The sequence below is a fragment of the Salarias fasciatus genome, chromosome 18, assembly GCF_902148845.1.
Source record: "Salarias fasciatus chromosome 18, fSalaFa1.1, whole genome shotgun sequence".
Taxonomy (NCBI): domain Eukaryota; kingdom Metazoa; phylum Chordata; class Actinopteri; order Blenniiformes; family Blenniidae; genus Salarias; species Salarias fasciatus.
This window is the reverse complement of record NC_043762.1, coordinates 24,477,003-24,761,278: the sequence shown is the minus strand read 5'-3', so window position 1 is coordinate 24,761,278 and position 284,276 is coordinate 24,477,003. Positions and strand designations below refer to the sequence as shown.

The window sequence follows — 284,276 nt, the reverse complement described above, 5'->3', positions numbered from 1 at the left end:
GTTTGGAATCAAGGGACTTAACTGGTGAAAAAAAATCTTAATTTATCACAGTTAAGGAGTAGAAGGGGATGACTATCTGCAAACATGAGGGACTGATTCTCTCCCAGTTTCATCCTGCTCAGCCTTTTGTTGCACTCTTCTTGCGTGGCGCTCTCACAGGTGCGCACACGGACAATGCACATGTTCACCATCATTCAGCTGACGTGTCTGGCTGTGCTGTGGACCGTCATGGCCACTGCGGCGGCGCTGGCCTTCCCCTTCGTACTCCTCCTGACCATCCCAGTGAGGATGCTGCTGCTGCCCCGCCTGTTCACTCGCCGAGAGCTGCAGAGTGTGAGTCTCACCTTCACGATGGACGCATTATTCAGACTCCATCAGTCAGGCACAAATTAAGACAAGAAGGAACTGTCATGTTTCCACCATGGCTCTCTTCTTGTTTTTCTTTGGAGTTGTTCAATTTTCTTCAGATTAAATTGTGAGAACGGCTCTTTTGGTCATAATGGTTAAAGGTCCCTGAGCTGGGTTAACAGACTGTGGATCTCTGCTTGACCTCTCATTGTGTTCCTGCAGCTGGATGGCGACGATGCGGACCACCCACCTGGAGGAGAGGGAGCGGCAGGTCGAGCACACCCACCCGCAGAAGCCTGAGGAACTGGAAGCAACATGCTGATTGTTCAAGCTAGCGGATATCTGTGACGTTGATTAATGCTCTGTTTGTGGGTGGAGGGACCTTTTCTGTTCAAGTTATCATTTACACTAATTGCTGGTACTTTGTGTTTCTGACTCCTAGCAGTAAAAGATGAAATGACCATTTAAAAGGTTCTCTGTGTGTTTTTTACACTTACAGAATAATATTCTGCTTTTATCATAACACAGTGAGATTGAAATATTGTTCTTTTTCTTGAGGAACTATAATACAACACGTAAGTAGCTGATGCAGCAGACTGTTGCAGTGGAAGAGGTATGCAGTATCTCACCACACAAATGACCACAAATGAAATGGACGCTCATGACAAGTTCCTCAATGTCCAAGATGACCCAAAATGGAAATTTGGTACTTTTTCTTCCTTCAACTTCTCTTCTGATGTGAAAGACACTTTTTGTGGATGACAACATCTGGAATTTTTTTGGATACTCTGTATGATGCATCCAACCAACCAATCAACCAACCTTCTAACCTATCTATCTATCTACCTGTCCGCTGCCCCGCCCGTGGTTGCTGACTCACCTGGTTGTCATGGTAACCGCCCTCCCTCCTGCGACAAAGCGCGCAGCGGAGCGTCTCGGTGAAACCCGAGCAGGCGTGGCGTCTCGTGGTCACCTGAGCCGAGCCGCTGCTGAATGTTTGATGGAGGCTGTCAGAGATCCTGAGCAGGACATTCTCCGCTCGGTCCGGACGCACTGAGCACCGCGGCTCCGAGGCTTCTGCAGGCAGGTAGGCTCTCCTCAGCTCTCTCCTCCCTTTGATGGTCTCCACTCAGGTGGGCGGACAGCAGGTCCACCTGGACCACATCGCGATGTGTGGGTAGCTCCTGCTCTCCTGTATGTGTGTGTGTGTGTGTGTGTAATCAACGAGATGCTGCAGAGAGATGGTGTCAGCATGATGTCAGGCCCAGGATGAGTTCCTCTTCACAGATCACCAGCAGCTCAGGGGCCACAGATCACCAAGGGCCTCTGATTTCTTCCATTTTTTTCTCAAAATCACATAGATCCAAGTCTGCTTTTCTTGCTGAAACAACATATCTTCTCTGGTTTCATCTCATATCTCACAAAGTTGTGTTTCTGCAACATGTTCTTGTTTTATATTTGTGTTCCATTGTAGCTAAACTGGGAAGCAGCAGTTATCTTCAGATCCAATTGGTTTTTGTATAAAAACTCAGGAACTTCTTAACAGTACAAAACTCTTCAACCTGACAAAGGAGATGATCCTGAGTTGATTCAATTCAGTTTTGGGTTAGAATTTGGTACAAAATTTCAGTAGTTAATGGACTGTAGTACAGTAATAACAGTCAGAATGTTTAAGATCTGGATTGAGACTGCCAGGTACACAGCTGCAACATTCAACAGAAAAAGTGTCTTTAATTTTTCTTAACCATTCCCACATATATAGATTGATAAAGCTGAATTTCACCCACTGATATTTAAAGTTGAAATAACATACATAGTGGTGGGAAATCGTGTGATGGCAGCTACGTGAGAAATCAGTGGAGTAGGTTCAAGAGGAAGTTTGAAGTAGAAGGTGAGACTTTCATCCTGAAATCTGATGCTCAAGTCTGATATTATTCCAAGAACAGTAATCAATCAGCCAACCAACCAACCAATGCATATTCCCAAGAAATGGAAACTGATTTTTTTATTCCTGTAGTATTGATGGGTTAAATGATGTGTTTTATCAACAATAGCTGGTCATTTGGGTTTTTAAAAGCGAGTCTGTGACAATGTTAAGTTCACATTTACTCTCAGTGTTACCCGGCATTACAGTTACTTATATAGGAAGTAGTTGAGTCACTTTACAAATGAGAAAAACTAATTTTTTACCAAGAAAGACCACTCTTGCATTATTTTAGTCTCATAGTAGCAGTTAAAACCATCTTGAAAAGAAGGAACCAAACAGATGTCCAGGAGTTTTCACTGTGTCTGATATCTGATAGAGAGTGTTGACCTGTGAGACGTCCGTCCACCTCTGACAGGTGATGGTGTCAGGATGTCTGAGGGAAAACAGCGAACTTTGTCCACTTCTGGAGAGTCTCTGTACCAGATCCTGGGCCTGGAGAAAGGCTGTAGCCATGAGGAAATCAAGAAGTCCTACAGGTGAGAGCAGCAGAGCGGCTGTGACATGTCAACGTGTGAAACCAGCTGCTGCAGTCCGGGTTTCATTCAGCAGCCGTTCGATGGTCTGTTTTGGAGCGCTGTACCACAGGTGGTGACTGTTAAACCCCCTGTGTGTTTTCAGGAAGCTGGCGCTGCGGTACCATCCTGACAAAAACCCCGACAACCCGGAGGCAGCGGAGAAGTTCAAGGAACTGAACAGCGCCCACGCCGTCCTGTCCGACCTCACCAAGAGGAACATCTACGACTCGTATGGATCGCTGGGACTCTACGTGGCCCAGCAGTTCGGAGAGGACAACGTCAACACTTACTTCATGCTGTCCACCTGGTGGGCCAAGGTGGGGAAGAGGGCGGGGCTTAAACAGCGGCAGGTTGAACAGAAATGACGAGGCGAGGCGGTCTGACGGCGGGTTAATGTGACAGGGTCTGTTCCTGGTCTGCGGGGTCCTGACCGGGTGCTACTGCTGCTGCTGCCTCTGCTGCTGCTGCAACTGCTGCTGCGGGAAGCTCAAGCCGATGCCCACCGGCGAGGGGGCGGAGCCAGACTACGTGTCCCCAGACGACCTGGAGGAGGAAATACGTAATGACACTGATGGTGAGATGACAGGAAGTCTTGTTTGAATAGTCTTCTTGTTTCACACATTTTTTTTTATTTGTTTTTTATTGTTTTCTATTGTTCATATTTTTGTATACTATATAGACTTCTCTTCATGGAAGCAGGAATGCAGAGAGTGGCTGAGGGCAAAGGTCACACAGGTCACCAGTCTTCCACAAGGCAAACACAGAAAGACACACGACCACATTTAAACCGATGATCAATTCAGAGACAGAAGTCCTAAGAGTCAGAGGAAGGAAACTGGAGACAGGTTCTTATATTGGCATATTGATGGTATTCAGGATTTAATTTGCCATGATGAGAAATCCTGATTAGATGCTCATGTTTGTGTTCTACTGTGCTGCACAACAAATCTACCCAAGAGTAACGATATGGTCTCTTTCAAAATTCACACACTCAGAAAGAAACTAAGGACCCTTACGAAACAAAAATATATTGCAATATACTACAATTTGCATTGCAATATATTAGGAAGTACATCTCAATATATTTGAAAGATTGCCATATATTTGAAAATATGTAGAAACATGGGGGTGGCAGCCTATTGCTACATATATATGTAGCATTAGGCTGCCACCCCCATGTTGCTATGTAATTGAAAATATATGAATATATGTATATATACATACATACACATACACACACATACACACACACACACACACACACACACACACACACACACACACACACACACACACACACACACACGCACACACACATAGTCGTGAGACAGGTTAGTTTTACCCTACTGATGACGTGTTGTTGCAATAGTAATCCTGCTCTATATGTGTGTGTGTGTGTGTGTGTGTGTGTGTGTGTGTGTGTGTGTGTGTGTGCATTACATTATTTACAGAGCTTCATCAACAATACTCCAACTCAAATCAGATTTTGAATGACAATCATTATTTTACGTATTGATTTACATAGAGTAAAATGTGGGTGACAGATATGATACATTATCATCAACAGGATCAAAAAATGAAGACATCTTCCTCTTGAAGTATTTTTTTTTCTTTTTATATCATGAGCAATCAAGAGCAAAAAAAACCAAAAAAAAACTACAATGACGACCTGAACCGCAATGGTTTATGGAATGGCAGAATACGTGCCAAGAGAGAGAGAGAGAAAAAAGAGAGGGGTCCAGCTGGAGGAGGAGCTGGAGGTAGAAGAGCCAATCAGACGTTTAATACTGAAAAAAAGTAGATTATGTCACTTCCGTCCCACAGTGGAGGTGGCTTCCGCTTCACAGTGGAGCAGCCGTTAGCCGGCTGAGAGTAGAGGTCTGCAGCCAGACACTCTTGGAAATAAAAGAAAGATGAAGTTTGCGCTTGTTAGCTGGGCAAAGGGGAAGGATAAAGATGCATTGAGCATCGTCCCCGTGCGCTGGATAGTAGACTTCCACCCTGAAAAGTTGAACTCTCAGAAGGAGTATCTTGTCGAGTGCCGCATCATGGGTGGCAAGAAGCCTGCGGATGGATGGCCTGTCGAACCAGCCTACATTGTGCAGTTGGCAGGTAAGTGCAGTGCTAATTTTTTTTCTTCTTATTCCCTATTAGTCATGATAGCAGTTGAGTAGCGTTCGTGTATGAGCTCCGGGATAATCACAGATAACCGTTGAAAACTTTAAATCGGGACTCTTGCCATTAGTTAACCGTGAAACATTAATTAAACTCTTTTTAAAAAGTTGTGACTGATACCTACTTCACGTTTCAGCAACATTTAGCATGCTATAAATAAAGAGATGTGTTAAAAGCATTACGCTGGAGGGGGTAGGTAATATAAAAATTGCAAAAGCACAAAAGTGGACAGTAAAATACACTATTTGATATCATGTAAGCCAGGTAGGCATTAAAGTCTGTCAACCAACAGATAAGGAGTCGACACTTCGCACTGTGGAGCGAAAACTCTTGCAAGAGATCCTGCCTAAAAGCAAGAAAAGACTGAGGGTACCCAACAAACTTTTTCTTGATGAAAAAGAGGAGGAAACTGTAGAACCGGTTTCAAAAAAGGTAATAGGGTTATTTTGGTGGTAGATATTTTGAGAATGTATTTACATTTCTGCCAGTGTTACTGTTTCATTCATGTTGTTGTTTCATTCATGTTTCATTTCATTCATTGTAAGCCAGACTTGTCAAACCCTTAGGGACCGAAGAAGGTTATTACTATTTTTTTTTCTTCTTCTTCTCCCTAATCCTCCTCCTTCTCTTTCTTCTTTCTTTGCCCAACAGAAAAACTACAAACTCAAAGCTGCAAGGCAGTCAGAGCTAGAAGTTCTTGCCCAGGATCACCCTGACCTCACACCAGTGGCGACGTCCTCGGAGGCCTTAGCAGAAGAGAACGGGGCCCTCAGAGAAGAGATTAACAGACTCCGAGACCTGCAGAGTGCACGATCCTCTCCAGCCAGTAAAGAACTTGAGATGCAAGTCAAGGCTTTGCATAAGGAGAACACTCGGCTGCGCAACATGGCAATTAAAGGTATCTATCTGTTTTTTATTATTATTGTTATTATTATTCTTTTAGATTGAAAGCAGTCTACTCATTTTTGGTGGAATTCTTAAAGATATAGCTGTCTACATTTTAGGGAAAATTACAAATGTACTATAGGGTTTCTCCAGTAACACTGGAGCAGGGTTTGCCACAACGGTCTACTGAGGCAAAATTGGTGTAGCAGAATACCTGTAATGCCTTCAGAAGCCCTCACTAACACAGTTTTTTCACTGTCAGACACCACAAATGAGCATAGGTATATTTTGTTTACATTTATATTTTCTTTTAGGTTATGTATTTACATCTAGCTTGGAGTCATGTTGTGGTTAATCGGCTGGGCCTTATTTTCCAGAAATTCCATCACTTTTGGCTGCTGTGAATACCCTTATTTCAGAGAAGGTTGCAGAGAGCTCAAGCTATGAAGCTGAAAGCGAATCTGAGCCCAGTGTTGCTCTACCATCACCTCCCAAACCAACATCAGTAAGGACATTTTCGTCATGAGAAATTAAAAACATTCTGTGACTGGTGATGCTCTTTGTTTTTTATTCTTGTGTTTGTCTTTCGCTTTTATAATTGATTAGGTGAAACTGGGTACCGATGGCTGCACTGAAGTGTCTGTCCATTGTTGGGAAACTGCTAAGGCACAACCCACAGCCCAAGGAATGGCCCGCACCCTCCTGCTGGGCCTGTTCAGCACCGACGTCCTGCTTATGTCTAACCTGACAGGAGGGGTCAATAAGGTCAATCCGTCTGCAGAAAGACGCCAGCCTCTGGATCCCAAGAAACTTAAAGCTTTACTTGGTAAGACAGTAACAAAGTATTTTAACTAATTTATATTGCAAAGTTATTGTGATATGGTAAAGGGTAATACACACTTTTGTACTGAAGTGTACACAACAGATGGACGAATAAAAGGCTTGAACAGCTTTGACATTCTTTTAGATAAAAAGCAATTTCTGGATCTGATTAGAATACATTAAAATATTTTATTGGTATTGAATGAGTCTCCTGTAATAACCTTAGAAGGGCTCCAATACCCAGTACAGTAACACATAGTACAGGTGCTCTTACTGACCAAAATACTTCAGTACAATCAACTGTGACTGGGTTCCACCTTATCTTTCTTTGCAACAGAGGCTGACTTTGTCGATGTCTTTCTTATTTTATCTTTTACAGATGCAGTTGTTCAGAAACACCCAGGGGTGAAGATTTCTGACATACGCACATCCTTAAACAAAAGGATCTGTGAGTTGAGACACCAGGAAAAGAAAAAGTCCAAGGAAAACTGAGGGACATGCTAAGGAAGAGTGGTTTTCAGAATTAATGTGGCATTTATAGAACTGCACTAAAGGACTGTTGTCCTGTTATTTGGTTGTTCAGTGTTTCTGTGTTTTATTACATTACAGTGAAGGACAGTTATTGTAAATCTTTTATTTTGGAAGTATTTTTGTTTTTGCACTGGAGACTGTTTAATTTCATTACAGTGAAAGACAGTTATTGTAAATATTTTATTTATTTTTTAAATATTTTATTTTTTGGAAGTATTTTTGTATATTCTTAGTTCTGTTGCCATCATTTGGAAAACAACGAATGTTTGTCATAAAACTGTTAAGATTATGTAAACTATTTCAATGTATTATTGAATATTTTGAAATATATGACAGATGTACATTTGATTTGTTATATTTCCAATAAATACAATGATTCTAAATATAATTGAATATATTATTTCATATAAATCAATATACTGTCCTGTATAAATCTGATTATATTTTCTTGAACAGTAAGTTATATTATCCAATATAATTTTACATGTATGTCTTCATATAAGTACAGTTCTTTCTCAAGTATATAATAATATATGATGTGGACTATTTTTCAATACATTTAACAATATAATATGTATTTGTTCAATATATGAAAACGGCAATAATTGCAGTATTTTGCCATATATTGCAGTATATGGAAAATGAGTGCAATATATGAAGAAGACATATATAATAATATATTAAATAATCAATGTTCTTAGTATATGAATAGACCTTAAATATATCATGATTTTATGTATTGAGAAATATATTTTTGTTTCGTAAGGGGATAAACCTGTGAGGCCAGAGTGCTGATACACCATCATGCGGCCCAGTTTGATTACATTTTATTTGACAGAGGCCAGAGCAAAGACCTTGCAACTGGAAGGTATTAGCAGTCAAAAGATGATTTTCAATTAAACTTGATTGTTTTCCCTTGATGCTCTTTGTTTCTCTGCAGATGTTGAAGCTCCGATCATCCAGCAGCCGACTAACGCCAGTGAGAAGACACAGCTGATCACCGATGGACACCGCAGATATGGAGACACCTACACATGAAGCTCTCAGCAAACAGAACAGCTTTGATGATGGCTGTGAGACGACGGATGTGAACCTGCTGCAGCTGATTTCATTCAGCAGTTTATTCTAAAAGTCGTTAAGCAACAGTCTGACATTGAGTGAAATTCTGAAGGCTCTGAATTACACAAAAAGCCGACTTTAGCTTGAGTGACCACATGATTCGAATCTTTAATATGGAGATGAGATTCAACAACACTCCACATCTGTGAGACTGACCAGAACTGACAACGTTCACTCACTGGGTGTGGCTTTGTGTTTCTTCTTCTGAGTTTCTAAAATGTCAGACTGTTACAAACCTCAGCGCATATATTTCAGAAGCTTTTCTGTCATTCTTCTATTTCCATCCGCCTAATGCTCTGGTTGACTGTTGGAAGTGGAGTTGGAGCTTGAAATGACAGTATAAACCTCCTGACTGTTCACACAGTGATTACAGATGAAATCATACATGAGCTGATGTAAATAACATTTTGTTTGGAGTCTGTTTGTATTTATGTGATTTGTGACCTGAAATAAAAATGGGAAGACTTCTTCGGTGACATGGCATCGTCAGTCAGGGTCAGATGGGTTCATATACATTCTGCAGGAACATAAACTGATCTGCTCAACATCTAAGTCACAAGAAAAATACAAAGTGCTTAATCCAATGCCACAAAAAACAATTATAATGTTTCATGCCTTTATGAACAGTGATATTCAGTGTTGGTGGAAACATGAGCTAAAATGAACAGGTATTATATAAACTGTGTTTGGGAGCATTGCCTTCACGTCAGCACTCCTTGACTTCCCCGTTGCTGCTCCCCACCCTGATCTCTCTCACCTGTGTGTGATTCATCACCTGGTGGCTTTGCAATATCATAGCATCTTCTTAATAAATGACCTTCTGGATTTTCATCGATGGTGTCTTCAAAGCAACTGAAACTGATCCTCCCTCTTATGCCACTGTCTTTTCATGCTTGTTTTAGCAGTTTTCAACCATTATCCTTGAAGTCCTATTTCTTTTTCCACCAGTACTGTGCATGATGTGCAGGCAGGACAGCAGCTATCATGCTTAAAAGTGTCTTCTGTGTTTATTAATACTTGTGATTCAGATGTAGATCTGATCTTGTTTTATCACCAACTCATATTTACCACTTAGAGATTTCAAGGAATTCTCAAACTTTCTCTTGCTGCTGTAATCTATTAATTCTGATTAGGCCAACATCCAACAGGAAACAGATGCTTCTCTAGCAAATGGCTCCCAGGTTATGAGTGTTGACCAGTAGAAGGAGCTACGTCCTCCTCTTCGTCACTAAAACTTTGGACCGTCCCTTTAATGATCTGTGAACTACTTCTCCACCCTCTCCTCCCTCTCATGCCTCCCTCTGACCTTTGACATATAAGGGCATGTCGGCCTGGCAACGGCTGACGTCTGCCTGTCTAAAAACAGCACGAGTGTTCAGTCTGCTGCTCGCAGGCCTCAAACTCTGATCTGCCGCCGCTGCTGGACTTCATTCACTACGTTTCTCCGCTGGGACAGCTATCCAGTCCTCCCGCTCCTTCTGAGCAAGCTTTGGGCGTCCGCGGGACATCATGGAGAGCCTGGAGAAGCAGCTCATCTGTCCCATCTGCCTGGAGATGTTCACCAAGCCGGTGGTGATCCTGCCCTGCCAGCACAACCTCTGCCGCAAGTGTGCCAATGACGTGTTCCAGGTGAGCAACACACACTGAAAACACACATGGAGCCTGGTCTTGGTGATGTGTTCAAGGACTTCCTGAATAGTGGCTTTTATAGGAACTACTTTCAAGGTTATTATTAAATTAAACAAACGTATTTTGGTGAACAATGACTATTTTACAGTCATGCTTTCTTGTTTTAACTCTTTCTTGTTTAGGTCTCAGTTAATTCGACTCTCATGTGTTCTTCAGCGCTCATTTCAGACTCAGGTTGTTTCAACCTATTATGATAACCTTTGATACAAACATTAGTATTTTGGTAACAGTCTACAGCCTAACTGACTCATAAGTAAAGTAGTCACTTCACTCTGTCTCTTTAAAATGTCACAAGTCAGTTTAAAAACAAAATAACACAGATTCAGAAATGCAGCAGGTGAAAAACAGACATGAGAAGACAGACGTTAACAAAGGGCTTCAGGCAGGATCACCCAAAAACAAGAACTGTAACACACACACACACACACACACACACACACACACACACACACACACACACACACACACACACACACGTTGACTGTTGACCAGACTTAAAATAAACAGACTGTCCCTGAACGCAGCAGGGCCTCTCCTGTCCAGACAGCTTTCAGATATTTCTCCAGGAGGAGACGAAGTAAACAGTGTAGCTACCAGAACTCTCCTTAGAAAATTCTCGCTCTCAGAAACCCTTCATTAAAAGTCTCTCCTTCACCAACGTCCAGTTGAACACAAGATACTAAACAGAGGAGCAAACAATGTGAATATAGATGAAGTGTGGTGGAGATGATTCTTTCTCTTTTCACAATTCATCTAATCCCTCTGGGTTTGTCTCCTCATGAGCAAAAGGTCGTGGCGTTATGAACTCATCGTGCTCTCAGTACTCAATGCCCTGCATATCACCTGCATGAACAGATTGTTGATTCAGTCAAGCGAAAACCTTCCTTTGGTTTGTCCTTCCTCCGCTCTGCAGGCCTCCAACCCGTACCTGTCGACGCGAAGCGGCACCACTGTGGCGTCTGGAGGCCGCTTCCGCTGCCCGTCCTGTCGGCACGAGGTTATTCTGGACCGACATGGAGTTTACGGACTGCAGAGGAACCTGCTGGTGGAAAATATCATCGACATGTACAAACAGGGGAGCACCAGGTACGCAGACACACCTGTACGCAGGCAGACTGCGGTTAATCCAAGATCGAAGATCTCATGTTGTCTACGCTCGAATTCTGACTGTGGCAGAAGAAATCAAGGCTCATGAAATGAGGAAATGTCTCTTTTTCTGTCTTCTGTGTTTATCTTTTGCTGATCCTGTGTGAATGAGAGCCTGTTCCCTGTTCTTAGCTGTCAGAAGTCATGCTTGATGCGGTTTTCCGTGAGGTTGACTAGTTGAAGTTCAGAGATGTTCTACCTACACAGACTTTGGCTGTCACCAGTGTTTATTTGAAGAACTCTTGTCTTTTAACCAGTCTGTCCATCCTCCTCTGACCTCTAGCTTCATCAAAGTATTTTGTCTCAAAGAACTACTGATCACTGGATGTTTTCTCTTTTTTAGACCCAGCTGGCTTTGCTTAAAACTCCCAGTAGTTCAGCAGTTTGTTAAATAATCAGACCAACAATCAGCCCATGTTGAAAATCACTTTATTCCCCTTTTTATTCACTGCTCTCATGCCCCAGGGTGAATTTGGGTCCATGTGGATTGGCCGATTAGGTATTTGAATTGATGAATAGTAGAATTACAAATACTTTATTAATCCCTGGCGGGCAGTTCTTGAATATTTTAACAGATTGACCCGTCATGGGTCCATGACAGGACACACACACAGACAGACAGTCACACACACACTCACACTGCTTCATTAACCTCAGATTATGAGAGGAAACCAGACAGTCCATGCAAACAAGAACTCCAACCCAGCGTTTTCTAGAGTGCTAACTACTGCACCATCTCTATGTGCAGAGATTTTCTGAATCTTTCCAGGGACAGTTCATCTAGAGACAGACTGGACTTGTCTACATGTTGTTGTTTGTGTGTTGATCTTGTTGAGAGCAGCGTCGGCTCTCATGGGGGTTTTTCCAGGTCTGTTTTTACCGGTTCAGTGTGTTGAAACTGTGCAGCTCTGGTTTCTGCTGAGTCACAACAAGAGGCCCTCTCCGAGTCGTGCTGCCAGCGTCTCATGTTCACAACAATGTGTGACTCAAAACGTCCACAATAAAGAAATGAATGAAGTTCAATGAGGGGTACATAAAAAAAACAAGCAAACAAACAAAAAAAACAACAACAACAACTAAAACTTCAAATATTCTCCCAGAAAAACTGAAGAGGACAGAAACGACAGAGTGGCTGCAGTGACCAGCAGGGGGCACTGTGACCCCTCTGTGTGTCTGAGTTCTTCTTCTCTGCTACAAGTTGTGACATTCAGACTATTTTATGTCTGGGTCAGTGAGACAGCAGCGGGTTTATTTTAGCTCTCTGCAGCTGATAAACAGCTTCAGCCTCATGTGAGCAAACCAAACGTGACAAAAGGCCAGTGGAGGTTAAAATCACTGGGCTTTCAGTTTGAAATATTTAGAAAGCTTTAAGATAATTTTCTTGTGACTGTTTAGTGAGGTCTTTCCTTGCCTCTCTCATGCTTTTAAAAAATTGTATATATGAAAGTGTTTTAATCAAACATTTATTGGCATAATTATCCACTTATTCTTTCCATTTTAATTTTGTAGAAAATTAACAGCTAATTGATTGATTGATTCTTGATTCTTGATAAAGACTCAAATCAAAAAGCTGTCTTACAAAACCCACAATATGATGTCATAAAATCTTATGAAAACCTATAACATTCCTCCATAAGCAAGTTTTTTCTATCAAACATATGAGATAAAAACAAATAATGCCAGATCCTTCTCTTAATTTGTAGAACCCACAACACTTGAATGAACCGTTAAAGTAATGTTCTGAGTAACAGTACACTGTTCTTTTTTCGCCACATCAATGAATGGATTTAATTTAATTTATATAGTGATTTTCCACCAAATGAGTGATCTCCAAAGCACTTTACTCTGTTTATCACTTTAACCCATTCACACACACACACATCAGTGGATGCAGTTGCCATGCTGCAAGGCACTCAGTCCATCCATTGGAAGCAATTTGGGTCTCAGTGCTTTGCTTAAGGACACACTTAAGTGAGGAATCAAACTCACCACGTCACCAACCAAGACACAGCAGACAGCTGCATCAGGGTGTCAGAGAAATACAAACTAATCAGCAAAGGTCCTGACATCCCTGATGTAAACTGAGCTGAGGTAAAAAGGGAAAAGAGAAACCAAAAAAATTTCTTAAAGAAGGACAAGTCAAAGGTCAAAATAAAAGATGGATTAAGGCAACAGCAATGAGTTCTGACCTCAATCCAGCTGAAAAGTTTGAGGAAAGCACTTCAATGTACTGTAACAACAGTTCCCTCTGCTGGCTGAACTAATGTACTGTCACACAGACACCAACTCTTCCTCCAAACCTGTGAGACACACAGTGATACACACCCTTAAAATGACCATGACTGTATTTTCTGAACCAGCCCGCCATAACTCCGGCAACATGGACAGTCCACAGCACAAACTGAGAGGCTGGTCTGCTCTACGAGCTTCAGCCTGGTCATGTCTGTCAACAGTGAACCCGTCTGTGTGTGTCCCTGTCAGCAAGCCGGTCCCGGAGGTGAAGCTGGACCAGCCCATGTGCGAGGATCACGAAGGCGAGAAGATCAACATCTACTGCGTCACCTGTGGCATCCCCACCTGCTCTCTCTGCAAAGTGTTCGGAGCTCACAAAGACTGCCAGGTGGCCCCGCTCAACGACATCTTCAGTCAGCAGAAGGTCAAACACAACCACACGATACTCACATTTATACAAGGTTTTTGTTTTCAGAGCCCTGATTTCCTTGACTGAAGTTCTTGAACAGAGAACAATTAATCAATTAATCAAGTCAATCAATCCCACATTCAGAACTGCAGGTTCACTCAGGAAAAATTCAAGCAGCAAGAAACACTTTATGTCTGATTATCCAACGTGTATTACCAAATAAACACTCAAAGGCCTAATTCAAGCATATAAGCCCACTTTGTGTGTGTGTGTGTGTGTGTGTGTGTGTGTGTGTGTGTGTGTGTGTGTGTGTGTGTGTGTGTGTGTGTGTGTGTGTGTCTGCAGGCAGAACTGGCCGACTGTGTAGCCATGCTTGTTGGGAACAACGAGAGGATTCAGGCCATCATCAGCCAGCTAGATGAAACCTGCAGAGCTGTTGACGTGAGTTTATCTTCATTTTGTTGTTTTTTCATGTCACAACACAAAACTCGAGAACAGCCGGGAAAGCACAAGAGATCAATTTCCCTCTTTCTTTCTAAAATTGTTCTTCATGGTGAGCACAGAGACACTTTCGGATAAAGTTCTCATGACCTTTCTTGACGGATTCGTCTGTTTTTGTCCTGTTAAATCATAACACTGCACTCAGTACGAACACCAGAAACTGAAATCAGAACATGCCACTGCAGAAACAGCATTAAGCTGGTTTAAACAATGCTGATCAGTCAGATTTACACACTTGCTTATTAGATTAATGACGATTATAATCTGAATCATGGTGTTCCACAAGGTTCTGTATTTGTACTCTACAGTCTCACCATTTATCTGTGTTGTCAAATTAAACTGATTCAGTTAGATTCATGCTCTGCAAGAGCAGAGGAATTACTTTGTTTTTTTTATTGTGACATGAATAAGCAAAGTTCTGGTCCTCATGTCTGAGGTTCTGACGGCAGCTGTGTGCGCAGGAGAACGGTCGCAGGCAGAAGTCCAAGGTGTGCGAGATGTTCGACCACCTGTTTGCTCTGCTGGAGGAGAGGAAGGGAGAGATGACGGTCAGGATCAACGCCGAGCAGGATGAAAAGCTCAGCTACATCCGCAACCTGACCAAGAAGTACACCGAGCACCTGGACAGCACCGCCAAGCTGGTGGAGACCGCCATCCAGACCATGGACGAGTCCGAGATGGCCGTGTTCCTGCAGGTGGAGCTTTTACTTTTGACCTTCTGGAATTGAATTTGAGGCGTGTTAGCTCTGGCAACATGCCAGCATTGTTTTTCACCTGTGATCAGATCACTAAAAGTTTTTCTCTGAATTTTTGTCCCCAGACTGCGAAACCTCTGCTTCAGAAGTGAGCCAACATGCAACTTCTTTTGGTATCTGTGCATCCCTAGTTTTAAGGTTAGGATAAAACTGTAGATTTGTGGTTTCAGAATTGTGGAGGGCACCAGCACCTCTCACCTGGACAAGGTTCAACGAGGTTACGAGAACATGGACCACTTCACTGCCAATTTCGAACTCCAGAGGAAAGCACTGAGCCAAGTGGACTTCATCAAACGTAAACTCCTCCACTGTCTAATGAGAGACACCATGCTCAATGTCCTCAGCGCTTCATTAGCACTAATGCTAGCAGAAAAAACTCAGTGTTTGCATGAAGCCTCTAAGTTTAGGATCATATTGAGATACGAGCATTAAGCACGGTGTATGCTAACATGTTAGCATGTTCCTCAGTTGATGAAGACGATGACGATGATGAAGACGAGGTGGAGATCAGATCGTCAGCGGGAAGTCGGGCTGAGTCACATCATCATGTCGGACCTGTGGCGGCTGCTTCCAGCCAACCCCCTCCTCAGTCACCTGTGCCACCCACGCAGAGGCACTCAGAGGCCCCGCCCACCCCGAGGCCCTTAGAGACCCCGCCCATCCCGAGAGCCCTAGAGACCCCACCCATCCCGAGAGCCCTGCAGACCTCCCCCACCCCGAGACGGCTGGAGGCGTCACCCACACCACCCTCGCACACAAAGAATCCGTCGTCGTCCGGCCCGGCGCCGTCCCCGCTGCCCCTCCCCACAGCAAGCTCCGCCTCCCAGGTAACAGTACAGGCTCCATGCAGGTGCAACAACATGTCTGGCGTCTATGCTTAGTCATAAATATTGACAAGCAATGTGCATAAGTCTAATTCCACAGTTATTCTAATATTTTATGTCATTATTGAACACAACTTTTCATCTTTCCAAAACTTTATAACTTTTCCTTGAAAATGTTGACTAGATTAAAAATATACATTATATAATGTATTCAGTCAGATACAATATGGGAAAAAGAAATATAGTAAAGTTAACAAGCTTAACCAGACAGCCAAAGACTGGAGACACCACTGTGTGTCACTAGGTGGAGCAGTGAGTCACTTCACCTGTTTCCCTGCATTCAGTACGTCAGCAAAAGAAGAAGTAACAGACTGACATGAGTGTTGTGCTTTCTTCTTTTCAGTTGTTTTTTTTAACAGTATTGCTTTGACATGTTTTGACAATTTGTTTCTGATGAAGACTGAATATGAGAAGGTAAAATACAAACTGAAGACATAATGAATTATCTGAGCTGCAGACTGAGTCGGAGCCAGTGCTGAAACGCTGAAGTGACTCTATTCTACAGAATTTGGATTTTTAGATTGGGATTTTGAGATTGAGATTAGTTTATTTTGATCATATTGAAAAGTACGTATACCAACCAAAGCAACACCACTGAAAACCAGGTTGACCGAAAAGGTTTAGGCTGAAGCTACATAGCTTATACATGCCTAACCTTCTTCCTGTTCAACATTTATAACAAAGCACAACAAAAAAAACAAAACAAAAAAACAAAACAAAAAAAAACCAATCTCAACAACCATAGTTAATATTCCAACAAAGAACTAAAAAGAAATAGAACTGCACAAAATATTCAAAATATTTCCTATTGGAAATCACTCATCATTTGATTGATTCATTATTGAGGAAATTTACATTTCTTATTCTCCTCCTCCTCTTCTTCTTGTTCTTCTTCTTGTTCTTCTTCTTCTTCTTCTTCTTCAGTCTGACCAGCAGAGTGAGGCGGACGACAAAGACGGACCGAAACATGTTTTCTCTTTCAGCTGGCTCAACCAGAAATAACGCCCAGATCATTGTGAGGTGCTCCTCCTCCTCCTCTTCCTACTCATCCTCTTCCTCTTCCTGCACCTTCTCCTCCTCCCCTTTGCTACATTCTAATAGTTTTCGCACTGAAAAAAACAACAATAAAAAGTTTTTTCCTTCATTTTTCCTCTGGACTCATCCAGAAATATGCATGAGACATTTTTTTAAGTCCTTGCTCACAGGAAGAAATTGTTTAAATTTTACTTATGAATATAAAATGTGTTGTTGTTTAAGCTTAAAAATGTTTTCTGTGAAATAAATTATTGTTTTATTATCAAGCCTTTTCTCTGCCATCTTTATTGAATGAATGAATTATAAAACTCTCAGTAAAATGGAAACAGTGTGAAAGTGTTATGCTTGATGAGACTACTTCTATTTTATGAAGGGAGAAAACATGTAATCTTGTTAATCTGAGAATTTATTCAGAAACTGAGTTCCCGTAGCTGGTGCAGGTCATGACCTTGAGTGAAAGGGACCCCGGTGAGTGGATCCAGGCTTTCTGAGTTTGCATGTTGTTCCTCTGCCTGTGGGGGTTCACTACCTGTACTCCGGCTTCCAACAGAAACTTTAGTTCAAGTTGTGATTAAATTGCACACATGCTCGATGGTGTGTCACTGTGTGTGAGTCTGGCTATCTGATAAAAATTGAATTAACAGTCAAAACACTGGGATGCCAGTATGAAAACCTGTTTACCTTAAAGGAATACTCCGAAGATTTTGGACCCACCGCCTATCCCTATCATTTACAAAGTGAGATAAGCTCATAAATACCTTTTGTTGTGTCTGTGTGTCCAGTGGCTGGATCCCAGCTGTTAGCATCGTAATTAGCTGAGCTCAACTGCTGGCGGTGAAGAGGAAACAGAGCCAGACTGACGAAAGTGGACAAAACACTCCTTCTAGTGGTCCAGGGGACGGCGTATTAGCACGTGAAGTAAATCCGAATGGTTATAAAACGTTTTTAAAAAACATGTTTTCTTTTCAATCCGTTAAAATAACGTTTTGATACACACAGACCTGCGCATGCGCAGTGCTCTGCAGAAGGATATACCGGAGCACAGCAGTAGCAGCATAGACTCAGCAGCTGTGCACTCGTAGCGTTGGAGCGTCCAGCTTAATCAATTGAGTGCAGCTTCTAATTAGCCGCAAATGCAACGTCATTAATTATTATTATTATTATTATTTTTTTTTTTTCCTCTCCGTTGTCCAGGCGCTGCAGAATTTAGCGGGGGCGGGGTGCCCAGACTGAAAAGGTCTGGCGGAAACCCTGCGTACTGAGTACTGATGTTCTGCAATGATGCGATGACGTTGCTCCACCTCTGCCTCCACCTCCCCCTCTGTGGCAGCAGTGCGGTGGAAAACCAAAGCGGGGCTTTTCAGACCCTGGATTTGCCCCAAGCCCCGGTTCGGCCCGGGAAGCGGTTTGGTGGAAAAGAGGTATCTGAGCAGCAGAAACACAAGGAAAGCTCAAACACGCAGGCACGAAGGAAAAAAAATGCTTTTGGGGTGTTTTTGGTGAGTACATAACTATATAACAAGGTTAAAACATACAAAAAGTGAATTTTGCACGATACAGCCCCTTTAAGTGAATTTGTTGCCTTAAATTGATCATATATATTGGTGTAATGTTATCCATGTAAATGAACCCTGAACTGTGAAAACACTGTACTGCTTGATATCTTCACTAATATCTAACGGTGAACTGTCTGTTCACTCTGCTGAAAAAAAAAAACACACCGAAGGAGAGACTTTTCTGCTGCACTTCATGTAAAATGGAGCCAAAAGTATGTTTGAGTCGTTTTTTTTATTAAACTGTTAAAGACATTTGAGACTGAATAGCTGTTTAAGAGTTTGTTGGTTGGAGTCTGAGACTCTGGGTGTTTGCGCGGCCCTGAAGATGGCGCCGTCTTCATTTTCCAAAGCTGTCCATCATTCTGCGGTTGCTGTCGGCCTGCTGGGCGATCTGCTCGGCCCGGGCCATCTCCAGGACCTCCCTGAGCAGGTGGAAAGTCAGGTCCAGAGAGATGGGCGCTTCCTCGGACCTCTTCCCCTTCTCCTCCTCCCCGTCATCGTCCCCCTGGTCCTCCTGCTGCTCCGCCCGGGCCTGCAGGAGGCGCTGTATGAGCTGCAGAAGAGCTCGGTTCATTGCTGAGGAGGAGGAGGAGGAGGAGGAGGAGGAGGAGGAGGGTGAGCCGCCTCCGCCCAGCCGGAGGGAGAACTCCTCTCCCTGGTGGAGGAGCAGCGGTCGCGGGATGGCGAGGCGGCGGGTGGCGGGATCCTCGGCGGGCCGGCCGTCAGCAGAGCGGGGCAGGAAGGCGCCGAGGAGAGCCGCGGTCCACAGCAACACATTCAGCTTCATGACCCAGCCACAGTCTGCAGGGAGAGCGGCAGGGGTCAGGAGCCTTTCTCTGGGGAGTTTGCATGTTCTCCCTCGGCACTCTCTCTCTACAATTTCCTCCCATGACCCAAAAAACATGTCTTTAAGTTGAAGTGGTGACTTTAAATGGTGAAGTATGAGTGCACGTGTCTGTGTTGGGCCCCATTACACAACTTTTTTAAAACTTTCATGTCTTTTCGGGTGTCTGTACGACATTAGAAAACGCAACTTTTCTGGAATGCTGCAACTATGTAACCGTAGTAACACAATGTAAACAAGGTCCACACTGCTGTGCTGCTTATCCCATCAGACAATAACGACTTCAGGTAAGCGGACATTCAAGTGATAACGTTCACAACTGGTCCCTCGCTGGGTAATGTTCCAGAAGCACCAATGTCGCTCATGGTGTTACTCTCAGTACGTCACCTGTACTTTTCTGTAACATCAAAATGAACTATATTTGGTTATTCTAATGTTTCCTGGGATTTGAAATGAGCAGCTTGTGCAGGATTTCCAGAAATCAAGATGGCGGAGCAACACTTTTGCTTCATATTTCTCATCATAACATGAACATTATTGTGTCATGTTGAATATTTTAAGAACTCCAGTGCAAGTTCATTTTGTTCCAGGCGTTCAGCTAAAGTTTAAAAAAAGTTGTTGGTCAACTTTTTGTAAATAACACACACGCACGCACGCACACACACACACACACACACACACACACACACACACACACACATCCATTTGCAGAGTCAGAGCAGCTGTTGCTGTCTGATAACTTCATATCTTTCTGATACCAATGCTGAAGTTGGAAAATTTAAGATTGATTTAGGTCAACTTATTCTGTTTGTTACATCGTTGGAGGACACCGGACCTTGAGAATATAAGAGGAGCAAGATGTGAGGTGTGTTGCAACCAGTGATGTAATAATATTTCCCTTTTTTCACTGTACAAAATCCCATAATGTAACAATTTGACAATAATGTATTAAGATAATTGACATTATTAGTATCATGCCATAAGTTATCTCAGAATTTAAGTAATTTTTGTATCTTTTCATGTAAAAATGATTCGAAATGATTTTTTATGATTATTACACTGACGTAGACAATATGAGAACTTTTGCCTCCTCAATGTAAAATCGGACGTCCTGTAAATAAACTGTTGTCAATTTTTGATAACAGGTGAGGAAAGTTTGAATTCTTCTCAACTCAGAACAGAAGATGTTTTCAGTTCAAAAGGATTTCAGCCAAAATGTTATAGAACAAATCACCAGAGGTGTTAAGGTGAAGAGATGCTATAAAGATTACATTTCAAAACCTTTTCAGTCAAAACAGCATTTTTACTGGTTCTTTGTACTTTTGGCAACTTTGCATCAGATTAAATCATACATTTTTACACAGATTTTATGGCAGTAAAAGTTTTTTTAATTGATAAAAATAGAATATCTTTATGCTTACATTAGTTCCCAGTTGATTATTCTGCTCTGAATGCAGAAATACAATCAAGGTTAACGGAAAATTGCAATTATACAGCTAAAAAGTGAAAAACATTTTGGATAATTTAGGAGAAAAAGAGGGATTTTTGTTGTTGTTTTGTTTTTTTAAATCAATAATTCAAGCATTGTATTCAAGCCCGAGGATGTCCCAGGATGTCCTCTGCAACTTGTATTGTCCAGAAAAAAAATATCAATTTCTGAGACAGTACAGTCATAAAAGTAGAAAATAAATGAGGATAATCACTGTTTACGCGACACTTCCATGTACCTACAGTTCAAAATGTCTCACATCAGGATGAAAACATCTGCATGAAGCTTCCTTTCCTACCTCAGCGTCTCCGATGTGACTCTGCGTCTCCTCAGGCAGATTCCGGCTCGCAAGCTGTTTCCACTCCTTATATCTAAGTGTGTGTGTGTGTGTGTGTGTGTGTGTGTGTGTGTGTGTGTGTGTGTGTGTCTGTGTGTGTGCCACACAGTGTTAGCAGTCATCGCTCCTCAGCAGATGAAACCTCCTCAGTGAGCAGTACAGTGCTGCTTCGGGTTTCTCTCTGACTGTGGCAGCCCTGCCGACGCAGAGCGAGATCCTCAGTGAGGAAGACCATCTGACCTTTCTCGGCGTGGATGCAGACTGAAGCCATGACCTTCATCTTCTACAGGGCAGGAAAAGCAGGATGACAGTTAGCATCAAGACCACAGGTTTTGTTTTCAGCGGTCAGGATCAAACTCTTTTCCACCAGAAGCTTGTTGATGACTCTTAAATCCTAAATACTATTATAAAACCAGTAAAACAGTCACAGTTCCTGTTTCCATGTTTCTCCAGGTCTCTGACTCCACTGAGTCCACTGCATTTGTCACAGCTGTTGTCTTCACAGTTACTGTTTGACTAAACTCCTGTTTACATTTTCAAGTGAAAATTTTAAAACTTTCACTTTAGTGACCAGTGCAAACATGATTTCAACCTCAGTGAGAAAGGTTCGAACTGAGGTTTGAAGAAGATTTTAAAGCAGAGCGACTGGGTTCTCCTTTATTCACCGGACATACAAGAGTTCCGTAATCCTGCTCATTCTTTTTCATGGATAACCTCTGAATGAAACAGTTCAAATCCACACTTATAATGAGGGGAAGAGCTGTGCAGCCACAGTGCACCATGGGAATTACACCCGTCTAAATGAGCTGTGAATCCGAGTGGGTGTTCTCATTCAAACTTCAAACATGACCGAGGAGACAAAACGCCAACGACACCAGAGGAAGAAGGTTCGTGCTGATCGTCTGACTCCAGCAGCACTGACTCCATTTCCGTCAGAGAGACCACTCGTTAAAGTCCCCGAGCAAAGCTCCCAGAGGATGCTGGGAAAAGTGAGCCCACATTGCTTCAGTTCAATTAAACCTTAGAGAGTGGGAGAGAAACAGGGGAAAGAGGTTTTTGTGTGGCCATCAGGGTTTTTTTAGGGACTTCATATTCTCAGAGATAGTGAAAAAGCTTCCCCAATGATAAAACTCTTCTTTATTTTAAGGCATTCTTTTTTTTTTTTTTTACCTTGAACTATATTTAATAAGCATGCAATAATTCTTTCAACTTTTTTAACTAAATGCTGTTGTGTTTGTGATGTTTGTTTCCTCATGTAACAGTGGAACTATCAAAACCTTGCAGTACGTTTGTTTAAAGGTCAATTCTTCTTCACAGAAGACACAAGTTGTTGTGTTTACTGGAGAAATAACAGAAATCTGAGTGTTTGAGTCAGGAATCGTTAGAGCTTCACACTTTCTATCTGCCTCTTCTGACCTTTGACTTTATCCAGGAAGAATTCAACACAGCAGGATTTTTTTCTGTGATCGTTGCCTTTTCTTCTCACCTTTTGACATTAAATTGTATTTGTGGCGACTCCAAACCAACTTTGTCACCTGAGAGGAAAGTTAGTGTCCAGAATGTGTCTGACGCGCTGCCGACTTGTCCAGGAAACACACTCCGGATGCGGTTTAGGTGGTTTAATTGCTTGCACAATGGAGAAATCAAGCATGCGGATGCGGACATGCAGACATGCGAATGAGCGGTCAACAAAAGTTAAGACATCCGCTCTCCTCTCTCCCCCTGACTGCAGGTGAAACACACCCTTTTGAAACTTCCTGACAATCACCACTAATCACGGCATGCTTCACGTGACCAAGCTCCCATCCGTTACCATAGTAACCCCAGTGACACATTTACTCACTATATTATTATGGCTCCTACAGTATTTAAATGAACTTTTAACACTTCATGACAACTCACAATAATATAAAACCACTGAATACAAGATATAAGAAATAACAATGCTGTTCAAATACAAATTTCTTAAACGTCTGAATTATTGGAAAGTTAAACATACACTGATTGGGGCACAGAATGTTTCGATTTTAGTACCAAAAAAATGATAAAAACAAAATAACTGACAATATTTTACACTCTGGCGTGATGAAGTTGTTAGTGATTGGAAATGTACCAGACGTTATGTAATTTATGTAATGTAACACTGCACAATTGCACAGACTAGATGAAGAGTATATACTGGACACAAGAGAGCTGTAATTAAAAAGTTCAGTGTCCAGATAAAAGCAGTTCATCTGGATTGTAAATAGAATAACATGAAATCGTCCATGTTGATTATAGGCAATTACATGAAATAAAACCAGTTTAAACAATGGACAAGGCATGTGGCTCCATAGACTCCAATTCAAAATTAAACATCAATAAAACTGAGTTTCTACAGCTCAGAGTTAATGTTTTTTTAAATTTTTTTTTTATTGCATTTCATCATCTGGAACACAGATCAGATGCTCCATCTGAAAATATATTAGAATGTTAAAGGTGCATTAAGGAGTTTTACAACCTTAAAAATACTTATTTTCCACCATAAATATGTTACAAATTTTTAATGATGTGTACAATGTGCACTGACATATTCATTACAAGTACCTCTAACAGCGCTAAATTGTCACTTGAAAGTCACAGTGCCGGTCCGGCACCAGCATTTTTTGGGGGAGAATTTGAAAGGAATGACGAAATGCGCACTTCGGCTGGTTAGGTTTCATCATGTCCGCCATTACTCCGCCAGATGCTTAGTGAGCAACAACTGAGCAGGATCTTCCAGAAAGTAAGAAAAGACTGGCTTCCAGCACTGCCACAGCTCCAGCACAGACCCCACCAGGTAGAAGAAACTTAAATCTTACTTGAGTGCTTCTAAACGAGCGAAGACGGAGTCCCCCTCTTCCGTGCACGGGAGCCACAGGGACGAGTTTTTCACTAAGCTGCGTTACGTCCAAGGCCTGCAGGGGGCGCTGTTTCGCATAAAACATGCAAACTCCTTAAGGCACCTTTAAAGCTATAGTACGTAACTTTTAAATGTCTGTGATAGTCCATTCTAGCCAAGCCACTACTACTGGAGATGACAAAATGCAGATTAAGCCGATCGGCTCCTCTAACATGTCGCAGGATTTTTCAATATACGAGGGCGTACCCAAAAGAATCTGGAATTTGACTGTAACTTTTTATTTCTGACATTTCAAAATAAAACATCACTGTCGCCTTCAAAATAATATCCATCCGCATTATTGCAGCGCTCCAGCCGTGTCTCCCACTTCACGAATGCGTCGTCAGACCCGCGCGTAATTGTGTCATTCTGAGCCGGCTGCGATTTTTCTGTCACCTCCTCCACATCTGCAAACCGCTGTCCCTTCAGCTCCTTCTTTAACTTGGGGAACAAGAAAAAGTCACTCGAGGCTACATCTGGCGAATAAAGCGGATGGGAGAGGAGATTCATCTCATTCTTCACCAGAAACTGTGTGACGCGCAGCGCCGTGTCCGCTGGCGCTCTGTGGTGGTGAATCAACCGGGCTCCACTCCGCTCTACACGGGCCGCTTCCTCCTCACATCCTCACGGAGCGTCTGAGGACTTCCATGTAGTAGTCCTGATTTACAGTCTGACCTGGAGGGACAAACTCGCTGTGGACGATACCCTGGACAGCCAAGAAGCAGCTCAGCATTGTTTTCACGGCTGAGTGGACCTCACGCGCGGACATCTGGCCCTTCTTAAACCGCCCGAACCACTCATGGACCTGAGTCTTCCTCAGAGCATCATCCTTGTAGGCTTGCTGCAACAAGGTGAGTGTTTCTGCTGCTGTTTTTTTCCCAGCAAAAAGTAGAATTTAATGTTTGCGCGCTGCTCTGGCTTTCCAGTTAATGTCGCCATTTTGGAAAAATCGCAGACTGCAGCGGCACTCTGTTACTATAAATAGCTCCTGACAGGCATCAGTGTCACTCTCGGAGCTCAGATTTCTCACAGATGTGCATGAGGCTTACCTGCAGCACATCTGACGGCCTGAAGTTGGAACTCATTATTATTATTGTTTTCTGACCAAATTCCTGTTTCTTTAGGGTACCCCCTTGTATATGGCTGTGTTCGAAACCGCATACTTACCTACTACTCATATTAACTTATTGAGTATGCAGTGTGTTTACACTGGTAGTATGCGATTTTGAGTATGTGAGAAGTTCCCGGATACATACTGCATTTGCCAGAAATGTTGAGTATACATTGTGTGTTCACTACTCATACTGAAATTACCCAAGATGCAACGCGACGGACAGCATTTGCGCCAGACAGAGCTTGCGCCGCCTGGCCGGCGGGTGTGGTGGTGGTGGTGGTGGTGGTAGTGGTGGGGGGGGGGTAGGCCTAGCCCTGCACTCTGGGTGCTTCCCCGGAGGATGTGAGAAACTCTGCGCTCGCTGGCGGGCCCGCCGCTGGGGGCACTGGGGGGCCCGGGGGTCCGCTGCCGGACCTCCGGAACCGACTCAGTGCGACGCCCGGGGCGGGCCCGCTCCGTAGGACCGCTGGGTGAGACCGCGTGTCTCGGTCCCGCTGCCGAGCGGGTCGGCGGGGAGCCGGTTGGAGCGGCGGGGGCGGCCGGCGGTGTGATCCGCGGTCACCCGCCGCCAAAGCCCGACCGGGCCTGGAGGCTGGGCCGCCGGGTCGGGGGACCTGACTGCCATGGCCACGGCGCTGGGCGCCGTGCCGGGCGGGGGGGCCCCCCTTCGCGGGTCCAGGGTTCGTGTGTGCTCTGTTTCTCTCCTGCTTCTCTGACACCTCCGTGCTGGAGCCGCTCACCGCAGCTGGCTCACATATCGCCGAATTCGTCCGAACAAAATCATAAACGGCTGGTATTCGCACAATAAACGACACACTCGGCTCTAAACGACCACTTTGTCGCCTAATTTTAAAAAAAAATCTCGATGAAGTTGTACATTTGAAGAGTTTAGAGCTAAAGTGAAATCAGCTTTAGCAGGTCGATTTCGGCTCGGGGAGGAATGCAATGCATTGTGGGTCATGGAGTATGCTGTAGTGTAAACGCTTTGCATACTGTCTAATGGACTGAGTAAGCAGGATGCAGGATGGATAGTATGAGTATGGAAGGATGTAGGAGGCAGTATGCGGTTTCGAACACAGCCTCTAATTCTTGCTTTGCTTGTCGACCGGCGACATTCTCATGCTGGCGCGCAGGAAATTACGCATTTTATGTCACAACAAGAAGGGAAGGGGGAGGACACGCGGAGGGTCTCATAGCAACAGGCAGAGCTCAGACAGAATGAGGAAGCGGCATGGCAGATAATCCAAAGAAACGGCCGAGAAAGAGTCCTGAAGTGGATCCTACTACCCAAAAAAAGCCTGGACGGTCGGCAGAAGGATTGCTGGCGAAGAAGGAAAGTGACCGACGGAGAAGGCAAACGAGGATTTGTATTGGCGTGGCTTTTCCTCAGTGGAGAGCGTTGAAAGCAGAAATTGGGCTGAGGGCAGACAGATGTTGCCTTGCTGCTGTTGGATAAGTAAGTGACTTGATTTATAATTATATAAGTACTTTATTATTTTTTTGTAAATGGTGCTATGAACATTATGTTGTTTTCAACTTGCTTTCAGGAGACTTACATTAAGGAGCCGACATTAAGATTAAGTTCTCCTACAATTGTTATTTTCCACAGTCACTCAGTTTTAATTAGTTGTTGATTGCCAGTTGAAAACTGGCCACCCTCGTTGACGGTGCTTTAATACCACCCAGCTTGATGGTGCTTTAATAGCTCGCCATGAAAATTAAACAGCTAAAAACACTTTATGGAAGTCCTCCATTATTGTTTTGGTTTGTATGTGAGCGGCAACGTCCACAGCGACGTACCGACGGTTTACGGTGATGCAATGACACGGCTTCTTGTCAGTGCAAAAGCAAACCGGTTTTTTGGGAACAAGAGATTTGAACCAACTCGACCCTGGCACTGAACCAGCACTTGGTTAGTTTTGGTGGAAAGGGCACGTAAGATCTCTGGGGAAAGGCGTACACGGAACACCATAATCAGGTTGATGCATATGTGGTACACCCAAAGGTGCAACGACATGTTGATAATATTTGATTATTAAACTTCATAGTAGGCTATTACTATTTCTAGTTTATAGATCCAGTGATACAGAAACGAAGTATTTTATGTTTATAAAATGTGGTCCTGTGTGATTATGGGCCAATCTGTAGTCCTGGTGATGGGTGAACTTGGGTTCGTGTTACTCCTGACTGCAACCGTGGGTCAAGGTCTTTGTCCCCGTGGCAGTGTACATTAGTTTGACTCAATTACTGCATGCAGTCCCTCCCGAAATGTCCTGTTTCTCCACATTTAAAACATGTTGCTCCACAGGTGGGACTTGGTGACTGGGAGCACGCTCTCCTGGGTTGCACCTGAAGGTGTTTCTGTTTCCTTTCCAGCAGCGAGGGAAGTCGAGCTGCTTCTCCAGTTTGCTGATGCTTTTTGTATGTGGACTGGAAATGATCAAACTGTAGCTGTAGCTTTACTGCATGAACAAGGGTCTTCATTTGGTCGGTCATTGCAGCAAACCGCTCAGAGGTCACAAACTGGGGGGTCCGCACCTTTCGAGCAGTAGCAGTGACATCCTCACAGGGTTCCCCGTCACTGGCCCAAGAGACACGTCTGGCCCGGTTCTTTGATTCAGTTTCACAGCCCATCATAGCTCTGGAGTTATGTTCATGGGCCTCTACAAGCTGTCGGACCTCTGCAAGGGTTCATAACTTCATAGGCCACCTTTTGATTTCTTAGGCCCTTTTGGAAAACATCAGTTGCCAGTTGGTCCTGCAGCTGGAGATCAACTCCAGAGGATGCAAGCGTAATGAGACGTCGCACCTCAACTGCAAACACAGTAGGTGTCTCTTTTCATTGCCGGAGTTCCCCCCATTTTTCTTTGTACTGTGGTAAATAGTAAATGGACTACACTTATATAGCGCTTTTTCATCTGCATTAGCAGAGACCAAAGCGCTTTACACTGTATTATCACATTCACCCATTCACACACACATTCACACACCGGTGGAGGCGGCTGCCATGCAAGGCGCTCAGTCCACCCACCGGGGGCAATTCAGGGTTCAGTGTCTTGCCCAAGGACACTTCGACATGCAGACAGGGGGAGACGGGAATCAAACTAACAATCTCCCGATTATCAGACGACTGCTCTCCCCACTGACCCACAGCCGCCCCTATGCTCTTTTTTTCCCCAAACATTTTGTGAGGTCCTCCACTAAGAGAATGTAACAGAGTGGGGTGTGAGGTCAATTTGGAAGATTGCAATCGTTCCCCTTAACTTTCACAATAACCCAGAAGGACACACAGGTTTACTGGTTGACAAGAGGAGTACAGAGGTTCCAAGTGAAAATAATTAATTTTCTTAGAGTTAGGTTCGTTCAAATTATTGTTAAAAAAAAGCACTTAATTTACAGGAGAGCGACATCATTTCGGTCCAAAGTCCCGTGCGTGGTTGGGTTGGCCCACACCAACACGCCACCATATCGAGGACACGATTCAGGATAAACATTTTATATGACAGCATATGACAGCAGCTCCAGGACGGACAAAGACAAAGACAGCCGTGGTGTGCCTGCGTTGGAAACAGGGCTCGAACAGGGCAGAACTGCTTCCTACATCCGTTGGCGGGGCAAATGCTCAGACCAGCACCGGACCATCGGGACCCACGCACCCGACCTACAGCTGCTGCAGCATGCACTTGACGCGCTCCCCCGGAGCCATCACGATACTGCTCTCATGGAACACCGCTACCAGCCAGCACCAACCCGGAAGTGCAAGAACCAGAGGACGACACAGACGTACGAGGGGGTTTTATAGCGCCCCCAGCTAATAGGCTGAGAACAACACTAAACACACCCATCCTGCCACAAGAACATAATCTTCCCTTGTACGTTCTAGCAGTGAGCACACATGCTGTATTGCAGCTCCTCTCAGACACTTGTGCAGCCTGTCTACTCTTTCTGCAGCAGTCCATCCATACTTCCTGGCTTGGCGTTCAAATGGCAGCAGGAAAAAGTTCCAGTCGTCACTTCCATCAAATATTGCAAGTTTAGGTCTGTGCCCCTCTTGCAGGGTGGGCTGACTATTGTAGCTGGAGCTGTTGAGCCTCTGCTCATCATGGTGGGTAAATGAGCGCTGAAGTTCTAGAGAGACAGAGTCTCTGGAGCCTCTCCGTCTCACATCAGGTTTAGCATTGGCACTCCTCCTGGAAGTCCCAGGACTGCGGTTCCGCCTGTTAATGACATCCAGCTCAGCTGCAAATGGACCATCAGTAACATTTCTTGGTCTTACTGGCACCTCCCAAGAAGCCAAAGGTGCAGCATCACGCCTGTCAAGCATAGGCTGACACACAGTCTCACTCCAATCTCTACTGGTAGCAAGTGGTGGTAAAGCTTCCTGTGCATCTGAATTTGCTCCTGTTATATGTAATAATGTGTCAGAACAGGAGCCAGCATTGCCTGCAGGTTTTGATTTTGGTTGTCTCATAAAGCTTTCAACCATGTTGGAGCTTGATCAGATTCATTAGGGCCCACTGCAGATTCTTCTTCAGACATTTTTATTATTTTCTAAGCAAAACACTACGATTTTATCTAGAGGCCTTTTATTGGTGTAACGGAATGATCTGCTCCCCAGCTGATCAGTGGCTGCTGCAGGGCAGTGGTTGCTCTCACAGTGTACAGACTATGGGTGCTTTATGCAAGTTACTGACTTTGCTGATGAAAAACCACAGCTTGCTAGCAGAAATGTCCTCAGTGAGTGTTATTTTCGCTCACCAGCTTGAATATTTGTTGTCAGTTTCAGCTAGCTCCTGTTAGCATCCATGCTCGCTCCGTTAGCACCCGTGCTAGCTTCGTTAGCCTCCACGCTAGCTCTGTTAAGGCCCATTCATACATGTCTACGGTGGCCGACAGGTGCAAACGCGCTGCAAACACAGAAAACACATGCAAGAAAGAAATGCTGCAAGAAAAAAATGCTGCAAGAGAAAAAAACGCCGCAAACACAGAAAACACCTGCAAGAGAAAAATGCTGCAATCACAGAAAACACATGCAAGAAAAAAAACCGCTGCAAGAGAAAAAAACCGCTGCAAACACAGAAAACACTTGCAAGAGAAAAATGCTGCAAATTCAATCCACAACGGAAGTGCGCCAGGTCGCTCCAAGAAGAAGAAGAAGAAAAATGTACGGAAGCCCTACAAGGACATGGTCAAATACTTTTTTTTAAAATTTCCTCCGCTTTTCCGTGACAACGAGTTAATTTCAGTGGTTTATTGAGAAGTCGACTTATTTTTCCACTTTGTCTCGACAAAACGACAATACGGTGAACCGGAAATCACAGTCTTTGACCAGACAGCGACGCTCCGCTGCCATGGACCACAGACAGAGGTGAGTTCAGCCTGTTTATGAGTTTTTTGTACTGTTACTCATTTCTGAATAACTTATATGATGCACGCAAATCAAACAGCTGTCTGTCCAGCATTTGCACAGTGGAACTGCGATATTTAGCCTCCTAATGCAGGACCTGTGTGTTTTCTAGTGTCTGACCCAGACTGTGTCTGTTCTGGAGCAGCTCAAAGAACTGCAACAACCTCACCAGATTCACCAGGTAAGCTTTCTGTACTTACGTAATAATCAAAAACTGCTGTTTCCCTGCTTCCCATCCTGACAACTGTACTGTTTTGGTGTTTTTTCAGTTATATTACATATTGCAGAATCAGTGGCGGACCGTGCATTTCACATTAAGGCCCTCAGAACAGATAATAATAATAATAATAATAATAATAAACTTTATTTGTATAGCACCTTTCAAGATCATTGAGTCACAAAGTGCTTTACACATCATAAACAACAAAGGATAAAAAACAGAACAAAAACAACACAAAACGGGAAAATAAACAACAGAATCACAGAAAAGCAAGACTGTAGAGATGCGTCTTGAGCTGCTTTTTAAAGGAGTCGACAGTGTCCGCTGATCTTAGATTAACTGGGAGGGAGTTCCAGAGAGTGGCAGCCACTACCTCAAACGCGCGGTCACCTTTAGTTTTTAGTCTTGAGCGAGGGACTACCAGCAGGCCCTGATCGGAGGACCTCAGGGACCTGTTGGTAACATAAGGCTGTAACAGATCTGTGATGTAGAGCGGTGCCTGGCCGTGCAGAGCTCTGTACGTAACCACAAGGATTTTATATTGTATTCGAGACTTAATGGGGAGCCAGTGAAGAGCAGATCCGCCTGAACCAATCCACCTCTCAATAACTATTTTGTCTACAAAAAAAAATCTTATTATGCAGATATGCACATAAAGAGTTGTTGCACAGCAGATAGATACTTGTGCAGCCAGAATAAATGCATTTGCTGAAGTGCACAATTCTCCTACTACATCTGTGCACATACAATGAGCATCAACAACTTAATAAAACAGCAATATTATTTAGGAAAAGAGGAACATTTATGGAGTGAAATTAATGCCAAAACCTCTCCAACACAAAAAATGTGTTTTATTCACAGCCAATGATTCACAAACAAACTCAGTGTGTTTTGCAAAAGCAAAATGTCATTCACAACTAATGCACTTCGGTTTGTTCATCAAAAAAACGTTCCACAAATTAAAAAAATATATAACTGCACTTACATTAAAATATCTTTCAAGATTAATTATTTTTTTCCGAGTACAAAAAACAATTCTGCAGGTTGGAGAAACATTTCTGCGGGTTGGAGAAACTATTCTGCAGGTTGGAGAAACTATTCTGCAGGTTGGAGAAACATTTCCGCGGGTTGGAGAAACATTTCCGCGGGTTGGAGAAACAATTGGCTCCCCAGCGTCACGTGACTTTTGGCAGTGATTTTGCACCTTCCTGATTCGCATCCGCAGGACTTAGGATTTATTCACAACTGACAGTGCGTAATTTGCATGCCACAACAGGAGGTGGCGCTGTTGATGCCGTTTAACATAGCACCACACCATCGCCAGGACCACAACCAAGTCAGTCAGTCGCCCCAGTACAACGCACCCTGAGCAGCCAACAGGTGAGTTTGTGGTCATTGTTGATGAAAAATTAAATTAACTTTCGTGGCTACATGTAATTTTTGTCCCTGCCGGAGCTAACCCATGTTGTGGTGTCAGTTGTGTTAGCTGGTTGCTAGCGTTAGCCACGCTAGCTCGCACTGTCTCTTTCCTCCACTTACTTTTGAATTTATATCATAATTGTCCTCACTCATAGGAGATTGACTTGGATAGTACATTGTAACTGACCTCATGTTAAAAGTCATAATGTTCGTGTGTGTTTTTCAGGGAGACCTGCTGATGAAGTGAATGAAACTCATCCAGACTGAACCTGTCATTACATCTCGACACACGGAGGTGAAAGCGGCGGATTACCAAAGATTCCAACGGAGAAAAAGGAGACAGGAGACTGTGACGGCAGTTACTGCACCTGCTGCACCTGAACCTCCCACACCTGATGTGTGTCAAGCTCCACAACAGAGCGACATGGTGGAGAATGAGCAGTGTGTCAGTTGTAAACATATGAATGGTGAAATTAAGTCCATGTGTGCCGAGATGAACCGCTTGTTTTGTTTATCTTGATTATATGTGACCAACTTCTGTTTTTCTGTAAATAAAATTGATGGCTAACAGTCTTCCTCTGCTTAATTCTAATGTTTATCCTTAACATTTCATTATGTCAGGACAGGTAAACCTCCTCAGCTGTTACTGCTCATATGGTGACAAAAACCAGCCTTCTACTTTAAGTTAATAAGACTATGGTGAAAATAAATATTGTAGCTCAGTAGCTATTTATGAAACTTCATTTTATTGGGAAATCCTCTGTGCGACTGCGCCATTCACCCGTGCAATAATGTCAGACCATTTCTTGTTTCAAAGTCGTTTCTGTTTATTACCAACCTTCTTGTGTAGTGCAACGACACTGTTAAAGTTACAGTTACAGTTCAAATAAGGTGCAAAAGTCTTTGTGCACACATGTCACTGCAGCTATATAAAGTACGATTAGATTGTGCATAAACAAATAACACTGCAAAAAAAATTGAGGAAAACAATGTGCACCTTGCAGTCCACCGGCGTCCACACAACTAAGTCACAAAACTTTGCAGCTGTCACAAAGATGTGAGTCTGTCTGGCTGTAGTATTACTGTCTTCTTCAAGACAAAATGCCTTCACTGAAGTCCAGACAAAGGTTCTGCCCTGACGACCTATAGCGCCGTGCTGCTGCGATGCTTTGATGGACATTTCACTTCCAGGCAGCCTTTTCCACAACAGAAACGGTAAGTGAGCCCAACCGGGTCTGAACAGGGTCCAGCTGGTCTCCGTACGGTCCGTCGCCTTTCTGTTTTGGTCCATTTTTCCTCGTGTTTAATTCTGTCTTGTCGCAGCACAGTATGTGATCATACACTGTAAACACTGTAAACGTGAACGCGCACAGCGCCACCTCCTGTTGTGGCATGCAAATTACGCACTGTCAGTTGTGAATAAATATTAAGTCCTGTCAGTACCCGATCCGTACCCGGAACACGATCCGTACCAGACGCCTCTGCGCATGCGTCAGCACCCCGCACATGCGCAGAAGTGGGCGTATTTTACGACACTCTGCGGTGGTAATTAACTATAAAAATATATATTTTAATTGCTGCCAACTGTCACACATTGGCCGGATTCACACGCTCCCACGCCACATCCTCCATTTCTCCCGCTGAAATGTCTTTTCAGGGACTTTGTTTTCGATTTCGGCTCAAAAGTGATCTGTGATCTACCTGTTCAGCCTGTGAACTCGCGATCGTTTAGTTTCGTCTCAGAGGCCGTGCAGAGATGAACTAACGCCGTCAGGTATGTGTGTTTTCAGTATTTATGCTCTTAAAGTTATAATTACATTTTCTAATTAGTTTATGTCTGTTGTGAGAACATTTTAAGGCGTTTTGAGCGCTTTGTGGGCCCTATTTGGAGGGTTACATGCTTAATTAGTGAAGCTGCTTCACTCCGTCCTCCCAGCCGCTGCTCCTTGTTACCATCTGGTTTGTATCGATGCTGATCAATCAGGGACTCCAGAGCAGGATTCATTATTGTTTATCAGTTTTGGGATACACCTGTTGTTCTTATGAGTTCGTTTGCAAGCTGAAATGTGATCAAATAAAACTAAACAGACATATCTCTACAGTTACTATGCATTCAATAATTCATGTCTACAGGACTGTCTCAGAAAATTAGAATATTGTGATAAAGTTCTTTATTTTCTGAAATGCAATTAAAAAAACAAAAATGTCATACATTCTGGATTCATTACAAATCAACTGAAATATTTCAAGCCTTTTATTATTTTAATATTGCTGATTATGGCTTACAGCTTAAGAAAACTCAAAAATCCTATCTCAAAATATTAGAATATCATGAAAAAGTATACTAGTAGGCTATTTAACTAATCACTTGAATCGTCTAAATAACTCGAAACACCTGCAAGTGTTTCCTGAGCCTTGAAAAACACTCAGCTTGGTTCAGTAAACTAAATCACAAGTATGGGGAAGACTGCTGATCTGACTGCTGTCCAGAGGACCATCACTGACACCCTCCATCAGGAGGGTAAGACACAAAAAGGCATTTCTCAAAGAGCAGGCTGTTCACAGAGTGCAGTTTCAAAGCACATTCACAGAAAGTCTGTTGGAAGGGAGAAATGTGGCAGGAAACGCTGCACAGCCAAGAGAGATGACCGCAGGCTGAACAGCATTGTGAAGAAGAGCCGCTTCCAGAATTTGGGGGAGCTTCAGAGACAGTGGACTGAAGCTGGAGTCCAGGTATCAGAAGCCACTGTTCACAGACGTGTCCGGGAAATGGGCTACAATAGCCGTATTCCCATGGTCAAGCCACTTCTGAACTCAAGACAACGGAAAAAGCGTCTGACTTGGGCTGTGGAAAAGAAGCACTGGACAGTTGAAGAGTGGTCCAAAGTCCTCTTTTCAGACCAAAGCAAGTTTTGTATTTCATTTGGAAGTCAAGGCGCCAGAGTCTGGAGAAAGGCTGGAGAGGAGCAAAATCCAAGTTGCTTGAAATCCAGTGTGAAGTTCCCACAGTCAGCGATGGTTTGGAGCCATGTCAGCTGCTGGTGTTGGTCCACTGTGTCTCATCAAGTCCAGAGTAAATGCAGCTGTGTACCAAGAGATTTTAGAGCACTACATGCTTCCTTCTGCTGAAAAGCTCTATGGAGATGATTTCATTTTCCAGCATGATCTGGCACCTGCCCTCAGTGCCAAAACCAGCAGTAACTGGTGTACTGACCATGGCATTACTGTTCTCGATTGGCCTGCCAATTCCCCTGACCTGAACCCCGTTGAGAATCTGTGGGGTATTGTCAAGAAGAAGCTGAAAGACACCAGACCCAACAATGCAAACGAGCTAAAGGCCGCTATTGAAGCATCCTGGGCATCCATAACACCTCAGCAATGCCACAGGCTGACTGCCTCCATGCCACGCCGCATTGATGCAGTAATTCGTGCAAAAGGATTCCCAACCAAGTACTGAGTGCATTAATGGACATTTTCAAATGTTTGATTTTGTTTTGCTGTTATAATTTAGTTTTTTTTACTTGGTCTGAGGAAATATTCTAATATTTTGAGATAGGATTTTTGAGTTTTCTTAAGTTGTAAGCCATAATCAGCAATATTAAAATAATAAAAGGCTTGAAATATCTCAGTTGATTTGTAATGAATCCAGAATGTATGACATTTTTTAATTGCATTTCAGAAAATAAAGAACTTTATCACAATATTCTAATTTTCTGAGACAGTCCTGTATGTGTAGAACTTAAGAACAGTTTTATGGTCGCTTGTTAACGATTTGTTTTCACATGTTAAAAAAGGGGAATTACAACACACTTGTTTGTGATATTAACCTGTTCGGAGACTGGTTCACTCCTGTAGGTTTAATAAACCAACATGAGGTTTGATAAGACAGGGCCAGTGGCAGGAGGAAAGAGGGAACAGGTTTTATCAAGATCAAAATAGCCTCAGGACGACAGAACTCGAACAGCTTTGTTGTTTGCTGATTCAGTGAAAGGAAAACAAGAAAACAGTAACATTTAAGAGCTGATTCCCTCTGTTCTGTGTCCAGTCTTCATAGATGATGGGGCTAAACCTGTCCCAGAAGTTTGTCACCATCACAGGGCTGGTCCTGGTCCTGGTCCTGGTCCTGGTCCTGGTCCTGGTCCTGCCCCACTCCGGTGCAGATGCAGTGTGTTTTCTGTGGTGGGACTAAACAAGACCAAGAACAGGAACAGCTTGGCTCTGGTTGGAATCCTGGAGTCCTGGAGCCCTGCTTCCAGTGGGAGCCCTCCCCCTCCCCAGCATCTGGGCCTCAAAGACCACGACTCAGTACAAGAAGACTCAGAGCTTCAACATTTTGACTACAGCATCCTTTATCCACAGCCTGAGACAGAGTAATGGGATTACAGTTTGCACATAGATACACCAGCCTTACAATACTACACTGCTAAATAATATTACATAGAAATTGAATAAGTTTTATTATTCCCTGCTCCTTTTCAGACCTTTTTTGTTTGTATTCTGTTCTTTGTTTTTCAATTCATTTTTTAAATGTTTGAAATAAATTCCTTCTCTTATTCATACATGCAAATTACATTTTGTTGTCTGTGGATTTGTTCTCTGCACACTGGAGTTGAGTGTAATCAAATGTAATTAAAAATAACTGCAGCGACAAGACTTTTCTCTAGTCTGTGTAACAGTGTGATGTAATGAAATTACGCAACTGTTGTGTGTCAGATGTTTACTGTTGAAACTGTGTTGGTGTAACGTCACATCTGTCTGATAATGTACAAAGTCAAAGTGTGGAGAGCCAGGTACCAGGCCCTGGAGAATGGGACACTGCCTGCAGGAGGACTGTAGAGGCTCAGACTTCACTGTCCAGAGAGGCTCCATTCACCACAGGTACATTTAGCTGAACTGAAGTGTGTGTTGTCACACAGTGAAAGCCTTCTGATTCAACAGTCTATTATGATTACATTCTTTTTAAAGCTTCTTTTCACAATTAATGTTAATAAAAGCAGATGTGCAGCCCATGGTTTAGTCAGATAACACTGTCCACATAAAGAAAGTGATAAAACAATGTGGGTGATGTCAATAAGTATTAATCACAAGCAAAACTTTGAAATAAGAATTACTGTGTAATAAATAATTTTCATAATGTATTCCATTGCTGAGACTGACTGAGGATGCTAATATATATTTTAGTCTTCATTTGGCATGTTCTCCCTGTGTTGTAAACTGTTTTCTTGTCTGTCTCGTCTGCTGATCGTCTGCCCGTCCTGCAGGGGGAGCTCTCCTCTGTTGCTCACACTGAGTTTTCTTCCATCATTCCTGGTTGAGAGTTTTCTTGGGAGTTGTATCTCAGTGGATGTGAGGGTATAAGGACAGAGGATGTTGTTATGATGCTGTGTAAAGCGATTACAGACAAATTATTTGTAAAAATGGCTTTACAAATAAAATGACCTGGCTTTGTTTCACCATTTAGAGTTTAGCTTGATGGTATTTTTAATATAAGATGTTTAAATGATCATTTCTGTGTGAGATAATAGGATAAATTTATCTTTCTAAACTAGACAGACACACAGATCGTTTTTTAAGTATGTAATTTTGCTAAACTTTAAACGGACATACGCCTTAATAAAGTTTGTCCCAGTAGAGTTGCCGTAACGAGCTGTCTCGCCGTAAATCATGTCGTGATGATGAGGGCACATGCGCAGAAGCGTCTGGTACGGATCGTGTTCCGGGTACGGATCAGGTACTGACAAGTCCTGCGGATGCGAATCAGGAAGGTGCAAAATCACTGCCAAAAGTCACGTGACGCTGGGGAGCCAATTGTTTCTCCAACCCGCGGAAATGTTTCTCCAACCTGCAGAATAGTTTCTCCAACCCGCAGAAATGTTTCTCCAACCTGCAGAATTGTTTTTTGTACTCGGAAAAAAATAATTAATCTTGAAAGATATTTTAATGTAAGTGCAGTTATATATTTTTTTAATTTGTGGAACGTTTTTTTGATGAACAAACCGAAGTGCATTAGTTGTGAATGACATTTTGCTTTTGCAAAACACACTGAGTTTGTTTGTGAATCATTGGCTGTGAATAAAACACATTTTTTGTGTTGGAGAGGTTTTGGCATTAATTTCACTCCATAAACATTTTACTCACCAAAATCCCGATTATTTGAAAACAAAATACATCCTCCTTTCCTTCCTCAAAAAGAGTTCAACTGCTCTGTCATATAGATTATCCGTGTGTTTCAGTTCCATAAAGCCAGGGCTGAAAGTCCAGCTTGCCCTGTGGTATTTCTGGCGTAAGTTTTATTTCTCTTCAGGTCTTCTTCTTCTTCTTTGGAATAATTGCGGTAGGCGACCAACAACTTAGGTGCATACCGCCCCCTACTGTATCTCTTGGTGAATGTAAATCAGAGGGCCTGGATATGCGGTTGTTAGAAGCTAGAAGGCGCTGAGTCACCAACTCGAAATCTGATTGGTTGAAGCAACTGTTGATTGGTTGAAGCAGCTGTCTGTTTGACGCTTCACTTTACTTCACTGCGCCATCAGGAACGGATAGCGAAGGCCTCGGGCAGATTTCTTTGACCCTAGCAACAGATGATGCCTGAAATCTGATTGGTTAAATGATTTAATATGAAAAAAACATGTCTGGAAGCAGCGCAACCACGGGAAAACTATGAAAGGAACTGGAACATACCGTTTGGAATCATTTATTAATTATTTATGGACAAAATATAATTTACATCAGTCTGTAATTCAGATCATTTTTAGGCCAGCAGAGAAGGCTTTGCAGGCCCTGACGGCCCACCACTGAGCAGAATAGCCACTTTGACCATATGTTCATTACAGAAAAAAAGTCGTTTCAAATGAGTCGATGTTGACAGAATCATCAGTCACAGGTAATGTTGAGTTACAAGAGCAAGGTGGCTGTAACTTGCTTGATAAACTTTAGATGTATCTGGAAGTCTCAAGCATCCAAATAAAATAGAATACATTTACTAATGTTTTGTCTGAATTCATAGTGAAGCAAAAAAGGCAAACTTTTTTTGTTTGTTTTTTCACAAAATGAAATTAAAATGAATCAATTATGGAACAGTAAATTAGAAATTGGGACTTAAAATGAACCAGAGTGAAATTTAAGTTTTTCCTGAATTGGGGAAAAAAACCGTATTGCACTGGATGCTGACTGCAGGAAGGTTCTGCTTTGTTACAGCTTTAACAGGCATTATCCTATTGATGACAAGTAATGCAGCCAAGAATGATTCCTGATTATATATGTTTTTTTCTTTTGTAACTTCAGTTTTTGTTTTTACTATGGCAGGTGGACAAAGATGCTGGTGGGATGAAAGATGAGGAAACCCTGTCAAAGTCTCTTCCTCATCTGGAGCCGTGTGGAGGCCATCTTTACACCTTCTGCTCTTGCTCAGTTTCATGCCGTTTTATTTTCATGACAAAATCTTGTCAGATCCTGAATAATTTTATTGTAGAATATCATTGTCAACAAAGATTCTATTTTTGTATTAAACGGTTTCAAATTGAAGCCAGTTTTTTGTAATGTCTTCCAGTCAAATTATTTTGGTTCCTATCTATGATTTTATGAATCACAGCTGTGCTCCTGAGCCCACATGGGTGTCATGCATGAGGACATTGTCACAAATATTTGAGTACATTCAGCCTCTATTTGAGGGTATAAATGTATATCAATCAATCAATCAATCAATTTATTTTTGTATAGCCCAGTATCACAACAACAGTTGCCTCAGAGGGCTTCAAGATGTTACATTGGTCGGTAAAAGTAAAAACAGTGAATAAGCATAATGGTAATCTGTCAATATTTACAGTAACGAGACAGAACTAAGCAACCACCGCCTTCGACCCTCACATCCGGCAAGAAAAAACTCCAAAAACCCAGTGGGAAAAGAAGAAATCTTGGGGAGAACCACAGTATGGAGGGATCCCTCTCCCAGGGACGGACAGCTTTGGCAACAGTTAGCATGAGACAATAAGAAGTAAAGCCTAGGACAATGTTGAGGACAGTCCGTTGGACGGTCCAGCACAAGAACCACGGATCCCAGCAGTAGAACCGAAGCCAGTCCACGGGCAGGACCGACAGGAGTGACCTCCCGGTCCGGACGGAGCTTGTTCGTAGGTCCTCGTAATAGTGGAGTCAGCAACTGAAACTGGAGAAGACTCCCCCTCGAAGGGGGGGACAACAGGTGAAAAGCAATGAACGGACTAAAGGGAAGAACATTCAGACATTAGAGGACAGGGCTCAGTGCACCGTACTTCCCACAGCATTCTAGCTCCTGGGGCAGCTTTGTGGATACTTAACTGTTTAAACTAGTATTTAGTTAGTATAGTTTAGTTTAGTTTAATTTAGTTTGGCTTAGTTTAATTTTGTTTAGTGTAATTTGGTTTGGTTTAGTTTAGTTTAGTTTAGTTTAGTTTGGTTTGGTTTGGTTTGGTTTAGTTTGGTTTAGTTTGGTTTACTGTAGTTTGGTTTGGTTTACTTTAGTTTGGTTTGTTTTAGTTTAGTTTAGTTTAGTTTAGTTTAGTTATATATATATAAGAACAATTAAACAGTCTTTTCTGGACAGTTTCATCTTTATAAAGAGATACTCTTCATAAAAACTGACTGACTCAACAAATCAGTCAAAACAAGAGATTCAATTCACACACATTTATAGATCTTAACTGAAATGTGGCCGTGGTCTCGATTTGGCTGTAGCTACCATAAACTGAAATGCTTGGTTTTCGGTTTCAAGTTAACCATTTGTTCCGTCACACAGGTGTAAGATTCAGAAAAACCAGCTGACATCAACCTTTGTTAGGCTACATGTCTGACATCTTGGTTGCTTTGATGTGTAAATCAAAATATCTACAAAAATGATAAACATTCAAGCATTTTTTTGAGACTGTCCTATAAAAATAAATTATTTAACATGACCTGATGATGGTTTGACCTTTCAAAATAAACAAGCACACATGGATCTCAAGTGTTACTTCAGTATTAAAGAATGTCACAGCTCAGCACAGCAGTGTAAGTTAAGCATATACAATGGATTTTTTCTTTAAGAAACTGGATATTTGTGAAGCATAGTTGGACTTAGAGGACATGCAAACATCCCACATTAAAATTGAACACATTTATTTGTTTCCGTGCATCCATGATATGTTTCATACAAACTAACACTGAAAAAAGAAAAAAAATCAGAAAACAGGTGTGTATAAAACACTGGAAATGGAAGTGTGCTCAAAGCGGTAGGCTAAAGTTTTTAATATTGGCTGTTGTGGCAACAGTTTTGGTAGGTGAGGTGTTAATCTGACTGACAGCCGTGCTCTCATTAGGACTTCGGCTGTCTGTACAGTCTGGTTGCCTCAGCAGCATGATGACCTGCCTCAAGATTCACTTTGTTCATGACCACAAGGCAGAGCTGGTGAAGATCTGGATCACAGACAAAGTCAGTTTTCCAAAGACAGATGTCCTCTTTAAGACAATGTTCCCTCTGTCCACTGGCTGGACAGAGTCCCGAGCTCGGTAAAGTTCTGGTACATGATACAGAGGAAAGGTTTTCCATGGAAGGGATCGTATCTTTTGGTGCCTGGCTGGATCCCGGTGTTCCACATTGTCATCGCGACGTCCAGCTCCTTCTGTAAAATAAAAAGACACAAGGCATCGGTCAGTAAAAGTGAATATGTGAGTAAATGAAAGTGAGTTAGTGAGCATGTGAGTGAGTCAATGAAAGGAGATGTTACAGCAGAACTGGACATGACATTCAAACTACTACTATTTTCTTTCTTGCCATTATCAGTGTTCTGTGCATGTCACTTGGTTTTGTGTGTGTGTGTGTGTGTGTGTGTGTGTGTGTGTGTGTGTGTGTGTGTGTGTGTGTGTGCATATATGAGTCATTTGGTGCAGGTCTACCAGGTGTGAATGGGTGTGTTTGTGTTTTGAGCTGTGTTCTTATGCTATCTTTTGTTTATCTTTCACTATAAAACTTGATTTTTCTTTTATTTTTCTTACAAGTCACATGTCTGTCTGCATGAAGCAGCATGGAAAAGCTTACCTGGTGAATTTGATGAGGTTGTTGCAGTTCTCTGAGCTGCTCCAGAACAGACACAGTCTGGGTCAGACACTAGAAAACACACAGGTCCTGCATTAGGAGGCTAAATATCGCAGTTCCACTGTGCAAATGCTGGACAGACAGTTGTTTGATTTGCGTGCATCATATAAGTTATTCAGAAATGAGTAACAGTACAAAAAACTCATAAACAGGCTGAACTCACCTCTGTCTGTGGTCCGTGGCAGCGGAGCGTCGCTGTCTGGTGAAAGACTGTGATTTCCGGTTCACCGTATTGTCGTTTTGTCGAGACAAAGTGGAAAAATAAGTGGACTTCTCGATAAACCACTGAAATTAACTCGTTATCACGGAAAAGCGGAGGAAATTTAAAAAAAAAAAGTATTTGACCATGTCCTTGTAGGGCTTCCGTACATTTTTCTTCTTCTTCTTCTTGGAGCGACCTGGCGCACTTCCGTTGTGGATTGAATTTGCAGCATTTTTCTCTTGCAAGTGTTTTCTGTGTTTGCAGCGGTTTTTTCTCTTGCAGCGTTTTTTTTCCTTGCATGTGTTTTTTTCTTGCATGTGTTTTCTGTGTTTGCAGCGCGTTTGCACCTGTCGGCCACCGTTCATGTCTGCATGGGGGCGTGTTGCGCATTGGTCCCTGTGACGAAAAAAATCATCATAGATTCCTGTCCGCTAGGGTCCGCGCGGATCGATCCGTGGACGTCTGCGCGCAGCGCAAATTTTGTGACCGCGATGCGCTTACGCGCCGATCGCACTAGTATACGCAGAGGCCCCGTTACGGAGTAGGCAACACAGGCATTTGCCTAGGGAGCCTCGAGGAACGGCTGAGATCAGTCATTTTCAATAACAAATTAAAGATGCGACACAAGACGCTGCAACGACTGAACAATCACTTCACGACCGGGTTACATCCTACATGTGCGCTCACACAACATGCACTGAACAATATCAAAGATGAACAACAATAGCATAACAATAACACAGCATAGCACATTCACACAAAGACATAAAGGGCTAACTTGTTAATTATTAATCTGCCCCACAATATCCTCATGAGATTAAAGATTAATGAAAGGAGATTGAAGTTGAAGTATCCCTACAGCAGAATGAATAATGTGAGCTCCAGGTCTCCTTTTGAACCTTCAGATGAATTTGATTTCACCTCCTGCTGCATTTCTGAGCTTTTTGATCATAGACTGTTTGGTTTTGTGACTCTGTTGGTCTCACAGCTCAAAAGAGACGAGGAGACTAAAATAAGAGACGTGTGAGACTTCACAATAAAACAGGAAACAGAAAAGACAGAAAACACGATGACTAGAAAATTTATATGAATATTTGGCATTGTAGAAGATCGTATAATTTAGAGGAGGTTGTTGGAGTTCTTGACTTTCATGGCTGCTCTCAGATATATTATTAACTTCATGTTCAATAAATTCTCTGTTAGACACTGATAAATAAAAGTGCAGCTCAGACTTTGACTCCTCTCTGGACCCTGGACTGTGTGAAGTTGAAGCTGCCATATAATACGACAATATAATATTACAAGCTTCATTAAAGCTGGAGAGCTGCTGATCCTTTTCTACAAACTGAGAACTGGGTTCTCACCAAGAGAAAAATAAAATTGTATTATTATTTCCTAGTTTTTGTGTTTTTTTGTCCTATAGTCATTATAGGAAACAATCTTTGAACTGAACAGTGGAGGTTCTCTTTCTCCAGTTTTAGAATATTTATGAACACAAGGAAATAAATAGAAAACACAGAGAACTAGAACCAGACAATAAAATCACTGAGAGTTGTGAGAAGATGTTTCACAGACAGTAGAGTCAGTAACACAGGGATAAGTCCATGTTTGTGTTCAGGGTGATTATGATTCTGTTCTGACTTTGTCCTGATGGACCTGCAGCTCCTGTGAGAGGGAAACAGGTGTAACAGGCTGAAAGTGAGTGGAAGTAATAAACTAAAGAACCAGGCTGTCCAAACATTTCATAAATGTCTGAGTTATGAAGAGTTTTCTTATTTCATCATGTTTTTCTTGTTGTAAAGGCTGCTTATCTTAACTCTGCTGTGGCTCTATTGTGGTTTTGTTGCTGTAGCTGTTTCATGTCACACTCGGCTGCAGCTGATTGATCTCTGTACATATTTACAGCAGTGATCTGAATGTAGTTATGATGACTGTCTGTTGACTCCTCCCATTTCTACTGACCGTAAAACCAACACATCAGGTCAGAGGAAGTAAAAGTATTTTGTTGATCGGAGCAGCGACTCCATCTTAGGCTGTGAGATTTCTACTGAAAAACACACAACTGGAGGATTTTAGGTGTAAACCTGAAGAGACTGTGAGCTGGTGAGTCCTGCTGAAGGTTTAAGAGGAAATGGCTGAAAAAAATAGCTCTTTTGAGAATTACCTGACCTGCCATGTGTGTTTAGAGACATTCAGAGATCCTGTGTCTCTGAGCTGTAACCACAGCTTCTGTTCAAGCTGCCTGAAACAATTCTGGGAAAAAGCTGGAAAAAAAAACTGTCCGATTTGTCAAAGAAAATCCTCCAAAGACGATCTACTTGTGAACTTTGCTCTGAAGGAGCTGGCAGACTCCTTTGCTGGCAGACAGAAATCTGGATCATCTGAGGGAGAAGAGAGGGACGAGGAGGAGGAGCTGGTGTGTCGTGAACACCAAGAAGAGCCCAGACTGTTCTGTGTGCAGGAGCAGAGAGCTTTGTGTACTGTCTGCCATTTTCCTCATGACAGCAGCCACAGAGTGATTCCTGTAGAAGCAGCAGTGAAGGATCTGAAGGAGACGCTGAGATGTGACTTCAAGTCTCTGCAGGACAAGAGGGAGAAATACCAACAGCTGCAGGAAACATACAGCGACGTGGTCCAAGAGTCCAAGAAGCAGCTGGCGTCCACAGAGAGGCAGATCAGAGCCCAGTTCAACAAGCTGCACCAGTTCCTGAGAGAGGAAGAGGAGTCCAGACTGGCAGCTCTGAGGGAAGAAAAGGAGCAGAAGGCAGAGCGTGTGAGCAGAGAGATGAAGAGGATGGAGGAGCAGATCTCCTCCCTCTCAGACTGCATGGCTGCTGTTGAAGCAGAGCTGCAGAAAGCCAGCGGGGCGTTCCTCAGCAGCTCCAGAGACGCTCAGAGCCGAGCCAGAGCCCAGTGCTCACTGTCAGATCCACAGCTGCCCTCAGGACTGCTCATAGATGTGGCCAAACACCTGGGAAACCTGTCCTTCTCAGTCTGGAGCAAGATGAAGGACCTGGTCCACTTCACTCCTCTCATTCTGGACCCAAACACTGCATTCTCCCGTCTCCACCTGTCTGATGATCTGACCAGTGTGAGATATGGAAACACACTGCAGCAGCTTCCTGATAATCCAGAGAGATTCACGAAGTATCGTGATGTCCTGGGCTCTGAGGGCTTCAGCTCAGGGAAACACAGCTGGGAGGTGGAGGTGGGAGATCTTCCAGCCTGGTTCATTGGATTGGCTAAAGAGTCAGTTGACAGGAAGGGAGAGAGATCTCTTTCTCCAAAAAACGGAATCTGGTGTTTATGTCATCGTGATGGAAAACACACTAATGGTTCTGGTCAGCTAGTCATAGTGAAGGAGAGTCTCCAGAGGATCAGAGTCCAGCTGGACTATGACAGGGGGGAGGTGTCCTTCTACGACTCTGGAGACCTGAGTCAAATCTACACTTACAAAGACACTTTCACTGAGAAACTCTTCCCTTTTTTCGGTGTTGGAAAATCTGCTGGAGCCAAAACCACGACTCTCACCGTCTGTCAGGCTGAGATTACTCTGTGATGTTCAGACAGGTTCACACATTTAGAACAAACTGAAGAACAAAATAAATGAAGAGAAAGTTTGGTCTGTTTGAAATAATTGGAAAACCTTTACAGTTAAACATGGACTGACAGAAGTAAATCATCAAATATCAGTTTATTGCTTCTGCAATGCAGGCATCTAATGGTTTAAAAACATTTTGTTGACTGTATCAGTTCTGTCTAAATTACTGATTTAAAAAGATAAATTTGAAACTAATGTCTTTGTTTTTCCAGGATAAAATAAATCATGTTACATCCCATGAAGTGTTTTGAAAAGGAGAAAATGAAATAAAAATTTTCTACATGAGTATTTTACTATTACTATTACTATTGCAACAGCACATCATCAGTAGGGTAAAACTTGTTATGTTAAAGCAGTATAACTCTGTACACCTCTGTGGCTTTTACTTTGAAAGATTCAAACAAGCTTAAAATAACTCTTAACCTCCTCTAAAAAGCCTCTTGAATAGATTCGTACAACATGTCCATTCCTGACGATCGTCTCACTCAGGGCCGGCTCTAGGCATAGGCGAACTCGGCGGCCGCCTAGGGCGCCACGTCCCGAGGGGGGCGCCGCGGTCGTACAAGGGGCGCCACGACGCTCTGTGTTCCGTGTGCCCCGCTGTGCAGCGGTCCGACGCACTGCGCTCCTCGTTCTCGGCGCTGCCCGGCACTGATCGGTATTGTTCGGTATCGCTCCTCAGCGCATCATCAAAGCAGAAAGGCCCCCTCATCCCGGTTCACTGTCTCGGGGGCACGTTTCCACACGCTTTCACACACCTGGGATGCTGTACTCAAGAAGTCGGACTGCAGATGGCGCTGTTCTCCCGCTTCCACCAGTGGGAGAATAGCGCCAAAACCTGTATAAATCAGCTGACAAGATACGTCACCACAACATCACGTGACTCTCTGAAGAAGACAGCTGACAGCTGCCGAAACTGTCAGGTAAATAACAAAATACCTCCCTGGTCTTTTGAAATGAACCTTTGTTTTGGATTATAACTTGGAAGACCAATGAACCTTTTTGGACTCTGACTGATCACGTCTCTGAAACTGTAACTTATTGCAACACAGATATTTTAATTATTCAAGACGCCCAACTGAATGATCTTTTCAAGAGTCACTAAATAGAACTTGACTGTCATCTATGGAGCTCAATGCTGTTTTTATTGACTGCATGAGCAGTGAAAATGACAGAAACACAACATGTCTGTTATAACAGTGCTCATATTGAGTTGATTCTTTTTGTGCAGTTGTATTTAGATTATGTTTAAAAGCTTAAGTTAGTCCTGACTTGAGAACTTTTTGGTGAGTCTTGTTGCTACTTTCTGTAATAAATTCAGAGCAGACATCCATGTCCATGTCAGACTGTAGTTCACAAAAAAGTCTTTATAAATAGGAGGAAAATCCATTTTTTTTTAATTCTTCAGGAGACATGAACAATCTTCTCCTGCAGTATTCCTCTGGAAGCCAAAGATCCTTCCTCCATCTGAGTTTCTGTTTAGATGCCATGCTGGGTGGTGAAACGGGCACGCTGGCCTGCAGACCTGGAAGAAGCCAAAGCTGGTGTCTTTGTGATGGCGACAGCCCGACTGGAGCTCCCATCTCCAGGAAGCCCTGCTCAGCCCAGTTTCTGGTCTTACTGCCCAACCTGCTGGCTTTATTCAGGTCTGCAGGGGAACACTCACTGCCAGGATTTCTACTCTAAAAGCTTCTACTCAGCCAGTGGAACTGTTTGAACAAGATATGTGACTGTTATGGTCGCTGCAGGACTCACAGCAGCCGGTTCCCTCAACAGACAAGAAGTGACACAGTCATGTTTTAAAGTCTGATCAAATAGAGTCTGTCGATTGCTGCGTTGCCTCTTTATGCAGAAACAAAATCCATCTTTAGAGACACATTGGATTTGTGGACTTACTGTTCATGTGTTTTCAGTGAAGAGGATGAAGAGGAGGTGATCTGTCAGGAGAGCAAGTCTCATTTTCCCCCTAAAACATTTTTACAAGCTGGGACCTGTGCTTGAATTTTTTTTTTTTTTTTTCCTTTGAAGTTATTTTCTGTCTTCTCTTGTCCACGCTCCTAGATTGTGGACAGAATGTCTTTAAGCAGGGCAACTTGTCCATGACTGACCTGCAGGTGGGCTCCATGCTGACGACTCCACACTTTTCGGGTCGTTTGTTGACACAGGCGTCGGCCACCCGGGCCTCATCGTGCAACAGAAGCATCACCTTGAATAAGCTGCCTGTGGACCGGCGCCGCTGCAGCCTCATACTGGGACCCGGGGATCGGGTGACGGTGCAGGTCCTGCATGTGGACCCTCAGACGGGACGCAGCCAGCTGGATCTGATCAGGGTCCTGCACTCAAAGAGTGATGGGTTGTCTCTTAATAATGTGAGAGGAGCAGAGAGAGAGACCTGACAGAACATTCGAAGTTGAAGATAAATATTTTCATCCAATTCTGAATGTCTTTGTGCTCTATTTGAATTTTTGGCTGTAACATGTAGGTGTGAAGATGGTGCCTCTGAAGTTTTATAAATAAATATGTTGATTGAATAAGATGAATGATAAGCCTGTAGGTGAACATTTCTATCTCTGCAGAACGTTGAAAAATCTCTTCAGATGTGATCTGATTCTGCTTCTAACACAACAGGAACAGCTCAACAAAAAGGTTCACTTATTTCAGTAATTTCAGTAATAAGACTTTGTCAGGAAGTATTTAAGGATGATATCTTGTATTATGAATATGCTGTTTTTGGACACTTAAAATTCAAAGCTTCTTTCATGAAGTGACTGCTCATTTTAGCTAAATTTCATCGACACAAGTGTGAGTTGTCAATCACAAAGCAAATGATGTGTGTTGCAGAGAACTGGAGCTCTGTCTCCAGTCCATTACCTGTAACAATAATGTGAGGCTGTCAGGGCAGAGGATGTTGTTATAATGTGATGTGAAGCCCTTTGAGACCAGCTAAAAATGAGCTCTAAGAAACGAGGCTGAAGTTTGTTTCCGATTCGGCATTTAAGGGAAAATATTTTACATTTGGGGAGGCTATTCATCCATTCTCTATACTATGCATTAATGTGAAGCCATGTTTAACATTTTAAATGAGACCAAAACTTTGCCAGACAACCAGTATTGCATATCTACAACCTTTATTATATTTGTGAAAATAAAAAAAGTATATTCAACAGTAATCTGCAGAACACATTGACGGAGGTCCTGGACTTCTCAACTCTGGACTAAATTATTGTAAAGATGATAAACATTCGTTAAAACACTGTTTCTGATTTGTGAAACGTGTTGGATTTGTGAAAATAGAAAAACATTAAATAGACAATGAAAACAGATCCAATAATCTAAACAAATATTTACTTTAAGCACAAGTGACTCATTTTTGACAATCAAAGGATCAGTAAAAAAAAAAAAAAAAAAAAAAAAAAGCATTTTTCATCATTTAAAATCCACCAGAATACAGGAAATCACATCTCAATTCCTAAAATTATCCCGGAGATCGACCTCCAAACCTTCCCCTTCGCCTTCAGTTATAAACTCTTTGACTTTTGTGGGAAACAGGATCATTTACATGTTTTCACTGTATTTCAAAGATAAAGTGTGAACAAAATGTGCAACAGCAGCTTAAATATATGTTCAGCCCATGACTCTGGTGCGTTGAAATGAATATCTGCAGTGATTTGAACAGGAAAAGTTCAGTCAAATGATTTTTTTTTTTTTTTTTTGCTTTAACCCCTGTCATACATGCTGGCAGTCTGGCCCTTTACTGTGTGTTGTGTACTGCCGTGTCTGTTTGGTTACTGCATTGACGACAGGCCACGTTGCTTGTACACTTGTTTGTTGTCCTGTCTGGGTTGAGCATGTGTGACTTGCAGGCTATTCAAGGTTTTATGGATGATTTTCCAGGATTTTAGAGATTTTACAGAGGATTTTTGTGCCTTTTTGAATGATGAGCATGATCCAGACCATTCCATCCGCTCCTCCAGAGAAAACGCCCTGCAAATGTCTGGAGCTCGCTCGCTCGAGCTCATAGTCTACTGCTTACCTGTGTGTGCACGTCGCTGTTTACAGCACTCTTACGACTCTCAGCCATGTTCGAAGTCCATGGTGAAATCAGGCCAGTGCTGAATGGTTGAAAGTGGAGACTCATTCACATGCGCAGCCAGCTGAGCTAGCCAGATGACCGAGAAAGCTGAAAAAGCTCTGTTTCTGGCTCTGAAGCCGAAACATCAGCTGGAGGATCAGGAACAGCAGCTCTGAGGAAGGAGAGAACAGCTTGAGTTAGAAGCTGAATTAGCTGCAACATCTGGTAAAATAACCTTCCAAGTGTCACACTGCAAAAGAGGAGCAGATCGTGTGAACTGTGATCTAGAAAAGGTAAACCCACAGCCAACATCCAAAGCTGTCAACCTTTTGACAAAGGACAATGAACCATCCATATTAGATGCACATCCCAAGTAAACTACTCCCAATTAATCCAAGTCAAAACGTGAAAGGAAACACTTTTGCCACCACAATGAGTCTGGCTAATCATGATGACTTAGCAATTCATGGGAAAGTTGCAAAGAAGCAGGTTCAAACGTGTAGCTCTTGTCAGCACTCATTGGAGGAGTGTTTATAGCTTAATAAGAAGACGCAGCAGGAGAAAATCAACTTTCTATTGGAGAAAGGAAATTGTTTTGGCCCCCGGTGTACTGGACACATGAGCAAGAATGGAGAAAGGCACTTGAATTATGAAAGGTGTGGCAAAGGTAATCCCAGTGGCCAGTTGTCAAGTCTGCAGTCTTCATCATACAGAACAGAACACTTCTGAACCAACAACATTCATGCCTCGCAAAATTTGGGCTGATTTCTCCACGGTAATCTAATTTTTGAAAAGCTGTTTTCGTGGTTTTTACAAGCTGGAAGTCCAAATTGTGAAAAAATAAACAAATAAATAATTGATATCATTTAGATTGTGGACTCTAAATCTAAAATCCACGAGAGTTTAACTTTTTTTTTTTAATTTACCTTTAGAAACAAACTTTTGAAGTATATTCAAGTTATTTTTTAATTGTCTGGATCCATCAGCTGTCTTCACAGCAGTAGTACTAACCTTTGGCCGCTAGATGTCAGGATTCATCAAGCTTTGAGGCTTGTTTCCTGTCAGATGGTTTCCTCTGTGGATTGTTTTTAGTTATCAGATGTTGTGTGTTTGTGTTGTTTCAGCTCGCTGCTCAGGAGACCCAGTCTGTCGTTCAGACCCTGAAAGGGGAGACCTGGAGACTCTTTGATTTCACCTTCCAGCACGTCCAACTCCATCAGGTGTCAAGTTGCCACAACATGAGCGTCTGTTTCCATCCAGACGTTTCTTCTTGTCTTTTCTCCTTGAAATGCTTCAGAGGCTCCTGTTGCGAACAAGAATGTAATTTTTGTCATTTCTAATATAACGTCAGTGATGTAGTCGAAATTTGTAAAGATCTTTTTACAACTTCGCTTGACAGAGAGGATCGAACCATATATATCCCCAATTTATGGCTATTCCATCCATGATGCTTTTTTTGATGGATGAAGTGTTCAAAATCTTTTCCAAGAAATATGTGTATGCACATTACAGTTCGCGGCAGGTATTTCATTTGGAAAGGATTAAAAAAAGCCACTCCTTAATATAATAACTTTTATTATGTTATTGGCAGAATGTTGTTCTAATGGCTCAAACTTATTTCACTGTAATTACATTCTCGGTTTGTAAGGAACACGCCGTTCGTTACTGGTAATGACACTCCACTGTACATTGAGCACTTTCTTCTCATCCACAGAACACTTTAAAATGCTCACAGCACTTTTAAGGAAGCTAATTTGCACATAATGAAGAATTTGCACAACGATTGTCATTTGAAATGTTTTATTGATTGAAAACTGTTTGCCTGTAGGTCTGGTCAGGGTGTGTCGCCTGCGGTGATGGCAGCAGACCTGCAGAGGAAAACATGACAAATCACAGAGGAATGTGCAATATATGAAGCTTTTCTTAATTGGCTGCTTTTTTAGATGTTGGTGTGCATGCAGTGAATATGAAAAGGTGTGTGTGTGTGTGTGTGTGTGTGTGTGTGTGTGTGTGTGTGTGTGTGTGTGTGTGTGTGTGTGTGTCTCGAGGACCACAGCAACATCTTTTTAGATCAACTCTTAACTGTCTCAGACTAGAACAGAAAAAAAAAATGTTTTGTATATTTGAAATGAGTCCAGTAGGATTTCCCACTGAGGATCTTTTTTTAGTTGATCCAGAAAGAGACTCTGAGCTTCTGTGTGCTGTTTTACATCCAGTCATAATGATAATAATAATAATAATAGGTTTTATTTGTACCACACTTTACATTTGAAACCAAATCTCAAAGTGCTACAATAGGCACAGGGTTAAAAAAAAAAAAAAAAAAAAAACAAGCACAGGGTTAAAAACATTACAATACAGCATACTTTAAAAGCAACATTAGTGCTGGTGTGCCTTTCTAAAAAAGGAGGTCTTCAGTCCTTTTTTAAACGAGTCCACCGTCTGTGGGGCCCTGAGGTGTTCTGGGAGAGCGTTCCACAGACGGGGAGCTGCAGCTTCAAAGGCCCGGTCCCCCATGGTTTTGAGCCGAGTCCTGGGCTGAACCAGACGGTGCTGCTGGCCTGACCGGGTCCGGGCAGAGGTGTGTGGTGTGAGCAGTTCAGTGAGGGAGGTGGGGGCCGCACCGTGCAGACAGTGATGGGTGTGCAGGAGGATCTTGTACTCTATACGGGCCTGAATGGGAAGCCAGTGGAGTGTGTGAAGGATGGAGGTGATGTGCTCATGTTTCCTCACCCTCATCAGGACTCTGGCAGCGCTGTTCTGTACATACTGGAGCTTTTGGAGGCTCCTGCCAGAGCTCCCGATGAGGAGTGTGTTACAGTAGTCCAGCCTGGAAGAAACAAAGGCGTGGACAAGCTTCTCTGCAGCAGGGAGGGAGAGGGAGGAACGTAGTCTGGAAATGTTACGGAGGTGGAAGAAGGATGTTTTGCAAATGGAGGCGACATGATTGTCAAAAGAGAGGTGGGGGTCAAACTTGACCCCAAGGTTTGTAACAGAGGGAGAGAGGAATGGTGTGACCAAAGAATGAAACAGAGGTGAGAGGAGAGGAGCGGAGCTGATGAGGAGTACCGCTTTGAATGGCTTCTTTTTTTTTTGAGCCATTAAGCTGCAGGAAGTTTTGACTCATCCACGCCCCTATATCCTCCAGGCAGGAGCTGAGGGGGGAGACAGAGGGGCCAGGAGAGCTGCTGGATGAAATTTTGATGTTGAGTTGTGTGTCGTCAGCATAGCAATGGAAGTTAATTCCATGCTTGCTGACGACACGACCAAGGAGAAGCATGTAGGGGGGCTTTTTGACAACAGGTTTTATAACGGCAGTTTTGAGTGTGGGTGGGACGATTCCTTTTGCCAATGAGTCGTTTATGATTTTTGTTATGACATGACTAATGGATTGATTCTAAACTTTGAGCAGAGGGGATGGGAGAGGGTCAAGGGGGCAGGTGGAGGGTTTGGATTTGCAGATGATTTCCTCGACCTCCTGCTGCGTTGAGGGCGTGAAGTGTGATAACTGTTGTGTGTTTGGTGTTGAAGGAACGTCAATGGAGGAGCTGTTTGAAGGTGAGAGAGAGGAGCAGATGTCGTCAATTTTTGTGGTGAAGAAGTCAAGAAACCGGTTGCAGTTTGTATCTGTGTGCTTGTGATAAGGAGTGATTTGCAGTTTGAGAATATGGCTGATTGTGGAAAAGAGTTGTTCGGAATTACCTGGGCTATTGTTGATGAGGGCGGAGTAGTGATCTGACCTGGCCTTGGAGGGGGCTTTTGCATGTGATCTGCGATGTTCCCGGTAAGCCAGCTGACGCACCGTCAGGCCAGATTTTCTGTAGGCACGCTCCAGGACACGGCCGGATCTCTTCATCAGTCTCAGCTCATTTGTGAACCATGGAGCAGAGCGGGAGAAGGTTACTGTCCGTGTTTTTAGCGGGGCATGAACATCCAGGATAGAGGTGAGAGCTGAATTGTAGAAGTCCATTAAGTTACTGACAGTTGAAAGTGAAGAGGGGGAAAGCTGTTGCAGATGAGAACGGAAGGAAGAGGAATCATCAAATCTGTTTTCACAGCGTCTTCCTTTGGTTTGAGGATGTTTCTCAGCTGAAGCAGGAGACATTTCTCCTCTTTTCTTTGTTCTCTGATGATTCAGAAGCTGAGGATCAACCCTGAAACTTCTTCTGAGCGTGGTTTCATAGTTGTGGTTGTTGTTAGTTGTTGCGTTTTACACTTTGAAAGTGTTTATTGGTGATGTGACTTTCCTTGAATAACCTCAGTTCTAACTGGTGGCGTCCAGCCACAGCAGTGAAACAGTGTGAGTCCCTCTGCTGGAGGGTTGTGTTGTCTTTGCTCCACAGCTTTCACTACAGTCGTGCTGTTTCCTGTCACTGTGGGCCTCACAGCACAGTAACACACAGCAGAGTCACTGACTGCAGCTGACATGATCTGCTCCTCCACTGGCCTCTGAAAGAAATTATATTATGAAAAGAGGATAAACGAGATAAAGAATGATAGTAAGAAAGTATGGAGTGCACTTAACAGTCTGATGGGAAAGAATCATCGACCTACTCCATCTTTTTTGGAGACAGAAGGATATTTTCTCACCAAACCAACCGAGATAGCAAATTACCTAAATAATTATTTTATTAAAAAAATAAATAATTTAAGAAATAACTTTCAAGACATAGCTAATGAATCATCATATTCATTAATGAGAGATAAAATAATGTTAGGGAAAAATTGCAAATTTAACTTTGATATTGTAAATATTAGTTATATAGAAAATATGTTGAGAAATTGTAAAGATAAGCCACCAGGTATTGATGGATTGGACGGTAAACTTCTAAAAATGGTGGCTGATTTGATTGCCCCAGGCATCTGTCATATTATTAACCAAAGTTTGATAGAAATGTTGTGTTCTCAAGAATGGAAAAAGGCAAAAATAACACCTCTGTCAAAGAATGCAAAACAGTCATTTTCTGAACCTGATAGTCGTCCTATAAGTCTACTGCCTGTGTTAAATAAAATAATGGAGACTGTGGTCTGTGAGCAAATTAGAACTTATTTTCCCTTAAATAATTTAACCACGGATTACCAACATGCATACAGGAAGGGCCACTCCGCAGCGACTGCCCAAGCTCAGATGACAGATGATTGGTTAATGGATATAGAACAACAGAAATTAGTAGGAGCAGTTATGCTGGACTTTACAGCTGCTTTTGATATTATTGACCATGAAATATTGATTAAAAAGTTAGAATGTTATGGGTTTTCACAGTCATCAATGTTATGGTTGAAAAGTTATTTAACAAATAGAAAACAACAGGTTTTCTTCAATGGCAGTTGCTCTGATGAGAGGGAGGTCAGCTGTGGAGTGCCTCAGGGAGCTGTTTGGGACCGTTATTATACACAATCTATACAAATGATTTACCACTAGTGCTAGATAAGGCTGCTGTATCAATGTATGCAGATGATTCTACAATTTGGTTGTCGGCACCTAAATGCTCAGAGCTAAATACGTCCCTACAGCAGGAAGTGCTATCTGTGGTGGAATGGATAAGGAAAAATAAGTTGATACTTAATGTATTGAAGACAAACAGTATTATATTTGGTATAACATATACTTTACAAGAACAGCCTGAATTGAATCTTTTTATAAATAATGTGCCTGTAAAACAAGTACAAGAAACAAAATTACTTGGTGTTGTGTTAGATAATAGATTATCATGGACGAGACATATTGATAAGATGGTATCCAGGATGGGAAGTGCTGTTTCTGTTGTGAAAAGGTGTGCAGCTTTCATGTCACTAAGTGTAATTAAACTAGTCTTGCAATCTTTAGTATTATCAGTTCTAGACTACTGTCCAGTAATCTGATCTAGTACGTCACAAGAAAATATAAAAAAGTTGCAAATTGTACAAAATAGAGCAGCAAGAATAGCTTTGCATTGTGGTTACAGAACGAATATCATAGCTATGCACAAGTGTTTGGACTGGTTACTGGTAAAGGAAAAATTATTGTATTTGTTACTGGTTTTCTTTAGAAACATTTTAATCACAAAAAAAACCATCAATCTTGTATAAAAATGTATATTTTAGTTCAGCTAGACATAGCTATGCAACCAGACATGCCACCAGAGTAAATTATTACCTAAATCAAAAACAAATACAGTTAAACGAATGGTTATGTATAGAGCTATGCAAGAATGGAATAAACTACCAGAAAACATTACACAAGAAAACAGCAAAATCATTTTCAAGAAGTTGGTCAAAAAACATCTGTGTATAATAGAGACTTAATATGGGTCAACTGGAATCACAAGTATTACTTAAAATTGCACCTTTGCAACAGAAATGGTTTCTGGCATAAACAGTAAATGAATGGGTGACTGTCAAATCTGATTTGAATTTTAATTGTTACATCAGGGTTTTTGCTTCAAGGGCGTTTAGGTGTAAGATGAAAGGGCAAAAGATTTGAGTTTTTGTGTGACCAATGTGCATAATATGTGTGGATCTACGTAGATATGATATGTGAATGTTGTGTATCTCTGCTGACCTGGGAGCGGTCTTGTATAGTTTGTTTGTTTGTTGTTGTGTTATGTATTTTTTGGTGTTTTTGTTTTGTTTGGAATTTGCTTATGGATTGTTTTGTAGATAATGTGGCTGCACTGACACATTGTGAAGATGTTGTATGGACCCCAGGAAGAATAGCTTTGGCATTGCCATGCTAATGGGGATCCAAATAAATCAAATCAAATCAAATCTGATCAGCTCCCACTTTAACAGACAGTCCAGAGTTTTCTTCTTTCACATGATCTTCCTGGATGTTGTTTCTTCCAGTAAAACTCTTCCTTCACAGCTGCTTGTCTTCAGGATGAGTCAGACAGAGGAACCCAGCTGCCTTCTCTGTCCAGTGGACTCAGTTCTTCACAGCTGAAGGAAGAGATCAGTCTTTAGAAGATGATCCTTTCTCTGCTTTTCATCCATTCATTCAGTGACCTGCCTGCTGCTGTCAGTTGTGCACTAAATCCATCTGCCTCTGTTTCAGCTGCTCTCACAGTGTGTGTCTCTGCTCTTCACACACACTGTTCCTTCTCTGTTTGACTCTTCATCTCCTCCTACATCACTGACTCATGCTGACTGTTACTCTCACTGCATCAGTCTGGAACTATCACCACAACCCTGCAGCTTCATCATGTATTTTCACACATTTCCTTGACATATTTGCAGATAAATAAAAAAAAACTCTCTGCATTATCCTGGATGATATAACTCTCCACTTTTAAAATATGGTGGAACAGTTCATTGAACTATTTATGGTTTTTAATCATTAGATGACGAAACATATTACTTAAAAAAAAAAGTCCTAAGATCTGATTATATTGAGAAATTTTCAGTGAATGAATGAATTCCCAAGAGAAAAATAAAACTGAAACAGGCTGAAAGTGAGTGGAAGTAATAAACTAAAGAACCAGGCTGACCAAACATTTCATAAATGTCTGAGTTATGAAGAGTTTTCTTATTTCATCATGTTTTTCTTGTTGTAAAGGCTGCTTATCTTAACTCTGCTGTGGCTCAATTGTGGTTTTGTTGCTGCAGCTGTTTGATCTCTGTACATATTTACAGCAGTGATCTGAATGTAGTTATGATGACTTTCTGCTGACTCCTCCCATCAGTTAAAACGAAAGTGAAAGTATTTTGTTGATCGGAGCAGCGACTCGTCTTAAGCTGTGAGATTTCTACTGAAAAACACACAACTGGAGGATTTTAGGTGTAAACCTGAAGAGACTGTGAGCTGGTGAGTCCTGCTGAAGGTTTAAGAAGAAATGGCTGAAAAAATTACTGCTGTTGAGAAATACCTGACCTGCCATGTGTGTTTAGAGACATTCAGAGATCCTGTGTCTCTGAGCTGTAACCACAGCTTCTGTTCAAGCTGCCTGAAACAATTCTGGGAAAAAACTGGAAACAAAAACTGTCCGATTTGTCAAAGAAAATCCTCCAAAGACAATCTGAATGTGAACTTTGCTCTGAAGGAGCTGGCAGACTCCTTTGCTGGCAGACAGAAATCTGGATCATCTGAGGGAGAAGAGAGGGACAAGGAGGAGGAGCTGGTGTGTCGTGAACACCAAGAAGAGCCCAGACTGTTCTGTGTGCAGGAGCAGAGAGCTTTGTGTACTGTCTGCCATTTTCCTCATGACAGCAGCCACAGAGTGATTCCTGTAGAAGAAGCAGTGAAGGATCTGAAGGAGACGCTGAGATGTGACTTCAAGTCTCTGCAGGACAAGAGGGAGAAATACCAACAGCTGCAGAAAACATACAGGGACGTGGTCCAAGAGTCCAAGAAGCAGCTGGAGTCCACAGAGAGGCAGATCAGAGCCCAGTTCAACAAGCTGCACCAGTTCCTGAGAGAGGAAGAGGAGTCCAGACTGGCAGCTCTGAGGGAGGAAGAGGAGCAGAAGGCAGAGCGTGTGAGCAGAGAGATGAAGAGGATGGAGGAGCAGATCTCCTCCCTCTCAGACTGCATGGCTGCTGTTGAAGCAGAGCTGCAGAAAGCCAGCGGGGCGTTCCTCAGCAGCTCCAGAGACGCTCAGAGCCGAGCCAGAGCCCAGTGCTCACTGTCAGATCCACAGCTGCCCTCAGGACTGCTCATAGATGTGGCCAAACACCTGGGAAACCTGTCCTTCTCAGTCTGGAGCAAGATGAAGGACCTGGTCCACTTCACTCCTCTCATTCTGGACCCAAACACTGCAGCGGGCTGGCTCTACCTGTCTGATGATCTGACCAGTGTGAGATATGGAGACACTCGGCAGAAGCTTCCTGATAATCCAGAGAGATTCACTAAGTATTGTTATGTCCTGGGCTCTGAGGGCTTCAGCTCAGGGAAACACAGCTGGGAGGTGGAGGTGGGAGATCTTCCAGTGTGGGTTGTTGGATTGGCGAAAGAGTCAGTTGACAGGAGGGGAGAGAGATCTGCTTCCCCAAAATATGGAACCTGGTGTTTATGGCATGGTGATGGAAAATACACTAATGGTGATGGTCAGCCAGTCAGAGTGAAGGAGAGTCTCCAGAGGATCAGAGTCCAGCTGGACTATGACAGGGGGGAGGTGTCCTTCTACGACTCTGGAGACCTGAGTCACATCTACACTCACAAAGACACTTTCACTGAGAAACTCTTCCCTTATTTCGGTGTTGGACCATCTGCTGGAGCCAAAACCACGACTCTCACCGTCTGTCAGGCTGAGATTACTCTGTGATGTTCAGACAGGTTCACACATTTATAACAAACTAAAGAACAAAAGAGATGAAGAGAAAAAAGTTTGATCTGATTGAAATAATTGGAAAACTTTTCCAGTTAAACATGGGCTGACACAAGTAAATCATCAAATATCAGTTTATTGCCTCTCCAATGCAGGCATCTAATGGTTTATAAACAGTTTTTTTCTTGATTGTATCAGTTCTTGTTTAAATTACTGACTTAAAAAGATTAATTTAAAACTATTTTCTTCATTTTACCAGGATAAAACAAATCATGTTACATCCCATGAAGTGTTTTGAAAAGATTTATTTGCATTTTGTATTGTCAGGAAAACACAAACACATAAAAAATATCAACTAGTGTCAATAACGAAAAAAAGTGTCCTCAATTTTTTTTCTTTCTGGTCAGTGTAATGTTTTGTTTCTGAAAAAAACTGCTGCATTGTTTAAGTTTCACATGGAAACAAAAAAAAGGAATTAAATATTTTCTATATGAATATATTTGTTCTTGTTATGTTAAAGCAGTATAACTGTACAGCTCTGTGGCTTTTAATTTGAAAGATTGAAACAAGCTTAAAATACTTCAACTTCCTCCAAACAGCCTCTTGAATAGATTCGTACAACATTTCCATTCCTGACGATCGTCTCACTCAACAAACCTGAAATCTTTCTTTTCCTGCTGGTTGGAAAAACTCTCTGAGTCACTGAAAGGATTTAATCCAGACATGATTCATTGATCACAGTTCAGTCTTCTGCTGTCTGCATATTGTCCATGTTGGTGTCAGGATCATGATCACTTTGTAATATATTGTGATTTAAATCTTTTTTAATGGAGGAGCCTCATCATCAGATTATTTTAGATGAACAGGACTGATTGTGATCCACAGTTTGTTTCTTTGCTGCTGTGTTTCAGTTTTGTTCTGTTTTAAACGGGACGGTTTCATGTCTTCAGTTGTTTTCCTGTTTATTTGACCTGAGATTTTGATTTCTCTCTTCTCATTATTCCTGTTTTAATAAGTTTGCTGTATTGTACTTTTGATAAGTTTGGAGAATCAAAGCTGTTGATTGTAACTGAAGCCGATTTCAATTGTTCCCAGTCTCTGTTTTTAGTCTCTGCTTCATTGTCAGTTTACTTTCTGTGACTGTTTGTTGTTGTTTTTCTTTCTTTCTCTCCACATTGATGAGGATAAAGATTTATTTGACCTTTGTTAATTCAGGAACAGACGACCTTTGTTTAGAGCCATGGGGTCCAAAACCAGCATGAAGATGATTGAATCAGTAATAAAGTGAAGTTGGAGTGAAAACGTGGCTTCCTGCTGATGAGTGTGTGTGACTGTGTGTTTGTCCTGTGATGGACGGCTGAGCCGTCCTGCTCCCCTGAAACACTGAGCTGATAAAGAGGAGGAAGAGATGGACACACTGAACACACACAGCTTTGTTCCAATTCAAACAGAATGAATATGAGCAGCACTAACTGTTGTGGAGACCGTCTGCAGAGTCTTCCTTTCTTTCAGAGTCCACAGCTCCCAGCAGCCCAACACAGGCTGGAAAGACTCAGAACATCAGTGAAAGCTCACCGCCTCCTTCTGCCTTCTTTGAACCAAGCTTTAATAATAATAACAATAATAATAAAATAATAATTCAATCAATTCAATCTTAACCAGCATTTTAACAATTTTCTCTGAAATGATTTATGAAATGAACTTTAACTCTCAAACAAAAATGCAAGTTGCACTTATTTATTCACTTAAACTTCCATTAACTTAACTTGGCTCCCACAGCCAGTGAGCATCAGCTCAGACAAGCTCATTCAGTGTATAAGAAAGCTTTAAGGAGAAGCCTTCTGTCATAACCCCCACAGTCTGACCTCAGGTTACTAACTCTGACTGATCACATCTCTGAAACTGTAAATTATTGCAAAACATTTATTTTAATTATTCAAGACGCCCAACTGAATGATCTTTTCAAGAGTCAGTAAATAGAACTTGACTGTCATCTATGGAGCTCACTGCTGTTTTTATTGACTGCATGAGCAGTGAAAATGACAGAAACACAACATGTCTGTTATAACAGTGCTCATATTGAGTTGATGCTTTTTGTGCAGTTGTATTTAGATTATGTTCAACTATCTATTAAGCTTAAGTTCGTCTGACTTGAACACTTTTTGGTGAGTCTTGTTGCTACTTTCTGTAATAAATTCAGAGCAGACATCCACATCCATGTCAGACTGAAGTTCACAAAAATGTCTTTATAAATAGGAGGAAAATCCATTTTTTAACTCTACAGGAGACATGAACAATCTTCTCCTGCAGTATTCCTCTGGAAGCCAAAGTGGTGATGTTTGTCCCCTTTTTGTGATCCTTCCTCCATCTGAGTTTCTGTTTAGATGCCATGCTGGGTGGTGAAACGGGCAGGCTGGCCTGCAGACCTGGAAGAAGCCAAAGCTGGTGTCTTTGTGATGGCGACAGCCCGACTGGAGCTCCCATCTCCAGGAAGCCCTGCACAGCCCAGTTTCTGGTCTTACTGCCCAACCTGCTGGCTTTATTCAGGTCTGCAGGGGAACACTCACTGCCAGGATTTCTGCTTTAAAGCTTGTACTCAGCCAGTGGAACTGTTTCAACAAGATATGTGACTGTTATGGTCGCTGCAGGACTCACAGCAGCTGGTTCCCTCAACAGACAAGAAGTGACACAGTCATGTTTTAAAGTCTGATCAAATAGAGTCTGTCGATTGCTGCGTTGCCTCTTTATGTAGAAACAAAATCCATCTTTAGAGACACATTGGATTTGTGGACTTACTGTTCATGTGTTTTCAGTGAAGAGGATGAGGAGGAGGTGATCTGTCAGGAGAGCAAGTCTCATTTTCCCCCTAAAACATTTTTACAAGCTGCGACCTGCTTGAACTATTACTTTATTTTCCTTTGAAGGTATTGTCTGTCTTCTCTTGTCCACGCTCCTAGATTGTGGACAGAATGTCTTGAAGCAGGACAACTTGTCCATGACTGACCTGCAGCTGGGCTCCATGCTGACGACTCCACACTTTTCGGGTCGTTTGTTGACACAGGCGTCGGCCACCCGGGCCTCATCGTGCAACAGAAGCATCACCTTGAACAAGCTGCCTGTGGACCGGCGCCGCTGCAGCCTCATACTGGGACCCGGGGATCGGGTGACGGTGCAGGTCCTGCATGTGTACCCTCAGACAGGACGCATCCAGCTGGATCTGATCAGGGTCCTGCACTCAAAGAGTGATGGGTTGTCTCAATAATGTGAGAGGAGCAGAGAGAGAGACCTGACAGAATATTCGAAGGTGAAGATAAATATTTTGATCCTATTCTGAATGTCTTTGTGCTCTATTTGAATTTTTGGCTGTAACATGTAGGTGTGAAGATGGTGCCTCTGAAGTTTTGAAAATAAATATGTTGATTAAATAAGATGAATGATAAGCCTGTAGGTGAACATTTCTATCTCTGCAGAACGTTGAAAAATCTCTTCAGATGTGATCTGATTCTGCTTCTAACACGACAGGAACAGCTCAACAAAAAGGTTCACTTATTTCAGTAATTTCAGTAATAAGACTTTGTCAGGCAGTATTTAAGGATGATATCTTGTATTATGAATATGCTGTTTTTGGACACTTAAAGCTTCTTTAATGAAGTGACTGCTCATTTTAGCAAAATGTCATCGACACAAGTGCGAGTTCTCAATCACAAAGCAAATGTGTGTTGCAGAGAACTGGAGCTCTGTCTCCAGTCCATGACCTGTAACAATAATGTGAGGGTGTCAGGGCAGAGGATGTTGTTATAATGTGATGTGAAGCCCTTTGAGACCAGCTAAAAATGAGCTCTAAGAAACGAGGCTGAAGTTTGTTTCCGATTCGGCATTTAATGGAAAAGTTAAGGGAAAAACATTTTTTACATTTGTGGAGGCTACTCATCCATTTTCTGTTCTCTGTATTAATGTGAAGCCATGTTTAACATTTTAAATGAGACAAAAACTTTGCCAGACAATCAGCATTGAATATCTACAACCTTTATATTTGTGAAAATGAAAAAAAGTATATTTAACAGTAATCTACATAACCAGAACACATTGAAGGAGGTCCAGATTGAAAACCACTGGACCTAGACTTCTCAGACTTCACTAGATTATTCTAAAAATGATAAACGTTCATTAAAACACTGTTTCTGATTTGTGAAACGTGTTTGATTTGTAAAAATGGAAAAAACAGACAATGAAAACAGATACAATAATCTGTATATATATTTTTACATTTTTAAACAGAGGTATTGCCCCTTGAGATGAGCCATCTCATTTTCGAGGGGGCCTCCACATTAACTGAAAATAAATAGTACAGGTGCAAAGTCAGAACAACCAATCTATTGTAATACAAAAACAAGAACATCAAAACTCGAAACAACAAAAAGCAACGGAATAAACAGCCCCCCCCGCCCCCCCTCCACCCCCCCCCCCCCACACACACACACACACACCTGCTCTCAAAGTTCAACCAGCCTTCAAGTCATTGTTTGTACATCATCCCATACTGCACTTGTATGACATTGCTCCAATGAAGACCCATCCATGAAGAAACTAATAGCAGTTACAGATGCTTCGAAGATGACTGTAAATGGCATGTCGAAACATTGATAGAGAAGTTATTGGTCTGATATGAGTAGGAAGGTTGTTCCAGTCTTGAGGAGCTTTCACACTAAAGGCAGATCTTCCGTAAACAGTGTTGGTTCTTGGAACTGTAAAATAAACCTAATCCGTGTGTCGGAGGCTATACAGTAGGGATGTGTGAGTACCGATACCAGGTATCGGTATCGGGCCGATACTGGCCTTATTTCAAGGTATCGGGTACTCGTGAAGGCTACCGATACCAGCCGCCGATACTCAGCAAGAAAACCCCACACGTAGTAAGCCCTCCTCACCAGCAGTTGGCGGTAGTACAACCGAATGGGATGCAAGCTGCCGACAAACATGAAAGAGGAAGAAGCTCCTCTCTGGGAGTCGCTGACAGGCGCAGGGCTATACTGCAGCGGGCTGATTCTCCATGAGTCTCATCCAGAGCAGAGACAACAGGATGAATCCAGAACGGCTGCTCGTCTCACCAAAACTCCGCCGGTGTGGAAATTCTTTTATACAAGTGAAAACGAGCCGAGCTTTGCAGAATGCAAACTCTGCAATGCTAAAATTGCTAAAGGAGGTGCGCGATGTTGTTCGTTTACCACTAGTAATTTGTTTAAACACCTCAGGGCGAAGCTTGTGGACGAGAGTCTGACGCTGTTGTGCTGGAAAAAAGAAAACTCCGGCAGCAACTCGACGGCAAACTGCAGAAGACCGAGAAACTGAAGAGCAGAGATCCGAGAGCAGCACAAATAACACAAGCAACTCTTTAAACTCAGGGGTTTTTCTATCTTTGACTTTAGTTCATAAAAAAAATCATTCAAATTAGTACATTTAGAAACCTTAGTTTATGTAAAGTGTAAAACTCAGAGAAATTGTTTTATCTTGCACTTAATTTAATTTAAATAAGTGCAAACTCAGTTTGTTTTATTTTTCAGACTATTATTTTGGACTTAAACATAGTGGCTGGGCTGCCTTTTTATTGGAAATAAAATTCATTTTCAAAAATAATCTCATTGCATTATTTTAAATTTTATTTGTATAAAGTATCGGTATGCAAGTATCGGTATCGGTGAGTACTGAAGATGAAGTACTCGTACTTGGTATCGGTCTGAAAAAAAGTGGTATCGCACATCCCTACTATACAGAGTATGATACGGCACAAGATATTGCTTAAAGTATTCTGGATAGTCAAAGTAGATGCATTTAAAGATAAACAGCAACCAATGATAGTTTCTTCTAGCAGAAGGTGAGAGCCAAGACAACTTCTCATACAAAAATGCAGCGGTGTGTCCTGCAGGGGCAGCGGAGGATGAATCTACAGACTCTGTTATAAGCCACATCTGGAGAATGTAAACAGGTGGAGGTCGCATTGAAATAGACAACATCTGCATAGTCAAGAATAGGTAGCAGTAACTGATTGGCTATTCTTATACCTGATAACTGAAACAGCTCACAGACTGATACAATGCTCTTAGACTATAGTTATAGTATATATATATATATATATATATATATATATATATATATATATATATATATATATATATATATATATATATATATATACACACGTGTGTGTGTGTGTGTGTGTGTGTGTGTGTGTGTGTGTGTGTGTGTGTGTGTGTGTTTCAAAGGAGAGGTCTTTTTCCAACAATACACCTAAATATTTAACAGTGTCAGTTGGTTCCAAGGGAGAGAAGTCAAAATCAGATAATAGATTAAAGATAATTTTCTCAAATATTTTTAAAACTTATTAATAATAGAAATACGTCTAATTATTTACATTTTGAGGATCACCCCCTTTATGCAAAGGAATGACTTTTGTAGCTTTCCAAGCTGTAGGCACTACAGAATTAGTGAAGGACATATTGAAGAGTGCCGACAATGGAGAGGCCAAAACATGAGAAGCAAGTTAAATATATTTACTCTCAATACCATCAGGACCAGGAGAACAACTAGATGATAATTTACCTATTGCCTGCAAAACATCAGCAGAGCTGACTAAACTAAATGTAAAAGAGCTATTACAAGATGGTGTTGAGCTTACACTCCTATCAGACAGATGGGGTGAAGGTTCAACGACTGGTGTTTGGGAAAAATGGGAGCTAAAGGCGCTGGCAATAGCTCCAGGATCATTTGTAATCTCATTATTAATCATTAAGTTTTTTGTCGCACAACTAGACTTACCTATTAATGAATTAATGTTTTTTCCTGAATTGCTTAGGGTTATTAAGATCATTTGCTAAGCTAGTTTTATAATATTTGGCTTTAGCATTTCGAGTTTGGGTCGTGCAATAATTTCTTAACGCTTTGTACTCTTTCCAATCAGCAACAAGCCTTGTCTGTTTGAATTTGGCAAAAAGCCCTATCTTGCTGTTTAAAAAGTCTTATAAGATGGTAAGTGATATCCTTTAATCCTGATGGTGGTCCATGGGGCATGCTTATCCATGACCTGCAGGAGTTCTGTGTAAAAGTGCTCCCAAGCCATTGAAATATCAGGAATTAAGTCAAGTCTGCTCCAATTTACTCTGCTTAAATCATTTATGAATAACTCACTGTTGAAAGATTTATTATCCCGTATTCTAATATATTTAGGGCGTAAACATGGACTACAAATTTTCCAGACACAGAATATTATACAGTGGTCACTGAAGCAGTCTGATAGGACACCAGATTGAATTATTCTGTTGGGACGAGACACAAGAATGCCATCAATAAGAGTTTTACTTTTTGTTGTGATTCTTGTGGGATCTTCAATCATCTGGGTTAGATTTAAATCATTAAATAGGTTACGTCCAGTAAAGGTATTTGAATCCAACCAGTTTAAGTTAAAGCTCGTGTCCGGAGTTTCCATTCGTTTCCAACATATGTATCATTTTTTAACAGAGCTTAAATGTGTCAGTCTGGTTCGATACTACAATATAATATTAGCATAAAGCAATATAAAAATTTATTTATAAGCCCCGCCTTCGTCTCACAGACCCCCATGTTATCCGAAAAAGCGCTGGTCAGCGTCAGCCAATAGATTTCGAGCTTCCGCCTTGTCATGCTGTCAATCAAAGTGTGGAGCAGCCAGAGAGCACGCGCACTCGCCCAGGCAGAGGGGAGTTAGCTCCGCAGCAGCCTCCCGCTCACCTCGGATATATCCACTGTCTGCAGAACATCCACCGTAAACAGCTAAACATGGAGGATGCTGTAGGACTCAGAGGCTCTCATTTTCACCTGACACATAATGCGCGTGCACAATTACAGGGGCGTGGCTTGGTCGCTCATGAAAGCAGAGGGAGGGGGAACCTCCAGACGTTGGATTAAAAAAAAACTCCCTCTTTCAAAACTCCGGACACGAGCTTTAAAATCATCCATCAGAATAATTTCTTTAGAATCACCAAGGGATACAACAGTGGCAATGATGTTTTTAACAGACTCACATTGGTGATGAAGGTGGTCTATAAATATTTCCAATAATCAATTGTTTATTCATGTGAAAAATTAACTGAATAAAAATCCCCTCAAAGAGCTCAGGTTTCACTCGTGGTGTAATTAGTTCAGACTTAATGTTAGAGGAGACATAGGTAGCAATCCCACCACCCCTTGAACCTCTGTCTGCCCTGTACAAAGTATAGTTTGCAAGAATAACGTACGAGTCTGCATCTCTTTTACCAAGCCAAGTTTCAGACAATGTAATAATTTTAGGATTATTGTAAGACAGCCATGCTCTCAGTCGATTAATTTGATGGGTTAAGCTTCTAATATTGATATGAATTGCATGAATGCCTCTACCCATCAATTAAAATAGGTTAGTGATGACAACTGAGCATGGGAATCTTACAGTAGCAAAAATAAATAGAGACTGGTGAACATGAGAGCGGTCATCATTCACACACACACACACACACACACACACACACACACACACACACACACACACACACACACACACACACACACACAGTAGACCCACTACTTTACTTTATCTAAACAAATATTTACTTTAAGCACAAGTGACTCATTTTTGACAACCAAAGGATCAGTAAAAACAATCATTTTTCATCATTTAAAAAGGAAATTACATCTCTATTCCTAAAATTATCTCAGAGGACGACCTCCAAACCTTCCCCTGAGCCTTCAGTTATTGACTTTTGTGGGAAACAGGATGATGTACTTGTTTTCACTGTATTTCAAAGCTAAAATGTGAACAAAATGTACAACAGCAGCCTAAATATATGTGCAGTCCATGACTCTGGTGCATTGAAATGAATATCTGCAGTGATTTCAAAAGGAAAATTTCAGTCATATGATTTATTTATTTTTTGCTTTAAAGGGACTTAAGGCAACTTTACAAAATTTACCTCAGTGCTGCTGCGATAGGTGCTGCGGGTAACTGCAGCCACCAGCCAAGGCGGCACGGGAACGCGCACAAACATTTTACAGAAAGTCCGTCTTCACAGCGCTGCACCAGGGATGCTCATGCTGTTTACTACGTCGCGGTTTACTGCAAGACCACAGCGCATATTATGTGATTTTTGTAAGCATCCGTTTTCACTCCCAAATGCAGCTGAAGTTTCCTCCATGAATCAAACACATATCCAATATTTATTCGGGTGCCTGCAGCTTCGGTCTTTTTTTTTTTTTTTTTTTTTTTTGAGTCACGAGATAACGCTGATAAAGTCTTTTTTTTCTTCGTGGTGTTTTTTGTGGGCTTTGAGTGGATGCAGTCATCCGATTGTATTGGGGGCGGGGGGGACTCGTGCTTCGATTCACAGACCGGGAGCAAATATATAATATTACCAGGAGAGCAGACAAATGAAACTACAAATACAACTACAGATGAACTGAATTCTGTTGATTCTTGGTTTATCAGCAAGTGAGCAGCCGCATATTTGCGCTCGCGTGATTCATTTGAAGTGTGGAGTGGTGTGGGTCTCCTCTCTGCTCTGACAGCAGCAGGGAGCGCTGCTGAGACTGACCGCCTGTGAGTGCTTTGGGACGGGGGAGGGGCTCACGCAGCAACCGCTGCTTGCTGAGAACAGCGGAGACGTCCTGTCACGTCTCCAGAGCACCATGTTACCTCAGTTACTCCCAGTCTGTCCCCGAACCGTAGTTGGGAGAGCTGGTTTATTTACCGTGGCTCGTTGCTGGTAACCGGCATCCAGGGTTCCCGGTGATGTAGAAGAAAAAAAAGAGAGACGAAGGAGGTGCTCCAACGATGCAACATTTATTTTGGGTCTCCACAGAGATAAAACAATCCACACTTGGGCCAGTAATTTCCTATGCAGTATATTCCTATTTTTAACTGAAATAAATCCTGCTGCTCACTCCGCGGCATCACGTCTTCTTCTTTCACTACTAGTTTTAGTTTTCTGCGTCCGCCAAAACTTCCCTACGTGACCAGCACAGCGTATTTCTTAAAGGGACCCTGCTGGCTGGTAACAACCAGAAAAGTCGCTAAATTTGTCGCTAGTCACTTTTGACAAAAAAAAAGTTGCCAATAGCCTTTGGAAAGTCGCCAGATTTAGCGAGAAAAAGTCACCAAGTTGACAACACTGCCACCCCTGATCCCAGCAGTGTTTGAGTCCGTGTCCACGGCGGCCATGTTCTTCCTGTTGGGCAACGCGCATACAGCGTCAATTTACGTCACATCCCCACGACTGCGCGGGAAATTCGGACCCGAACAGCAACAAATTATTTGGCACACAGCCTGTATAAGGCAACAGACAGATACGCGGATTGGCCTGTTATTTTAAGTTTTTAATGCTTCACGACCCATTAGCATTGAATAAACTGGAAATGCATGTGTAGTTTTTCACAAATCTTGCCTTAAGTCCCTTTAACCCCTGTTATAGATGGTGGCAGTCTGGCCCTTTGCTTTCTGTTGTGTACTGCCGTGTCTGCTTAGTTACTGCATTGACGACAGGCCACGTTGCTTGTACACTTGTTTGTTGTCCTGTCTGGGTTGAGCATGTGTGACTTGCAGGCTAATAAAGGTTTTACGGATGATTTTCCAGGATTTTAGAGACTTTAGAGAGGATTTTTGTGCCTTTTTGAATGATGCACATGCGCCAGACCATTCCACCCGCTCCTCCAGAGAAAACGCCCTGCAAATGCCTGTCGCTCGCTCGCTCGAGCTCATAGCCTACTGCTTACCTGTGCATGCACGTCGCTGTTTACAGCACTCTTAACACTCTCAGCCATGTTTGAAGTCCATGGTGAAATCAGCTCAGTGCTGAATAGTTGAAAGCCTAAATCACAGGGTAATTCAGTACTCATTTGCATGCGCGGCCAGCTGAGCTAGCCAGGTGACTGAGAAAGCTGCACTGGTCACACATGCAGCAGCTCTGAAGCAGAAACATCAGCTGGAGGATCAGGAACAGCAGCTCGGAGGAAGAAGAGAACAGCTTGAGTTACGCCTGGTTCACACAGGATGCCCTTGTTAACCTATCTGACGGTTCACACAGGACGCGCTGCGACGCGCCGCGGAGCGCCAGTTGTAAAGTTTGACAGAGCAGATCGCAACACACAGGAAGTCGGGAACGGAAAATACGAGAGAATCCGGTCAATTTTCAAATTAAATAAAGTAAAACAACATAAATTATGTTGCTTTTCAGTTTTCCTTTTCAGATAAACACAGACAGACAGACAGACAGACACACACACACACACACACACACACACACACACACACACACACAGGCGCAGTTCACCAACAAGATGATGGAAAACATCGTGCTGCTTCCTTCTTTTATTGACTGGATTAACCCTCAATCTCCTTCTTTGACGGAGCCTGTGCAGCGACAAGTAGAGAGCCAGCCAAGACTCTTCTCTCCACAATAGCACGCACTAGGATGACAAAATAAAATGATGAAATGATGACAAAATAAAACGTTAAGCGTTTAAAAATCAATAGTAGCCCACAAACCCAAAGAAATTAGTCCATTTATACACTTTATTATGATAGAGACAACAGCCTTTAAAAGGCACAAACAATTAGAGTTGCCAACCGTTCCTTGAAAAACGGAATCGTTCCGTATTTGGATGTAAAAGTGTGCGTTCCGTATTGAGCTGAAAAGGAACGCACTTTGTTCCGTATTTTTGTGAGAGTCAAAACGTGAGCAATGGAACTTGCGCTTTTTTTTTGAAAACTTTTGGTAAATTGTTCAGCGGCTCTCTGACGTTCTGTGACCAATGAGCTGACAGAGATGGCGCGACAACACAGAATCGGTCTTATCTCAATGGTCAAAAAAAGGCTGTTCCTAGGAGGCTACGGCAGCTCATTGGCCAGTAGTCAGTTTGGTCACAGAGCGCATGGGAAGAAGTAAATCAAAACATTACAGCAGCGCAGCATGGCTTCCAGAGACATGTAAGTTTGTGCCGTTTCCATATCAGATATATCATGTTTAGTTCATTGATTTGTGTCTGCTGCTGCAGACTGTGGAGTGTTTTCAGTTTAGAAACGGAACCTTGTTGGTTTTTTTGTTTAGAAGGTTATTCAGTTTTGATTTTGCGCTTTTTTAGTTGAAAAAAAAAAAGAACATGTTAAAATCCAGAAGAGACAGCAGCTGTTTGATGATATTTTGCACATTTAGCAATAAATACAGAATAGAATAGGAATAGAAGACTTTATTAATCTCACAGTGGAGAAATTTACAGGTGTATAGTCTTATAGAACACACAGCAGGGTGCAAAAGTAATGCATGGTGCAATAATTAACAAGTTATAGTGCAAATCATACTAGGATGGACAATAGAAGCTAAAGACAATGAAGATTTAACTGTATGTACAACCTGAATCTTAAAAATGTAACAGGATATATATATATATATATATATATATATATATATATATATATATATATATATATATATATATATATATATATATATATATATATATATATATACACACACAATATATACAATACAATATGCAATATATGATGCAGTATGATATAATACGTACAATATGTTTTAGCAGAGTGAATGGATGATAAAGTGTTGCTGAATTTCTGAAAGGGCGGGTGCAGGATATTATAATGTCCAGGATTAGGTTATATTCTACACAGTAGAATTGTACAGTCTGACAGCGGTGGGGATGAGAGACCTGTGGTAGCTCCTTCCTGCTCTGAGGGTCTCAGTCTCCTCTGAAGGAGCTGCTGAGCTGCTCTACCGTCCGCTGCAGTGGCTGAGATGATGATGATGATACTTGACTGATAACTGTCTCACTGTAGGCCTCAAATACAAACTGATCAAGCTGATCAGGAGTTATTACAATCTTGCTACTGTAGGTGTAATGCAGTAGCCTAATGTGTTTTTATAGTCTGTAATAGGTATAACTGTGGCAAAATGCTGTTATATATGCGTTTTTCACCCCCCAAAAACCTTGTTTTTTTCAGCTGCCCGCGAGAGGCGTTCCTTATTTCAATCTCTGGGAGTTGGCAACCCTACAAACAATAGAGTAAACGGACTTCACAATTGATTCGGATTTGACCCCAATTGAAAACATTATTGGGACGCGTGCACATGCTGCGAATATTTAATTTAAATGTTGATTTCCCCATGTTTAAAGCGCTCGTCAATGTGGATACCTGACAGAAGACGGAAACAACCAATCACTGCCGGGCTCTGTCGATGTCTGACCAGCGAAGTCGCATCCTGTGTGAACAGCCAAGCGCCTGCGCGCTGCTGCTGCGCGCGGCGCCTCCGCGTCCTGTGTGAACCAGGCGTTAGAAGCTGAATTAGCTGCAACATCTGGTAAAATAACCTTCCAAGCGTCACACTGCAAAAGAGGAGCAGATCGTGTGAACTGTGATCTAAGGTAAACCCACAGCCAACGTCCAAAGCTGTCAACCTGTCAACCAACGAAGGACAATGAACCATCCATATTAGCTGCACATCCCAAGTAAAATACTCCCAATTAATCCGAGTCAAAACATGAGAGGAAACAGTTTTGCCACCACAATGAGCCTGGTTGATCATGATGACTTAGCAATTAATGGAAAAGTTGCAAGGAAGTGGGGTTCAAACATGTGTAGCTCTTGTCAGCACTCATTGGAGGAGTGTTCACAGCTTAATAAGAAGACGCAGGGGGAGAAAATCAACTTTCTACAGGAGAAAGGAAATTGTTTTGCCCACCTGTGTACTGGACACATGACCAAATATGGAGAAAGGCGCTTGAGTTGTTAAAGGTGTGGCAAAGGTAACCCCAGTGGCCAGTTGTCAAGTCTGCAGTCTTCATCTTACAGAACCGAACACTTTAGAACCGAAAACATTCATGCCTCGCAAAATTTGGGCTGATTTCTCCACGGTAATCTAATTTTTTGAAAAGCTGTTTTTGTGGCTTTTACAAGCTGGAAGTCCAAATTGTGTAAAAATAAACAAAATACTTGACATTGTTAGGGATATACTTTAATTAGCACTACTACCATGGAATAATTGTATTAACTGCACATTAGGCCTTTCCTGAGAGAAGTACACCAAGGTTATATGATGCTCTGCTAAAGTGTAAATATATCCACACGTTCCGGAGAAACCAACACACACTCACTAGTGTTCCAAAACATACTGGATAAGGATGTCAGCTCTTGGTTGGCAGCTGACATCAATACCAAATTGTCCAATTGCGAACAAAGTCCAGCCTATCTGTCGGGGCAGGCCCAGCCCAGAAGAACATGGAATAAATACTCTGTTTCATCAACAATCAGGATCCTTTCGGGGCGAAATACTTGGTATCTTTCCCTGTAAGGTCCAGCGCTGAGCATTACATCTGGCTATACTTAAATAAACGGTAATAATCTGGTCAGTCGTTTTGGCATTCTTTAGACCAAGCATAGAATAAAAGAACCGGGTGGAATCAGCGGGACAGAAGTCCTAGACTCCAACAATTGGTGCCGTGACCCGGATTCTTCTTGGTAGTAGGTCATTCGGAACCACGATCTTTCCAGACGGGCCTTTCTTCACCACCCAACGACAAAGGGGCGCTCCAACAAAAGAAGTAAGCAGAAAGCCTTTTCTAAAGTTTCTGCCGGACTTTGGTCTGTTTGTCGTTTGGGCGGAGATCAGAGGTCCGGAAGAAAAATCCTAATATTCGTAAGCAACGACTCTTTAGTCTTTTTTATCTATATAGCCACATGTAATGTATAAATCACATAGAACACACATAGGGAAAGTTAATAAGTGTCCGGCCTAAATTCTAATTGGAAAACATAAGGACTCAAATGATTCTGGGAATCTGTAAAAACGACAGGTGTCTGAAAATTTTTGGAAAAATCCTAGTCTGGGACTAGGTAGACCTGGGACTTTACACGCCTGCAAATTTCAGAAAAGCCCTAGTCAGGGACTAGGTCGGTCTGGGACCGCCGGTGCGTATCACTGAAGACGTCTGGCCTAGGACGTGGGGTCTGAGACCCAACGGAGTCAGGGACTCGCCTATAGAGAAGAAGAATAAAGAAGATGAATAAAGAAGAAGAATAAAGAAGAAGTTAAGAGAATAAGTGAAGAGGAAATAAGGACACAGGGACAGATCTTCATCTTTATTGTTTTTCACATCAGCTGTGGGGGGTTCCTGTGCTCTGAAGTGAATTAAACCCTCGGGGCTCAGGCCCATTGCACGGGGGTCTCCAAGCACAGTTCTGTGGGGACATTGTGGTTGGTGATAGTGCAAAACAATAAAAACGGGCATAATTTGAATTGGCTACCATAGGACACTGACTCTGAGTCTGTTGTAAAAGGGAGACCAGAGGGGTTGAGAGAAGCTTAGCAAGATTTCCCAGTTCTATGGGACTAAAAGTGGAAATACTCTCAAACCGGCGACTCGGGCCTGGGCCACCCCCAGGTAGAAACAGAGCCCTCTGCCTCCCCGGCGCGGTGGACAGCGGGACCCCATGTCCCCCACTGTAGACCACATCAGACAATATGAGCAGTGTGTGTGGAACCCTTTATCGGCGTGGTGTGTGTTTTCACTGAATCTGTGGCAGTAGGCCCAGGGGACACTGGCAGAGCAGAACCTCGTATCTTGACACTCACTCGGTTGCTGTATGGCGCTTGACCTCTTGGCGTGAGTCTATCGCGTCCCCAGACTTGGGGACATCGGTAGTCAGAACCTCACCTCTTGACACTCACTTGATCGCAGTACCGTTTGCCCTCTTAGTAGCGAGTCTATCACCTCCCTAGACAAAGAGGACATTGAGAGAACCGACCCTCATACCTTGACATTCACTCGACCGCAGAAAGGTGTGAGCCCTCTTGGTTTTTGAGTCCCCCACCTCCTCTGAATCAAAAACCACTGCTGGAAGCAGTTCAGTGTGTGTGTGGCAATCCTTGCCTAAATATATTTTTGTGTAAAACTTAGGTTTAAAGGTTATTGACGGAGTGCAAACTAACTGAAAAACCTGTAGATATATGCGGCTCTAACACAGGGTGCTTAGATAAAAGAGAAGTTAATGATAAAGTGTAAAATTCTGGTTAAAATAATCATAATCAGACAAATTAAAACAGTGTTTTGAGCCAAGCGACTATTAAAATTAGGTCAAAAGAATTCGTAAATTGTGTAACTTGGTAATTTACTTCACCTCGTACAGGTGTAGAAGAGCGACAGAATGAAAGACAAAACTCTTAAGTGTTGGCAGGAACAACAGCCAGACAGCCTGGGAGGTCTGATGTTCAAAATTAATCTTAAACAAAACACCAGACTGACCAAGAAAGAACAGGGACCGGCGTTAGAACGTTTGACTGAATGGGCAGAACAGCCTCAGACAGAGGGAGAGCTGGGAACATGAGGAGGGCTGCGTCCAGAACCGCTAAGGATACAAAACCTGATGAAAATCAAAAAGGAAAAAAAGAGAAGGGACTTTTCTTTTTCAGAGGACAGAAAGAAAGAGGAAAGTTAAAGAGAGAGCGAGAGAGAGAGAGCAGACAGGACGGCTGGCAGTAAACATGCTCGAGCCGACCTTGAGAGAGCGAGCACACAGATAGCATTTGTCACTCTTCTCCGTTCAGAGAGGAGTACACACACACACACACACACACACACACACACACACACACACACACACACACACACACACACACACACACACACAGGTGGTGACCATCCAAGTGAGAACATTTAAACATTCACACTGACCCATAGAGGAAGCTTGGACTGAACCACACCTCGAGAAGATCAAGTAATTTTAATCTTCACATTGGCAGTGAAATTCTATAATTTTAAAGTTTTCAGATTTGAGACCATTAATCCAAGTCTTTAAAATGACTCGCTTAAACCTTGCAATAGGTTAACTGTTTAGTGAAGAGACTTTAAAACTGGACATCAGGCCTTGAGTGACAATAATTAAGAATGAATGAATAAGAACACAAAACTGTCCTGAGAGCAGACCGGGCCATGATTGTTTAAAAAGCCAAAAATGGAATCTTTCTGTAATTAGCAACAGGTAACATGAAAACAAAATTTCTAACCAAACCTCACAGAGTTGGTGGTCACACAGAAGTCATTTTAGAAAATTTGAAAATAGAAATAATCTAACTAAGTATAATGGAAAAAATAAAATAAAAATAAATAAATAAATAAATAAATAAAGAGAAATGAAATACTGCAAAAGTCATCACAATATGCAAATCTAGAAACAGACACCAGGTCAATAATTAAGGTCTGTCTCTTTCCAAAACCGTAGAAAAAGTTTTTATTCACCGATCAGATAAATCTGCTGCCAAACTCAAACTGTAGTGAAAATCAAAATAGGGCCACAAAGATCCACTGCATCAATGGAGTGAAAAGATCAAATCAAACCAAATTTTACTTATAGATTATTTTTCCTGCAAATACAGGCCACAAAAGTATTAACTGACCCCTGACCCCCCCCCCCCACCACCACCACCACCACCACCGACACAAGGGGGGTATCAACCTCAGAAAGCTCCACAACAACCAGCCCAAACCATCCCATGATGCCCTGGGGTGCTGAGGGTGCTTGTAAAGGGGGGAGAAGTGGCTGACTGTGTCCAACCCAAAATAATTCCCTGCTGTCGAATTGAACAAAAACTGGAAAAATACTGGACTCCTCACTAATCCTGACCCTCACTCTGGAACACCATACAGCACAATACACCAGCCACACACACCCTCAATACACACACCAGCTGTAATATTTTCCAGGAAAAAACAGAGCTATGGTCACTTTATAAAGAAATTAAAACACAAATGGGAGGTTAAGAACTGGAGCAGACGTTTCTACTCTGATCTGACTGTCCTGTAAATCTGCTGGTGAAGGTTGTGACAGCGACCATGAAAGCACAAATAATCTGTTGAAGAAAAACACACTGACATTATTTTCCCTGATGGTTGAATCAGGCGGCGTCTCTGAGACAAAACATCCCATCAGCTGATACAAACAGCAGCTCAGCTCACACAGGCAGAGGTCAGAGGTCAGAGAGATGGTGGGACAGGCTGAGACATCCTGGTGAGACTCCTCTCCACGAGGCTTAGAAGAAATGGGAGCCGTGGATTAGAAGCCTCTGGACGTACATGCCCCCCGTCCACACCCCACACTGTACCTACAACTACTCACTGAACCCTGATCCAGGATATGCCGCCCTCTGGCAAGCGAAAGAACATCTGTTCACCCAGGAGGGCACGCCGTGGTTAACGGTGGAAAACATCTACGTTGGACCAGAAGGCGTGGCCGCTGCAGTGACTCTACAGGACACACTGACGCCGCTATACGCGCTCGACCATGACTCAACGCCACACACCACCCTGGCTGTGGCAGCCAGAGGACAAGCCAAGAACCTGGGCCCCATGATGAAGCATGCCCTGGACAAATCAAACGTTTGGAGACCCACTGTTAACCCACTGCTGCAGTACTGTAAAGAAAATAACATCTACCGCATTGTTCACAGATCACATGCAGCATAAACACTAGAAAAAACCACATTAGAGAGAACACACGGCCGAGAAAACACAGACTCTCCAATCGCAGAAAACCTGCTGTAACAGGGACCCTGCAGGTGTGGTCCCAGGGACCCACAGATGTAGGACACTGTACCAGCATTGAATAGATACACATTAAAATGAAAAATGAGATCCCTATTTATCAGCCACAGTACCCCCTCCCTGAAGCTAAACTAAATGGTGTAAGAAATACCATACGGGGGCTACTGAAAACAGGAGTACTGATTGAATGTCAATCAAAATATAACACACCGTTGAACCCGGTTGAGAAACCGGGGAAGCCCGACTATCGGCTGGTGCATGATCTGAGAAAAATTAACGCTAATCTGGAAATATCAAATTATGACACACCGAGCCCCTACACCATGCTGGCAGGAATAGAGCAAAAGAACAGATTTTTTACAGTCATGGATCTCTCAAATGCATTCTTCTGCATCCCGATAACTGAGAACTCACAGAAGTACTTTGCGTTCTCTTATGAAGGAAAACAATACACCTACACCAGGCTGCCCCAAGGACTGAATGACAGCCCCTCCCTTTTTAATGCTGCACTGAGAAATCTAATGAAAGAACTGACTATCACCAATATGTTGATGACATATTGATTGCTCGCCCACCAGAACAAACCACAGCCGAAGCAACAATTTATCTCCTCAAATGGTTGGCAGAGAAAGGATTTAAAGTTTCTAAACAGAAGCTGCAGCTCTGCCGACCCAGAGTAACCTTCCTGGGCAGAGTGGTGAGCCACAAGGACATATCAGTCACAGGAGACCACAAAGACACAATATTGTCACATCCGAAGCCGGTGAAAGAACTAATGAGCTTTCTGGGCTTAACTAACTACAGCAAAAACTTTGTGAGCGAATATACAGAAACAATCCACCCTTTGCGCCAAATGATTAAAACTGCAGGAAGCAGAAATTACTCCTACCCGCTTGAATGGACTGTGGAGGGAGAAATCGCCTTCATCAAAATTAAACAGTGGACGCCATAGAAGCAGGACAACCGAGCTGCGTAAGGGGGGGTGATGCCATCGCAAACTCCATTCAGAAAACAACCCACATAACGACAGGACATGAAACTTACGCACACACGAACCATGCAGTAACAAGTTTTATTACAAGCCAAAGACTTTCGCTTTTACCAGACAAGGAAGCTGAAGAGCGTTCTCATTCTCCATCAGACTGACACTCGCTTTGAGGCAGCCGATAACATGGCCTCGGGGATAAAACAGAATGAACCACATGACCGCCAACAAGTCACAGCAAGAATATCAAACACACAGTACTCTGACCACAGAAGAAATGATCAAACCTGGTCTGACATTATTGATGATGGACACAGTCACTGCTCTCCGCTGAACAACAAACAAACACTCATAGAAAAACTTGGATCCATTAGGCGACTAGTAACCTTTACACTCTGCTCCCCACAGAGCAGACTTAAGGATATTTATTTTATTCTATCAGCATGAAGGACACAAGATTATAAGATGGAATTTAGAAAACAGAAACTTCTCTGATCATTCACCAGCTTGCCTGGTTCTGCATTTAGACAACAGAGCAAAGAAAACTATTTGGAAACTGAATCAGAGCTTACATTAAAACAGCAATACTACAAATAAAACCTCAAATACAGACCTTTCTCCAGATTAATGCCTGAAGAGAAGTTAACCAAATATACTCTGGATACATTAAAATACGTTATCAGAGGTAAACAGATCTCTCTTGGGACAGTAATTAAAAAAAAAAAAAACTTAAAGGGACTTAAAGGGGAACGGTCGTTTTTACAATCTGGACCTTATTTCACATTCATCACAACAACATTTACTCACCCGTTTGACTTTCGTGTGATTTGCAGTTGGTTCGGAGATAATTAGATGCTCCCATATCCATATAACGGCAGCGGGCGGGGCACCGACATGCAGCCGTTACAGACGCTCTTTTCTCTTATGTTTGTTGTGGGGTGGTAGATACATGTAAATTTATTAAGTCAGCATCACTTAGCGCTATTGGGAAGTCTGTAAACCGGCTAGATTGAGCAAATCTCCAGGAACTCTGAAGCGATGATGTCATCACACTACGCCGTGGCGCACTGTCTTTGTTCACATGGAAGTAGCGTCTCTGCTCTGCAGTCAGACCACGGCATGTCGATCGGCTTTTTTAGTCAGAGTTTATTTTCAGCTGGTTGAAACATTGGTACAATGGTTCCAGTATGCATATATCCTGGCTGTGAAAGTAAAATGACCAGCTGGAGAACCAACTGCAGATCACACGAAAGTCAAACGGGTGCGTAAATGTTGTTGTGACGAATGTGAAATAAGGTCCAGATTGTAAAAACGACCGTTCCCCTTTAAGGCAACTTTACAAAATTTACCTCAGTGCTGCCGCGATAGGTGCTGCGGGTAACTGCAGCCACCAGCCAAGGCGGCACGGGAGCGCGCACAAACATTTTACAGAATGTCCGTCTTCACAGCGCTGCACCACGGATGCTCATGCTGTTTACTACGTCGCGGATTACTGCAGGACCACAGCGCATTTTATGTGATTTTTGTAAGCATCCATTTTCACTCCCAAATGCAGCTGAAGTTCCCTCCATGAATCAAACGCATATCCAATATTTATTCGGGTGCCTGCCCGGCTTCGGTCATATTTTTATTTATTTATTTATTTTTTTGACTCACGAGATAACGCTGATAATAGGGCTGCATTAAACGATTATTTTTGCAATCGATTAATCTAGGAAATAGTTCTTCGATGCATCGATTAATCTAATGATTCATTTTTAAATCCGTCGCGGAGCTCCTCTCCGCCTCCGTGTTTATGCGGCCGGCACGGAGCGCGTCTCCGCCCGGGAGCGGAGATCCGGAGCTCTCCCGTCAGCCTCCGTGGGGCAGCTCCACTCGGCCCGTGGAAGCCGTGCTTCGATTCACGGACCGGGAGCAAATATATAATATTACCGGGAGAGCAGACAAATGAAACTACAAATACAACTACAGATGAACTTTCTTCTGTTGATTCTTGGTTTGTCAGCAAGTGAGCAGCGGCGTATTTGCGCACGCGCGATTCATTTGAAGTGTGGAGGAGTGGTGTGGGTCTCCTCTCTGCTCTGACTGCAGCAGGGGGCGCTGCTGAGACTGGCCGCCTGTGAGTGCTTTGGGATGGGGGAGGGGCTCACGCAGCACCCGCTGCTTGCTGAAACAAGCGGAGACGTCCTGTCACGTCTCCAGAGCACCAGAAAAAGTCGCTAAATTTGTCGCTAGTTACTTTTGACAAAAAAAAGGTCGAAAAGAGGCTTTGGAAAGTCGCCAGTTTTAGCGAGAAAGTCACCAAGTTGGCAACACTGCCTGCCCCTGATCCCAGCAGTGTTTGAGTCCGTGTCCACGGCGGCCATGTTCTTCCTGTTCGGCAACGCCCATACAGCGTCAATTTACGTCACATCCCCACGATTGCGCGGGAAATTCGGACCCCGAAGAGCAACAAATTATTTGGCACACAGCCTGTATAAGGCAACAGACAGATACGTGGATTGGCCTGTTATTTTAGGTTTTTAATGCTTCACGACCCATTAGCATTGAATAAACTTGAAATGCATGTGTAGTTTTTCACAAATCTTGCCTTAAAAGAACTTAAAAATTATCCAAAAGGCCTGGGGGAAAATAACAGTGATAAGATCCCCAAGTAATGATTAGAATGAAAGAAGCTACAAATCAAAATGTGGATATCTATAAAGATAAGAAAAGTGGATAAAATAAAGGTTGAGGCTTCAAAACATTTGTCGGGTAAGACCTCAAGCTGCAAAATGATTGTTGAAGAAAGATATGGAAAAGACAAACTATACGATCAAAATACAGAATATCCGTACCAAAAACAAGATAAACTTACATTATATGGAAAGAGATTAATGCAGCATTTCAGAATTATTATAAATCTCTATTAAACTTAGCCACAACAACAAAATGAAGAGAATGTTAAAAGATTCTTCAACTGATTAATCTTAGCATCAATCAGAAAACAAGAGAAGAAATATGACAGACCGCAGGAAAAGATCTTGTCGCTACTCTGAATAAATTTAAAATTACAAGAAACCAGGAAGTGACAGTTGACCAGTATTAGAATATTTTAAAGAAGACTTTCCTCAAACACTTCCAAATTCATTTAACTGGACACAAAAAAGCAGCAACATGACCCCTTGACCCCAGGTCAGTCCCTCCTGAGTGGAGTAAGGAGGAACTTGTAGTAATTATTGCTTAATTTGATATTATTTTGAATATTTTTTGGGGAATTTTAGAACATTTCAATTCATTTGGGTTTTGTCGTAGAGATTTAGACAAAGTTAAAGAGATGGTTTATTTGCTCACTGAACTAATAGATGAAAAACGATAGAATGAATATACGACACTAATTTGGGGAAAAAAAATAATAATAAAAAAACCAGCGAATAAAAATTGATTGATGAATTATTATCAAGTAGTAATATGAATTAAAATATTTAGATTAAACTGCTAAATAAATGACAAGTAGCTAAAATACTAACAGCTGAAACACAAGCAGACCTTGATCACTAACAAAATAAAATGAAACAATGAAAAACCTTCAAACAGCTGCAGCCCAACCAGGGAAAGACAGTTGGATCAGGAAAAGAGCAGCACTCAGACACACAGCACTCTCAGACTATGTTGTTGTGATTTCATAACCAGTATCAGCTTTACCGTCTCGACATTCGGCCTGAACTGGAACAAGAACACAAAATTTACTGATGATTAATATGGTTTTTCAACTTAACTCATTTTTGGAGAAATATAGAAAAACAGAGGAATGTCTACAGGGGACGATATCAGACGTAAAAAAATTGATTCTAAATCATTATTGACTATCCAGCCACTGCTGTGAGCAGCAGCTCATGCTACCAAGACAGACAGCAGAAACAGGGAATATTAAGACTGCCTTACTGATAAAGCCATCCTACATGATTTTCAATGAAAACTCCACAAAATCAGAGCAACAAATTCAGTTAAGTGAAAAGAACAGATCCTTGTTGGTGATGGAGAACATTCTGACAACGATGTGATCAAATCAACCGGAGCTCAGTTTAAAATCAAACTCTAACCTGAACCATGAAAAGTTTATCTTCACAGGATCAGGAGGTCCAGCTCCAAAACCAGCCCCACCAGGGACAGTGGGGGACGAGTCCCAAGGAAACAACAGGGGCTTCAACAAACCATGTGACCCAGGAGACTGACCACAGTCTGACTAGACGATAACAGAGGTGACTGATGGCACAGGACTCGACGTGTCTTCACTGACCCACCGACTGACACCAGACGACACCTAAAAGACCTGGACAGAGACCCTGAGGACGAGGACGGACAGGCCTCACAGGAGGTCTGAAGAGCCGTTGTGTTGACTGGGTTGTGATATTCAGTCAGGCCTGATCACCCTGCTGGTTATCACAATCCTGGCCGTCACACTCACTTTGTGGTGGGAGGCCCAGAAGCATGAGAAGAGAAGATATTAAACAAATTAAATATGACATTATGACATTTGGAGCCTGAATAATCGAAGGGGAGACTAGGTTGAACATTGGACTCTGTATTGGCTGAAAAAGGTGGAGGAGCAGCATGTCTGGAACAGTCTGCTGCTCATGTTTTCCAAACAACTCGGCTCCTGATAAGTTTCTCACAAAGGCCTTCGAAGGTCTGAGCTCAGAGTCAGAGCGACTGGCTGAACACTCTGGAGTTAATAATTCTCCAAGGAAGGAGAAAACCTTTAGGAAGTAGAAATCATATATTCTCCCTCTGTTGGAGCTGCTCACTGTCGTCACAGTGGTGGAGACTCTCTGCAGGGGGCGCTGTATCCCTCATATCAGAGCACTCTGCCTTAGATGCAGCGATTTGGCCTTGACTATAATTTACACTCGAGATCCACCACCACCTTTTCAAATGGCTAAAAATTGCCCCACTGATGCCTCCCTCTGAGCCCGGAGGTCCTGACATTGCAGAAGACGACTACCTGGACCAGGACCAAGTGGGCCACTGGAGGATCCATGGCGATATCGGGATGAAGAGGATGAAGAGGACGACGCCGTCTGATGAAGATCCCCTCCCCGCCCCTCCCCAATTCAGTATAACATTTGCGTTGCTACTGCTAATACATACCCACATATATTCACGCTGCACACACGTAGAAACTCCGGAACTTTGATTTTTGAGCTTGATTTTTTTAAGGTTTATTTAGGATGATTTTTTTTTTTTTTAAGATTAATTTTTAGAATAATACATTTTTTGGGATGATTTTTATGATGATTTATAGGTTGATTAATAAATGGGTTGATTCAGTTACACACTTTCTCTTTTTCTTTTTTCTGTCTTCTTTCCATCAAACTAGATTAAGTTTGATTTAGTGATTCATTAATTGATTTACAAAAAGGATATCATCAGTAGAAAGGAAAATCTGAAAAAAATACAATTAAATTAAAATTAAAGCTACATGTTTAAACATAAAATAATTGCAATAATAGATATATTATGTTTTCTTGGAAAAGTAATAATAACTCAAAATAATAAAAATCAATCAATCAATCAATAAAATCAGTAAATAAATAATGGCAATAATAGTAATAATAGTACAAATCACATAGTTATTAGACATCACATTTTACTTGTAATATTTGGGGGGGGGAAATCTTAAAGTAATAATAAATATGGTAATGGTAAGACTAAAATGATTTTTGGACACTTGTAATGATTAATAATGATTAGCATTAAAGACCTTAATATAAGTTTTTTATTTCGTATACTAGCGTTAGAAAATAGCTTGCATGCTTATTATTTTATATAAACACAATTGTGCAAATTGCTGGAGCTGTGATCTGTGGTAATTCAGAGTTTAGAGCTCCTGAGGAAAGGTTTTCCGTCAGTACGGAGGTAGACAGGCCCAGATCAGTGAAGGGACGCTTGCTGTTTTCTTTTATCTCAAACTTCTTATTTTTTTATTATTCCTTTAATTTTTCTCTTTTCATCTTCTTTCCCTACACATGCATATTTACATACGCGTCCGGCAATGAAGAACGCTTGCTGCTCTTAACTGCCTTTTCAACACGCTGACACAGAGCTGCATATGTCTTGGGATGGTGAAGGATCCTGTCTGAGATCGGAATGTACCGAGAGGGGGCGGGGCTACGTCATTGAGGATTGATGACAGGCTATTTTACCTACCTCGGCATAGACATTGACACTCACATACACACACACACACACTCACACACACACACACACGTTCATTTTTTGGTGATATGATGAAATCATATCAAAGGGGGGAACTGTGAGGGATATACTTTAATTAGCACTACTACTATGGAATAATTGTATTAACTGCACATTAGGCCTTTCCTGAGAGAAGTACACCAAGGTTATAAGATGTTCTGCTAAGGTGTAAACATACCCACACGTTCCGGAAAAACCAACACACACTCACTAGTGTTCCAAAACATACCGGATAAGGATGTCAGCTCTTGGTTGGCAGCTGACATCAATATCAAATTGTCCAATTGCGAACAAAGTCCAGCCTATCTGTCGGGGCAGGCCCAGCCCAGAAGAACATGGAATAAAAACTCTGATTCATCAACAATCAGGATCCTTTCGGGGCGAAATACTTTGTATCTTTCCCTGTAATGGTGCATTCACACCGGACGCGTCGCAAGCGTCGTGAGCGGCGCTTTTCTATGCAAAGTCTATGGTGGACGAGCGTCGTGGAGCAGCGGGCGGCGGGGCGGCGCATCAGGAGCGTCATGAGCGTCGCTTTTCCAGCGTTTCGAGCGTCGACGCCCACGACGCTCGTCCCCGGCGTCAGGAGCGTCGTGAGCGTCGCTTTTTGAGAGTTGGGAAAACTGAACTTTCGACGCGCTGCCGCTGAGCGTCAACCAATCAGAGACGATCCCTCCGGTGCTACGTCACTACGAGTGATCCGAGCACCGATGCGGGCCAACCAGCCAGTGTTGCTAACTTGACGACTTTCTCGCTAAATCTGGCGACTTTCCAAAGCCTCTTGGCGACGTTTTTTTGTCAAAAGCAACTAGCGACAAATCTAGCAACCTTCTCTGGTGCTCTGGAGACGTGACAGGACGTCTCGTTGCTGTCGTCAATGAGCAGCGGGTGCTGCGTGAGCCCCTCCCCCGTCCCAAAGCGCTCACAAGCGGTCAGTCTCAGCAGCGCTCCCTGCTGCAGTCAGAGCAGAGAGGAGCAGAGCAGCCAATAGCGACTTTTCCGACGACGACGCGGTCTAGCTTTATTTAACAAATAAAGCCAAGCCGCTCTCCTGATGCGATCCGCCATAGCTGGAAACAGAAATCAGCCTCCAGTGCGCCAATTAACTGACGTGCATCAAGAGCGTCGCGAGCTTTGTGACCACCCGGTGTCAAGCGTCGTGTTTAAAGCGTCACAAGCGTCAGCTTCGAGGCGTCCCGAGCGTCGACGACGCCCGCGATGCGTCCGGTGTGAATGCCCCATAAGGTCCAGCGCTGAGCATTACATCTGGCTATACTTAAATAAACGGTAATAATCTGAAGTCAGTCGTTTTGGCATTCTTTATACCAAGCATAGAATAAAAGAACCGGGTGGAGTCAGCGGGACGGAAGTCCTGGGCTCCAACAACAGGGTTAAAAACATTACAATACAGCATACTTTAGAAGCAGCATTAGTGCTGGTGTGCCTTTCTAAAAGGGAAGGTCTTCAGTCCTTTTTTGAAAGAGTCCACCGTCTGTGAGGCCCTCAGGTGGTCTGGGAGAGCGCTCCACAGACGGGGAGCTGCAGCTTCAAAGGCTCTGTCACCCAGACGGTGCAGTTGGCCTGACCGGGTCCGAGCAGAGGTGTGTGATGTGAGCAGTTTAGTGAGGGAGGTGGGGGCCGCACCGTGCAGACAGTGATGGGTGTGCAGGAGGATCTTGTACTCTATACGGGCCTGAATGGGAAGCCAGTGGAGAGTGTGAAGGATGGGAGTGATGTGCTCATGTTTCCACACGCCACTAAAACGTCTGAGAGGTGCTTCTGGGAGCGAGAAGAGGTGAAAGACTGAGGAGATGACGTCGACGCCGGGCTCTTATAGCAGGGAGCGGTCCCTCCCCTGCGGAGCGACGTCACGTCAGTCTGCCAGTCAGGACTGGCGTAGTGTAATATTGCTTCTGGGGAACAGCGCAGGGGGCGTGTCCCATAGTGAGATACCGAAACGAATGTTGAAAGAGAACTCTTAGAGAAGCTAACGCATTTTGATGACGTATTTGTTTTGAAGTGCTGATTGGCTGAAGTACGCTGTCAGTCAAAGTCCACAGGGGGAGAGGCGGGATTTTCATTGAAACAGAGTGTTTTTTTCTTCCAGGTTTCAGAATTGGCCCCAGAAAATCTTTAATTTCACACAAAATGACTTCCTTAGCACCAAAAATAAACCATTAGCATGTTAATGCCTATACTATGGTTTGGACTAGCTGAAAAAGCATGATACAGCCCCTTTAAATGTTTTCATGAAAGTTTATCAAGCCTTGAATTTCATGAATATTTGACGTTGTAAAAGATCTTATAATGTAGAGGAGGTTTATAGAAGTTATTGACATTATTGGCTGCTCTCAGATATATTATTAACTTCATGTTCAATAAACTCTCTGTTAGAAAAGTGCAGTTCAGACTTTGACTCCTCTCTGGACCCTGGACTGTGAGAAGCTGAAGCTGTCATAAAATACGACAATATAATATTACAAGCTTCATTAAAGGTGCTGTAGGCAGGATTCGGCATCTCCGCCATCTTGCTTAGGTTTACCTAAGCAAGATGGCGATTTGACCCATCCAAGATAGCAATTTGAAACCCAGCACAGCCAATCCTGTCCTGTTTTCTCTGACATCATGCCCTTACGCAAGTTAAGCCCCTCCCACAAGAACGTGTGACGAACGCCCCTCGACCAATCACGGTTAGAGCCTCAGGGGCTCTTCTGATTGGTCAAAGATACCTGGAGTTGTCGAGATTCCCTTTCAGCTCAGAACAGAGACAGATGGAAATGCTGCGCCCTCGCGGTAGTGCAATTATGCTACACTCCTAAAGGATTATCAATGGATACTCTGACATTTAATCGAAAGAAAACACAGAAAAATTAGCATTGACTAGCAAAATCCTGCCTACAGCAGCTTTAAAGCTGGAGAGCTGCTGATCATTTTCTACAAACTTCAAATTGGGTTCTCACCAAGAGAAAAATAAAATTGTATTATTATTTCCTAGTTTTTGTGTTTTTTGTCCTATAGTCATTATAGGAAACAATATTTGAACTGAACAGTAGAGGTTCTCTTTCTCCAGTGTTAGAATATTTATGAACACAAGGAAACAAACAGAAAACACAGGGAACTAGAACCAGACAATAAAATCACTGACAGTTGTGAGAAGATGTTTCACAGACAGTAGAGTCAGTAACACAGGGATCAGTCCATGTTTGTCTTCAGGGTGGTTATGATTCTGTTCTGACTTTGTCCTGATGGACCTGTAGCTCCTGTGAGAGGGAAACAGGTGAAACAGGCTGAAAGTGAGTGGAAGTAATAAACTAAAGAACCAGGCTGTCCAAACATTTCATAAATGTCTGAGTTATGAAGAGTTTCTTTTTTCATCATGTTTTTCTTGTTGTAAAGGCTGCTTATCTTAACTCTGCTGTGGCTCTGTTGTGGTTTTGTTGCTGTAGCTGTTTGATCTCTGTACATATTTACAGCAGTGACTGGAATGTGGATATTCTTGCTGTCTGCTGACTCCTCCCATTTCTACTGACTGTTAAAGAAACAGATCAGTCGAAACAAAAGTGAAAGTATTTTGTTGATCGGAGCAGCGACTCGTCTTAGGCTGTGAGATTTCTACTGAAAAACACATAACTGGAGGATTTTAGGTGTAAACCTGAAGAGACTGTGAGCTGGTGAGTCCTGCTGAAGGTTTAAGAAGAAATGGCTGAAAAAATTACTGCTTTTGAGAAATACCTGACCTGCCATGTGTGTTTAGAGACATTCAGAGATCCTGTGTCTCTGAGCTGTAACCACAGCTTCTGTTCAAGCTGCCTGAAACAATTCTGGGAAAAAGCTGGAAACAAAAACTGTCCGATTTGTCAAAGAAAATCCTCCAAAGACAATCTAGCTGTGAACTTTGCTCTGAAGGAGCTGGCAGAATCCTTTGCTGGCAGACAGAAATCTGGATCATCTGAGGGAGAAGAGAGGGACAAGGAGGAGGAGCTGGTGTGTCGTGAACACCAAGAAGAGCCCAGACTGTTCTGTGTGCAGGAGCAGAGAGCTTTGTGTACTGTCTGCCATTTTCCTCATGACAGCAGCCACAGAGTGATTCCTGTAGAAGAAGCAGTGAAGGATCTGAAGGAGACGCTGAGATGTGACTTCAAGTCTCTGCAGGACAAGAGGGAGAAATACCAACAGCTGCAGAAAACATACAGGGACGTGGTCCAAGAGTCCAAGAAGCAGCTGGAGTCCACAGAGAGGCAGATCAGAGCCCAGTTCAACAAGCTGCACCAGTTCCTGAGAGAGGAAGAGGAGTCCAGACTGGCAGCTCTGAGGGAGGAAGAGGAGCAGAAGGCAGAGCGTGTGAGCAGAGAGATGAAGAGGATGGAGGAGCAGATCTCCTCCCTCTCAGACTGCATGGCTGCTGTTGAAGCAGAGCTGCAGAAAGCCAGCGGGGCGTTCCTCAGCAGCTCCAGAGACGCTCAGAGCCGAGCCAGAGCCCAGTGCTCACTGTCAGATCCACAGCTGCCCTCAGGACTGCTCATAGATGTGGCCAAACACCTGGGAAACCTGTCCTTCTCAGTCTGGAGCAAGATGAAGGACCTGGTCCACTTCACTCCTCTCATTCTGGACCCAAACACTGCAGCTTGCAACCTCTACCTGTCTGATGATCTGACCAGTGTGAGATATGGAGACACTCGGCAGCTTCCTGATAATCCAGAGAGATTCATTAAGTATCGTAATGTCCTGGGCTCTGAGGGCTTCAGCTCAGGGAAACACAGCTGGGAGGTGGAGGTGGGAGATCTTCCAGTCTGGACTGTTGGATTGGCGAAAGAGTCAGTTGACAGGAGGGGAGAGAGATCTGCTTCCCCAGAATATGGAATCTGGTGTTTATGGCATGGTGATGGAAAATACATTAATGGTTCTGGTCAGTCAGTCATAGTGAAGGAGAGTCTCCAGAGGATCAGAGTCCAGCTGGACTATGACAGGGGGGAGGTGTCCTTCTGCGACTCTGGAGACCTGAGTCACATCTACACTCACAAAGACACTTTCACTGAGAAACTCTTCCCTTATTTCCATGTTGGACCATCTGCTGGAGCCAAAACCACGACTCTCACCGTCTGTCAGGCTGAGATTACTCTGTGATGTTCAGGCAGGTTCACACATTTATATCAAACTGAAGAACAAAAGAAATGAAGAGAAAGAAAGTTTGATCTGATTGAAATAATTGGAAAACTTTTCCAGTTAAACATGGGCTCACAGAAGTAAATCATCAAATATCAGTTTATTGCCTCTGCAATGCAGGCATCTAATGGTTTATAAACAGTTTTTTCTTGATTGTATCAGTTCTTGTTTAAATTACTGATTCAAAAAGATTAATTTAAAACTATTTTCTTCATTTTTCCAGGATAAAACAAATCATGTTACATCCCATGAAGTGTTTTGAAAAGATTTATTTGCATTTTGTATTGTCAGGAAAACACAAACACATAAAAAATATCAACTAGTATCAATAACGAAAAAAAAAGTGTCCTCAATGTTTTTTCTTTGTGGTCAGTGTAATGTTTTGTTTCTGAAAAAACTGCTGCATTGTTTAAGTTTCACATGGAAACAAAAAAAAGGAATTAAATATTTTCTATATGAATATATTTGTTCTTGTTATGTTAAAGCAGTATAACTCTTTACAGCGCTGTGGCTTTTAATTTGAAAGATTGAAACAAGCTTAAAATACTTCAACTTCCTCCAAACAGCCTCTTGAATAGATTTGTACAACATTTCCATTCCTGACGATCGTCTCACTCGACAAACCTGAAATCTTTCTCTTCCTGCTGGTTGGAAAAACTCTCAGAGTCACTGAAATGATTTAATCCAGACATGATTCATTGATCACAGTTCAGTCTTCTGCTGTCTGCATATTGTCCATGTTGGTGTCAGGATCATGATCACTTTGTCATATATTGTGATTTAAATCTTTTTTAATGGAGGAGCCTCATTGCCAGATTATTTTAGATGAACAGGACTGATTGTGATCCACAGTTTGTTTCTTTGCTGCTGTGTTTAAGTTTTGTTCCGTTTTAAATGGGACGGTTTCATGTCTTCAGTTGTTTTCCTGTTTATTTGACCTGAGATTCTCATTTCTCTCTTCTCATTCTTCCTGTTTTGATAAGTTAGTTTTATTGTACTTTTGATAAGTTTGGAGAATCAAAGCTGTTGATTGTAACTGAAGCCGATTTCAATTGTTCCCAGTCGCTGTTTTTAGTCTTTGCTTCATTGTCAGTTTACTTTCTGTGACTGTTTATTGTTTGTTTTCTTTATTTCTCTCCACATTGATGATGATAAAGATTTATTTGACCTTTGTTAATTCAGGAACAGACGACCTTTGTTTAGAGCCATAAGGTCCAAAACCAGCATGAAGATGATTGAATCAGTAATAAAGTGAAGTTGGAGTGAAAACGTGGCTTCCTGCTGATGAGTGTGTGTGACTGTGTGTTTGTCCTGTGATGGACGGCTGAGCCGTCCTGCTCCCCTGAAACACTGAGCTGATAAAGAGGAGGAAGAGATGGACACACTGAACACACACAGCTTTGTTCCATTTCAAACAGAATGAATATGAGCAGCACTAACTGTTGTGGAGACCGTCTGCAGAGTCTTCCTTTCTTTCAGAGTCCACAGCTCCCAGCAGCCCAACACAGGCTGGAAAGACACAGAACATCAGTGAAAGCTCACCGCCTCCTTCTGCCTTCTTTGAACCAAGCTTTAATAATAATAACAATAATAATAAAATAATAATTCAATCAAATCAATCTTAACCAGCATTTTAACAATTTTCTCTGAAATGATTTATGAAATGAACTTTAACTCTCAAACAAAAATGCAAATTGCACTTATTTATTCACTTAAACTTCCATTAACTTAACTTGGCTCCCACAGCCAGTGAGCATCAGCTCAGACAAGCTCATTCAGTGTAAAAGAAAGCTTTAAGGAGAAGCCTTCAGCCATAACCCCCACAGTCTGACCTCAGGTTACTAACTAACTGATCATGTCTCTGAAACTGTAACTTATTGCAAAACATTTATTTTAATTATTTAAGACGCCCAGCTGAATGATCTTTTCAAGAGTCAGTAAACAGAACTTGGCTGTCATCTGTGGAGCTCACTGCTGTTTTTATTGACTGCATGAGCAGTGAAAATGACAGAAACACAACATGTCTGTTATAACAGTGCTCATATTGAGTTGATGCTTTTTGTGCAGTTGTATTTAGATTATGTTTAACTATCTATTAAGCTCAAGTTAGTCTGACTTGAACACTTTGTGGTGAGTCTTGTTGCTACTTTCTGTAATAAATTCAGAGCAGACATCCACGTCCATGTCAGACTGTAGTTCACAAAAATGTCTTTATAAATAGGAGGAAAATCCATTTTTTAACTCTACAGGAGACATGAACAATCTTCTCCTGCAGTATTCCTCTGGAAGCCAAAGTGGTGATATTTGTCCCCCTTTTTGTGATCCTTCCTCCATCTGAGTTTCTGTTTAGATGCCATGCTGGGCGGTGAAACGGGCAGGCTGGCCTGCAGACCTGGAAGAAGCCAAAGCTGGTGTCTTTGTGATGGCGACAGCCCGACTGGAGCTCCCATCTCCAGGAAGTCCTGCTCAGCCCAGTTTCTGGTCTCACTGCCCAACCTGCTGGCTTTATTCAGGTCTGCAGGGGAACACTCACTGCCAGGATTTCTGCTTTAAAGCTTGTACTCAGCCAGTGGAACTGTTTTAACAAGATATGTGACTGTTATGGTCGCTGCAGGACTCACAGCAGCTGGTTCCCTCAACAGACAAGAAGTGACACAGTCATGTTTTAAAGTCTGATCAAATAGAGTCTGTCGATTGCTGCGTTGCCTCTTTATGTAGAAACGGAATCCATCTTTAGAGACACATTGGATTTGTGGACTTACTGTTCATGTGTTTTCAGTGAAGAGGATGAGGAGGAGGTGATCTGTCAGGAGAGCAAGTCTCATTTTCCCCCTAAAACATTTTTACAAGCTGCGACCTGCTTGAACTATTACTTTATTTTCCTTTGAAGGTATTTTCTGTCTTCTCTTGTCCACGCTCCTAGATTGTGGACAGAATGTCTTTAAGCAGGACAACTTGTCCATGACTGACCTGCAGGTGGGCTCCATGCTGACGACTCCACACTTTTCGGGTCGTTTGTTGACACAGGCGTCGGCCACCCGGGCCTCATCGTGCAACAGAAGCATCACCTTGAACAAGCTGCCTGTGGACCGGCGCCGCTGCTGCCTCATACTGGGACCCGGGGATCGGGTGACGGTGCAGGTCCTGCATGTGGACCCTCAGACGGGACGCAGCCAGCTGGATCTGATCAGGGTCCTGCACTCAAAGAGTGATGGGTTGTCCATTAATAATGTGAGAGGAGCAGAGAGAGAGACCTGACAGAACATTCGAAGTTGAAGATAAATATTTTCATCCAATTCTGAATGTCTTTGTGCTCTATTTGAATTTTTGGCTGTAACATGTAGGTGTGAAGATGGTGCCTCTGAAGTTTTATAAATAAATATGTTGATTGAATAAGATGAATGATAAGCCTGTAGGTGAACATTTCTATCTCTGCAGAACGTTGAAAAATCACTTCAGATGTGATCTGATTCTGCTTCTAACGCGACAGGTACAGCTCAACAAAAAGGTTCACTTGTCAGTAATAAGACTTTGTCAGGAAGTATTTAAGGATGATATCTTGTATTATGAATATGCTGTTTTTGGACACTTAAAATTCAAAGCTTCTTTCATGAAGTAACTGCTCATTTTAGCTAAATGTCATAACAAGTGTGAGTTGTCAATCACAAAGCAAATTATGTGTGTTGCAGAGAACTGTAGCTCTGTCTCCAGTCCATTACCTGTAACAATAATGTGAGGCTGTCAGGGCAGAGGATGTTGTTATAATGTGATGTGAAGCCCTTTGAGACCAGCTAAAAATGAGCTCTGAGAAACGAGGCTGAAGTTTGTTTCCGATTCGGCATTTAAGGGAAAATATTTTACATTTGGGGAGGCTATTCATCCATTCTCTATACTATGTATTAATGTGAAGCCATGTTTAACATTTTAAATGAAACCAAAACTTTGCCAGACAACCAGTATTGCATATCTACAACCTTTATTATATTTGTGAAAATAAAAACAGTATATTCAACAGTAATCTGCAGAACACATTGACGGAGGTCCTGGACTTCTCAACTCTGGACTAAATTATTGTAAAGATGATAAACATTTGTTAAAACACTGTTTCTGATTTGTGAAACGTGTTGGATTTGTGAAAATAGAAAAACATTAAATAGACAATGAAAACAGATCCAATAATCTAAACAAATATTTACTTTAAGCACAAGTGACTCATTTTTGACAACCAAAGGATCAGTAAAAAAAAAAAAAAAAGCATTTTTCATCATTTAAAATCCACCAGAATACAGGAAATCACATCTCAATTCCTAAAATTGTCACGGAGATCGACCTCCAAACCTTCCCCTTCGCCTTCAGTTATAAACTCTTTGACTTTTGTGGGAAACAGAATCATTTACATGTTTTCACTGTATTTCAAAGATAAAGTGTGAACAAAATGTGCAACAGCAGCTTAAATATATGTTCAGCCCATGACTCTGGTGCATTGAAATGAATATCTGCAGTGATTTGAACAGGAAAAGTTCAGTCAAATGATTTTTTTTTTTTTTTACTTTAACCCCTGTCATACATGGTGGCAGTCTGGCCCTTTGCTGTCTGTTTTGTACTGCCGTGTCTGCTTGGTCACTGCATTGACGACAGGCCACATTGCTTGTACGCTTAATGTCCTGTCTGGGTTGAGCATGTGTGACTTGCAGGCTATTCAAGGCTTTATGGATGATTTTCCAGGATTTTAGAGATTTTACAGAGGATTTTTGTGCCTTTTTGAATGATGCGCAGGATCCAGACCATCCCATCCGCTCCTCCAGAGAAAACGCCCTGCAAATGTCTGGAGCTCGCTCGCTCGAGCTCATAGTCTACTGCTTACCTGTGCGTGCACGTCGCTGTTTACAGCACTCTTACGACTCTCAGCCATGTTCGAAGTTCATGGTGAAATCAGGCCAGTGCTGAATGGTTGAAAGTGGAGACTCATTCACATGCGCAGCCAGCTGAGCTAGCCAGATGACTGAGAAAGCTGAAAAAGCTCTGTTTCTGGCTCTGAAGCCGAAACATCAGCTGGAGGATCAGGAACAGCAGCTCGGAGGAAGAAGAGAACAGCTTGAATTAGAAGCTGAATTAGCTGCAACATCTGGTAAAATAACCTTCCAAGCTTCACACTGCAAAAGAGGAGCAGATCATGTGAACTGTGATCTGGAAAAGGTAAACCCACAGCCAACATCCAAAGCTGTCAACTTTATGACAAAGGACAATGAACCATCCATATTAGATGCACATCCCAAGTAAACTACTCCCAATTAATCCAAGTCAAAATGTGAAAGGAAACCGTTTTTCCACCACAATGAGTCTGGCTGATCATGATGACTTAGCAATTTGTGGAGAAGTTGCAAGGAAGCAGGTTCAAACATGTGTAGCTCTTGTCAGCACTCATTGGAGGAGTGTTCACAGCTTAATAAGAAGACGCAGCAGGAGAAAATCAACTTTCTACAGGAGAAAGGAAATTGTTTTGCCCCCCGGTGTACTGGACACATGAGCAAGAATGGAGAAAGGCGCTTGAATTATGAAAGGTGTGGCAAAGGTAATCCCAGTGGCCAGTTGTCAAGTCTGCAGTCTTCATCATACAGAACAGAACACTTCTGAACCAACAACATTCATGCCTCGCAAAATTTGGGCTGATTTCTCCACGGTAATCTAATTTTTGAAAAGCTGTTTTCGTGGTTTTTACAAGCTGGAAGTCCAAATTGTGAAAAAATAAACAAATAAATAATTGATATCATTTAGATTGTGGACTCTAAATCTAAAATCCACGAGAGTTTAACTTTTTTTTAATTTACCTTTAGAAACAAACTTTTGAAGTATATTCAAGTTTTTTTTTAATGGTCTGGATCCATCAGCTGTCTTCACAGCAGTAGTACTAACCTTTGGCCGCTAGATGTCAGGATTCATCAAGCTTTGAGGCTTGTTTCCTGTCAGATGGTTTCCACTGTGGATTGTTTTTAGTTATCAGAAATCCGTGTATCATTCGTTCAATTGATATTCAATTAAGAATCAAAAAACAAAATATTGAAAAATGAGTCGTTTTTCCTTTTTTCGTTTTTAAAATGAAAACAAATAAATGAAAATTGGTTTGTTTTTCAATATCCCGTTTGTTAAGACAGATCAAATAAAGGAAAGTTGAAATACTGGCCACAAGCAGATTTTGATTTCATTTTTTTAATTTGATCGATCTTCGTGACCCGGAAATTGTCATCTGTGCTTTTGCCGCCGACAAAATTCCGCCACAGAAGAAGAAAAGTTCATGATGGAGAGCTACGTTTTGTTTAAGGGAGCGAAACGGGTCACTTTAAAAGATGAAGATATGACCAGCGAAAAAATTGGCCGGATCTTTCAGGTTTGTGAATTTCTTTCTGAAATACATCATATGTTTTGTTAAGTTGCACAAACACATGTTATTTTGTATTTTGCGTCACTAGCTAGCTAACATGAAGACATGTAGCTAACTCTGTAAACCACTGCTCTAACTTTTCACGTTTATTAAGGTACATGCTCCGAGTCTCTACATCACTGATGACAGCAACGTGGCTGTGTTTCCTGCAACCAGCGGCCACTTCAACACTTTGGATCTTGTCGTGAGGGGACATTATGAAGTGCATGGTGACAGCATCTGCCCTGAGAGTTCCACCAGTGTACCCCCGGGAGCACACACCCCGACCTCGCGCTTTTCATTTCACCGCCCACCAAGCGCTGCAGCAGGGTCTGCTGCATGGGCTGCTGCAACTCCAAGAGCCACCGCTGCAAAATCATTTCAAAGGTATTTAAATATGTTATATGTAACCACTGTGATCACACTAGACCTACGCATCACAAAGTTTTTCATCAGTGTGTCATAAAGGTAATCGGTGTCATTCATAACATGTTTACAAAGTGTGCTTTTTATGTAATCGCATTGTTATGGCATCTAATTTAGAAGCTGAACATAGAGAACAAAACGTGTTATTAATAGAGGTTTTCTTTTCAGGAACATCTTCATTGCTGAACTTGTGGATGGGAAGTTGGAGACAAGTAAAACACTCACTGTCCGCTTCTCTGAATTTGAGGCTTCTGTCACTGGTATCCAGGACAAAGTCAGATATGCCCTTGAAAATGAGGATTCAATTATCCTCACTGATGGGCAGGGGAAACAAATCATGGACTCTGAAGGAACCCGAGGTATAGTTTAATTTTATAATTTATATCAGTGGTCTCCAACCATCACTAATAAAGACCCCATGTTATGTTATCAGAGGAAATCCAACCTGCAAATATTTATTTATTAATTTGCAGTATATCATTAAATCTTACCCACATTTATTAAGAAATGGGCTTAAATCTGTCAAAGTGTACTTGTTTTATGTGGACCCCAGGAAGAATAGTTATTGCTGAGGTAATAACTAATGGGGATCCAAAATAAAAAAAAGGGGAAAGAAACAATCAAGATTTATTGTTGATTTGGCACTGATATTATCAAAGCTTTGCCATACCTTAACTCCTGTGACCCCATGAAACCCTTTGTCTCCTTAATCCATTCTCCTGTGACATTTCACTATTTTCTTTACAGGATCAGCATTTTGGAAGCAAAGTGCAAGGAAGGTATTTGCTGTGAAGGAAGAAGAGTTCCTGCAGTTCCAAGCAACCAAAAAAAGGAGACTTAGGTACTTTACTGGATTTTAATATTTTTCATAACATTATCCTTGCTGTTCATTTGTATGGATTTGTTCCTGATAAGATACGTTGCCAACATACACCTAGAGTAAATAAGCATAATTGTGTAAGGTTCTGAGTTTATAGAGAATGTTTTAAAGAACAATGAAGCTGTTTGGCATATTTCACTTGTTTTTTCAGTCGGCGAGAAGACACTGGGCTCACTGATATTTATGACAAAATCGAGGAGGTGGTACTGGCAGCTCAGGGCCTGCAAGAAGTTTCCACTACTATGAGGGAGCTGGTGGAGTTTGCAAATTCAAACCACAGAACAACGGTGTCTCTGACAGAGGACCAAGCAGCAGCTGTTAAAGAGGCCTTTGCCTGTGTGATTTGCAAGCGTAAGTTCTATTACAGATATTTTTTACTGTTATAGTTTTTGAAATAGAAATTAAAGAATAATAATTAAATCTTAATTACAATTTTTTTTTATGTGCAATTTGCAGAACCAGTGGTGGAGCCCATGGTGTCAACATGCTGCCAAAGTCTTATTGGCTGCGGAGCCTGCATTGAAGAGTGGCAAAGAAATTCTACATCCTGCCCAAAATGTAGAGCTGGTCAGTTTGACGATAATGTCCACAGACTGACTGGGCTCTCTGATGCATTGTCTGCACTTGGAACCATTCTTTGGCAGTAAACGTGCTCAGTCACGTAGTTAACCAGTTACTTGAAAAGCACTTTAATCTACCGTTCCAGCAGTTTATTGCATACTTTTGATAAGATTTTCTACATTGTCAAAATAATTTCTCATTGTTCTGAGACTCAGGGAGGATTTTAATTTGCACATTTTTTGGGGGGGATTATTGCGTAAATAGGATAAGTCTTAGAATTCATGCCTTTCTGGTAATGCTTGTGCAATTCTTGTTTTGTAAACAATGTTATTTCTATTAAAAATCGTTTTACAACAACAAACCTTTGTCACACTATTCAAACTATAACTGCAGGGTCAAGTGACTGCTTCACAGGTGAGTAGTCACATAGAAGAAAACATCTTACAGGAGACATGTCACTTTATTTTGCTCGCACTGTTTTAGTCTAAGTTTCCTGTAGAGCAGCTTTGGATGACTTGCAGCTCAAAAAACTCTTATCTTACACTGATATCTGTGAGATGCTACATTAGCTTGTTTATTCTTGAAATGGTCAAATTTATGTGTATAACTTAAGTTGGAAAAGTTGGGAAAAATCTTGGTAACCTTCCATGACTTTCTGATGTCAGGTTGTAGGTATGTGTGAGGATGATGCCACCTTCTCAAACTCTACCAAAGCAGTAAAGCATGTCTGAGGATTACACCAAATGTATCCATCCATCCATTTTCTGCCGCTTATCCCACACCGGGTCGCAGGGGCAGCAGTCAAGGATCGCCAGACTTCCCTGTCCCCAGACACTTCCTCCAGCTCTTCTGGGAGCGGGGGTCAGGTGGGGGAACTGGTATCCTTTTTAAAGGAGCCTGGGTTTATAGTAGGGTATAGCTTTGATAGAATTTTTTTTTTTTTTTTTTTTTTTGGGAACTAGATTGTGAGCCTAGTCTGACCCACACTCCGGTACAGTAGGTGGCGGTAATGCTCCTAAGTTGGTTGCCAACCGCCGTAAAACTTCAAAAAGAAGAAGAAGAAGATGAAGACTTGCGAAGGTAAATTACCCAGAATGCATTTCGCAAGACATGCCAGAGGTGTAAACACACAGCGGTAAAGAAACTCTAATATTAGCCTTGTTTTTTTAACAGAACGTAGTTTTAACGGTGTTTTAGGCGAGAATACAGCTGTTTAGAATGTTGATACGGGGTCAGTCTGTCCATATCAAGCTTATTTGAAAATTTGTCCCGACGATTTCTGACATGTGGGGACCGGACGGCGGAGCGAAGTGAGCCGGTGCTCGGCTGCTTCATGTCGGCTGCAGCAGGCTGTGACTCTCCGCTGTGGTTAAACAGAGGATATGGATTGTTTTGTGTGAATCCAGCGGTGTCTTTGATCCAGTTTAATCTGTTTCAGAGTAAATCTGCTCAGCTGAAGGAAAGTTCACGTTTAAAGCTGTTTAATTCAACTTTAATGTTTAAAATGTGAGGTGAATGTTAATATTGACTATAAAGTTCAGTCTCAGTGTGTAAATGTCTTCTACTCGTTATATTGGTGAATGTTGTGCATTCAGACTAAAACCATGAACTATTTCAATCAAGGGACCACTGAAGAACCAGAACCTGGTCCAGAGGTGATCTGCAGCCAGATGTGGATGGAGTGAGGTTTGTTTTTCCATGCTTCAATTAGTGCAGGTATGAATAATATATTGAGTTGTTAGTGTGTGATTCTTTTTTTTTTTTTTTCAATTTGTCCTCCTCAGAGACTTTGGGACATCTGCAGGGTTGGCTGTGATGCCAAACAAGCCATAAATGTAAGAGGCATAATCTGAAGGCCTGATCCAAGGTATCAGACCTGTTTCTTTACTTTGAATGACACCAGAGAGGCTTCCTGTGATTGATAAATTGTGATCTTATAGTAAGAATTCACTGTGGACATGTTTGTGTTTCTGGTTGTTGAGATAAAGCTTCTTCCTTCCAGCAGGTTGTCAGTCTGGAGTCATAAAGGCTCCTGGGTGCTGCAGGTCTGAGTCTGCACCTCCACCCAGCAGAAACCCAGCTGGTGGAGACAGGACCAGCTGTTTCATGGTGGATCTGAGCAGGACCTGGGTGTCAGAACAGGAGGTGTCAGAAAAGTGACCACAGGAAGAACTGGCTTGTGGCGGCCTAGCGTTCATAGTGACGTCGCTTTTTGATCCTTCGATGTCGGCTCTTCCTATCATTGTGAAGCAGAATTCACCAAGCGTTGGATTGTTCACCCACTAATAGGGGACGTGAGCTGGGTTTAGACCGTCGTGAGACAGGTTAGTTTTACCCTACTGATGATGTGTTGTTGCAATAGTAATCCTGCTCTGGATAACTATTGCAACAACACATCATCAGTAGAGTAAAACTAACCTGTCTCACGACGGTTACATCAGTCACATCCCAGGTTGTCAATATAGACATCAGTAAACCTCCCTTTGGCATCACAGACACCCTGCAGTATGATAGAGGGGAAAACTTTGTTTAGGTAATAGATGTTTCTGTGGTTCTGCAGAAGGACGACTCCACCAGGATGGAGAAATGCCTGAAGACCAGGAGAACAGCTCCAGGTTCCTCCACCCGGTCCTGTCTGGAAGTGGATCACTGATCACTGTTCATCAGCTCATCCACAACACTGAGGACGGTCCAGCATACGACTGCTGGAACCAGACTGAAGCGCTTCACTCCATCCAGGAGCTTTTTCCTGGAGCAACATCTGTAGAATACAACAGTGTTCTCCCAGGAAACACTGAAGACTGGAGTCACATCACCACCTTACCATTGACCTGTGCATATTGTTGTTGTTCCTGGTAAATAAAAGAACTGTTAGAGCTTTTAAAAGCATGTCATTTTTTAAAACTTTCCTGATGTTTCCACTTATTTTTGCTTTTACTCTTGAAGGTTCTGTTGAAGTTTAATACTTTTTTTTAACTCCTGACTGTATTTGTCAGACATCTCTTTATGATTAATATCTCTCTTTGCTTAATAGTGTAACACTTTTATGTATTTACTGAAGAGAGAACTGAATAGTGATAATGATGTGTTTAACTATATAATGTCTATTAGTCTAATGTAAATCAGTGCATCATGAAGACGGGAGCAGACGGAGGACAGAAGGCACACAGGGATGACAGGCAGTAAAACAAAGTGAAATAATTGTTTGCAGAAATGTCTGACCAGCTGCTGTTATTTTGAGATTAGCTCCAAGTAGTTAAACAGTAGTTGAAAAGCTGTTTAGGAGGGCAGGTAGACTAGAAGTAAGAGTAACTGTATTACACACAGCATTTATGTGACAGAATAGGTACAAGCAGTTTTGCCACATTTTTCTGCAGTGTAGACCATCCTGTATTGTCATTTTAACCTTTTTCCAATATTTAATGCAGCGGCCTGCTATATAAACTTGTTCAACACCAGCTACTCTCTTCCACTAATACTTCCTATCACCGGCCTCGCTATAAACACTCATGTTGCTTTTTGATCAATGTTTTAATGTACGAATGAATGAAAACTGTCATATATTGGCGTTGAAGACACAATGATGTCATCAAGTATGCTTGTTCCAATTGTGTATTAACTTCGATGCGTTCTCGCCTTGTCGAAAGTCTGGACTCGGAGTCCAACTAACAGGTGTGTACTCTCCAAGTCCACTAGTGCGCACGTGCGGACTAAGAATTGAGAAACGCCTATAGTCTCTCCAGTGTATCCTGGGTCTTCCCTGGGGTCTCCTCCTGGTGGGACATGCCCGGAACACCTCTATAGGGATGGCATCCAGGAGGCATCCTAAACAGATGCCAGAGCCACCTCAGCGGGCCCCTCTTGATTCTGCAAGCAGTACTGTTGCAGGGGAAACAGAAAACACTCCAGTATAAACCTATTCAATATTAATTTAAACATAGCTACAAATACATTTAATTAGGCTACAGTCAATGTCAGATGTCATTGTCATATATGCAGTGTTTATTCAGAAGTTCGCAAAAAGAAAAAACAATGGAAATACAGCTAGTATAAACACAGGTTTTTGCATCCATACAACACAAACACCAAAGGAGCACTCAATTTGCCAGCTCTGAAGTGTTTTTAGACATATCTCCGGGTTACATCAATGAGGTACAGTAAGGCATCTTGGAAGGGATTAGTGTTATTGTTCACTGCATGATTCAGGAGAATGGAGATGTCTGGGTAGTTTGATGTGAAGTCCTGCTCTGCATGACATCTGTCCTCCTCAGATGTGAAGGGATCTGCTCCAAAAACTGATACCCAAGTCAGCCTGGATCCCAGCTCTTGCTCATACAGGTTGGCTACAACCGAGGCACTGGGCAGCCACTCTTCAGGAACTTTAGCTGTACAGCCTCCAGCTGCAAGTTCATTAGGTATCCCACGCCCTGTAACAAAAAAAAAAAACATGGTGCTAAGGACAAGGCCAGAGAGAACTACAACTTGTGTTATACAATCTTATATTACCTGGGATCCTGTGTGCATTCCAGGATTGTACCACTCTGTCAAGTCCAATCTCACCCAACTGACAAGTCAGGTTGGAGACACAGAATTTTGTGAGGTTGTCCTCCATGTTGATAACTTCTTGGTCCAACAGCTGTACCAAGGCCTGCTTTAAAGGGTAGTTCACACGGTTGTTCACCTCTGGCCAAATCCTTTCCACTCGAAGGTTCTGTTGACCACAGGAAAAAAAATCAGAAGGAATACGAGTGAATCAATATTAATAATAACAATCCTTTATTGTTGTTATTATTAGTGTTTTTATTGGTAACACAGATTTCATAAAACAAAATTGATAATTATGACTTTATTGGGGTAAATAATTTTAAATGATTGACATGACTTAAATTGTTTTATTTTATTAGAACAAAGTTGTTGTCATTACTGTTATTTCAGAATGATGAAATAGTATGAAATAAACTACAGGTAAATACTGACATTTGAAAACTACTAAATATAATGATTTAAAGTTTTAATAGTAATAACTGCTAATAATTATTTTCTCTTTATTTCATTATCTTTATCTTGAATGACAATGTTACGTCATACGTCTAAAGCAACTGATCCCTAATGCAAGGGAAAATAATTATTTTGTGCTCAGTACAGGGTTCATTGTTTCATTCTCTCTTATTTACTTTTATAATATACAGTTTTCATTTATACATAAATCTCACCCTTGTTGATGTTGTTTGTAAGTATGGTGGTCTTTCAAGGTTGTGTCTGTGTCCGGCAAGCTTCTCTTGCACGTACAGGCACATGTAGAATTCCCTGCCATGGTCAACTCTAAGCTGGTCCCACATCCCATGGGTGACCACAGCAGGTCTTAAATGAAATAGTGGTTGAATTGATACAATGAATACACTGAAGCACAAGAGGAAAATGTTTTCCACTAATTCAAATGACAACACAAAAGATAATGGCAATCTAATAAATGTGCTCACCTGTACACTTCCTCATAAATCACGAGGTTATTCTTCACAGGCATGGTTGCACTGGCAACTATGTTGCTGCTGAAGCCATCAACAGCAACAACGTGTGTGGCTCCAAACATCCCCAGCTTCTCATTCTGGTCCAGATGCAATTTATGGCCCATACACTCCGCATGATAGGGGACAGGATTGAGATTACGAGCACCCTGGAGAAAATTATGATTAAAAATGGTTCAGCCTTTGTCACAAGATCATTATATTCTTAAATGTTGTATTGTTGATATTATCTATCTGCTTACCTGCCGTCGGAAATCATGGTACGGCTGATGAATGTCTCTCAGGACCTTTCCAACTCTGCCCTCTCCTACCCGCACTCCCATAGAGCACAGGTATCCGGTCATAAACTTACGGCCGTACGATGGTCCTGTCTGTTACAACACAGGTTGACGTTTGATAATATCCGTTTAATTCTCAGAAACGCTAAACATCAGCTGAAGTATAATCTGTCAACTGTAAACAAAGAAGAAAACTCACTTCATATATTGCGCCATGCACCACCCTCTCCAGCTCTGTGTCCGATACGTGACATTTCCGTTTTAGTCCACGCTGGGCACAGAATCTTCTGACACTCATTCCAGAGCATCTTTTTATCCCCATCTGCTGCAGAGCGTTTGAGATTTCTAAATAGGTCCTGCCAGCCTCAAACAATTCAATGATGACCTGAGCGTGTTGCTCCAATGCAGCCATGGGGACCCGCTCTCTTTCCCGCCGGCAAAAACCAAAGCACAGATGACAATTTCCGGGTCACGAAGATCGATCAAATTAAAAAAATGAAATCAAAATCTGCTTGTGGCCAGTATTTCAACTTTCCTTTATTTGATCTGTCTTAACAAACGGGATATTGAAAAACGAACCAATTTTCATTTATTTGTTTTCATTTTAAAAATGAAAAAAGGAAAAACGACTCATTTTTCAATATTTTGTTTTTTGATTCTAAATTGAATATCAATTGAACGAATGATACACGGATTTTTAAGGCGCTACGCTAGACGCTGCAACGACAGCGTGTCGAAAATCCCCCGCATGGGGCCCTTTTCCGACTACTCACCGGTTAGTTGCTAGAAGGGGGGCGGCAGAGAAGACGGCGCATATCAGCGACACAACTCGAAACCCCCCGGACACATTACAATGACACGTCTGGAACCTACCTAATGGGGCCCCACTACTACCCCGCTAGCTTCAACGTGCAGTCAGTGTTGCTAAACACACTTTTTTCGGGTTAGAATAGAGTGTCTCGCTGTCGTTGTCGGCCACCGCCGACATGTTTAGTTCACTCGTGACGCTCGCTAACTGGGAGCCACGCTAGCTAGGAGCCGTGCAGCTACCGCTGCTCTGCTGTGTTTATATGTGAGGGGAGGGGGAGAGGCTGGAGTGCTGCAGGAGGGAGACGAAGCAGGGCGGAAGAACAGGAGCAGATTTTGAAAATACACTTCAACACGTTTCAAGTGGCAGTAGGTCCTCTTTACGATATTATCATAGGCGCATTTTGAACACGATATTGAAATTTCATTTTTTAATACCACGATTATCGTCAATACCGGTTTACTGCGACAGCCCTAGTGTGAAAGTGTTCACGTGTGTCTGGGGTGATCCCTTTGAGACCCTCTCCTCCCCTCCTACACTGTGCCCCCAACGGTAAGCCAGCCTCTGTTTCGGCTCCCCCCCCTCTTTCCCTCCATTTTTAGGGTGTGAGTGCGATTTGAAATATTTAATAAAAGATTATTTTTCTGAACGGAACCACGTCTCCTGCTGCCTTAGTTCTGGACCTGGGTGGTGTGAGGGGCACCTCATGATGAACACATTTCCCTGGGTGTAACTCCCAGGGTGGCGTTGTCAGGCCCCGTGGTGTATAGTATTAACTTAACGATCGACTCTATACACCACTACACAATTTTCCCTTCCCGTTGCCACACGAACATACCGTTTGTTACTGGTAACATGACACTGCACTTTACACTGAGCACTTTCTTCTCATCTACATGTAACAGAGTGGTGTGTGGGGTCAATTTGGAAGATTGTAATCGTTCCCCTTAACTTTCCCAGTGACACAGAAGGACACACAGGTTCACCGGTCGACAAAAGGAGAGCGCTTCATTTCGATCCAAAGTCCCGTGCGTGGTTGGGTTGGCCCACACCAACACGCCACCATACTGAGGACATGATTCAGGATAGCATTTAACATGACAGCAGCTCCAGGACGGACAAAGACAAAGACAAAGACAGCCGTGGTGTGTCTGCGCTGAAAACGGGGCTCGAACAGGGCAGGACCTAATAAAAAAAGGATTTGTTACAGCCTGCACACCTGCTGATTAACGTAAAGTTACAACATACCGCTTCCTACATCCATTAGTGGGGCAAATGATCAGACCAGCACCAGACCATCGGGACCCACGCACCCGATCTACAGCTGCTGCGGCATGCAGTTGACGCTCTCCCCCGGAGCCATCGTGATACTGCAGGACGTAACTTTCATCAGGACCAATACGATATTACACTTCATAGAAGGGGAATCAGCCTTTACCGCTACCAGCCAGAGCCAACCCAGAAGTGCACGAGCCAGAGAACGACCCAGACATACAAGGGGTTTTTATAGCGCCCCCAGCCAATAGGCTGAGAACAACACTATAAACACAGTCATCCTGCCACACAGAACACTTTAAAATGCTCACAGCATTTTAAAGGAAGCTAATTTGCACATAATAAAGAATTTGCACAACGATTATCATGAAATGTATCATTAAATGTTTTTTTGATTGAAAACTGTTTGCCTGTAGGTCTGGTCAGGCTGTGTCGCCTGCGCTGATGGCAGCAGACCTGCAGAGGAAAACGTGACAAATCACAAACAGAGGAATGTGCAATATATGAAGCTTTTTTCATTGGCTGCTTTTTTAGATGATGGTGTGCATGCAGTGAATATGAAAAGGTGTGTGTGTGTGTGTGTGTGTGTGTGTGTGTGTGTGTGTGTGTGTGTGTGTGTGTGTGTCGGGGACCACAGCAACATCTTTTCAGATAAACTCTTAAGTGTCTCAGACTGGAACAGAAAAAAATAATGTTTCGTATATTTGAACAAATCATGGCAACAAAAAAAAAAGTGGAAATATCCTAAAAATCAGTTCATAGCGTGTTGAAGAAAGTATAAAATCAAAACTGGGAAACTTCAAACCTTGAATGAGGCAAACTAAAGTTGCTGAGTCAGCAGGATTTTCCACTGAGAATCTTTGTTTCAGTTGATCCAGAAAGAGACTCTGAGCTGCTGTGCTGCTTTACATCCAGTCATCAAATATGTTTCCACAGCGTCTTCATTTGGTTTGAGGATGTTTCTCAGCTGAAGCAGGAGACATTTCTCTTCTTTTCTTTTTTCTCTGATGATTCAGAAGTTGAGGATCAACCTTCAAACTTCTTCTGAGCGTGGTTTCATAGTTGTGGTTGTTATTAGTTGTTGAGTTTTACACTTTGAAAGTGTTTATTTGTGATGTGACTTTCCTTGAATAACCTCAGTTCTAACTGGTGGCGTCCAGCCACAGCAGTGAAACAGTGTGAGTCCCTCTGCTGGAGGGTTGTGTTGTCTTTGCTCCACAGCTTTCACTACAGTCGTGCTGTTTCCTGTCACTGTGGGCCTCAGCACAGTAACACACAGCAGAGTCACTGACTGCAGCTGACATGATCTGCTCCTCCACTGGCCTCTGATCAGCTCCCACTTTCACAGACAGTCCAGAATTTTCTTCTTTCACATGATCTTCCTCGATGTTGTTGCTTCCAGTGAAACTCTTCCTTCACAGCTGCTTGTCTTCAGGATGAGTCAGACAGAGGAACCCAGCTGCCTTCTCTGTCCAGTGGACTCAGTTCTTCACAGCTGAAGGAAGAGATCAGTCTTTAGAAGATGATCCTTTCTCTGCTTTTCATCCATTCATTCAGTGACCTGCCTGCTGCTGTCAGCTTGTGCACTAAATCCATCTGCCTCTGTTTCAGCTGCACTCACAGTGTGTGTCTCTGCTCTTCACACACACTGTTCCTTCTCTGTTTGACTCTTCATCTCCTCCTACATCACTGACTCATGCTGACTGTTACTCTCACTTCATCAGTCTGGAACTATCACCACAACCCATCATTCATCTTGTATTTTCTAGTGCTGGGCAACGATTAAATTTCTTCATCGTGATTAATCACATAGTTTTTCTGCATGTAGCCCTCCTAATCAACCCAAGACCCAGTCACAGTGTCTGTATACCTCTGATAGGGCAGTTCTCAAATAAGGCCCAGAAATGAATTAATCAGGAGTCTACTTCTATTAGATGAAAACCAACGATGACAAATACGATCTTTACACTGCCTAGGATGCAGACAGGCCCAGTTAGCAAAATTCTGGAGCTAAAAACTGTAAATGTGAGTAACTGTCCTACACTGTTAACCCCTCACTCTGATACACATTACATCTGGGATCACACAATTTAACAATCATAAACCCACATTTATTTGATGAATTTATACACACATTTTATAACTCTTGTCACCAAAACCAATGTCTTCTAAATGAAATACCCGGGATTTTATAGTTCAGTTTGTTGGTACCAGCCGTTGGCACGCATGTTGGAGCTCGAAGAAGAAAAAAAATGAAAATGTACCTCTTACAAATGATATACTTCCTTTAGTGGAATCCTCTCCACCGGTGGAATCCTCTCCACCTAGGGTCCACATCCACTTGAGAACGCCGAGAAGACGTTCAGGTCCAGCCTCCGCGACCTGTCCTCCTTCACATCCGTCCTCCTGTCTCCCGTCCTCCAGCAACCGTTTCTCGCCGCTCCCCTTCTTCAGCCGTTAAACCATTTTTTTTCTCTTCTCGCCCCTCCCTGGAGTTGGAGCGACCAAAAAAAAAAAAACTCCGCCGCACCGACGTGCACTCAACTGATGAACCGCTTTCCTTTTCGTCAATCAGAGCTTCAATCTACTCAAACTCAGTTTCTTTCTTCCTGTTAGATCTGAAACCAAAACTCTTTTCTTCTCCAGGTGTTTCTCTCTCCCGTCCTCTCCTCCCCGTCTTCTTCTTCCTTCTCCACCCCCAAAAAAAACACTGACCCCTTCAAATGCAATCGGAAACCAAAGCTTCCAGATTAATTTCCCGTAACGTTCAATAACAGAGTTAAAATGAACTTCAAACCTCAATCATTTCATGCATAACTGCTTTAAATGCACATAAAAACACTTCTGTGAAAAAAATTTATAAAATTAAATATGAATTACGTGTATTTAACCAGGGTACTGCATGCGATTAATCGCGAATAATTGCATTATGCATATAAAACAATAATGAATTCAAAAGTACTCTTTAATGATCATCCTGCCCCCAGCTGGGGACAGGGAAATTGTTTTTTTGCAAGAATTTTGCAAATCGCATAATTTAAAGGAGACGTTGACCGGCCGGTTTTGCTCATTCGTATTTAATTTCTAGCCCCCCCTAGAAGACCTATACAGGATAAACGGCACTGAAAGCTTCTTACATCTGTGTCTTTTACTGCGCTGCTTCCCTGCTTTTCCTCCTTCCTCCGAAAACACTCTGTTCAGTTGACTCCATCCCAGTCTCATCCATGTGCACATCCCACTTGCTGTGATTGGTCACACCCACTTTGCCGATACGGAAGTGGAGATAACTGTTGCCATAACAGCTGTTTGTGAAATGGCACATTCTTCAGAAATCCAGCCTTAACTTTTGAACATATTGTGCCTCTTTTGTGTAATCACTTCCATTTAATTTCGCGTTGCGTTCAAGGACCTCCTCGGCGGTGTGGCGCATTCAAAGACAGTTGGTGACGACTGCTGGCTCTCCTCTGTGACTCAGACATGTAAACAGCTGATTGTAAAAATATTTATTTGAGCCTACAGTGTTTCCTGCAGGATAAAAGTTTAGCCAGGGGGGAACGTGCATTGCCGAGCGGGGGGGAGCGATGCCGAACAGCGCGCTGCTCACATGGAGTGTCCGAGTGGCCGCAGCTGCTGCTCCGCGGTGCACAACTGCTAATTAGCCGCAGACGCGCTATTTTTTTTTTCCTGTCAGTTGTCCGGGTGCTGCAGAATTTAGCGCGAGCGGGGTGCCCGGACTGAAAAGGTCTGGCAGAAACCCTTATGTGACGATTGTATTTTCACTAACCTGCTGCAGTGACTCTGCTCTGATAATAAACACGTCTTGGTGTAGCACACGATGTGCTATTATGCTAGGATAACTCCGATGCACAACAGACATGCTGCACTATGTTTTCGTTTCAACTTGTAGTGATCCCACACTTTGCGTCCCAAAACGCTTACTATTATTATTATTATTATGATGATAGAAAACATTCACCCGCTTGCCCCGTGTGGCAGATAACCCTGCTATTTACTCGCCAAACAGAAAATTCATCTGCCGTTTGGCTGTTAATTTCGGACATTTGTGGTAATTGTAACTTTTTTGCGCTATTCCCCTATCAGCTGATGATTTCTTCGAGCACCCAACCTTACCATCTAAAATAACTTTTATAGCTAACACAAAATAAACACAGGACACTGAAAAGTAATAACTTACCGCTTGCAAAACAGTGCCATGCAAAATGCCATCTTTGTCTTCTTCTGACCTGGAAAAAGAAATAATTTCCACTGCTGCCTGGCCGATTTTGTCTTCAGGAAAGCCAAATAAAACTGCCTTTCCAGGATATCCAAATAAATATTTTCTGGGAGCCATGTTCTCTGGATCTAACACCAACACACCACACCAGGCACAGAGAAGGCAGGGCTGAGGCTGAGCATGACCATATAAGGAAGTCCGGATCACATCTACGTCACAACGGTCCCGGCTTGAAAAAAACTCAGTGAAACAGAGCGTTCACAGCCAGGCAGAACTGTTTTCAGGGCTTGCGGGCAAAGACATGAACCGCATTACTGGACACTTTGGTGTCGTTTCACATTGGTATCAGACTATTTAATAGTGTTTACAGGTTTAAAAAAGAGTTTCAGTGATCAACGTCCCCTTTAACAATAATAATTTTACAATTCATCAAATATGATTTATAGTAACTTAAAAACGTAAAATATCAAGTATTTACCAAGATTGCCACCCCCGACCACGGCCCCCAACACACACACACACCAGCAAGAGCAGAGCAGAGGAAAAACAAAGTTTGTTATGAGCACACACTTCCTCAAACTTCATTCTATTTCTGACCTTCAGAGAAGGCAGGATAAATTCAGTCAAGCCGATTTGTGCCTCATTAAGACAGATTGTGTGTTGAAGGGAAATTGACTTTATTTTGCGTGTTTTCAGTGCCTGAAGACTGCCCAGCGGGCCGAAACGATCTGCCGGCAAAAGACGTAATTTCACCGTCATTTTTGTCAGATTTGCACTCCTTATTTCAGTTTGTGCCTCATACCAGCGTTTTCCTCGTCATTTTGATGATAATTCGGCTGAGTTCATTATGGCAAATAAAGAGGAATGGACCGTGTTTCACTGCAGAAAGCACAGCAGATGTGTGTGCGTTTTTCACGCTCAGTTGGAGCACAATGTGTGTGTGGGGGGAGGGGGGGGGGGGGGGTGGGGGGCGTTAAAGCCTGATGAAAATATTTGTCGGCGTTAAGGAAGCAGTGCTTTAACTCGTTAACGTGCCCAGCCCTAGTATTTTCACACATTTCCTTGACATATTTGCAGTTAAAAATAAAAAATAAAAAAACTCTGCTTTATCCTGGATAATATAACTCCCCACTTTTAAAATGTGGTGGGGCAGTTCATTGAACTATTTATGGTTTTTAATCATTAGATGATGAAACATATTCTTTCAAAAAAAGTCCTAAGATCTGATTTTAAAGAGAAATTTTCAGTGAATGAATGAATTCCCAAGAGAAAAATAAAATTGAAACAGGCTGAAAATGAGTGGAAGTAACAAACTAAAGAGCCAGGCTGTCCAAACATTTCATAAATGTCTGAGTTATGAAGAGTTTTCTTATTTCATCATGTTTTTCTTGTTGTAAAGGCTGCTTATGTTCACTCTGCTGTGGCTCTATTGTGATTTTGTTGCTGCAGCTGTTCGATCTCTGTACATAATAGGTGCGTTCGACATAAGAAAGCCAGAGGCAGACTTTTGAGACTTTTGAGCCGCCCCGCCCACATTTGGCCCGGCGTCACTGATACGTAGGACCTACGTAGGGCATCGAAAACTCGCGAGATCGGTCACAGAGGTAGCCGCTGTGAGCTGCTCCAGAGCAACTCACCGCGGCTACCTGGCCCACCTCTCTGCTTCATACAGGCAGGGGATTGGACCCGAGCCCACTCGTCATCAGTTTGATGACAACACGCTTTATTTGCATAAATAAACACCCAGTCCCGGCTCCAGCCCAGTGTAGACGGGGGTCGGGGGGGCGGCGGCTTAAACCCGGGGGGGGGCGCATCGGTGCCGAAAAAGTAACAGAGCAACACAAAAACAGAATCCACAGATCAGAGACGCTGTATGATCATTAACCACACTGCTATAAAGCACAAATGCTAAAAAAACAAATGATAAAATAAGCAGCTCTCACCTTCAGCAGAGCTGCAGTCTCCTCTTTTTTTGACTTTTGAATAGCACAACACTTCATATTGATCTGAGCAAGCCAGCAGAGTTTGCTGTTGTTTTTTAAGGACATAATAGACTGAAAACTTAATGTTTTTAATGAAATACTATATTTTCACTGAGGGGGCGAGGCAGTCTGCCCCCCCTTGACGCCTGGTCCGCTCTTGCAGCAGCACGCACGTGTCACATGTAACTTAAAATTATTTTGTTTTTTTAAATTTTATTTATTTCAGTTAACTGAATATGAATTAACACAATGTGACACACAAAAGAAATTATGAATTCTTTTGTTTTTAATAAGAAAAAAAAATTACCCCTCTGACAGCCAGGGAGGGGTGGGGGGGGCATTGCCCCCCTAATTGACACCCCGGACGACGGGCCTGTAAACACCCCCCACTGTGGGAGTCATGAGAAACACGAACATGGAGAACATAGCTTTGTCCGAGTTGGAGTCTGACTTAGAACTCCGCCCCACGGCTGCGCCGTCTGCTTCGTCTAGCTCCGTCTACCTCTGGCTTTGCCATCGTGAACGCACCTATTTACAGCAGTGATCTGACTGTATGTGGCATTACGTGGTTGGAGGTGGGATTTCAATTGAGGGCCTGGGCCCTCATTGGCCACTTGTGCCAGCTGGTGATCCATAAAAGTGCCGTTTCTTGGTCTGCCCCTTTGACGTCACGCATCTGCCCGCCTACCGGCGTTTCACTTCCGTGTTCTTCGGTGCCTCACGGCAGGTAAGAGGAGCTCCGCTCTTCTTGGAAACTGATTCTATTCAGTTCTTAATCTGGTTGACCAGGTTTTGTCTCTGTATGTATCAGACCCTGGAGGACCTCTCTCACTGATGTTCATGGATGTCGTTCTGTATTTGCGCCCATGCCTGCAGCTGTGATTGCCTCATTCAGGGGTGGAGAACTGTAGTATCGCAGTAAATCAATAACTGTTTCGGCAGATTTGCATATTTACAGTTACTACTGTTTACACCCATTGCTGTCCTTGTGTTCTGAAGTATTTGTTGTTTGGAGTTCACAAGCAGCGCCTGAATCCAGCAGTACCTCATTCAATCCAGCAGAGGGCGCATTGTGATTGTTAGATGCACAGTGCAGCGTGAAGCACAGAGAAGAAGAATGCAAAAATGGAATCCCAGAGTCACGAGGCGTGTTGGTTATGATTGATTCATTAAAAGAGAAGCAACGCAATTTCATGATAAAAAAAAACCAACAGGCAGTAAGGACCGACTTATATGGCACCTAAACCGGCGGAGATTCCATCTCAATTGGTCCCCGCCGCCATTTTAAAGGGAATTTCGCGCCCTGATAATACGAAAGAATGTAAAAAAAAAAATGCAGGTTTTTTTTAAAATGAGAACTCACTGCCGCTACCACCAAATTCGTTTTTGCTGATTCTGCAACCGCCCTCTCTTCAGCTCTCATGTTGTTGTTTTGCGTACTCTCCGCCGCGTGTAGCACGTGAGTGTGCGTCTCTGTCTCCCTCCTGCCCCTCCCTCTGATGTTTCTCATTGGCTGCCATCAGCTGTCAACCAGTAAACGAGGTTTGTGGTTGGCTGGCCTTACCTGTGCACGGACAAGCTTACATGCAGGGCAAGCAGGGGAAATCTTGATATCGTCGATTTTGAGAAACTAATGTCCTGAATGTTCATATCCCGATATCGATATGATAACGATATATCGTTCAGCCCTAAATTAGAGCATCTATTTGTAGCACGGACAGTCACGCACACAGACGCGGACCTATGCCTCTCGCGGCACGATCGCTGATAAGCGTGTTTTACATTTGTGGGGTGCAGGGCTCCTGCAGCTAAGTTAGCTTAGCTTTAGCCTAACTTAGCTTCTGTATTGTCATGAGGCAACCGGTGTAGCTCTCGGCTCGAGCCTCTCCCTTTTGAGGAGCTGCATTTCAGCTCAAAAGTGGTCAGGAATGTCTGTTATTGTGGTGGTTGAGCTCCAATATTCCAACCTAATATTTCTTCTCCACTTTTACTTCAGACGTGCTGCTGTTTTGCCCTGCCTCGAATCCTCCGCGGCCAATTATCTGTTGCTTGTTGCTTTTGTACTCCGCTGTTGCTGCTTGCTGCTGTGCAGACCTGTCCTGTCTCAGCCGGAACTGCTCGTAACCTCTCCCTGCGCTCAGTGTGGCCGCCGCTAGGACAGCGCCTCGTTCAACTACAGGGAGGGTTTGACGTATGCTGCTGCAGTCTCGCCGAAGGAAGGCTGCGCAATCGGGACACTGTTTATCCCCCCCTTCATTGCGGGAAAACTGAAATTCATTTTTCTTTATATAAATTGTAATATTTGTTTTGTTCTGTTCTAGGAGCTGGTGGTGGTGGATTCCCCCTGGTGGTTGTCGTCCCGTTTAGTTTGTGGTGCACTTCCTTTTTTTTGGTTTGCTGTGTTGAGTCTTTGTGTTTTTTTTCCCTTAGTTTAAGGTTTCTACCCTCTTTGGTTCGCTCCCTCCCCAGTCACGGTTAAGCGTGCGTGCGTGCGTGCGTGTGTGTGTGTGTGTAACTGACTAGTCTCCGCCTCTCAGTAAAGTTCCAAACCTGTGTGCTTTAAGTTAATTCTCCAGGTGCAATTCCTGTGGTGGCGTTGTTGGTTTTGTTTAAATAGAGAAATTGACAAACTCCATTACCACTCCGCGTCACATGTAGTTATGATGACTGTCAGTTGACTCCTCCCATTTCTTCTGACTGTAAAGCAAACACATCAGATAAAACAAAAGTGAAAGTATTTTGTTGATCAGAGCAGCGACCCGTCTTAGGCTGTGAGATTTATACTGAAAAACACACAACTGGAGGATTTTAGGTGTAAACCTGAAGAGACTGTGAGCTGGTGAGTCCTGCTGAAAGTTTAAGAAGAAATGGCTGAAAAAATTGCTGCTGTTGAGAAGTTCCTGACCTGCCATGTGTGTTTAGAGACATTCAGAGATCCTGTGTCTCTGAGCTGTAACCACAGCTTCTGTTCAAGCTGCCTGAAACAATTCTGGGAAAAAGCTGGAAACCAAAACTGTCCGATTTGTCAAAGAAAATCCTCTAAAGACGATCCAGGTGTCAACTTTGCTCTGAAGGAGCTGGCAGACTCCTTTGCTGGCAGACAGAAATCTGGATCATCTGAGGGAGAAGAGAGGGACAAGGAGGAGGAGCTGGTGTGTCGTGAACACCAAGAAGAGCCCAGACTGTTCTGTGTGCAGGAGCAGAGAGCTTTGTGTACTGTCTGCCATTTTCCTCATGACAGCAGCCACAGAGTGATTCCTGTAGAGGCAGCAGTGAAGGATCTGAAGGAGACGCTGAGATGTGACTTCAAGTCTCTGCAGGACAAGAGGGAGAAATACCAACAGCTGCAGCAAACATACAGGGACGTGGTCCAAGAGTCCAAGAAGCAGCTGGAGTCCACAGAGAGGCAGATCAGAGCCCAGTTCAACAAGCTGCACCAGTTCCTGAGAGAGGAAGAGGAGTCCAGACTGGCAGCTGTGAGGGAGGAAGAGGAGCAGAGGGCAGAGCGTGTGAGCAGAGAGATGAAGAGGATGGAGGAGCAGATCTCCTCCCTCTCAGACTGCATGGCTGCTGTTGAAGCAGAGCTGCAGAAAGCCAGCGGGGCGTTCCTCAGCAGCTCCAGAGACGCTCAGAGCCGAGCCAGAGCCCAGTGCTCACTGTCAGATCCACAGCTGCCCTCAGGACTGCTCATAGATGTGGCCAAGCACCTGGGAAACCTGTCCTTCTCAGTCTGGAGCAAGATGAAGGACCTGGTCCACTTCACTCCTCTCATTCTGGACCCAAACACTGCAGCGGGCTGGCTCCACCTGTCTGATGATCTGACCAGTGTTAGACGTGGAGACTCTCGGCAGCAGCTTCCTGATAATCCAGAGAGATTCACAAAGTATCGTGACGTCCTGGGCTCTGAGGGCTTCAGCTCAGGGAAACACAGCTGGGAGGTGGAGGTGGGAGATCTTCCAGTCTGGACTGTTGGATTGGCGAAAGAGTCAGTTGACAGGAGGGGAGAGAGATCTGCTTCCCCAGAATATGGAATCTGGTGTTTATGGCATGGTGATGGAAAATACATTAATGGTTCTGGTCAGTCAGTCATAGTGAAGGAGAGTCTCCAGAGGATCAGAGTCCAGCTGGACTATGACAGGGGGGAGGTGTCCTTCTACGACTCTGGAGACCTGAGTCACATCTGCACTCACAAAGACACTTTCACTGAGAAACTCTTCCCTTATTTCAGTGTTGGACCATCTGCTGGAGCCAAAACCACGACTCTCACCGTCTGTCAGGCTGAGATTACTCTGTGATGTTCAGACAGGTTCACACATTTATAACAAACTAAAGAACAAAAGAAATGAAGACAAAGAAAGTTTGATCTGATTGGATAATTATAGAACTTTTACAGCTAAATATGGACCAAAAAAATATCAGTTTATCGCTTCAAGTTTAAAAAAGTAAAAGTTTTTTCTTGACTGTAGTAGTTTTGTTTAAATTGCTGATTTAAAAAGATAAATTTAAAACGGATTTCTTCATTTTTTCAGGATCATAAAAATCATTTTACATCCAATGAAAAGTTTTGAAAATATTTGTTTGCAGTTGTCCTGTCAGTAAAACAGAATGAACAAAAACAACATTAATTTGTGTCATTAACTTAAAAAAAAGAGTTCAAATGTTTTTTTTTCTTTCTGATCAATGTAATGTTTTGTTTCAGAAAAAAAATCTGCAATGCTTAAGTGTCACATGAAAATGAAAAAGAAAACGAATTAGATGTTTTCTGCATGAATATATTTGTTGTTCTGTTAAAGCACTATAACTCTGTGCAGCTCTGTGGCTTTTACTTTGAAAGATTGAAACAAGATTAAAAAACTCTTAACTTCGTCTAAAAAGCCTCTTGAATAGATTCGTACAACATTTCCATTCCTGACGATCGTCTCACTCGACAAACCTGAAATTTTTCTTTTCCTGCTGGTTGGAAAAACTCTCTGAGTCACTGAAAGGATTTAATCCAGACATGATTCATTGATCACAGTTCAGTCTTCTGCTGTCTGCATATTGTCCATGTTGGTGTCATGATCATGATCAGTTTGTAATATATTGTAATTTGTTTTATTTATTTTTTAATGGAGGAGCTTCATCACCAAATTATTTTTAGATGAACAGGACTGATTCAATCAGTCCTGTTCAGATCTAAAGGCAAGATTTATTTGACCTTTGTTAATTCAATAACAGACGACCTTTGTTTAGAGCCATGGTGTCCAAAACCAGCATGTAGATGACTGAATCAGTAATAAAGTGAAGTTGGAGTGAAAACGTGGCTTCCTGCTGACGAGTGTGTGTGACTGTGTGTTTGTCCTGTGATGGACGGCTGAGCCGTTCTGCTCCCCTGAAACACTGAGCTGATAAAGAGGAGGAAGAGATGGACACACTGAACACACACAGCTTTGTTCCTTTGAACTCCACCAGATGGAGACATATTTTCCTCACAGACGACTCTTTTTCAACATCCATGATATGATCAGCTCCAAACGCACACCTGCTCTGTGTCACAGGTTCACCTTTTGGTTGAATTGAATAGCTTTATTGTCAACATACTTTTGACAAAAATATAAACAGATGCCACTGATCAGTGCTGCGACACAAGACAGACCAAATAGCAATAAAAATATAAAGAAATACACATGCAGAGGAGACAACACTGAGTGGAAGGTCATAAAACAAGATAAAAACTGATCAAACAGAATGAATATGAGCAGCACTAACTGTTGTGGAGACCCTCTGCAGAGTCTTCCGTTCTTTCAGAGTCCACAGCTCCCAGCAGCCCAACACAGGCTGGAAAGACACAGAACATCAGTGAAAGCTCCCCGCCTCCTTCTTCCTTCTTTGAACCAAGCTTTAATCCTGCAGTCTCCTTTTTCCAAGTCCAGAGTCTCCAACTATTCTGTCACACACTGCTGGCTGCTCACTGATGCCACCTGGTGGAGCCTTCAGGGTGGAGGGAGGGACAGGCCGTGAGTGCCCCTTGTTTCAGAGAGAGAGAGAGAGAGAGAGAGGCTGCAGGCAGGCAAGACATCAATGTGTGACTCTTAAAACTAATTTATTAACTCAGAACACTCAGTTTTAACTCAAACACAATCGGTTCATGTGAAGATTTAAAAATTAAATAAGCAAAATTTGGTTAAAACTAAACACCCCATATGTGTTTAATTTTTCTTTCTACTGTGAATGTCACCTCGTTGGGGGGGAAGGAGCCCGAGCTTGTAAGGGAGGTTGAGAGATACCGGCGAGATATAGTCGGGCTCACCTCCACACATAGCCTGGACTCTGGAACCCAACCTCTCAAGAGGGGCTGGACTCTCCACTTCTCTGGCGTTGCCCGCGGTGAGAGGCGGCGGGCTGGTGTGGGTTTGCTTATAGCCCCACAGCTCAGCCGCCATGTGTTGGAGTTCACCCCACTGAACGAGAGGGTCATATCCCTGTGCCTTTGGGTCGGGGATAGGTGCCTCACTGTTGTTTCGGCTTATGGGCCGAACAGCAGTGCAGAGTACCCGGCCTTCTTGAAGTCCCTGGGAGGGGTGCGAGACAGTGCTCCGACTGGGGACTCCATTGTTCTACTGGGGGACTTCAACGCCCACGTGGGTAGCGACAGTGAGACCTGGAAGGGGGTGATTGGATCGCATAGCCTCCCCGATCTAGTCACAGTTTGTCCATAACAAACACCATGTTCGAGCACAGAGGTGTCCATAAGTGCACTTGGCACCAGGACACCCTAGGTCGGAGGTCGATGATCGACTTTGTTGTCCTGTCATCTGACCTCCCACCGCGTGTTTTGGACACTCGGGTGAAGAGAGGGGCAGAGCTGTCGACCGATCACCACCTGGTGCTGAGTTGGATTCGCTGGCGGAGGAGGAAACTGGACAGACTTGGCAGACTCAAACGTATTGTGAGGGTCTGTTGGGAACGTCTGGTGGAACCCTCTGTCAGCGTGGTTTTCAACTCCCACCTGCGGGAGAGCTTCTCTCATGTCCCGAGGGAGGTTGGAGACATTGAGTCCGAGTGGACCATGTTCTCCACCTCCATTGTCGAAGCAGCTGCACGGAGCTGTGGTCGTAAGGTCTCCGGTGCCTGTCGTGGCAGCAACCCCTGAACCCGGTGGTGGACACCGGAAGTAAGGGCGGCTGTCAAGCTGAAGAAGTAGTTCTATCAAGCCTTGTTGGCTCATGGGACTCCAGAAGCAGCTGACAGGTACCGTCAGGCCAAGTGAACTGCAGCCCGAGTGGTTGTGGAGGCAAAAACTCGGGTCTGGGAGGAGTTCGGGGAGGCCATGGAGGAGGACTATCGGTCGGCCACGAAGAAATTATGGCAAACCGTCCAGCGCCTCAGGAGGGGAAAACAGGTCTCCGCCAACATTGTTTACAGTGGAGGTGGGGAGTTGCTGACCTCAACTGGGGATATCATAGGACGGTGGAAGGAATACTTTGAGGACCTCCTCAATCCCATCGCCACGTCTTCCGTGAAGGAAGCAGAGGCTGAGGTCTCAGAGGTGGACTCGTCTATCACCCAAGTCGAAGTCACCGAAGTGGTTGGTAAGCTCCTCGGTGGCAAGGCACCGGGGGTGGACGAGATTCGCCCTGAGTACCTCAAGTCTCTGGATGTGCAGGGACTGTCTTGGTTGACACGTCTCTGCAACATCACGTGGCATCGGGGACAGTGCCTCTGGACTGGCAGACCGGGGTGGTGGTCCCCCTGTTTAAAAAGGGGGACCGGAGGATGTGCTCCAACTATAGGGGGATCACACTCCTCAGCCTCCCCGGGAAAGTCTATTTCAGGGTACTGGAGAGGAGGATCCGACTGATAGTCGAACCTCGGATTCAGGAGGAACAATGCGGTTTTCGTCCTGGTCGTGGAACAGTGGACCAGCTCTACACCCTCCATAGGGTGCTCGAGGGGTCGTGGGAGTTTGCCTAACCAGTCCACATGTGTTTTGTGGACTTGGAGAAGGCGTTCGACCGCGTTCCGCGTGGTGTCTTGTCGGAGGTGCTCCGGGAATACGGAGTCCGGGGCCCCTTGTTAAGGACCGTCCGGTCTCTGTATGACCAGAGTAGGAGTCTGGTCCGCATTGCCGGCAGTAAGTCGGACCTGTTCCCGGTGCATGTTGGACTCCGGCAGGGCTGCCCTTTGTCACTGGTTCTGTTCATTATTTTTATGGACAGAATTTCTAGGTGCAGCCAGGGGTCGGAGGGGGTCCGGTTCGGGGACCACAGGATTTCATCTCTGCTTTTTGCAGATGATGTTGTCCTGTTGGCTTCATCGAACCCGGACCTACAGCATGTGTAGTGGTAGGCGTGCACCGCCCTCCAGCACGCCCACCGAGTAACCAATCCCGCTGCTGCGGAGTTGTGATTAGAGTAACTCGCCTCACCTGTGCGTCTCCTCTCCTCTGGCGTCCACACTCCATGCAGCCGATTCCGGAGACACCGACATTTCTCTTTGTGGCATGATGGTGTGCATCTTACCTGGGCTGTGATTGGAAGGTGGCACCAAACCGAGCCTACGAGGGTGTACCCAAAAAAAAAGGGAATTTGATTATAACTTTTTATTTATGACATTTCAAAATAAAACACCACCGTCGCCTTCAAAATAGTCTCCATCCGCATTAATGCAGCACTCCAGCCGTGTCTCCCACTTCACGAATGCGTCGTCAGACCCGCGCGTAATTGTGCCATTTTTTGCCGGCTGCGATTTTTCTGTCACCTCCTCCACATCTGCAAACCGCTGTCCCTTCAGCTCTTTTTTCAACTTGGGGAACAAGAAAAAGTCACTCGAGGCTACATCTGGCGAATTAGGCAGATGAGAGAGGAGATTCATCTCATTCTTCGCCAGAAACTGCGTGACGCGCAGCGCCGTGTTCGCTGGCGCACTGTTGTGGTGGATCAACTGGGCTCCACTCCACCACTACGCGGGCCGCTTCCTCCTCACATCCTCACGGAGCCATCTGAGGACTTCCATGTAGTAGTCCTGATTTACAGTCTGACCTGGAGGGACAGACTCGCTGTGGACGAGACCCTGGACAGCCAAGAAGCAGCTCAGCATTGTTTTCACGGCTGAGCGGACCTGACGCGCGGATATCCGGCCCTTTTTAAACCACCCGAACCACTCATGGACCTGATTCTTTCCCAGAGCATCATCCTTGTAGGCTTGCTGCAACAAGGTGAGTGTTTCTGCTGCTGTGTTTTCCCAGCAAAAAGCAGAATTTAATGTTTACGCGCTGCTCTGGCTTCCCAGTCAATGTCGCCATTTTGGAAAAAATCGCAGACCGCCTCTGCACTCTGTTGCTATAAATAGCTCCTGACAGGCGTCAGTGTAACTCTCTCGCTCAGATTTCTCACAGATGTGCATGAGGCTTACCTGCAGCACATCTGACGGCCAGAAGTCGGAACTCATTATTATTATTGTTTTCTGACCAAATTCCGTTTTTTTTTGGGTACCCCCTCGTATAAGCTCAGTGGGTGGTCTGCGCGCGCACACACGTCTGGTTTCGGTGCGGTGGTTGCAGCGTTTGGTAACCAGCAGAGATTTCCTGGTTTGGAGCACGCTTGTGTGCCTCGGGCGATCGATTTCGGTTTGCGCCCCGAGTTTGGGACTCCTCGCCCGGGATCCGAGCTGCAGCAGGGACAAGCCACTAATACGAGGGGGTACCCAAAAAAAAAACGGAATTTGGTCAGAAAACAATAATAATAATGAGTTCCGACTTCTGGCCGTCAGATGTGCTGCAGGTAAGCCTCATGCACATCTGTGAGAAATTGAGCTCCCAGAGTTACACTGACGCCTGTCAGGCGCTATTTATAGCAACAGAGTGCAGAGGCGGTCTGCGATTTTTTCCAAAATGGCGACATTGCCTGGGAAGCCAGAGCAGCGCGTAAACATTAAATTCTGCTTTTTGCTGGGAAAAAACAGCAGCAGAAACACTCACCTTGTTGCAGCAAGCCTACAAGGATGATGCTCTGGGAAAGAATCAGGTCCATGAGTGGTTCGGGTGGTTTAAAAAGGGCCAGATGTCACGCTCAGCCGTGAAAACAATGCTGAGCTGCTTTTCCGCTGTCCAGGGTATCGTCCACAGCAAGTTTGTCCCTCCAGGTCAGACTGTAAACCAGGACTACTACATTGAAGTCCTCAGACGGCTCCGTGAGGATGTGAGGAGGAAGCGGCCCGCATAGTGGCGGAGTGGAGCCCGGTTGATCCACCACGACAGTGCGGACACGGCGCTGCGCGTCACGCAGTTTCTGGAGAAGAATAAGATGAATCTCCTCTCCCATCCGCCTTATTCATTAGATGTAGCCTCGAGTGACTTTTTCTTGTTCCCCAAGTTGAAAAAAGAGCTGAAGGGACAGCGGTTTGCAGATGTGGAGGAGGTGACAGAAAAATCGCAGCCGGCAAAAAATGGCACAATTACGCGCGGGTCTGACGACGCATTCGTGAAGTGGGAGACACGGCTGGAGTGCTGCATTAATGCGGATGGAGACTATTTTGAAGGCGACGGTGGTGTTTTATTTTGAAATGTCATAAATAAAAAGTTATAATCAAATTCCCTTTTTTTTTGGGTACACCCTCGTAGGCTCGGTTTGGTGCCACCTTCCAATCACAGCCCAGGTAAGATGCACACCATCATGCCACAAAGAGAAATGTCGGTGTCTCCGGAATCGGCTGCATGGAGTGTGGACGCCAGAGGAGAGGAGACGCACAGGTGAGGCGAGTTACTCTAATCACAACTCCGCAGCAGCGGGATTGGTTACTCGGTGGGCGTGCTGGAGGGCGGTGCACGCCTACCACTACACATGCTGTAGGTCCGGGTTCGATGAAGCCAACAGGACAACATCATCTGCAAAAAGCAGAGATGAAATCCTGTGGTCCCCGAACCGGACCCCCTCCGACCCCTGGCTGCACCTAGAAATTCTGTCCATAAAAATAATGAACAGAACCAGTGACAAAGGGCAGCCCTGCCGGAGTCCAACATGCACCGGGAACAGGTCCGACTTACTGCCGGCAATGCGGACCAGACTCCTACTCTGGTCATGCAGAGACCGGACGGTCCTTAACAAGGGGCCCCGGACTCCGTATTCCCGGAGCACCCCCGACAAGACACCACGAGGAACGCGGTCGAACGCCTTCTCCAAGTCCACAAAACACATGTGGACTGGTTAGGCAAACTCCCACGACCCCTCGAGCACCCTATGGAGGGTGTAGAGCTGGTCCACTGTTCCACGACCAGGACGAAAACCGCATTGTTCCTCCTGAATCCGAGGTTCATCGGCTTATTGACACACATCACTGTACAGGTTCACGCGCACTCTAAGCATGTTGATAGACAGATTCAGAACGCACACTCAGCTGACATGCACGCGTGCACACCAGTAAACAACGGGCTCCATTCAGACACCAGGTTTAGTGAAATGCATGTAACACTCATAGCTGTCTAGTCATGAACACTCTCAATTTCGTTTCCTGGAATATCCGTGGGGCTGGTACAAGGGAAAAGAGATTAAAAATTGCCCATCAGCTTCAGGAGTTGCAGGCAGACATTGTCTTATTACAGGAAACTCATCTAACAAACTCATCAGTAGATCTTCTCCGATCAACACAGTTTCCACACTTGTACTCAGCCTGTTACAATTCCAGGCAAAGAGGAGTAGCAACTCTTATCAGTAGAAGGTTAAACTTCTCTACTGACAGTAGGGATGGGTACCGAATTTCGTTAATTTTTTGGTACCGACCGAATTCCCGGTGAAGTACCGAATATCGATTCACAGGAAATCCGTCTGTACCACATTTCGGTACCTGAACGCACCTTTTTTTTTTTTTTTTGACCCTGAACGCACCTTGACATTATGCATCGGCAAGAGCGGAGGACACGGTGACGCGGTTACATGGGTCCAAAATCTTCGGGGTATTTTGACTCGCAGACCGGGAGCGAATATATAATATACCGGTAGAGCGGACACGCACACGGGCCATGAGGGCGGGGGGGGGGGGGGGGGGGGGGGGGGCTTGTGGCTGCCGGCCGGAATAGACCCCACTGGCCTGGAACACACCGGCCATTCGGGAAACCTCCCGATGGCCACCCCGCCCCTGTTCGGAGTTGTTCGCGGGAGGAACAAGCCGCTTCTGCGGCTTCTGCTTCTGCGATGGTCGCTCCCGCTGCATGTCACTTCCTAAACAATGCTCTGTGCATGCGCGGCTCGAAACAAGAGCGCGCATCGAGGCGGCGACTCGACATGATAGGTCATCACGCAACAGCGGTCCCACGTGGCTTTTGATTGGCATTATGACTGCCCAATCACGAGTTGGAACCATACAATTCTGATCCTCCAGTATACCTTTGAGTGTTTGTTTACTGTAGAGGTGCCTGGTGCTGCTAATGTGAAACATTTTATACAGTTATTTATTTTGAAAGTTGTTTGTTACTGTATGGGCAGCAGGTGCAAATGTGAAACATTTCATACAGCTATTTATTTTGAGTCTATTTTTATTATGTTATTTATTATTGTTATTTATTTAAATTTTTTACTTTATCCCCACACACATTTTTCTCAAGTTCTATGTTGGAGTTATTTCAGTTGATGTTATTCAAGCATAAATGTTGAAAATTCCGAAGTTTTGACTATTTTTTTAAATATACAAAATAACTTTAATTACCAAATGCATATCCACCCCCCCACAAAAAAAAAAGTATCGAAAACAGGTACCGAAAAATACCGGTATCGATTCGCAGGTACCGAGTATCGGTATCGTATCGATTCAGATGTGAAAGGTACCCATCCCTAACTGACAGTTCAATCATAGATCCAGAAGGCAGATTTGTTATTGTCATATTATCTATCCAGAATGTTAAATTCTGCATTGCTAACGTGTATGGACCTAATGTTGACGACCCCTCCTTCTTTCACTCCCTCTTCTCCTCACTGGATGATCACTCAGGTCACACATTGATTATAGGAGGGGATTTCAACATGGTTTCTGACCTACAATTGGACAGACTGAGTACCACAGGAAGTCAACGACTCTGGCAATCCTCAGAAACTGTGAAACAGTACATGAAGGATTTTGGTCTTTGCGATGCCTGGTGCTCTCACCACCCCACTGCAAGAGAATACACATTCTTCTCTTCAGTTCACCATTCCTACTCTAGATTAGATTATTTCTTAACTAGCAGCACACTGATGAATGACATCTCAGAAATCAAAATTCATCCCATCGTCATAAGTGATCATGCACCAGTTTCATTTACTCTCAGAAATAAGACGAATAAACCACCAACTAGAAACTGGAGATTTAATACATCATTACTTAAAGATCCAGAGTTTATTAGCTATCTAACAAGAGAATGGTCTATATATTTAGAAAATAATGACTTGCCAGATACTTCAGCATGTGTTCTTTGGGAGGCAGGGAAAATGGTGATGAGGGGAAAAATAATTTCCTTCTCCTCACACAAGAAAAAGAAAGAAGCTTCAAGAACTTTAGAATTGGAATTAAGAATTAAATCGCTGGAGGAGGCTTATCATGTCTCCCCACAAGAGAACATACTGAAGGATATAAGGAAAGCTAAACTTGAACTGAATGAAATTCTAGATAAAAAAAACTCAATTCCTGATTCAACGACTCCGTTTAGAGAACTTTGAGCATAGTAATAAATCTGGAAGATTCCTGGCAAATCAGTTAAAAACAAACAAGGAGAAAAACACGATTTCAGCTGTTAAAGACTCAGAAGGAAACATCAGCCATGACCCAGACAAGATCAATAATATCTTTAGAGATTTCTATCAAGGATTATACCGATCACAAATAGACACAACAGATAAGGAAATTAATACTTTTTTTAATGATATTAACCTTCCAAAATTGAAAGATGAAAATAGAATAGTGTTGGATTCTCCTCTTTCAGTGGATGAACTCCATAAATCTCTGCAGGATATGCCCAACAATAAAGCTCCAGGTCCAGATGGCTATCCAGCAGAATTCTATAAAGAATTCTGGACCATGTTGGCTCCCACTTTTCATAAAATGGTAATGGAAATAAAAAATAAACGAACAGTACCCTCAAATATGAACTTAGCCAAAATAACTTTAATACTTAAACCAGGGAAAGACCCCACACTTCCGTCCAGTTATCGTCCTATTTCATTAATAAATGTAGATCTCAAAATAATCAGCAAAGCCCTATCCAGGAGAATAGAAAAGATAACCCCGCTCATAATACATCCTGACCAAACAGGGTTCATTAAAGGTAGATATCCATCCACTAACATGCGCAGATTAATTAATATAATAGATTACTCTACAATACACAATCTGGAATCCATAATTATCTCTTTAGATGCTGAAAAAGCTTTTGATCGAGTAAATGGGAAATTTCTATTTGGAATATTAACCAAATTTGGGTTTGGAACGTCTTTCATAGATTGGATTAAAATCTTATATAACAACCCAGCTGCATGTGTGAAGACTAACGAGCAGGCTTCTCCAAGCTTCTGTTTGCAGCGAGGAACCAGACAGGGCTGTCCACTCTCTCCCTCACTGTTTGCCATCTTTATCGAACCTCTGGCAGCTGCTATAAGACAAAATAAAGACATCAGAGGGATCCTGGCTAACAATAAGATAGAACATAAAATACGTCTTTATGCAGATGATGTATTGCTTTTCCTGCAGAACTCTCCATCTTCTATCTCCCAGACAATCACACTTATTGACAAATTTTCACTAATATCTGACTATTCGATCAACTGGTCTAAGACTACAGCCATGCCTATAAACTGTGATTTACAAAGTATACCCAATGCTACAATCCAGTCTGGAAACATTAGATATTTAGGCATAAACATTTCTCCAAGGATATCAGAACTTTTAAAACTAAATTACGTTCCATTACTGAAATCAACAGAGGATGACCTCTTACGGTGGAGACGCTTACCTATATCTCTTATGGGGAGGGTTGCCACCATTAAAATGATGACTTTACCTAAGGTTAACTATTTATTTTCAATGATACCAACCAAACCATCGTCTGGCTGGTTCAAATCACTGGACTCATACATATCTAAATTTCTCCGGAAAAATAAACCATCACGTATCAGTTTAAAGACGTTACAACAGACTAAAGACAGAGGTGGACTAGACTTGCCTAACTTCAGTAATTACTTCATAGCCAGCAAGCTGCAATATATCTCCAAATGGCTTAAACCGAACAATTTAGATGAGCCATGGCTGGATGTAGAGCAAGCATTATGTGAGGATCTAGTCATCTCTGACCTGCCATTCACCAGTCCCACCATCAAATCCCATCGCTGTTTTAAAAGTGTCAACATCAGTTCTTCTTTAATGGCTTGGTGGGACTTTCTAAAGCTAACCAAATCTTCTCTGATCCCGTGTAAACTCACACCCATCTGGAACAACCCGGACATCCTGCAAAACAAAAAGATGATAAACTTCACTCAGTGGAGAAATAAAGGAATCAGCCAGCTTGAACATATCATTGAAAATGGCAACTTTCTATCTTTCAATACTCTCATCTCACAATATGGAATCAGCAGCACAGCATTTTTAGAATATCATCAACTTAAATCTATCATAGGTAAAAAGTATACCTTTAATCAATTGCAGGGACAGCTACCTCTCGGGGTCGAAGAATTCTTAAACCTCAGTTCCCCAAAGTTGCTATCAAAGATATATAAAATATTATCAAATATGGGTGGTGGGGGACGGGGTGGGGTGGATGAGTTGAGGAAGGTGCGTGTACGTGTATGTGTATATGTGTGTGGGTGTGTATGTGTGAGTATGTATATATGTTTTTGTATGTGTGGGTATTTATGTAGGTGTATGTGAGTGTGTGGGTGTGTATCTGGATATGTATGTGTATGTGTGTGACTATGTATGTGTAAGTGTGTATGTGTGTGTGGGTATGTATCTGTGAGCGGGGCATGTATGTGTGTGAGGGTGTGTATCTGTAAGTATGTATGTATGTCTGTACGTGTGGGTGTATATGTGTGGGCGATTGGAGCTATGTATGAGAGAGTGCGGTGTCCTGTGGGGGGTGGCCCCGGTGGGCCTGGGGGCGGTGGGCCCTGGGTCTGGGTCCTTCTGCTGCCCCCTGTCTGTCCTCACCTTCACTCCTCCTGATGCATGATGAGTGTGTGCTTCTTAGGTCGGTGGCTCTCTGGCCATGGTCGCTGTCCGCCCTGGTCCTGGGGGCGGGGGGGTGGCGCTCCTGGCCCTGTCCTTCATCGGGGGGCTCCTGGGTGACGGGGGTGCTGCGGCATCCCCGGACCCCCCTCTCCCCCCCGCTCTCATGCACACACGTAGGGCTTTGGGAGGCGGGCTTATCAAGTTGGGTGTGGTGGAGGGGGCCATCTAAGTGGCCCCAATCACTGCACGCTTCAGTGGCTCGCCTCTCAGTCTTAATTGCACTTAGTCATCTAACACGACCAAATACATACAAACACACACGCCGGGGGGTCTTGGCGCGCTGTGTCGGGGGTGGGGCTGTTCAGGTAGATGAGACTGCTCGTTTGGCCTCACTCGCGGCACGGTGTGGTTACTGACCCTCAAATTTTAATCGCAAACAACATATACTCCATCAACACTCACGAGACGGAGGGGGGGAGGGAGGGCAATGGGGTCTTCTGCGCCCCCGTTTCCGGATTCCTTCTGGTGGGGGGTGGGGCGGGGGGGGCTGTTGTTTTCCCCACAGGCCGGAGGTTTGGAGCGGCTGTGGTTTGGGGGGCTGCTGGCTCTGGGGGGTGCATACCTGTCTGCGGCGGGGGGTGGAGGCGGCAGTTATGGGTGGCGGGGGGGCCTGGATGTGGGGTTCGGTGTTCCCTTGCCTTCCGGGGGTGTCTCCCACAGGATGTGACAGTTGGATGACGCGGGAATGTGAGTGTGTTTGGGGTAGGATGGACCGTGTGTGTGTGTGTGTGTGTGTGTGTGTGTGTGCGTGTGTGTGTGCTTGTTAGCGTGTGCGTGAGAGTGTGTGAGTGTGTTGGAATGTGAGTGTGTGTGTGTGCGTTTGGTTTAGGGATGAGTGGTTGTGTGTGTGCGTGTGTGCATGTGTGTGTGTCAGTATGAGTGAGTGGGTATGAGTGTTGGGTTGGGGCGGGGGGGAGTGAGGCGGGAGAGGACAGGGGGTGGGAGGGGTGGGCCGGGCGGTGGACGGGGGGGTGGGTTCCGGGTGGGGTGGGGGTGGGTGGGGGGGGGTGGGGGGGTGATGCCCTGGATCTCGGGGTGCGTGGCCGGAGCGCTGGGGGGTGTTCTGGCCTGGGGTGGGTAGCCGCCCGTGTGGGCTGGTTCTCCCGGGTGGGTCATAGCCCTCCGCCTGGGTGGGGGGTTGGCTCCTGGGCTCTTGGGCCTTGGGCTCTCGGCCCTGCCCGCCCCGGGCGTCCGGCGCCCGGGGTGGACCGGGTCCTGCCGGTCCTGCCCCGGGCCCCGGGGCTGCTGGGGTCCCCGGCTGGGGCTTTCCTCTGCCCCGTTTCTGGACCGGAGCGTGGGCGTCTGCCTGGGGGGGCGGCTTGGATCCGGGCTCTGTGATGTCCGCCGGCTGTCTGGGCTCTGAGGGCCTCTCTGGCCTGCTTCTGGCCTTCTCAGAAGTCAGAGGTCATATATGCATGATCACTATCACCATCACTGTCACCATCATATTCACATGATCACGTTGATCTTTAACCACTCTTCACATACTCGGTTACCTTGTCTTCTTGTGGTGGTTAGAATAATGGTGATCTGTAGCAGACCTCTCTTGATGCACGCCCCGAGTTTACTACTAGTTACGACTAGCTATATTCAAAAAAAAAAAAAAAAAAAAAAAAGGGTTTGTGGTGTCCTTGCATTTCCTTCCTCCCCTACACCTCCTTTTATTTTTGTGGCCTGGTCTGGTCACTAATATGGTTCGGCGAAAAAAAAAAAAAATGTATGTATGGTTCTGTAATTTTCTGTGTTGGTTGTCGCCTCTGTTTTGGTGTTGTCTAGATTGGGGGTTTGGGATTATTCTAGGTTGCGTGTGGTGCGTCGACAACACTGTTTTGTATTGTGACTTTGTACATAGGTTGTACATAGGTTCTCCCTCTCTTTATCTTTCTCTCTTTCTGTCCCTGCTCTCTGAGCATTTCCGTCCCGGTCCTGTCCGGCAGCCATGTCGGATGCCAGCTTTAAATAAAGGCAGCAGCAGGAGGAGCGCGCAAGCGTGTTGCTTGGTCTGCCGCGGCTTCCGTAGTTCAGGGTGCGCGCGCAGACATGCAATGGAGCTGTATGAGAGTGCCCTGTTTGGGCTCTTAAAATGTACTAAATGACCTCGTTAAGAATTAATTATGGACGTTACGTGCTCAGGACACTTGGATTACAGCGGACGAGCAGTATGAAGGAAAATGGGAACGTTTTGTGGATTTTATGGACCATTTTTCTGTCGGGCTCTGTCGGTCCCTGTTTGTTGACAACGAAAATCCCCAAACATCTCCAACTGCATTTGAAACGTCAAAAAAGTGCTCCAGAGTGTTTCTCAGCATGAGGGTGAGTAGAAAATGAGGCCAAATCGTTTACTATTCCTTCAGTGGGTGAGTTTTGATTTCACTGTAGTTCTGTATTTTGTTCAAAGTCTGCTTATTGCTTGCTTTTTGTTTTGTTGCTTTGCATGTTATTTTTTTGCTTGTCCATATTTTGCTTTGCATGGCTTGTGCTTCATTTGTTGCTCCCCATTTACTTTTGCATGTGTTGCTGTTTTTGTGCATTATTTATTTTGTAAAACAACCAGCTTAACTGCAGTATCAATCCTTCGCCGTTATAAGTGTTCCTGTGATTCCTTTTTATTGTGCTTGATAAGTTGAAATAATTAAGAAGTGTTCTATAGGCCTATAGTACTTTAACATTTGTGACTTTAAGAATAAAATTCATTTTGTATTTTTGTATATTATGTCTCACGTCCTGCTTCATGTCCACACCTAGCGCGGCCTTACTCTGTACTGGGTTGAATTGGTCCTGGAGCCTACTCTCCAGGTGGCGTTGAAAAATCGTTCTCTCTGAACATCTAACTTGGTTTCCCAGAACCATACACTCCTGCCACATCTTTAATAAAAGAGCTGGTCACAGATTCCTCGCTCAGGCTTGGTGACCGTGCGGCCGTTCGCGAGCTTTGTGGTCTCCGGTCTCGTGTGTGTGGGCTGCCTTGTATTTCCTCACTCTCTATTCTTGCATGAAACGCTTTATTGGTGAGTGTAAGCGAAACGTTCATTCATAAAGCCATGTGCAAATTATCATGGGATGTTTTGCGCGCTGTTTCAGACTTACAGCTGAGTGCGAGGTTTGTTTTTCGTCCTGCTGCTCCTGGTTCAGAGTGCCGCCTTGGTTTCCAACCGGGCCTCCTCTTCTCCCCTCCTTGTCTGCCGCTGCGGAGCACTGTCGCAACCCAGGGTGACTTATGGATTGTTGGACCGAGCGACCACTTGAGGGCGCCGGTGCCTTCCACAAAGACTTTAAGTGTGCACTATAAACAAAACAAAACCAAAACAAACTGTTGGGTGAAAGTGTTTGGGCAGAAAATATTTTAAACCAAACGGAAATGTTTTATTTGATTTATGCCCTGTAAAATAAAGGTTATATTTTTTCTAAATTGTCTCTGTCCTCTTCAGTCCACCTACTTGTGCTGCCTTAATTGACTGCGGGGCTATTTTAGTTTAGTTGCTGGTTATACCAGCTGGCGTTGTTATTGTTTACAGTTTATAAGTTAATGTTTATATCATCCCACTTCTGACACCACTCGGCTACACATGCACTGGGGTGGTTCGCAGCGGAGTGTGAAGCGACAGGAATGAGGATCAGCGCCTCCAAATCCGAGGCCATGGTCCTCAACCGGAACAAGGTGGCTTGCCCTCTCCAGGTTGATGGAGAGACCCTAGCAAAGGTGGAGGAGTTTAAGTATCTTGGGGTTTTGTTCACAAATGGGGGACGGATGGAGCGTGAGATTGACAGGCGGATCGGTGCAGCGTCTGCAGTGATACAGTCGTATCGGTCCGTTGTGGTGAAGAGGGAGCTGAGCCGAAAGGCGAAGCTCTCGATTTACCGGTCAATCCACATTCCCACCCTCACCTATGGTCATGAGCTTTGGGTCATGACCGAAAGGACAAGATCCTGGATACAAGCGGCCGAAATGAGCTTCCTCCGTAGGGTGGCTGGGCGCTCCCTTAGAGATAGGGTGAGGAGCTCAGTCACCAGGGAGGAGCTCGGAGTAGAGCCGCTTCTCCTCCACATTGAGAGGGGCCAGCTGAGGTGGCTCGGGCATCTGTTTAGGATGCCTCCTGGATGCCTCCCTGGGGAGGTTTTCTAGGCATGTCCCACCGGGAGGAGACCCCAAGGAAGACCCAGGACACGCTGGAGAGACTATGTCTCTCGACTGGCCTGGGAACGCCTTCGGATCCTCCCGGAAGAGCTGGAGGAAGTGTCTGGGGACAAGGAAGTCTGGGCATCTCTGCTGAGACTGCTGCCCCCGCGACCCGGCCCCAGATAAGCGGTTGAAGATGGATGGATGGATGGATGTGTCTGGAGCGTTCAGTGTACTACTCAGAAGGGTCAGCAGGGGGCCCATTGAGCTTCAGGGAACCTTAAAACAGCATCAAATCCTCTTCAGCTGAGCTAAACAGCAGCTAAAGTCTTCTGCCTCTTTACTTACATCTACAGGTGAATGAATAGCTTCCTGAAACACGTAGAGCTACTGAGGTATGCTTCACATGTCCGCGTGGGTGCGCATTGCGCGTTGGTCCGCGTGACGTAAAAATCGTCATGAATTCCTGTCCGCTAGGGTCCGCGCGGACCGATCCGCGGACGTCCTTGCAGCAGCCAGAAATTGAGACCGCGTTGCGCAGTGCGTGCAGGTCGCGGAAGTGTGCGCCTGCGCCAGAGCGCCATAGCAAACAAAACATGACGGTAAAAGTGAAAGTAGACGGAGCTCCAGCCTGATGGCTCCACTTAAAGACACCAAAAGAGTGAAAAACTCGTGGAAAGAGAGAGCAGACTGTCTGGAGGGAGGAGAAGGTCTGCAGACAGAAGTGAAAAAGTAACTAATCGCTCCGGCGCCGCCCCCGCGATTCAGAAACAGAAAAAAAAGGCTAAATAAACTTTAATACTTAAAGATAATGTACTGACAATGTATGTGCTTAATTTTCTCTAAATAATCCGTAATAAAGGAGCAGATAAACAGTCTGTAGTGCCGGAAAAGCTTCTCGAGGCTGCGTGGATCACCACGCCTGCATGAGACGCGCACAGCTGAGCTCAAAAAATGTAGCATGGGAGAAAGCGCGTCCGCATCGGTGGTGCGCGGACCTTCCAAGGCGGACGCGGAAACGCGTACATGTGAAGCATGGACCAGCCTTATGAGTTGAGAGTTTTGGGATTTTTAGGGATAATGTGTAGAGTTTAGAGTTGAGTAGTTTTCTTCCAGCGTGTGTAAATAAGAGCTGTGTTCTTCTATGCTAGGCTAGCAGAGCTGTGACTAACAGTAGAGGTAAAACACGTAGAACAGAGAGGCTGAAATACTAATTTCGACACAGTGGAGTTTGTTTCAAACTTGTTTTGGTTTACAGAGCAGAATGAACCAGCACATGATCAGGCAAGTGTGTGTATTTCCATTTTTGTTCAGAGCGGTTTCTAGTTCCTTTAAGTGTTTATTGGTAACTAACTAGATGTAATGGAGCTGTTATGATCAATATATAGTGAGTGAACATTGAACAGCTAAACTGAAAGCTCTGTATATGGGAGATCTAAATGGGTTTACAGCTGTGCACGGTAATATTGTCATTCAACTGTGTAGATTTTTCTTGTTTATGTTCCAGTGCTTTGGTTTAGCAGGTATTTAATGTGGTTAGTTCTGATAATAGCTGTTAAACATAAAAGTCTGATAATTCACCTGGAAGTACAACAAGACTGTTCATCACCTCAAGGAGTCAATTAATGTTGTCATTTGTGAAACTGAATAACTTGTTGTGCCTCTTGCTCAGCCTTAAATCTGCAGCCAAGCCAAACAGCAGCTAAAGTTGTTTGTCTCTTTACTGACAGCGACAGCAGGGTGTGATCACACTCCTCCCTGAACCACAGCGAACCAGCTTTCACCATGACCAGTGGAGGTGGAGTCCAGGAGAGAGATGATTTCTGAGTCAGACTGGTCAAAGCTCCAAGACCCTTCCTCCTCATGAAGGACACTGACTTCAGATCCTGACAGAAACTTGCTTCAGAATCACAGGTTCAAGAGGGCTCAGAAAGCCCCGAGTCTGAGTCCTGGGGGTTGTGAGGGGAGGTGCTGCCTCTTTCATCTGAGGTTTGGAGGACTTGATGGTTGCTGCTACCTCTTTCTGATGACTCCTCCAGTGGACACACATTGATTTGGTCCTGGGAACTGTTGAGACTGGAAGAAGAAACACAGTGATTAAGGGAGGCCAAAACAAACCTATTGAGCCCTGAGGAGGAAACACAGGAGCTGAATCTATGAAATCTGAGCTAAATTTTATTCCACACATTAAAAACTTAACTAAGATTGGATTTTATCATCTTAAGAATAGCCAGAGTCCGTCCATTTCTCTCTCAGGCCAGTACAGAGGTGCTAATGCATGCTTTTATCTCCTGTAGATTAGATTACTGTAATGCCTTGCTCTCTGGTCTTCCCAAAAAGAATATTTCAAACCTCCAACTATTACAAAACTCAGCCGCACGCATGCTGACGAGGACCAGGGGGCGGGCCCACATTACACCGGTTTTACGGTCGCTGCATTGGCTCCCTGTCCGCTTCAGGATCGATTTTAAAGTTCTCTTATTAGTTTTTAAATGTCTTAATGGCCTTGCGCCTTCTTATCTAGCTGACCTGTTTTTACCCCATCGACCCTCGCGGGCCCTGAGGTCCTCTGGCAGTGCCTTATTGTGTGTTCCTGAAGCCAGAACAAAGACCCATGGCGAGGCGGCTTTTAGCCACTACGGCCCCCGCCTGTGGAACAGCCTGGCAGAGAACCTCAGGACCGCAGAGACTGTTCATATTTTTAAAGGGAGGCTAAAAACACACCTTTTTAATCTGGCTTTTAACTGATCTTTTATATTCCTCTTATTCCATCATTATTTATTTTATTTTATTTTATTTTATTTTATTTTATTCTATTTATGTAATTTAATTTTATTATGTACTTCTAACTTATTTTAGTTTTTTACTTTATAATCTTATCTTACTTTTTTTATATTAACTTTGTATCATGTCTTCTTATGTTTTTAGCTGTTTAACTCCAGTGTTTCCTCAGGGGGGTTCTTCACACCAGGAGTTGGTTCTGGTCCTCTGCTGGGGTTACTGTGCTTGGGTCCTCTGGTCCCTGCTGGCCCGGGGATCTCCACACCTTGGTGTGCGGGTTCCCTTGGTCGGGCGGGGTTGGGGGTTGTGCGCTGGAGCCCCAGTACTAATGACCTTTGACTTCTCCCAGTGTGGGCGGCCCCTCTGGTGGTGTTTCCTAAGATGCTCAGTGCCATGCCATGTCTCCCCTTCTGTGTGAATTAAAATAGGAGGGTGTCTGTTTGTATGTGTGTATGTGCAGCTGGCTGTCTGTGTCTGTCTCTATGTGTGCGTGTGTGTAGGTGTGTGTGTGTGTGTGTGTGTGTGTGTGTGTGTGTGTGTGTGTGTGTGTGTGTGTGTGTGTGTGTGTGTGTGTGCATTATAATCAATGGTGTGGTTTTTGTTCTTTTTTTGTTTTTATGATTGTTTTTTGTGCTCTAGAAATAAAGTTTGATTTGATTTGATCTGTTGGAAAACTGAAGGACTGATCAACAAGGAGCTTGTGACTGACACCGGTAGTGTGGATAAAAACAGGATGTTCAAGGGCTTAGCCTGTCCGAAGTCGATGAGCTGAACTCTGAGGGGATTCTTCACTGCACTGACCAACATCATGTCTGGCTTGATGTCGGTGTGCAGGATGTCGAAACCTCTCATGGTGTCTTCTCAGTTTCTTCTACTGATCTCTGGTCAACAGCAAGAGATTATTGGAGTCCAGAAGACAATCCTGATCTGCCATGAGGCGGATCTTACTGAGACCGATTGATTTATCCTCCTCGAGTTTGATCAGGTCGTAAAGGAGACTTTACCATCATCAATCAACCTGTCTTTATTGTTTCATCTAGTTTTTAAAATTAGTTTCTTCGTGCACATCTGTGTTGTTTTACCTGTTTTCAAAACTTGTTTATTCTCATATTGTATTCTGATGACTGGGAAGCTCTATGACCTGAAAGGTGTGATATGAATAAAGTTCATTCCTAAAGAAGTCCTTTCTTAGGGGAGCATGTGCTGCTAACCTTCGGTAGCTTGGCTGGGTGGTTGGTGAGTGTCTGACTGTCTCAGATTAGACAGACAGACAAAGTGACAAAGACGGACAGATATATGATACGTTTAACGTTTGCATGTGTGACTGTATCAACAATTACTTGAAATTAATAATTACACAGTCAAATCTTTTTTGTTTTAATGGATCAGATGACCACTGTCCCAAATGACTCGGTGATGAAGGGCGTAACGACTGTTGTGTCAGGTTGATTTGTAGGTCTGTTTTGGTTAAATACACTGGACTGTGTTTGCTCTCATGTCTCTTCTGGGTTCTGCCTACAAGCTAAAAGAACCAGCTGAACTTGAGAGAAGTGAGCCTGATGAGGCTCAGGGAGGAATGACAGGATACAGAGAAGTAGAGCCTCAACCACTCTGAAGATCCACTGAGCTGCTGGATGAAGCATGAGGCTGGTTCCCCACTTTTAGCTCACCAAGGGAAACGTTTCTTGTGTGTGTCGGGGACCAATGTCTCATTTCTAGTCAAAACAATCTGATTACAATTGAAATAAACACCTTAAAAATAGATTGTGTCTTGACAATTTTCCCTTGAAATGTTACCATTGCTTAGAAGCTAAAAGTTCTTCTGAAAGACAGAAGTGGACCACCTCTGTCTTTCAAAAGAACCTTTAGCTTCTAAGTGAACTGAAGACAGTATGAACCTTTACCAAAAAATGTTACCATTGCTCTTTTTGTTTTGGTGTGGTGGTGGTGGGTGGTCTTTCAAGTGAAAACTTGCATGAAACAGTGAAAATTGCCAAAGTTATTTTATTGAGGATTCTTATTTTAAATAATATGTTTTGACTATGAGACATTTTGTGTTGAAATAAGTCAAATATTCTTGGAAAGATTTTGTGAGATTCTTTACATATATTATTGTTTATACTGGCTGGTTGTATGCACTGTTATTGTTTGACTTATGCTCCTATTTCTTTGTATTTAAATGTATAAGTTGCACCTCTGTTTTGAATTACCATTATTACCTCCACCAGGAGGTTATGGAATCACGTCGGTTTGTTGGTTTGTTTGTTAGCAACATTACGGAAAAAGTTATGGATGGATTGCAATGAAACTTTGTGGAAAGGTCTTGAGCTAACTTAGAATCCATTCCATTTTGGTGATGTTACGGATCACTGTCTGGATCCAGGAATGTTTTAAAGGATTCTTTATCATTGACAGATAGGGCAGTCTTTCACATAGTTGGGCAGGCCTGCCGACAGGGGGCCTGTGCGGCATGTGCGCGCTGCGACGCACGCTGCGCAGCACTCCGCTCCGATCACACCACCGATCACAATGTTGTTTTATTATATTTGGTGTTCTTATTGTTGTTGGTGACTGATTTGACCCTTAAACAAATTATGCACCAGGTTAGGTTACTTCTCCAAATGAATTTACAGCCTCAGTTCTTTGAGAATCTCTTCCATTACTAAGGTAAAATGGGTGCTGTAACTAAAACATGTATATCTAATTGTGGTACAATGACCGAGCAATAAACCCCTTTTTGGAAATTCGCATGCACAGTTCGTGATCCAGCATTAAAGAAAACCAAGGCAGTGATGGCAAAATATATTACGTTTATTTTAGAATTTTGCTGAAGTGTAACAATTTAGATAAAATATTTTGATAAGCACCATAGCCCAAATAATCAAAAAAAAGTAAACATGGGATTCAGAAATTAAACAAATTGAATACACACAAAATTAATAAAGAAACTCCAAATCAAACAATTAATGGCAAACCAAAAAGAATTCCAAAACCCATATCTTCTTCTATCTTTAAAGTGCTGTAGTGCTTAAAGTGCTTAAGATGTTAAAGTGCTTTGAGTCTGTGCACAATGTGCAAATGGGCAAAGGGTAAAGTGCTTTTAGTTTGAGGTAGATGTTAAAATACTAAACACTAAACCACAAAACCCAAAAGCAATCCCTTCATTAACTCAAAGAAAACACTAAACACTACAGAATTAAGACAGGCTATCAGTGCTAAGGGGGACAGGGGAATTAATTTATTAGAGATATCTTCTTTAAAACAATAGTTACTTTAAGACAGTACTGGAATTAGAGAGCTTAATGAAATCATATTTAGAGCTTAAAGAACAGCAGCGGCCAACTATAAACAGAAGAATGTTTATGAAAAACCAGCCGATTGCCTAAACATCCGTGTTTTTGTAGATTTAATAAGCAAACTTACGTTCAGCTCGACACAACCGCACCCTGCACCCGAGCTCTCAAACGCCGAACCTAACCCACCGGTGGTCGATCAGCTGATTAAGTAGCGTGAAGAGAGGGAGGGGACCGGGTGGTGCGTTCAAGGCCCCTCCGCTCACAGAACACTTCAATCACCCACTCGGTTACATTCTTCCCCCCCAAAATGAATCGGGACCCACCGATATAAAACAGGACCTAGGACCAGGGACGGAATATAGCCGTCGCTGAACTACTGGCACCCTGAATCTGAGAGGCAGCAGCCCCTTGTTCCTCATCCCTAATAGACACAGGGAGGCGATGTGGATTGGAATGCTGGCCGGCTGTTTTGCGGTTGGATCTCCTGATTGGCGGCTCAGCACCATGAGGTGCAGTTGGAACAACCGGCGGAGGAGTGGGCGGACTTTGGACAGCAGGATGCTCAGGTGAGGGCAGGGCTACAGGTAGTGAGGGCAGCACTGCAGGTGATGAGGGCAGTGCTACCGGTGATGATGGCGCACTGACAGACTCTCTGACCACCACCCAGGCTCCAGCTTCAGGTTCCTCATCACTTGCTCCCTCTTCCGCAGATACATCTTGCGGCCATACCTCTTGGCTGGTCTCCGGAGGAGGTAGAGCGGCCTTTAGAGCGGTACGATGCACCTGCCTTACTTGGTTGAGACAGTCAACAGGGGCTATTGAATAAACCACACCTCCTGGTCGGGGAGATTTCACAATTTGGTAAAGTGTGAAGCCCCAGGCATCTTGAATTTTTCTACGGCCTGGACCAACATCCCGCAGGTACACTCTCTGGCCTTCATGCAGTGGCTCACACAGCGGTTGGCTGTCATGTCGCTCTTTCCTTTGTCGTGCAGCCAACTCCATTCTATTCTGGGCAACGTCCATGGCCACCTGCAATCGCCGACGATGCTCCACCACCCAGTCACACACCCTTCCAACTTCAGGCTCTGGAAGATTGCCAAGGAGGAAATCGACAGGCAAGTGAGGCTCTTGGCCAAACATTAACAGATGGGGCGACTCACCGGTGGACTGGTGGGAAGTTGCATTATACTGGAACACCAGCTGGGGCAGATGACTTGGCCAGTTTTGCTTTTCTTCAGGAGGGAGAGTGCGGAGAAGATTGTGCAAGGTCCGGTTGAACCTCTCACACTGACCGTTGCCCTGTGGTCTGTAAGGTGTGGTGTGGCTCTTCTGGACCCCATAGAGTGTGCACAGCTGCTGGACAAGCAGGCTTTCAAAGTTTCTTCCCTGGTCCGAGTGTATTCGGGCTGGGACACCATACCGATAAAACCATTCTCGAACCAATGTCTTTGCCACCGTCTGGGCTTCTGGTCACGTGTGGGAACTGCCTGCGTGAACTTTGAGAATACGTCTGTCATGATGAGCACCAATTCCCTCCCATCACGAGCCGGCTCTAGAAGTGTGAAATCGATTGCGAGAACTTGATTGGGTCTAGATGCAAGAAGGTGGCCCATGGGTGCACGAATCTTGGGCTGGGTGCTTTTGGCAACCACGCAGCGTTCACAGCTCTGGCACCAGTCCTTTATATCCCGATCCATTCCTGGCCAGTAGCATCGCTGCCGCACAACCTCGGTGGTCCGCTGGATCCCTTGGTGGCCATGGTTTTGGTGGAGACCCTTCAGCACCTCCTCCTGCAAACACTCAGGCAACAGAAGTTGGAGTATCTCCTCACCTCCATCTGATCTCTGCAGGCGGCGGTAAAGCAGTCCCTCCTTCTGCACGATGCGATCCCACTGCTTGATCAGACCCCGCGCTCGAGGGATCATCTCCTCCTGCTCAGCACGACTCGGAAATCTCTGTTGGCTCCAGAACAACAGGAAAGCTCCGATAGCAGGGTCAACACGCTGGAGCATCTTCAGATCCCCTGGACTGCGGGAAGGAAGGGCAGTGATTGTGGACTGATGGACCTCCTGATGACGCTGGTCGATGTTTTCTGCGATCGCCTCAGGAACTCGTGTGCCAGGTAGGTGACGCTCCAGCTGATCTCGGTCGTTACTGGGAGGATGCTGCCTAGAGAGAGCGTCAGCATTTCGATTAATCCGCCCAGGCCGATACAACATAATCGAAGGCGGACAACTCAGCGACCCAGCGTTGCTCAGTAGCTCCCAGCTTGGCTGTATACAGGTGGCTCAGTGGATTGTTATCAGTCCATACAACACAGTGGTGGCCCCACAGGTAATCTTTGAACTTCTCTGCCATTGCCCACTTCATGGCTGCCATTTCCAGCTTCATGGAGCTGTAGTTTTTCTCAGCTGGATGCAGGCTGCGACTGCCATAGGCCACTGGTCTCACTTTCCCTCCTTGCTCCTGTGACAGGACAGCTCCAAATCCACAGTGGCTCGCATCTACCTCAAGGATAAATGGCAGAGTGAAATCAGCAAACGCTAATGCGGGAGCACTTACAAGGCGGGACTTCAGGGCATTGAAGCTCTCCTCACACTCCTCAGACCAAGCGTTGCCCAGGCATGTCTTCCGCCCTTTCCGCTTGTCGGGGCTGGTCAGATCTGCAACGAGCCGATTGAGTGGGCTAGCCAGCTTGGAGAAGCCGTCTACAAACCTCCGATAATAGCTGGCGAAGCCGATGAAGGACCGAAGCTCCGAGACGGTCTGCGGCCGAGGCCAGTTGGACACCGCTGCTATCTTGGCGGGATCGGTGGAAACTCCCTCTTTGGAAATTCGATGCCCCAGATATTGCACCTCCTTTTTGAAAAATTCACATTTCTCCAGTTTAACTTTTAATCCTTCCCGCTGCAAACGATTTAACACCACTTCGAGTCGCTGTAAGTGTTCATCAACATCTGAAGAAAAGACAACTATATCATCAAGATACAGTAACAGAGACTGACCATGTTGTGCACCAAACATTCGCTCCATTAGCCTCTGAAAGGTCCCGGGCGCATTGCATAGTCCAAAACTCATTCGGTTAAACTCATATAAGCCGAATGGGGTGCAAAAGGCAGTCTTTTCTTTGTCACATTCTGTCACCGGCACTTGATTATAGCCGCAAGCTAAATCCATAGTTGTGAACCACCGAGCTCCGGACAACGAGTCAAGCGACTCCTCAATTCATGGTAGTGGAAAAGAGTCTTTTCGAGTTTTCTTGTTTAGTTGCCTGTAATCCACGCACAGGCGCAGGCCGCCATCCTTCTTGCGGACGATCACGATGGGGGAGGCGTAGGGGCTGCTGCTCTCTCGTATTATTTGGGCCTCCAACAGCTGATTGATGTGGGCTTTTACCGACTCGTATTCTGATGGCGGTATGCGTCTATAACGTTGACGCACAGGGACGGTGTCTAACAGAGGGATATCGTGTGATATAAGCCCTGTACAACCTAAGTCGCCATCGAAAGCTGAAAATACTGACTCGTACTTCAGCAATAATGCCCTAGCTTTTTGCTGTTCACCTGAAGTTAACATTGAGAGGTCAAGCCCTAAAATTTTCTCCCGCACTGAACCAACCCTTGCAGTGTGTGACCGAACAGTAGCAACTAAAGAATCAAGCTCACAGGGAATTTCCGATACTCCTGAAGGTAAACTGACTACTTCAACAGGGGACACAAAAGCGAAAGGACAGCGAGGCTTTAAAGTCACAGTGGAGGCACTAACATTAGCAACCGGAATGTAGGCTGTTCCTCTGCTAACACTGATCAAGGATGGGGATATCAACAACCCGGGCGGCAAACTAAATCCGTGACCCAAGGGCTCAGCAAGTGTCGCTCCAGTAGAACCTGCTAAAACAGAACAGGTAGCTGCAACAAATTTGGTAGTTCCCGCCTGAACTACAATTGGCTTTCGACCTCGGACTTTGGCTATACTCACTCGAGCTGGGCTATAGTGCCCCTCAGCTTTTTGGCAGAGCTGAAAAGCAGGTAACCAGGGTGCAGGGACGTCTACAACAGAGGGGAGGTCAAACAAATCAGGGCCATACTGATGAGAAAGCTGCTCATAGAATGCTTTTATGACATTCATCCCAATAATACCTTGTGTGGGAGTGGAGCTAGCCTGTTCTGGAGGGTCTTTTACAACCAAAATACCTCTACGTGGAATTACTCTCCCACCCACTTCAACATCAGGCTCAAGATAACCCAGGTAAGGGATAGATAAACCGTTAGCGGCCTTCAACTCTAGCCAGTGACATGACTTTAATTCACCTTGAAGATTTTGCTTGAAGAACGACTCTGAAATGGTTGAAACCATAGACCCAGTATCAAGGATACACTGAACAGGAACCCCGGCCAATTTCACTGTGACCTGAGGACAAGGGGAAATTAAACTTTCCATTTCACCCTCCACCACTGATGAGCCTAACCCATCCCCTCCTAATGTCTGGCTCCTGACAGTAGGGGGAGCTAGTTTTCCGTCTGCTGAGTGCTAGTGGGGGCCATCGCTTGAGGGGAGCGAGCTGAAGAGGACCTGAAACGAACACGTGCATTACAGTGACGAGCAATATGGCCTGGCTGTTGGCAGCGATGGCAGGTAACACTATTTGGACCTGGGGACCTAGGAGTAGGAGACTGCATAGCGGCAAGGGTTTGTGTGATATGTGCTAACTGCTCCTGTTGCTTCTGAACTAAGGCAGTAAGGGAAGCTAGCTGGGTAGCCGTATCAGGGGGTGGAGGGACCTGTGGGGGCACATTAACATTTTGGGTGGCACATAATGTAGGCACAGAATGGAAATTTGCCCTACCCTCAACAACCCCGCCCTCACGTTCCCATTTTATGGCTTCAGAACGGACATCAAGCAAGGTGCAATTAGGATTTTCCCTCACTAAACGCTTTAGCTCTCTTCTTAAATTAGGATTATTTACATTTTCTACAAATTGATCACGCAACAGTGTAGCAGAATTAGTCATTCGGTATGGAGCATTAGCAACAACTCGTTCCATTAAACAAAACAGTGCATGTGAGAATTCTTGTAAAGTTTCACCATTCAGCTGTCTTCTTGAAAAGAAATCTTCCTGGAGCAAAATGTAAGGTTTCTGACACCCATAGAGTTCTTTCAAGATTTTAAAAACAGTCTCTGGATCTTCTCGTTCAGCAACAGTTCTATATTTAATTTCATCACGCGCTTCACCTTCTAAATGGTCAAAAATAAACCCAGCCTCGTCTGCACGGCCCACATGTCTCACCCGCATGCTTGCACGGACCTCCTCAATCCATTCATCGATGCCAATCCCATGAGTTCCCCTGAAGATTGGACACTTTCTTTCTCGAGGCAGATAGATGATCCGATCTGTAGTCCCAGCACTGTCCGCTTGTCCTGCTCGACTTGGCCCGGCGTTGGCGCTGTCCCTCTCTTGCACCAAACAATCTCGTTCATCCTCGAGCTCACGGACCCTCCTTTGAAGCCGCTGCACTTCCTCCCCCATGGTTCGACGTGGATGGAATGGACACCAGACACCAGGGATATTGGTCTCGTCCCACGGTGTGCCAGCTGCTGTTCAATTAAGCTCTAATTGATTTATAAAGTTCGAGTTTTTTTTTTTTTTTTTTTTTTAAATAAAGCTCTCACAAAAAAAAAACTCTACAGCAACTTATCCAAACTAAAGCCACACTGCCTGGTTGCCAGATCCTGCCGACAACGCCACTCTGTGGTACAATGACCGAGCAATAAACCCCTTTTTGGAAATTCGCATGCACAGTTCGTGATCCAGCATTAAAGAAAACCAAGGCAGTGATGGCAAAATATATTACGTTTATTTTAGAATTTTGCTGAAGTGTAACAATTTAGATAAAATATTTTGATAAGCACCATAGCCCAAATAATCAAAAAAAAGTAAACATGGGATTCAGAAATTAAACAAATTGAATACACACAAAATTAATAAAGAAACTCCAAATCAAACAATTAATGGCAAACCAAAAAGAATTCCAAAACCCATATCTTCTTCTATCTTTAAAGTGCTGTAGTGCTTAAAGTGCTTAAGATGTTAAAGTGCTTTGAGTCTGTGCACAATGTGCAAATGGGCAAAGGGTAAAGTGCTTTTAGTTTGAGGTAGATGTTAAAATACTAAACACTAAACCACAAAACCCAAAAGCAATCCCTTCATTAACTCAAAGAAAACACTAAACACTACAGAATTAAGACAGGCTATCAGTGCTAAGGGGGACAGGGGAATTAATTTATTAGAGATATCTTCTTTAAAACAATAGTTACTTTAAGACAGTACTGGAATTAGAGAGCTTAATGAAATCATATTTAGAGCTTAAAGAACAGCAGCGGCCAACTATAAACAGAAGAATGTTTATGAAAAACCAGCCGATTGCCTAAACATCCGTGTTTTTGTAGATTTAATAAGCAAACTTACGTTCAGCTCGACACAACCGCACCCTGCACCCGAGCTCTCAAACGCCGAACCTAACCCACCGGTGGTCGATCAGCTGATTAAGTAGCGTGAAGAGAGGGAGGGGACCGGGTGGTGCGTTCAAGGCCCCTCCGCTCACAGAACACTTCAATCACCCACTCGGTTACATAATCATTTTGAGATTTGTCAGCAACCGCATGGTCTGGAGATCCTCAAGACTAAGTGTATTAGAATTGTATTGTATTGGGAGGTCAGCGGTGACACCCAGCCCGAGTCAAATATGAAGGGTTTTTTCTGAAAAACATTTCAGTTGGATAAGGGAGACGCTCTGGGAAAGTAAACCAAGCGTAAAGGAAAGCTCAGTCACTGTTAAGTGCAATAATGAAAACATGTTGGATGGAGGAGTGAGAAGCTCACCAGCACACCAGGAAAAGACAAACCAAAGTGAAGAAAAGAAGTTAAAGCAAAGGAAGAGCTAGTGTGGCAGGCTGCATAGTATCTTGCACACACGTGCACTGCCTTGGTATCAAGCCAGCTTTGTCATTTTGTGAATTTTAACACGTTATCACTGAAACTAATTATTAGAATGAAATAAAAAATTATAAAATGAAACTTCTTCATGCGTCTTCGTGCTTTTATTTTGTCAATCTGGAAGTTCACTTCCGGTGGAGCTTTATTTTAAAAGTTGGAGCCGGAAGTGGGTCGTCAGTGGGCTCGAGGAGACGCTCTGTGGAAAAACCAGAAACATGGCGGGCCGGACTCGGATCGTGAGCCTGCTCCAGCAGCTCGAGCGTGCCGCGTAAGTCCTCCCGAACCGAGCCGAGCCGAGCAGAACCGAACCCAGGCGACGGAACCCGAAATGCACGAAACTCCGCGAGAAAATCTGTCGTTTTTCACATAATGTGGGCTTTAATGTTATTATTCTGCAGCGCAGAGAGGATATGTCAGTTTATTCTCCGTGAGTGGAACCTGTGGGACAGTTCGGCTGAGATGACAGTAGTTTAGAAGTGATTTAAAAGCCGTCTGCAGGGGTTTTCTCACAATGTCACCTGTTGGTGGACTGGCACATGCGATTGCGCAACTGGATAAATTTAACTGCACCGCGAGAGACTCTGATATCTGACTGACCTTTGATACGAGAAGTTAACACATGTAATGTTTTACAGTACATGGAGTACTTTTATGTGGTGACCTGCTCTCATTCTGTCAACAAAACACTCAAATGTGCAAAACTGTGTGCACCAATTGTTGTTCATGTGTGAGCAAATGTTAAATTGAACTGACTCAAAATATTTCATTGAATTTATGTAAAACATTTGTTCTGCATTATTGAATACCACTGGAACAACATTAAAAGATGTTATTTCCCCCTAGATATGACTGAAAAACATGAACTGTGTGTTGATTCAACTTTATTTTGGAAGAAACAAGAAGTGATAAAGTCACTTTTTAGACCGTTTTCGTCAATGTTTAGACAACATTGTTGTTTTCCTTGTGGATGATCATTTACCCCAAAGGTTCAAAAGCAGAAAAACACACGTTTTATTATCATTTCACTGTAGAAGATCCTCTAAAAAGTGCAGATATCTGAATGGAGTTCTGCTCTGTGTCTTTGCTACAGATGCAGATGTCCTGCCCACTCCAACACCCTCCACCACGGTAGGTATGCTTTCCCTCAGGATTTATACTCTGCCATGCATGCAGAGATCAACCTCAGTAACATTATTTTAACTGAAATGTGTCTTTTGTTGGAGTATGATTTGAATTTGAATTAAAGTTTATATTGTCAAATATCTAACCTCTATAAATAATCAGTAAGTGGTGAAGGCTGATGGTGCAGTGGGAAAGTCCTGACACTGATGGTGGGGAACCTGTGTTTGAATCTCTTTGAATCTTGCTCATCAGTAATAACCAGTCAGGTTCACGCAGGGTTTTCCTCCTTGCTCTGCAGGTGCTGGAGCTGCAGCCTGCACTGTTGGGAAAACAGACTATGCTTTCGAGGTAACGGGCAGCCATGTGGGATTAGAAAAGAGATGGCTGAAGCCGCTTGTCATCTCATGGAGTCAAAAAATAATTATAGCATTCTTCTAACTTCTATCGCTCAGAGCTATCTGACACTTCAGTGACTCATTACTCCCGCCTAATGGACAACCCTGGCATTACGTCTAAATATCACATCTGAAAATTTTAAATCTTACAACTGTTAACTTCTCTCTCTGTCAGATGGCGAGTTCCAACATTCGATACGGGGAAGGAGTCACCAGAGAGATCGGCATGGTAAATGACAATCATCACTATCATGTACTGTTCCTGAAACGGATCTGCTTCTTAAAATAACTATGAGTGGTTACTGAGGTACAAGAAGACTTACAGTAGTGTGATGTTCTCTCTGCGGCTGTGTGGGGTTTGTCTTTATCTCTATAAACCTCAAAGGTGCTTCCTGAATATCTTGAAATGCTTGTGGACGTCCAGCATTAAAGATGTGTCACTTAACGTTTTCCCCCCTAAAACAGTGTTATATTCATTGTCGATGCCCCAAATGTATCTTGAATGAACTTTCCTGACAGACGTCATGCAGATATCTTGCAGTATGCATGCAGACTCTCGGTCAATTCTGTCTCAAATTTCGAAGTACAACATTTGTGCTACACACATGGGTCAAATTCAGTGCAAGCCCATGTGAAAATAGTTACTAATTGGTGTATTTCAATGGAAAACTAGTTGTAACTTGTAGCACCACAGTGAAGTAATTGTGAAGAGGACTGCCTGGACATTGACCGGCCAAATGTTTATCGTTAACTTGAAGCCACCGATCAACTAACACTGATATATATTCATCTCTGGTGGATTTTGTCTGCAGGACTTGCAGAACCTCGGGGCTCGTAACGTCTGTGTGATGACAGATAAGAACTTGTCGAGTCTCCCTCCGATGAAGGCTGTCCTGGAGTCTCTGGCCAAAAGCGGAGTCAATTATAAAGTGTATGACACCGTCCGTGTGGAGCCAACAGACTCCAGGTGAGACTGATCGGATCATGATCACTCACACATCGGATCTCTGATTGGTTTATAGGTTTAAAGACTCCGTGAGACATCTGGGGCTAGGTCTCACACACTGTGTTTGTTGTGGTGCCTTCAGGGCCCTGTGAGGACATATTGGTCCATATGTTGTGACTTCTGTTTTCAGAGTGGATGTTTAGGTTTTTGAGTCCAGGAAAGTCTGTGGAACATGTCGGGTGTTCCTGCAGGTGAGTCCTCAGCTCTTTCCTGTGTGTCGCAGTTTCAAAGACGCCATCGCATTTGCAAAGAAAGGTTCGTTCGACATGTTTGTGGCAGTGGGCGGCGGCTCTGTGATCGACACCTGTAAAGCAGCCAACCTGTACTCGTGCTTCCCGGATGCGGACTTCCTGGACTTTGTCAACGCTCCAATCGGGAAGGGGAAGCCTGTTACGGGAGCGCTGAAGCCCCTGATCGCAGGTTTGACATTGTGAATGTTTTCAGCTGGTTCGGTGGTCAGAGATTCTTTGTTTGACTTTGTTTTTCTGTTTTCAGTCCCGACGACTGCCGGTACCGGCAGCGAGACCACTGGAGTGGCCATTTTTGACTACGAGCCCTTAAAGGCCAAAACTGGTAAATATTCTTCCCTCCATGTGGCAGTAGGAATGAGCTGTCGCCTGGGTCCTACTGAGCTGTGATTGGTTGTCTGTTGCTCAGGTATCGCCAGCAGAGCTCTCCGGCCCATGCTGGGCATGGTGGACCCGTTGCATACCCTCAGCATGCCCGAGAGAGTCGCCGCCAACAGCGGCTTCGACGTCCTCTGGTCCGCCTCCTGCATCTGTCCCAGCTGTACCTCTCACCTGGACGTGTCGCCTGACTTCATGTTTCATGTCCTCCAGTCATGCTCTGGAGTCGTACACCGCCCTGCCCTACAGCCAGAGGAGCCCCTGCCCCCCCAACCCCATCAACCGCCCCGCCTACCAAGGCAGCAACCCCATCAGTGACGTGTGGTCCCGCCACGCCCTCCATGTCGTCGCCAAGTACATGAAAAGGTGATTGCAGTCATTTTACCTGTAGAATAACGGGGAACTCCAGAGGATCCAAACAGGGTCCCTGAGGAACTCCAGACGATCCAAACAGGGTCCCTGAGGAACTCCAGAGGATCCAATTGACAATGAAAATGTGCAAAAACTGTTAAAATGTATTCATGAAACCTGCAAGTTAAACTTAAACAAAACTATATGAATTACAGTTTTGGTTCCGTCACAGTGAAATTTCCTCATTTGAGGCACATATTTACATATGTTTGAGTTGTAGCGGGATTTTCCATCTTCAGGCTGAATGATTGATTACAGAGCGGTGCGGGACCCCCAGGACCTGGAGGCTCGCTCCAGCATGCATCTGGCCAGCGTGTTTGCTGGGATCGGCTTCGGGAACGCCGGAGTTCACCTGTGGTGAGGAGGAGCATTTTCATGGTTTACATTCACATTTCAGTCAGTGTTGCTCACCAGTTAACCAGTTAGGAGGTCCAATGTAAAGTTTACGAGTATTTTCAGGCTATCTGACTGTTTCTGGTGCACATAGAAATATTTCTAAGAAATACAAATCGATATAATGATTTGCACATCTATTGTTAAAAGTAATGCATCGATTCTACTTTTTTCATAAATGGAATGTAATTATTTGCATTTTGATACTTACTCATCCTGAGTGCTGACGTGAGTGTTTAATCTTTTTAAAATTCATGAAAAAACATGGAGTCAGCCACCTGTCATAAAACTGGAGACCACACTGTCAAATTGAGCTTTTGCATCTGATATCTGCTGTGTTGGCATAGTATTTGGTGTGAGGTCAATCAAAGTGAACTGACATTAAAGATGCACCATATATTACAAGTTTATCCTTGTTGCCACGACTACATGCTAAAACTGACTGAATCATGTTTCCATGCACGGTGCATCAATGCTCATGCTATAAATACATGTAAATGTGTTTAGTGCAATGTACCTGGTCCACACAACACTGTGGGTGTGGAAACTTCACTGTTTTCAGGACTGTCTCTGTGTTATGAACTCAGAATGAACCTGTTTCTGTCCAAACAGTCACGGGATGTCGTACCCCATCGCAGGAAACGTCAAGACTCACGTGGCGAAGGGTTACTGTGTGGACCACGCTCTGGTGGTGAGTGATGGTCCCTTCCCAGTTTTAAATAGACTTAAATTTGTTCTTGTTTTTTAGATTTTTTTCTATCCAATGTCTAACTTAAGAGGACAGTTTTTAGAGTTCAAAATTCTCTGAGCCTCCTCACTGACCCTGAACACAACTCATAATGGCCGCTTTGCTTAAACTGCGCAGTCTGTCTGAGCTTTATTAGAGTTACAAGACTGAATTGGATGTGAAGGTCGTTACATCATACTTCAAAACAAAACAAACAGAACAGTGTCATCTACAAACACCAGTGGGGCCTTCAGGGAGAATCGGACATTTGCTATTGTAGCATTTATATGTGGTGAAATGGACAGAGAATATATTAGTGGTCTAAAACACAGCTGGGTGACTAATTTCCTAAAAGGATCACATGAAGAATTGACACTGCCATTTAGGGCCGAGACTTAAAGTGATACTTCAACATTTTGGCAAATTGGCCCATTTAGCGCAATTCCTTAGTCATTTCAAACAGCATACTTACTTTTTTTGTGAGGGCGAGCTATTGTTAAAGGTCTAATACACGATTTTCTCGAAAGAGCGAAGCCCCACGTCTGTTACTCACTTTTTGAACAACGCCATGCGCCAGACCATCCGCCCGGCTCTCCTGCTTCTCCCAGGAAACGCGGAAGTGTACGAGCGCGATCTCCTCTTCTCTGGCGTGCACGGCTCTGTTTACAGTTTCTGCGATCCGCCTCGCTCATAAATAAAGCTTTTTTTTCTGAAACAGTTACAGTTTCATTATGTCAGACTCGCCATCGGTAAGTACTAGCTCAGAAGCTCACCAGCTACATAAACACTCTGAATGCGCATGCGCAAAAGGGAGAAGCTGATTGGGCGCAAGCACGTAGAACCGCCTTGCGAAAGCAGCTCGTCAGAATGATTGACAAACAGACCCACCAATTATTTAGGTGATCCACCCGGAAATCAAAATGTTGTATTACACCTTTAATTCAGAGGTCAGTCGGGGAAGGTTTTCTGGACGGACGCAATGGAAGTGAATGGTATTTTTGGTTCCCCTCGTCAAACTCATCAAATACAAAATCCAACAACCCCAAAACACTTTGGTGGACACGTTATAATCTGCACATTCACTATGCTGTGAAATATTAATGCAAAATTACCAGATTGAGTTGTTTATGTGAAGATTGCTAAGACGGAACTACTTACTAAACATGGCGTCTGGGCGTAGTGATTTCAAAAGAAAAAGTAGTTCCCAGTATTTGCTTCAGTGTCATAACGCTACAATATTATTTGTTGGTGTTCCACAGCGTAGTGAATGTGCGGATTATAACGTGTCCACCAAGGTGTTTTGGGGTTGTTGGATTTTGTATTTGATGAGTTTGACGAGGGGAAGAAAAAATACCATCCACTTCCATTGTGTCCGTCCCGAAAACCTTCCCCGACTCACTTCTGAATAAACAACAGCTCTCCCTCACAAAAAACAGTAAGTCTGCTGTTCGAAATGACTAAGGAATTGTGTTAAATGGGCCAATTTGCCAAAATGTTGAAGTATCGCTTTAAAGCGAACCCCGATTAAAATGTCTATTAGCTCTACAAATGTTGTCGCTGATGTCTACACTTAAAATACGCTGTTAGAAAAGTATAAACATAATGCATAAGTTATAAAATGCCACTCGTTTATAGGATTATTGCTTACATGGTGGCGGCCATGTTTTGGCCGCGCAATGCATTCTGGGAGTGATGACGTCAGGTAGTTGTCTGTTCACCGAGCAAAGCCACAGATTACTCACAAAGTACTTCTCTCATCAGCTACAACTGAACAAAATGCCACATTGCGTCACTTTTGGATGTAATTTTGAAAACAAGGGAATTAAAAGAAGTGTGGTGAGCATCCACAGCTTTCCTAAGGAGAGAAAATTAAGAAAAGAGTGGGAAGATGCCTGTGGGAGAGTTCAGCTCCCCATACCTGTGCTCAGAAATCACGTTAACTGCATAAAAGAATAATATTCTAACATTAATTCACAGAACAACTGTTACTAATTTCAGATTGTTTAATACAATTAAAGGTTAAAAAAATAAGTCATTTAAAAGAGCCGTAGATCTGCTGACGCAGTGAATCAAACCCGCCTCTGACAGAAAGTTGTTGCATCTGAGATTATTCATGAAGAGAGTAAGCAAAGGCGAATCAAACATGTCTAAAAGACAGTTAAATTTACTGTCATTTTTTAAAAAGAAGGAAGGGGAACGCGATGATGACTCAAAACGAGTCCGAATAACACCAGCAAGTGACGCTCAGCTGAAACAGGGAGGAGGAGGAGAATCCGGACATGGCCGTGATGTGGAGTGTTTTGGACTGTTAAATATGGTAAGAACACTGTCTGTTATTAGGCCGCCATGCCAGATTTTAAATGATAACAGAAGATTTGTGTGTGCTCTCCCGGCCGTGTGCGTGGCCGCTCTCCGGTATGTTATATATTTGCTCCCGCTCCGCAAACCGAAGTATGACCGCACCTACCCCCCCTGCCCGCCCGCCCGCTCCTCAGATAAAACGCGTCTCCACACGACGCTTCCGGGCTGAATTTCAGCCAGGGCCGGGGCCCACAAGACGTCCGGGTTTATGCAGACAGCCTGAAAGTTCGGATGCGCTGTGATACAGGGGATATCTATGGTAAAGTAGAGAGAGCAACCATCTCCGTTTGTCATTTTTGTGTTAATTATGTTAATCGTGACGATATAAAGTAAATAAGTACCATGAACAGCGACAGAAAGAAAATTGAGCTCTTTGCAGCAGACGCTCTCTCTCGGTCGCCACTGGGAGGCAGCATCCACAAAGGCACTAGCGGCTGTGACCGACTCTCTCTTCCTCTTGATAGCGACCATTTTTATCGTCATCTCCTCTGTTACTTTCATTTTCGTCCTCGCTCTGTATTTGGTTTCGTGTTGGTTCGAATTGAAAGCGTTGAACACTCATGCTTATAATGGGGCATTCACACCGGACGCGTCGCGGGCGTCGTCGACGCTCGGGACGCCTCGAAGCTGACGCTTGTGACGCTTTAAACACGACGCTTGACACCGGGTGGTCACAAAGCTCGCGACGCTCTTGATGCACGTCAGTTAATTGGCGCGCTGGAGGCTGATTTCTGTTTCCAGCTATGGCGGATCGCATCAGGAGAGCGGCTTGGCTTTATTTGTTAAATAAAGCTAGACCGCGTCGTCGTCGGAAAAGTCGCTATTGGCTGCTCTGCTCCTCTCTGCTCTGACTGCAGCGGGGAGCGCTGCTGAGACTGACCGCTTGTGAGCGCTTTGGGACGGGGGAGGGGCTCTCGCAGCACCCGCTGCTCATTGACGACAGCAACGAGACGTCCTGTCACGTCTCCAGAGCACCAGAGAAGGTTGCGAGATTTGTCGCTAGTTGCTTTTGACAAAAAAACGTCGCCAAGAGGCTTTGGAAAGTCGCCAGATTTAGCGAGAAAGTCGTCAAGTTAGCAACACTGGCTGGTTGGCCCGCATCGGTGCTCGGATCACTCGTAGTGACGTAGCACCGGAGGGATCGTCTCTGATTGGTTGACGCTCAGCGGCAGCGCGTCGAAAGTTCAGTTTTCCCAACTCTCAAAAAGCGACGCTCACGACGCTCCTGACGCCGGGGACGAGCGTCGTGGGCGTCGACGCTCGTCCACCATAGACTTTGCATAGAAAAGCGCCGCTCACGACGCTTGCGACGCGTCCGGTGTGAATGCACCTTAAAGCTGTGAACAGATCACTCCTAAAAACACTGCTGAGAGGTGAAACAACTTTGTGACGTCACTACCCAGAATGCTTTGCAACGTGCACAACAATGGCGGCCTCCGTGCGAAATAAACTTTGTTAAAATATAGTTAACTGAATATGTATATATTTTTAAATTATTCATAGATATGTTACTGACAGCAAGCTGAACCACATAGAGCAAATTTATCATCATAGTCGGGGTTCATTTTAAGTTGACTTTAATTTTGCTCAATAGCAATTGTCTCCTGATCAAAACCAGTTTATTTGGGTTTTTGTACAGTTTTTTAATGGTCTAGAGCTGGTCTGTCACTTTTTCTCAAAATCCCAGTCTTTGTCGAGAAATCATGATTTTCTCACTTTCCAGCTCTGAAAAAGAGCAGTTTTTTTTTTTTTTTAACAGTAACAATTTATAGGTGCTACACTCTACCAATAATATGATAATGACCAATAACATGAAAAATGTAACCTTTTTAGGAGTAATAAATCCAGTATTTTTCATCTGATTGAGGATTTCCCAACATGACCTTAATATGTTCTCATTTATAAGGTCGGTTCACCTGAATCAAGAGCCACAATACATACAGTTACTTCCATATGTTCTCCTTCACATTTACCACCGATGCTTACTATAAAATCACCTGGTTAGATTGTGGGGATTAAAGTTTAAGGTCACAATGTTCTCACAGAACAGATTATGTGGCCATAACACAGGAATTCGGACCTGGGTTGGAAGTTTACTTCATTTTCTGTGTGGCAGTTTTTTTTTTTCTTTTTAAATCTACACTTTTTAGGCCTCTGATGAATATTTTCAACTGTTTCAGTGGCAGAGCATTTATTTTTCAACAAGCTAAAGTCCCAAAAGTCTACACTGGAAAAAAAGTCTAAATAAATGTAGAGAAGTGATCAGAGTGCAACCTGACATGGCGCCTGTACCAAGTGCTTACCTGAGACAATGAATAACCATGCATTCAGGTTATTTTCCTCATTATGAAATTCTAGTTATAGTTGTATAAATGTGTCATTATATTAAAAGATTAAGAATTTCCTCAGTAAATTGTCAAAAGGACTTGGTTCTATTACCACACTTCCCCATATTACAGCAATAAGTGAAATGACGTTCTTGTAGATATGATCTACTTTTTAATCATTTTCGTGCTCAATTTACAAGATGAAAGAGGAGATTTTGCAGTGAAAATAGAGAAACAACAGTGTGCCTGAACCGATTCCCTGAGGAACTCCTGAAGATTCGCTGAACGCTGCTGAACAGCAGCATGTGTTTCACAGTGGAATGTGTCAGTGTTGATCGGTGTGTCCTCAGCCTCACGGACTCTCGGTGGTCCTCACGTCTCCGGCGGTCTTCAACTTCACCGCCCCGATGTGTCCGGAGCGCCACCTGGATGCTGCAGAGATCCTCGGTACTTGAACGCCTCACAGAACTTGATCACCAAGCAACAAGCACCAAAAACCTTTGTATATTTTCTATGATTTAATACAGTCGCATGTCTGAATATCTCAAATTCACACTTAAATACAAACAAGATGGTTTATTTTAATAGCACGCACCTACAGAGAACATTTAGCATGTTGCGTTTAGCGTGTTGCATTCAGGTGCTGACGGACTGTGTGGTACATTGGGGAGCTGTTATGTGCTGGAACAGGGTTGTTGTAGTGTGTTCATGGAGCAGTAACACTCCATGTAAGATTCTCAAATGCACTCAGTGGCCATAAATGTTGAATTCCAGACTGATGCATTCAGGGACTGCAAAAGATTTATGTGTATAACCAAGACTCTGCGATGCGTTCAGTTGCACCCATTTTGTTGACAGACTAGTTGTTTTTGCCTCAGACACTGTGTTGCTGATGGACGCTCTGTGCTGCGTTCAGGTACAGACATCCGGCAGGTGAAGCGGGACGACGCGGGCGCCGTCCTGGCTGACACGCTGCGTCGCTTCCTGTACGACCTGAACGTGGAGGACGGCCTGGGAGCTGTGGGATACAGCAAGGACGACATCCCGGCGCTGGTGAAGGGAACCATCCCTCAGGTGAGTCTCAGCCAGGAATCACCAAGTTTTCAGGACGTGTTTGGCCACTAAACGGTCTGCGGTTTGATTCCAGGAGCGAGTGACCAAACTGTCCCCCAGAGAGCACACAGAGGAGGACCTCAGCCGCCTCTTCGAGGCGTCCATGAAGCTCTACTGAGGATGAGGAACATGTCTGGATACAGTTCTTCCAGCAGCCACCAGAGGCCGCCGTTTGAGTTCTAATTTTCTTAACAACTGATCTGTGAATGATGTTGTGCAGATTAATCCCGTTGATCCATAACAAACCTTCACATGTAACAATATAAGCTATTTTACCTTTAATAGAAGAATTATTGCTGTTATTTTCTCAGCTGACAATCCAGATGCTCTTGAATGAAGCCAGCATACGCTACTAAAGAATGTTTTGTGATTTTATTCAAATGCCTTTTTAGATGAAGAAGTCATTGAACATTTTCTAATCTGCATACCAAACAAAGATGACTGCAGTTTGGTGCAGCGTTCTGTGAAGGGAAACAAGGACCTGATTGAATTTCTTGGGGGGGGAAACCTGAATGGAGTTGAGTGTGTGTCTGTCAGTGTGTTTCTTAGAAATGCCTGTGTGCCATCGGCCACTTCAATCCAATTTAACCTGATCCAGTAATGGCCGTTATATAAACCTGGTCTGACCGTGTTTAACTGGTTTAACCCCGTGAGGAGGGAACGAGCTAAAGACAGGAGCGAACTTGAACGCAGCGCTTAAACACTCCTGAGTTCACTGTCTGATTCAGGACCTGCCAGTCAAATCAATAAAGTGGTGCAATAATGGTGAAATATGTGATGGTCATCATTTGATTGGTGCACAGAAGTGATGAGACTGTGTGTGTGTGTGTGTGTGTGTGTGTGTGTGTGTGTGTGTGTGTGTGTGTGTGTGTGTGTGTGTGTGTGTGTGTGTGTGTGTGTGTGTGTGTGTGTGTGTGTGTGTGTGTGTGTGTGTGTGTGTGTGTGTGTGTGTGTGTGTGTGTGTGTGTGTGTGTGTGTGTGTGTGTATGAGGATTAGTGGCTGCAGGTATTTAAGCTCTGAGAGAGAGTGTTTGAGCAGACAACATGCAGCAGATCTACCGACGCAGCGATGAGCACTTTGAGGTCTATACGACCATCTTCTCTCCACAAGGTGGGTGAGCCACACTTCACATCCTCGACATGTTAATAGTTCTACTTTAACCGTCTCATCGTCACCCTCTGAGGCGTGGGGCAGTCAGACCCGTCAGCAATCTGCAGAAATCAGGACCAGACTTCAACCTCAGATTTATTGCAACTAATGAAAGAGATTGTGTGTGTTTGCAATTTTAACCATTATGCATGCATTTGTTGGTTTTACCTTGAAATAAACCCCAAAAATTTAAACAGTCATTTGGTAGAGATGTGTTTAAATTGACCGTCCTGCCATTATTTGAGCAAGCAATCATGGATTACTTGTGGAAATTAGCTCGCCGGCTTCACAGGAAGTGGAGAGGGCTGCCAGTTGCACATGTCCAGCAAACGCAGCGCTGAGCTGCCTCTGCAGGCTTCACACGATGCTTCACAGTCATCTGATCAGACCAGCATTCACTGTCAAGGACACTTCAGCACTGGGGCAGGGGGTTTGAACCACCAACTACAAAACATGTACCCGACTTAGCAGTGTCCTATTAGTCTGAATTAGCCGGTTCTCACAATAAAAATAACAATCCTTAGATCCTGGCAATGCAGGTAACACTCAATTTCAGCTGGGAAACACTCTGGACCAGCCCAAGTCCGCTCTGGACGTTTTATAATTGACAGAAACGGTGCAACCCCCACTAGTTGTACAATATAGCTACATAATTTTCAGTGTTTCCTCAGTTTCCGTGTAAACGGACATCGTTTTCAGAACCTTTCTGTTGATGATGGGGAAATGGTGTGTGAACACTGTTCACCGGTGCAGAGACGCTGCTGTTTTCTCGGATCTAAAGCTCATTTAAGACGTACTGTGGTGATGCCGAAATGCATTCTGTGGTCTGAAGGGTCAAAATGTGATGTTTCTACATGAAATTCCAGGTCAAAGATCATTTAAAGGTGCTGTAGGCAGGATTTTGCTAGTCAATGCTAATTTTTCTGTGTTTTCTTTGGATTAAATGTTAGAGTATCCATTGGTAATCCTTTAGGAGTGTAGCATAATTGCACTACCGCGAGGGCGCAGCGTTTCCATCTGTCTCTGTTCTGAGCTGAAAAGGAATCTCGACAGCTCCAGGTATCTTTGACCAATCAGAAGAGGCCCTGAGGCTCTAACCGTGATTGGTCGAGGGGCGTTCGTCGCACGTTCTTGTGGGAGGGGCTTAACTTGCGTAAGGGCGTGATGTCAGAGAAAACAGGACAGGATTGGCTGTGCTGGGTTTCAAATCGCCGTCTTAGATGGGTCAAATCGCCATCTTGCTTAGGTAACCCTAAGCAAGATGGCGGAGATGTGGAATCCTGCCTACAGCACCTTTAATGTTGGACAATATTGACAGATTCATGAGTTGTAGGTGGTTGGAATATTCTTAGAAAGAAATAAAGAAAGAAAGGGGAAAATGTTGTGACTGTAACTTGTTTTTTTGTTTAGTTTTTTTTTTTTAACAATTATCTGTCAACAATGTAGAATGCTGTTAAAGGATCTTTTTGGCTTCAAAAGCCAGATTCCGTTCAATATTGACCTCAAAATATTTACACAGTCTGAAGTGTTTTCGTTCTGCTGTAGCTCTCCTGATTGAGTTTCTTCTTCTTTCATCCATTCATTGGAAATTATTGCTGTAACCTTCAGGAGATCTGGTGTGGCTGGATTTCTGACCGACGACTCCTCGATAATCCATTAATCTATGATTTATCTAAATGTTTATATGGAGAGACTCGATCTCACAGACTCCTGGTTAGAATCACATGCTTTAGTGTGATTTCACTGTTAGGATTCTGCTGAAAATGCTGAGTGTTGTTTGTCTGTCAGTCTGCAGGTCGAGGGCGAGGACGAGACACCCGGGAACAGATAAGGTGAACCAGATGAAGCTCATCCATACATCTTCTACACACACATTATTCAAGCTGGAGTTTATTCCAGCTGCAGAGAAGCGTTAAAGCAGGGTCCATCCACTCTGGAAAAAAACTGTCCAAATGTAGCAGCAGGTCACAGATTCCTTTTGTGCACACGTCGGTGTGATACCTTCTGACTCAATTTATCCGTTTGACCGAGAATTAAAAGCAGGTGACCTACATGGTGCATCTTCCACTCCCTTTATGGATTTTAGTCTTTATCGTATAGATGCCTCCAGCCACAAAGCATCTTGGGAATTTCACACCTGATTTTTTCCCTACTCTTCATGGGTTTGTCAAACTGAGAGCACATGTTTGCTGCGTTTCGGTTTCGGTGCTCATGATGTTGCTGAGATTCTTCACAAACTGCATCGCAGAGAGTGTGTAAGTTAATCAGTGTTACATCAGTGTCGCTTCTGACCTCAGTGTATTTAAAGCCTGCTGAGCAGCAGCTTTTAAAGGCAGATTAAAGGTGTCGCACTAAACAATCACTCACACACACACATACCCTAAGCATCAGCATTCAGTTTGACCACAGAAAAAAACCATGTATAATATCCATAAATCTGTTTAAAATCCATTAAACAGTTATAGAGTTGGAATAGATGTATTCTATATAGAGTCATATAGAGTATAGCAAAGACAATCGAGAACAGGACAGAGTAAAAACAAAATGAAAAATATTAAAAGATTAAATGGGGAATGAACTGAAGGTGGAGCAGCAACTACAGATCAAAAACTCTAAGCTCCACAGTCGAAAATAGCTTCTGACGGGACAGAGAGCTGAGGACAGAGAGCAGAGACACTGATCGAGTTCATGACATGCAGCAGTGATTTATAAATGGGTTGAGCGTGAACAAAGTAGAGAGGCTAAGCTCAGAGCATGGAATTAGGTCTCCCAGCAGCATAGGAAACTTAAGCTCGACTAAGAAAATGGTCCAAATGACCTGAACAACCCCTGCAGAGACTCGCTTTAGCCTTTCCCTTCAAAGTTAAAACTCTATAACTAGCACCACTCAATAAATATCAGCCATGATCAATGAGGCATGCACCGATAACAGATCTTTAAATATGAATGCAAGTTCAAGTACTAACTAGTAACTATCAATATCAGTGCATCTCAACTGACAATAGCATGACAATGCATTGATCTTGTTTGTAGCGTCGTTGCGTTTCTGCGTGCTATCTAATCCCTGTTCCTGGCCTGTGACCTGCAGGTGGTGGCAGTCATCCAGTACCGGTCTCGCTGGTCTAAAGAGCTGGCGCTGAACCAGGGGGACGTCATCCAGGTCCTGTTCAAGGAGGACGAGGCCTGGTGGTTCGGGCGGTCGGCGAACGGGGACGAAGGTTACTTTCCTGCTGCCTGTGTGGAGCCTCTGCAGGTAAGAGCGCCGCAGCGCTTTGACTCGTTCTGACTCCAGATGCTTTTCATTTATTTGTATTTACTCCAGCTTTAGTGGATGACAACCAGCAGAGGTGTAATGCTCTGTTTGTAACGCAGGGCAGAGAATCGTCCAGAGCCACGCCCACTTTGCAGAGGAGGGGGTCAGTACCGGTGGTGGTGCCAACACCAGCTGCTCCATGTGGCTGTACAAGGTAGATGCAGAGACATGAGCCACTGGCAGGCTGTTGTGAAGAAAACCAAGACTGACGAGAAGTTTTAGAGTTTTTGCAACTGTCTAGTCGTGACTAAACCTTAACTCTGCTCTTTCCTCCAGTGGCCGCAGCACCCCGAAGCTCCTGAGAAAAAACAGCATTCGCAGACCTCTTGGGATGGATGGCTCCTCGGTGATGAAAGGCTCGGGAGGGTCAGCCCTTCCTCACGCCTCCCCCAGTCTCCTCCATCGAGTCCTGGCCAAGTCCAGGAGAAAGAGCTGCCCACACCTCCCCGCTCCAGCCCGAGGAGAGGGCATGGACAACTCCGCCTTTCAGCCGGACTGAATTCAAAGCTTAACAATGGATTTTAGTCTCTTTGTTGATTTATTTTCATTCTATATTTTGTACCAACTTAAAAAGAAAACCATTTCTCGTGTGATTCTTACTAGAATGAGTTCCACTGTGGAGAGGTCTTTCATCATTACCAAGTCATGGATATTACTGCCAAGAGGGGTTTAATGAACAGCTCCAAAATTTAGAAGTCATTTGAGTTAGAGAGGAAGACGCTGAATTCAATTTGAGAAACATCAGGAGCATGTCTTATGTTTGGGTCATGGCTGAATCACCAAAGACAGGAAGCCAAGGTGTCAACAAGCCTCTGTGAGATCAGAAGCTATGTAACCTGGTCATTTCAGCTGGAGGTTTGAGGCACAGTGGGCCTGGTGGAGGTTCAAATCCAGAGTAAAGTTTGGTTCACTCAAAATCAAAGATTTATGTGAAACCGCTGCTGTTAAAGGCAATTGGTACTCGCCACTCCCCTGCAGGTCCCGATGTTTCTCCAGGTTGGTTGATCTGCTGCTGCTGAAGCTGCTCTCACCAGGATAACATGTTTCTCTTTTGGAAGCTCACCCGGCCCAAGTTCAAATAACACAATGGCAACAAGAAGCTGCTGACTGTCGAGGTGGAACAGAATAAGTGGTGGCCTTAGCTGAAGAGTGTGAACATCACACTCTGGTATGTGCTGACCATAATTTGAGAGTACATAAATGGCTAAACATGTGGATCCACATCAAGCTCAGAGATCTCTGTTAAACCTTTCCAAACTCACTGTGAATTTCTACCTGGGTTTCAAGAACCACGACATAGATACTCAGTCCTAAAGCCAAGATACAGATCCAGGGTTCCTTCTGCCGGGTAACACTGTACCCTCTGATTACCTGGTCGAGGAATTCAGGGGGGAAATTCGGGGGAAATGAGAGGGAACATGGAGAAGGCAGAAAGGAACCAGGGACTGCCAACTGTTAGAACCACCTTAACACCAATCACACGTTTCATCAATGCTTTTTATTTCATTTTGAAATACCAGGACAGCCACTGAGTACAGAAAGTTTCAGGCTTTCTCAGTGATGTACTTGACACAGGTTGAAGGACCCTGATGTTTCAGCTCTTTATGTGGCACTCAGTAAAAAGGCTTGAACACCTCCGTTTCAGACTCTTGAATGGAGTAGAAAAAAAGACCCAATTCATTTATCTAATTAATTTCTTCAGTTCACTTTTTTATTGTCTTAAAGTTATGAGTATGTTTTGTATTTTTTTGTTCTACCTAAAGTCCCTTACAAAAGTCACTTACAATAAAGTCATCCATTTTTCAAACCTTCTACAGAATGTCTTCTCTTCTCTTGTCTCTCTTCTCTTTTAGCCTTATCAATTCCTTCACCAAATACATTTCTTGTGCAGCATCCACCCACTGGGTTATCAGCTATTATATTGTGTTTCCCCTCCTTGCAAATGTTTCCATTTTTATTTTATATTTGGTTATCATTTTACTTATATTTCAGTTTTTTAACTCTAACATGTATTTTCCCATTCTATCCTGTTTAGTTATGTTCCCAAACAAAATTATTATCCACTTCTCTTTCCACTCTTAAATAATAAAAAAAGACATATATATAAGATAGGTATTAAAGCTGTGAATGTGTGTATTTGAACGGTGGACATTTTACTTTTTGATGCGTAGCATTTGTCAGAGCATATATCACAAGGGAACATGGACAAAACTGTGTAGGAGTAAGTAATGAAACCACAGAGTTAAAATTTCAAACACAAAAAGTGTTATAAGAATGATAGCGAGAAGGTGAAATTCCATTAAATTTTATTTTTAAATGTGGAACAATAAATTATTATGTAATCCAACAAATGAGATATTCAGCACACATTTCACAGATTCAAAAGATGAAAGACAAGAATGTAAAATTAATAAAAACGTGGTATTTGATGTATTGAATGAACTCAAAGCAGAAAAATAGATAACAACTCATTTTCCCGGCATCCTTTGCGCATCTTATTAGTTTTTTTCCCGCCTGGGAAGAAATTATCCCAGCGTACTTTGCGGCAGGCCCGAGAACATCGAGAACATAGATATTTAAAGTAGACTGCTGAAGAAGGTTCAGTGTCACCGCCATCTTGGATGATGATCCCGCTTTCCTCAGCGTGTGCACTGTTCACTTTAGTTTTTTACACTTTTGAAATAATCATAACTTTATTAATTTTATCCCATTTTCAAATTATTCTGTGACAGATAACAGATGATATGATAGGATCAGTTGTACTTTTAAACATCTAAATATATATCTGCAGATAACAATAATATATGAGATATTCCTAATACAACACAGCTCAGTTAAACTGTGTTTTAAACAGTAATTAAAGAATGTTTTATTTGCGGGAAAGCAAATTGGGGCGTTGTTGGTCCTCATCCAAGATGGCGCCCAGGCTGATCCAGTTACTCCAGCAGCGGAGGTCTACTTTCATAGTTCTATAGGCCAAGAAGAAGGAGCGTCATGATGGAGGCGGCTGGTGGCTAAAGTAACCAACCTGCTTAAATTCGAGTTTATTAAAGTCTGAGCCCTTCATGTTTCTCCAGTTAAAAGCGTAACGGGGGGATTTAGCCCCTACATGACAGCCAGATAGCTCCCTCTGCTGTAAAGACAGTTGGTGAGTACGGACTCCGCCGCAGCGCGCTGTTGTTCCAGCGAGCAGCCGGCCGCCATTTAACTCCGGATAACAAACCCTACCAAACCTCCACAAATCCCCCCTGGACGTGTGGTCCCAACGTGTGTTGTTCACGTTGACTTTAACAAAACTTTCTCTGTTCCTCAAAGTCACGCTGTTATTTAGAAGCAGTTGCGTGGTTACAGGAAGACCGCGCTGCTAGCTGTTAGCATGCTAGCACGGTAAAGCGGTACTTCCTGTCGCGCTAGCATCGATAGCATCAACTAGAAACAGATTAAAGCGACGAGTTCGATAAAAACACACAGAGTTAGTGTAGTGAAATGTTGTTCGACCGTCAGTTTTAGTGTGTTTTGGGGCACTGTAGCTGGCAGCAGTGGACCAGCAGCTTTATGTTTGCCTCTGCAGAGACGCTGGAACCTCGTGTCTGGTTATCACGTTGATACAAAACCTATCAAAACATCTAAAATCTCAGTGAGTAATGTGGTCAAAAAGTCAAATGGTGTGACAGTCGCGGCATGTAAGTCTGTTCCTTCCTTTCGGAGCATCTTTTCCTGTGAAGTCCTTAGTTCAACCAAGCTGTATGGGGTTGAATTAACGTTCATTGCGAACTTCTCTAATGGTTTAGGGATCACTGAGAGACTTTGGTTAGTCATTCTGAATTTTGTTTAGCAATGAAGATATAAAGGCTTAGAATAGGGTATGATTGCTTTACATAAATTGGAGGTATCAGGGAAGGAATCAAAGAAGGCTCAAGGAATAAAAATGTGATTCAGTCAAGTGCATATTAAATAACATCGTTGAACATCTTGCATAATCTCAAAACACTGCAGTGAAATTTACATTTGATTGTCTCAAAAGCCTCATGAAGCTCAAAGGGTTTGAACACAAAATGTGTCACACTGAAATAAATAAATGTGAACCGTAATTCTCCATCTCATTTAAACACTGAGAATACATGTTCTGTTCAAATCAGTGTTTGTTCTTCTATTTTTGTCTTTTAATTGTAAATATTTATGATCCCTTTATCTGAAAGTTTACATGTACCTTATCTTTTTACACAACTCATGCTTGAGCACTGCCTCCTGGAGCCTAAACGCATAAATATCACTAACCCATGTTCTATTTGTGGCATGCAGTAATAATTGCAGTGTAAAAAATTTTATTTTTAATTTTCAGGTTTGCTTTGATCGTGATACTTCATAAAGATGAGGTTCATTTAACTTTCAAGTGTTTTCTCAGTGTTGTGCTCTTTCCTTTACTCAGACTGAAACACCAAAATCCATTTGTATAAATGAGCAACAGTCGTGAATTTTTATTGAAAACTCTCCGTGTCATCTTTGTCATTTTGACATGAATCCATCGTGCGGGCTGGATTGGATGCCCTGGGCTAAACGTCTAAAACACCTGATTTAATCTGTTTTTTGACTTTAAAGTAATGTACAACCCAACAAGTTTAAAATGACCTGTGTGTTGAATTTCTTCTAGAAGAGTTATGGTGTCATTACTGAGCGACATGTAAACTCAATATTTCTCTCAAATTCATTTGTTGGTTATTTTTGCTGTCATGTGAATCTCTCTTCACCTCATTCCGGTTTTAAACTTCTTTGTATGGTCTGAACACAAAATAAGTACAGCAATGCAACTTTTATATCTGGAATAATAAAACTTTGTACATCTCAATGTGATGATGTTGATGTGGAGGAATTGCACATCCTAAGTCTGTTCATTCAGTTTTTATATTTGATCTGCTTTTCTCTGTAAAATTGACATATTGCAGAACGTCTCCTTGATAACTGAAGGCTTTCAGAGTTGTTACTGTATTGATTGTGTATGGATTTCTACTAATCAGTCGTTCTTCACTATTCTCATGCCTCAATTGCACGACCAAGTGTCAAGTGAAAATGTAATTTTTGAGTTTTATTTTCAGAAGATATTTAGCGTGGCAACATTGTAGAAAATCCCATTTACACAGATTTGACAGCAACATAGTTTGCATGAATGGTGACAAGTTGGTGCTGTTGGTTGTTTTTGTAATGAAACCAAACACCAGGAACAATACGCTATAAAGATTCACAATGGTGAGTACGCAGACATTCGGAGGTACAGACCATCCAGTTGGATTTGTGGTGGCTGAACTCTAAAACTACCACATCCCAGGAGAACGGTACTGGGGGTTGTGACACTGGTGGCTGCCGCAGCCGGTGTTGTTGTCGTCCATCTGCTCGTGCATGTGCAGTAAAGCTGTTTTACTATGGCCGTGTTGTACATGTGCATTTCAGAAAAGCAGTGTTTTCCCCAATGTACACAGAGGTGAAACGTTATAAAATTACATCTGACTGTCTTCACTAAGTTGAGTGTTTAAACAGAATTGAAGCTTAATTTCTCTGCTGTAGTTGTGCTCATGTTTTCCTCAGGCGGTCCCAGTTTCCCGCCTCTCAGTCTTCAAGAGTTTGATTATTGCTATACATTTAAAAATTGTGTTTTCATGCGAGTCTTTCCTGCCCTGAGCTCAGAATTCAGCTGACATGTTGTTTGGAGAATGAGCAGTGTGAAGAGAGAACTTGTTCAACACTTGCAGTTTGTGTTGTCTGATATCTGACCAGCTGTTTGCTGTCGTTTCTTGACCTGAATGTACGGAAGCTTAAAATCAGCCCCATGTGAGCTGGCTTTGAGCAGTAATAGTACCTGAATGGTAGATTTGAGGCAATAAATCCTATGGTCTTTCTCAGTTTAGAAGGTCTGTGTTGAGCCAGTCCAGAGATCGCAGCTTTACCTGCTGTGTTTGTAAAAAATAGATTTTCTCAATACCTTCTGAAGATATTTTGTATATTTTTAAACAGAAAACTGCATAATGCCTCTAGTGATTGGAGAGGGTTTCAGCCGCTGTTTAGCTGTTCTTTATAAACACGTGACTGTTGGAAATCAACCTTAAAATACATAAACATTCAGTTTTATTTCCTGAGATATGAATGAATGTGTGGTTTTCTTTACATGTTGATCTTTTTGCCATCAACCTCCAAACAAATTCTCTCTTTTGAGCCACATTTCAAAGTGTCCGGCAGCTTCTGACACATCTACATCTTCACAGAATGAAATATCAAAATCTTTGAATGAAAATAAATCTCTATGTGATCAGGTTTTGTGATTGATCCCTTTGTGTAATGAAGTGAGGGAGTCAGTAGGGATGAGGACTTCTTTACACTGCAGTCGATACTCTTACCAGGGGAGATTTCTCCATTTAAATTGGGGGTTTCAGTCTAATCACAGAATTATTTTCAGATTTGATGCTACTTTAAGTTAAGCTGTGTTTCTTCCTGCATCATTTATTAGTCACCTAACAGTTCAACGAGTTATTACATTGCATAAGTAATTAGTACAGGTTCTCTGCTTTCGGTCTAGCCATGTCATGGATCAGTTTATTGAACCTTAAAGCTGTTATTTGTCTCAGTTTTTGTTAAATCACATGATCTGTGTGAAGCTGTGTATTGTTGCATTGTTCGGGTCTCGTTTTTGTCCCACTGATGCATGTTTCTGCTCTTCTGCCGGAATTAAGGGTTTTCACTTCATGATCATAACCTAAAAGTCTTTCCTGTAAATAGTTTTTACCAAATTGTGTTAAAAGTTTAATGTTATGGCCGGTGGACTGTGTGAATAAATACATTTATATGTGAATAAATCAGGGGAATCAGAAGGTTGTAGCTGCACCGTGTCCTAATCATTGGATGTGTCCCGCAGGTTCACCTGGTCACCATGGCGACGGACATCGGCTCGCCGCAGCGGTTCTTCCACATGCCGCGCTTCCAGCACCAGGCGCCGCGGCAGGTGTTCTACAAGAGGCCGGACTTTGCCCAGCAGCAGGCCATGCAGCAGCTCACCTTCGACGGGAAGCGCATGAGGAAGGCCGTCAACCGCAAGACCATCGACTACAACCCCTCCGTCATCCGATACCTGGAGGTACCCGCCTGCCGCTCCGCCCAGCCCCCACACCCACCACTGATCAGAACGATGCAGCTCAGTGCCTCCTGCCGTCTTTTCAACATCCATACCAGTTTCAGTCACATCCTTACACATTATTAACTATCCGTGATTCATCGGGTATCGGCAAATCAAGCTGATATCTGATCACAGATGTTTTTTAATGTCACCTGCTGTCCACTGAGCTGTGTTTGCGGCCTGCTGTGGCTGACGTGTCAGTAGTCCTGCCTCGATGATCCGGGTCGGCATCACTTCAGAACCGTCCGTGGTCAGTTGCATCCAGACGTGGTCCCAGATTTTAGACGTGAGGTGCCATAGAGCAGAGCTCCACGGCCTTTTTGCACCTCAGATCCTTTTTTAAGCAGCTGGATTTTTGCGTTGACGGGCTCGGTGTATGAAGAGGCTTTAGGCTGAACCACGAATTAACCTTGAATGAAAGAAAAAAACTGAGCGAAGGTGGGAAAGAACTGCTGACGAAAGTGAAGTCTTTTTTAAAATAAAATGACTGACTGAAGGAATGTGTGTGTACATGTTTAAAATGAAACTTTAATTTATTGTTTTTATTCTATCTTTGTGGTTTAAGTATCGGATTAGAATCAGTCGATACTCGGATCTGAAAAATGGGGCCATAAAGTGTGATCAGGAAATCATTCATTTGTAATATTTTGTTTTTGTTTTGGTGATTGACACTTCGTGGCGCTTTAACCATTCAAGGAAAGTGACAAAAACAACAGTCTTCATCCCTTCAACTCACAAATATAGACTTGGATCACCTCTCAGAATGAGTCCAGGGAAGTTATCTCTTCAGATTGAGCAGGATTAGATCATCTGAGTGAGCTGCCACCTAGTGGCAGCTGGCTGCTGCTGCAGCTTTGCGCATGAATAAAGCAGTCCGCAGTGTGAACCAGTCCACACTGTGTTGGTCTGGCTGTTGGATGTACGAAGTGTGTCTGACTGGGAGGTGAGAGAACAAACCTGAGCAGAGGAACCTTCAGTCCTCACTGTTTGTTTTCTCTGCAGAACCGCCTGTGGCAGCGAGACAGCCGGGACTTCAGAGCCATCCAGCCCGACGCAGGATGCTACAATGATGTGAGAACACACACTCACGCACACACACTCAGTAAATCTTCAGATGAACGTCCCGTCACAACATTGAATGAGCTACTTGGACTCCGTTGAGGCGTTTTAGCTGAGATCTGAGTTGTTTCTGCCCTTGAACATCTGTCCTCTCGGTGTCTCTGCAGCTCGTTCCTCCTGTCGGAATGCTCAACAACCCAATGAACGCCGTCACCACCAAGTTCGTCCGCACCTCCACCAACAAAGTCAAGTGTCCCGTGTTCGTCATCAGGGTGAGGAGACTGCGTCTTTCTTTCCGTCAGTCTCACATTCAGCCTGCAGGTTCACCATCTTAAGCTGTAAATCCAGCACCGAGCGAACAGAGTCTTCAGTTTGCCGGACTTGAGGATGAGGATTGTGCATCATCTGGTTCTGTGCTGTGAGACGCAGGTGGAGCTGAGGCCCGTCTGTTTCCTTGTTTGTGCAGTGGACTCCTGAAGGCCGCCGGCTGGTGACCGGAGCCTCCAGTGGAGAGTTCACCCTGTGGAACGGACTCACCTTCAACTTTGAGACCATTTTACAGGTAAACCTTCTTCCTCCATCCACACTTCTTCAGAGGAGTGAAGATTATACTGACACCTGGTTCATGGTGTTGAAGTTTTTGGGGTTTTTTTTCCTTTCTGGTGTAGTTTGAGGACTGTCCTGACTAGAGACGGTAGTTGGGGAATGATGTTATTAAAAAAAAATTACTATGGGACCTGTTTTCAAAACGTTTTACTTTCAGCAGCTCTGAGCGCCGGAGTAGGGTAAACGAACCAAAACACAATGAAAGATTTATGTTTTCACTTGAAACTGTTTTTGCCTGAGACAGGAAGTCACACTGAGCTGTCCAGAAGCACAAAGCATGGCACTCTGAAAATCAATTGGCTATTATAGAAAAATCTATTCAACCCTTTCAAGACTTTCTACACTGTCACTAAATGTTGTGTGTGTGGATTTTCTTTTTGGACTCGAGGATTGATTTTTGTGTGCCACTGAAAACGAGCCGCTTCAAGTAAATAAAATGTCTGATGTTGAGATATTTCAGTTTGTATTTGGAGACGCTCACCCCTCTCCGCCTCTCTCCCCCCTGCAGGCTCACGACAGTCCGGTCCGAGCCATGACCTGGTCTCATAACGACATGTGGATGCTGACGGCGGACCACGGCGGCTACGTCAAGTACTGGCAGTCCAACATGAACAACGTCAAGATGTTCCAGGCTCACAAGGAGGCCATTAGAGAAGCCAGGTTTATACCCAATCTCCCATTCTCTGTAGTTCAGGCCAGTCTGCGCTGCTCTCTGTCTGCCACAGGGGGGCGCCACCTGTTGTGTTTGTTGTGGTTGATTAATGACAGATGTAAGTGTGTGCTGTCGCAACACTGCAGTGATCTGTTGTTGATATTCTTCCTTCTGAGCAGTCTCTCTCTGTGTACTCAAACGGTTGATGTTTTGAATAAAGTCATGGATCACTCACTACTGAATGGTCTGGGTAGGCCCGGCGCTTTGGGCGCTGGTGAGGAGGACATCAATAAAGGCCCGCTTTCACTCTGGAGCAATAAAGATTTAGCAGGGACCAATAAAATAAAGTGAAGTGAATAAAGACGATCAGGTTTAAATAAAGGTTTGAATCTCACGTCTGCACCTGAAACACAGACCTTTAAACACCTGAAGCCCCGCCCACTCTCCTGTTAGCGTTAGCTTCACTGAGAACAGGCAGAGGGGTTTGAAGTGGAGTTAGAGCGCCAGGCCGACCCTCAGTGAGCAGAGTGACACACCCGAGTCTCTCCGCTGACGTCCTGCTGCTGTGTCGACCTCTCACACCCTCACTGTTCTGCTGACACTCCAGAAAGACTCAGGGCTTCCTTTACTCTCCGAAGGTAAAACCTACGTTCCTCATGAGTCAAGTCTCACTTTGCTGGGATTAAATCTCAACAAACATGCAGTGGGAAACCTTTAGCTCAGCCAAGAATTAGCAGCGCTATAGACGACCAAGATGTTTTGACCAATAAGACAAGGATCCCTTGCTTAAAAGCCGTTTGTGTTGCTATTTTTATGAGCTTATGTTGCTCAGCTTCACTTTTTGTTAGTCTGTGTTGCAATTGTGATTTTTTTCCCCCCCCACTATATTTTGAATTCAGTAAACAAGTAAGCAAGCTAACTTTATTTGATCTAGAATATCCTGCTGATGGCCCGTCACCCACAGGGCCACATGTCCAGCACTGGCTTAGAACGAGGACTGGAAGCAGAGGAAGTCTCTCCTCTGTGCCGAGCTGTTAGTTCAGCATCCAGCTGCACAGATTCAGCTGTGACCTGCTCAAACCCAGTAGGCAGTGATCAAAGCATCAAACAGCTGGATGGAGGCAGGGCAGGCTGCTGGGAAGACTCATTATCACAGAGACAGGAGAGAACGAGGAGGTGGAAACATTTAACCTAGATTACTGTAAAGAGCTCACGGGTTCCCTCAGCACAGAGAGCATCTTAGAGCTCAAACCGTCAGCCTGGCATCCTGAGAACGGTTAGAATTCCTCAACATGGAACATCTTCTGACTGCATTTGACATCAGAATAAGCAGAACTCCTCTCGGGGTCGGCGCCGTTCACACATCACACACTCCGGCTACCTTTAGCTGCACTCAGTTGACACAAAATCAAACACTGAATTGTCACCGCCACTCAGCGTTTGCAGCTTCTCAGTAATTGGTTTTACTCTTACCGTTTCCTCAGTTGGTAAATCAGGCTCACATTAGAGTCCGTGTTCCAGTGAACCGGTCTGCGGTGTGAGCAGGGCTGCAGTTAGCGAGCGACTCCACCAGCCTTGACGTAGCGACTCAGGAACATTTCACACTGTCCTCCTTTCTCCGACCTGCACACTCGGAACAAACATCTTTTTATTTCTCTCCCTTTTGCTTGTTCGTCCACACACTCAGTTACCCTGCAACAAAACTGACAGCATAAGTTAGGGGGGGGGGTTTTCTAAAATTTTTAAGTCATGCTGATTTTCTCTGTCGTGTCTGTTGCAGCCATTAATCTACTCCAGTCATTGTTGTAGATTCTGCTCTTTGAGGGAAAACCCGCGACACGAGAAGAGCTGTCACAGCACCATAGAGACGTGTGTGTGTGTGTGTGTGTGTGTGACAAAATCCATCTGTGCATACACAGATTTGTGTGTGTGTACTCCGATGTGCGCACACCTGCAGTTACCTGTAAACCTCAGCCTTTGCTTTTCCCTCTCTCACTCCGATTGTCTCTATACAGCAGCATTTTTTCTTTTTACTGCTTTAACCACTGAAATCCTGAATAAATCAGCTGAAGTGATGAACACATTTACAGGTTCTTACATATTGTAAAGTGGAAACCAAACATTTAAATATTAATACACAGAAATCTGTGCATGAAAGCACAAATGAACCTAATTTTGCTAATAGATTGTAAACAGTCTGAGCTAAATCCACACAGAGCCAGATGAAAACGTCCGGTCATGTTCTCGCTGTGTGTATCTTCTGCACACGGTGTTAAATGGACCCATCAGTGAGCGATCATTTCAGGGTTTAAATCCTGTTTTGTGAGGAGTACAGCTGCTGCACTCAGCTGATCTGAGCAGCGGCAGACTCTGAGCCTTCGTCTCCTCCACCAGCAGAACATGGCAGGTTCAAGTCAGGGATGTTTTGACTCCATTCAAAATGCTTTAGCATGCAGACTGTGGATTCCTTTAACTTGAAGCAGAATTAATTGCTATTTCTGTAATTTGAGCTGCATTGACGTCTCCCAGTGGCTTCACTGAGACAATGACGGGTTTGCGGGAATGTCAAGTTAAATGTCCCTGTTTTTATTTTCTAGATGAAGCTCAAGCCAAACCACTCTCGTTTTGATAGACCCCCCCCCCCCCCCCCCCCCCCCGCACTACTTTATACTGCATAGTGAAGCATCTTTCTAAAGAACTTAAACGCCAATAAATAAGTTGAACATGCTGACTATTGCTGCAAATAATCACCTGGAAATGCAGCCGTGCAGGATGGAAGCTATAATATAAGCACTTAATTGGTTGACTATAATTAGATTACAAATACTCACTGTAATCTAATCACCATGCATTTTTAGTTGTACAGTTTACAATTCAACATGCTTGCTCTTGACAATGTTGGAAGTTATTTAGTTCTTTGAATAGTTTTCAGGATGAGTGCTTTTACAACTCTTCTGAAACTCTGCATCAGGATCAATTTAACTGGAAAAAAAATATGATTCAAGTGATTTCACATCTGGATTTTGATAAGACTGCCTCTGATATTGCTTCATTTACTATTTAAGGTCTGAAAATGTCTGAATATTAGACTTTATGTTTAGAAAGTTTCTCCTCCAATGTTTTCAAAGTGAGAGAGGAACCGTGTGAGTGGAGCTCAGGCTGCTGTTGCACTTCCGGTGGTTGTCCAGCAGGTGGAGCTGTGTGAAGAGCAGCTGGGGGATCACTGGGTTAGTGGAGCAGGAAGCATAATGGGAAGTCTTCTCCTCAAATGACCTGATCTACCTGCTCTGGAGGTCAAGGGTTAAAGCGCGGTGGCTACACGAGAGTCCGAGCCTGGAAACATCTCACTGCCTCACTTCACCGGTTTACTGATAGAAACGGATCTCTGCTTCACACGATCTCACACAGTTTACAACCCGGAAACATTTTGTCATCCAACATTCTTTACTTTAAATGTTTTGATTATTTATGAACCGCTCAGCCCAGTTTGGGTTGTTGACATTTTGACCTATTTTCTAAAAATAGGAAAAACAGTGAAGATAATTTTAAGGAAAGACCAGAGAGGTTTATTTGTAGTAATTTAAAAAAGAAATTAAATAATCAGTGCTTGAATATATCTAAAATTATGACTCAGATGTGCAACTATCAGGTAAATCAGTTACAGTACCAGCAAAAATGCACCCATCAGCCATAACTTAATGACCACCTGTCAGTATGTTTTAGATCCTTCTTTTGCTGCTTCATTAGCCATGAGAGATACGAGGTCTCTACATCTCTGAAGTTGCACTGTGAGAGCTAAACATCTCTTAAGAAGCTCTTTTAAATCCTGGAATTTTCATGTTGGCAGTTTTGGTGATGTATAAATCCGTCACCAGTTCACCTCGGTCATCTTTGGAGGGTCTTTGATAGATTGCTCTGCCTAAACATCCTTTATACGGCCTGAGCTGCAGTTCTGGGGTTATTCTGACCTGATCGCCATTCGTCATTCACTGTCTGGTCCTCACTGATTCCTTTTTCTGCTTCAGTAAATACTTGCTGCCCGATATGTCCCTCCAGCTTTCGCTGGTCATAATGTTATGGCTGATTTAAAAAAAAAAAGTGTCAAACGTCCTTCTCAAAGTGTGAATAACAGTAATATAGAGTAAAATTCTGCTCTCTGCTTAGTGCAGTGTGATAGTAATCAGTTAAAATTGTTAAATAGAAAACCAAATTATTTCTCAATGGTCTGTTTGATTCCTTAATTTACAGTAAGACACTTTCTGGAGTATAAATAACTGTGAAGAACTGGCCAAAGTCTTAGAGAACGGCAGAATATCTGACTTTTGGGTCTGTTCTGGAGATTCATGTTCGTTTACTGTGTGACTGTCGTTTCTCTTACACATCATTCCTCAGAAACAGGAATCACTGGGACAGACTTTTTTTTTTTTTTTTTTTTTTGTCCAGCCTGCTGGTAAAGCTCACTGAACAGGCTGACCGCATGGTGTTAGTTCATTTTTGCACACACAAAGTATTCTAACATCTCCCTCGAGAAGGTCGACCTGTTTTTTTAAAAGTTACTAACAGTTTTCCAGGAGCTTTGAACCTGTTGACAATCTTCCTTCTCTGGACTGGTGCAGGTTTCCATGTTTTAACACAGGATGCAGGGTTTTTTTGATATCACCTCTATGATGTTAGTGACATCCAGTTTGATTTTTCCCCAACAGCCTCAGAGTACAGTAATAGTTGTGTTTACTGACGACCCCACTTGATGCTTATGCCTCCTGTTTTCTTGTAATAAACTGAAAACTGTGCCGCACACTGTCTTCTGGTACAAAGTGTTTCTTGACAACGTTACAAAATAGAGAAAACTTATCAATCTGTGTTAGACGAGCAATAACACATCGTTCTGTCACTTTCTTGGTATTGTAGCTCAGTAAACCGTCATTGCCAGATTTCATCAGGTTTTCTTTGGATTCAGGACTTCATGTCGCCGCTCTGACTCCGTCTCCTCTCCTCCAGTTTCTCTCCTACAGATAATAAGTTTGCCACCTGTTCGGACGACGGCACAGTTCGAATCTGGGACTTCCTGCGCTGCCACGAGGAGAGGATCCTCCGAGGTACAGAACCCAGCCGCCGGCCGTCTCCTCGGCGATCGTCTCAAAGCGTCCCGTTGGTCTGATGAAGAGGGGTTCGCTGCTTTGTTCAATCTGGTCTTCTCCGTGCTCGCAGGTCACGGTGCTGATGTGAAATGTGTGGACTGGCATCCAACCAAAGGCCTGGTGGTTTCGGGCAGTAAAGACAGCCAGCAGCCCATCAAGTTCTGGGACCCCAAGACGGGACAGAGTCTGGCCACGCTGTGAGTTCTCCATGAGATGTTTGCCTTTGGCACCTCACAGATGAGGGCTTTTACATGACGTTTAGAGGTAATCTGACTTCCTGTCTCCTCAGCCACGCCCATAAGAACACTGTGATGGAGGTGAAGTGGAACCTGAATGGAAACTGGCTGCTGACGGCATCCCGAGACCACCTGTGTAAGCTGTTCGACATCAGGAACCTGAAGGAGGAGCTGCAGGTGTTCAGGGGGCACAAGAAGGAGGCTACAGGTGAGGCGGTGGAGGAAACCAGGTGTTAGTCTAAATCAGGGAGGAGTCTTCATGCGTGTGTGTTCTGTGTGTGTCCAGCGGTGGCCTGGCATCCGGTTCACGAGGGTCTGTTCGCCAGCGGAGGCTCCGACGGCTCGCTGCTCTTCTGGCACACTGGGTAAGACCCTCACACTGCAAACAGGAAGGTCCGACGATGCGCCTGCAGCTGTTTCCTCACACGCCTGCTGCTGTTTCAGGGTGGAGAAGGAGGTCGGGGGCATGGAGATGGCTCATGAGGGGATGATCTGGAGTCTGGCCTGGCACCCGCTGGGTCACATCCTCTGCTCCGGCTCCAACGACCACACCAGGTATCCAATGGAAATCCATCCATCTGGGACTCAACGGCCTTTAAAAGTTAACGTTACTCATGAAGTGTGCACTATACCACTGATATGTTTACAATGATAAACAGTGAGGTGGATCAGCTGCAACTGTGTGACACTAGACACTCCTGACTTGAATGATCTCCTTTTGTTTTCCAGTAAGTTCTGGACGAGGAATCGACCGGGAGATAAGATGAGGGACCGTTACAACCTGAACCTGCTGCCCGGCATGTCAGAGGACGGCGTGGAGTACGGTGAGACGCACAGGACAGTTCGTTAGCGTGTTCACTCTCCCTGATCCACCGCTGACAGGCCCGTTTGTTTCAGATGACGTGGAGCCGAACAGTGTGGCCGCCATCCCCGGCATGGGCATCCCCGAGCAGCTGAAGGCCGCCATGGAGCAGGAGCAGAGCAGTAAGTGTGATCCTGAGAGGCGTCCCACAGGGATCGCTACACGGCCCACTCATTCACTCCACACGCTGTCTCCAGATAAAGAGGTGGCCCCTGAGGTGGAGATGTCCATCCCCGGTCTGGATTGGGGCATGGATGAGGTCATGGGCAAGGACGCCAAGAAGGTTCCTCAGAAGAAAGTCCCGTACGCCAAACCCATCCCAGCACAGTTTCAGCAGGTAACGCCTCGCCGCTCCTTTCCACGACATTGAAAGCGAATCTCCTTGGACACTCTGAAACATGCTGACGCGTCTCTGCAGGCCTGGGCTGAGAACAAAGTTCCCATGATGCCTCCTTCTGGAGAGCTGTCCAAAGACCGGAAGGTGGAGCAGAAGGTGGATCTGAAGAAGAGGACTCAGGCGGAGATTGAGCAGGAGATGGCGGCTCTGCAGTACACCAACCCCATGCTGTTGGAGGTGGGAGTCGCTTTATTCAGAATTCCAGGAAGCAGTTTTAGGAGTTTTAGTTCTTGGTTGAGTCTGGAGGACTGCTTCAGGTCTAGGATCCGTCTCCTGACGTTGTTCTGGGGTGTCTCTCTGCAGCAGATGAAGATGGACCGAATGAACCAGATGGGCTCGGACGGGAACATGGGCCCCCCACAAGGACAAGGCTCTGGGCCCCCCTTCGCCGGCCCCGGAGGTCCTGGTGGCCCCATGGCTCCTGGCCAGCAGGGCTTTCCTTCCAACATGCCTCCGCAGCAGATGTCCAACAACATGGGTCCCCCCATGCAGCCTCCGTTCATGGGACCAGCCTCTGGGCCACAGTCTCACCAGGGGCCTCCTCAGGGCATGATGGGGCCACCAGACATGCAAGGCTCCCAAGGCATGCAGAGACATCAAGGCCCTCCAAGAAATATGGGTCCCCAAGGACCTCACGGCATGGGACCCAGAGGGATGCAGGGGCCCCCTGGGGGGATGATGGGGCCCCCTCCCAGAGGAATGGGTCCAAGGGATTCTCAAGGGCCTCCATCCCAGGGAGGCATGATGCCTCCTCAGGGGAACATGATGGGCCCCCAGGGTCCAATGCAGGGTGGGATGATGGGCCCCCCTTCCAGGACACATGGCAATATGGCCAACAACTATGGGATGGGCAACATGCAGGGGCCCCCAGGTAACATGCAGGGACCTCATGGAAATATGCAGGGGCCCCCTGGAAACATGCAAGGACCCCATGGAAACATGCAGGGGGGCCCTGGAAACATGCAAGGACCTCATGGAAACATGCAAGGACCCCATGGAAACATGCAGGGGGGGCCTGGAAACATGCAAGGACCCCATGGAAACATGCAGGGGCCTCCAGGCAACATGCAGGGCCCCCCCTTTATGCAGCATCAGGTGGGTTCCTTTGAATGAGAACTGGTCCGGTTCGTCTCAGCTGGTTCTGACTTTTCAGAATTAATCCTGATGTGTTCTGTGCAGGGGCAGAATTCGGGGCCCATGATGCACGGGATGGGTCAGCAGGGGCCAAACAGCAAAGGTACGACACAAGAAAAGGCTTTGGTGAAGATGATTTGCTTTAATTAGTCATAACTCCCTCTAGAACATGGTGGGGGAGTTTGAGAGCCCGCATGATCCCAGGAGCTTTGTTGCAGGGGGGCTTTATGCCCCCGAGTAGGGTCTCCCATGGCAAACAGGTCCTGGGTGACGGGCCAGACTGAGAGCAGTTCAATAGCCCCTATGCAGAGAAAAAGAACAAAGGTCGCTACGTCGCTCGGTATGGCTCAGCCGGGGCCCCACCCTGGAGCTAGGCCTGGGGTTGGGGCTCGTAAACGAGCGCCTGGTGGCCGGGCCTTTGCCCACGGGGCCCGGCCGGGCTCAGCTCGATGGGGCGACGTGGGCCTGACTTCCGGTGGGCTCACCACCCACCGAGGGAACCGTAGGGGCCAAGTGCAATGTGGATTGGGTGGCAGCCAACTTTGTTGTCGTATCATCTGATCTCCTGCCGCATGTTTTGGACACTCGGGTGAAGAGAGGGGCAGAGCTGTCGACCGATCACCACCTGGTGGTGAGTTGGATTCGCTGGCGGACGAGGAAACCGGACAGACTTGGCAGACCCAAACGCCTTGTGAAGGTCTGCTGGGAACGTCTGGTGGAACCCTCTGTCAGCGTGGTTTTCAACTCCCACCTCTGGGAGAGCTTCTCTCATGTCCCGAGGGAGGGTTGGAGACATTGAGTCCAAGTGGACCGTGTTCTCCACCTCTGTTGTCGAAGCAGCTGCTTGGAGCTGTGGCCGTAAGGTCTCCAGTGCCTGTCGTGGCGGCAACCCCCGAACCCGGTGGTGGACACCGAAAGTAAGGGCTGCTGTCAAGCTGAAGAAGTCCTATCGAGGATTATTGGCTCGTGGGACTCCAGAAGCAGCTGACAGGTACCGGCAGACCAAGCGAACTGCAGCCCGAGTGGTTGTGGAGGCAAAAACTCGAGTCTGGGAGGAGTTCGGAAAGGCCATGGAGGAGGACTATCTGTCGGCCTCGAAGAAATTCTGGCAAACCGTCCGGTGCCTCAGGAGTGGAAAGCAGGTCTCCGCCAACACTGTATACAGTGGAGGTGGGGAGCTGCTGACCTCAACTGGGGATATTGTTGGACGGTGGAAGGAATACTTCGAGGACCTCCTCAATCCCATCCAGTCTCTGTATGACCGGAGTAGGAGTCTGGTCCGCCTTGCCAGCAGTAAGTCGGACCTGTTCCCGGTGCATGTTGGACTCCGGCAGGGCTGCCCTTTGTCACCGGTTCTGTTCATAATCTTTATGGACAGAATTTCTAGGTGCAGCCAGGGGCCAGAGGGGGTCCGGTTTGGGGACCACAGGATTTCATCTCTGCTTTTTGCAGATGATGTTGTCCTGTTGGCTTCATCGAACCCGGACGTACAGCATGCACTGGGGCGGTTCGCAGTCGAGTGTGAAGCGACAGGGTCCGTTGTGGTGAAGAAGCAGCTGAGCCGAAAGGCGAAGCTCTCGATATACCGGTCAGTCTACGTTCCCATGGATGGATGGATGGATAGTCATAATAACCAGTTCTGACTCCTCTCATCCAGGTGACCATCGGGGACAACCACCCAATCACCACATGGGTCCCCCGGACCGGCAGGGCCCCGGAGGACCCGAGCAAGGCTCGGGGCCGTACTGGGGTGACAATCAGCAGGGCCGACACGGGCCGCAGGACTACGACGGAGGCCAGGACTTCCACAACAGAGGAGATGAGGGCTGGAGGTCTGGACCCGGGTACCAAGGGGGAGGAGGAGGAGGAGGAGGGGGTCACCGAGGGGGAGGACACCGAGGTGGAGGGAGCGGAGGGAACTGGGGGTCCAACGACAGGTTCAATGATGGAGAGTTCAGAGGACGGAGGGACGACAGGTGAGAAGAACTTCCTGCTTTGACTGGGAAACTTTAGCAACGGTACCTGTCTGAATGATCATCAGTGCAGACTCTGAATGCCGCATTTCATCCCATTTTTACATCACTAAAATTGAATAACTTGACAATTCTGCCCCGTTGCCAATAAATTAGCATAGCTGCCATCTTGGATGAGGACACGTGTCTCCTCTTGTGCATTCACCTTTGTTGAAGAAAGACCTTTATAGACAAGATTTCAGCCCTTTCTCATCTGACAGACATGATTAATAATGTGATTATGTTAGTCTTACAGTGTTGGTCTGAGTATTTTGTCTTCTTCATCTGGATCTTGTCGACTGACTCTGTTTCAGGTTCAGAGGCGGGGGTCCTGGCCGACCTGGAGGTCGAGGCTACGATGACTACAGTGGTCAAGAGGAAGGTTACGATGGTTCGGAGGAGATGGGCCGGGGCTGGGACGGCGGGGGCCGGGGGAGGCCCATGCGGGGGGGAGGTCCGCCCAGAGGAGGAGGTGAGTCTTCGCCTCCTTTCTTCCTGTCTTTCCTGTCTCGCCTGTAAAACACGGCTCTCCTCACACTGCCTCTCTCCGCAGGACATGACAGCTATCGAGACGGGCAGCAGATGCATGATGGGTCGTCCATGTCCGGGCGGGATCGGCCTTCGTCCATGCAGGGGATGGACATGGCGTCCCTGCCTCCGCGCAAGCGCCCGTGGCAGGACGGTCCAGGAACGGGAGACTCCCGAGACCGAGAGTCAGGAGGACCCGACGGAGGTAAAGAAACAGAGTTACGGTATCCTGACCTGGTTCGTAGACACAGTGTCACATCCTCGATCCTCCCTGTGTGCTGTCCCCGAGCAGGCCGTTCCTCTCAGAGAGACGATGGCGGTTACGGGTCCGGGCGTGGCGGCCGAGGCGGGTGGGGTCCCGGAGGAGGAATGGGGCCGGGCAACCGGAGAGGAGGACCGCCACCAAGAGGAGCACCCAGGGGGGGCGTGCGGGGCCGGTAGTCCTGAAAGGAGACCCCTCTCCTGCTGGTTCCTCCACAGACTCTCCACGCTCGGGTCTGTGGCGCTGTGAAGAACGCTGCTCTCTGATTGGTCCGTGGTGACGGCGCAGCCCACACCTGAGCCGACAGGTCAAAGAGACGTTGGTGTAAAATACTGTAGAGAATCATCGTCGCCGTTTGTATCTGCGTCTTTTATTCCACTTCGTCTTGAGCTTTGTATCAGATTTCTATGTTTTTGTGTATTCACCGATTCCACCGAGGTTGACAATAAAGATTCTCACTTCAAACTGTAATCGCAGGACAGCAGGTGTCCTCTTTTTTTCCTCTAAAGAAAAGAGGGAAATCGTAAAATGCACCCAGGCTCCGCCCTCCGGGTCGGCCCCGCCCACCACGCTGCAGGAGCCCATCATGTTCTCATGAGCCTGACCCTTTAACAGCAGGATGTTGTTTTGTTCTGAATGTTCCAATAAAGATTGTATATTTCTGGTGTGAATTGAAAACCTGACTACAGATGCTGAAATTGATTAAAAAAAAAAAAAAAAATCTAAATATCTACGTGCAACTTATCAAATACTGAATTTCTTCCCTTAAGTTTAAGGATGTCAAACACAGTTCAGCGATCAGATAAAGCCCATTTTACTCCCGAGTGACCAGTAAAATAGTGCCATAACCATTAAATTCAAACTTTAGTTTTTCAAAGTGTGTGATGAAAATGTTTATTTTCACAAACATTTACTACAGAAAATGATTACAGTCTTAACGTAACACCTATTTTATTGAAACCGTCTGATGTAAAATACTCTCAAATGTCCAAATATCTTTTATAGCAGTTGCTTTGTTTTCGGGTCAGATTGGAGCCACTTTTGGAGGCAGGTTTGGCCCACGGGCCTTATGTTTGACACGTTTGCTGTAGAATATCAGTTTTACTGTGGCTGGGCCATCAGGCCATCAGGTGATCTGAGAGCAGAACACTTCCCGGTGGCGTGCCATGACGGCTGAGGAAGTCCAGCATGAAGGGAAGAGTGAAAACAAAGGTCAACCTGGTAAATGACTCCCTCATAATCCTCGTGCTTACTGATGATAATCTGGCTGAGGCGTGTAAACAAACTGCTGTTAATGTTTTGAAACTTTACACAGTCAGTCCACAGATTTTTTTACAGGTTAGTTTTAGTTTCAGTGTTCAAATGTTTCAAAACATCAGATCACTTAAAAGCTACTTGGAATCACAGCTTCTTGTTTTTTTAACATCCATTTTGCTGCCATTTTTCTCTGAGGAAATTAAATACTGCACACCAGATGAAATGAACTATTCAACGATCGTGTGGAATGAAATGAAATCTCCAGTTTCCAATTCTCTCCTTTCATTTGATGATTAATAATCTCAAATAATTTAAAATGTGACAGTACATCGTCTTGAATGACCCTTCACTAGTTTCATGTATTTGTCACATCAGGATATTCACATAATAGATCTCAACTGGTTCCAGCCAGTCTGAAAAACTGAACTTTGGTTGAATACAAGCCCAGATGAATAACTGACAGTTACCTGCAGTTTTACTGATGTTAGTTTTGGACAAAAACAGGGCTGGTTTTTAACTGTTCATCACTGTGCCAGATGTTGGCATCATCTAAAGTTCTGGCCTTAACTTTCTCCAAAAATCATTATTCCGATGTGACGCTGTAATTAAAAAAGATGCAGTTTGTGTTTAGGTGAGAAACAAGTTCCTTTGAGGTCAGACTATCAGGATCATCTGTTTCTGTTTTTATCTCATTTATTCACTGCTTGACATCTCTCGGGTTGGACTGGTTTTAAACTGCTCAGGCTTTATTTCTGGTTCAAGACGCTTTGGTGTTGCTCTGCTTCAGGTTTTTCTGGCTACTTTCTGGGTGTGACAGCAACTAAAACAGATCCATCCCTTCTCCCGGTCTGAGCTTTCCTTTCCATCCTCAAAGTGTTCCACAAATCTGAAAAACCACCAAAAAGCAGAGTTAACTTTGGTTTTAATGAAGTTTCACTGAACTTTCCCAGCAGCACCCACACCGACCTCCTACCCAGGTACCCGGGTTTGGGTCATTAGTTTTAGGTAGGAAATGTTAATAAATGTCATTTGGTCCTCAGAAAATCCAGTTTGTAAGCAGTGAGGGTTCAATTCCCAGGCCAGGCCTGCACACCCGCTCAGGGTATCCCAGAGGCCGATCCAGAACCCGGGGCTCTGCACAGCAGATACGATCCAGGTCCGTGGTCCCGGTCCCGGTCAGATGGGCATGGTTTTCCCGGACACGGTCCTTTTGATGGCGGACGCGGCCATCCCGCCCATGAAGCGCATCCCGGCGCTGCCTCCGGGCAGCAGCGACACCACGTACCCGACGATGACGGCGACCTGCAGGGCGGCTCCCAGCGCCGTCAACACGGTGCTGTGGAGGCTCAGCGCCGCGTACAGAGTCCCTCCGAGCGTCACCAGGTACACGGCGGCCCCCGGGGAGGTGGGCAGGCCGGCCAGCAGCCGGCTGGGGCCCCGCAGGATGGCCACGGCCGCGATGGCGAACAGGGAGCCGAGCGACCACAGCAGCGCGAACTTCCGGGCGTAGAGCAGCAGCAGCGGGGCGTAGAGCGCCGACAGTCCGAAACACAGCGCCGAGAAACACACGCAGACCCCGGCGGCCACCAGCCGCTGCCGCCGGCTCATGCCCGGCAGGCAGGGGTCCGGCTCGGCCGACCACGGCCAGGAAAGGCCGCTGTTTCCACTGGAGCTCTGAGCGGAGCCCTGGCCGGACCACGGGCTGGACCACCGGCCGAACCAGCTCCCTGGGACCGGGTCCGGGTCGTCCATGTCCAGCGCGGTGCTGGAGCTGGACTGGGAGACAGTCTTGGCGGGTCCAGCTTTGGACTGGGCCAGGTACTCCTGCAGCTGTCTGTTTATGTCCGCCATGTTGGATGAGGCTCCTCGGGAGCTAGCTAACAGCTAATTGTTAGCACCACCGCTTCTTCGGGCGGTTTTATTACAGTGTACTTCCGGCTGCGTGGCGCGGCGCTGCCCTCTGCTGGACACAGAAAGAAACGCTTCACAAAAGCCTTCACAAAACCCTCAATAATATTATATTAAAAATACATTTTTACAACGCCCCCCCGCCCCGCTTTAATCTAAATGTGTGTGTGTGTGTTCACGTGTTTCTTGTACATTTTGAAACAAGACCTTTGACTTTCTGTCTTCAGGGACAGTTTTCAGCTGTTGGGCCTAAAATTACCTCCACAGATGATTGGCTGGAAAACCAGCATGCACCACCATCTATGGAGTGTGCGCGTGAGAGTGTGTGTGTGTGTGTGTGTGTGTGTGTGTGTGTGTGTGTGTGTGTGTGTGTGTGTGTGTGTGTGTGTGTGTGTGAGATTGAGTGAGTGAGTGTGAGTCTTATTTACAGCCGGGATCCGAAGAGGCAGAAGGTAATGCAAAGAAACACATTTAAACTGTGGTGAATTGTGGTGAATTTGACCTGGACATGTGTAAAGGGGCCTGTTTCTGCCTTTTAAACCCGAGGAATCATGTTTAGACTCAGCTTTCTGTTTTGTGTCCCTCATATTGACTGTACAGAAACATTGCTTCACACACATTTTTTAGTGTGCCCTCGGTGTGTCTGGTTGATAGATATCGTCATTTAAAAGTCTATTAAAACAACCTTGCAGTGGAATGAGAGCTAAGATTATGCATGTACATCTCCAGGGGAATTACGAACATATTTGATGTGCAGGGAAGGAAGTGTGAGAGGACCGTGTATGTAATGGTCAATGGCTGTTGGGATCCACTGACAATGAAAAGCTCCATTTTTACCCTGGTGCATGCTATATGTCCACATTACATTCATAATGCATAATAATGATACATTACCCTCACAAAATATGTTTCAAGAGAATAATCATTATCTTTAGCCTCTATTTATCTATTTTTCATGATGATTTCCCCTGAGGAAGCCCACACTACATTGATCTATTTCAACATTAACTTTGAACAACATGATGTAGGAGTTCTCATCTTGTTGACTGAATTCCATCCTGGGAGAATGAAATAAAAAAATCCCAGCCAATCATTTTACTCATACCTAACTCAGTTACATAAGAAGTGTCAGACGTGTACAAATGGTTGTTGTTGCTTTATTTGATGTGTGAGAATATTGATCTTGTAACTGATTGATTAAAAATGTGCGGAATGTTTGTGCTGCTCAGCCTTCTGAATTTAACAGCTCTTCTCCAAATGAGCACGTTTACCACGACAGCATCTGTGTGAGGGAGCTGATGAAGACAGGCAGCTTAAAGGAGCTGAATTTAACTACTGCCTGCATGCATGCAGGTTTTGTCACATAAATACAGCACCAACTAGTGGCTGTTCATACTAACTACATCATTTTCAACATTTCAGTGTGTGCATGGTTATAAAAATGTTGCCTTCCGAACTGAAATATTTTCTAATACAAAAACAGAAAAACAATACATAATTCCAGCTGACAGTTTCGCTGTTAACAGGGAATCAAAATGATGAGCCCCCTTCAGCAGGTGGCGCTCTCTCAGGCTGTTTACATGACAACGCTTTCATGTGAAAACGGAAAACTTTGAATGTGTGTCTGCTTACATGACGATAGTGTTCAACACAACATTTTTGAGAACGACTCTCAAGGTACAACTGCCTGTTTAATCCGTCTCCCTGGAAATGAAAGAAAACACTACTTTCTGAAAACACTACAACTTCATTTCTGTGGAAAGTTTTCTGAACTGCTGCTGCTGCGCATGCACGCCGCGAGTCGATACAGACAATAACAACAATGGAGTGACTGACAGAGCGTCATGACTCAGTCAAGTGTCAGTCTAACTTGCCTGTTTGTCCGTCTGAATGTTTGTGTACTCGCCATTGTGAATGTTTATTACCTTTGGTTGTATATCTGTGTGATTCTATTCTAAAACCAACCAACAGCACCACCTGTGGCCTGGCATGTGAACTGCAGCATTCTCATCGTTTCTGCCGCATTCATGTAAACAGATATCGTTTTCAAAACTATGCCACGTTAATGCTAAACCTTTCTGAAATAAAAACACAAAGCCGGTGTGTTCTCACTGGAAACGTCGTGTAGACAGGACGTAAGACTCTGAGCTGTTTTCTGTGTGTCCATCAGATGGCGCTGTCACAGATCACGCCCACGCTGTTCCTCAGTGGGGCCGAAGCGCCCATGAACGCCACTCTGGTGTCTCAGAAAGGCATCACCCTCATCGTCAACGCCACCCTGAACCACGCCTGCCCCACCTACCCCGGGGTGGAGTGCCTGCGCATCCCGGTGTCCGACCTGCCCAGCGCCCGCCTCGGCGACCACTTCGACCGCGTGGCTGAGCGCATCCACGGCAACCGGGGCGGGGGCACGCTGGTGCACTGCGCCGCCGGGATGAGTCGCTCGCCGGCGCTGGTGATGGCGTACCTGATGCGCTACCGAGGAGTGACGCTGTGCCAGGCGCACCGCTGGGTGCAGGAGAGCCGGCCCTACGTCCGGCTCAACGCCGGCTTCTGGGAGCAGCTGCTGCAGTACGAGAGGAGGCTGTACGGGAAAAACACCGTGAAGGTGGCGAGGGAGCCGTCGCCGCCGCCCCGGCCCCCGCCCAGGACGTCCCGGCTGACCTGGGCGAGGACTCCTCAGCAGCAGAGGCTCAGCCAGGTACCCAGGTCACCTGTGCTGACCCGCACGCCTCTGATGGCTCGCTCGCCTCTGATGTCTCCAAAAACCAAAATCCGGCTGGGATCCAAACCCAGCATCAAACTCTGAACCCAAACTACCGTCTCAGTCCTCCACCAGAAACCAGCGACCTTTGACCTGCCACGTGTAGGTGTCTGAAAGTACTTGATCCCCTATGATTAGCATGGTAGCGTGTTAGCTGTCCAGCTGCATTCTGGGACCATTCAGATATTTTTTTGTGCTTTTTTCTAGAAAAAAAAGTTCTTAATCCTCAGGGAACAGTGAGAATGATCAAACACACCGTGAAAACCAGAGTCCACAGATAAAGATTCCTTCCACTGGGAATTCTTTAAGGCTCTGCCCTCAGCTGAAGCTGATACTGACCTGATCACAGCTTCAACACCTCAAAGGTGAGAGAAGACAACCACTGATCACAGACTCCATCATTTTGACATAATCTGCGAGCATGACGGAGGCACAGTCTGAATTCCAGCCACCAGTGGATAACTGAAGTGTCTTCTCTTGTCATGTGTCCATCTTCACTTCCGTGTATTCCCATCATTTTCCCCTCCAGAGAAGGACGATGGACCCTCCTTTCCCGTCTCCGACATGCCAGAACTTCAAAATTAAAGCAATTTGGTCACAACAGGCTGGAAACTGCCTTTCTTGACAAGAACTGACGGAGAAGAGTTGTGTTACTTTTAATGTGGGAACAGGAATGAGGATCATTCTTGTGGTTCATCCAAGTTTTTCCAGGACAGGAAGAATACTGATTCCCTAAAATCCCTCCACATTTTTGTGGACCAGTCTCTATGGTCTAATAACATATCACCCTTCTGGTCAATTTAAAATTCTACGTAATGTAAAGAAGGAAGGAATGTTTTCCTTCAGCTCAAAAATGGTTGAAAAGTTGACTGTATGAAAATCCTCAGGAGTGTTCTTCTGTAGGTAAAGGAAATGTGTCTCCCAGTCAGTTTATGATCATTAGTGGAGAGATGAAGACATCATTAGGATGAGTTGATTCAACCTATAGAAAGTTGTCTTTACTTTTACAGACTGAGCTGATGTTTGTGGACTCAGGGTCTTATGGGTAGCTGACAGGTCAACCCGAGTGTGAACTCTGTGTCTGTGATGAGCGTGTTTTAAAATCCCCTGCAATTATTAATCAATTGGTGTAACGATCAAATAAAGGCCAAACTTGCTCCAGAGAGATCAAAAAACACAAAAAATGACCAAACATCAACTCATCTTACTATCTTGTTCCTGATCTCACTGGATTTCAGTGACAAATGCAGCCTTTGTGAAGCTGTAGATGCTATTGAATTTGTTGCTGGTAAATGATGTGCATCATATCAATAAATTCTTTTCTTCAGATCATTTTAACTTCAGTTATCTGAATCAGAAGAGTAAACTATGTGACAAAATGAACCTAAGTAAAACTAGTGTTAAAAATAAACACATTTTAGAACAACACAATAACTATGAATAGTGGAAAAATCAGGGATTTTGAAAACCTTTTTGACATTTTACAGAATATTCCTCTTCAGTTTCATGTTGCTACTCTTTAGAGTTTTCGCAGTATTTCAAAAACAGATAACAATTACACAAAACCTTTATAAGTGAGCTGCATGACTACTCATCAGACACAATGAGCCTGTGGTACAGTAGAGTAAACATTTTCTTCTTTATCTTTCCACTTTTTAAATTATTCTTGTATTCTTGTATAACTTTACAGAGCTCTCCAGGCACACCAACGTTTGTATTTGTTCATCACAGACTTCCATAACGCTAAAGAGCTTTGTAAGAATACCACGTTTATACAGACGAGGCCATTCAACTCTTTTTATTTTAAGCAAAATTAAACTTACTAAAAAGATAGAAATCAAAAAGTAAGTGAACATCAAAGTGAAACTGAGAGAACAGACCGCGCGTGGTGCTTTTATGGTGAAAAGCCCCGGCGGGCCGCTGCTGTGTGCAGCTCGGCTGTCTTCGGACTCAGTCGGAAGTGTTCGGCTCCGCTCGGTTTATTTTCATCTCGCCCTCCGCCGGAGCGGGGAGAGATGAGAAGCGGACCTCGCAGCGCTCGGGTGTCACGGCGTCGGACGGGCTTGACGGGGCGGACCGGGAGGACGGAGCGGGACACGGAAAGGACCGGCGTGCACGGACCGGGACACACGCCGGGCAGCGAGCACGGGCCGGGACGCACGGAGCGCCGACAGCACGGACCGGACCGGACCGCCGACGGCACCCGAGCATCCGCGCGAGGCGTGCAGCGGTTCCCCCGGACAGGCGCCGGGCGGTGCGTCCCCGCGGAGCCGGCTCGGGGTGGACTTGAGGCGGCTGCGGCTGCAGCTGCGACCCGCCGTCCGCCGGAGGAGTGACTGAGCCGGAGACATGTACCAGGTGCAGGTGAGTTCACCGCACTGGGCCACGACGCTCCGTGCTCACCGGAACTTTACTGCACCTACGAATATCTCTCATTTAAAAACATGTTGGTGATGTAAATGAGATTAATCAAAAATATGGTCTGACTTTCAGTTGTTTTACAGCAATATTTTAAAATGTGTTTATTCCACCAAACAGACAAACAATCTACATGACTTTATAGTTATATACCAGCAGATTTTCTAATTGTTTTGTAGCTTTCTGTTTATAATTGGATATTTTTTATATATTATGGTAACAGAGCCTCTCTTGTTCTGTGAAGTTCAAGTCAGTAACAATCACAAACCTTTAAAACCCAACTCGAACACTGATTGTAGACTGAATCTTTCTGATAATCCGAAAGCATCTGAAAGGAAGCTTCAGTATCCTCCTGACTCATTTGCCAAACTAGATATGTGGATTTTAATTCATGTTCAAGTGTTTTCAGTATAATATTCTGGAATAGTGGAGAAAAAATCCTTAAACCTGAATCTGACTGATGAATAGGAGTTTAAAGCTGCTTCAGCGGAGGAGCTTCATCACTTATTCACTTGAGCAGCTGGAGGCTGATTTTTACTGAGGTGGCAGACAACACACACACACACACACACACACACACACACACACACACACACACACACACACACACACACACACACACACACACACTGGTTCCGGTAAGTGCATCCCGCTCCAGGTTCAAAGTGAGTGGAGGCTTATCGATCAAAGGAAAATGTCCAGCTTAGTCAGAACAACACACACAGGCAGAGCTAAACTTTTGCTTCTGGAGCAGCACAGCCACAGCCATCCAGCAAAAAACAAACTGAAGGAAATAATAAACACAGTGTACAGTTCCACACCATCCTGACAGCTCTGTTCATCTTAACTGTGTTCTGCTCGTTTCCGGACTGGAAGAAACTGTGGACCAGCATCGTGTTCTTGCTGCTCTGTGCTTGTTTAATGCTGGTGATGCATCTGCGCTGCACAGCATGGGTCAGTGTGTGTGTGTGCATCTGAGTGCAGGTTTACTAATGGCATCGTGGCATTAACATAGACGCAATCGTAGACCAGTAATAACCAGCTTCAGACCAGCACCACTCACTATGAGATGAGCTTCAGACCAGGATCAGCGGCCATGAAATGATATTTTGTATGTAGACAGACTGAAAATCTGTCAGAATGGTGAAAATGAGCCACCAATAGCAGCACATATCCAGTCAGCACACTCCAGTCACCCACAGGCTGCATGTGCATGTGGAAGTTGTAGGAATGTGCATGAAAGGTCTCCTGTTCCTTCACTGTTACTTTCAGCCTTTCGTTTGCAGCCCTTGTTGTGAGATTTCTGAGACGGTTCTACCAGTAACGGTTCAAGTTGCATTGTGGGTCAGGACTTCAAGCTGTTTCTGGTGTTGCAGAAGTGAAATACTGAGTCAGCATCTTTTGGTCAACACTCTTGAGTCAACTCCAAGTTGTTGAACTGCCCTTTAAAGACACCAGTGCACGCCATCGTTGTTCTCATAGTGCTTCTCTAAGGTTCTCCTGTAATGATGTGGTACGTCTACAGTGTTTGCCTACGGGTTTGATGTTCTAGAAGTGTTAAGTCTAATGTTCCTGTTGGGTTCCACTGTTTTCTGAGAGTTCCTGTATTCCTCATGAAATGATCTGTGGCCTTCAAAGGCTGTAAACGTTCTCACTGTGTTCTCCAGATGTTCCTTCACTGTTTACTCTGAAGGTTCTGATCTTCTCTTAGTGCTTCTCAGTGTTCCTGTTATGTTCTCATAGTGAGTTTGTCTAATTATCTAATATACTTCCACTGTTCTTATATCGTTTCTTTCATGTTTTTAAGGTTCTACGTTCTCATAGTGTTCTGTTAAATCTCACTAGGTGGTTATTTAGAGACTTGATCGTTAATTTTTGATGTCTTTGTGACATATTGCAACAGCAGAGTTTTGCTGAACTTCCTCTTGTGCGTTGATGGTTTTACCTGAACGCTCTTGCACTTCTCACACTCACATCAGCCTTTTTGTGGCTATTTTCTCAACTTGCTGTGATTGGTCTTGAAGGACTCCGGGGTGATCTGTAACCTTGAGGTTTGAATGTCCAGCAGACGCCGTTTCAGGCTCTGTTAACGTCCTGCGGATGTCCTCTAAGCCGCCTCGTGAGCTCCCCGCTTGTTCCCGCGGTGTTCCTGAAGGGCCTTGGCAGTAATCTATAACCTGTGGGATTAAATGACCAGCAGCCGTCTTATCAGGCTCCCCTAATGTTCCTGTGATGTTCATCCAAAGCTCTGGGAGCGTCTCTCTCTTCCCACAGGGTTCTTCAGCTCTGATGCCGTACGGTAAATAGAATTTTTTTATCTGGCACATTTTACCTACCGCTGGAGTGTTCTGCCCTATTAACCCGTTCTCACACACACACACACACACACACTCACACACACCTGACAGCTGCCATGGGAGCTGCTCACACACCACTGGGAGTCTATTGCCCAAGGACGCCATATGGACGGGGTGAGTTGGGGGATCGAACTGTCAGTGTTGGGATTGAGAGACGAGCCGCTCAGCGAGCCGAGCCAAGGCCGTGGATGTATAATCCATCCATCTTTTATAGCGCTTTATCTCATTGTGGGTCACGGCGGGGGCGGGGCTTCAGCCAATTCTAGCTTATGAGTGAAAGCGTGGCGCCTTGGACCGGGCGCCGGTCCATCACAGCGTTGGCCCGTCCGTCGTTTGCGTTCCTCCGGCGTTCCTGTCGGGCTCCAGTGGAAACGCCATCTGCAGCACGAAAAGCAGTCTTCGTGGAACTTCCTCTAACATTGGTCTTCTTGAGCCTTTCTTGAAGGATGTGATCTGTAACCTTCAGGGATTAAATGAGCCGCGGCTTCCTGTGGTTGGAGGGTGATGAAGCGGCGGCGGCTCCGGCAGATTTACAGTTTAATTACTGTCCTGTGAATTACAGCTGAGCCCGCAGCCTCTTTTACAGAAGCCAGCTTCAGTCTTTCATCATCCCAGATCGGCTTCAGCTCCGCGTTCGGCTGCCGGGGTCGCTCTCACTTCTCCCCCGTTCCCCCCGTGGATAGTCACTCTTAAAGAGTGCTAAAGACAGAATCAGGGCGCTTTTTCATCCCGCTGACTCCGGTGGCTCCGACAATAGAGTGAAGCACTTTCACATAAATAAGCTTCTCATGCTATCAGTCTATCTTTCTATCTATCTATGGTGTGTATGAATTTCATCGATTCAAGTAAATCTTTGCGGCTGTGTAAATCTTGCTTTTACATGTCGGACCGCGGCCTCAGCACTTCATCACGGTTTCGCCTTTGGTGACATTTCATTTACCACAGGAGATGAAACAAAAGGTCGATTCGTCCAAAAATATCTGCGGCCGTTCATTTCCAGATTTATGTTCCAGCTGATTAATCACTTTTCAGACCGGGCTCTGAAGCTCTGCGGTTGATGATTTATGGATGGATGCACGAGTCGAAGTCATGACTAATATAAGTAGCTCTTTATAAATATAGGCTGCTTTATATGAGCCGATTCTGTTTCCGCAGTTTCTTGTCATGTCAGGGACTGTTGACACAACAACGCTTTCAAGTGAAAACAGGAAACTGTCGTTGCATTGTGGGGTCCGTTTTGAGAGCAGCTCCTGAGGTGGAACTCGATGAAAATGCTGCGACTCTGAGATTGTACAGAATAGATTTATTAACTGCTTGAACCTATTTTAGTAGTATATTCCTGTAAGTCCGTACTCGGATAGAAAGCACCCATTATTGTGTTTGCTGTAGAAATCGGCGCTGACCTGGCTGCTAACAGCTCTGTGGCAGCTCAGGTACAAAATGCAGACACGTTATCGCAGCCAGGAATTTTTGTTTTTGCTGGTGATCGCCGAACACTGCTGGTGAAGGTGTAACAAACACATTTTCACCCCTGTGTTTACCAGCTGATCACATTAAAGTTTTTCTTTTCTTTTTGTTTTTTTTTTTTTTGGAGGACCTCTCCCTCTCCTCACAAGAAAACATTTTCTACTTTTCAATGACAGAAAAGAGAAAATCGTCTGGCTGTGAAACGTTGAAATTGGACATCTGATGTCGCCTCTGTTGTACCGTTAAACTCGTCATGTCGCAACAACCAATTCCCAAGAAGTTCAGAGGTTGTGTTAAATCGAAATTGAAGGGAGGAGGCAGGGAAATGGCACTGGTTAGGATCTCTGCTCTTGGACCTGAGAACGAGTGTGTTCAGACTTGGTCCGATTCTATTGAATTTCACTGATTGCTGCATTAATACAGTCTGTTTGTTAACGCTGCTGTCAAAGTCTGCACCAAACACAAACATGTGGAATGACTTCAAGAAGAAGGCCTCATCAGCTTTGCTGCTACTGGTCTGTGCTGCGTTCATGCTTCAATCCGACGAGGTCGCACTGAAGCAAAGAGAAAACATGACGTGCTTCAGAAGCTCGGAATCCTCGCAGCAGATCTGAACCGGTCCGATGGACCGGAGTAGTTCCAGCTGCTCCTGCGACGCTTTTATACATCTGAGAAGCTGGTTGTCAGTTCTTAGCTAGATAAATAATCCATCATGCATTGTCTAGCTGTCCAGCTGGAGTTTAAATTCTGTTTATAATGTAGTGCTGTGTATTAGATTTTAAGCGCGAAGAAAACCAGAACACAGTCTGAACTATTGTCTTTTTTCGGGGGGAAAACGCTCAATATGTGTGATCGCTGCTGGAATCAGTCGGTTGGTTCGACTGTCTTTCATCTGAGGAACATTTAGTGGACGACATGTTTCCTTTTTTTTCTCTTTTGTCTTGATGTATTCCATATGAAAATCTAATTTCATCACAAAAACGTAAAACATACTGAGACTTTCAAGACAACAAAAACATGACAGCAAGCGAGTCTGAAGAGTTGATTTGATTTATTACTTTGCTGGTCTTTAGCCACTGGGGTGTCGGGGTTTACTGTCAGTGAGCTGTTAGCTTAGCTGTTAGCCACCAGGGTGAAAGACCCTGCAGCTGACGGCTGCACTGATGGTGCATTTAACCCCAAAGTGAAAGTCATGTGTTTATTTTCTTTGTCAGATCAGAAGTCTCATTAAACATTCCGCGCTGTCGGTATCATTCACAAAAAAATGGCACAAAGCTGTTGACAGTATGGAAAAGAGGAATGTAATTTGATTTTTTTTTTTAATTTACTCTGTATTTCACATATTTGTGTCATTAAGACAGTTTGCTTTTAAAAGTTAGTGATTAAAGACTGTGAGGTATTTCACAATTCAGCTTACTGATGTGGTTTTTTTGTTTGTTTTTTGTTTGTGGAACAGGAGGCAAAATGATTTTTTTAACCCCCAAATTTCTTTAATCACTCTTTGCTGCACAGTTTCTCTCAGAGGACAGAGAACCTGAATGTTTCCCCATTGAACATCTCTCTAAATAGGAGTTTGACCATGAGTCTCTTGAATGCACATGTTTAAGGAAGTTAAGCTGCTGTTCTGAAACATTTTGTCCATCTATGGATGTCTTGGTTAGCAAGATGCATATTAACTGCATTATTTGGGAAAGAAATCACATTTTTAAAGGACATTGTGAGATTATCGTTATTGAATTAAAAAATTAAAAAAAAGTTATGTCAGTGTCCGACATTGTGTTGTGATGGGTCAGCCCACATAAAGAATTATGTTGATCAGAAGTTCCTCCTAAAATCCAGACATTACCAGGAGTCTGGTCAGGATAAGGAATTGGAGAATTGGTAGTTTTATTTGTTAAATTTGTACCAAAGACGACTAGGGTTAACCAGAACCCCAAATCTTGAGCATGCTAATCGCGGGTCTTAGAAGACGTTGCCTCGGGGTCTGTTTGATACCGTGTGTCAGTGTGCATCACCCTTGACCTTTAGGTTTCAGAGATGGGTGTGAAATGTGGGTTTGTGTTTGCGGAGCACGTCGGCAGTCAGTCATCGACCTCCGTGCTGGAAGCAGGAACGACTGTCTGACACAAAGCTTCCGTTTCTGACATTTTCCTGCTCGGTTGATTCTATCAATCACTGTGAAGTTTAATCACCAGGACCTTGAGGAAACTGTCCAGAAGCAAAAAATGAGTGTGTTGCGTTGCAGGGAGCCTGGGAAAGAGGCGGGCGTCTGTAAATCCTCAGAGCTCAGAGGTGTGTCCCCGGTGTTCGGCTTAACTTGTCTGGAGAGCTTGTAAACTCGGCTGATTGGCCCTTTGAAGAGAGTGGATGGCGTCACCTGTGATCCGCGACAACAAAGTGCTGATAAAACACAAAGGAGGAGAGCGGGGCTTTGATGTGAGGCAGTCCTGGCTGTCTGCGAGCGCCTCTGGACTGTCTGTCCTCCAGCCTCCCCGCTCGTGTTTTCTCTCATTTCAGATTTTGTTTTTGCCTCGATTGAGTGAGTTTCAGCCTGAATGTAAATTAGAGAGCGTTTCTGCTGAGCCTTCACACTCGAGTGCTGACTCGGCGGGGTCCGTGTCGGCTCAATGGATGATCAGGAAGCATTGGATGTTCCTGTCAGATCAAACTTCACTCGAGCGCCAGGCTGCAGAGCTCCTCCTATTATCTCCGAGCTGCTGCTGACACCTGAATCCGTGGAGGCAGGAAACGGGCGAACAGAGACAGAGCGAAACCCCGGAGTCTCAGCAAGTCATTGTTTCACACAGGTTTCAGTCTAACTCAGCTTTTCTGCAGTTGAATATATGAAAACACTTGATAGAGAAGTTTGTGAGCGGTACGTGTTCGTCGATTTCCCGCATCCGTTGCATTTCAAGCTGCGCTGCCTCGCCCCGGCGCTCCCCTCATCTCAGGTCATTTGTATGAAGTTGAATATATGCAAATGAGGCGCAGAGAGCCTGTGACGTCTTCACTGGCTGTACTGGAACAAGGACAGATTACCGCACGGCTTCGTTCCTGCCTCAGATATTTTCAGAAATACTTTTCCTCTGAGCTGATTCAGTAATAACAGCGATGAAGATGATCCCTGACAGTCACACATAGAACTCCACTCCGGTACATCCTTGTTTTACCACATTTGACCTTGTTATGGTCGTGATTGCTCATCTTTAGACTTTTGAGGTGGTTAATGCACTAATCCTAAATGTGTCCACCTCACAGGGAGAGATCTCTGCTCTGAGTCTGGGATTTGGGCCTTTCTCTTCCTGCACTTTGGTTCAGTCCCACTGTCCAAAAAGTCGACATCAGATTCACCTTGAGCACCGGCCCTCAGCTGTGAACGTCAGTGTGTGTTTGACCTGTGATGAACTGGAGACGGGTCCAGTGTGTGTCCTGCCTTCGCCTACCTGCAGCTGCGACCGCCTGTGAGTTGTTTAAAGTGGAACAGACGATGGACAGTAATCTCTTTGTGGGGCGTCTCTGAGGCTGTTTGAGCCCCACCTTGAAAATGACACCGTTTCTTAAGGCCCCTCTGCTCCCGTTCTGTCTACGTTTTACTGTTTAGTTTAGTAGACTGCTAAACTACTCTAATCCTATTAATGTCATTTTTTTGGGGTGAAATAATTTTAACCTTTCAATAATTGTTTCTCTCCTTTGTCACAGCAGAAGCTCATATTTTCTGTTGTTTCAAATACTTGTGGTATATTGCATGAGAAAACAAGCAACTGTCAATTATGTCAATTTTTCTTTCATCTTGTCACCTTAAACACAGTTTTCCTTCTTGTGTTTCTTTGGTGACATTTTGTTGAAATGCATTGGTTCAAGGCAGTGGTTAATTGTTTTTTTTTTTTTTCAATATAGCGCCTAAAACAACATTATCATCTCTATTTCACATGAACAAGTGTAGATCAGTTCTAGTTGCTCACAGACTCTTCTATTTTAAACAGAACTGCATTAATGGTTCTATTTCATTACCATTTGGGGTTAATTGTTGTCTCTGAATTGTCTGTAGGTGAGTTTGCTGTTGTATGTTGGTCTCTGTTTGCCCAGCGATGGAAAGAAAACACACCTTATTAATCCCTTTGGGGAAATTCCATTTTCCTCCATTCAGCCATTGTTTTGCTCAAGGGTAGTGGTTCCCAGGCAGGGGATCCCATTTTGTTCTGAATGTTTTAACAGATGAGTCAGCATTTAATTCATTTATGTCACAAAAACGTTACTCAACTTCACGAAACTAAACTTTAAAAAAAATAAAATAAATAAATGAAAATAATATTTAGTTTAAGTGTCTCCAATGTACACAAAGATGAAGTTACAAATAGTGGGGTGAAAACTTGCAGCGCTTCAGGCTAAAAAGGAAGATTAATCTGTCAAAAAGTGAAAGTGTACCAAGAGAATATGTCTTATAAAAACCATAGACAAGCTTAGAGCTGAATTCTTCTTTTTCCATGAATAAACAGACAAACTAAAGTTTGAAATAGAGCAAACTGAAGCGGCACCAGTCCACCAAACACCCTGAGATGCAAACCCAAGAGTTTTTCCTCAGAGAAAAGGAACAGAGTATCATTCCAGAACCTAATAAAGAAAACGCATTAAACTTTTCATATGTTTAGAGTTTAGTTCAACATTTTTTTTTCTTAATAGTACGGGTCTGGTGGGGTCGGGGTGTCGCCAAGGTTTGATGGTGAAATAACAGGAATAGCTAGAGCAGAGGATGTGGGAGGGAGGGATGTGAGTCCTTGGTGTATCGGAGGTGTTACTGCAGCACGTCCTGGAAATGCTCCTCGTTAAAGTAAAGCCAAACCTTCAGCTCTTCGTGGTTTTCCTCAGAGCTCTGAACGTCCTCCTCCCACTGAGAAACAGTGCTGAGAAAAGTGCATGATGCCTGGAATGAAAGTCAGATGAACTTTCCGGGGAAAGTGAAGCCTTCTCTAGCCTTTCTTTGGAGGTAAGTGCTGCACACTCCATCGCTCTTTATTCTCAGGGATGTTTTTCGTCTGATCAGATCAAGCGGCTTTCTTCGCCGTCCAGCGCTGCAGACATGCTGATTGTAGACGTTTTGATGCGAACTGGGTTTAGATTGCTGGTCCGCAGCCACTCGTTGGCATGAATTGTGAGGATCGTTGGAATACACCCGAACGCCACAGCTTCTTGGAGAGAGAAATTGCCCACTGATAGATAACAACTGCTGCGCTGCCAAAATGTTCCAGGAGCGACTCGGAAGCTCCAGATGAACGATCTATTTCCAGAAGTGTCAAAGTAACGAGCCTCCAGGGAGCAAAGTCTTTAGGTGAAAGGAAGACTCCGATTCAATCAGTGTAACCTTACGGGCTGCGGTGTGAAGATAATGAACTGAGGTGATGAGGGGGGAGATTTCAGAGTCGTATGGCATCAAACTGTCTCGCTGGACGACTTCCAGACGTGGTGCAGATTAGGCGTCAGGAGGCTGTTATCATTCTAATAAGAGGAGAGAAGGTGTTCGTCCTCTCCGACTCCTCGCTGTGTCACTCCCTCTCATTAAAGCACGAGGCCCCCTCGGTGTCCGGCCCCCCGTCTGCGGAGGAGCGCTAACATTTTGGGAGTGTTTCCGATGAGCGCGGCGGGGGAAAGGGCACGCCTGACCTTGGTGACGGCGCTGGTGCGAGCGGATGAAGGGATGAAGCAGCTCTTCTGAAGAGGCTGCGAGCCTCGCAGAGCGGCGTCCTGCAGCTTTAATTACACTCTGAAGAGCAGGCAGGCCTGTGCTGCGTGCAGAGAGGTGGAGGAGGAGGAGGCTGCGGTTCAACGCCTCCCCATCAGGGCTCTATTCTTCATGGATTTCCCGCAGTAACTTTGTGGAAAGCAGCAGGGTTCTAACTCCTAACTCACTGTCTGGCACTCCCTCCCTTCACCGTTCACACCACGAGAACTCCCCAAGCTCACTGTGGCCATGTCGGTGTGGTTATTCTTTCTGATAATATTGTTTCTTTGCAACCATTTTTTCTAAAAATCTCCCAGATCTGTGTAAATCTGCACTGAGATGCACACATCTTATTGCTACTCCTGTAATAAATAATTAAATCAGTGTTCTGAGTCAGAGGCGGAACGGATCTCGTCAAGGGCAGCGGCGAGCGCAAACTGCTGCTCAACAACTCGATATACAATGTAAATGCTTTTAATATGAGTTTCCAATCAACCGACACGGAAAACACGGTCCAATTACACAAACGCGTTCTGCAAACGCTCTGCCAGAGTGTGGATGTGCAGCACACGTCTCTCCTCTCCCCCTGTCTCCATCTCTCGCTCATACAATATACACACAGATCAAGCGTGAATATTTTATGTAACAATGAAATCCAAGGCCGGAGCCCTGAAGAGAAATAAATGCATGTTTTCAGAACAGATGCAAGCAGCGACTGTTGTTGGCAGCCTCCTCAGAACCGTGCACTTCCACTGGGTTTTATCCTCTGTGGTTAAGTTCCTTTCAAATGACAGCTGAACCCACTGGACCTTTGTTTTGAAGAATATGATTCTGTTTATATTTTCTGATCATCAAATTACACAGAGCCTTGGCACGCTCATAAGTGGGTGGGTGGACTTCAGTTGCGAAGTAGAACTGTGTTACTAACCTACAAGCAAAGTTAAAGCTCAGCTAAATGATCTGAGGTTTGCATGTTCTTCCTCAGCATGTGTGGGTTTCTTCAGGATCCCATTTGAGGTTAATAAGGCCTCATTTACTTGACGTAAAGGTAAAATGGAGCACTTTTGTTGCATTTTGGATGTCCGTTTACACGACAGCGATGGTCACAGCCACAGAAATGGGCAACTTTTTAAAAATGGTTCCCAAGATGAAACATTTTTAAAACACAGCAACGGGTAAAAGCACAACTTTCCGGAAAGGCTGCGACTGCTCACACACACCATCTATAGTAAATAGAAGGTGGACAGAGACAACAATGTTGACCTGCACATAATCTTCCGAGTGAACGGACATCAGTTTCAATACGTTGCCATGTCATCATGAAACTTTATCGAAACGAAAACACCAAAACGATGCGTTTTCACTTGTAATGTTGTATCAGTGTGTGGGTGTGTGTTCGCCCTGTGATGGACGGGCCTGTCCGGGGTGCGTCCTGTCTCACCTCAGGCCAGCTGGGCTCGCCTGCAGCGCCCAGCGACCCTGAGCTGGATGGACGCCGCAGAAGACGGCTGAGAGGATGCATTAACATTTTACAGATGGCTTCAGACCTGCAGAACTCCAGGAGAGAATGTCAGATGAGGCTGCATATTTACACTCATTATCTATGTGTGAGTCGCAGCACCGTGTGGGGGAGACGTTCAGGTGAAGCCTGAGCGTCGGCCTGCAGTAAACCTCTGACAGCAGCTATTTTCGCCCGGCTCCAGAGTCGCGTCGCACGCCGTGCGTTACATAATAGAGCAGTTAAAGTTTGATGTCAGATTGGGGTCTGCGGATAAAATGCCTCTTTTTTTGGTCTGATAAAGCAGCTCGGAGGGAGCCAAGGAGATAAAAGACATGAGTCATCATGTCTGACACGAGTCAGACGCACGCCAGCGATGTGCAGATCGATACGGGCATCTCGTATCACCCCATTCTGCACAGCGAGATATGTGACCTCTGTTCAGCCACAGTCCTCATCAGTTGCTGAATTTAGACAGCAGGTAGTTTGTCTCTGTTTCCCTGCATATTAACGAGGCCTCTGTGGAGCGATCTGCGCTCAGTTTAGTGCTGCTGACAAAAACATCTCCTTTTGTTTTAGGATGTAAACACTAAAAAACTCACTGCTCACCGTTCAGACTGACTGACAGCAGCGTGAGAGACGTTCCTCTGTGAGCGTCGTTAGCGTCAGCAGCCTTAAGAAAAGAAAAAGCCATTGTTTTCTCTGTGCCTGCTTCTTCTTGTGATTAGTTCGTGAATCAGTCGGAGCGAACGCCAGATGCAGCAGATGTAATTCCAGATAAATTTAATGACTGAATAAGTCATTAAACTGACCCACGCAGCGCCACACGTCTTACAGCTGCACTACGATTCCACTGCTACGGCGCCATTATCAGGCCTGACAGGAAGACTCTTCTTGTTGTTTGTAGTAACAAGTAAAAGAGTTTTACCTGTTGTCAATTATTTTTGACTAATGATGGTTGTGCAAACATGGTTCCTGTGCATCGAGCTCACCTCTGTGCACGTGTGCCTCTTCAGTGCACAGACAGGATGAACGCTTTATTTGGGCAGTAAAATCCAGAAAAGACTCCCAGGAGAGTGATTTTCTGTTCTCTCAGCTCAGAGCTTTTAAGGAAAATATAACTGACAGTTTGAAGAAAGAAGCTGCTGTTGTCATGTTTGGATTTGCTGATTCTGTTTCTCCGTTGTGGATCTCAGAGGAGCTTCTCCTCAGTGGGCAGTGCAGTTATCGTCAGGTTTGTTCTGGATGGAACCGGCATTTTCCTGTCTGGGATCCATCCATTTCCATTCATCTTTCTAACGTCCTCGTCCTCATGGGGTCACCGTGGCAGTATGGAGAGCCGAGACGACGTCCCTGTCCTCTGCAGTGTCCTTCAGCTGTTTTGGGGGATCCCACGCCTCTTCTAGACCAGACGATGTGTACAATCTCTCTCCAGTGGGTCCTTGCATTAAATGAAATGAAGTCAATAATATCTGTAGAGAACAAAAGACAATAAATTAGGAAAAGAGTGATTCCAGCAGGAGCAAAAGATGGAGGTATGTTAAGGTGAAAGTCCACCTAAATTGTGGCGTGCAGTTGGAGAAGACACTCCAGTTTGTCGGTTTGCCTGAAACTGGCCTATGAATAATGAAGAGAATAAGAACAGCCTCAGTGGACTTGGTTCCGTACTTCTCTCATAGGTGAACGGCCTTCAAAGTGGCTGGAGCGGACCGGGATGCACCCCGACGCGCTAAAGCCCCGGCCCTTCCACCGTGCACTTCTTAAAAGAGCTCGCGGTGTGGGTCTGGGTGGCAGCGCAACTTTACTTCCTTCCCGCCACAGTGGCAGAGGTCATGTTTCATCATGCATTTTAATGAACGTGTGAATATTCAGTGTTTAGAGGAGGAGAAGTGAAAATGACAAAACACTTGTTCTTTTGGGACTGGCGTTCACACTCATCCCAGTTGTTCCAGTCAGACCTCTGCTGTGGGTTAAAAGCTACAATAACACACACACACACACACACACTCACACACGGCCTGCTCTGGGACTCTGCGGTTTTCAGTCCATTAAGTGGAGCAGAGTGCAGTTGTTGTTCCGCCATGTTGTTCCAGAAGACGAGGCAGATTCACTGCCACAAGGTCACGTCCCGCGTTTTCATAAATCCACCGGAGAGTCGGCGCGTCTCCGCCGAGAGCCACGTGCCCGGGGCGCGTCACGCAGAGGCCCGAAGCACCCGGGATGCCCAGAGACCGACGAGTGATGGAGCCTCACCGCCTGGATGAGCGATGGCTTCAACCGATCCCAGCCAGCTGAGCCTGCTCTGCAGAAGCAGTTTAGACTGCTCAGGCTGATTGTTTTTCCTTTTGACTGTAAATCATTAACAACTTCTTCGTCAGTGCATCTTCCAGCATTTGTCCTCTCTGTAGCGTTTCAGTGAACGGTCCAGAGTCTTTATCAGCAGGTGGAGCCGCCGATGTGGAGGCTGCAGTGTGAACGTTTGATGTTCCACATCAAGTTCTCACAGACAATAATCAACAACTCCCGTCACCAGCAGCTTTTCAGAAAACAATCCTGAATTAGATATTGATTTTCCTGAAAGGCAGAAGCCTTTTCAAATGATCAAATCAGGCCTTTATCTTTTCTTTGATGAGCAAAATTCACCTCAAACATGAGATGAAAGCCATATTTACTCATAAATGCAGAACCGTGTGGAATTTGTAGACACTGTGTAGATGATTTAAACATCTATAGTTCCACTTTGCTGTTGCACAGACAGTGTAAGATACCCTCATACCACCGTAGCCAAGTCATTTTTAGTACCAAGACCTCCGAATGAGACTAGTTTTAAAGGTGACATTTGCATGTCGAGATCTACTGAAAGATTATTTGCTCAGGGGATGGAAGCTTTGTATCCTCAGTTATTATAGCTAACTCACCAGCAGTCCCGATAAAACACATCAAATAAGTGTGTTTGAAATGTTTCAACTTACACAGCTCACTACAACTTGTTTCTTTTAATTTATATTTACTGTATTTTCAAAATAAAATGCACTGTGGCCGATCCACAGGCCATAAATTACATTCACACAGCTGCTTGTTAGTTTGTTTTTACTAAGAAAGCTTCAGCAAGACTGATGCAGAACCAGAACAGGAATAATAGTTCAATCTAAATTAAATTGGAAAAGAATTAAACTAAAGACGACTCATTAAAAAAAAAGATAAGCATAAAGCTGCAGAAATTGGATCATGAGCAGGATGAAACCACGAGATGAAAAAGACTTTGCCAAAAAAAAAGATCTGATTAAAAAAAGAAAGCCAATGAAATATTAAAGGCACAGATGTTTTCAAAAGCAAGAAGTATGTCGAAAGAGTTTTACTGAAGAACAAACTGAACAGCGACAGTAAAGAAGCTACTTTAATCTTTACATTTGAAACCAAAAACATATCTCTAAAGTGATGCAGTTTTATCAGAATAGTATCAATATTCTTTTAATTTATATCTCATGTTATCAAGAGTTTATTACAGTATTGACAGTGGTGACACTAATGGAGAAAAGAGGAATATAGCAGGAACCTGGGTGACTGTGTGTCTGCAGGCTGTTGATATGCAGTGTTTTGTTAAGTAAATAGTACATTTGATGATTTACATTTATTTAAAATGGACAGGTGAAATAATGTTTGTCTTTCTGCTGCTTTCATTGGAAGATTGACTATTTGAAAATTCAACTCTATTATTTACTGACAAATGAAATAAACTGTTTAAACTTGAAAGATGCTGGAAACGGGATTTTCAACATAAAAGGCCAGAGACCGGATCAAGGTGGAGAAAGTTCATAAAGCAAGATGTTAATCTGGATTGTGAAAGACTCATTCTTGAATCCAGATCATCACAAAACTACTTAAGACACCAGACTAAATCATTCAAGCTCAAAAGGTTTGGAAGCAGCTGTATTGAAACTGTATTTTCCAGAGAGCATAAAGAGCAGCAGGTTAGTTTGTTGAAAGTGGCGCTCCTGTACTGTACTTACAGTGTGGGTGAAGGAGCCACGGGAGGGAACGCTCTCATACAAGATTAATTAGCGGTGAAGCTGCTGGATCATTGGAGGATATAAATATCTAAACTCTCTGGGGTCTGATATTCCTCCGTCAGCCAGCCCGGCCGCCGCCGCCGCCGCTGTCCTTGGCACGTTTTTCACCGTCGCACCCTTTATTTCTCTCTCGTTTCACTTTCACTGACAAACCGGCGGGGTCATCGTTCACTGGAGGTGTGGAGGACCCGTCCTCCGTCTTCTCTCCCTTGTCCGTCTCCCAGACCACCAGAGACCATTTTAATGGTTTCCATTCCACCTCGGCCTGACTGCGAGGTTGAACTTCAAGACTCTGTATCTGAGCAGATGACTGGAATTTCATCTGAAAAGACAGAAAGCTGCACGTTGCCTGTAAACAGAGGACCAGGCGTGAGGCTGTGCAGTGGGACGCTGTGTGTGCTCACAGTGACCGGTCAGCATGGCCCAGAGCAGGCTGAGAGGAACAGGTAATGGACATAAACCTTCCAATAATGCAGCAAATCACCCTGAGGCAGGGCATTGTGCCATATAAAACAACAACAACACAAAAAACCCTTCTTTGATTAATGTGTGATTACATGACGAAGCTGTGTCTCTCTGAGTATCACTGGATTGTAATTTGCTGTTTTTCTTCATACATGGAGAAATATCCGTCAGTTGTTAGACGGAGCTGTTTTCCAGTCCCCGTGATGGTGGCTCCATCCTCCATGTCACCCTGTGTCTGTGGGTGGAGGCGTCCTTGAGGAAGCTCCCAGTGGAGGGGGACTACCTTGCAGGGCCAAGAACAAAAGTCAAATCCATTTAAACAAACGACAGACAATCCAAACACATCACATCTGGGGAATGCACTGAAGGCTGGCTGTTCCTCAAACAGACATGTGGGCCTTCTACTGCAGGCCCGGGATGCTTTGTTTTTTTTAATCTGGAGGCAGGAAGGCAGGTGATACCAAGTTCACAGATCTTCTCCAGATAGCAGGAGCAGAAAGCTTCCTCCTCTCCTGCAGCCCGGATGCAGACCGAGCAGGTGGATGTGCTGCAGCAGCACTGAGCTCAGCTCTGCTGGGACTCTGCTGACGGAGGACTGTTTGCTCAGCACAACAGCAGGTTATTTTTAGTTCAACAGCATCTCCAGCAGCATCACACGCATGCACACATCTCCCCGTCTACACACACACACACACACACACACACACACACACACACACACACACACACACACACACACACACACACACACACACACACACACAGAGTCGCGAGCGGCACTGTGGGGAAACAGGACCATTAAACAGGAAAAGGGTTCAGTTTTCATCCGATCGCTGCACCTTTGTTTGCTCAGTCTGATCCTAGTTTGTTCTTTCAAGTGCAGAAAACACAGAATTTAAACTGTTAAACTGTTGGGTGGGTTGGGGGTGGGGGGGTGGCATTGCTCGGCATAGCTCAACAACTGTCGGCACGGGGCGCTCGTGTCGGGCCCGCCTGGGGCGCCGGAGAAGCCCAGGCCAGCCCTGGACATTAGAACTGCTGTGGAAATGAAAGAGATGCACAGATTAAATCACTGAAATACCAATAAAACACGCAGTATGAACATAGAAATAGAAAAAGACTGTAAAAACATATGAAAACACACAGACCCAGCAGAAGTACAATAGAAAGAGCAGAACAAAGGTAAAAACAGCAAAAAGAGTAGAGATGCGATGAAAGATAACAGGAGATTATGAGAGGTAAAATGTAATAAAAACAGTGCAAACATTTGAAATAAGAACAAACACTGATAAAAAGACACATGAAGTGGAAACACATTGGGACTGATGATGGAAACACTTTAAACACAGCAGAAGTATAACATGCTCAGATGAAATCAGTAACATGCAGTGGAACTAGAAACAAGCTGAAATACAAACAAATGAAGAAAATGTGCAAAACTGCAGTTCAGATTTCAGAGTGAAAACAGTACAAAGGCAGGAGACAGAAACATGACAAATGCGGTAGAAACTAAATAAAATGTAGTAGAGAGAATAAAAAAGTAAGAGAGGTGCAATAAGAAGAATCACAATAGAAAAGAGTTCAAACACTCCGGAACTGACACTGAAATCCAGAAACATTAGGAACTCAAACAGATGAGTAGAAATAGAATGCACAACGGAGAAGCCTGTGAAAATAGCAAAAAGCATTTGGAATCAATAGCAAAGAGATCAGACGTTCAGTAGATACATAGAAACAGTCAAAATGCAAGAGAATCAGATTAAAAAAAACACACTTGAAATGAAGTTGGAACACAAAGAAACACCACAAAAAGCAGTATGATTACTGTGGAGAAAAAAAACCCCAAAATTCTGTAGACCATGTGGATTAGAGGCACGATAGAAAATAGAATGATGATATATGAAAACCTACAAACACACAAAGTGAAGAAGAAACAGTAGAAACGAAGAAGCTGCACAGAAACACAGTAAAGACTCACTAGAGGCAGAAGCCCAATAAAAATGCAGTAGAAACTTTACTCAAATGTAGAAATGAAGTAGGACACATTGGAGACGGCTGCAGTGGAGAACCTGCAGGCTCACCAAACATGAAGCCAAAACAGTCGATTGTTGGAGCAGTGAGGAGGGAGAACCCTAACAGAAGCACTTTGACCCTGAGCAGTGAATTACATTAATGTGACGGAATGACGGCGATGTAGCAGAAACTCAGCAGACACTGGAAACAGACACAGTGTAAACGGTAGAACGAGTTCTTCCTCTCCTGTCTTTCTGTTTGCTCCTGCTGGACGTTATTGATAATCTGAGCTTGTTTTATGAGTGTTAGAAGATGAAGGAGCTCAATGATCTGTATAACATCACCACGAGCGTCCAGTCGGTAAGTCCCAGTGAGTCCATGACCCGCGTTCACTTTGTAGCAGAAAGGGAAGCCACAGTTTCACTTTCACACAAACACACACACACACACACACACACACACACACACACACACACACACACACACAGGAGCCATGATGGAGTCCAGACGTGACGCGCCCGTCTCTCCACTCTGAATCTGATGGATCTGCGGACGATAACACCGGGAATCCAGAAATCAGGAGACGTGGAGCTGCTGCTCTCATGTCTGCATTCTAATAATAAAACTGAGGCTGATGTTTTATTGATCAAGCTGTCCAGCCTGCTGGGTTTACTGAGGCACGCTCCACTCCAGCAGCCCGGCTCTCTGCCAGCAGATGCCTGTCACGCCTCATTATGCTGTCTTCTGAATGGCAGGAGGGGGGCGGTGGCTCACCTGGGGGGCAGACCAGCCTCACGGTGGCTCACCTGGGGGGCGGACCAGCCTCACGGTGGCTCACCTGGGGGGCAGACCAGCCTCACGGTGGCTCACCTGGGGGGCGGTCCAGCCTCACGGTGGCTCACCTGGGGGGCGGTCCAGCCTCACGGTGGCTCACCTGGGGGGCGGTCCAGCCTCACGGTGGCTCACCTGGGGAACCCGTTCAGACGCTGCTCCACCTGGACAGCCGTACCTGATTCAAGAGGGCAGAAGCACAAACATAGCGGAGGGGATTTCTGTTCACCACAGCAGTTTCATTATATTTAGATTTCTTTTTTTTTTTTTTTTTGTCTGTCAGAAACCTTTAATTTGCTTTTCATTTTGAATAAAAGCTGTCTGGATCAACACCCCAGTGTCTGGGTCATGTCCTCTCTACTGTTTAACTAGATGATATAGCTAAAGTATTCCTCTTGATCTGGATCATACACCTGGTTTAGATCTCTGTATTTGGATCTTATTCTGAATCCATGTACGTGTTCTTCACCTTCCAGCATCTGGATCATATCCTTGTGTCTAATAACTAGATCTGATTCCATTGACCACTCCCACAGGTCTAGATGTGAAACATCTGGATCATTTCAGTGTGTCTCGTGTCCAGTTCCCTGTATCTGCATGTAGAACTCTCTCTTTGATCATACACCTGTGTTTTGTGTCTGGAGTTCTGTTTCAGCATCATGTGCATCTATAGATCTCTTCATGTTGATCATATCCCTGTACGTATTACCTCCCAGTATCTGGACCATAACCCTTTGCAAGATCCCTGTGTCTGGATGACACACCTCAATAATTAACTAGTTCCCCGGATCCGTATGATTTATCTCAATAATTAAGGAGTTCCCTGTGTCTGGATGATATATCTCAATAATTAACCAGTTTCCTGGATCTGTATGATATATGTTAATAATTAACTAGTTCCCTGGACCTGGATCATATTCCTGCATCAAGCCTCAAGGTCTTTGTATGGAGCTCATGTCTCTTTTCATCGAGCCTTTGATGATAAAATGGATTTTCTTCTGAAAGACTCCAGATATGGTTCTGGAAGTGTTGTTATTAATTGACTGACTGATTGATTGATTGGTAAATAGAGAGAGATTTTTGATGTAGCTGGATATTTGTCTCCAGCAAAATTCCATGTTTTAAAATGTATAGATGTTTCCAGATTATTCGTTGTGTTGAACCACTGACCCATGTGAACCCAGACTGGACTGATGCAGAGTTCACTGCGTTGTTGACTGGTTTTTGTGAATCCTGGACTGAGTGTTTGTGTGTGCTGGTATAATTAAGCCGTGTTGCAGTGCTCTCAGGCTGGAGGGCCGTGGAGGTTTGTCGGCTCTGAGTGTTTTCACACAGCGGCCGGCCTCTGTGGGTTTTTATTGTGCGCCTGTAGCTGGTAAGTGCTCGCTGCCGTCACGGGAACACACTGAGACGATGTGTTGTCCAGCGCCGCTGGTAGTTTGAGTGTCTGGTTGTTTTGCCTCCTGTTCTCACGTCAAAACCTAAAGTTTCATCTGTGTTTCATGTTCTGTTTCTGTCTGAATTCTGTTTAACTGGAGAGAAGCACTCCACTACACAGGTTGACATATATTCAGGTTGAAGGCTGGAAAAGCAACGTGCTGATGAAAACCTCTACTGAACAAACTGTCTTGAACACAGTCAAGGTTTCTCTTCTTAGAAATTCTCTCTGCAGAACACACTGAAAAGCAGAATCTTTCTTCGCTCGTCCAGGATGCAGAATCACACTACAACTACAGCAGTCCGATCAGAACAAGATAAGACTGCTTCAGCCACCATGACAGTCCGATTATAGAGAGAAGTTGACGAAAGCTTTGAAAACTGCTGATCTTATCTTTGAATTTGCCATAAAATGTGATTAAATCTGTCACAAGTGTGAACAAAGCCAACAGTGACTCTAGCGTCACCTTCATACAAGTCCTATTAAAAACAACCTGGACTTTCTTTCGCTCAGCGCTGAGGTCTGAAGTCTTTGCCTTCAGAGTGATGTTGGGAAAAGCTTGCGACTTGTCATGATTGCTGCAGCCCTCAGCGTGCTGCTTGTTTTCTCTCCCTCGCAGTATGAATTGGATGCAAATGTAATTTTGCCAGCAAAAAAAAAAAAGCCTCCAGTTTTCACTGCAGCGTGTTTCCGCTGTCAGCTGTTCAGTTCTGGGTCTCAGTGTTGTGTTATCTCCGACACAGGGCGAGCTCCAGAGCATAAATTAGGAATCGCAGCTACTCTCGTTGACAAATTGCAGTTAATTGTAATTCTTACACTTTTCCCATAGTCACACACACACACACTCACACACACAGACTTGAAGCCTTCGGCTGTATTTGTGAGTGAGCAGCTCCTTCCTGTCAGATGCTCATCAACAATTCCTGACGGAAAGTCTTTGGAGATCTCATTTTTCTGAGGCATGGTTCATATCTTGTGGGTGAATAACTGAATAGGTCTGCTTTATCTTCAGATGTCACGGTCTGTGTACACCCGGCACAACTGCTTCCATTGATTGAACTTCAAGATTACTACCGCCTGACTCCAGAAAGCTCTTTTAGAGTCATTAGCCTGAGAAGATTCATAGATGGTTGATGTAATTGTGGAGGAGAGGAGGCACGAGATAAATAAAAAGTGGGCAAACGATCCCCTGAGGGGAGCGGCAGGACGATGATGAAGAAAAGTCGTTAGTCAGAGCGTTGACTCACTTTTCCAGCAGCACTGTGAAATACTCAATAAAGACATTAAATCCTGGAATTGTGCACGTATAGGGGAAGGTGTAACACCTGGTGTTTGTCGATACTTGTGACATATATGTACAGAATAGATCACATTTACAACCAATTCACCTCGAATGCAAGCCACTTATTTGCTGCTAGTTGTTCACTGGAGCCTCATTCAGAGAGTAATGTCAATCTGTCCGTGTGACTGAGTGAACCTGAATGAATGAATGAACCTGTCAATCTGCCTGTTGTAGGGCAAAGGGGAAAGGGTCGTTGCCATGGTGCTGAAGGAGCTTCCTGGTAAAAAGGCCTCCTCTGAAGGAAACCCCCTCCTCACCGTGACAACCAAGGTTGGCATGACGACCACGCTTGTGTGTTACCTGGCACTGTTGAGACTTTTTCTTTCACCTTCTCCTCTTTCTGTTTGCATGCTCCAGATGTGCGGCTTGGTGTTTGGTTTCCTCTCTGCTCACACATAGTTGCACCTTTTGTATTTCATCCTATCGTTCGTCATGGTGTCATGAATGAGCGCATGTTAATGATCACCTGTTTGAGTTTGGGAAAGAAAACCTGCAAACCACTTTCTCCTGACACTGAGACAAGTTGTTGCTTGAATCATTCAAGCTATGACTGTTATATTTTAAACTAAGTTTGTTGTCGAAGTCTGCAAATGATTATCATGACATGTGCTCTGAAATCACTGATCCAAACACAAAATGTAATCAACCCTCATGTCTTGTCAGCTATCACTAAAATGTACTTGGAGAGTTTTTGGGAAAGCTGTCAGCCTCTAAAGTGGCTCTTATATCCATGTTGAAGTTTTCCACCCGAATGCTGCTGGTTTCTCACTCTTTTTCCACTGCAGTTTGTTCTTTTAAGTTTCATCCTGCAGGTTTCTGCTCTATTCAAAGCTTTGCAGCTTCAGGACTTATTCCAGGCCACTTGAAAACACTCCATCTTTTTCCTTCCTCTCTGTCTCTTTGTGCTGTGGATGTTTCTTGTCAACCAGCTTCACAACACAAAAGCCTTATCTGAAAAAGTTTCCTGCTGCTGGCTAATAGATTTTTCTCTAAATTGTTTTGGTAATCTTCAGATTTCGTGGCTTCTTTGTGCTGTTCAGCGTCTCCAGAGGCTGCAAAGCAGCTCCGCAGAATACAGAATAAACAAACTGCTGCTCTGCTTCTTTAAAAAGCTCTGCGTTGGGTTTTTTTTTTTCTTTTCTTTTTTTTCCAGAAGGTGACAAATAGCGGTAGACACTCGTGGCACGCTGAGCAGTCCCCGGTAGTTACACTTAATCTACTTTGTGTTTCAGCAGATGTGCGTGCATCAGCAGTTAGGACAATGTAGTAGCTACTTTTCCTCACCATCTGCCTGATTTTTTTAGGATAAGACCCAGGGGAAGCTGAGGTCTCTGCGTCCCTGCTTCACCTTTTGACCTTCACCTTCTCATGACCCTGTGAATCACAATGGCAAAATGTACTGTGTCTAGATATGGGAATCTTCTCCACCCGCTACACCCGTCCCCTCCAACATTTCATGTTTTTTTCAATCACGTTAGCTCTCAGGCAGAGCTGAGTTCTTTATAGAAGAAGTCTGTATAATCAGGAGCAGGTGCTGTATCCTTTAGCTCCACCCCCTTCACGGCTTTGCCAGTTGTGTTGGCTCTGGATGCAGGTCAGTCTGAGGTCAGCGTATCCTGCTCCTGTGCTGTTTGCCCTAGAACTTTATATGTTGTGAAGTTGAGGTGATTTTGTCCAGATTCCAGATGCTCTGCCCCTCCATCTCTCCTGGGTCCATCAGCGACACGGGGTCTGGATGCTGGTGAAGTTGTGGGTCATTGTGTCTACAGCTTGGCATGTTGTGCACCGTCCTCCCCTCTCTGTCTCCCTCAGCGCCACTGGCTCTGGATTCTGGTGAAGTTGAGCGTTCCGCATTGAGCTTTTTCACGGCTGAAAACATACGTTGCTATAAGTTTGGTGTAGAACATTGACGTGCTCCAACATTTTGCAGTAGACCTCTAGACTCTCGCTCCTGTTCAGCGGAGCTGCTTTCGATCTCAGGATTAAATGCAAACACATTCCAGTCTACATGTGAACCTACACATCTGTGTGGATTAGGATTACAAAAAACCTCAACACTCATCTGCGATCAAGTTAAATACGACCTTTGTTCCACATTTCCCAGAATTCCTCTGATTGGAAATCAGAAGCTATAGTTGGCCTTGATTGAGAAATGTACAGTAGCAGCTTCTGATCTGAAAGCCTGAGGTTGCAGCTAATACTTCCTGATGCTCATATGGCGATGGAGTAGTTAGTACTCTCAATTGACAGCGAGTTAGTCTGAGTTATGGCTCTTACTGTGTTGAGCTTTCACTTTGTGGCCATATGTACATGGTAATAAAACAAACCTTTAAGATTGGTTGGTGACTCTGAATTGCTGTTCGTCTTGCATGTGGAGTGTTTGAGACAGTCATTGTGTGTTTGCTGCCTTGTGGTGTTCTGGTGACCTGTCCGGGGTGTACCCTGACTCCGTCCATAGTTAGCTTGGATCGGTTCCAGCGAGGCCGCAGCCCGGCAGGAGGAATTAGTTTCGTTGGCTCATTGATACAGAGATTTGACGTCAGGCATTGCTTTACACAGGTGGGAAAAGCATCAGGCATTTCCATCAGGTAGGTTTACACACACACACACACACACACACTCTGCTGCTCCAGCCTCAGAGTGTTAACGAGACGTGTACCAATCTGCTCTATGGAAAAATCGCATTGATGCTACTTTCAGATCCCAGAGTTTAATTCACATGCAGCTGTGAGTATTTGTACACCTGCAGACGAGCTGGTCAGGAGAATCATTGACAGAGATTAGTGTGATCAGCAGCGAATTTTCACATTTTTGTTTGTGTTTCTTTAAAAAAATGACAGCAGAATTTCTTTCTCTGTCTCCAGAGTCGGTGATTCATGCAGAATTATGCATGTGGCGCAGTTAGTAACTAGCTTTTTGTCAGTGATCACAACATGAATACAGAATAGTCAGGGTATCACAGTAAAAAGTATTGTGGACGCTTCTTTACTGAAGGCCTGTAAATGGAAGGCGTTAGTAATGTGCTCCATCACAACTTCAGATTTCATGTCATAGTTATGGCTGAGAAGACTAGATCTTTCCAGAATAGTGAATCGTATTCACTTTGTCATGCTGTCAATGTGTCACATGTCTCAAAGTAATCCGTTTTCTTTAGTATTTTGCAGACTGTATCTCCTGTGGTTGTCCTTAACCTGTCACATACTCTACTTATGGCATGAGGTGTACCTCAGGGTTGTGTTCTGGGTCCCACTTCACTCCCCTCGGTTGTCGTTCCTGTTAGCCAAGTCATCATCCAGGTTGCTCAGGTTTAAGTCTTGGCAGCAGATGCTCTGCTGACATTCGACAGTGTCTTTAAAAGCTCCAAGCTCAGTAACGTAGGTTTCTTTTTCCCTTTACGTACCTCAATGTCACATGTCAAAAAAATTTTATGTGAGAGAACCAGCCATCACCATGTTTTTCATTTTCTTCCAAAGTAATCTAGAAATCTTTTTTTTTTAATATCAAGACAGAATGACATCTGGATGTAAACACAAACTTGTTTTTTCCAACTCGACGACATTGCTAAGCTCCAGCCTATAATACAATTTTCTCAATCACAGATTGTTGAAATCTCTCTTTGCATGACTCAGCCAAACATCTGTGAACAGACTCCAGCTGGAGCCTGACATCCATTTAGATTTCTAGATTTCCCTCATTCCTTCTCCCCCACAAGTCTCTTTATCCCCAAATCATTTCCTTCACTCGTTCCATGATCTCTGTTAGCAACCGAAAGTGATTGTGCGTTTCAGGACGACTCTTATGCCACCGACCTGTGTGACATGTCGTCTGTTATATCGATGAGAAAACGCAGCTTTTCCATCTCACTCAATGTGCTTCATAAATGCTGCTTTTACTGATGAAGCAGACTCTTGGATTTGTTTATTTGATCCGAAGGAAGAGATGGCAAACAGATAATCTGCAGTGACAGTAACAAAGCTGGACCTGGGCGCACCCAAATCCATTTGCACTTAGAGCTTTAATCTTTTCACTCCTACACTGTCGCTGATGACAGGATTTGGCACGTGCACTTCTCTCATAACCCGAACTCATAAACCGCTTATAGCATCAAGAAAATTCCCCCGCTACGAGAAACTAAACAGATCTTTGCCTAGATGTCCTCTGGTTGGCCCATAGGACCCCCACAGTGCAGCCGTCCAATCACAGAAAGAGTTCAGTCGTTTGCTACACGTTCTTAAGACGCACAGTTACATGCAGAGAGAAGTATCGAGGGGATGCCAGACACTGAAAGTTGAAGTTATCTCGGTAAAAGGCACAGAAGCAATCAGTAACGAGAGATTTTCAACATTTTTCTAACCATGAAATCTAAATAAATGTAGACAGTCTGAATGTACAAACTAATTATAGCCATAAGCGGGTTAAACTGAGTGATTTACATAATTAAACTGATAGCATTCAAACTCCTCCTGGCTGTTCTCAGATCTGTCCTCGTCCTGTTCGCCGCAGCTCACATCAATTAAACATTCCCACAGATTGTGTCGACGGATTCAGGACTGGAATGTATTTCTGAACCGAATCAGCGAGCGCAGGATGTCTGCCGCTCTGTGTGGGGTCAACAATACATAAAACCTGATCGGGTTTGGTCAGCCTCTTGTCCTTATGTATTGATCAGGTTATCCTCCTGTGATGTGACGTGCCGGTTGAGCTCTGCTGTTTGATTTCTGAGCTCTCGCATTAGATTTATTTATTTTCCGTTTCTAGCATCGGTCAGGGCTCTGCATCAGACGGTGTTAAACACATGTAGCGGGACCAAATCCTTACCCCACCCTGAGGTGATGTGGGTTTGCTGTTAGCTTGTGTGTGTGTGTGTGTGTTTTGGCTTCAGAGACTGTTGCGTCCTGAAGGCTGGATCACCATAGATAAGACTTCTTAGACCAGAGGCTGCGTGTCTGGCAGCTCGTCCCAACCTCATCAAAACGCCGGAGTCCTGACACCGCTCACATGCTAGTTTGGATAAAGCAGGATGGGATGAGTAATCCTGTGGATATTGAAGGATTTTTCACTAAGTAAATGGAGTTTCCATCAAAAGGGGGGGTGGAAAACTGAACTTTAGCTAAACATTCGAGGAGAACTTATTATTATTATTAGTGCGGCGTGCCATTAGAGCAGCTGGCCTCACAGCGGTGTGGTCGTTAGACCTCCCACCTCACAGCAAGGATAGTTTATTTTAAGTTTGCTTCATTGGAGCTCTTGGTGAAATTCCTTCTCTACATTTGACCCAGTGGTTTCCAAACTTTATTCCACGCCATTTTAGAAAAACAACATTTCAAGGGTCCCCATCCTGACACTGCTGATGTAATATTAAACAGATCGTATCAACAGTGAACTGAAGGAGCTTCATGACCTTCAGTTTTTACATTGTAACATTTGACATATCAGAGATTTGAACCTCCAACCCCAAACAAGCTTCTCTCACATCGTGGCCGCCGCTGCTCCTATGTCCAGCTCTGTACGGGATTTATTTAGAAATTGCATGGCTTTTCTCCTCATCCCGCAGTCCAGACACATGCATATTGTGTGGACTGGTGTCCTTGTTGGACACCTTGGACAGCAGAGTTACGGCGCAGAAAGACGAGCGTCAGCAGCAGCAGCGGCAGCTTTCAGGGGCCGATTAGAACGGCCGAGCTCAGGATGAAGAGGTGAGAATGTCACGTCAAAGAAAAGACACCAAGGTTGTGCATAGTTTCTTGTTCCAGGAGCAAATTTGACCAAACTTGGTGAAGGAAGACGAGCAAAGCGAGACATTAATGTTATCAACAACTGATACGAGCGTTCTGTGTTCAGTGAACCGGCGTGAAGAAATGAAGAATGAACTCTGCCTGCTTTCATTCTGGCTGTGATGCAGTTGGTTCGTTGCAGAATATCCATAGGAAATGGTTTTCCTCATTGCAGTGATGGAATTCACATTCCGGGAAGTTCCTACTTCGGCAGCGTTCAGATGTATTTTCCTCACCTGGGAGGAGGAACTTTCTCATGAAAGCAGCATCAGTTCCAAGTGTTTCTTACTGAAGACACAAATTTAAAAGTGAAAAAGTGAAATTGCAAACAAAATGACAAAACTGAAGATCTAATGTCCGACTGTTCACAGTGGTCCCCAGGAATATCGTTTGATTTCATTAAATTCTGTATTTTGAAAGAATCACTCATCAGAAAAAGTTTTTATCAGTGAAAAAGTATTTTAATGTGAATTTCAAGATTTTTTTTTTTTTTGTTAAGAAGCCGTCATCCTCCTGCTGCTGCTCTGCTAAACGTGGGCGGAAAGAAAACAATGATCTGATACTTTTGTCGGAAAAAGCATCAAATCTGCAGCCTGAGTGTTTCTGCTGCATCCAGTCCCCGTTCCGACTCACGTGTTGAAGTTGTGAGGTTGTGTTTGAGGTGCAGCTCCTCGCCGGAGGCCGTCAGTCACGCTCTGCTCTCTGTGCCCCCCAACACCCATCCCCACCCCCCAACACCCCACCCCCCACCCCCACCGCCAGCTGGTCGGAGAGCAGCAGGAGAGTCGCCCCCTGCTGAGTCCCTCCATCGACGACTTCCTGTCTGCCGAGAGCCGCAGCGACGCCCCCTCCACCCGACCCCTCACCTCCAACACCGCAGGTACACTCCAACACACACACACACACACACACACACACACACACACACACACACACACACACACACACACACACACACACACACACGGAGGAAAGACAGCTGTTGATCAATATTTGTAATCACCTCAGTGAACTGAAACAGAGAGAAGTCAGTATAATGTGAATTTAAAGAAACTGAGTATGAATATTAAGTTATGAAGTGGAAATACTAAAAAAAACCTTCTAACCATGGACACAAGAAGTATTTGAAGTTTCATTTTTGTGTTATTTGGTATTGAATGAATGAGATGAAATATTAAGAAAATAAAGATAAAACATTCAGTCGATACACCGACTGAGGAAGTAAATATTCATGAAGTGCTGAATAGTGGAATATTAAGTAAAAATGTTGACCAAGAAGTCTTGTAAGTCTGTCAAGAAATAAAGTGATTATCTAGATTTTACATGTAAATAATTATTTATCCATCTGAATATGAATGAAGTTCAAATATGTTAGTGTTAATATTGACATTATGATGTTATTATGAGTACAAACAAACATGATAGATAGATAGATAGATAGATAAAATGAACATGAACACAAAATAAAATATTAGTGGAATAAGACCAAAGAAAAGAATTGATTGGTATATTAAACAGGAATATTGACAAATATTGAGTCTGAAAAACTAAGACAGTCAAACTCTTCTTCTTGGTCTCAGTGTGGAAAAGTGAAATGTAAAAATTGACTGAAGTCTGAATTTTCCCATAATAAGTCTAGTTGTTGGCATTATGACGTGTTTACAACCCAGATGACAACAGTGTTCAATGTTCAAGCACTTTGTTAAAATATAAACCTCATTCTGTTTCCCGTGGAAACAACGTCCCGCTTGTTAAACGGAGACATTTCACCGTTTCATGTGAAACACGGGCTCATTTTGAACTTGATGGTAACGTCACCTCAGAAAAACGGCTGAAGAGGAGAGACGTGGTCCAGTTATCAGGACCGTTCAGAGCCTGAGTTTAAAGAACCGCCATGGTACTAACAGACAGCTACAAAGGCTGGCCCCTCTCTCCTCGACCCCCTGACCTTCCCCTTTGTTTCTCTCTCTCTCTCTCTCTCTCTCTCTCTCTCTCTCTCTCTCTCTCTGTGTCCTTGACTGTCCTCCTTCCTTCTCTTCCCATCTGTCACCTCCGACTCAGCAGGTATGACGGCCATTAATTAACACCTCTGACCTGCTGTGTCTTCCTCCTCCTCCTCCTCCTCCTCTTCCTCTTCCTCTTCCTCCCCCTCCTCCTCCTCTTCCTCCTCTTCCTCCTCCTCCTGCTCGTTAGCAGCATCAAACACAGGCAGGTCATGTTGTCGCTGATGCTGGATTCACATAAAACTGTGGGCGTGTCTCGGAGCGGAGGTGAAACTCGATGCGAGGACCGGCCGGCAGCAGCGCCACGTTTCGGTGTAGCGGATCCAGAGGTCGCGCCGACACTCTGACCTGTTCCCGCCATGTGATCGGTGTCAGCGAGAAGCCCTTCGGGCCTCAGCAGGGTGTAAAAACGCTGAAACGTTAGTGTGAAGCATTGCGCTCGGGGTATTTAGCAGACGCCTGGAACGTGAGAGAAGCCCAGAGATGAGACGCAGCAGAGCTCCAGCTGTGAAGGATTCCCTCAGCGTCTGAACGCAGACCTGTGAACTGTGGTTGGTTCCGTTATCCGGTCAGTGACGAGTTAATCAGTTTCAGCTGTTTAAAACACTCCCAGTCTGATTTACCAGCATGAGAAGGAATCCTCTGACAGAAGATGCGGCTGAGGCGGATTTCTGCTGCGTTTCCATTGATGTGCCTGAACTTTAACGGCGAGGATATAATGAATGTCAGAAACACTTCACTGGACTTCCTGCCATGCAGCTTATTAATAAAACACCCAGAAGCTCCGTGTGTGTGTGAGAGAGTGTGTGTGTGTCATTCACGCTGAGCTGAGCTGACTGCAGAGTACAGGAGGCTCAGTTCGGGTTGTCTTGCAGTCCTGTCCACCGCCCTGGACCTGGTGGACCTCAGCGAGCCGGGGGAGGGCGGTCCCGTGGCGAGCAGCAGCAGCAGCAGCAGTAAGGCCCAGAGACGGAGCCCTCTGAGGAGGAAGGGCAGCTCCAAGAGCCCCCGCCGCCGAGTCCGGCCCGACGAGACGGAGCTGATCCAGGTGGAGGTGGAGCACCTGCCGGCCAGTCCCAGAACGCCCGAGAGAGTCTCCCTCGACTCAGGTACCTCGGACCGAACGGAGGCCTGCCTGCCAGGGTCTGAGCCTGAGAGTCAACACACCATCTGGCTCGTAGATACTCCTGAGTGATGCATCATGGGGGTTTTGGAAAAAGGTGTATGAGAGTTTAGACTCCACCACTGCCTGCCAACTCTCACACACCTGAAGAAATTCATTTTAAACTCTCACCAACCACAATAACCAGTGATTTTCATTCATCTCATCACAGTGAAATATGTTGTTTTTAAAGATTTTTGCTTCCAACAGGCAATAATCTGGACTCATCCCTGCTATTTAGAGGTTTTTCTCTCTAAAATAAAGTTCTCAAACTGCTGCACCAGTTACACTTGAGATTAAAAGTCTTACCTGTTAAAATTACTGTAAAAATGTGTTTTTTAATGAAATTGAGTATTTCTTATAACCATCTTATCAGGATTTATTCTAGAGTTCAGGAGGCAGAAGTAGAAAATTAAAAGGATAAAGGATCAGGAAGGAGTCCCTCCTGCTGGTTTCTTCACAGATTCTACATTCAAATACTCTTAAATTGATCTTTTGAAAAAATCTCTCACAACAGACGTTTTTGGCAAAAAAGAGCATATACGTTTGAAATGAAAACACACACAGACACACACACACACACACACACACACACACACACACACTCATCAAATGGCTGCTTCCACTCACTGAACACAGCCTTTAAATCGTTGCTGCCTGCTAGAATAAAAACCGTGTCCCTTCACTCGGAAACGGCAGAAATGCTGAAAATAACGTAGTCGGCTTGTGAGGCCAGTGGTGGGGGGAGTTTGTTTCTGTAATGAGACGCCACACAGAGAACAATACGATGAACACACTGTTCTCATCGTCCATCCGCTGAACACGAGGACTATTAACTCGCGACGCTGCAGAAAAGCTGCCTTTTCCTCCGTTACACAGAGTCGGAGCGTCTTCAAAAAGTTGCACCTTGGGAGCCGTTTTCAGTCGTCTGTACGAGATCAGACGCAGCAGGGGTGAAAGTTGAGGAACAGTGTGATCCAGTCGATGTTCGGTCAGCAGCACTCCAGCGCATCAACTCTTTGTTTCGATCTTCTCGCTCATTCTGCTAAAAGCTCTGAACTCAGTGAGTCGTGAGTAAAAACCACTTTAATCTGAGGTTTTACTGTGATGAGAGTCCAGCTTCCTGTTCCTCCCTGATCCAAACACACAGGCAGACACACACCTCATGGCTTCACTCAGCTTCCAGCAAAAAGGAACATTTTGTGTATCAAAAGTAAGAAATAAAGTGGAGCACAAAAGTTCTAGGACTCCCTGTGAATTTTATAGATTAGTTGTTATAGATTAGAATTATAGAGCACTTTTCCTGGCCGTTCGCTGAAGCGTGGCGTGTTTGTGTTCGCAGTCAGTCTCTCGTCCCCGCTGGACAAATGGGACGAGGTCAACCTGGACGTGGAGGACGCCATGGGCCGCAGGAGGAGACACGAGAAGAGGTGCACCTCCCACCACTCGTCCAGCGAGCTGCTGTGGTAACAAGCCGAAGCCTCCCCTCCTCTTCCTCCTCTCCCTCCTCCTCCCCCCGACACCTGAACCTCACAGTGAAACTCTAAACTCAGTGTTTTCACTTTCATTCAAAGTGACTTTGTAAAGACCTCCAGGTGGCGCTGACAGAGTGTTTGTGTTCCTCTTCAGGTCTGCAGAGTTTAAGACGGATCCACTGACCAAGAACAACTTCGACATCCACAGCTTCGACGACCTGGACTTCATCTCCTCCACGCAGGTCAGCCGCTGCCGCTCTGCGCTGAAGGCGGTCGTCTCCTCGCTGCAGATCCTCCAGTTCGGTTCAGGACGGAACAGTTCAGATGGGGGGGTTGTGGCAAATGCTCACGAGCCCAAAGTGCTGCCAAAAGATAAAAAAAACTTGGAAAAAACGTGCATTTTTCAAGGAATACAATTTTAAAAAAGCAGTTAAGAATAAATAGAAAACAAATGAACCATATAAATACATACATAAATAATAAATTGATAATAAATATAAAATAAAATAACCTAAGTGAAACAAAAGTATATTTTAATGCTAATCATGCCAAAGTAATGAAGTAATTGTAGCATCACTCTTGTGGTTGTGTTGGGAGAAAAAAGAAGCTGAACAAGGCAGGTTTTAGAGTAAAATGAAAAGTGGTCAAAAACAGTCAGCTGATCCCTAAAACCGTAAACATTACACTGTCAATACCCTGCAGAACATTATAGTACAGTAAATCCCACAAACTGTAGTAGACACACTTTGTACACACTCCATGCTCGTAGATCAGCCTGTGAAACACGAACTGTGTGTTTCATCTGGAACTAAAAGGCTTCAAACAACTCAGAGTTTTTAGTTTACCTTTGAAAAACCGTATTAAAACTTCGGTCATGGAGTTTATTTCCTCTAATGAAGAGTAAGTGACGGTGTGTAGTTCAGGGACTGTGGGAGAAAGCAGTGTTTGGCAGCACTGGGGAGGTCAGAAGTTTATCGTCTCCTTAGAGTCAGTTTTGACTTTGTTCACAAGTTTCTTGGCATTTGCGTTACTGGCAGCTGGTCGACCTTCGTGTGTGTGTGTGTGTCTGTGTGTGTGTCTGTCTGTGTGTGTGTTTTCAGGACTGCGGGGCATCCAGACAGCGCAGACGGACTCGTTCTCTGCTGGCCAGAAATGAGTCTCTGGAGGACGAGTTTGTCAGAGCGAAGGCTGCTGTGGAGGTACGAGCGCCGCCCACCCGGCGTCCTGCTGTCCCCAGAAACCCAGTCCCGCTCCGTCCCTGTCCTCAGCCCTCTGAACGGCGTCCTCCGCTTCCGCTGACAGTCAGGAGGAGATATGGTGCTTCGGGTCATCTGATGTTTGAACTCACGGGGGGGGTTGATCCTCTGAAACATCGATGTCGGAGGGTCAGGTGGAGGACCCCGCTGTCAGAGGAGCTCGGCGCTGCTGGTGGCGAGGAGGCGGCCAGATCAGGTTGCATATCTGATCAAGTATCAATAACGTGATGAGACCCGCCGCCGTGTCCTCAGCTGGCCCACAGCTTCAACACCAGTGGGAAGCTAAAGCCTGACCGCTGTTTCTGCTCTCACCACATAGAAAATTTCAGAATATTTTAGAATGTTTCAATGTTTCATTTCAGGAAGTTGTGTCTCCTTTCAGCATGTTCCAGAAACATTTGCGTGATGTTTCAAGATGTTTCAGTCTTCTTGTTAAGCTTTGAGAAGGTTTGAAGGTGTTACCAAACATTTTATATTTGACATTTAAACTATGTTTCTTAGGGACTGATTGAGGCTGTTTCAGAATGGTTCAGGTACCAAGAGTTTCTGCCTCTGTTGGGATCTTTCCAGTTGTCTCTGATTTCAGGAATCTGTGCACCGTTTCAGGATATGTCACCATGTTTACTTTTCTCTTCAAATGTGTCTGGTGGTCTCAGGTTACTTTGAGATTTTTATTCCAGGCGATGAGGTTGTTGGATGAAGATGTTTCATTATGTTTCGCCATGTTTTACATTATTTCAAGATGTTTCAGGGTGTAATTTGAAGCCTTGGTGGTCCGGGTGCTTCAGAATGTTTCAGTGTGTCTCAGAGATCATTTCAGATTGTTTCAGGATATTCTGGGAGGGTTCAAGGTTTTTAGGGTGTTTCAGGATGCCTCGGGATATTTCAGGGTGTTTCAGTGTTTCTCAGTGTAACTGGGTATTTGAACAGGTTCTGGGATGTTTCAGAATGTTTAAATATTTTTCGGAGTGTGTGTATTACATGGTGATTATAGGCTGTTCCAGGGTGTTTCAAGATTTTCCTTTATCTTGGAGGTTTTCTCAGGTGCTTCAGAGGTTGTCTGAGCACGTTTCAGGATGTCTCAGTCAGGACGCCTTGTGGTGTTTCAGGATCTTTTAGTCGGAGCAGGGTATGTCAGGATGTTTCAGGTTCGAGGTCGAGGTCGCTGCCCTTGCGTTCCAGCCTGAGCAGAGGAGGTGACCCCGCCTCTGTGATTGAAGTGCAGATTTTCTCTGCCGTATTTACTGAGCCACTCCTGGCGATGAGCTCTCCGTGTTCTGCTCTTCAATCGCCTCGGCTCACTCCACTGAACCGTCCCTGATTGACCAGCCGCTGATTAAAAGCTCCTCCTCATCATCATGGCGTCTGAATTTAGCTGCAGGTGTTTTAATCTGGCGGAGGTCGTGACTCTCACACACCTGGAACGTTCAGAACAGGGTTTTTTCACACCAGCTGCACAGCTGGACCCAGCGGTCCTGGCCGCCGCGTCTCCTGCCTGAAGCTGATTGGCTCCGACGGGCTCTGCGGTGTCTGCTGGAGACGCTCCGCTCCAGCAGACACCGTCAGGGAAGGAAGAGGACTCAGTGAGTGCCGTGAGGCACAAGAAGGTTTCAGCAGCCGGAAAAGTGAAAGCACTCTTAGGATGCATGATGGGAAATGAAGGAAATGTGATCTTTTCAAATTAAAAGTGATACTGTGACTTTTGAACCGTGTGTGTGATGTTTGTTGCTGCAGTCAGACACAGAGTTCTGGGATAAGATGCAGGCGGAGTGGGAGGAGCTGGCCCGGAGGAACTGGCTGGAGGAGTCTGACGAGCAGCGGCCGGCCCCCCGAACCGTCTCCCCGGCTGAGAAGGTGAGAGGTGCAACTCCCACCTCCGCCCGGCAGCAGACTGCAGAGCAAGGCGGGAAAACACCCAGAACCATAGGAGGAGATGTTCGTCTGGACAGATCAGGCTCAGAAAACCTTCTTCAAACTTCCTTCTTCTCAGTCGGCCTCAACTTTTGCATATTTAATTTCCCTCCTGTCTGGTAAAAGGCGGCGTTATTAATAATAACAGATTATGACTGTGATGGATGTTAGTGAGCAGTAATCTGTGGCTTTAATCCGTTGGCCTGAGAGGAGCTGAGCAGCAGTAATCCAGCTCTAATCTCTCCTCCGCTCAGGTGTTACATCACCGCGGCGACGGAGGTGAAGCCGCCGCTCTGTGGACCCGTTATCCAGCATGTGGAGCAGATTCTTCTCACTTCTCTCCTTTAAGGATCTGCTTCTTTAGTTTTGATTAAAACTGAATCTTCCCAAACTGAGGAGGATTCCAGCCTCTCAGTTCACTGAACACACACACACACACACACACACACGGAGTTCAAAGTGCGTGTGATCCCGGCCTGAGCTCGCTGTGACTGATTGTGTTTGTATTACTGATGGATGCTGCGGCGCTCGCTCCGGCCTCATTGATCAGTTTAACAAGCCGCAGCGCGGCGATCAATGCGGCTCTGTGCCTGCGGTCCGGCTGACTAACACGCACTGTCTGGACCCGGATCGATGGTCCAGACTCAATCAGGAGCTGACGCAGACTCCTGTCTGGTCACCGCAGCAGTGCATGATGGGAAATGACCAGATAGTCAATAATAACTAGAGGTTGGTGCGCCTCAGATCGAGGAGCGTTTTCTGTTGTGGTGATGAAGTCTGTCTCTCCCTGGCAGAGTTACTTCTTCAGCGCCAACAACCCGTACAGAGAGTGGCCCAACGCCTTCGCCGAGGGCCAGGAGAAGGCGAGAGAGGGAGACCTGAACGCCGCCGTGCTGCTGCTGGAGGCCGCCATCCTGCAGGACCCGCAGGACTCCGAGGTGACGGCCTGGAGCGCCGTCTGAAGCTCCGCCGGCGCCACCCTCGGGCCTTAACACGCTTCCTCTCCTGATTTCAGGCGTGGCAGATCCTGGGGACGACTCAGGCCGAGAATGAGAACGAGCAGGCGGCCATCGCGTCGCTGCAGAGGTCAGTCGTCCAGGTTCACCGGTCAGACGCATCCTGAGCTGCAGGGCGGCGGACCTTCAGGTCCACAGTGAATCAACGTGCTGTATTTCGAGCAGCTGAGGCTCGGTTGGAGAGCGGCCATCTTGCAATCAGGATGTTGCTGGTTTGATTCTCCATCCCCGTCCATATGCTGAAGTGTCCTTGGGCAAGACACTGAACCCCTCACTGCTCGCAGTAGATGGGCTGAACACCTTGCAAGTGTTTCGTACGACTCAATTTCTCCCAATAGATTGATTGATCATCTCAGTTGGTGTGTGAATCTGGTAAAACTGCAACGCTTCGTTCAAGTGGTGGAAAAGCAGAATAGAAGTGAAATATATTCACCTTTTAATTTACTCAACATTAAATAAAATGCTCTAGAAACTACTTTTTTTTACAACTCTGAAGTTCCTCTTTAACTCTTGAGTCACTGTTTTTAGTGATAAACTTATGTTTGCTAACTTTAATTTCTTTTTTTATCCACTGCTGCTGAAAAATTTTTTCAAAGCAGTTTTGTTTTTAATTCTTTAAAAAAAATAATAAAATAGTTGTTCTAGAAAAGTAACTGAGGAAATTATGTATTTAATACCCTTCTCAATACCCTACTTATTTTTCTGTTAAAACAATTCTTAAAAAAAATGATGGGGCATGAAATAATACGTTATTACACAATAACATAGGAAATATTAAAAAGTTAAGTTGAAAAACAAATCCATTCAGCTTGTAAACTGCCTTATCTAGTTACTGGAGAAATATTAATTAATATACAAATATAAACAAACTTGTGTGAAACAAAAAGGAAAAACCTCACTCTAAAGCAAAGTAAAAATGTTGGAGGGTTTTTTCGCTCCTACTCTTCTTCCACAGAGTCGATTCTAAGATCCGAGTCATTTCCGGCTGACGTGTCTCCGTCCACCCAGAGGAAAGAGCTGATAAACATCAGCGAGTCAGAACAAACGGAAGAAAACCTGCTTTGAGCTTGTCTGAATAAACCCCTGGATCACATGCAGCACGGCAGGAATTAGACGTTGAGATGGTCGGATGGATGATCCACCATGAATGTCTCTCCTCGCTGCAGGTGTCTGGAGCTGCGACCCAGCAACCTGCCGGCCCTCATGGCGCTCGCCGTCAGCTTCACCAACAGCGGCATGCAGCGGGAGGCGTGCGACGCCCTGCGCCGCTGGATCAGCCACAACCCGCGGTACCGACACCTGGCGCAGAGCGGCAGGAGCCTGCAGGGCTCCCCGGCCACGCCGCGCCGCGGCCCCCGCCCCAGCACGCCGGCCAGGTGCTCGTCCGCCTGCACATGACGGATCGCTTTAACTTTAAAACGCGAAAGTTCACCGTCCACACTTTGTTTTAGTTCCTGGGGTCAAAACACACTTTGAACTTTGAACTTTTTTTGAACTTTTTGATTTCACACTCGCCTCCATGCTCCTGCTGCTGCACTCACAGCTTTACTGAGAGATGAAGTGAAAGTGAATCATTTATAACTTTTTTTTTAAATATTTTTGCTGCTGTGACGAATTGCAGATGAAACTTCAGAGCATCCTGCTTATCGCACTTGCAGCAATGCATTCTGGGAGTTGAGGTTCATTGGGTTTGAGTTGATCTAAGCCAAAAAAAAAAGAGCATCAGTGTTGTAACCAAATTTGTGTGTTTGCGCACTTGTGTGTGTGTGTTGTGTGTGTGTGTGTGTGTTGTGTGTGTGTGCGTGTGTGCAGGGCCGAGCTGCAGGACGTGCTGCAGCTCTTCCAGGAGGCGGCGCTGTTGAATCTGGACTGCGTGGATCCGGACCTGCAGACCGGCCTGGGAGTCCTCTTCAATCTGAGCTCAGACTTCAACAAGGCGGTGGAGGCCTTCAGCGCAGCGCTGTCTGTGAGGCCGCAGGTAACACACACACACACACACACACACACACACACACAGACGCACACTCATTCACTCTCGACTGCCTTTCGCCTGGTTTTCCCGGACGGTGCTGGACTTCCTGTCCGCCCCCCTTCAGGACTACCTGCTGTGGAACCGCCTGGGAGCCACGCTGGCCAACGGGAACCGCAGCGAGGAGGCAGTGGAGGCCTACACCCGCGCCCTAGAGCTGCAGCCCGGATTCATCCGCTCCAGATACAACCTGGGGATCAGCTGCATCAACCTGGGAGCTCACAGGTAACACACTCACACTCACACACACACACTCACACACAGTTGGGACGGGCTGTGTGGTCTCGGGGTTCTGATGTGGTCCTGTTCCTGCAGGGAGGCGGTCAGTAACTTCCTGACAGCTCTGAACCAGCAGAGGCGCTCGCAGCGCTGCAGCCACCAGCAGATGTCAGCCAGCATCTGGACGGCCCTGCGGATCGCCATCTCCCTGATGGACCGGCCCGAGCTGTTCCAGGCCGCCAACACGGGAGACCTGGACCTGCTGATGAGGGCCTTCGACATGTGCGACGTGTGAGAGCCGAGCCCCGGGAGGCCGCCGGTTACAGATGGGTGTGAAACCAAAGAGACGGCTGCAGATCGCAGGAAAACAAACAAACAAAAAAACCTTTTTCGCAATATAACAGCACAACCCTTTAGCTTCCTGTAAGAACTCTCTTTATAATCGCTGCATCCGATCTGCTGCTCCTTCCAGGGTCTGAACGCTTTCAAATCAGCCCTCAAAGCAACAAAGTGTGAAACGTGACACTAAAGCGTTGAGCCCGTCTTTCTGTCTGCGGTGTCAGTTACTCAGCAGCATTACGGTCACCGCTGCAGGTCCACGTCCCAGAAATGCTGCTTCTGCTTTGATTTTTCATCACTTCGCTGTCCTCAAAGTGTTTTTTTTTCCACTCGCTCTGCGAGCTACAGCGACACGAGTCTTGGCAAAAACATCTCACCACTGAAAAAGCACAAGTGAAGCTTATGTCAACAGCAGTTCTGCTCCATCTCTGTAAACCCCGTCATGACAAGCACACAGCGGTAAACCTGGCGCTAGCATGAAGCTGGAATGTCGTCGGTATTTGTTTCTATGCTACCACGCATTTCAGACTTTTTACACAACAAACGATAGTTGATGAATCTGAAGGAAACTCTCCATTTGATGTTCTGATGTTTAAAGTCCGGAATTTTAAATCCACATTGAGCTTGTTCTCATCTTGTGAAACACAGCTGTGATTTGAGCGTCAAGATGAACGAGCCAGTTAAAGCCGCTTGGGCCCGTTGACATGTTGGTGTTTTGATATTGAGGGAGACGATTTGTCAAGCAGTCGTGAAAGTGACAGGCGGAGGTCAGAGGTCAGGACGGAGGACGGCTGCTGTGCAGTAAAACTGCATGATTTGTTGAAATGAGTGCTGGAGTATCCTGGTTCCAGAGTGTCTGGGGCTCTGTTTGTTGGCTTCCTACATCATGGATTCCATTTCAGCATATTTACTATTTACACCATCAATCTAAAAACCAGGCTGGGGCTTCGAAAACCAGGATATGACTTCACATGACCAAAATACAGTCAGAAATACAAATACGGTGCATCAGATGTAAATGTTGACGTTGTGAAACAGGAGGAGTCCGTTTTCTGTTTCCTTACAGCTCGTCCAACCACAAGACGGCTCAGATTCGAGCTTACAGCCGTCCAGTCCAGAACATCCATCCTGCGTATTCCAGCTCTCGTCTACGTGACCGTGTCTCAAATTAAAAAGTTTCAGAAAAGTTTTGCATTTCGAAACATTGAAGTCGACGTAACTGATGTCAGGTTGGTTGTTTTTGCCATGAGACCACAAGCACATGCAGAGAAGAGCTTTTGAGAAGTTGTGTTTTCCACAGAGAGCGCGAAGTTCCACCTTGCGAGTCGTTTTCAAAAAGTCCCGCCATCAGTGACTCCGAGCACCGTTGTCACGGTAACGGACACCCAGGCTGTGTGTTTTCACTTGGTGTAAATCAGTAGAGAATTATGCAAGCAGCGCTAATTCCACAGTCCCAAAACCGTGACAGTGGAGCGGCTTTAAAACGCTGAGGGAGTTTCAAATCGTCTTTCTCCACACCGATCCATCTCGTCCGTCTCTCGTCAGTCTGAGGAAGTTTTAATAAAAGGTACGAAGCCATTCTGCAGTCTGCTGTCTGCAGGGAGAACGTGCAGCTGGCTCGCAGACCGTAGAGCTGTAAAGCCTGTAGCTTTTATAATATATCTGAATGTTAGGGGATGACGGGGGGTGGGGGGGCTTCATGGGCTTAAGTGCACCAATAGTTGGTTAATGGTGCGATTAATCCATAAATCCTTATCACATTAACGATAACAGCTGTCGATAATCCAGCTCCAGAGATCAGTACTGCACTGCTCACATATTCTAAGCAAGGGTCTGAATTTACTTTACATGAATTTAAAATGTTTTGATAAAACCTGAGGGAAGCAGAAAAACTTGTTTTTCTATGTAAATGATGGAGGGTTTGTTTGCATCCGTCCCTTTAAAACTGTGTACTTCTTCCTTTAGAGCTGGATGCAACACAAGGAGCTTTTTGCACGAGAACTTCGATTACTTCTGAATGTAACGTTTCATTTTGTAGTTAAAACTCTCTGCAGTAGCTCAATGGGCCCTGCCTGCTTTTATTTTGAAACCTGAGCAGGAAGTGGTCTGAACCCTGAATGTATTGCCACCGGTTTCTTTAGTTGCATGTTCTACAATCTCTGTAAAAAGTTGATCCGAAAAGAAAACTGTAAATAATATACAATAACACAATGAATATAACCTGGTTTTAAAGTATGAAATCATGATTATGCCGCAAACTACAGGAAAGCACAAAACAGCTCATCCCATTTATGGTGGGGATGCGCTGCAGTTCCTTACGCTGCCACATGAGGCAGCAGACACGGTGTTCGGCTCTGTTATTGTTCTGTACACTTCACCTGGTTCCTGTAGTTTTTCTGAGGATCTCCTCCGTCAGGATATGCAGGCTCTGGAGCCACATGACGCTCTTCAGCTCCTCTGAACTGACTCCCTGAAGCATGGATTAGATAAAACCGTTCAAAATGACTCACAAAAGATACAAGAGCAGGGACAACCAGACAAACGTCCCAAAAGTTGAGAACAAAATGGGTTTAATTGAAAAAATAACTGATAAAATTGCCAGTGAATGTCTAAAGTAGCTTAAAAAGCTAACAACAAAAAGTTAAAAATGACTAAAATAACTTCAATGGAGACTAAAAATGAATAAACATGTTTCTGTGCTCTGTTAGCAGCAGAGTCATTATACCTCATTTGATCTCAGTCGTTTGTCAAACTTCATCTTTTCTTGTGTTCTTTTGCAGTTCCATAAGCTTCTGCACCTTTTTCCTCAGATTAGTTTTGCTCATAGTGACTCTTTGTTCCACCTTGTGGTACACTGTGGTACTACAAGACTGCGGTGTGGCGCAGAAATTCTCAATCCAACAACTTTTGAAACAGGATAAGCTAAATTGTTACTCACTTTAATTGTATTGTCAATAACAGTCTTTAAATAAAATCACTATTTGAAAGAACATACATATACTTAACAAACAACATTTGTGTCATTCAGTTTCTTTGTGTTAAAGAGTGGAGACCACCGACTTTTGGCAGTTTTCAAAATGGTTTGATCACATTTAAAGAGAACAGATGACCTGAAACACATCGGGAGCTTATTGAGAAAATATTTGAATGATTCTCATGTTTTTCTTCATGTCTATTTCTGTTACTATTCCGAGTGTCGCTCATGTAAAGGACTGTACAGACAATAATCACTCATTAAACAGAAGAAACCTGTACTGTGGTGTTTTCTACCAGCAGAATATGTGAGCACATTTTAATTATATAGCACTTTTCAGAGACAGTTCTTCTGAATGAGACAAAATAAATCAAAATTCAATGCGCAACACTGAGTTGGTTTAGTGATTATAATTTGAAAATTAATTCAACTGCTTTTACATCTTTTGAAAGGAGTTATTGGACTCTGTGCAATGTGGAGACAGTATTGAGAGAGTGCCATAGTGTTTGAAATGTAGATTATGGAGTATGACCATACAGTCATCATTTGAATTAAACAAAAAAAAAAAAAAAAAAATGACCAGAAATCATTAAAGAGAAGCAGAGAATGGAGAGGAGCATGTAGTTTGATTTGTTTCATAGTTTAAAAAGGCATCACTTCTTCTGTATCATTGGCCCAAGTGTTTTCAGTAATATATAGTTTGATAAAAAATTTACCAGTAGTCACTTTTTTCTAAATATTGGCACCAGACCGTCCTACCTGTGGCCTGCAGGGGGCGCTCACCTGCTGTCATGTATCTGTATGGGACACACTGACCTCTGGTGGCCTCCCGCAGTACTCCAGAAGCTTCCTGGACACTGACAGTCTTCACTTTACCTTCCTATGATGAACATTTTACATTCAATCCTCCCTTAAAATTAAAAATATTAAACAGACAATGAAACTAAAGAAGTATTGAAGAGTCTCTGCATGTTTGTGTAGATTATGAGCAGAAAAACATAAAAGATGACTTTGGGACTTCTCTGTGTGTAGTTTGAATGTTTCTTCTCCAAATTCCTCTGAAAGTCCAAACGCCTGTGCTGGAGATCAGTCCGTGTATCCAGACCGTCTCATTTGTGAATGTGATTGTCTGGAATGGACTGGAGGCGTTGTCAGTAAGCCTCCTAACATCATGATGGTTCATTCAGTCAAGAGTGTAGACGAGCCTTCTACTTCAAAGAAGAACAGAATCCAGATGGATGAGTCTGGTTTAATGAGAGGTTCAGCAATCGACGGGTCAACCTGGGTCCTGAAGGGGTCAACTGGATCTTGACAGGTTGAACTGGGTCCTTACGGGTTAGACTTAGTTCTGAATATGGAATATATGATTTATTTCCATTCAATAGAAGTTTTCAGTCCATACTGGATATTTTCTACACCTTATCGTACTGAGAGATGATTATATGAATGAAACCGGCTCAGACGGGATCCAGGCGGCGGTCAGTAGCTTCTGGGTGATTCGATTCTTCTGTTTGGGCTGAGAGACGGAGAGTCTGCAGTTCATACAAACCACTCACACTGGACTGAATGAAGCTGCAGCAAATTGTTTTTCTTAGTTTCCCTGCAGGTACTGAACAGAAAAGACCTCCAGCTGAGTCTCCAGCTCCGTGGCTCTGTTCCTGAAGAAAACACACACACTGGCCCTCAGGTTTCTATCACCAGGACTTCCCGGAAGGGTTGTTTTTATAGTCTGGTGTGGCTGCTGCTACCTGAAGGCCTTGGACCTCCTCTGGATGTTCTCCAGTCTCTGGATCCTGAAGCTGAGCTGCCGGATGTTCCCCTCCAGCTCAGCATCGCTCAGGTCCACTCTCTGAGTCAGACGGCTGAAGGTCGACGACAGCTCCCTCAAACACACACACACACACATATCAGACAGATTATTTACACAGTACATAAACAATCTGTCAGACTTTCAGGTTCCTAAAATAATCCAGGGACCACTGCGTCACTGGTTCTGCTCTGGAGGTGGAACAGAAGGTTTCACGTCCAAACTGACTTCCCTGTTTTCTCCAAACAACGTTGCTTCTTCCTTGCTTACTTGTGCAGGACTACTAGAGGGGCGGGGCTTGCTTTTACACCTGGCAGAGGGGGCGGGGCTTACTTGTACACCTGCTGGCTGCAGGCGGAGCTGGTGACGGGGATGACGGCTCTCAGGCGGTGGGTGGCGTGCTCTACGAACTGTCGCTTCAGCGCGCGCTCCTTGCTGGCGTCTGTCCAGGTGAGCTTCTCGTACAGGTAGAGGAGGCCGTACAGAGAGAAGGACAGGGCGATGATACGCCAGCCCACCGAACGCCACACCTGCAGGGAGACCACACACAGGAAGGACGACGAGACGGGATGGTTTCATACGGAACATTTATCTGAAAACTCTTAGAGCTTCATTTCCTGACAGGGACTCTGAGGCTCTAAAGGTGAAATATCAACGTGTGAAACGTACCACTCCTCCAACCACCAGTACTGTCATGGACGCCCGGGATGTGACTGAGACCAGGCCTGTCGCTACGGAGACCAGCATCTCGTCCTTCAGGGTGGCCCCTTCCTGCAGAGCCCAAATGAGTCTTGGTGATCTGAGGTCCTTTGTTTAGCTTTTAAACTGCGGTCACTGACCTGCAGTCGGGGGTCGGACCCGGTCAGCGCTCGCTTGGCACCGGCGACTCCGATGAAGCGCGTAACGAGGGCGGTCCACCCCAGAGAGAACTGGAAGCTGATGTTCTCTCTGAAGTCCTCACAGAGGGCGGCGAGGCCCAGGTCGTAGGTCAGTTCGAAGGAGGCGGAGGGAGATGAGAGCGTCTCCTGGACGGACAGAGACAGCAGGGGACGGACGCTGTCTGCAGGGGAAGGACGGCGGCTTCAGACTCCCGCTGAGCAGCAGCACTTATTCACCATGAGTGGTGTTGTTACCTATCATGTGACTCTGGGCGTCTTTAATGTCTCTGAGGATGCGGTTAGAGCAGCGATGAGCCAAACAGCCCACCAGTCGCTCCTCCACATGCTGCAGCAGCTTCTGAACACATCACAAGACATATTCTACTTCAGGACACACTCATTCTTTCTACCCTTTCTCCTGCAAACACGTCATGTTGGCATGCTGCTGAGTGTTTCCTCTCCAGCGGGACTCACCGCCTTGTACAGCTGCAGAGTCTCCTGCGTTGGGTTGAAGTCGGCTCTGAACTCCTCCACCAGGACGGGAAGAGAGCGGATCTGATCAGACAGAGCTGTGGCCACCTGGCCACACAAAAATCCCTCAGTGAGTGAGTGAACTCCGAAGAGAAGGAGTTACTCGGTACTCAGAAGAACTTGTTACTGTCAGTCTGGTGGGAGGTTCAGCTGAAGTTTGTCAAATCCTGCCTCAGACATGTTATTTAGGTCTGTTTGAGTTAATATGTCATGAAAGAACAATATTTTCAGTTTTACTGCAGCCGATCATACCGAGTGGAGAAGATTCTGATCAGAACTTGGCAGAGGATACATGAAACCAGATGCAAAATCTCTGCAAAATGCATTGATGGTATGCAAAATTATTGAGAATACAAGCTCATCACTGTGACGGAAAGCGAATCTCAGAGCTGGCAGCTCTGTGTTCTGTTTTGAGGACCATCACAGAGAGGCAGTGGACCTGAAAGAGCACAGTGATGAAAATGCTTTTGTCCCAACAGTTTTGGACCGTGTTGCTCGTATCCAGCTGAAATTGGGCCGATGCTCCCAGTCAGCCTCCAGTCAGCCTCCAGACGCAGCAGGGCTGGGAGGTCAGTCCTTCATCCTGCCTGTCAGGGTCAGTCAGCTCTCAGGAGGGGTTCTCTACCTTGGCCGCCACGTCGTCGGTCAGAGTTTTGATCCGCTCCTTGACGCTGTCGCTGAGACGGTTAATCTGTCCCCGAACGAAGTCCAGCCGGTCCCTCTGCTCCTCCCGCTCCTCCAGGCAGCAGATCCTGTCAAAGGTCAGAGGTCACACAGGGTCTCACACTCCCATGGAGGGGAAGAGGTCAGCCAGGAAACATGGAGGAGGAGGAAGAGGAGGAGTCTGCTTTGCTCACTTCCTGTCGGCCGAGGAGATGTTGATGGCGTCCATCACAGCTTTGATGGCCTCGGTGATCTGCCAGGCTCTCACCGTGTGCTGCTCAAACTTGGTCTTCACCGCAGACTGAGAGATGAATTCCTGGAGGGCCGAAGCAGAGCTACTGAAAAACAACGACCACGTCTTGAGAAGGCAGCCGAGTTCCTCCTGCGTTATTCTCAGCTGGTTCAGTCCGTCTTGTGTTTGTACCTCGAATGTCCTCTCGAACCTCTGGAACTCTCTCAGCCTCTCCTGGAAGCCCTCAGCCAGAGCGCCACCTGCAGGATGGCAAGAGGAGAGCGTTACAGTCAGTCAGGGAATTGTTCCTTTGGAAGACTGCTTAGTTTTCATGTTTGCTGATTTCATTTCATGATATTCTGGTTTTAGTTTTTAGTCCAGGGTGTTTTTCACGTCAGCACTCTTCTCTCTCTCTTCAGATCTCCCTCTGTTGTTGTCATCTGGTTTCTGTGGAGGTGTTTATATTTCTGCCTCCTGGAAGCGTGTGAATTGCCACTTCTTGTTTCTTGTGCTTATGCTGGTTGAACCGAGTCTGTTTATCTTCCCAGCTTTGATGGTGCGTTGATGGTAATCCGGGTCGTCATCGTGCCCCTCCACCTTCGTCTTTCAGAGAAGTTTTGTGTTTTCACCATCTTTACATTTCCAGGAATATCGGGACTGAGTGAAGCCTGGCTCTGTTGAGTGAAATGTGACATTAGATGAGGCTCCTCCCCCCGGTCTCACCTGTCTCACCTGTCTCTGGCATGCCCTGCGCCTGCTGCATCCTGGAACTCAGCACTTCTTTAGCCGAAATGAAGAAGATCCTCCCCGGGGCCTCGTCCAGACGGACCACCTTCAGCTCCTCGGCCAGGAAGCTGACGCAGCGGTCCAGGTGCTGCTTCCTCACCTGGACAGCAGGGGGCGCACATCAGGACGGTTCATTCAGGCTCCTTTATGTTACCTCTACCTTCAAATAATGTTTATATCTCTGATTTCATTGACATGAATTTGTATATACAGTAATTTCAGCCTTTTCTTGAGCTGTAACTGATGAGCAGAAGTTTCTCTGACAGCCGGCAGGTGAAATGAGCGGACGCTTCCACAAACCTCCTCGATGTACTCGGGCTCGGTCACTGAAGCGTCCCACCTGTTGTGGAGGATGAAGATGTTCGGCTTGGAGATCCTCTCGCTGACTTTGTGGAAGAAAAGCTTCTCCTGCGAGCAGAGCGGCGTGTCAGTGCGGCTCCAGAGGCAGGAGGGGAAGGAGGCGGCGTCCTCACCGTGTTCATCAGGGTGGACTCGGCGTTTCCCACCAGAACGAAGACGTCTGCGTCCAGACAGAACTTATCGATCCAGCTGTCCAGCTCCAGAGTCACGTCGGTCCCAGGGCTGCAGCAGAGGTCAAAGGTCAGTCCATAATTTAGGAAACGGGTATTTTTTTGTTGTTGTGACTGCTACCTGTCCATGAGGACCAGGTCGTCCCTCAGCAGAGCGCAGCGGCTCTTGGGCCAGAACACTTTGACCAGACTGCCGGGGTCCAGCATGTGGTCCATGTGAAGCGCGTGAGCCAGCTGGTTCACCGACTGAGGACCGCCACAGCACAAAGGTCACACTTCCCTCCTTCACACACTCAACAATCACTTGTCTTTTTAACAAACTGCGTCTTACGGTCACGCCCCTCCTCTCGTTGGACGCCTCGGTGGTGAGGTAGGCCTCGTCCCCGTCCGTCCCCTCCACCCTCAGGAAGCAGTTGGTGGTGTGACCGATGCCGCTGGGCAGCACCCGGTCTCTCAGCATGGCGTTGATCACCGTGCTCTTGCCGTTACTTGTCCTGATTGGCGACAGGAACAGGAGGACAAGTCAGCGTGTCTCAGCTCATTTAAAGACTGATCGCTTTACGTCTCCTGCAGTCCAGCGTTGAGGTTAGGAGCTTTTCTGGTAAATAAACTACAACCAGTCCGGGCATGACTGTGATGCCTGCTCAGTGTTTTTCTGAAAAAAAAAAAACAACAACACATCGACCGACTTCGAGTCCACATTTTGGACAAAATATATTGAGAGGACTTGGAGAAATGAGCTCCATCAACAGTAAGGTGGAGGAACCATCATGAGTTTGGCTGCCTGTGTTGTGCGATGTGTGAACACTGTGAAGCCCAGAGGAAGTTACATCATTCAGCAGAACAACGAGCCTGAACATGGAGGTTTCTTCAGGATCTGCTGACGGACGGCTTTAAACAATGAAAACGGGAATTCTGGTGTAAGTTGGACCTGAATCCTGCTGAGATCACGTGACGTGAGCTCAGGGAGGCGTTGAAAGAGGAAACAGGAAGAATCCTGCTGAGCTGAGGGAGTCCTGTAAGAACGTCATGCAGCTGTGATCAGTCACTGCTTACAGTTCTTGGTTCAGTCTGTTTTTTTAACTTACATGACTTTAATCGTCATTTTTCTTTTGTTTTGTCTCGTTTTGACAGTTGGTTCTGCAGATGATTTTCAGCTGAAGCTGGAAGCGTCAGATAAACTTATCTGAGCCGGCAGTTGGTTCATTTCCAAAGAAGAATTCATCAGAAAATAAATAGTGTCAGTTTTTATCTCCTCACTGAGCTGCAGCCGGAATCAGAGCTGAAGACACAGCGTTACGTGTGTTTTTATCCTCTATTGACCTCTTTTCCAGGACGTTTTCACAGTCTTACATCTAATAGCTGTTTGTGAAATCATTGATTTAACTGTTTCTGTTGCAGTGAAGCAACATTTTCGTGCAGGTTGACAAAGACAGCTCAGAACTTCTGAAGCAACAGGGACTGAAAATCAATAAATGTGAAAAATGTGAAAGGTCACAATGACCACAGTGTAGTTTCACCTTATTAATCAACACAGTTTTGTCTATTTGACATTTTATTGATCCTGCTTTGCTCTCAAATGTCTAAATACTGTTGGTTTTAAGGTTACTGTATTAAAAAAGCTGCTAAAAATAGGAGATTCCTCCACTACTCTCATACTGACAGTAACTCAGCTCATCAGTCATGTTATTGACGCCACATTCCAGAATAATCTGAATGAGTAAATACAGAGAAACGACTGATTCTGAGCTTAACTTGTCAAAAATGCTGAATCAAATGACAAATATAAGAAAAATGTTCTCATCATGAAGCGAACCCTGCGGCAGCTCCTCCCACCTGCCAAAGAACGCCACCTTCATGTGTCTGCGGGCCAGGACGTCCCTGATGGTGCACAGCTTGGTGGCGCAGCTCTGCAGCTCCAGACTCTGCTCCTCCACGGCCACCGGGCCCAGCTCGGCGCTGCGCCAGGCCTCTGACGCCACACAGGACAGAGAAATGCAGCTGGTCAGGAGACCATCAGAGCTGCTGCTCTGACCTCTGCTGCCAACGGCAAAAAGACCAGACCAGACCGGCAGGAGAGACTCATCCAAATATATAAACACACAGTTTCAGACGGTAACCCCAGAAATATCATGTCATCTGTTACTTGAAAAACATATTTTATGTTGCTTTCAATGAAGTTATTTCAGTGTCAGACTTGTTTTAACCTGCATAGTTGTATGACTGTCATGTTGCAAATGATAACAATCAATATGCAACAGATTCACACATATTCTATTTAAAAGAAGTGACCAATAAACCAGGGTTAGAGTTTTCTGTCTCACACGGATGATTTGACTTTTCAGAGCCTGAATTTAGAGTCCAGTCAGATACGTGTCTGCTGAGCAGGTTTGTTTCAGGATACGGATGAAGCAGAGTCACGGTGTGCAGCTTCACCGTCCACGAAGGCCGAGCCGTCCTTCACAAAGTCCAGCAGCTGGTCGAAGATGCCGGTGATCGAACGCTTGGCGATGACAAAACGCCGCAGAGGAGACGGATCCAGTTCGTCCATGACGCCTGCACGTACGCACACACACACACACACACCCACACACACACACACACACACACAAACACACACACACACACATGTATGTAGTGAACACACACCTCTGATCCTCTGAGCAGTTTTTTGCTGTATTTTCAACTAGGAAACAACTTAATTCCACTAAAACTCCAGAAGAAGAAGAAGAAGAAGTGTAAAATAATTCAGTGTATTGACCGTCTGATGTGAAAAACATAAGTACTTGATCTAAAAACGAATTGAATCGAATATGAATTACTGAGGTTCAAACTGACTTTCTAAATCCACTGGAACAATCTTAAGTAAAACACGTACAAACCTTTGTTTCTCTGCTGATGTCCTGATTTAAAAATACTTATTTAGACAAGACAAGACTTTATTGAGGGGAACTGAGTATTATATTATTATTATTATTACTATTATTATTATTATTATCATTATTATTATCATCATCACCATACAATTTCTTTGCATTCAACTGAACTCATTCCTATTTGATCCTGACCATCCTGTGAACAGTGGGGAGCAGCTGGGGTCAAAGGTCATGCCACAGTGGTGAACCCAGTTCTATTCTCCGTGTTTTACCCCAGAGCCCAGTCACAGGCTGAGACGAAGGTGAAGGCAGGTGAAGAACAAAACAAGACACTGTCATTTAGTTTAGTTTATTATGTAGCATTTCTGTAATTTAATCACTTTTTAATTTTACGACAAATTTATTGTGGAAATTATACAGAAAGTCTTCAAAAAAGCAGACATGCAAGATGCATGAAAACACACCCTGAAGAGCATCAGAGGCTCATGTTGGCATATTGAACGAAGCAGCCGACACAAATGAGTTAACTGGCTGACCTTTGACCTGAGCTGAGCTGCTGACCCCGTTGGAGTCAGACGGGAGGGCTTCAAACCTTCTGAGAGGTTGCTGGTTCTCCTGCTTCAGCTGCCCGGAATAAACTGGCCTGAACAGCCAGACTCAACTGGATGAGGCAAACACACACACACACACGCACACACTCACACACATTACCGTGTTGCTGTGTCTCTCGGGTTCAGAGGTCAGCCGTGGTTGGTGGATTCATTCTTCTCGGGTTGCTGCTTCCTCCCATCACGCATTTATTCTGAACATCGGACACAAACGGACTGAAGCGATCCTCAACATGCAAAGCTCAGCTTACGCTGTGTGTGTGTGTGTGTGTGTGTGTGTGTGTGTGTGTGTGTGTGTGTGTGTGTGTGTGTGTGTGTGTGTGTGTGTGTGTGTGTGTGTGGACTGATCCTCTTAACATGACTTAGAGCTGCCTCACCTGTCTCACCTGCAGCTCCCTCCAGTTTTCAGATCAGGGTCATTGTTCAGGATTTAAAGGGACACACATTTCCCAGTCATGCAGAACTCAGCGTAACACCGGTTCATGAAAGGAGCCAGTCGAGGAGAGAGACAGCAGTGACCAAGCAGGCCGTCTCTGACAGCTCCGGCTTGCGTGACGCAGCTGATTCACGCCACGGCAGCTGGCCTGAATGCAGGACCATGTTTCTATTGGCTGCTGTCAGAGGGACTGGGTTCAGGAGCAGCAGGACGCTCCTCCTCCAGCGAAGAGGAGCTTAGCCAGGTACTGACCGTCGAATCAGAGACGGCAGACTCACGGCTGCTCCCAGGTCTGCTGAAAACAGCTGCTAACAGCCTCACGTGCATGTTTTAGGACTGTGGGAGGAAACACAAACAATAACTGCTCTAGAACCATCCAAGAAGGTTTGAAATGACTTTAAAAAGTCAAAGTCTTAAAAAAATGAATAACTCATCTTTTACTTACTAAAGACCTGAAGTAATAATCTCAATTCGTCAAAACTGCAATCTGAAAACAAAACCTTTTAAATCATGAAAATTGAACCAGGATTTGAACTTGGGACTAGTTTGTGTTTGTCTCCAGCAGGAGGCGCTGCAGGAAACGTGTCCAGATTCTGCTTCACTTCCAGTTCCACATCAAGAGAGTTGAGTTCTCTTCCGGTTCCAGTGTGCAGGATTTTGTACAGTGTACTAGAGAATAAATAAACCAGAATATTTATTGATTGATATATTGATAGTATATGACATGGATTCATGTTTTCATTTTTTAATATAAATGTCAACAGAGCCAGTAAAATGAAAACATTTTAATACTATTTACTCCTCACATTTCATGAGTTACAACTGATTCCTTATCATGAATGATAAGCACCTATAATAAAGCGAAAACAAAAGCCTTGTTTTATTGATCTTTTCAAACAGAAAGGTTTTCCGAGGTTAAATGCACCCTGTAGATGAATAATTGATTATAGCTGCACTAATCCGCATTGTCCCTGTTCATTGGAATCAACATGCCAAATACATGTGATTGTATAACTTTGACCAAAATCATACAGTCTTTAAGATAGATTGTGATCATATATGATATTTAATGAATAAATATAGAAATAACAATAAAACGAATTATTATTATTATTATGAATTATTTTTTTAAATACCATTAGTTGTTGTTTGTGCAGAAACCAAATTGCTCTGTATGAACAAAAAAAGTTTCACATAATTGAAAAGTAATTTTTAATTATGCATTTTTTTTTTTCAATTTCATTAAAAAAATGGTTAAATCAGCACTTTTACCTTTTTGTAACCTTAAAGCGTCTAAAGTTTCACTGAAACACAGAATGAGGCTGATTTCTGTAGCGGAGCTGTGACGTCCATCAGCTCCATGGACAGCTGATCAGACCGAGGAGCTCCTTCCAAACCAGCTGATCAGTCCTGATCCTGATCCGCCTCGAGCAGCAGACAGTCGGACCTGAGAGGAGCTGCTGCCTCTTCCTGGAGGAATGTCAGGAATCCAGCCCTCCTCAAAGTTTGTTTGTTCACTCAGTGTTTTCCTCTTCGGGCCCACATGATGAAAGACGAGTGATGTAATAAGGCAGGCGAGTGTGTGCATGCGTGTGTGTGTGTGTGTGTGTGTGTGTGTGTGTGTATCAGTGCCGGTCAGATTCACAGGAAACGGTTGTCGCCGTTTCATCACACACGCCAACAGCCAGGCCGACTTTCATCATTCTGCGTGTGACGTCCACACCCAGCTTATCTGCGAGGAGGAGGGCGTGTCAGCGCCTCCACACATCCGCCGCTCAACTGCACCTCCGATCCTGCCGGCGAGACGCCTCGGCCGACGCTCGCCGCTGCTGTACTGACCCCACTTCTATTCTATTGCTTGTTTGCTTGAAACCTCGCTGCAGGTGACAGTTATCGATGGTCAGGTTACTTTGAACACGTCCTGCACAGAGAGTATGGAAGCTTGTTGGTTCCTTGTGATCTTCTGGTGTCTCATCCAAGGTGTCCTCTTCCTTTCAACCCGTGTTCACTGGTTATTGGTTCCATATTGGTTTTTGGTTTAATAGAAACAGGTTTGAGTAACACCACTAAGAAAATGCTGTTCAACAGAAAAAGGTCTTAAGCTTTATTTTGAAGGTAGTCAGAGCCCAGTGAGTCTGAGCTCTGGTGGCGGACAGTTCCATCATCTCGGAGCCTTTACTGCCATAACTCTGTCGCCCGTCGTCACCGTGTGAGCTCTGTGGGAGACCAGCAGAGCTCTGTCTGATGAGCTAGGGGTCTGGAGGGTTTATATCTGTTTAGAAGCTCTGAAATGTAAAAGGGAGCGAGGCAGTGAAGTGATCTGAAAGCCAGCAGCAGAATTTTGAAATGGATGTGAATTGAACTGGAAGCCACAGTGGAGCTGAGGACAGGGTGACGTGTTCAAATCCTCCTCGATTGCTGCTCTTACTGCTTTGCTCTTCTCATTAAGATGCATCGAGTGAACGTTTCCTCCTAGCTGTTGACTGAACTGCAGCTTTAGCAGGGAGTTCCCAGGCCACAGAGGTCAGGATCTGTGAACTGTTACGATGCCCGTACCGACTCCTGCCCGCCGTTCAAAACGTCAATGGACAACAAACGAGCTTCACAGATTAACTGCAGGAGACACGGCGGCATCAGCCATGTTTTTGTTTGGGATCACATAGTAAACACGCCATGTCAACATCCAGATTATAGAGCTTCTTCCTCCCACTGACTGATGTACCTACAGCTAATGTCCAGATGAGAGCATATTCGCATAACTGGCTGACGTAACGACAGCTAACATCCAGATTATACAACATCTTCCTCCAACTAACTGATGTAACTCCAGCTAATGTCCAGATTATAGAGCATCTTCCTCCCACTGATGCAACTTGCATGAATCCTCGCAGCACTGACCGCTCAGCTAAAGTAACAAGAAACGCTACATAATACAAATAAATGCATTTTGTTATAACTAATTATTTTTTCCTTTTACTGATAAAACAACTTCAGTATTCAGTACTCTGAAGAAGTAACTAGTAATTGTCATGAAATGTCTTTCAAGCATTTGTTAGAGCAGCAGAAAGAAGGGCCCTGCCAGAGAGGAGGAGGACGAGGAGGAGGAGGAGGAGGAGGAGGAGGAGAAGGAGGAGGACAAAAACAAAGTCTGGAGGCAAAGAAAGACGAACGATTGGAAGACAAGATCTGAAAGAGGACGGGGGAGACAGACGGACGCTGGGGAGACACCGAGGGAAAGACTGCAGACAGATGGAGTGACAGCCTGAGATGGATGGAGAGATAGGGAGAGGGAGGGAGGTGTGGGAGGAGCTGGTGGAGCAGAGGAGGAGTCGGACCGGGCCAGCAGATAAAAAGCATTCTGAGCAGAGCAGAGCGAGCAGAGTGAGGAGGATCAGGGAGGAGGATCAGCTCGCCGGAGGAACCGCCGCTCGCTGTCACTCATCTGCCGCCCGAGCCAGGGAGAAAACTGGCAGGAGATCCAGACCTGGAAAAAAGTAGTAGTAGTGGTAGTAGGAGGAGGACGAGGAGGGGGAGGTGGAGGGGGAGGCGGTGAACCACCCACTGAGGAAAAGTTTCCTCAGAAGCTGACTGGGAGCCTCCACGTTATTTATGTGACAGAAGCTTTGACTCAGTGGAAAATGAAGTGAAGGGAGACAGAGGAGACACAAGACAAGACAGAGAGGACAGAAAACACACACTCAGAAGATATTATCTGATCAAGAGGAGCTGACCCACAGAGGTGCATCATGGGAACTCCCTAGGGTCTGCAAAGACCTGGAAATCTTCGTCCTCCGGTTCCACCTCCAGCACACCCAGCAATGCCGGCCCCGTCTCCCTGGAGACGGAGCTCTCCCGGCGGGACAGGCGGGCTGCCGCTGCTCCCCGTCCTGCTGGGGTTCATGGTGATGATGACGATGGTGATGGTGATGGATGCAGCCAATGTGGACGATGTGGACAGTGAAGAGAGTCGGGAGATGATGGACGAGGACGAATCCATCAGCACAGAGATTCTGGTGAGAATGGAGAAGAATGAGTTCTGTTGATCGCTTTCTTCAACTCTTGTTATGTTCTTCCTCTTAACCGAAAAGTCAAAGATTTCATTTTCCAACAGACAGTTTTTCATTGTTAATTTAGGAAAAGACAAATGTGTCCATCTATTGTCTTACTGAGGAAGTGGAGCAACTGCAGTCTGAGGATTTGAGACTCATCTACACCAGTTGTTCAGCTATAAACACATTTTAAAAGGCATCAACAAATTTGAATCGTATACTCAGAGACATCTGTTTCTTCTGTAAGGCCCGGTGTAGTTTTGCTCTCTCAATGGAAGCTCATCCAGGTGTAAATGAAATGAGCACATGGGAGTTTTGGGTGTGGCGTTGAATAAACCACCTAGAGCAGAATATGTCTCATTATCTTTTAGGAGCCGATCACACCTGGACCGGGTGAGAACGTGAGGGCAGATTTACCATCAGTAGAAAAGAAGGTAGAAATGAATAGAGCTCACGTTTTGAGTGAAAATGCTTCACTTCGTTTCAGAAAAGTTTCTTGTTTACGTTTTTAAAACAATGCAGTTATCATGTCAAGCCACGAGTTGGCGCTGTTGTCTGTTTATGTGATGAAAGCATGCAGAGAACAATACGCTACAGATATTAACAATGACAGAACACAGACAGTCGTGTGGACAGACGACCGAGTTGGATTGTTATTGACTGTCGACTGTAAAGCGACCGAGTCCAGGAGAATCTGGACTGGGAGTCATGACTCATGGAGTCTCTCACACAATGGTTTTGTGTTGCTGGAAGATGGCAATGTGCCACGGATGCACCCAACCACACCCGAGTGTGGGCCCAACATGCCCATGAGTGCAGCGATTAGTGCAATTACTTTAAATTGGCATTGGCAGTGGATGAGAAAATGACAACTGAGTTGATGCAGAACTTGCAAAAACACCTGCCTGCACTTTAAACAGTTTCCAGCAGGTGGAGGACTGAGTCCACATGCTGTATGTCACATTTCCAAGGGGTTTTTATTTTCTCCTTTACACTTCAGGTGTGAAAATGAAAATCAGTTCACTGTCGCCTCAATACTAGGTTTTCACTGCGAGATTTGACCCTACCTTTAGGAACGTCACAGTCTTCGTTTCCACTGCAGTGGTTAAAGGTCGGTTCTTCCTGATTCTCCATTCGCTCATTCTGATGCCGCAAGAAATTTCCACCTCATTCCCAACCTCCAGAAACTCCATGTTGATGTGTCTTTTTCTGGACGTATTTCCAAACACTCCGGACACATGGAAAATATGTTTCCATCCGTCTTCCATGCAGCTTTATCCAACATGGCGGCAGGACGCTGGATTCAGTTTGGAATGGACAAAAGACAATGTTTCACGACTGAGCTGCATTCAGCCAGTGTGAAGGTTTGTGGACTGTGGGAGAAAACACACACGCCCAGGAAGAACATGCAAAGAGGCCTGAGACTATCACTTCATACTGTTCCCTTATCTAGACCGACTGACAGCATGATGAAGCCTCCATCCACAGTGAGGCCTTGTGGGTTTATCTGTCAAAAAAACAGCAACCTGTACAGCGCTCCTAGCTTCATCGTCGGATCATTGGATCTAAGAACTGAGTCCTAAATGTTTCTTAACAATCATAACCTGAGTAAATAGCAGCCGGGCATCGTGTGTGTTCCTGCAGGACCCGCCGTCCTCTGACCTTTCCAGAGTGTCTCCTCTCAGCTCCTGGCTCATCTTCAGGAGAAACTCTAACAAAGGGGACAACCGCCGGAGCAAAGGGACCCGCAGAAGCTCCAAGGTCAGACACACCTCCACCCGAAACTCCCTCAAACTGCACCTTAGCTTCCCACCACTCAGACAACCGCTGGAGTTCATCACCACACCAACTCAGAGATGTCTCATTCAGATTTACAATGGAATGTAACAAAATGACCAGCAGATGCTGTGTTTCTGGACATATTATGATGTGGACCAGAGAGCTAGAAATGTACTAAATGTTCTGGGACCCCCGTGAAGAGGGCGATGAAACCTTTTCCTTTCACATTTGGTAAATGATGTGAGAAACTGGATCATCCATCCATCCAACCATCCATCCATCCATCAGTCTATCAACCATCTGTCCATACTCATTGGACAAACTAAATTTCTGAATGATTCCAATCATTTGATTAGTTTTATCATCAAGATCATTGAATTTGGTGAAATAATGCAGAGATACAGTTCGTGAATCAGCTGAACTTCATTAAAACTTTAGACTTATGGTTGAATTCACGTCAGTCTTTTTACTTTCTCTATTGATGTAGACATTAACGTTTATCACTATAACTTAGTTTTTAGAATTCTTAGACTTTAGTGTTCCTGATTTGAATTAAATGGTAATAAAATCATGAAGTGGGGCATTTGGTAGCTCTGGCTGAAGGGGGCAGTGCTGAGCACACACTGGGACAAATATGTCCACTCTATTCCAAAGTAAAGAAAAATAGTTGGAAAGTGAAGTCGCTTAAGCCCTTTTTACACAACAGGAAAAGAGAAAAGTGAAAAATGATTCTTTTTCGCTTGAGAATCTGTCACATGAAGGAAGATCTTAGTTGAGGTTTTTTTCTAAGTAATTTTTCTACGAGAACAGGTCCGATCAGACCATGGACACAAAGATCAATCTCAGTCAGGACTATGGAATAACTGTAAGCTGTTGTGTTGTACCATTGCAGCACGGTCTGCCGGGCCCTCCAGGCCCTCCTGGCCCCCAGGGGCCCCCGGGGCCCCCTGCCCCCCTCTTGCCCCAACAGCAGGGGCTGATCCAGGAGCTGCAGCTCAAGCTCAGAGGTGAGAACCGGTCACTGGAGAGGGAGCTGTAGACAGGCTGTCCGGGTTCATTAGGCATGTTTACACGTCAACAACAACAACGGCGACGACAACAACTACAACAACAACAACAACAACAACAACAACAACAACAACACATAGAGCTCAGTCGCTGCTTTCATGCTGTCTGACCGACTTCACTTTTTCACTTTCACTGTGTTTTTTCTCTGTGTAGTTTATATAAATTCTGTGCAGTGCGTGTGTGTGTGTGTGTGTGTGTGTGTGTGTGTGTGTGTGTGTGTGTGTGTGTGTGTGTGTGTGTGTGTGTGTGTGTGTGTGGAGGCATGCTGTCTGAGTCCTTAATAGGGGTAATTTTGTGGAGCGTGGATGTGACTTGGCTCAGCTGCGGGATTCCTGACATTCCTGCTGACTGATGGTGTGTCTTTGTTACTTTCCACGAGTGTGTGTGTGTGTGTGTGTGTGTGTGTGTGTGTGTGTGTGTGTGTGTGTGTGTTATTCATGCATGTTGGTAGTTTTTCTCCAGCGCTCTGCCTCCTTGTGTGGGTTTCTCCCTTCAGTCGTGTTGATATAATTATTAGCTGGGATGTTGTCAGATCGGTGAGTAATCCACCTGTCAGGAAAAGACATGAAGAACCATTTTACAAACTTTTTTTTAAAGCTCGCAGAAAGCTTTAACTTAATAAAAATGAATACATAATGAATAAATCTGAATTGTTTTACAGCTCTCGATTGCCCCCGCTCTGTGGTTTCTATTATCTTTGAAGTCCATCATCGGTGTTTATGTCTGTTTCTGTCTGAGGATGCGTTCACACTTGCTCAAGAAAATGGGAATAATTGGATTTATGAGAAGCTCTTTGACTGTTTATTTGCAGTGTGCTGGCTGTGTCGTCTCAGGTCTCCTCCTGTCTGCTTCTAAACCGCCAGTAGATGACGAGGCTGTTTCTGAACTGCGTTAGTTTGTTAAATTGTTAAGTCTGTTGTTGATGAGCGAAGCACAAGTTAAAACTGCAGTTTTAACTTCGTACATCAAATGAAATCATGGAAAATGCTACACTATTAATCCACAGACAAAAGCATTACAGTCTGACTGACAACACACACACCTCCAGGAGACAGGATGGTGTGTGAAGACAAAAAGTGTCATGTAGCACTAAAAATACTGAGTAAATCTCCAATATTTATTTTCAAGATGTCTGCTTTTCTTCTTATAGTTTCTCAGTCTGATCCAGTTCCGCAAAATGACCTTTAAGTCGGCCTTGATGTGAGATTTTAATTTTTTGGTTGATTTTTTTTCCCTACAATAAGTACTAATTTGTCAAAATCAGTGGTGCAAAAAACAAACAAACAAACTGTAATTGAATTTTCAAATGAGCAGCTGTTTTCTGCTCACATGAAAGAAACAGTTTAAAGTGAAGACATGGAGCTTCCAGGAGCTTCCTGCATGAAAGTCGCCAGTGTTGTTCTCTGCCGCCCTCGGTTCCCTGGATGAAGCCTGATCGGTTCACAGAAAGTCACACAAACATTCAGACGCTCACGAGGGAGGGTACGATGGTTTCATCCTGGAAACTTGAGGCGGCTTTTACATTCCAACAGTCAAACGTCCAACAGCAGAGCTCCTGAATTCAACTTTAGTTCACTTGAACCAGGGAACTGTTTCAGCTGTGAGCTTTATGTCTTTATAACAGTGAGGTTTTTTTCTAAACTATTACTTGCTTCTCTCTTTGTGACTGATTTTACTCTTTCGTGCACGTATTCCTGCAGATCATAACACTTTCAATCAGTTATATCCATAACAGGGGAGCTGAAAATCTGGTTTTGATTTTTTTTTTTTTTGCTTCCTCTGCCTCAGACATGGCGGGCGGCGTGTGCCTGCAGTGCGACCACCCTCCTCGCGTCTCCACCTCCTTCCTCAGTCGCCTCCTGCAGGCCGTCAGCATCCCTCGCCGCAGTCTGCTGGAGCTGCAGCCGTTCAGCAAGGTGAGGAGGAGCGTGCACAAACCACACACGAGCGTTTTCGTCCTGAATCACTGTTTCTAAATGGGGCAGTCTGGACTGTGTGGTTTATTTTGAGGTGTTCATAAATTAATCTGATATTAACACGAGATATCTGTCCTTCGTGTGTTTGACCTTTGACCCCCGCAGCCCTCAGACTCTGAGCGGAGCCTCCAGAGGGGTCACAGCTTCAACAGCAGCACGGGCCGATACACGGCGCCCGTGTCCGGCTTCTACCAGCTCACCGCCAGCCTGCTGATCGGTCTGTCTGCTCAGCTTCTCCCACACAGCTACTCTCTAATCCCGTTTATCAGCACAATAAATCATCTCTGAGGAGGAACACGCTGATCTTTAACCCTTTATATGGCTCTCGTTGATTTATTTATTAATGAGGAACTTCAACACTGTTCAACAAAATAGGCTCAAATTCCTACTGGATGCCATTAAAAAGCTTTTACAGTCATCTAATCTCATCCTAATCCCCACCCTGAACTACAGTTTTCTACATTTCTTACGAATTTAGAAGAAAAATCTGTAATTTCTGATCAGTAGTATTTCAGAATAATAACATAGGTCCACTAAAGTGGGGAGAAGCTGCCTGAACTCCTGTACTGAAATCTTGTCTTGAAATCTTTGTGTTTGTTTGACAGAGTCTGGGGACAGAGTGCAGGTCCGACTCCGAGACAGTGTGAGAGCAGCCATCTGCATCGAGTCGCTCTGCCAGAGTAACCTGTGAGTATCTTACGCCAGCTCAGAGTGTGTAAACTGGATTTAGACTCTATTAAACACACTAAAGGTAAACATCAGACAGTTCCCAGCGTGCCTTCTTTCATGTTTAAAGTTGTATTTTTATGAAGGACTAGTAGAAAACAAAATGTACACTGTGGTTAGTTCATCACTATTAAATCTAACAGGTATTGACAGTTACAGGCTACAGAGACCAGAGGACTTACTTCTACCATGTCTGCCATACTCTGATTGTTCAGGGCTCTAAAACACTGTAAGCAGCTTTCTGGGTTTTTTTTTTTCTTGGGATGAACTTCACAGCCTGTCTCTCCATCAGCTGATACTCTAAATGAAACTTTAGCTGGGCTTTGTAGAAACTCCAGCCCAAACAAACAAATCCCGTTCCGAGATCCCTGGTTTTCAGTTTCAGAAGCTAAAACAAAGGTCAAGTAAGCAAAGGAAAGCTGGTTTGTATCAACAGAGAAAATCTGGCAGCATCGTCACACAAACGCATGTTTGTTCTCAACCGGGCGCCACTTAAAATGGAAATAAACTTTCCAGTAGTATAACTTACAGGCTGAAAATACCTGATTGTCGGCTTTAAATGAGAAATTGTTTTACTTAGGTGATTATTTTTATTTCTGTAATAGATCTTGTCTGTGTTTGTGTGTGTGTGTGTGTGTGTGTAGTGTGTGTGTGTGTGTGTGTGTGTGTGTGTGTGTGTGTGTGTGTGTGTGTGTGTGTGTGTGTGTGTGTGGTGTGTGTGTGTGTGTGTGTGTGTGTGTCAGGTCTGTGGAGTCCGTTATGGGTGTGGCAGCAGCTGGAGGAACATTCAGCATCTTACTGACAGGAACACTTTACCTGCAGGTAGGAGCTGCTTTAAGAGACCTGATCTTCCTGTCTCACGCAGACCTTCACCGACCAACTGGACTTTTCGCTTTCTTGGTACTGAATGTGTGTGTGCGTGCGTGTGTGTTGCAGGTTGGGGAATATGTGTCTGTGTTTGTGGATAATGCCACCGGCTCCGCCATCAGCGTCCTTCCAGACTCTCTGTTCTCTGGAATCCTTCTGGGGATCTGATCTCGTCCTGACCTGTCCTGCTGGGATTCCTTTCCAACACTGAACAGCTGCTCAAAATCACAAGACGCTTCAAACTGTTGACCGATGAGGGTCTGAGACCTCAGCAGCCAGGATCAATACACACCTGACAGACATCATGGACCACAGCCTGGGACTGAAGGAAGTCGGGTCTGAGTGCATGAGCAGCGCCGTGACCTGTAAAGACATTCAGTTCACGGCATGAGTGCTGTTGAAACGTGTCGAGATGGAAGGACAGATCCGTTTTATTGCATTTATTTCCTCAGTCTGTCTGCTTTTGCTCTATTAAAGTCTTCATTGTCTCAACTGTGTGAAACATAATTCCATATCTAAGAGATTTTTTATTTCAAACTGACACTCAGCGTGATCAACATTGTTCTTCAAGTTTGCACAAGGTTGACTTTGTGGTGAAGGTGCAGTGTGTGAGACGTCAGCAGTGTGTACACTGGGGGGCGGTAGTGAGTCTGTCGGCATTCAGGTGGTTTTGTTTCTTTTTGTTCTTGCTGCTTCTTTTGCTCATTGACTCAATTCACCACCTTGTGGCTCAGAGCGGTATTACAAGTCTGAAGTGACTGGATCGCTGGATACCTTGTATTTATCATGAGTGCTGTTTTTGAGTAAAACTATCGGTACAACATACTGTACCTTTAACCTCATGTATTTGTCAGCAAATAGCACGAGAGATATTCGCTGAGAATATTCTGAGCACGTGATCATTCTTACATCGTCGTTCTCAGCTTGGATTCAACTTGATGCCGTTCCTACGTCAATGAGCGCCTCAAATATGAAACCTAAAATATCCAGAAAGTCCCGCGGCCTTCATGAAATGTACATGCATGTGTATTTAATTTATCCAAGTAGATTTTTGCTCCAGTAATTTCAAATATTCCCATAATGTTGTAACAAAAACTCTCACCTCCAGGAGAGTATCTTCTGTTTGAATCTGGGATCAGAGGAACTTTCTCTGTCTAGTCTGTGTGTGTTTTTTCTGTGTTTTCTCATAATCTAAAGATATTTGTGTCATGTGTGAAGTGGTATCCATTTTTCTCAGGTGTGAATGTGTGTGGAACGATCTGTATTCCATGGGAATGGCCACATCTCCATTTGGAAAAAGGAAGGTGTAGATGGATATTGTGCTCATAGAAAAGCTCAGTCTGTAAAATGAGGTCTCGCAGCAGTTCCATGTTCCCCTGAGCCAGTCCAAACATTAAACTAAGGGAAAAATCAGCAAGACGCTCTGTAACTAAAACTGCGAGCTGCTGTCAGATCAGTGAGAGCTCCAGCTGCCTCTTATCCTGCTTTTAGAAATTGCAGCAGCAGAACGAAAGCGATTTTCTGGGATAATATGAGACTAACAGCTCGGGTATGACGAAGCCCCGTTGTTAAGAGCTTTGATGATACAAACACACATCCTGCTGCAGATGATAATCTGAAGAGAAATACAAATTACTGGAAGGAGCGAACAAATCTTCAGGCTCTGTGAACACATGAACGCTCTGCATGTGTGTGTATGTGTGTGTGTGCGTGTGTGTGTGTGTGTGCGTGTGCAATAATGTTTTGAGGCAGCTTACGTATTAAGGAAAGCCTTGTAATACCGGCTGTGGCCACTAGAAGCTGAATGACTTACCGAAAGTGGCAGACCCGCCTGATGCTCTCTTCCATCACCACAGCCGCCCGGGCCGAGGGCGAGACAGACGCCGCGTCCTGCCTCTACGGAGCCGTGAGCGGCGACGCATGTGGCGGTGGGGGTTTGTGTTTGCGTTGTGGGGGTAAAGCGGTGAGTCATGTGTTTTTCCAGCGGGGGAGGAGAGAAGTTAGGAGAACTGAATAATCTGTGGTAGAAAAGCTCTGATGACTCAGTTCTCTACAGTACGGTGGTTTGGTGTGTAGTTAAACACTCTCATGAAGTCAACATTCAACATAACGATGTGAAGTCTCAAAACGCCGCTGGCCGCTTTTAGATCAACATAGAAATAAGAACATCCTTGTTGTTTCCCTCAGAGCTTATCATTCGTAAGGTGACTGAAGTGGTTTTCCACTGATGATCATCATCAAGTGATGATTTTACGTTGCAGTCAAAGAACAGAGACACTGCATTTTTGGTTTTACACATAATTGTTTCATGAACAGCTTAAAGTATTGGTTGGGTTGAATAAAAAAGACTTTAAAACTGAATGTTTATAAGTTTAGAAGAAGAAAACTGACATTTCTGTGCCTGCTAGAAACAAGCTGCATGGAGGATTTCACTTTACATAAAAAGCATCATTGTTCCTAAACAGGTCAACTTTATGGAAAAAAAAAAAAAAAAAAAAAAAAGGACAAAAAATCCAGTTCAAATATACAAGTACGCTCAGTTTTTCCACAGGGTTTCTGGAGCGAGCAGACTCTCTGACAGGGGAGTAAGCATGTGTGGGACGCCAAGCGAAACATTGATTTTTCCACACAGAGCTCAGGTTTGGATTTGACTCGTATTTATTATGTCATAAGATCTCCTCAGACACTCAACGCAGAGTTAATGGATTTCAGTAGACCTCCGCTGGATGTTTAATGGGTTTCTTTCCATGTTTCGATATGGATCCCCTAGTGGACATGAGAGGCACTGCACCGCATCGTGTTCCATCCAGAGAAGTCAGGACTCTGAACTGACTGCAGATGTGAATTTGAGTGTAAGAGGTTGTCATTCTTCTGTTTTCACCCAATGCATCCATTTGGAGGAAAGGTGTTTCAAAAGTACGAAGTGTGTGCGGTTTGTCTCCCTTTGCCTTCAGGACAGTCAAAGTTAGCATTGACTGAAGCTCCCACCCTGAATCGTATCAAACATTCTAAAGAAAGAGATGGCTGTATGGAGGTCAGTATGACCACGTCATCTTGTATAAGTTGTTGTGAACATGAGAAATAAAGAGTTTTCAGTTAAAGGCTCCATGTTTATAGGGGGACCAGCGTCCCTCCACCACATCCTGCTGAGGCAGTGAAGCTACAGGCTGGTAACGCTGGGTAACTGAGGGTTCTTCCAGAAAATGACTTGACATGGAGGCAAGGTGAACATTAGACAGGTCACCTGTTCATCACTGGCATACAGTCAGTAATATTTACTATTTCAGATTCATAAATCAAATCAAAACATATATTTTTAGACTGTGAGAGGAAAACGTTCTACAAAGAGGAAATCCATGCCATTTAATCTCTAATCTTATTAAGGTTTATACTTTAAAGCTGCTGTAGGCAGGATTTTGCTAGTCAATGCTAATTTTTCTGTGTTTTCTTTGGATTAAATGTTAAATGGATTAATGAGTATCCATTGATACTAGGAGTGTAGCATAATTGCACTACCGCGAGGGCGCAGCATTTCTATCTGTCTCTGTTCTGAGCTGAAAAGGAATCTCAACCGCTCCCGGTATCTTTGAGCAATCAGAAGAGCCCCTGAGGCTCTAACCGTGATTGGTTGAGGGGCGTTCGCTACATGTTCTTGTGGGAGGGGCTTAACTTGCGTAAGGGCGTGATGTCAGAGAAAACAGGACAGGATTGGCTGTGCTGGGTTTCAAATCGCCATCTTAGATGGGTCAAATCGCCATCTTGCTTAGGTAACCCTAAGCAAGATGGCGGAGATGCCAAATCCTGCCTACAGCACCTTTAAATGAATACTCTGAAGCCCAAATCCAAAACAAAGGTTCTTTTCCAAAGACCAGGGAGGTATTTTGTTATTTACCTGACGGTTTCGGCAGCTGTCAGCTGTCTTCTTCAGAGAGTCACGTGATGTTGTTGTGACAAGCATAGTGCTCCGCGGAAGGATATACCGGCGCACAGCGGCTGAGTCTACTTGTGCTCCGGTATATCCTTCCGCGGGGCACTGCGCATGCGCAGGTCTGTGTGTATCAAAACGTTATTTTAACAGATTGAAAAGAAAACACGTCTTTTAAAATGTTTTATAACCATTCGGATTTACTTCACGTGCTAATACGCCGTCCCCTGGACCACTGGAAGGAGTATTTTGTCCACTTTCGTCAGTCCAGCTCTGTTTCCTCTTCACCTCCAGCAGCTGAGCTAAGCTAACTACGATGCTAACAGCTGGGATCCAGCGCTGGACGAACGGACACAAAAAAGGTAAATATGACCTTATCTCACTTTGTAAATGATAGGGATAGGGCGTGGGTCCAAAATCTTCGGAGTATTCCTTTAAACTGTGTAAACTGTGTGGAGACTGCCAAATTATTCTCCATTTCAACTGACTGGCAGCTATTAAAATTAAAAATATAATAGTGTCCCAGCGGCAGAACTACTATTGCAACAACACATGACCTGCTGGATGGAGCCAACCTGTCTGAACCCGGCTCACATTCCCCGTTAGCGGGAGAACAATCCGCCGTTCGATCGTTCCTGCTCCACAGTGACAAGAGGAGCCCACATCCAAGGATCAAAAAGTGGCATCGCTATGAACGTTTGGCTGCCAACAAGCCAGTTCTCCCTGAAGTAACTTTCCCAAGACCTCCAGTTTAAAACTCAGTCAGAAGGATGGCGAGGCCCCGCTTTCACGGTCTCATGTACTCATACTGGAAATCAAGATTGATTGATTGATCTTTATCTGCTGGTCTCTGAGTCCACTCTCCAGTTTTGTGCCTGAATTGAACCAAGAGAAACAACATGCAGACGCACACTTCTTCTGAACTGACACACACACATAATTTTAGCTGCTTTCTAGACACACTCTTCCCCGTAGAAAACTGCTCCTTCATAAACATGCCAGAGCTCACTGCACACACACACACACACACACACACACACACAAAGTGCTGAATACACGCAGTGTTTGGAGGAGGGTCGAGGTGAGATCATCATGCTCATAAAGTGGCGCCTTACGCTTGGCAACGCGCCACACACACTCACGCAGGTACCGTACAAGGCGTGTCGACAGAATAATGAGGCCTGCATGACGGCCCTGCTGACAGCACGGCTCATTACACACATGCACGGACACACACACACGCACGCACGCCGTGCACCGAGTTCACAGAATAAACCACACACCTACAAACATGTGAGCAGACTTGCAGACGGTAACTTTTACAACAACAACGCACAGCCACAATCATATCTGACACATTTACAGCCCCAGTTCCCGAAAACTTGGTGCGTTGAGTAAATCATGAATAAAAACAGAACGCTGTGAGGACAGAGGCTTCAAACAGCCGTTCAACTCAGCGCGATGGAGACCGTTTGGAAACCATGACATTGCTTCATATTCCATCGACATGTAAAGGTTATGCACTGCTGCAAATCTCCTCCTCATATATCCTCTGCTTTGACAATATACACACACACAGTACACACAGAACACTGCGTAGCGTCTTATGTACACACTGCCCAGAACAAAGGACCGCTCCAGCTGACTGTCAAGGAGCGTGTCAGTCGTACCTCATTCATCTGTATCACGTAGCATCACTGGTGTGTGAGCAACTAAACTCTTTAGCATGTAGCATGTAGCTCGTCTCGGAGTGAAAACCACCTGGATCCACTGAGCAGCAACGTCAAGTCCAAACACTGATCATATCTTCAGGATGGAGTTGGGGGAATCAACTAACACACACACACTTGTAGCAGTGGGCCGCGTCAGGACAATGGGCTCAGGAGCATGATGACGGTCAGCAGTGGGATTTGAAACTGCAAACTTCAGAACACAAACAGCCAACATCACAGAAACCTAGCAGCTAAAAGCCTTTCTGCGTGGTTCATTGATGTGATGCTAAACTTTAGCTCTTGTATTATGCATGTTTTCACAAACTCCCTCCGACGGCATGAGGCTGGTTCAACATCAACCAGGCAGCTTTTCTTCATGGCAGCGTCGCTGATGTCTCAGCTCCGCTCTCTGAGCTGTGTTGTTGCTGGAAGTTTTAAGAAATGTGTTTAGAAAAAAATAATAAAAAAATCAGGGTTGTCTTTGAAATGTTTACCATAAAGCCTGTTTTGGTCCACAGGCCTTATGCTTGACTTTTGTATAGTGGCCGGTACTCACCACAGAATCTTGTCAGTTTGATTTTGAGTGAGGACTTTCTGTGTAGTTTGCATGTTGTCTCTGAGGCAGTTTTTTCTTGGCGCACTTTCCAAACAGTCTAAAAATAAAAAGAGGTTGAAATAAAGCAAAGCTGCATTAAAATGCTGTTGTATATACTGACGCTCTGACAGCAGCAAAGGGCTGGATTAGATAGTTAATTTCTGCTGGGATTTTATTTAAAAATATATCAGGCTACTTTTGACACTCTTGCCTTGGCTAGGACTTTCTGTGTGGAGTTTGCATGTTCTCCCTGTGCATATTGGAGTGTTTTTACTGGAACTGTGTTTTTTCCTGTGATGTATTGGCCCAGGTATACGTTACCTTCGCCCGTTGTCAGCTTGGATCAGCTCCAGCGACATACGACTCAGAAACAGGATGAATCTGTACAGAAAATTGACCAGGGAGTGTTAAGGAAGACTTGAGTCATATTTTAGTGTAATTATCAACTGTTAAATCGGTTCTTGCCTTCCGTGTAGCCAGCAGCGTCTCAAAACCCTGTTCTGCTGGATAGCACTATAGAAGTTTGATGGATGGATGAGTTTGCAGCAGATAGTGATGGTGTGTGTGGCGCCTGCAGCTCTGTGCTGCCCTCTGCTGGATCAACACTGAACTGCAATATTCCATTTAACAGTTCAGGACCAAAGAAACAGAAACTGTTACTTTCGGTTGTTATTGTCCATTCATTGCTATTCAGTGTTTTTTTTTTTTAATCAGGGAAAAGGATAAAATTAAATTCAATGGGCCACATTTGTCGAAGAAATTTATATCTCTCTCTGTCTCTCGTATTAATTAGTTTCATGTAAGTAGTATTCATGCAGAGTTAAATTGGGAGTGTGTTCCTCTTTAACCCTTTCCTGAGCGGCCGCTCTTCAAGCTGAAGCTGCTTCATCATCATCGTCAGGGCGGCGGCTCTTTAACGGCAGGAACAGCGCGGCTGATTGGCCAAGAGAATCTCGTGGCCGCGCCTCGTCCAATCACAAGCGTCGGTGTTGGGACGTGCGCGCCCTGGATGCTCTCCTTTAGCAGGAAACATTGTGTGTTTGTGTCTGCGGGGCTCATAAACATCACCGAGGCGGGAGAAAACCCCGGGAAAAGCTCTTCGTCCCCGCCCGCCGCCGGGACGCCGCTGCCGGGCGCCGCTGCGCCTCATGTCGGTCTGACGGGAGAGCAGCCGCGCGGTGCCGGTGACCGACAGAGGTGAGGCTGCTAGCTGTTAGCATTAGCATCTGCAGGCAGATGTTCTGAGCCGAAAGATATCACCTGAGAGCCGGGGGGATAGGGGGCAGCAGAACCAGAGGTCCAGGGGGGACAGGGGACAGCAGAACCAGACGTCCAGGGGGGGGGGGGACAGCAGAGCCAGAGGTCCAGGGGGGACAGCAGAACCAGACGTCCAGGGGGATTGGGGGACAGCAGAGCCAGAGGTCCAGGGGGGACAGCAGAACCAGAGGTCCAGGGGGGACAGCAGAACCCGAGGTCCAGGGGGCAGCAGAACCAGTGATCCGGGGGGGACGGGACAGCAGAACCAGAGGTCCAGGGGGATGGGGGGACAGCAGAACCAGAGGTCCAGGGGGGACAACAGAACCAGAAGAAAATAAAGACTAAAGAAAAACAAAAGAATGAGTATCAATCAGTATCAGTCTTTTTGCATCATCGTACATTCATATCACCTAATATCACCACCTCTTCATCAGTATCTACAACACAGCATCCGTCTCTTCAGAATGTCACAGTGTCTTATGATTGCAGGTTGTTTGCCGCTGCCATCCACGGCCTGTCCTTGCATGGGTGACTGACCGTCCACCATCATGAGCTCCGAGCCGGACGCCCTGGCCGTGGTCAACCAGCTGCGGGACCTGGCCGCAGACCCGATGAACCGCCGGGCCATCGTCCAGGACCAGGGCTGCCTCCCAGGCCTCATCCTCTTCCTGGACCACCCCAACCCCCAGGTGGTCTACTCTGCCCTCCTGGTGAGCTGTGCCCCTGACGCGTCGATAATGTCTGCCACGTTGTGTTGGGGCGGTGCGACCTGTGACCGTGGCTGTCATTCCAGGCGATCCGGTACCTGGCAGAATGTCGGCCCAACCGGGAGAAGCTGAAGGGAGAGTTGGGGATGATGCTGAGCCTGCAGAACGTTGTGCAGAAGTGAGTGTGGTGGTTCTCTGCACAGGATTTACCTGAAAGCTACACATCTGCAGGTTGATGCTGCATGTATCGAGTTCCCTAAACTGTTTCTTCAGCTGAAATCAGACGTGTAATGGTGAACTACAGCGAGCCTCGGTCAGTCCTGGTCAGAATAAACTCCCAGCTTCCTCAGTGGTACAGGAGGTCAGAGTAACACCCTCCAGTGTTACTATATGTTTACATGATTCTATAAGGTGACGTTTGAAATGAAGTGAGGTTTACAAACATGAACATGCAATGTTTCGTCGATAGTCGTGATCAGTTTTCAAATGTTCCCCCAGCTGTGATAGAACAGTCTGTATCAGCAGGCTGTGCTGATCTTGTCTCCTGTCTTGTCCTCCAGGTCTACCACTCCCGGGGAGACGAAGCTCTTGGCGTCTGAGATCTATGAGCTGCTCCAGGCATCGGGCAGCGCCGACTCCGAGCCGGCCGAGGAGCCTGTAAGCAGTCGCCGGAAGGCCCAGTTCTTCCTGGGATCCAGCAACAAGCGAGCCAAGACCGTCATCCTCCACATCGACGGGCTGGATGACTCGGTGAGCGCTCGGCCGACATCTCTTTCAGTCAATCAGTTACGATCAGTAGGCCTCTCGGTGTAAAGGTTTAGAACTCGCTTTCGGTTTCATTATGATTCAGTCCAGTGCGACTTTGCGTTGTCCCCGGCAGAGCCGGAGGAGTCTGTGTGAGGAGGCGCTGCTGAAGATCCGAGGAGTCATCAGCTTCACCTTCCAAATGGCCGTGAAGAGATGCATCGTCCGCATCCGCTCAGACCTGAAGGCAGAGGTGAGGTCCGACGGCACAGCTGACGCCTCTGCCGTCACTGATGACCTGTGACACAAAAAAAAAGAGTTCCTGGAAACAAGCTGAACCTCACGACTGACTGACACACGTGCGATTCATAAACCCAGCAGGACTGAGAAAAGATGAGCGAGTGTCGAAGTGACGGTGTTTCTGTGTTCAGGCTCTGGCGTCTGCCATCGCTTCCACTGAGGTGATGAAGGCTCAGCAGGTGGTGAAGGCTGAAAACGGAGAAGAGGTCAGTGTCTTTTACCTTCTCCCTCCATGAAAACTGAGACAAGCGGTTGCTACAGACGGACTAAAGAATAATATAAAATAAAGCAAAATATAACCCTGATTTATTTAAAAAGATGTTTAGAATTTAAATTCTAATAATCTATGGCAGAGGCAGTTTTTAGGATAGTTTAGCCAGTCCTGCTTTGTGGAACCTTCATATTTCACATGATTTGAATGACTGAGGATTTCCAGACAGTCCCGGCTTGCTTTCCTCCCTCCTACATGTTAAAAGATGCCTGAGGCAGGATGTTGGCACCACGTCTGAGGAGGCAGAAGCAGGAAGCGTGATTTCACTGCCGCTCAGTGTGGTCGAGTTGATTTATGCTCAGAAAATCACCAGTAGGGGGCAGCAGAGTGGAAGTAATGCTGAAAGTGGCTGATGAGTGCAGAGCAGGACCTGGGTTCCTGAGCCAGTTGGAGCCTCTTCAGCCTCTCCTGGTTTCTCCAGATATCCTTAAACAGAAGAACTCCTTTCTACAGTTTGCTGACTTAATAAAAGAGGAATTAGACATAATGTGACTTTTCATCTTTTCTGTCTAATAACTAGACAATGCAAATCTACAAGTTCATTTTTTCCTTTTTTAAGATTCTCCCAGAAGAAATATATTTGTTTACCATGAAGCTTCATGCAGCAGTATTCCATGCCCTTGTCGTAACTTTCTTTTGTCCTGCTTCCTGGAGACGTTCGTGAGTGCTCAGGGTCGGTTTCAACAGCAGTGTTCATGCTGACAGCTTTAACTTTCCGGTCCAAAGAGAGTCAAAACACAAAGATAATCATTTTAACTGTGTTAGCTGTCATAGTTGATGTCTCCTCATTACATCTGATGATGCTTCCCTGGAATGTGTTGACATAGACATTGTTTTTTGATTCAAACTGATTTGATAATTTAGAATGCTTAAACGTAAGAAAAAATAATATCCTTTGATAGAAATCTTAAGACAGCAGAGTGATTGCATGAGATTTCCACATCAGGTTGGATTTTCTTCCTGAGTAAAGATTTAAAAAGCAAAAAGACAGTAAGGATGGAATTGGCCATTTTCACACACCGTCTGATGCTTGAGGCTTATGGTTACTCTTTTTAGTGCAATTTATTTGTGCTGATGAGTCTGTGTCTTCAGTTAGCCGTCTAGACTAACTCATAGACACATACGTCATAGACTTTTCATAGACTTTTCCTCTAAAGGAGGCGACTGCCAGCTTCAACCGTTGCCATGATTTCATTGGGTAATATGAAAATTCTTGAGGACCCAGAATGTTGCCCTGTGGGACTCCACATGCAGCTCTTTACTAGCATCCGAGCCTCTGGCCGGTCCCTGCTTTCCCTCAGCATTCAGTGAGCGTGTGGCCTTTTCCCCGTCTGCGTCCACAGGTTCTGATCCCCTTCCCAGAGGACGGCTCCGTGGAGGTGGAGCAGAACGTGGACCTGCCGGACTACCTGCCGGAGGACGAGAGCCCGTCTCAGGAGCCTGACAAGGCAGTGAGCCGTGTGGGATCGGGCCAGGACGGGGCCAGCTGGCTAGGCGCCGCCGCCAACTTCCTGTCCCGCTCCTTCTACTGGTGACCCCCCACCCCAGAGACCAGCCTCTCCCCGACAGACTCACAACCATCCCTACGTTGAATGTCCCGCCATCTCTCTCAGCTGCAATCAACAATCTGCCAAAAATGTACCGCTGGAGTGGCGGCAAAGCGCGAGAGAGCAACTCCCCACCAACCAGGTCTCCACTTTCATTCCCCCGGGTTCCTTCTGTTCCAAACCACATTGTCTTAACGGACAGGAAGCGTCCTGCGGCGGCACGAACAAACAGCAGTGAGTGGAAGTACAGACTCCCGCTCCTCCTCCGACCCTCACATTATTTATTAGAGCAGCCTCAGAGCTCACTCGACTGTGCCTTTAGTTTCTCTGACCTACAAACACCCTGCCGACGCCGCCGCGGCCTGAGCGCGGCTCAAGTTCCAACGGCTCCTCTCAGTCACTCCTGTACTGTGGCCATTAAAGCCGCAATTGTTTCACCCGATAATACGGCTTCAGCCATTCAAAGCTCAAAAAGAAAGAAGCGCTGCTGCCAAATGCCGACAAAAATATTTCCTCGGGACCCACTGACCCGGGATCAGGTTTCCGGTTCTTAACACAAACCACATGCAGCCCAGATTACGTGAACGGTTCCCACACTGATGTTCTGGGTCGTCAGTGATGGCTGGAGCGTCGCTCGTGAGACTCATGATGATTAAACGGTATTTTATGGAATCAGCTCCTTGATCACTTTTTTTAAAATCGTTATGAACAAATATTCCTTCGAAGTGAAGCAATCCAGGCGAGTTCAACAGTGTTGCTGAGTATGCATTAGTAATGTTTGATTCCAGGCCATCATGAGAGCAGTGTGGGGGAATTACTCAGGTTTCACACACGGATTCACTCCTCAGTGTCGGCTGGTTTACAGCATTTTAATACTTATCTAAAGAGTGACTAACTTGCAGAATGAGAGTTCCTCACATCCTGGGTGATACGTTATTTGTTTCTTTGTCATTTCAGATGTTGACTATACAGGAACAAATGTGGCAACGCTATTGTGTTTTAGTCATGGAGGTTTTAGAGAAACATGGGTTCCAATTATTCTGTCTTCATGAAATTCAATTCCTGCTCAGTGTAATTAACCTTTTTACCCTCACGTCGTACTCCATGACGTTGACTTTAATGTGCTCTGGCGACGAAGCTAATCTGCACTGGAAGTATTTTTATGGTACCGTTTATCCAGAAAACTCATGTTCACATCTGTTTTGTGTCTCACGTATTTCTGGTTCCCGTCATTGTTGGTCATATTTAACGGTTCACGCTGGAGTTTGGTGTTGAGTCATCGTTTACACGTCATAAACACGCCGTTCAGTCAAAGGTCGGCTGCACAAGGTGTGAAATGACGAACATGAAAAGACTGATTTGGAAAACTGAACAAAAGTGTTGCACTTCTTTGGAAACCTTTAAGCGGCCATCACGCAATCCCTATTGTGGAGTAACGTTAGTGGCTACAATACAGGAGTGTGAAACCCAGAACTCTGACTGATGAGACACACCGTGATCCTCTTGACTTTCCCTGTGAGGTCTGGACTGGAGTCGCCCCTGAGCAGAGGGGGAATCGTGGTCGGACGCCAGTCCCACCCTGGCACGGCGTGTTCACCCACAGATCAGAGGTCAGAGGAACCCAAAGGGTCAGGTTTGAAGACTGCAGGCTCTGAGGTCCGCCTGATCAGTGCTTTACTCCCTCACCTTGACGCTGGGAGTCTCCTGGACTGTCGTCATGTTTACACTCTGAACAAAATGCCTTCAGACTGAATTCTTGTTCAAACCTGTGGATCAGACCTGCCAGCACTGCTACTTGCTTCTCCTTGGATTTTCCTGAAAAAAGACTCAAGAACTTGTTTTTGCACAGTTGCTTTGAAATGCATGTTAAACTGGTCACCTGTATCCAGTTTCCAAGCAGTGTGAAGAACAGGGGTAAGACAGTGGCTGACGCATCTGGAGTTTCTTGCTTTTCTGTGTTATTTGGCCATGAAAGGTGATCTGACCTGCATATAAGTCTCTAGAATGAATAACTGTGACTGCCATGTGTTTGTTGAACGTGTAAATTATAAATTCAGAAAGCTGCAGGACCAAATTGAGGCAAAACCTGGTTGATCATCAGATCTGTTCAAGAAGAACTTTGGACCATATTCACAGTAGTACTTCACTTGATTGATCATCCATCTTTTCTCAAAGGGTGTGTGTGTGTGTGATCTGATCAGGTTTTGTTACACTGCAGCAGAAATCAGTTCAGTGACTCCAGACAGGAAAGAGCTGCATGTGACTTTCAGTATCCTTATCATTCCCCCTCTTTCTTCTTCTCGTACCTCCAATCATCGTCACAACAAGCTTCTGTCGAGGATCTCCACAGGACTGAAAGCAGCGGAGTGTTTTTCCACATTAAGAGTACACTGCGAGGAGAATAATTCCTCAGATTCCAGCAGAACGCTTCCATGATGACCTTTTACGACCTTGTACAGATTTCTACTGTCTTGATGTGGTGCTGTTTTCAGTGTGTGTGTTAATGTAGCCGCCAGTTGAGCTCCGCCCATCACGCTCACAGCCCGGTCTTACTGGTGTTAACGGAGGTGGTCGGCACAACTCGGCATCGGCCCGCCTATGAGACAATAGGTTGAAAAGTGTATTCCTTCTTCAAAAATACTGCGAGCGATGCGCCATGTCACAAGTCGTCGCCACGAAAGCTTCGTGTTCAGTTCAACATTCACATTATTTTACTGGGGAAGCACAAACGGCCCTCTAGGGGCGATGCTGTTTATGACAGGCACAATGAAGAGGCCTGAAAGCCTGTCGGTGGTTCATCTTGTCCTGAGGTGTGTGATCAGGTTCTGCTAGCTTCAAGTCATGTTATGCAGTTTTAGTGATCTGACAGAAGCCTGAAGGGAGCCTTGTCACATTTGACGAAATAGTTGTCGCCGCATTCTTTAAGTCACCGTTTGGCTGTTTTTCGCTCCTGATGGCAGCTGCAGGTTTTCTGTAAAGACGGGACTTGTCATGAGCCACCTCAGTGGGGAATGGTAACAGAAGCAAGTCAGGGTTCAGGGGAATTGACGCCTTTTCTCGGCATGAGTTTTATTCACAACATCGTCCAAATAAGCTTCACAGCAAGGGAACCCAGAGAAAACCGTGGCAGTGATCTATTCGGGGAAACATCAGGAGCGTCGCCACGTATTTCACAAAGGCAGAGACCTGTTTTGCCTTTTGCTTAATAGTATTACACATTCCTCAACTCGAGCCAAGAGGATAAGTCATTTAGTGATTGGAGCCATCAGCCTTAGAGGCCAAGAGCTTCATGTTGGCTCCTGAGCTCTGCGATGCCTTCGCTTCGGCAAATGAAGACGGTGAGGCTTGTGACCTCTTCAGTATTGAACGAGGCTTCAAACGGATCCGCGTGATTTTTATTTTTAATTTCAGTGATGAGATTTTGACAAAACATGAGAAGATACAAATACATCTTATATAAAGGTGAGATCAGTGTGAATTTATCTTCTGAATTGATCCTCAAAGTGCTTTATATTGGTAATCCTGACCAGCTGGGTCAAATCAAGGTGTTTTTAGAGTTAGTTGTTGGAGTTTTTTTTGTCTCCAATAGGATTCAACCACTGATCATTTCGCACTTTAGCAGTGTGCCAACTCCAGTGACCCACCCTCTGTGTTTTGAGGTTACTGGATTCCAAAAACTCTCTCTTTACTGCAAAGCAGAGATGACGACCGACCATTGACTGTGATAACACTGCGACTGTTATGTGAAGCTGAAGCTCGTCTGGATATTTTCCAATGGGAAGATAAGATTCTGTCCAGTAGTTCTTCACATTTTGAATCTGTCGTCTCATACTCGGGTCAATGCCGTTTGTGTGTTTTTCAGCTGTTTCATCATCACAGGTCACATTTTTCAGTGAAGCGGTGTGTACTGTTGTCTGCCTGCATGAGCTTGTCTCTTCCTTTTCTATTTTATTCTCAGGTCAGATTCAGATACATTTATTTAAAAGAAAAAACACAACTACTAGAAATGTAAGTAATTTCTGCTGATGTCAACATAAGTTATTCTCTGAGACTTGCTTCTCCTCATGGCTCGTGTTCCCTGTTTGCCATCAGTCACCATCATCAGTGCTGCTGTGGAAACTGTGTTCTCTAAGAATGATTCCTGAAATTTTGCATTAAAACTGTGTGATAAAAGATGCGTTGTGCTCAATTGTGACCTGGAGCTGCTGCTTCACCTGGATCAAGACAGTCCAACAGTTTGGTGGTGTCTTTAGTTTCGTCAGTCTTGTTGGGTGTGAGGAGACACTGAGCTCTGACTGGTTTTGGAAATGTTCACAACTCTCTTGGTTCTTTGACGGGTTGGATTTGGGCCACGGGTTTGACACCCCTGATTTCCACTGAAAGAAGAGGACATTCTCTGATTGTTTTCTTCAGGATCTCTCAGGTTTTCTCACTCGTTTTAAAAACGTGTGTAACAAGTGAGCAGGAAACTCTTACGAACAGAACAGCTGGTAACCGGTTAGTTAGGCTCACTTCATTGACTTCAGGGGAACATCAGCTCCTGGTGAGCAGAGAAGGAGGCGTACTGAATGAGAGCGAGTGAGTGGCAAGTGTCCTCTGTGGCTCTGCCGCTCGGCTCCACACAAGCTGAACGGAGGCTTTTGTCCGGGCCTGAAAAGCCGAAGGGGAAGGTTTTTGTATCAGACAGAAGATGAGTTGAGCCCAGCAGAGAAAAGCTGCTGTGTTGTGTTTTGGACGGCTGAATGAAAGTCGGCACACGGAGGTCACTGCAGTTCTCAATCAGAGGCGGCTGTAAACAGCCTGAACACAGAGGACAGAGAAGCTCAGTGCAGTCAGGGGACGTTGCAGCGTCACACTAGCTTCTTGAAACATGAAAACTCAGTTGGGCCCGTCTTCAAAGGTCCCTTCCATTCATCTGTTGTGGCTTCATGAGGCTCAGCTTGTTCATGTTTATGCTGCGCAGCCCCGTCACTCACAGGATGGGTCACTTTCACACTTACAGTCTGCTACAGTGACATTGGAAGAGGAGTTTCAAGAAGCTTGTACACACCTTGCAGTTCAGTGTCTTTCGCAAAGAGATAGACACTTTTTTAGACAGATGGACCACACTGCTGTTGGCATTGTGAGAGAAAAGACAGCCCTCTTCCAGACATCCATATATTGTGTTGTGATTAACTGGACACTACAGCCCGGTTTTTCCAAAGAGGTGGAATTGTAGAAATTCCAGGCAATGCAGCCAAGTAGATTGCACTCAATGAATAGAACCTTCTGAGAACTCATATGAACACAAAGGACCTCCTTTCTCGGTGGACTTAGGACCCAATTCATGAAAAACTTGTGAATCTGACCTAACCTGTTTCTGAACCACCATTTGTTAACTTAGCTCCTTTTGAAACATCTGCTTAAAAAGTTCCCTGAGAGAGCTTTGGTCTCTCAATGGAGCTGAAAATCACAGAAATTCATTCTGGATACACTGACGGCTCTGTAGTTGAAAACTCATCTGATGGTGACCTTTATATTGACAAATTGGCTCATTTTAGAACCAAACTATGTTCAATTCAAGGTTACTTATACAGTGCCAAACACAACACAACCATTTCAGGACCAGACTCTGAGATTTAGAAACCTACAGAATGAAGCTAAGATTTGGATAATTTTTGTTCAGTCATCTTCAAATAAATTAAATACTCATCAAAATCCACAAACGTAAATAAAATATGATATTACTGCGCCGTGATTACGGTCAGTTAAATTTTTCCCTCTGTAACCAATCCAAATCTGGTTTTGGTTTGGAGGGCGGGACCGGAAGCGGCGTGGGTGGGTGTCAGTGGGGGAACAACAGGTCGGAGTTGTCCCACCGTAGACGTGCGGAGTCTCTGGACCCTCGGCTCGTCCAGCTGCATCATGTTCACGTGCGCGCTGCTGGCGGTGGTCAGCCTGCTGTTCGCGGTGCACTACTTCTACACCAGCAGGAAGAGGTGAGTCCGAGCCGAGCCGAGCCGAGCCGAGCCGAACCAACCCGAACGCTCCCGGAGCGCTGCAGCCAGGGAAAACTTCTGTTCTGCTCCCTGAATTGTTACGTACACACACACACACACACACACACACGCACGCAGATAAAAGTTTCAGTAGAAGAAGCCTCTCTGACTGTATTAGAAGCTCAGCTGGATCCTGTCTGGTTGTTTCTTCATGTGAACCCAGGGTTGTTTGGATGACAGGAGACGCTCCATCACTTCCCGGATCCCTCTCTCTGTTTGGCATCTTCCTCTGCAGCAGAACATGATTAGAGAAAACACAGTCCCTCCTGCTGGTGCGAGGGCTCAGTTATGTGAGACATTTCTGTGGTTTTCCACCAAGTCAAATTCAAATGGAGCCGCAAAACACGTACGAAAACTATCTTATGTTGCATTTATGACGTTTCAATTCCAATTTAGAATGTTGAACATTTGATGATATTTTCAGTTGTTTTCCTCCCCGATTTCGGCAGTTTCATGATCAGGCTATTTTGACATTTTAGAATAGAATAGATCTTGTTAATCCGAGAGGAAAATTCCTTTAAGCATTGCGCCACATAGAATGAGTAGAAATAAACTTAAAAATCAACATGATTATATTGATTACACTTTTTCCTCCTTACTTTTTCTCTGGTATTTGGCAGGCAAAGCCCTGATGAGGGCCAAAGGTCATGCTCAGGTAGACCCACGGTGGTGACCTGCCTGCCCATTGTAGAAATGGAACCTGTGAACCTGTGGTCTGCTCCTGAAGCCACAGTAGAATATAATCTATCCACTCGATAAAGAGAGAACAGAAAGCTCTGAAGCAGCGGCGGTTGTTGTTCCCAGGAAGTTTTCCAGGTGCCACAATTAAAGGTGCTGTAGGCAGGATTTTGCTAGTCAATGCTAATTTTTCTGTGTTTTCTTTGGATTAAATGTTAGAGTATCCATTGATAATCCTTGACGAGTGTAGCATAATTGCACTACTGCGAGGGCGCAGCGTTTCCATCTGTCTCTGTTCTGAGCTGAAAAGGAATCTCGACAGCTCCAGGTATCTTTGACCAATCAGAAGAGCCCATGAGGCTCTAACCGCGATTGGTCGAGGGGCGTTCGTCACATGCTCTTGTGGGAGGGGCTTAACTTGCCTAAGGATGTGATTTCAGAGAAAACAGGACAGGTTTGGCTGTGCTGGGTTTCAAATCGCCATCTTGCTTAGGTGGCGGAGATGCTGAATCCTGCCTACAGCACCTTTAATTGAAGGTGTTAATAAATTCTAAGCTAAATGAAACAATGTTCAACACGAGAGAGAACATGGGACTGGCCTTCCCTTGAGCATCTCAACTTGTTGGATGGTTCAAATCCCACAGCTGTGAGTGTTTTCTGATGTGAAACTGCTCCACTTATGTTAAAAGATTCAGATGAAGTGATTTATGTGTATTAAATTGTAACATTTTTTTCGTTGAAATGTTAAGATGTGCTTTTAGGTTTTGCATAAGAAATTCAATAACCTCCAAAACATTTATTATTTAATGTTTTAATTCTCCTTTTTGACATTCCTTTACATACATTAAGCTTCAGTCTTGTGTTTGTCAGCTGCCTAAATGTCCTTCAGCTGTAGTAAGGACTGTATTGGCCTCTTTACTGAGGAGTACCTGATGGTATTTACCTGCAGGTGACTGCAGTGTTGTTATCACATCATTTAATAATTAAAAGACCTTGACAGCTGAAATCAAACTGAAGGTGTGTTTGAGCTGATAATCTCGATTCTTTCGGCTGATTCAATCAACAGAAGTCTCTCAACTGAGCGAACTGTGCTTCTTAGAGCCACCCTGAGTGTTTTCTAAATCTACCTGCTCCTACAAGCTGCAGCCATGATTTGTTTCATAATTCATTTCCTAACGTGACGCCGTTTATTAGCAGACCACAGGTGAGGAAGTACAGACGGTCCAGGTCAGTTGAAGCAGAAGTGGGGCTGTTTGCCTCATGAGCAGCTGGTCCAGTCAGCTCTCTGTGGGGCTGATCTGATCGCCAGGACAGCTGGAGCTGTTTTTAAAACTGTCATACAACGGATTATTGAAATATTAGTGTGCACGCCCGAGAGGTCAATGTTCTCTCAGGGAGAAGTTTTCTTTTTCAGTTTAATTCTCTGAAATAAATTAACCAAACATGCAAATCAAGCCCCTGCAGAAGCGTTCTGTATATGATTTATATTTGTTTTGAGATTTAGACTGAGCGTTTTGATCCATTTAACCAGCACGGTAATGTTGATCTTCTCTCTGGAGCCACTTCACGTCTGCTCCTCGTAACGTCCCCTTCTGACAACACACTGGTACTTTGATCTTTTTTTATTGACCCACATTGATGCCGGTTGACCTCTAATTGCTCTCTTTGTCGTGCTCCATGAAAAGTAGGTCAGGTGCCGGGCGTCCCGCTGAGGAGCGAGCTGTGAAATCCTGGATCTCTCACTTCCTCCTTTATAAGGAACATTTCAAATCATCAGTCGAAATTCACATACTGCGAAACAAAGATTCTGAACGTTAGCATGAACTTGTCGTCTGCACGGTGTGTTCCTGCTCCGCTGATAATGACAGAATTTTATATCTGAAAAAGCCCTTATCATGATGTGTTCATTATAAATGATATGACAGCCGGGCTGCGTCCCGTTGTGAGTCATCTTGAATCGTCTCTCTTGTGTTTCGACATGTTTCTTCATGCATTGCATCATTTAGTGTCTCACTGTGTTTGTTCTGTTTCTCTTTTGTTCTTCGTCATCCGTCTCGCTGTAGCGTCTGTCGCTTTCTCATCATCAGGCCTCCTCTCTGCTGTTGTCATTTCCCGTTTCCCTGCGAGCGCGGTGAGCCGTCAGCCTCCTCCGGCCCCGAGCAGCTACTGCACTGCCGGCTGACTGTCCTCAGTCCCGCCGTGTGCTTCTCTCTGCATTCGTCGAGGATTGCAGGTGTTTTTTTCACCTCATTGACAGCTCTGCAGGTTTGTGCTTGCAGATCAAACCAGGTCCAAGCTGAGCCTCAACAAGTCCAGGCTGAACCCTGAGTGACGTCGCTTCATCCTATGAAACACTGATCCGTAATTGGATCTGGTCCTGGTCCTGGTCTGGTGCTGGTTAGGGTCTAGATTCTCTGCCATTTCCATCTAAACAATCATCCAGCCTTTGTTGTGAAACGAGGCGTTTTCACTCTAAACGTTGTGGTGTGAACAGTAGAACCCCCTCTGCTCTGGTGGGGGGGTCAAGAGGTTCAGGACTGGAACAGCTGACCCTGATCCGGGTGGTGTTACTATGAATTATTGTCCAGCCGTGATGGTGCTGTCCTCTTTAGTCTTCTGTAGTCAGTCCATTTTCCACACCTGTCCTCAGATTGTGTCTCCTGTAGTCTCAGTTTCGGAGTAATAGTCTCCGTTGCCAAAATGTCTGCATTAACAACAGTTTCACTCTACCTAGTTGCTGCTCTTTTCCTGTTTCCTGGAATTTCCTCTCTCCCACCCCCACTGTAATACTGGGAGGTGTGTGCGTGTGCGTATCCGCGTGCGTGCGTGCGTGCGTGTCATTTCAGGTCAGACAGAACTGCCTCCTCTCCCTCTCTCTGTGTTGAAAGCTGCTTGAGCAGCAAAGCTGATCAAACACATCAAATCAGTAAAAACCCAGCAGTGAAATGTAAGCTGCCTTATCAAGCCAGATAGACGTGCACGTGTGGCATCAGTGTTTCACTGCCGGCTGCGCCACAAAATGCCTCCAAGGCATCATAAAGCTCACCTTGTCCTTTGCCAACTCTTTGGCTGATCAGTGCAGGAAATCTTGATTTTCAGCTCCATTGGTTCCTTCTTCTGTTGGAATTGTGTCTTTTCTTTGTGAGCTTGTTCATCTCATTTGTCTTCTTTGCAGTTGTTTCTTCTTGTCGTTATACTTGCTTGGGACATTTTTTTGTAGCTTCTTTGTTATACATGTTTGTATGTTTTTATAGTTGTTACTATGTTCAATTTTTTTTTAGATATTAATTATTTTCTTTTTTTTGCAGATATTTAATATTTTTTTCTGTCTATCCTTTCAGTCATTTTCTGTTGTTTCTGTCGTTTCGACCCACACTGTTTTTACTCCTCATGCATCCTGATATAATAATCTTACATCCAGTTTTTACAGTTATTTGCTACCTTTTCTACTTGTTTTTACATTTGTTTGCATCTCTTTGTCATTAGAGAATTCACTCCACAGCTGATCCACAGTGCTTCTGCATTTGCTGTGCAGCCACTTCAGGGAGCAGGTGGGGGTCAAAGGTCGTGCTCATGGACCCTAAGTGGTGACTATAAAAACACATTAAAACAAAGTGAATAAAAACAAGTAGAAAAAGGAGAGTGAATTGAGTAAAAGCCTTTTGCAGTAAAAACTGTTCGTTATTGGACATAATGGTGTTTTAAAGCTGTGAGAAACGAGACGTTCCACCAACTGGTGGTTCTTCAGGAAAGACATCAGCTCAGCTTGATCTCAGGTGGCCTGAACTGGTAAATCATGAACTGCAATTCTAACAGCATTTGACCTCAGAACTGGGATTGTGGTCAGGAAGCACATGTGTAAATTATTCACTGAGTATTTCAGCTGTTTTATGAGTTCATCCAAGTGATTAGAACACTTTGAAAAATCAGCATCTCTGCATAGGAAATGAAAACAAAATGTTGATTTCCAAATAATTTAGTGAAAGCTTCACGGACCCATTACAGAAGAGCCGAAGAGCCACAGGTGGCTGCAGAGCCACAGGTTGAACACCCCTGGTCTTGTGTCTGTACAGATTTTGTGAGATTTTGTATTTGCTCAATGCAAAGTGTTTTTGAATTTCAGAGCCGATTCCAGACTCCAGCAGATACTGAAGACAGTAACTGTGTGCCAAGTTGTGGCTGACGTTCACATGAAGCGCTGCAGTGTGATTGTGCTGTGTGTTGCAGGAGAGAGAACGAGCCGCCTTTAATCAAAGGCTGGATCCCTTTCCTTGGGAAAGCTCTGGAGTTCAGGAAAGATGCTTATAAGTTCCTGGATGAGCAGAAGAGGAAGCATGGAGACATTTTCACGGTCCAGATCGCAGGTTGGTTTGGAGAGTGGTGGAGTAAATTTGTTTCAGGGAATTTGGAAGATCAAAGGTCCCCAGCCAGAGTAAGGGCCAAAGATCAACTTATTGAGCAACAGCAACTTCTCAAATTAGATCAGGGATGTCAGTCAAACACATTTTAGTTCAGGGGCCGCATTCAAATTGAGTGTCGTGGGATGATGAAATAGAGCCATAATAACCTTTATACTCAAATTATGAAGTTTTCTTTGTTGTAGTGGAGAGTAGAAGTGATGAAAATGTCAAATCAAACAATTACTATGAATATGATGACAATCTCAATGTGAAGTCAGTTTTAATGAAAGCCTCTGTTGCAAAATACAGTGAAATGTTAAAAAAAACAAAAAAAAACTCTTCCAACTGTTGCATTATACATCTTTTTACAAATGTTTTATTCTGTAGCGGCTTTCTGCTGTCCTACAGTGACGTCCAGGATTCTGAGCTCAGTGGACACTTCCTCTGAGAACTTCCTGTTTCAAGCTCGGTGTCGACGTCCTGTTGGTCAGTTGATGGCTGTGGTCTGGGTTTCATGATGTCAAAATGTGAACCGGATGATGAGGACAACGCTTTCACTGATGCAGGACAATTATTGGTTCGAGGTTTAGAGAAGGCCATATGAAGTTCACCTGTAATATTTTAATTTCATCCTGCAGTCTCACCTGAAAGTCAAATATCCTGAACCTTTTTGTGAGCAGTGTATAAGTCTCTCAGTTGTATATCCAGCCAAAAAAAAACAAAGAAACCTGATATTTCAGTGTGCTGCTTTTAAAGACCTTCTTTCTTGTCTGTCAGTTGCACAACACTGACTGAAGGTCGTGTTTGCTGCTCCCGCTCTCTGGCAGCATGAGGGAGTCGTCGCTCAGGTTCTGCACGGCAACAAACTCCATTCAAGAAAATTACAGAGTTGTTTCTTTCACCTGCTTTTTATCAGCTCAAAGGGAAATTCACTGTGATGGAAACATGCTGGAGGGGAACAAAGGCCGGCCGGCGAAGCGGTGGAAAGCAGTGAAAGGCTGAGCTGCACCCTGCCAGCTCTTTATGTGCTGCTCCTGCTTCTGTTTGGAGCCTGAAGCGGCTCGCATTCAGTCCAACTCATACTTTATAAAACCAGCATTACTGTGGTACTGAGAGAAATGTGGAAAAAAAAAGAAAAACTAATCTTTAATCTTGTGATTTATCATCACAGTGAGTGCAGTTTTTCTCCAGTCACAACATATAAAGTTCAGCATTTTGGAGACTATGTATTTTTTAAGAGTTGAAGCTTCGTTTGTTAGAGATAAAACTTGCTTGAGGTATTACAGATTATGTATAATAAATTAATAAATAAATTGCAGGAGGTTTTGTTCTTAAAGCTAAACCATTAACTAGTTTTAAATTTGAGTATGTAACAAGATTTTTGAATTTAACTTTCTATCAATGTCAATTTAAACTACAGACAATAGGTTTCCTTCTATTTAGGGTAAGGATAGACCAATTATCGGCCAGGCCGATTTTATCGGCCGATATTGGGCATTTTTCCAATAATCGGCATCGGCCTTTTTTTCCACCAGTAACTGATAAAATAAATTTACCATATTTTCCGCACTAAAAGCCTCTAATTTTCTCAAAACCCGCCTTATATTTCGGTGTGCCTTTTTTGCGGAAAATACGGTAATAAAGACGGTTGTAAGTCCGTTGTCTTGACTACGGTTCCCATAATGCTTTGCGACGTGAGCAAACAACTTCTGTTTGCTTGTAGCTAAGCTAGCCAGTTCAAACAGAACAGCGAACATGAAGCTTCAGACACATTCTCCACCTCTAACCTGTCAGTCATCATAATCACAATTTGTCCTCCAGTCTCCCAACCGGAGAGTATTGCGCGCTGCTGCACAGCTGTCCAACGCGGAGAGCGACCGGTCGCACTCACACCACACATTGAAAACTGAAAAAAAAATTCCCGGTAAATTTGTCTGGTGCGCCGCTGCTATGGAACCAGCAGGAATCAAACACAAGCCTGTCACATACCTACCGGTAATTTTTTTTCAGTTTTCAATGTGTGGCGTGTAGGGATGGGTACCGAATTTCGGTAATTTTTTGGTACCGACCAAATTCCCGGTGAAGTACCGAGTATCGATTCACGGGAAATCCGTCGGTACCACATTTCGGTACCTGAACGCACCGTTTTTTTTTTTTTTTTGTTTTTTTTTTACCCTGAACGCACCTTGACATTATGCATCGGCAAGAGTGGAGGACACGGTGACGCTGTTACGTGGGTCCAAAATCTTCGGAGTATTTTGACTCGCAGACCGGGAGCAAATATATAATATACCGGGAGAGCGGACACGCACACGGGCTGTGAAAGCGGGCGGGCGGGGGGGCGGGCTGCTGCTTGTGGTTGCCGCTTGTGGCTGCCGGCCGGAATAGACCCCACTGGCCTGGAACACACCGGCCGTTCGGGAAACCTCCCGATGGCCACCCCGCCCCTGTTCGGAGTTGTTCGCGGGAGGAACAAGCCGCTTCTGCGGCTTCTGCTTCTGCGATGGTCGCTCCCGCAGCATGTCACTTCCTAAACAATGCTCTGCGCATGCGCGGCTCGAAACAAGAGCGCGCATCGAGGCGGCGACTCGACATGATATGTCATCACGCAAAAGCGGTCCCACGTGGCTTTTGATTGGCATTATGACTGCCCAATCACGAGTTGGAACCATACAATTCTGATCCTCCAGTATACCTTTGAGTGTTTGTTTACTGTAGAGGTGCCTGGTGCTGCTAATGTGAAACATTTTATACAGCTATTTATTTTGAAAGTTGTTTGTTACTGTATGGGCAGCAGGTGCAAATGTGAAACATTTCATACAGCTATTTATTTTGAGTCTATTTTTATTATGTTATTTATTATTGTTATTTATTTAAATTTTTTACTTTATCCCCACACACATTTTTCTCGTTATTTCAGTTGATGTTATTGAAGCATAAATGTTGAAAATTCCGAAGTTTTGACTATTTTTTTAAATATACAAAATAACTTTAATTACCAAATGCATATCTCCCCCCCCCCCCCCCCCCCCAAAAAAAAAAAAAAAAAAAAAAAAGTATCGAAAACAGGTACCGAAAAATACCGGTATCGATTCGCAGGTACCGAGTATCGGTATCGTATCGATTCAGATGTGAAAGGTACCCATCCCTAGTGGCGTGAGTGCGTGACAATAGACGCGTGGGGCCGTGTTGGCGGGGCCGACTGGGGGTTGACTGGTTACCGTGCCGAAAACAGACTGCCTGCCAAAAAATGACTGCCCACGACGGGGACGCTCATCGATTAATGATAACATTGTTTTTAACGTATTTTTTAGCGTTACAGTAGCTTACAACTTAAGTTCAACCAGGATTCTCCATTTTTGATTTTATTCTTTTTTCTTTTCTTTTGTTTTTATTCCTACAGCACAGAGTTGTGTTATCAGCAGCAACAGATCAGTTCAATATTAGAGTTTTGGGGAAGTCATGGATGAGATAGGAGTGTGTGTGTGTGTGTGTGTGTGTGTGTGTGTGTGTGTGTGTGTGTGTGTGTGTGTGTGTGTGTGTGTGTGTGTGTGTGTGTGTGTGTGTGTGTGTGTGTGTGTGTGTGTGTGTGTGTGTGTGTGTGTGTGTGTGTGTGTGTGTGTGTGTGTGTGTGTGTGTGTGTGTGTGTGTGATACATGAATAACAATAAAATAATCACAAAATTGCAAACTGAACAAAAACATAAGGCCTAAGTACAATGAATGTAGAAGAAGTGTTTTTCACTGAGCACATCGCATCTCTCTTCGCCTGAAATCACTACCACCCACAGCTAAATTTTGATGCCAAAATGTTCATTTTTACTGCAAATGAATATCGGTTCGACGTATCGGTTATCGGTTACCATAAGTACCAATAATCGGCATCGGCCCTAAAAAAGCCATATCGGTCGATCCTTAATTTAGGGATCAAATGTTCACTTTCATTATTGAAAAAATCCTAATCTGTCTTTAATATTAACTATTTGTCAATTATTTATGCACTCCATTTTTTTTTCTTTTTTCGGCATTCCATCGATTTTACGATAAGGACGAGCTCCGTCGATCTCGAGAGAGATCATGGACAAGCCGGGGTGAAGTTTTTGAGGAACTGAGATCCCCCGTTGATAGATCCCCCTTCTCAGCCTCGCTAGTAGTGTCCAACAGAAGGGACTGGCCCTTACAGTTGGTACCAGTTTGGCCACAGGAGTTGCCAGATGGTGCCGCAATGCAAGAACCACCCGCCTTCGGGGGCTCCACTCCGGATTTTTCTGTAGGGGGGTTCTCCCTTAGCCTTTAGCGAGGTTTACACTTGCACGACTTTTTTCCACGATGTTGTCGTGGCAAAACATGCCAATCTGGAGCCACCGAACTGGCAGTCTCCCGCATTGTTCGCGACCAGTTCACGAACAGTTCAGGAATGCGCACAAATGCGCGCCCATCAGTGTCACGGACTGCCACGACGCATTCACGCATAGTTTGCACATAGTTTACGTGCTTCCCACATTGGCATGACGTGGTTGTGCAATTCAGCTTGGGCTGTTCGTGAACTATTCACACAGTGTGTGGCATGGCACGCAGTCACGACAGGTTTACGCACACTTCACGCCACTTTATGAGTAGTTTGCGACTCGATTCGTGCCAGTGCATGCCACAAAATCATTCAAGTGTAAACCTAGCTTCAATCACTCCTGTGACAACCACAAGGCAGTGATGCTATTTTACCCATAGCTGGGGGGGTTGCGACATTCAGACAGGGAGGAGACAGGAGTCGAACCAACAACCTCCTGATTGTAAGATGACTGCGCTCCCCGCTATACCACAGCCGTCCCCAGTACTCAAATAAACTAAAACTAGCTGACAATTGAGGTGCTAGTCTCTGTGTCTAAGGATCGGGTCGCCGGGCACCCTGCCGTCGGCTGCCACCCAATCCACATTGCATCCGGCCCCTACGGTTCTCTCGGTGGGTGGTGGGTCCCCCGGAGGGTGGGCCCACATTGCCACTTCCTTACGAGCTCCAACCCCAGGCCTATCTCCAGGGTGGGGCCCCGGCTGCACCATACTGGGGGATGTCACGGTCCTTGATTTAAGCTTCTTCATAGGGGCTTTTGACCTGCCCTTAATCTGGCCCATCACCCAGTACCTGTTTGCCATTGGAGACCCTACCAGGGGCATAAAGCCCCAGACAACATAGCTCCTGGGATCACGCGGGCACTCAAACTCCCCCACCACTTTAAGGTGGCAGGTCAGGGTAAGATGGAAGGAATACTTCAAGGACCTCCTCAATCCTATCGCCACGTCTTCCGCGGAGGAAGCAGAGGCTGAGGTCTCAGAGGTTGACTCGTCCATCACCCAAGCTGAAGTCACTGAGGTGGTTGGTAAGCGACTAGGTGGCAAGGCACCGGGGGTGGTACCTAAAGTCTCTGGATGTGCAGACACTGTCTCGGTTGACTGCAACATTGTGTGGCGGTCGGGGACACTGCCTCTGGATTGGCAGACTGGGGTGGTGGTCCCCCTTTTTAAAAAGGGGGACCGGAGGATGTGCTCCAGCTATAAGGGGATCACATTCCTCAGCCTCCCTGGGAAAGTCTACTCCAGGGTACTGGAGAGGAGGATTCGACTGATAGTCAAACCTCGGATCCACGAGGAACAATGCGCGGAACACTGGACCAGCACTATACCCTCCTTCGGGTGCTTGAGGGTTCGTGGGAGTTCGCCCGACCCGTTCATGTGTTTTATGGACTTGGAGAAGGCTTTCAACCGCGTCCCTCGTATTTTGTGAGGGGTGCTTTGGGAATATGAAGTCCGGGGCCCCTTGTTAAGGGCCGTCCAGTCTCTGTATGACCAGAGCAGAAGCCCGGTCCACATTGCCGGCAGTAAGTCGGACCTGTTCCCGGTGCATGTTGGACTCCAGTAGGGCTGCCCTTTTTCACCGATTCTGTTCATAATCTTCATGGACAGAATTTCTAGGTGCAGCCAGGTGCCGGAGGGGGTCCAGTTTGGGGACCACAGGATTTCATCTTTGCTTTTTGCAGATGATGATGTCCTGTTGGCTCCATCAAACCTGGACCTACAGCATGCACTGGGGCGGTTCGCAGGTGAGTGTGATGCGACATTGATGAGGATCAGCACCTCCAAATCTGAGGCCATGGTCCTCGACCGGAAGAAGGTGGCTTGCCCCCTCCAGGTGGGAGAGAATCTGGCCCAAGTGGAGGAGTTTAAGTATCTTGGGGTCTTGTTCACGAGCGGGGGATGGATGGAGCGTGTGATTTACCGGTCAATCTAGGTTCCCACCCTCACCTATGGTCATGAGCTTTGGGTCATGACCAAAAGGACAAGATCCCAGATACAAGCGGCTGAAATGAGCTTCCTCCGAAGGGTGGCTAGGCGCTCCCTTAGAGATAGGGTGAGGAGCTCAGTCACCAGGGAGGAGCTCGAAGTAGAGTCGCTACTCCTCCACATCGAGAGGAACCAGCTGAGGTGGTTCGGGCACCTCTTTAGGATGCCTCCTGGACGCCTCCCTGGGGAGGTGTTCGGGGCATGTCCCACAGGAAGGAGACCCCGGGGAAGACCTAGGACACGCTGGAGAGACTATGTCTCTCGGCTGACCTGGGAACGCCTTGGGATCCTCCCGGAAGAGCTGGAGGAAGTGTCTGGGGACAGGGAAGTCTGGGCATCTCTGCTTAGACTGCTGTCCCTGGGACCCGGTCCCAGATAAGTGGTGGAAAATGGATGGATGGATGGATAGTTGAAAATTGGAATGTTTACAATAGTTAAACCCGGTTTAAAAAAACGGAAAACATTCTCCTATTTTTCAAGATAAAAAGGCTCTAAACATTTAAATCTTTTTTTCATCAGTGATGAAATCATGAACTGTGTTTTAAGAAAAGAATTTGTCGCAGTTTACCGAGTGAAACAAAAAATAAATTATGGGACAAAATAAACCTTGACTAGAAGTAAGTCGTAGAAGTCTTATGTTTGATTTTTTTTTTGATTGTGTTCAAGGACATCACTGTTATCAATAAGTATTGTCCCAAAACAACATCAGATGTTAATAAATAAGTCCAACAAATCTGAAAGTAATGCATCTGAGAGTATGGTCTTTTCAGCAGCTGTGTGGTGTTGTTCTCATTTGACCTGCAGGTAAATACATGACCTTCATCATGGATCCGTTACTGTATCCGTACATCATCAAACACGGCCGGCAGCTCGACTTTCACGAGTTCTCCAACAAGGTGGCACCCGTCACATTCGGGTACCCGCCGGTCCACAGCAAGCTGCACCCTGGGCTGAAGGAGCAGATCCAGCGCGCCTTCAAACTCCTGCAGGGGGACAACCTCACCCCGCTGACAGAGAGCATGATGGGTAACCTGATGCTGGTGTTTCGCCAGGATCACCTGGGGCACGGCGGCTGGAGGAGCGGTAGCATGTACCAGTTCTGTCTGTCCGTCATGTTTGAGGCCACCCTCCTGACCATGTTCGGCCACCCGGCGGCCGCCCGCCGCCAAACTGGGATGAGCACGCTGAGGAATGACTTCGTCAAGTTCGACAACAAGTTCCCTCTGCTCATCGCGCAGGTTCCCATCTGGCTGCTGGGGGAAACCAGCGCCGTCCGCAAAAAGCTCATCAACCACTTCCTGCCCGACCGCATGTCACGCTGGACCGACATGTCGGAGTTCATCCGCATGCGTATGGAGGTGTTTGAGAACTACGAAAACCTGAGAGACGTCGACAAAGCAGGTAGAGTCCTGAAAAGTCAGCAGCTCTTCTCAAAGCTCACGACTACCCAACAATGACACGCAGTGTTTATGAAACGGTAAGATCTGCTCGAATAAAAGAACAAGACAAAACTTGTAATTCCACACTGTGCCACATGGTGGCAATGGGACTCATTTATTCTTTGAGTGCTCAGTATTGCTACCTGATGGACAGACGTGGTACTGAAGAAATTCTACACACCGCACCTCTGAACACTTGTTCAATAAAAATATACCCTTTCATGCTCCCTTGCGCTCCATAGTCGACGGCATCAGATCAATTGAATTCAGTCTCTTGTATAATTCCAAATACAACGCAGTCATTTAAAGGTACTTTTACAAAGAAAAACCAACACGAGCCACACACAATTAAGCAAGGGAAACTGGAAAGGAATAACTCCTTCAACAGGCAGAGAGGTAACTCTGAAAACCGTAGAAAAGCAGGTCCAAGAAGACAGATCTCTTAAAAAACGATGATGCTTATAACTCAAGATACGCCACATTGCTATACTTAATTCCAATTCAGGAACAAAACAGACCAACAGCAAGAAGGGTTTCTCATGGGGAAGCCACAAACACCACCTAGTTTCTTCATGGAAGCCAGAAGAATGGAGACACACCTTGTGGAGGAGAAAAATCTGATAATTCAAGTGTCTGGACCTTAACATTCAACTACAACACAACAAAATATTGTTGAGGTTAGAATCAATTGGATTTTCCTCACTTAGCTCACTATTCAGAGAAAGTTTTGCTCATGTTAGGATGAAGTGTGAGGAAAGAGGAGGAAAGAACTCCTTTAGGGTTAGGGTTCTGTGAATTTGGTTGGTCTTTGTGTGGATTTGGCTGAGTTTAAAGGAGGTTTCTGAATCTTTTACTCAGATAAATAACACATTGTCTCCACTCTCAGCTCATCACTTTGCCATGCTTTGGGCGTCTGTGGGGAACACGGTTCCTGCCACCTTCTGGGCCATGTACTACCTGGTGAGCCACCCGGAGGCGCTGCAGGCGGTGCGACAGGAGATCCAGGAGGTCTTGAGCCTCAGTGGTGTGGAATTCAGCAGTGACACAGATGTGAAGCTGCACAGGGATCAGCTGGACAAGCTCCGTTATCTGGGTACGTGTGTAAACTGGAGCATATTCAAGACGTGATTGTTTCCTGATCAATAACAGGCCGACGACTTCCTCAGAGAGCACCATCAATGAGAGCTTCCGTCTGTCCTCGGCCTCCATGAACATCCGGGTGGCGCAGGAGGACTTCAGTCTGCGGCTGGGGGAGAGTCGCTCAGTTGCCGTCAGGAAAGGAGACATCATCGCCATGTATCCTCAGATCATGCACCTGGACCCGGAAATCTACGAGGAGCCCAAGGTACAACCAGTGAACTCCTCTTGGTTAGATTTAGTGTGCAAGTAAATTCAGCTTCATCTGGAGAACACAGAGCACAACACAGTTGTTTCAGCAGAGGCTGGATGTGGTCCACAGGCCCCTTTTGAGGTCAAGCCTAGATAAAAGTCACTTTAATCTTTGAGCATCTTTGCTTTTCCTCTCTCTGTTATCAGACGTTCCGATTTGACCGCTACGTTCACAACGGTGCAGAGAAAACAGACTTCTACAAGGACGACCAGAAGCTGAAGTACTACCTGATGCCATTTGGCTCGGGCTCATCCATGTGTCCCGGACGCCACTTTGCCATGAATGAGATAAAGCAGTTCCTGTGCCTGCTGCTGCTGTACTTCGACCTGCAGCTGGAGGACGGGCAGAGCCGCGCTGAGCTCGACCCCAGCAGGGCCGGTCTGGGGATCCTGCTGCCCTCTGCTGACGTCCGATTCCGCTACAGACTGCGAGTTGTCTGACAACAAGACTGATGGTGGTTACTGACTGGACACTGAATCAGTCATGAGAGTGAGTCAGTCAGTCATGCTGGTAAAGGAAGGATCCTCTCCAAACTGTTCCCACAATTTCGGACATGCGAAATAGTCCAAAATGTCTTAGTATGCTGAAGCTTTTAGTTCCTGTCACTGGAACTAAGATACAGATCCAGACTCTCCATAAACAAGTGTCCACACCAGAGTCCCCCCTTCAACAAACTTTATATTTGGTACGATGCAGTCAGACAAGAACTGTTGGGAAACTGTGCAAATACTTTTGGCAATATCGGGGGGCGACAGTAGCTCAGTTGGTAGAGAAGGTCGTCTTATAACCGGAAGGTTGGCGGTTCGATCCCTGCTACTGCAGGCGTAAAACTGTCGTTGTGTCCTTGGGCAAGACACTTCACCCCCCTTGGCTAGCATGAAAGTTGTGAGAGTGAATGGTTGGTGGTGGTCGGAGGGGCCGATGGTGCAGCCTCGCTTCCGTCAGTCTGCCCCAGGACAGCTGTGGCTACAGCAGTAGCTTACCACCACCCAGTATGGTGTGAATGAATAATGCAATGCAATGTAAAGCGTCTTTGAGTGTCCTGAAAAGCGCTATATAAAACATATTAAAATATTATTATTATAATATCGTGTAGATTTAAAGGTATTCTGTAATGTTTAAACAATGCCGTCTTTGAGTCTCTGTAGCATTCAGTCCGTCCTGGTTCAGCTATTGGAGATTTTAGTAAAAAACTTTGTTGGCTTTTGTTTCACATCTATCGGCTGTTCCGATGCACCAGCAGAGAGAACAGACACTAGAGCTGTCTTTTTATTGATTGGTTAAGGCTGTTTTCTTAATCTCTAATGTTACGGTCAAAGTTTGTTGATGAAACCAGCAGTTTTTAAAAGTGTTTAAAACCACAGCGCAGGCTTTGTCTTTATGCCAGTAATATTTCTTTTAATGCTTGAATTCCTTTTGTTAGTCATTTTTGTTCGTCTTTTAAGATCTGTTGTCACAAAAATGCAAAATTCTCCTTAAATTTGAAATATCTCATCGTTCTTAACTAAAGTTACCTATTATTTTACACCTGAGGGGTATTTTTTAAGTTTTCCTGGGTTCTATTACACACACAATAAATTCAGTCATACAATAGCTGTTAAAGCGACACTAAGGAACTTTCAGTTTTCGTTGATTTTGGCAGCGCCAGTGGACAAAAGCGGTAGTGTTTTGCCTGAACGAATACTACAGTTCCCACGAGGACTAGCACGCGGCGTCGTAAAATGCTGCTCCCAGTGGCATGCTGTCGGACTGAACTCGCCTACATTTGTTTCCAGTGGCTGTGTGAAGGATGGATAGCGATGAAGTAATGAATCTAATGGTGGCTAAACAATGTTATATCATGATATGACGCATGCCGTAAAGCAGTCGGCACATTTGGAGTTTTTTAGTGTGCAGGGTTCCTACCACCCTCCTCACAGTTGCTTAGTCCAAGTGAAAGCAATACTGACGCCCTCAGCCCGTGACAAAGGGCTCATTCAACTAGTTGTAAGTCTACACATTGCTGTTTCATTTCAAGCTCTCTGTCGCCCTCCAGGTGATATTTGAAAACTTGAAAACTCTGGTGTGAAATGAC

General features: G+C 44.7%; 19 protein-coding genes and 2 long non-coding RNA genes across 26 annotated transcripts in view; 16 read left to right on the top strand and 5 right to left on the bottom strand.

The window, feature by feature from the left end:
• The window catches only part of LOC115405242 (anion exchange protein 2-like), a 7,180-nt gene extending 6,384 nt beyond the window's left edge, over positions 1-796 (top strand). Inside the window, 3 exon segments of the mRNA XM_030114761.1 lie at positions 160-333; positions 571-591; positions 593-796. Coding sequence (XP_029970621.1) covers positions 160-333; positions 571-591; positions 593-670 — 273 coding nt within the window. The 3' untranslated portion in view covers positions 671-796.
• A 1,908-nt stretch (positions 797-2,704) lies between these two features.
• LOC115405256 (dnaJ homolog subfamily C member 5) lies at positions 2,705-8,301 on the top strand. Its single transcript, XM_030114777.1, has 4 exons — positions 2,705-2,811; positions 2,954-3,167; positions 3,253-3,424; positions 8,204-8,301. The coding sequence occupies exons 1-4, from the start codon at positions 2,705-2,707 to the stop codon at positions 8,299-8,301; spliced, it is 591 nt and encodes a 196-aa protein (XP_029970637.1).
• A 1,566-nt stretch (positions 8,302-9,867) lies between these two features.
• Positions 9,868-17,224, top strand: LOC115405252 (E3 ubiquitin-protein ligase TRIM63-like). Its single transcript, XM_030114772.1, has 9 exons — positions 9,868-10,011; positions 10,985-11,157; positions 13,699-13,873; positions 14,204-14,299; positions 14,821-15,054; positions 15,180-15,202; positions 15,285-15,409; positions 15,583-15,941; positions 16,923-17,224. Exons 1-9 carry the CDS (start codon positions 9,892-9,894, stop codon positions 16,998-17,000), a joined length of 1,383 nt encoding a protein of 460 aa, XP_029970632.1. The 5' UTR covers positions 9,868-9,891; the 3' UTR covers positions 17,001-17,224.
• A 1,687-nt stretch (positions 17,225-18,911) lies between these two features.
• Positions 18,912-19,382, bottom strand: LOC115405257 (corticoliberin-1-like). Its single transcript, XM_030114778.1, has one exon. It carries the CDS (start codon positions 19,374-19,376, stop codon positions 18,927-18,929), a length of 450 nt encoding a protein of 149 aa, XP_029970638.1. The 5' UTR covers positions 19,377-19,382; the 3' UTR covers positions 18,912-18,926.
• A 25,398-nt stretch (positions 19,383-44,780) lies between these two features.
• On the top strand, positions 44,781-46,463 carry LOC115405246 (nuclear factor 7, brain-like). Its single transcript, XM_030114766.1, has one exon. The coding sequence runs from the start codon at positions 44,781-44,783 to the stop codon at positions 46,206-46,208; it is 1,428 nt and encodes a 475-aa protein (XP_029970626.1). The 3' UTR covers positions 46,209-46,463.
• A 6,294-nt stretch (positions 46,464-52,757) lies between these two features.
• On the bottom strand, positions 52,758-136,491 carry LOC115405260 (uncharacterized). Its single transcript, XR_003933423.1, has 3 exons — positions 136,394-136,491; positions 114,780-114,783; positions 52,758-52,878 (listed from the first exon to the last, which is right to left on the bottom strand). It is a non-coding gene; the product is annotated as an uncharacterized LOC115405260 (long non-coding RNA).
• Positions 58,009-60,859, top strand: LOC115405244 (nuclear factor 7, brain-like). The gene has a single exon (XM_030114763.1). The coding sequence runs from the start codon at positions 58,134-58,136 to the stop codon at positions 59,559-59,561; it is 1,428 nt and encodes a 475-aa protein (XP_029970623.1). The 5' UTR covers positions 58,009-58,133; the 3' UTR covers positions 59,562-60,859.
• Positions 88,970-92,101, top strand: LOC115405247 (nuclear factor 7, brain-like). Its single transcript, XM_030114767.1, has one exon. It carries the CDS (start codon positions 89,095-89,097, stop codon positions 90,517-90,519), a length of 1,425 nt encoding a protein of 474 aa, XP_029970627.1. The 5' UTR covers positions 88,970-89,094; the 3' UTR covers positions 90,520-92,101.
• On the bottom strand, positions 102,891-105,158 carry LOC115405253 (uncharacterized). Its single transcript, XM_030114773.1, has 6 exons — positions 104,846-105,158; positions 104,611-104,739; positions 104,324-104,517; positions 104,057-104,204; positions 103,350-103,554; positions 102,891-103,270 (listed from the first exon to the last, which is right to left on the bottom strand). The coding sequence occupies exons 1-6, from the start codon at positions 105,056-105,058 to the stop codon at positions 102,966-102,968; spliced, it is 1,194 nt and encodes a 397-aa protein (XP_029970633.1). The 5' UTR covers positions 105,059-105,158; the 3' UTR covers positions 102,891-102,965.
• Positions 115,766-157,605, top strand: adhfe1 (alcohol dehydrogenase iron containing 1). Of its 2 annotated transcripts, none has more exons than XM_030114771.1 (14): positions 115,766-115,784; positions 147,452-147,489; positions 147,782-147,831; positions 148,054-148,107; positions 148,691-148,845; positions 149,108-149,304; positions 149,380-149,457; positions 149,542-149,647; positions 149,724-149,876; positions 150,180-150,278; positions 150,927-151,005; positions 156,080-156,176; positions 156,646-156,803; positions 156,877-157,605. In XM_030114771.1, exons 4-14 carry the CDS (start codon positions 148,054-148,056, stop codon positions 156,958-156,960), a joined length of 1,260 nt encoding a protein of 419 aa, XP_029970631.1. In that variant the 5' UTR covers positions 115,766-115,784; positions 147,452-147,489; positions 147,782-147,831; the 3' UTR covers positions 156,961-157,605. The 2 variants fall into 2 exon arrangements, with proteins under 2 accessions (XP_029970631.1, XP_029970630.1); XM_030114770.1 differs by lacking the exon at positions 115,766-115,784 and adding an exon at positions 146,521-146,629.
• LOC115405245 (nuclear factor 7, brain-like) lies at positions 115,796-118,247 on the top strand. Its single transcript, XM_030114765.1, has one exon. The coding sequence runs from the start codon at positions 115,813-115,815 to the stop codon at positions 117,238-117,240; it is 1,428 nt and encodes a 475-aa protein (XP_029970625.1). The 5' UTR covers positions 115,796-115,812; the 3' UTR covers positions 117,241-118,247.
• Positions 151,039-156,068, top strand: LOC115405261 (uncharacterized). The gene is made up of 3 exons (XR_003933425.1): positions 151,039-151,441; positions 154,974-155,509; positions 155,583-156,068. It is a non-coding gene; the product is annotated as an uncharacterized LOC115405261 (long non-coding RNA).
• A 214-nt stretch (positions 157,606-157,819) lies between the features above and the next one.
• LOC115406120 (myosin-1) lies at positions 157,820-161,804 on the top strand. Its single transcript, XM_030116026.1, has 5 exons — positions 157,820-157,953; positions 159,781-159,824; positions 161,081-161,245; positions 161,365-161,459; positions 161,582-161,804. Exons 1-5 carry the CDS (start codon positions 157,887-157,889, stop codon positions 161,802-161,804), a joined length of 594 nt encoding a protein of 197 aa, XP_029971886.1. The 5' UTR covers positions 157,820-157,886.
• A 2,462-nt stretch (positions 161,805-164,266) lies between these two features.
• On the top strand, positions 164,267-182,033 carry wdr33 (WD repeat domain 33). Of its 2 annotated transcripts, XM_030114872.1 has the most exons (21): positions 164,267-164,453; positions 168,207-168,425; positions 169,467-169,535; positions 169,691-169,795; positions 169,990-170,085; positions 170,638-170,789; positions 175,780-175,877; positions 175,990-176,116; positions 176,209-176,363; positions 176,442-176,520; positions 176,600-176,710; positions 176,885-176,979; positions 177,053-177,139; positions 177,215-177,354; positions 177,436-177,591; positions 177,718-178,509; positions 178,594-178,651; positions 180,206-180,524; positions 180,875-181,032; positions 181,114-181,293; positions 181,381-182,033. In XM_030114872.1, the coding sequence occupies exons 2-21, from the start codon at positions 168,222-168,224 to the stop codon at positions 181,527-181,529; spliced, it is 3,330 nt and encodes a 1,109-aa protein (XP_029970732.1). In that variant the 5' UTR covers positions 164,267-164,453; positions 168,207-168,221; the 3' UTR covers positions 181,530-182,033. The 2 variants fall into 2 exon arrangements, with proteins under 2 accessions (XP_029970732.1, XP_029970733.1); XM_030114873.1 differs by lacking the exon at positions 164,267-164,453 and having other exon boundaries at positions 168,222-168,425; positions 177,721-178,509.
• A 195-nt stretch (positions 182,034-182,228) lies between these two features.
• sft2d3 (SFT2 domain containing 3) lies at positions 182,229-184,500 on the bottom strand. Its single transcript, XM_030114889.1, has one exon. The coding sequence runs from the start codon at positions 184,456-184,458 to the stop codon at positions 183,784-183,786; it is 675 nt and encodes a 224-aa protein (XP_029970749.1). The 5' UTR covers positions 184,459-184,500; the 3' UTR covers positions 182,229-183,783.
• Positions 184,501-186,685: 2,185 nt separating this feature from the next.
• On the top strand, positions 186,686-187,324 carry LOC115406119 (dual specificity protein phosphatase 18). The gene has a single exon (XM_030116025.1). The coding sequence runs from the start codon at positions 186,686-186,688 to the stop codon at positions 187,322-187,324; it is 639 nt and encodes a 212-aa protein (XP_029971885.1).
• A 1,923-nt stretch (positions 187,325-189,247) lies between these two features.
• pex5lb (peroxisomal biogenesis factor 5-like b) lies at positions 189,248-229,760 on the top strand. Of its 3 annotated transcripts, none has more exons than XM_030115385.1 (14): positions 189,248-189,643; positions 211,069-211,164; positions 217,431-217,548; positions 219,547-219,780; positions 221,176-221,263; positions 221,463-221,550; positions 222,409-222,507; positions 224,299-224,418; positions 225,270-225,413; positions 225,491-225,561; positions 226,658-226,867; positions 227,304-227,469; positions 227,588-227,745; positions 227,836-229,760. In XM_030115385.1, exons 1-14 carry the CDS (start codon positions 189,629-189,631, stop codon positions 228,032-228,034), a joined length of 1,806 nt encoding a protein of 601 aa, XP_029971245.1. In that variant the 5' UTR covers positions 189,248-189,628; the 3' UTR covers positions 228,035-229,760. The 3 variants fall into 3 exon arrangements, with proteins under 3 accessions (XP_029971245.1, XP_029971244.1, XP_029971246.1); XM_030115384.1 differs by having other exon boundaries at positions 221,176-221,299; XM_030115386.1 differs by lacking the exon at positions 211,069-211,164 and having other exon boundaries at positions 189,249-189,643; positions 221,176-221,299.
• Positions 229,761-232,329: 2,569 nt separating this feature from the next.
• mfn1a (mitofusin 1a) lies at positions 232,330-240,222 on the bottom strand. Its single transcript, XM_030115759.1, has 18 exons — positions 240,067-240,222; positions 238,916-239,035; positions 238,316-238,451; positions 236,811-236,973; positions 236,601-236,725; positions 236,423-236,531; positions 236,250-236,357; positions 235,887-236,049; positions 235,356-235,423; positions 235,126-235,247; positions 234,894-235,020; positions 234,212-234,316; positions 233,993-234,095; positions 233,699-233,919; positions 233,529-233,630; positions 233,193-233,389; positions 232,801-232,935; positions 232,330-232,710 (listed from the first exon to the last, which is right to left on the bottom strand). Exons 2-18 carry the CDS (start codon positions 239,028-239,030, stop codon positions 232,644-232,646), a joined length of 2,166 nt encoding a protein of 721 aa, XP_029971619.1. The 5' UTR covers positions 239,031-239,035; positions 240,067-240,222; the 3' UTR covers positions 232,330-232,643.
• Positions 240,223-243,790: 3,568 nt separating this feature from the next.
• On the top strand, positions 243,791-252,073 carry LOC115405948 (erythroferrone). The gene is made up of 8 exons (XM_030115761.1): positions 243,791-244,412; positions 246,093-246,209; positions 247,120-247,234; positions 249,084-249,211; positions 249,377-249,488; positions 249,877-249,958; positions 250,741-250,819; positions 250,934-252,073. The coding sequence occupies exons 1-8, from the start codon at positions 244,218-244,220 to the stop codon at positions 251,030-251,032; spliced, it is 927 nt and encodes a 308-aa protein (XP_029971621.1). The 5' UTR covers positions 243,791-244,217; the 3' UTR covers positions 251,033-252,073.
• Positions 252,074-258,106: 6,033 nt separating this feature from the next.
• LOC115405933 (armadillo repeat-containing protein 1-like) lies at positions 258,107-266,091 on the top strand. 2 transcript variants are annotated; one of them, XM_030115712.1, is made up of 7 exons: positions 258,107-258,293; positions 258,843-259,063; positions 259,147-259,238; positions 259,621-259,810; positions 259,941-260,057; positions 260,236-260,310; positions 261,719-266,091. In XM_030115712.1, exons 2-7 carry the CDS (start codon positions 258,902-258,904, stop codon positions 261,908-261,910), a joined length of 828 nt encoding a protein of 275 aa, XP_029971572.1. In that variant the 5' UTR covers positions 258,107-258,293; positions 258,843-258,901; the 3' UTR covers positions 261,911-266,091. The 2 variants fall into 2 exon arrangements, with proteins under 2 accessions (XP_029971572.1, XP_029971571.1); XM_030115711.1 differs by having other exon boundaries at positions 259,911-260,057.
• Positions 266,092-267,775: 1,684 nt separating this feature from the next.
• Positions 267,776-283,016, top strand: LOC115405955 (25-hydroxycholesterol 7-alpha-hydroxylase-like). Its single transcript, XM_030115770.1, has 6 exons — positions 267,776-267,900; positions 272,866-273,002; positions 280,178-280,774; positions 281,699-281,905; positions 281,979-282,157; positions 282,349-283,016. The coding sequence occupies exons 1-6, from the start codon at positions 267,827-267,829 to the stop codon at positions 282,640-282,642; spliced, it is 1,488 nt and encodes a 495-aa protein (XP_029971630.1). The 5' UTR covers positions 267,776-267,826; the 3' UTR covers positions 282,643-283,016.
• The last annotated feature ends 1,260 nt before the right edge of the window (positions 283,017-284,276 follow it).

Coding starts and splice junctions, on each gene's coding strand:
- LOC115405245 (XM_030114765.1), top strand. CDS start 115,813: ATGGCTGAAAAAATTGCTGCTGTTGAGAAGTTCCTGACCTGCCATGTG.
- LOC115406120 (XM_030116026.1), top strand. CDS start 157,887: ATGCAGCAGATCTACCGACGCAGCGATGAGCACTTTGAGGTCTATACG. Junction 157,954..159,780: donor GACCATCTTCTCTCCACAAG/GTGGGTGAGCCA, acceptor TTTGTCTGTCAG/TCTGCAGGTCGAGGGCGAGG. Junction 159,825..161,080: donor GACACCCGGGAACAGATAAG/GTGAACCAGATG, acceptor TGTGACCTGCAG/GTGGTGGCAGTCATCCAGTA.
- LOC115405948 (XM_030115761.1), top strand. CDS start 244,218: ATGCCGGCCCCGTCTCCCTGGAGACGGAGCTCTCCCGGCGGGACAGGC. Junction 244,413..246,092: donor CCATCAGCACAGAGATTCTG/GTGAGAATGGAG, acceptor GTGTTCCTGCAG/GACCCGCCGTCCTCTGACCT. Junction 247,235..249,083: donor GCTGCAGCTCAAGCTCAGAG/GTGAGAACCGGT, acceptor CCTCTGCCTCAG/ACATGGCGGGCGGCGTGTGC.
- adhfe1 (XM_030114770.1), top strand. CDS start 146,577: ATGGCGGGCCGGACTCGGATCGTGAGCCTGCTCCAGCAGCTCGAGCGT. Junction 148,108..148,690: donor TCACCAGAGAGATCGGCATG/GTAAATGACAAT, acceptor TTTTGTCTGCAG/GACTTGCAGAACCTCGGGGC. Junction 149,458..149,541: donor GCCCTTAAAGGCCAAAACTG/GTAAATATTCTT, acceptor TCTGTTGCTCAG/GTATCGCCAGCAGAGCTCTC.
- LOC115405257 (XM_030114778.1), bottom strand. CDS start 19,376: ATGAAGCTGAATGTGTTGCTGTGGACCGCGGCTCTCCTCGGCGCCTTC.
- LOC115405246 (XM_030114766.1), top strand. CDS start 44,781: ATGGCTGAAAAAAATAGCTCTTTTGAGAATTACCTGACCTGCCATGTG.
- wdr33 (XM_030114872.1), top strand. CDS start 168,222: ATGGCGACGGACATCGGCTCGCCGCAGCGGTTCTTCCACATGCCGCGC. Junction 170,790..175,779: donor GAGGCCATTAGAGAAGCCAG/GTTTATACCCAA, acceptor CCTCTCCTCCAG/TTTCTCTCCTACAGATAATA. Junction 176,980..177,052: donor AGAGGACGGCGTGGAGTACG/GTGAGACGCACA, acceptor CGTTTGTTTCAG/ATGACGTGGAGCCGAACAGT.
- mfn1a (XM_030115759.1), bottom strand. CDS start 239,030: ATGGACGAACTGGATCCGTCTCCTCTGCGGCGTTTTGTCATCGCCAAG. Junction 236,974..238,315: donor AAGGTGGCGTTCTTTGGCAG/GTGGGAGGAGCT, acceptor GTCGCCAATCAG/GACAAGTAACGGCAAGAGCA. Junction 233,920..233,992: donor CGCCCAGAGTCACATGATAG/GTAACAACACCA, acceptor CTTCCCCTGCAG/ACAGCGTCCGTCCCCTGCTG.
- LOC115405256 (XM_030114777.1), top strand. CDS start 2,705: ATGTCTGAGGGAAAACAGCGAACTTTGTCCACTTCTGGAGAGTCTCTG. Junction 2,812..2,953: donor GAAATCAAGAAGTCCTACAG/GTGAGAGCAGCA, acceptor GTGTGTTTTCAG/GAAGCTGGCGCTGCGGTACC. Junction 3,168..3,252: donor TGTCCACCTGGTGGGCCAAG/GTGGGGAAGAGG, acceptor TTAATGTGACAG/GGTCTGTTCCTGGTCTGCGG.
- LOC115405933 (XM_030115711.1), top strand. CDS start 258,902: ATGAGCTCCGAGCCGGACGCCCTGGCCGTGGTCAACCAGCTGCGGGAC. Junction 259,239..259,620: donor CTGCAGAACGTTGTGCAGAA/GTGAGTGTGGTG, acceptor CTTGTCCTCCAG/GTCTACCACTCCCGGGGAGA. Junction 260,311..261,718: donor AGGCTGAAAACGGAGAAGAG/GTCAGTGTCTTT, acceptor CTGCGTCCACAG/GTTCTGATCCCCTTCCCAGA.
- pex5lb (XM_030115384.1), top strand. Junction 217,549..219,546: donor CCTCACCTCCAACACCGCAG/GTACACTCCAAC, acceptor GTTGTCTTGCAG/TCCTGTCCACCGCCCTGGAC. Junction 221,300..221,462: donor TCGTCCAGCGAGCTGCTGTG/GTAACAAGCCGA, acceptor GTTCCTCTTCAG/GTCTGCAGAGTTTAAGACGG.
- LOC115405252 (XM_030114772.1), top strand. CDS start 9,892: ATGGAGAGCCTGGAGAAGCAGCTCATCTGTCCCATCTGCCTGGAGATG. Junction 10,012..10,984: donor GTGCCAATGACGTGTTCCAG/GTGAGCAACACA, acceptor TCCGCTCTGCAG/GCCTCCAACCCGTACCTGTC. Junction 15,410..15,582: donor CCAAGTGGACTTCATCAAAC/GTAAACTCCTCC, acceptor CATGTTCCTCAG/TTGATGAAGACGATGACGAT.
- LOC115405253 (XM_030114773.1), bottom strand. CDS start 105,058: ATGGCTGCATTGGAGCAACACGCTCAGGTCATCATTGAATTGTTTGAG. Junction 104,518..104,610: donor ACCATGATTTCCGACGGCAG/GTAAGCAGATAG, acceptor AATTTTCTCCAG/GGTGCTCGTAATCTCAATCC. Junction 104,205..104,323: donor ATTTATGAGGAAGTGTACAG/GTGAGCACATTT, acceptor ATTTCATTTAAG/ACCTGCTGTGGTCACCCATG.
- LOC115405955 (XM_030115770.1), top strand. CDS start 267,827: ATGTTCACGTGCGCGCTGCTGGCGGTGGTCAGCCTGCTGTTCGCGGTG. Junction 280,775..281,698: donor GAGAGACGTCGACAAAGCAG/GTAGAGTCCTGA, acceptor CTCCACTCTCAG/CTCATCACTTTGCCATGCTT. Junction 282,158..282,348: donor AAATCTACGAGGAGCCCAAG/GTACAACCAGTG, acceptor CTCTGTTATCAG/ACGTTCCGATTTGACCGCTA.
- LOC115405247 (XM_030114767.1), top strand. CDS start 89,095: ATGGCTGAAAAAATTACTGCTTTTGAGAAATACCTGACCTGCCATGTG.
- LOC115405244 (XM_030114763.1), top strand. CDS start 58,134: ATGGCTGAAAAAATTACTGCTGTTGAGAAATACCTGACCTGCCATGTG.
- sft2d3 (XM_030114889.1), bottom strand. CDS start 184,458: ATGGCGGACATAAACAGACAGCTGCAGGAGTACCTGGCCCAGTCCAAA.
- LOC115406119 (XM_030116025.1), top strand. CDS start 186,686: ATGGCGCTGTCACAGATCACGCCCACGCTGTTCCTCAGTGGGGCCGAA.